The sequence below is a fragment of the Strigops habroptila genome, chromosome 10 (genome assembly GCF_004027225.2).
Source record: "Strigops habroptila isolate Jane chromosome 10, bStrHab1.2.pri, whole genome shotgun sequence".
NCBI lineage: Eukaryota > Metazoa > Chordata > Aves > Psittaciformes > Psittacidae > Strigops > Strigops habroptila.
Window position 1 is genome coordinate 35381298 of NC_046359.1, and position 246763 is coordinate 35628060.

The 246763-nt window shown below is 42.1% G+C and overlaps 5 protein-coding genes across 12 annotated transcripts; 2 read left to right on the forward strand and 3 right to left on the reverse strand.

Moving 5' to 3' along the window:
* Window positions 1-6987: 6987 nt before the first annotated feature.
* On the reverse strand, window positions 6988-10051 carry LEFTY1 (left-right determination factor 1). The gene is made up of 4 exons (XM_030499012.1): window positions 9787-10051; window positions 8662-8896; window positions 7601-7840; window positions 6988-7327 (listed from the first exon to the last, which is right to left on the reverse strand). The coding sequence occupies exons 1-4, from the start codon at window positions 10049-10051 to the stop codon at window positions 6988-6990; spliced, it is 1080 nt and encodes a 359-aa protein (XP_030354872.1).
* Window positions 10052-25398: 15347 nt separating this feature from the next.
* On the forward strand, window positions 25399-56922 carry TMEM63A (transmembrane protein 63A). Of its 3 annotated transcripts, none has more exons than XM_030499008.1 (23): window positions 25399-25487; window positions 27485-27680; window positions 29838-29917; window positions 31467-31530; window positions 32929-32966; window positions 34127-34269; window positions 36806-36857; window positions 38010-38118; window positions 38504-38574; window positions 39325-39405; window positions 40049-40172; window positions 41283-41416; window positions 43712-43849; window positions 44744-44897; window positions 45633-45739; window positions 47430-47516; window positions 48142-48204; window positions 49112-49274; window positions 50359-50464; window positions 51950-52117; window positions 54711-54826; window positions 55166-55228; window positions 55814-56922. In XM_030499008.1, the coding sequence occupies exons 2-23, from the start codon at window positions 27495-27497 to the stop codon at window positions 55982-55984; spliced, it is 2418 nt and encodes an 805-aa protein (XP_030354868.1). In that variant the 5' UTR covers window positions 25399-25487; window positions 27485-27494; the 3' UTR covers window positions 55985-56922. The 3 variants fall into 3 exon arrangements, 2 of the variants coding, with proteins under 2 accessions (XP_030354868.1, XP_030354867.1); XM_030499007.1 differs by lacking the exon at window positions 25399-25487 and adding an exon at window positions 26173-26813; XR_003993407.1 differs by lacking the exons at window positions 25399-25487; window positions 55166-55228; window positions 55814-56922 and adding an exon at window positions 26173-26813 and having other exon boundaries at window positions 51950-53072; window positions 54711-54779.
* A 9433-nt stretch (window positions 56923-66355) lies between these two features.
* Window positions 66356-90011, reverse strand: EPHX1 (epoxide hydrolase 1). Of its 2 annotated transcripts, XM_030499010.1 has the most exons (10): window positions 89538-90011; window positions 79027-79119; window positions 78758-78942; window positions 76788-76968; window positions 74417-74644; window positions 73297-73426; window positions 72698-72912; window positions 69905-70013; window positions 68854-68979; window positions 66356-67368 (listed from the first exon to the last, which is right to left on the reverse strand). In XM_030499010.1, exons 3-10 carry the CDS (start codon window positions 78935-78937, stop codon window positions 67146-67148), a joined length of 1392 nt encoding a protein of 463 aa, XP_030354870.1. In that variant the 5' UTR covers window positions 78938-78942; window positions 79027-79119; window positions 89538-90011; the 3' UTR covers window positions 66356-67145. The 2 variants fall into 2 exon arrangements, with proteins under 2 accessions (XP_030354870.1, XP_030354869.1); XM_030499009.1 differs by lacking the exon at window positions 79027-79119 and having other exon boundaries at window positions 89538-89583.
* A 6954-nt stretch (window positions 90012-96965) lies between these two features.
* On the reverse strand, window positions 96966-102895 carry SRP9 (signal recognition particle 9). Its single transcript, XM_030499013.1, has 3 exons — window positions 102753-102895; window positions 100618-100686; window positions 96966-98622 (listed from the first exon to the last, which is right to left on the reverse strand). Exons 1-3 carry the CDS (start codon window positions 102822-102824, stop codon window positions 98503-98505), a joined length of 261 nt encoding a protein of 86 aa, XP_030354873.1. The 5' UTR covers window positions 102825-102895; the 3' UTR covers window positions 96966-98502.
* A 33280-nt stretch (window positions 102896-136175) lies between these two features.
* On the forward strand, window positions 136176-228526 carry ENAH (ENAH actin regulator). Of its 5 annotated transcripts, XM_030499332.1 has the most exons (16): window positions 136176-136608; window positions 137402-137593; window positions 183277-183442; window positions 185501-185678; window positions 197493-197579; window positions 212532-212851; window positions 214062-214862; window positions 216687-216994; window positions 217238-217374; window positions 217776-217830; window positions 218126-218174; window positions 219230-219296; window positions 221627-221689; window positions 225795-225873; window positions 226599-226656; window positions 227599-228526. In XM_030499332.1, exons 5-16 carry the CDS (start codon window positions 197542-197544, stop codon window positions 227634-227636), a joined length of 2013 nt encoding a protein of 670 aa, XP_030355192.1. In that variant the 5' UTR covers window positions 136176-136608; window positions 137402-137593; window positions 183277-183442; window positions 185501-185678; window positions 197493-197541; the 3' UTR covers window positions 227637-228526. The 5 variants fall into 5 exon arrangements, with proteins under 5 accessions (XP_030355192.1, XP_030355190.1, XP_030355194.1 ...); XM_030499330.1 differs by lacking the exon at window positions 137402-137593 and having other exon boundaries at window positions 136195-136608; XM_030499331.1 differs by lacking the exons at window positions 136176-136608; window positions 137402-137593 and adding an exon at window positions 149019-149165.
* The last annotated feature ends 18237 nt before the right edge of the window (window positions 228527-246763 follow it).

Consider the following 246763-nt stretch of genomic DNA (forward strand, 5'->3'; position numbering starts at 1 on the left):
CTCTGGGCACTCTGTGCCAGCACCTCAGCACCCTCACAGGGAAGAACTTCTGCCTCAGAGTTCATCTCAATCTCCTCTCTGGCAGGTTAAAGCCATTCCCTTTGTCCTGTCCCTACAGGCCGTTGTCCAAAGCCCCTCTCCAGATTTCTTGTAGCCCCTTTAGGCACTGGAGCTGCTCTAAGGTCTCCCCTTAAGGAGCCTCCTCTTCTCCAGGCTGAACCAGCCCAGCTCTCTCAGCCTGTCTCCAGAGCAGAGCTGCTCCAGCCCTCGCAGCATCTTCATGGCACCCCCTGGACTCGCTCCAACAGCTCCATGTCCTGTCCCCGGTGCGGGGCCCGGTACCGGCAGGTGTCGCTGCGGGCCTGGTCTGCGGGGCCCCGCGCTGTCCCCTCCCCGCGTCCCCCCCGCCAGCCCGGAGCGGTTCTCCTTGCGCACGGATCCTGGCTCTAGGAGACAGGGCTCGGCCCTGCTGGGCGCAGCGGTGGGAACTGGGAAGCCCGAAGTTCATTTCTAACGCAGCAGCCGATGTCTGGGCAAGCCAAAAGCACTCCATGTACTGCAGCTTTTCTATCCACAACGTGGATTTGAGACTATTTACCTATTTGCAGGTATATTTGATGTAGTTAAATAAAAGTCCTTGGTATCCTTACAGCTGAGTGTCCCCAGCTTCTAAATACACATCCACAGCATCAGCTTTGTTAGCATCCCAAGGGGTTATGAAAAGGATGGGCAATGGTGATGATTGCACCATCACACACAAACCCAGCACTTGTGGATCTGTTTGGGACAGTGTCCTGAAAACATAAATTCATGGCACTTGAGAGCTAAATTAAAGCACACATAAACTGTTCCCTGCTTATCTGCATATGGGATCCAAAAGTGATGAACTCAGCATTTTGCAGCTAAAATTTAACAATCACTAGTAAAATGTGGTTTACATGATGAGCAGTAACCTAAATGCAGTTAGTGATACAGTAGGTAAGGAAAGGCTTGGTGGTAGCTAAGTGCTTGGCATGTCTGGAATGTTAATCTACAAGGGAGTCTTGGAAAATTTGGGGGGAAAAGGGGAGGGAAAGGGGGATAGAGACAAGCACGTGCCTGGGGATACATCCATAGGAAGGTTAGCCTACAACAGCACTGTGTCTGCAGAGCTGCACGGGCACTCGCTGCAGTGCCAGGCTTCCATGTGTCCATGGGGCATCCTTCAGGAAATAGCTGGATAACAAACTCAGACTGATCCTTTAACAAGACAGAAACAAAGAGGTAAAGTGCTTGAAGCATTTGGGCAAGAATTTGGGTAAGAAAAGGAAGAAGTCGACAAATACCAGTTAAAAAAGAGAAGAATTTAAACTGAAACCATTCCAGTGTAGCGAGGGCTATTTCTGTAAGGCAGAATGGCCTCAGAATAGAGGTGATCTTTCTAGTCCAAGGGGTAATGCAGAGTTGGCAGTACCCTGCTGGTACCTTTCTTTTCCCAAGGATTAATGGAGCTTTGGATTCCCAAAGTGTTTCTGGTTGTAAATACACCAAAACTGTGAACATCTTTCCAAGAGAAAAGCTTCGTGCTCCCACGCAAACACTTCCCCAACAAGCGTGTGACTTACAGAATGCTTCTCAAGTGTCATTTAAATGCAGTTACTTAAAACACCTATAAGATCCAGAGCGCTGGCTGGATCCTCTTGCATTTCAGACCTACTGACTGAGGAAAATCAACTAGCAAAAACACTGGCACAAACCTGCGGGAGGGCTTTTCCTCAGCTCATACAGATCCATCTATACCCTGGAAAGAAATGCAAACACATGTAGTTCATGAAAAATAGCAGGGAATGGGTGATAGAGAGAAATAAGCAGTGGAAGTTTAGAATGATCATCACAAAGCAGACATAGCTGCCAACCTCCAGCCAAAAGGCTCCTTTCCCATTTCCTCACCGTGCAGCCCACTCTGACATTTACAAATACACGAGTTGCTTTGGTGTTTTGACCCGAACACCACTTTGAGCGTGCAGGAATTTCTTTCTTTGGTTTTCCACTTGCTGCCGTAGGTGGCACTGAGCTGACAGCAGGGGCTGTGTCCAGTTTCAGCAGCAGATGAAACCCACAACCCTTTAAACACATATCTGAGCAGAGGCCCTGTCCCACGGGCACGGTGCCGCTGCGCAGTGGGATATTAGGTCACGTTTATGTCATTCTGCCTATTCCAGGAACAGCCAAAATTAACTGCCTTGATCCCCCAGGAGGGGCTGGGCAGGCACCACTGCTTCCAGGCACTGCCAGGGCCAGGGGCTGGTTAATCCAGGATGCTTAGTCTGGATTTAGATACATCCAACCTGGCCTTGAACACTGCCAGGGATGGGGCAGCCGCAGCTTCTCTGGGCACCCTGTGCCAGCGCCTCAGCACCCTCACAGGGAAGAATTCACCCCATGCCTCTAACCAGGCACATGGAACTGAATTGGCACAAAACCTGGAGCGCAAAAAGGAGCAAGAAGCATTGCTACCTGAGATGTATGGAAAGAAGAGCACTGTTTGTAAGGAGGCAGCTGGCTTGTGAGACATCTGCTGGCAATACCACACACATCAGTGAAAACATGATGTCTGGTGGCTGTAGATGGCACCTTATGGCCTGTATGATATTGTATGCAGCATATGGTAACTAGTGAGACCTCCTAAGGGTGGCAGAGTTATTGACTGCTGGGCTGGAAGTTGGCAGTCATCTGGGAAGTAGTGATGATGAACTGATCACATTAGATGATCCTTAAGGTCCCTTCCAACCCAAACCATTCTATGATTTTCAGCAAGCAGAGAATTTTTCAAAGGCAGATCCAGCACTTTGCACAGTAACTTCACATGAAATTAACGGCAAGAACTGGATGTTGAGACTGTTCAGAGGCTCCTCTAAATACCTCAAAGTCCTGTGGGATCTCCGCCTGCGCCGTTCTGTTTGCTCTGTTTGTCCTGGGTTCCCCTTTCCCAGACTCCAGCTGTTCCCAGCCAAAGCCAGAGGAGCTGCCCTGATTATCACCTTTGCTGGGATGTGGATTGGGAATCTGACTTTCCACTTACACCGGCAATTAGAAGGCTGCCCTGAAAGGCAAAGTGTCAGACACTCTTGGTAGGAGTTTGTGAAATGCAAAGGGGTGGGGGAAAAAGAGAGGAGAGGAAATAAGGTCTCAGCAGCAGGGTAAAGCTGCCACTTTGCCTGGATTTTGAAAGAAAATGGGAGAGCAGCTTTGGTTCAAATGGAACCATGGAAGGATCAGACAGGGCAATGTCACCCAGCTAGCGGTGATGTTTAATATGGCTTGAAACTTGTTATCTCTCCTAAAATGTAATGATAATGGAGAGAAAGTGCTGCTGTCCTGCACAAGCCTCTCTCATGAGAAAAGCTTTTGTAAGACCAACAAATTTCCTCATGTCCAGCTCCATTAAACATTGCAAGATGTCACAGATCATCTTGTGAGCAGGGCCATGAGGCAGGTCAGAGCTCACGCTTGCTGTAAGCTGTAACTCAGACATGCTGCCACTGCCACCACCTACCCAAGAGCTTAACTTTAAGCCTGGCGCTCACAGGCTGCTGAAGCCCTTGATGTGAGCAGCACACCCCCGTCCTGACTGCCATGTAGGTGCTCTGCACTGCCAGTAGCGCAGGAGGATCCCAATATTCCAACACTGAGTTTGCCTTAAAACACCTTTACACTTTTGGACATCATTTCTGCTTATATATGGTTCACTACACCACTGCACTGCTCTTCAAGGCCAGGCTGGACGTGGTCCTGAGCAACCTGATCTAGTTGAAGATGCTCATTGCAGGGGGTTGGACTAGATGCCCTTTGTAGGTCCCTTCCAACCCAAACCATTCTATGGTTCTATGATTCTATTTCACAGCACAGCATAGATGCTAATGCTGAACCACGCTGCTGCCAGGTACGTAAGATGCTCTGCCTTCCCTCAGAGACTGCGGTGTGCTCAGACAGAAAGGATGACATGACAGCTCGACAGCCTCAGTACGTGTGACAGGTTGTACCGATACAAAAGCAGCGAGGAGCATGCAGAAGGTATCACAGCAAACGCAGCCAGGATGGAAGGTGACAGGAGATAATTTCCCACAGCACGGGCTGGTGTCTGTGTGACAGTGCTGCATCCACAGCATCCTGCCGAGGGGTTTGTGCTGTAGAAATCTCTAGAGCCTTCCCCACACCCTGGACATGGGTGTTAGTGATGCCCAGCCTGGTGTGCAGCCACCCAGGCTATCTATGCTTACAGCTCTTCATAAATCATCTCTTCCCCAGGCCTCTGCTCTGTGCTTACCACCAGCCTCATGGCCCTGAACGGAGCCCCAGAGTAACACTGGGTCTCCTTGGCCACTGTATCCCCCTCCCCTTCTCCCCACATCACCCACATCCACACGGACCCACCACTCGCTTTTAGGTACCTTGTGTCCACAGGACAGCAGAGCAAAAGGGAGCCAGAAGCAAAGCAAGGGGAGCCAGACATGATGCAGGATCCTCGTAGAGGGCATCAGAAGAGGGGTCAGTCCTTGTCCACTCCTCTGGTCTCACTGTCCATCCCTGCTGCAATGCTCTGCTCCCTGCTTCCCGCAGCAGCCTGATGCCGACTGCACTGGATGGGATTTCTCCCAGGCCTGGGGGGTGATGTCTGGAGCTCAAGTGCTGGAGGGCAGCCAGGGTTAATGCTCTTAATTCCCAGCCAGGAACCAGTTCAAACACTTTCTTCCCCAGGAGCAGTGCGGGTAAATCATCGGCTTTGTTCTTCAAAAGATAGCTGAGCTCACGGCCTTCAGGCGATGCCCTGCCCTGCCCCAGCCAGTGGAGAGGACCTGGGGCTGAATGACAATGCCATTAAGATAGATGCTCCATAGTCATGAGAAGGAAATGGCCAGAGATCAATCTGGCTCACCCAGTTCTGATTGCAGCAACCCACGGTGCTGTAGCCTAGCGCTGGTTACTGGTGAGTCTGTGCTTCTGCCGCCTTCTCTCCCCTGAAAGCTCTTCTTTTGCCACAGACATTTACACAAGTGAAAGGTGCCAGGCTACCAATGGGCCAAGCTGATGGTGATTGCAGGGATGCCGGGGTGACCTCAGAGCCAGGGTCCTGCGGGGCAGCAGGGACACTTGACATCCCAGCCTTCCCAATGAGAGACTCAAAGCCACTGCAGAGTCCAACGGGTCTCTCTTTTCACCTAGTCCATGGCCCATGGCCACCCTGTCCAGCCAGACACACTCATTTCAGAGTCCTCCCATCATGTTCAGTCAGGGCCTCAGAGACCACATCCCACAGAGATGGACAGCAGTGACCTCTTCATCTCCAGAGCCACTTGCCTACTGAGAAGTCTGACACGAAGTATGGAAATCATTGTCATTGGTGATACCCTGGCCAACAGTTCAGTACAGTTCAAACCCATTATCATTGCATCTCTCCAGGGGATGTATTGGTCAGATGTCATTCTGTAAGGAATGGTCAGGGTTAAAATGCTTCGCCCGGGAAGGGAGGAGCAGGAGCAGCTCATCTCTTCCTGCACTACAGCTCCAGGTGATTGCCTGCAGGCTCTGGTGCAGCACTGCTGCAGCTCACACCCACAGCATCCTCTCTTGCCTGTCATAGAATCACAGAATAGTTAGAGTTGGAAAGGACCATAAGATCATCTAGTTCCAGCCCCCTGCCATGGGCAGGGACACCTCACACTAGTATGTTTCTAGGATTTCTGTTTAAGAAAGCCTTGGCTTAACCTCCGCAGCAGCTCAGGTGGCATGGGCTCTGTTCCACCTGCGGATTCAGCCCAGTGCCAGTCCCTGCCTGGGTACATCAGCTTTGCCAGAAGCAGGCAGGATCACACAGGTAACCGAGAGGAGCTGTCACACTGTGTTATCTTTACAGGAGCTGGGCACTGGGGTACATTCAGAAACATGAGAGATTTTTTTCCCCTCCACTTTAATACCTAAGAATAAATATAAGCAAACACATGGCTACTTGAATAATTGTGGTTTATTGTTGCCTTGAGTTTGTAAGCACACAAAACTTGGAAAATATCCCTAAATTGAAATAACGATAACAGACAACCAGAAAAATAAAGGTCTGATTTCCTGGGGTAATGGTTCGACTTGATGATCTTAAAGGTCTTTTCCAACCTAGTTGATTCTATGATTCTACGATTCTACAAACTGTTACTCGTGTGAGCAAACCTAAGTCCTACTATTCCCATTGACTTCAGGACTCTAAATTGTGCCTGAAACTCTGTTAAGCCCATGGAGCAGGGGCCAAAAAGATGATCCTTTGTGTTCCAGGTAATATTTTATATACATGTGTATGTGCATATGATACATACGTGCATATCTATGTTCCTTTGAGCTCTAGACAATATTTTATGTACATATATGTATGTATGTAGCCAATATGTATATATCCAATATGTATGTAGACAATACATACATATACTCATATACTATATATATGTACATATGTGTGTATGTATACAATATATACATGTAAGTGCTTCTGCTCTCCAGTTCATCATAAACATGACTTGGACAGACAAGGACCAAAACCAGGAGTCTAAGAAAAAAAAGCTGAACCCATGTATTACTTCTCTACCTGCTGATGATCATTCCTCCTTTGCCTGTAGCTGTTTGCAATGCTCCGGGGTAGGGACTGCAATGCACTGGATGCAGGTCCATTAAACTCAGTGAAATCTGGCTAGCATCAAGGGGGGCCTAAGAAGCACTAGGCTCCATAGGTACCCCTCACACAGGTATACATGAAGATGGATGCTCCTCTGAGCCCATCTATATGGACAGTGGCTTTAAGTGCATCCTCTCTGCACGGTAGCAGGGCGCATGCTGCCCCTTGCACACAGGTATCTGGGGGTCCCCTCAGCACCTTTATCACTGCCCCCGTGGCTGCAGCCTGGGGTGTCTTTGGGAATGGCAGTGGGGAGTCAGGGCCTGGGCAGCACCCCCAGCTGGCCCCACACCTCACACCAGCGCCATGCCATCCGTCACGCAGCCACACTTCTCGACGATCATGTTGGGGAACTCGGCCGCCTCGATCTCCGTGCGGTTGCCTCTCTTGACCAGCAGCATCATGGGCAGTGGGGAGCTCTCCACCGCGGCACAGGCGCGCTCCCCATAGCTGAAGCGGCGCAGGGCGCTGGGCGCCTGCAGGCAGCCCCCCGAGCAGCGGTAAGCCTGGTACCCCGCTGGCTCGATGACCCAGTGCTGCGCCCAGGGGAGCTCGCGGAAGTTCACGTAGTGCTTCTGCCGGCAGCAGGTGGATTTCCCCTTCGCTGCCTCCTCCCTGCAGTCCCCAGGGCCCCTGTGTGCCAAGGGAGAGACAAGAACTGATGCTGTAGCTGGGAACGGGGAAAGTGGGAGAAATAATCCCCCGCTGTTAATAAACTGGGCCATGCTGGGGTTTCGTTTGAACATGCAGGCAACAAATATGGGAAGAGAAAGGGTGTGATTCAGCAGCAACTCTCTAACTCTTCCAGTTTACTTGTGAGGGTGAGAGCTGCACACCCTGTGTTGGCACAGTAATTTAGGGGCAATGTTACACCAGAAACAGTACAGATTTAGGTTTCATACATACCCATAGTCTTCCAAGTCGAGGGTGTAAAGCACCAGTTCAGGTTTGCTTAAGGCTTTATCCTTGGGGTCCTGAGAGGTGAAACGCACGGCTTTGGCCATTTCAGAGGCATAGCTGCCTATCCTCTCTCCTTCAATCCAGACCTCCAGGAACATTGGCTCCCGCCTCTTGTTTCGCAGCCAGTAATGCACGGCCTGCGTCACATCAAAGTTCTTCCAGCCAGACTCACGTATAGGAACCAGCCTGCACGACAAGGGCTTGGCATTAGGGAAAAGCCCATCACACAAAGCCTGGGCTCACAGCGCTGTCACTGCAGCAGAATAATTTGCTCCCCATAGATTGTCACATGCCTTGATTACCTGGTAATTTTTGCTGAGCACTCTGGTGAACACAACAGCAATTAACACACACCTCAGAAGGGAGCATGTGGATCTAACAGAGACTGAACGGCCAAATAAACCCCTTTGTGCATGCTCATGTCAAAGTATTAATTCATGCTCATACAGAAATATGGCAGTGCACGGTTATATGCAGCCTCAGGATTAGTGAGGCTGGTGAACACCACTACTCCCACCTGCCCCTGTCCTAGCTGCATTAGGGCCGTAAGTTTCTACCCAGCTAGAAAATCGGTTTGGGGTCTAATTCTGCCTTCAAGGGTTGTAAAACTTCCACAGAGCTCAAGGCTACAGAATCAGATGCTTTTTGCATAGTTTACTTCTTGAAACCAGGTAATAAGATGGCCAATTGAAAGAATATCAGCAGCCAGTGACCCATGTGAGTTAGAGAGAGGGAGGGAAGTGAGCCAGGTGGAGGGTTTTAGAGGGGAAGATCTGGCATCATTAGACACAGAAATAGATCATTTCAATGAATCATCATATATTGCAGTCTCAACCTAATATCTGCTCTTACAAACTCATTCTGGGATTAGAGGTTACAGAGCACAATTCTACAGAGGTAACCCCATCAGACCGACCAGAGGCACAAACACATGACACCCAAACCCAGCCCAGAGGACCCACACCCCGTAGCTGGAGTCCTGCCTGCAGGAGAGGCCCCTTTCTTACCTGGAGTCTATCAGGGAGGTCCTGTTGGTGCCATCGTGCTGCCGCTGCACCCAGTACACGCTGACTCTGGCGCTGGAGACGGGCCTGTGAGCCTGCCTGTCAGGCAGGTTCGCTCTGTCCAGAGGCTTTTTGAAGAGTTTCAGCTCAGCCATTGTCACTTCACTGTTTTGAGGTATTCTGCCCTCCATGTCAAAGATGAGGTTCTGGCGTGTGGTGGTGTCAGAGTAGAGGACTTCTCCTGCCAAGGAACAAAACAGCCAGCCTGTCATTGCCATCCCGGTGGGCAAAGCCCCCACGCTTCATCCACTATTATCATCACAACACACTCCTTCCATGCTCCTGCATCAGCCCTTGTGGCAGAGACAGCCACTAAACACACCTTTTCTAATGCATACTCGAATCAATGTCTTGCAAATGCCCTAAATCTTCTATGTCTGAGCCCCTGGAATCTGGAGGAAAGAAATCTCCTGTATCATTTGACCCCAAATTGAGCAAACCCCAAAAGGTGTCTATCTCTTTGTGCCAGCGCTGGGCATGAAAGCAGGAAACTGCCTCACTTGCAATGAAAAAGTGTTTTCACTTGCTGCCCAGGGTGTTACATGTGTCTTTTGAAAGCGAAACAAGCTCCAAGTGTCCTTGTACAAACACCATGGTGTCTGCACAGCTGATTTCCAACTTGATATTCTTCCCAGACAGCCAGAAACAAAACAAACCAAAAATACAGGGGAGAATGAAACATCCTCAAAGAAATGTGATTCCTATCTGAGGACTTTCTGGACTTTTGACCCAAAATCTGCCAGATCTGCACTTTCTACTTTTTTTTTTAACATCACTTTTCCACCTGCCCAAAATGTTACCTGGGTACCAAGGCTCTTCCCTTCTACCAAGCCCCAGCACCGGCCTGCCCTTTGCAAGGACTGTGGAACCCCCTCTCCAGGCACAAGGTCTTACTCATGTGTGTTAATCTTTAAGATGCTGTTACTTGCCCCTCTTCTACCCAGCTCAGATTTGGAGCCAGACCCAAACCTCATTCTCCCCCATGGGTTTGCCTGTGCCCATCCTGCTGCCTCCCCTGGCAGCACACGGTGCTTCCTGAGTTCCCAACAGTGACAGCAGAAGCGTTACCTGCGTTGCCAGGGATCCCCCTGAGGATGCCAGCCAGGCTCGGCAAAGCTCGGCGCTTCACCCTTTGCCGCTTCAGCATGGAGATGTATTTGTTCTTTACGTGGTCTGGGATAACCAGATCCACCAAGTCTCTCCTATGAAGTGTAGGGACCTCAGAGAGCCCGAGCTGCTTCAGCAACACCTCCTTGAACCCCTCCTGGGTAAACGCTTGGACTGTGATGACCAGGCAGAGCACACAGAGCATCCAGGTGAACCTCACATCCATCCTCCTCTGCCAGTGAAGAGCTGCCTGCCCAGCAGAGATGAAGGGGGAATGTCCCAGGGCTGCTCTCAGCAGAGATGTGGTGGCAGGCTGCCTGAGCGGGTTGCTGGGGTTTTATAGCCAGCCTCGTCCCACTGGCACAACAAATTCCACAAGTGGGGATGAAGCAGAGAACTTGAAAGGATCACTCCCCCATCAATAGCCACATGCCAGTTTAACACCTTCATCCACTGCAAAGTTAATACAAAACGGTTTAGGGGAGCTTCCAGATTCCTTCACGGGGAAGAAGTTTCCATTCTTTTTTAACTCCCTGTAAACTTCTGCCCCTGTGTGATCAGTGTTTCATGTTCAGCCTAGGTGAGGGAGGAAACGCATCTGCAGAGTACATTGCTTTAGGTACCGCACCGTATGATTCTTAAAGGAAGCATCAATCTTTACCACAGGGGACTTGCTACCTAAAATATCCAATATCAATCAGGAGAATAATGCTTTAGCTGGAAGTCCATCTTTATGGCAAGCATTAAAAAATCATTTAAAACCTTTTTTTGGGGGGTGGGTACTGCTTTGATCCCTGAATATTTGCACCAAGCTCATGAATCAGGGCAGTGAATCACAGCAGCTGAATGGTTTATGGCCTTTTACGCTGCTCCTGAATCACAGAAGGTGGAAGATGTACAGGCCTGGCATTTTAGACAAATGTCCCATCACTCTTTATGGATTCCTGTGGGTTTCATAATACTTGTGCTTAAGAGAAGAAGGCTTTATATAAAGGCAGCTCACCTTTCAGTGAACATGAGAAACCACTCTGCTTTTCCACAACATGGATGAGGATATTGGTATTTTGAATGCTATTGAGTCTCTGGAGAGCTGACCTGGAGGCTGCAGGGTGTGTGTGGATGTTTGCCTTGAAGTCAACCTTTAAACTTGAAGCTGACATCCTCTGCTTCCCTGGCCTTTGCTGGCATAAGATGTGGAAGTCTGGTTTTGAAACAAATCCCAGGAGAAGCACACTGAAAAAGAATAAAATGTGGCTGATGACAGTGTGATGGAGCATGGCACTTGGGGTAGACTCTCATCCTCTGCAGCAGTGACATGCCTGAGCATACATACAAATGCCTTCAGCATCAAAGTCTCTGTAAATGATGTAAAATTGGTCCAGTTTCACCCAGGCTGAATGGTGTGCCCTGGGAAAAGCCTGGCTGGAGGAACCTGTACAAAAGCACCCCACTGTGGTTTATCCCTCACTGAAACAAGCACCAGCAGAGGCAGCCTGGTTTGTATACAGAGGAAGGCAACAAAGTGGTCCGAAAGAGCCTAACTGAACACTTGTGTTAGTGATCATTTTGTCTTTGTAACCTTGTAAGAAACTTGTCTCCTTAAACATGATAAAGCCTCCATTAGATGTTAAGTGGGCACCTTATTTAGTTGGATTGCGTTTTAAGAGCAAAATGGAAACAAGACTACAAACTAACAGTTTGTGCACAGCCCAAGGCAGTACATTCTTTAATCTTCCCCTTTGTGAGCATCTTCCTCTGAACAAATCCGTATTTTCTGCTATATTCATTCCCAAAACACAAATAGCAGTGAAAAATATCCACTTCATTGACTGCCTCAACTTCAACTCACGTCAAAAATGCCTGTTCTTGAGAATAAGAGGAAGGAAGGGGTTGTTTTCGATGTCTCTGTGACACTCTCAGCCCCTTAGGAAGGCTCTTCCCTCTGGAAGAAGCACATTCCTGCTTGTCATGGGATGAAACCAATGCAGTCACACCATGAACCGCTTGAGGCCTGGGTCACAAACTGCACCTAAGCAATGTTCAGGTGGCTGACAAAGTTTTCTTTAGATCTGCTCTCTAAGTGTCGGCTAACTCAGTGCCAGCAGTGAATTTGTTATATTTATATAGTGACAGTCACCTGAGTAAACCTGCGGTTTGCAGATTTGTAATGGTCTCTCTGTCATGTCAGAAGACCTGATCCTATAAACCTTTATCCATCCAACTATTCCTCACTCCAGAGAGTGGTCCCACTGCGTTTTGTGAGGGCTCTTCAGAAAACTGTGATAACATGAAATGGAAATGCTCCAGCAGCACTTGGCTTTCCTGGATCCGGACGTGATGGGATTTCTCCTGTGGCTGATGCCTCATCTACTAGGGCTCTTCAATGTCCAGTGTGTATTGGAAGGTGATTTATGGGCTTCACACGTAAAATTATTGACCAAACACGGTTGAAGCTCAGCTAAGAAGAAAACAGAGGATGTGGATTGTAGGCTTTTCACAGGAGAGTGATTATCTGGTCCAATTGGAGGATTTGCCATTCCCCCTTTGTCACACAAACAAGAAAAAGTCAGGAATTTTATAATAGCTCTTTATGTGTAATGTGTATTAGAACCTGTATGGCACATTCAAGACGTCAAACAGAGGATTTACAGAGGCTGCAAGAGATGAAATATGAGCAACTCCCACTTTTAATAGAAGCCAGTACTTAGGGAAGAGAGAATCTCTATGTTTAAGCTTTTAATTTAGTTACAATCGGTTCTCTATGACATTTGCTGGGCATATCTATGCAATGGGTTTTGGTAAATAAATCCAACAGGTTCGAAGAGAAAGTGTGAAAGGCTTAGCCTACTTATGTAGCTCTTACTCTGGGATACAAGAATGTTTCCAATGTATCTGCAGTATGTCAGTGAGGATCTGAATATTTACCTTTTCAAGATTTGAATTTCCATGGACACAATTCTTCTGTATTACAACTGAGCCCATAGTAGCACAGCCTTTGCTTGAGCAGTGTGAAAGGCAGCAGTTTTAGTGTGCTCCAAGAAATGCCCTGATTTGTGCAACAGGTTTATCGTACAAAGATGGGAGCACATCTCTAATGTAGATTTTGGTCTGATTGTCTTTTGAATCTAGGAGTGTGGAAGTAAAAGTAGTAGTGGTTAAGATGCAGGTATAAACTTGCCAAGCTAAGAAAAGAATCAAGTAGATGTTCTGTTTCATATTCTTTTTCAGTCTGAAGCACACTGTTACATAGCTAATACAACACCACAGAACAGGTTAAGCGAAGTGCTGCATTAGAGGTTTCAAAGTGGAAGTAAACTGCAAGTGATGCATGAAGTTAGGTCCTTCTCGTGCTGCCTCACCAATGCACCACAACAGCCACCAGCCAGTGCTTCAAACTTGATATTCCCACCAGTGTTTTAAACCCAGGTTACACACCTTTAGGTGGGATTTCACAGGCATCTTTGGCTTCTTTCTTGACTGATGCAGTCTGTGCTGGTGGTGGAACCCTGTTCCTCTGCAGGGACTGGCCCTGCATCAAGCAAGTCCAGACAGCAAACACAGAACTCATCAAGCCCACTGCTGAAAGCCACCCCACTGCCAGCAAACAGCAGCTCCATTTCACTCAGTCTGGGTTTAAGCCTAATTTCTAAACCATGACCAAGGCAAAAAGCATTTCCACTTCCCGTCTCCCAAGCTGCACAGCACCTTTAGTGCAGGATGAGAGTCATTAAGTGCAGAAGACAGTATTCATCTGGCTCATGGCTTAGCCTGCCCTCGGTGCAAGCATGGCTGGAGGTGTAACACAGTGCAACACTCATCCACCCCAGCAAAGAGGCAACCCTGTACACTGATGTTGCCCTTAGGCATTGAGAAGGGCAGTATATGCCTCACTCCATCCACTCTGTGTGGCTCCAGGGACGATGCAAAACAACTATTGCTAATTCATAGAATCCCAGACTGGTTCGGGTTGGAAGGGACCTTACAGCTCATCCAGTTCCAACCCCCTGCCACAGGCAGGGACACCTTCCACTAGAGCAGGTTGCTCCAAGCCCCTGTGTCCAACCTGGCCTTGAACACTGCCAGGGATGGGGCAGCCACAGCTTCTCTGGGCACCCTGTGCCAGCGCCTCAGCACCCTCACAGGGAAGAATGAAAATGGCATATGCTTGCTGAAAGATGGAAACCATCTTGGCAGGGCAGTGGCTTTCAGTCCTTCTCTACCTCTAGGGAAGCTGCTCTTTCATCAGGGCATGAACAGCTTGCTCAGTGTGCAGAGCCAGAAGAACAGCACCCAGGACTTTGGTGGGGCCAGCACAGCTCATGAGTTCGCATGTGTGCTCCCTATGGCCTCAGCCTGCTCTGCAAGAACCTGGCATGGAAAAGCTTCATAAGACATGGCCTGATAACACAAGACATCCAGCTTTTATCTGGCTCCCAAGGCCAGGCTGCAAACAGCAGAGCCACTCAATGCAGAGCATTGATCTGCACTAAATCCTTTCTGCTGGTCATGATTTGTTCCAGAATTTGGCAGTGTTAATTTCTGTGCCAAAAGGCTTTGTGCCTGAATTGCCTGTCCTTACCTATGCATTTCCATGCACCACCCCAGCCCCAGTGAGCATAAACTCATAGATATGGACTTTACATCTGCATTGTGGACTCTGGCTGATACAACTCTGGGAAACAGAACTTTGTGTCCCATGTCTGAGCTGAACCATGTTTATTCTGTCCTGATAGTGCACAGATCTCATACCAAAGACATTGCAACCACAGCCTCTGTTCCTAATGTTTGCCTGCCAGCTAAGGAGCCAGTTTCAGTAGCAAGTTTTGTGGAGCAAACAATCATCTGCTTGAGCTATACAGAAATTATCCAATTCATTTAATCTAGGCTAGTCACGAGCCTGCTTTTCCTCATCACCAATCTAGGCTAGACTGCATTGGCCATCTCCAATGGAAATGTCTTACAGCCTGTTGGGCTCCTCTCATGAACGCTGGTGATGAAGCCCCAGGCAGCAATGGGGATAATATTCCCTTATGCATATATCCTACAATGCATCCAGTGTAGTAAACCCCCCATTTTATTTGAGAGAGATGTTGTAAACCTGGTTTGATCTTGAGCTCGGCCCATGTAACTCCTGGTGCTGTGTATCTTAGATTGCATCGACTTCAGCACGCCTCCATAGGCAGGCTCCTGCTTTTACTCACGGGCTTGTTTTGGTCAAACAGCCCAGACAAAAGGCTGCTTGTTTGAAGAGGAATGGATAAAATGTCCAATGTCCCACCACGTTCTTGGTCAGCTGATGTCAGCTGGCTTGCTCGCAGGGTTTGTGTTGGCAGCATTTGCAAAGTACCAGTGTTCTGGCAGAAAAGAGATGTTCAAGACATTTTTTTTTAACAGAAAAGCAAACACAACTGTTTAAATACAGCTTTTTCTGTCCCCTCTGCAGTCTCCTCCCCACCGTCCCTGCCTGTGCCTTGTTTGGAGCTGGGGAAGTAGGATTTGTTACCACTCTGGTGGCTACAGAAAAGGCAAAACTGCTGACATTTAGCAAATGCTGCTGAATCAGATAAATAAGCATATGGCCCTAAACTGCTTGTTTTATACCACAGTTCACTTCATTAAGGAATGTCCCCATCACTGAGAAAGAGCTGTATTTTATAGGAGCACCACTTAATTTCCTAATGAGAGCCCATTTATCTGCCTAGTTAGGATGCTGCTGCTTTTCTCCTCTCTTTGTAGCTGCGTGTTTACAGTGTAAAAGTTTATCAGCCTTTTTTTAAGAGCATGTTATTCCTGCCTTAGTGATGGAAGTGAGAGCCCATCTCTGGGCCAGGCAGGGCTGGTGGGGCTGCACAGGCTCTCCCTGCCCTTGGTGGTGCTTTAACCAACATGCTCCAGTGAGTATCACCGTGAGGGCTCAGTGTGTGACCCCTCAGCTGCCACCTCCATGGGTGGACAATCTTAGGTTAACAATTGGACTTGATAATCTTAAAGTTCTTTTCCAACCTAAACATCTCTGTCCCATTCCCCTTACACATTCTGTGCCAAGTTTGTGTAGTGAGTGGCCTTCCAGTGACTGAGAAATGCCCCCATTTTCCTCTCATGCTAATACTTTTGGAATACTATTCATATTGCATCTGTGGCAGTGAGCAGCCGGGCTTCTTATGGATCGTATTTCCTCCAGTTAATTTTAACTCTAATAATTTTTGCTTCACTGAACAGAATTTCCTCTTTTTGCCATGAAAATGAACCAGTTTTGCCCAAGTCACATAGATAGGGAAAGAATAACACTATATTCTAGCAGCTGTAATGTATTTCTATTACCAAGAGAAGCTGAAAAAACCAGAAAGATTATGAACTACGTGTTAATGAAAGTTGAATAATTGGCATTACTAACTTTGCTGGAAGATGTTTTTGTTCTGCAGGCCAAAAATAAAGATGAAAGGCCAAGATGAGTGAGATCTAAAAGGAACCTTGTCTCTTAAGCACTGTGCGCTGTCATGGAAAAGAGTAATCTGTTAGTGTAGTGCAAAAAAGGGCTGTTCCTTGCATGGAAAATTACAAAAACCAGTGCAAGACTGTAGAACACATAACGTGCATAGAGATTACAAGATAGAGCTGATAAGTACTTCAAACTTCTCTAATTTGGTACATCAGATGGAGTGTGGAGTAACTGCCTAAAGGCTTCCGTTAGACCTCACTGAGATATTCAAAATTAACTCGGGCAGTGCCTTAGCAAATACATTGATTGGAAAAAAGCTACCTGCAACAGCAGGAAAACGAGCTGAACTACTTGTATGGTTGTTTTCCATCTGTAACATCTGCTGCTAAAGTTGACTTGGGGGCTATTGCGTGTCAGTGGGTTTTATACCGTGGAACATAGATGTATTCAGTTTCAGAGTAATTACTTGCACGTGGCTGGTTTTCCTTCATGTTAACAGCACATCAGTGCCATGATCGGAAGGATGATGAAGTGGAATTCTGAACGGATGCGGTAACACCACCAGACCTGCCTGCCTGAGCTCTGGGTGAGCTGGGCTGGTGCTGGGGGAGGCTTTGGAGGGGGCAGGAGATTCAAGAGGCACAAAACAATCTTCTTGGATATGGTGATCTGGATCAGATTATAATCCCTCATCCTCATGCTTACTGTTCCCTGTTTTTAAACCGAAAGAACCAGGCTTAACTTGCTGTAAACACTGCATTGAACTTTGCAGGCTCTCTGTCTTCAGAGTTCTGCCATCTCTTCTGAGAATGGTTTTAAAGGGCTATAGAGTATTTGAAGTATTTAAAAGACTTTAGATCTGTTAATAAAATTTCCAATTATTAACTCATTTTTGACCCTAGTGAGCTGTTTCCTATTTATACTTATTTTTTATCCTGCTCATTCCATTCCCTGTTCATTCCATTCCCTTTCTGTCTGTTTTGGGTACCCTGTTCCACCTTGAAGAACTGCGTAATAACAAGTATTAAAAGATCCCCCTAATTTTCTTCTGCCTTCAAACAATGCTGCAATGTGCAGGAAGCAGGGTGCGTGGACAGACCTCTTCTACTCAAGTAGTTACTACAAAGCTGTTTTCACTTAAATACTTGTATTCTCCTTGTATTGCTTTTGTAACTTTTTGGGTATGTTATTACTTTTTAATTTAAAAGACTTCAGTATGAAAGCACTGGAGAAAATACAGTTCCTTGAGTATTTGACTCCAAAACAGAACACAAAGGGGTATTTTACTTCATGGCACAGGTTACATTATGTAATTTCCTGCCATGTACTCGTATCTATGTAAACAAGGGGTATAAAGTCTCGGATTTAACACGGCCCCTGTAAAGAGTAAAATAAAGCTGTGTGACCTGGCTACATTTAATCCTTTTAGCATTCATACTACAGGACCCTGGGAGATGCATCGTGGTCATTTGATTTTAAAAGGGAACGTAGCCACACTTGGTCAGGTCATTTGAAGCGTGAAACACAAACTTCAGATGGTTTTGGTTTTTCTTTTCTTACCTAGCCATTTGCTTATTCAAAAGCATTAATCCAGGAATGGCCAACATTTCCTCATAGCAACCAAATGCATTTTCTGAACCTTAATTTTGGATTCAGCATGGGATTCTGCAGGAAATGCCATGCCTTTGAAGCTGGTGTTTGTCAGCTTTCCGGGCTGAATAACTATAGTAAAGACATAGTGACTAAAATGTGATTTATTTATGCAGCACAGTTGTTAGCTTCAGCAGTTGCCAGAACAGAATCCAGGGTCTTTGGACAAGTCATACATGTGGAGAAGATTTTTAAATGCCCAAAAAGGAATTCAGAATCCATTTTTCATTGGTTTGGACAAAACATGGATGCCTTATCCCTCTTCTCTGCTTTGATTCTAAAATAGTGAGGAGTCTTTTACCTTTGTGACAGCAAAACTAGAAATAATTTACTACAATCAAAGCAGAGACACAGATGACCCAGGAATGAATGTGAGATTCTTACTCAGTTTGACCAGATCTGTTAGGACACCTCAAAGGCAGACTACAGGAAAACAGTGTTTTCAATGACATTCAGGTTCTGCAAGTCCAGTGAAAGGGATGTGAAAATCACTATGTGCAGCAGACTTGGAAGACTGGCTCTTGAAACTCCTTGATTTGTTCTCAGTCCCTTGTGATAAGAAAGTTTACCTCTGGACTTCACCATGTTTCCAGGCTGGTAACTCTTTTAAACACATGCTGCCCTAAACAAGAAAATGCTCCAATTCATAATGGAACACGAAAATATACTATTGCCTGGGCTTCCTTTGAAAGGGCTCCAGAAACAGCAGCAATTACAAGACACAGTCGTCTTGTTTCCTAAGGAGAGTGGAAAGAACTGGTTTCTAACACAATTTCATGTCCTCTGAGAAACGCTCTCACTGTGATCGTTTGAATAGTACGTTCAAGGTCTTACACTGACGTATGAAACCATTCTAATCTTCACAGGAACTACAGTGCAAAGGAACTACAATCAACCTGGCTCACTATTCCCCAGAGCAGTTGGCAGTGTGGGGCCTTAAACCTCAGGTCTGCTCATCTCAGGGCTCCAAGTGCAGCAGTGCCAGCTCCGACCTACTCTCTCAGCTGTGCCTAAACAGTCCCAGGAACTGATCCAGACAGGGTGCAGAAGAAAAGGTGCACCATGTTGTGAAGGCAGGAATAGTTTGTCCAGATGGTCCCATGCAACATGGAGCCCTTCTGCTCTGGGGTCCATCTCACTCCAGAAGCTCCACAAAGTGGCTGTGCCACTTTACAGGACCTGCTTTTAACTCCTCCCAGATCAATTCTGATCACTCACTTCATTATAATCTGGTATATAATCTGGATACATAAACATCTGCTTTCCTGAATCTGAGTATCTAAACATCTGCTTTACTGAAACTGTACAGAATATGAATAGGAAGGGAGAGCTGGAAAGATTTGATTTCTTTTCCCTGTTCTGTCCCTGAGTCAGGATAATGACCTTGAGCAAACCAAGGCCAAAATTTTCGAGTCCATATTTAGACACCAAGATAAATAACCTGATTTTCAAAGGCACTAGCCAACCACAGCTTCTATAAACAAAACCCTAATCACCAGTACACTCTAACAGTAACTGTACATAAAGTATCTTAGTAAAACAAGAGATATCCCTCTTGCCATCTGTTACTGCTCACGTACAGGGAAGAAAGTTCTCCATTGATCCACAGATCACTCATGTCTTTAAGCTCTGCTTGCAGTGACTACATTACTTTTCTTTTTCACTCAGATCAGGCCACATGAATACCCTTATATCCTCTGCAAGCATTTGAGAAGAGAAAGATGCAACAGAAAGAAAAACAAGTGATGCAGAGAAAATAAAATCATCACAGAAAAGGAAATATGCGAAAGGATGAAGGGAGGAGAAATACACTGCTCCAGAAAGAAGGATGAAAGAGTGGCTAGGGAGGGATTAGAAAGTCAGGAAGGTATGGTGATTATATGTCCAAAAGGTGATCACATGCTAAGGAATGGCCAGCATTTAGGCAACTCTATTGCTCCCCTATAGCAGAAGTCCCATGAAGTGCCCAGTGAGGACATACGTGCCTGCAGCATGCCTTGAGCAGCATGGATGCTGCAGCACCTCACCATTTCCAGCCATGCTCCAGGAAAGCCAGGCCCTGGGTGCAGGATGCTCTCCTCTCTGGAAAGAGCCACACTACCTTTGGTCATGGCCGTTTGCCATTGCAATGGCTCTTCGCAGCCTCCTGCTTAAGCCACTTTGCATCCTGTCACCAATGCGCCTGGCGTACCTGGCACCTGACCCCCTGTGTAGGCTCACCAGGATCATCCTGCTCATCCTGCCGTCATTAGTGGCCCCCCGCGCTCGCCTGCTGCAGCATCTATCTGCAAAGGAGCCAAGTCACTGCTGCAGCAGGATATGTAACAGGGACTTTCTCAGCTCTTTGCAAAGCCAAAATCTGAATTTGACAGATCTAAAGGCCAACACACACAAACCTACAGAGATAATTATTGGTGTAAGGTGGAACACAGAAGCTAATAAAGTGTAACTCTTAGTTCTACTGCTTTAGGTTTGCTTTGAGTGAACCTGGGATTCAAATAAAATCAAAGCTCTTTCAAATCCTCATAGTCTGCACTCCGATTTCTTTTTTCATCTGTAAATCCAGAAGTGGGAATGGGGAATTCTTGCCTAAGGGAAAAAAGATTATTCATTTTAAAAGTCCTTTAAAAATTATTTAACCCAGATCTCTATTCAAGTATATAAGGAAGAAGTTCTTTATTGTGAGGGTGGTGAGGCCTTGGAACAGGTTGCTCAGAGAAGTGGTGAATGCTCCATCCCTGGCAGTGTTCAAGGCCAGGCTGGACAGAGCCTTGGGCAACATGGTCTAGTGCAAGGTGTCCCTGCCCATGGCAGGGGATTGGAACTAGGTGATCTTAAGGTCCTTTCCAACCCAAACCATTCTGTGATTCTATATTAAGACTTAAGCTTTTGACACTTTAGAAATATTGTAAATTACATTTATAAAGGTTCAAGTAATGTGTTTGATATTTGAAGGGAAGTCAAGCCAGTGAACCAGGAAGAGCCATCACCAAAGCCTTGAAACCCAGTTCTTAAGTCTAAAAGCCAGGAATCTCACTGGACCCTTTGCAGATAGAGTGGATAAAGCAGACCAATCAATTTAATAACTAGTTGGCTCACAGTGAGTAGTATTTGAAAAAACCCAACCTATTTTCCCTCCTCCAATCTTTTCTGATCAGAAACAGGACGTGAGAGGTTGGTTAACAAACATTTACTTTCCACCCAAGGTTCCAGCAAACCCTGTTGACTTGACCCCCCAATGGTTTAGACTGCAAGATGTCTTGGAGCGTTTTGTGGCTCCTGCACAAGCAATCACCCAGCTTCCTGCTCTGAGGACAGCAGAACCCAAGGCAGGATGTTCCTAATGTGTGTCCAGGTTTGGTTTCACCCTGGTACTGGTACAAGAAGAGCTACTATGTATGCTCAGGACAGCTATGGAGCACAGAGGCTCAACAGGACACCAGAGTTCTTCACTAAAACTAACATCTGTTGCAGCCAAGAGCAGGGTAACATTACAAGCTGTAAGTGGTTCAATATTTTACACTGGTGACAAATACACCTGCTCCCTGATTCACCTGAATCCAATGGGTTATGTGGCCAGGTGCTGTCCTCTCCAGTGGGAGAGACCACATTGTGACAGATGGTTTCTCCATCTCCCTCTCTCTCAGGGAGCTGCCTTAATTATAGTTAGTGCTATGCCACCCATATATTAACTCCCTTCAGCTTCCATACACACAGGGTTAACACAAGGATAGGCATTAAGATAATAGGTGTATTCAGAAAACCATGAAGTCATCCATGTCTCACGTCACCTTGTCCTAGTTTTGTACCAAAGTGTGTCACATCAACAGTGGTTGCATTTTGACAATCTAATATTAAACCTAAATCTCAGCAAGAGCTCCTCCACAGCCACAAAAGAGAGGTTTAAAACCTCACACCACGCACAGTGGTGAGGAAGCCCGCGCATTGTCCCCTGGTAAGGCACAGGCCTGGCTTAGCCTAGGCAGGCCTATGGCAAGGTTTGGCAGTGTTTATAGCTGGGGTGTCGTACAGAAGCACTCACAGGGATGCCTCTTTAGACATAACCAGGATGATCAAAACCAATGAGCTCAGTGCACAAAGTAGGAACAGTAATTCACCATTTCATAAATCAAGCTTAAATGCAAAATATGTTGAAATAAGGTTCGGGGTTTTTTTCTCCTGTACTTTTCAGTATTGCAATTTCTGACTGCAGTCACTTGTGCATTTTAACAAAGCTCCAGTTGTTACCTTGACGAAGCTCATGAGAAAAATCAATCATGCTCAAGCATCAATACCAACACCCCACTCACCATTTCCTATTTGACATAAAATGTGAAAGAAAAGCAAGACAAGTTTCTATTACATATTGCTAGCTGTAGTTGGTTAAATATTTTGTAAAATAACGCATTCGCTTAATAGAAATACATTCCAACTTTAATGCAAGGCTATTTCTACCCTGAAAATCAACGTTACCTACGAATGAGAAGCAGCACTACAAAAATAATAAGTGTAGAGAGAAATCAAGTGTAAATTGTTAATTTAAATCAACATTGCTGCTTGCTGATTTGTATTATGATTACAGTTCATTTAATTCTATCTGTCTAGATTTTTCTATTGATTTGTTTTTATTATACACATATTAATGCTCAGGCTTTTCAAAGGAAGACTCCTTAATGCCCACACTACATCCTTTGGTATATCAAGGCTTGTAAACAGATTGCTAGATGAAGGAGAAAAAGCTAGCAAAGGGCTGCCAGGCTAGAAGCCTGAATTAAATCCATTAAGATATATTTGAATAGGCAGATAAGTAAGGAACAGCAAACTGGGCTGATGAGTTTCTTCAGAGAGAAGAAACCACGGTGAGAGCTGCCACGCATGGGAAAGCATCAGGCCACCTGCTACTCACGTCCAGAGACTATTGATGTCCTGTTGGGAGTTCACCCACCAAGGGAAGTCCTGCTGTGATAAATCAAACTAAAGTGACAGAGGAGTTCTTCAGACATAAGGTCATTTAATAAAGCAAGGGAAGAGTCACACACGTAAGTGTAAACATCCCGCACACTTGTTCAGCTTGGTGCTAAAGAGCTGCTGAAGTGAATATGGAGCATGCAAAATACAAGAAAGATGGAAGAATTTGAAATTCTGTTGGCCTGCTCCCTAGGTGCTGAGGCTGGATTTCCATCTGCTCAAGCAACATAATTAAACGTTTGCTAACTAATGACAGTATGTGGCTTTTGTCACCAAAAGAACAGACAGTGGTAAACAAACCCCTATTTACAAGAGGTAGGGAGGAGGGAAATGTGACTCTGCTGTTGAAATTAGAGATAAACAAAATCACACCACTCAGCTAAAGAGCCTGTCTAGACAGAGGAAGGAAAAAAAAGCCCAAATGACAAAAGCTTGATGTTACTCTTGTGAGAAAGAGAGGGGAAAATGATTTTGTAGCCAGGCAAAAGTCTTCAGAATGCAGAATGTCAAGACTATAATGTCAAGATCGCTGAATATCACCTATTTTACACTCCAAAGGAAGATAACCTAGCCAGAGCAAGGCCTTCTTAATTTTGAAAAATAAGGCAAGAATCGAAATTACAAACAGCTTAGGAAATCAACCAAAAGGATTTTGGTCCTAGCAGTGTAAGAGCTGTGAGCATACACTGAGGCTTCACCTACATGGAAGGTCTACTCTGCTGCAGCTACTTAATTTAACGGAAAGCAATTATAACTAACCCACTTTGAATTTCTGTTTTAAAATACACTGTCCATATGAAGAGTTATTGCAGAAAGGCCAAGGTGGAATAATTACTCTACAACATTCATGCCAAACAACTTTAGCACCAACATATCCCTAAGCACAGAGTGCGTTTTAAAGCTAAAATAATTAACATCATTTGACAACAGAGGAATTTCTTTATTCCAGCAGTGAATCTGAACCACTCTGCTTCAAGCTGAGGACTTTTATGCCATTTTCTAACTAACAATGTAAAATCACAGATTATCTACAATGCAGCTGCTAGATAAATTATTGAATTTTATCTTATAATGTCTCTCAGTTACTGCAGGTAACTGGGACATTTCCCTTTCTGTGAGATGGAGCGGGCGAAGGCAGATACCATGAGTACAGTCAAATGATGCTCTCCATTGAGCAGCCATCCCTGAAAACTGAAACAAGGATTTGACAGAGCGAAATAATTGTGGATTAATAAAATGGCAGGGAGCAGAACAGCCGGTATGCATTCAGGGCCCTAAGGAATACAGCTTGAATTCACAGGAACATAAGGAGTTGAAGGTGGAGAAGAGGGAGCAGGACTGCCAACTGGAGGAGATTCTGGCTTATTGGCAGCTGAGATGCCCAGTTCTTAAGCATCCAGCATTCCCAGTGTGGCCCGACTTCATCTCTGCTGGTGATGCCCTTGTTGATGTAACCCAGCACCCTGTGGGCTGGGAATCAGTCTCACCCCAGATCTGTCATAGACACATTAAGTTAAACTCCCTAGGTTTCGTTTTTGCCAATTTACAACATTTGAATGCTATCTCTCTCTGTATAGGTGTGTGGAGACAAGAGGCTTTGAATGCTTTGTGGAACAGTCATGTTACTACTATTAATCTCTTTCGGAGTTACCTTAGCATATGGGCTGCTCCATTTGTACCTGCACGCTTGCCCACTTTACCAGATTGGGAATTGTGAAGTCTCTCTTGAAATCTCACATATCTTCTTCCTCTTTTTTTGCTATAAAAAGCTCTGTTTGGGTCTGAGCTTTTTTTAATGTTACTGAATAACGTGAGTCACAGAGGCACAAAATGGTTTCCTCCAAACCAGAGCACTGTAGCCCACACCGACAAATCACCAAGTAGTTTGGAAACACTTCACTCTTCACTAGAGATTTTATCTGTAGGATCTGGCATAAAACTTTCTTAGCTATAAACATCGGAAATAACTGTTGTAAACCACTGTAGATATAATTTCAATGTTACTTCACGAAGGCAATGCTTGGCTCAAGATGTTCATTGCAGGGGGCTAGAACTAGATGATCTTAAGGTCCTTTGCAACTCAAACCATTCTGTGATTCTGCGTTTTAAGGGCAGGTTTTTTGGCATACACAGGTCTCTGGCTTGAGGCTCTCGCTGACCCCGCAGTGTGGGGAGTAAACCCAGCGCCCACCACAGCTCCGGGTGTCTGAAACAAAACCGGGTGACCGCATCTCCCCGCTGTCGTACCATGTTGGTGATAGATGATATGGAACACGAAAAACGACAGCAACTTGCCGCCGGTTATTTTACTACGGGGTCCCTTCCCTGAGGAGAACACTTCAGGGTCTGGAAAAGCGGGGTACAGACGGTCAGCCATGTACCCCCCGCAAACAGAGCCGCTTGTGGGGCCGTCCTGCCCCGTGAGGGAAGACGGGAGCCGGACGAGCAATGGCCGCCGCCCCGGCCCGTCACGCATGCGCGGCTCTCGGGACCTGTTGCTGTAACTTCGGGGCTGGGACGGGTGTCTTGCTGCTGCGCCCCGTGTGGTGACGAGACGGGAGGGAAGGGAAAGGGAAAGGGAGAGACCGCGGCTGCCGCGGTGCAGGTAAGGGAGGGCGGGAGCGGCGTTGCCGGCTGCAGCCCTTGTCAGCTGCTCTATGTGGGGACCCGCCGGGCAGAGGTTACATGAGGCGGCCACGGGGTGGGGACAGGGCTGAGGTGAGCCCTGAGGGGCGGCCGAGGCGGCCGAGCTGCCGGCTCCCCTCCGGCCGGTCCTCCTGGGGGAAGCGGCCGTGCCCCCGGGCCTCCTCCCCGCTCTCCCGTCGGTGCCCGCAGCGGGACGGGGAGCGGGCAGCCCTGGCGGCGTCCCCTGCCTGTGGGGCGGCGGCGCAAGGCGGGGGCTGCCCCCGTATGCTCCTTGCCCTGAGGCGAGCGTGGAGCGGAGGGGCTGGCTCCCTACGGGTTTCCCGTGTGCCGGCCGGGAAGTGGGCTTTGACACCCCCGTTTCACACCCTCCCCGCGCCGGGGACGTTGTCAGGGTCCCAGCCCGGAAAAGGGAGGCGGTTTCTCGTTTCTGGAGCCTGCAGTGGTGCTCGCTGTGCCTGGAAGGGTCGCCAAGTGCCGCTCGCTGCATGCTCGTTCCGTGCTGCAGCGCAGCTCCACCCGTGGGAGGTCTTCCCGTTCTCTTTATCTTCCTGATAGGAGGCTAACTTAAAAATAATAGCTTTTAATAACTGGAAACTGTGTCTGAGTTAAGATACAGTGTGTTAAACGTGAAATTTAGTGTGCTGTCGGTGCGGTTGTGGTGAAGGTTTCTGAAGTATGTTCAAAAGTACCTTCTCTTTTGTCAGCACTCAGTTTCCATCCTTAGAAAGCAAGGGTAGATTCCCGGCACACACTGTGTCGTGGGTTGGTTTATTTGTTTTCTTGTGATGAAACATGCCAGTTGGGACAGAATTTCTTCCCCACCATGTCACACAGTCCGGTATTTAGTAAAAGCTGGTTTGGAAGGAGTGTTCTCCATGCTGTTTTACTGCTGTTTAAAGGGAGAACTTGCAGTTGTTCATATCCTTGTTTTGGTTTTGTTTTCAGCATCCAGAATAGTGCTGCCATCAGACACGTGCCTTCCTCATAGAGAGGCATGGTATCCCAAAAGCAGTGTTCCTGGCCTGTGTGATGGTGGCCTGTTTGCTTTCAAAGGATAGTTTTTTGGAGTATGCTTTCTTCATGACTTTATCAGTCAGAAGTGTGTTATGCATGAAACATGCTTTCGTCTAGAGTACATTGGAGTCATCAAGTTAGTAAGATCCAAGAAAAGAAATGCTTGAGGTGGAAAGACCCAAATAAGTGAGCAATTGCCTGCACTGATAAGACCTTTGTATCAGCAGCCAAATCTTGTTCATTCTTGTATGTTAGCACATTATCTGAGCAGGTCAGTTGACTAAAATGAGGTAGATGGCTGTTCTCTTTCTTAGTTAGAAATACTCTTTGTTCTTTCTTGGTCATGGTGCACTATAATTACTGTGCTGTTCTTTCAGTTGAATTCTGTTAACAAAGAAAAATCACACAATATCCTAACAACGGAGATGAGTGTGTAGTAGTTCTTTTCTGTGGAATTAATGGGAAATTTGTTAATACTCTCAAGGTCTTGACGTTTTTAATACAAAGTTCACAAGCTGGTACATCCAACACGTGCTCATCAACTAGGAGGAAAATCTTCAACTGCCACTGTTGGAATATCTAATGCCCCATGTTGTTCCTAGGATCAGAACCCAGACAGGAATAAGTAGTTTAATATTAGAGCTTAGAAGACAGAGGAGTTTGGTTTGTGTGGGTCTTTAGTCGTCTTCCTCAGGTGTGTGTAGAGCACATGGTTGGTTGGATGTCTGGAATTCTCATTGGGCACTGCTAGTAACTGAGGCTGTCAGTTATTGTGCAATATTTTACAGGTGAAGGGGAAAGTTTGTCAACTATAACTTCTTTCCCAAAGTAGTTTCCTGGTTGAATCTTTCTGCTCTTCTTATACTTGTGATATTAGTACATCTCACAAATACCAGGCAGGCTTTTCACATGGTTGTCTCTCTTTTCTTTTTTTCTTTCAAGGAAAGACAAAATGAACCCTTTCTTTTTTCTGGGTTTTGGACATTCTCATCTAGTCTACTTCTGGAATAGAAGTCTACCATTCAACTCAACAAATGAGACATACTGCTACAGCACTGCCCAGGGCAGCACAGTGCTCCAAGGAGTAACTTTTGGTGGAATCCCAACTGTCCTGCTGCTTGATGTAACCTTCTTTTTTGTAAGTCCAGTTTCTGTTTCTTGTATTGAAAACATCTCTGGCCTTCTCAAAAGTTAGGTTGTTCAGAACTCTCTTATTCATCAGGTAGGGATTTGTTTCTGAGAATCTTCAGAATAAGAAATGTGCTAAGGCTATCCTGGAAACATCAAAGCACTTATGAAGTGTTGACAAAGGATCCCATACTTGTGGGATGACAGTGTCGCTTTGCGTTGGATGTGTAGATGTAGAGAGAGTATCGTAGGGTCTGTGTGTGGGTTCATGGTGAGCTTTGTAGTGGTAGCCCAATGTCCTATGTTTTGTCTTAACAAATGCAGGAATATTTTTCCCTTACTCTGGGTTTAAGTCGTGGGTGCCTTTTCAGAAAGGGAACATCATTAATAACTTGATTGGTTTCCAAAAGGAAATACTATCTGGAAAATGGGTCACTTCACAAATTTTTAAAACATTAGATATCATGAAGCTGTTGAGGAAATAATGTTCTGCTCAGCTCAGTCCTGACAAAAGGAGGATTAGTTGCTGCTCTGGAGGCTCCAGGACGGGCCTGAGGCTCCAGTAAAACTTAGTTATTTCTATAAGTTTGAGCTACATGGTCTTAAGTCATACAAAAAAGCTCTAAATTGGCCTTATAAGTGAGGTTTGTGGTAGTAAAATGAGACTAAAGGGATAACATAGTTCCTGAGTTCTAGAAAGCCTCTGTGGAGAAACATAAACTTACCTGTGTAAGATCTGAGCTGGTAGTTCTGGAGGAATGTAGAGGCTGTTCCTAGCAGTTATGGAGTAGCATTAAGTGCTATTGATCTGGTGTATGCAGCATGCTACCATAAATCCATTTTTGGAGAATGTACAATATTTACTGCTCTGCGTGACTGATGGCACAGCATTTAGTAAGATTTAGTTAGAGCATTTGAGAGAACTTTAATTTTTAAGCTGTGGTTGATTTTTAAGATACTGGATCTCTGCTTTTGAGTCCCTTGCTGTTGAACTGTTCTCTCAAATAGCATTAGATAGATGCAGTGTAGAAGGCCCCTCTCTTCTTCAAGTGCCAAATACTGCAATTTATTTAGCAACTCCTGTGTTTCTGTTTTCGTGACATGTTTACTGCAGATTCCCTCAGTAACTGTCAGTTGATGGGTTCTGAATATTATTTCTAGGCTGGCTTCCTAAGGAAGTGAGGTTTACATATTACATTCTCTTCCCATTTTTGCCTGTCAGTTAGAACATGTTATGCAATTTCAACCAAAGTTGTCAAAGAGACTTTCCTGCTTGCATTAAGCTTAATGGCCAGTTGAAGAAGGAAGATCTAAATTAATAATCCCTGTTGGGAGGAAGGCTTTTATAAGAAGATTATATTTATTGTGAAATGTGGAAATTAGCTGTGTAATCCTGACACGTAGATAATCTTGACGCATATCCCGGCTGGCCAGTCGGCGTTTGCATAGATCCGGGTAAGTTACAGCCCTTTCTAGCCAAACAGGTATGGGATGTAGGAGGGGCTGGAAGGTGAGGGCGTATGCTATGTATGCATAGAAAACAGGCCTTGTTACTTCTGTTTCATTGCTTCAGTGTACAAAGCAACTTACTTCTTAAAAAAGAAATGCATCTGTGAAATACATAGTGTTGGGTTTATTTTTTCTTCTTAGCACCTTTTACAAAGTAAAAATACAGGGTGGGGAGATAAAAAAATACATTGCAGAGATCAAATATAAGTTTCTGGGGGTTTATGAGTTGTAATAATGCATTACTTTTTCTGGGGATAAAAATAAGTCACATACTTGAGAAAGTAGTTGAACCCCATATAGCCTGTTTACATCACTGTTTAAAATTGCAAGTCTTCCATCATAGTTCTGGTCATTAAGTCATGAATAATAGTAAAAGTGTATTTATGAAAGTTTTGACTTCCTCTCAAGTACTACTTGCTGCTTTTCCTGTCATACACTTGCAGTTCAGAAGTACTTTTCCATTCTCCTCTGTAAATTAGAAGTGGAAGGCAGGTGTTCTGGTCCTCTGGTCCCAGCCAGGTTGGTTCATAGCATGGTTGGTTAGTAAGTGACACTTGGTTTAAGAGCTAGGACAGCATTTTTTGACAGTTCCTACACACCTAAAATAATTATGAAGTGGAAAAATTGATATTCCAAGATCTTTATTTTTCTTTTCTAGGTTTTAATATTACTGTTTTCTGTTATAAGAAAGAGATTCTGGGACTATGGTCGCGTTGCTCTGGTGTCAGAAGCTGAAAGGTAAAAAAGATAGGCAATCAGAGTGATTTGTTGAAGCCGTTTGGGGAATGTGGAACTAAGTACAGTAAATATGGCTTAAATGAAGTGCATTTTTATCAGTTAGATATGTTTGGAGCCACACGCACATATTTGTTAAAAATGTCCTCATGCTGCTTTGTGTGAAATAGGCCCCACTCAAAGTTACTCTTTGTGGTTTCAGTTATAGAGTTGTGTGTTGGGCATCATCATAAATTTCATTCTACAGTTGTGGGTTGAGGAAGCAGGAGTAAGAAAATAGGCTGCTTGTCTGCTAACATGTCACATAGCCACACATTGATGTTTACAAGGTGTTTCTGTGATAGAAGGATATTAACTGTTTTGTTTATCTTGGCTCAAGCCCAATATCTTCCCAGAGCTCCCTGTGCAGCCTGTACCAAAATTTCTGAAGAGTTTCAAAATGAAAAAATGTGTCATTGCAGGTTTCTGAATTTTCTTGCTGCTTTTCAGTAATACTGTAAATAAGCTTTTGATTATTTATGGGTTTTAAATATTATTTAAAATATAAAAAGGATGATGTCTTGAGATGTTTAAAAGCTAGCTGTCTGTTCACGAAGTGGGTGAACTTTAACAGCAAGCCTCTTCCTGGTATTAGTGGTGCAACCAAGTTGTGGTAAATTCACAACTAAGCAGCAGGAAAGAACTCAAAATGTGTTTTTAGGTGTGATCCATTACAGTTGTGAAATGCAGATGGTGGGGAAAAAGAAAGAATGGCAATAACTGAGACAGCTTTAATCCAGCTAGCTCAGCAGCAAGAATGAAGATGCTCTGGTACAGGCTTCCATGTGGGCTATAGAGGCCTGCATGGGACAAACAGGTCCTTGAGCAGTCAGGCACCTAAGAACCTATGTTATTGTCCCTGCTGGACTGTGACCTGAGCCACTAGGTCGAAATTATCATAGATACACCTATGAATACACTCCATTTTAACATGTATTGTCCTGTAATTATGGGAATATCACCATTTCAACATTTCTTGTTAGCAATAACTAAAACCAGGTACTCTGCTATTTTTGGGGGCTACAGAGTCTAGCCTTGCTGCAGGACTCAGTTTGTGTGAGGAGGTGGCCTGACAGGTAAGAGATTTAACTGTGGAGAAATTCTGAGTAGTGGCTGTAAGATGAAGGAAGAAAGGTGGAGGGAAGAGAGGTGATGTCTTGTAATGAGGAATATCTGAACAGGAAGCTAGCTTGCAAATCTGATCCTCGCCAGGCTTCCAAACCTGTGTTACATTCTATTATGTTACTGTGGTTTTAATATCCCAATAAAACATTATTTTCTTTCTAGTTCAGTTATGTGCACTCATGTCGCGAGCTCTCATCCTCCCTTTTCAAGATCAGACATAGCACGTTTCTGCAATTAAGCATATGCTGCAAGGTGAAAATCACAGCTGTGAAACACAGTGAAAAAGTGTTTTTGTAGTTACTTCAGAATTGTTAAAGTTGAAATAATTCTATGGAATTCCATCATCTGTTATTAAAGATAGTTAAAAGCAGCATTTAATGTATTTTAGTGAATCAAGATACAACCGATTGTCAACATCTTCATCAGTACCTGAAGATCTTGAATATGATAAAGTAAGTATTGTAGAATTTTGATATGTTTTTTCAAATATAAGCTGTTTAATGGAATCTGTTGTAATTTGCCATTCCACCTAGCCCAATGAACCAGTCATTAAACTGGAAAGCCATCTATATGCAAAATGAGTAATGCATTATTTACTGTGCTTTTACACAACCATATGTAATTTCTTCCTGTTTCCTGACAAACTTTTCCTATATCATAAACCAGTATCTTATGTCATTGTTTTTAAGTATCTTTATTATTATTATTAATATTATTTCAAAGGACGTCTAGTGAATAATTTGTACTTAACAGCTCAAAAAGTTACATTATTGCAATACCCAGTTGGTCTTTATAGTACGTTGTTTTCCTCACAACATTGAGAAAACTGAATTGCAAATGTCAGGCCAGTAACAGTGCCATATACTCTTAATATTAGAGCTTGTTTGGAGTGGAAGATAATTTTGAGGCCAGACTCTTAATTGGTTCCCTCCATGGTCTCTCTGGAGTCTTTGAATTCGTATACCTCTATCATTTTGTGTTGCAGCTTCAGAGTGAACCATGTGAGAGTTGTGCAATGGTGGCAGCCTATGGTTTAACCTTTTATGCATCGACTTAATATCTAGCTTTGCAAGTAAATAACTATGTGAGCACCAAAAGCACACTGGTGTTTGATCAGGATTGCTCTCCTGTTTGTGTCGTTTTCTTCATCTGTTGAAAAACCCTAAAGCAAATCTGTCATTGAAGCTGTTGAAGAAAAATGCCTCCTTGCTTGGCTCCTATTAGCTTGAAAGAGGAGGTCTTTTGAGAGAGAAGGTTTTGGGGGTTCTTTGAACTGTACTGGAACATTCAGTGAGATGTGATCTCTGCTGTACAGTTTCAGAGGAGGATTTGTAAACCTATATACGAAGCCTTTCTGCTAATGTCATCACAGTATTGTTTCTAACTACCGTTGAACTCATTAACTTGTGTTAAACTCTCACGGAACTTATCCTTGAAATTGGAGAGTCTCTGGAAATGGTTTTGGAAAAAATAATCACCTTTCCTGCTCTAAAACAATCCATTAAAAAGAAATCCTTAGAAGCCTCAATCTTGACTTCCATTCACTGGGATTTGGGCATGCTTGTATAAATTTAAGAAGCCCAAGTGATAAGCATGTAAGTAATGAGAAAAAAACCAAGAAACAAAACAACTGCCCTTAAATACTCTCTGAAGACAGACATAGGAAGTACCCTGTGAAAAATATGTAGACTACTAGGTGTTTTTCTGTATGTTTCTAAATGATGATTTTGGAGCAACTGACTGCCAATTTTTTAGCTAAGAGGTTGGCTTAATGGAAACTCTTAATTGTACAGATCAGTGACTATAGTTTTTGTATGTTAGTTCCTAAAAACTTTCTTCTTGATTTATAGGGGTTTTGTTCTTGGGTGACAGCTGCTTTTCGGATGCAGTAAGTATATGAAACAGAAATAGTAACCTGTGCTTTGCTTTGCTCTTTTTTCAATTAAAAAAGAGGGGTTGCATTCAAATATGGTTTGGGTTGGGGTTTTTTTGAGTAGATGGGATTTAATACAGTAATACAGGTGCTTCTGGTGGGCTGGCAAAAGAATATGAAAACACAGTTTATGGGAATACTTCAGGATGCAGTAATCCTCCTGGCAGCCCAAGGACTTCCTGATCTTGGGACAGTGTCACCCTAAGTGGATCTACGGCGCTTATATAGATTCTGAGCTAATAACTAGGCTCTAGGCTTTTACTCTTCAAAGAGTACTGTGTGGGTGTTCCCCTGTTTGAAGGCAGCAGGGCCTCAGGCAGCAAGTGGGGTTCCCCTGCAAGGATTTCTGTGGGGAACTGGTGGTTTACTTGGAGCTGGAATTGACTGACAAGGAAAAACCCATTTCACTGTTTCCCAGAAACTGAGCATTAGACATGTGATGTTCGTTCTTTATATCTTTTAAGGTCTAGTAAATCATGATTTTAAAAAATCAGTTTCTAGCTTCGGTACACTGGAACAAGAAGGGGTGGAGATTGAGGCTGTCTTTCTCCATTTTTGCTAGTTCAGTTCCTTCCTTTTCCAAGAATTCCTATTTTAATAATCTGTCCTGCTGAAAAAGGGTAGATGATGAGAGTTCATTCTAAAGCCTATTCATATCTTCTGTTAATTGGGTGTTATAAGAGTAAGGTGACCATGTAGTAATTTTCCTCATGGGGAGCCTTTATGGGGACGAGTGAACACCGTCACAGTGTGATCTTAAATTTTGAGAGCTAGACTTAACACCTGGTGACTGCCATAAAGCAGGAGGTCACACCAAATGACTTTGTCCTCTTTTAGGCTGATAAAAAAGACCTTGGATTTATGTGTGCTTTTCAGATTACTTGTTTCCATCTTAAATTCCCTCACGTTAACTTTTGGGTGGTGATACTGCACAAGTTAAAAACACTTTTGGAAGTGAAATTTCTGCATGAAAGAACACAACCATGTTGAAAACCGATAGGGGTTGATGGAGATGTCTCTGGGTAGACTGAGAATGTAGCGTGTGTTCAAAAACTACCCCCAAAACTTCAAAGATACCAAGTAGACTGACATACGCTTTTCTGTCTGTGATGCAGTGATGATGAGATTCATGAGAGATGTGGTGAAGATGCCATTCATTACCTTGCCTTCCAGCGGCACATCATCTGTTTGCTGATTGCTGTCAGCATTTTGTCTGTGTGTGTCATATTACCTGTCAACCTGTCGGGTGATCTACTTGGTAAGAAGTTTTATTTTGTATTCTGAGAAGAATTTTGTGGTTTATAGCATTGTAAAAGCTTATAGGATTTTTTAAAGTTTGGTAAAGTTTGTAAGGGTGGGGGTTTTTTGTCCCTTTTTTGTGTCATCCCCCCCCCCCAAGTCTGATTTGTGTGTCATTTTGTGTGAAATTTCGGTGAGATTAGAGAGTTCTTTAAATGTCTGGCAAAAAACTGTTGTCAGAAACAAGATGGCAAAACACATGCAGATATGGACAACTAGACCTAAAAGGCTCAAGCCAGGATTAACTTTACCTGTGTCCTCTTAGCTGGTGTTTATCTAGACACTCCTTAGGATATTTATTGGTGGTTATTGCCAATGGGAACTGTCTTCACAACTGTGAAATCTTTTTCTAGTGTCCAGTCTGAATCTCTTGCTGCAATTTAAGACCATTAGTTTTTGACCTGTCACTGGGGAGAATAGATTATACTTTTCCTCTTTGAATATCCTTTTAGCTGCTTGAGGATTATCAATTCGTCCTCTTTTTGATAAATCAGACCAGTTAATTTAGTCATTAATAAGAAATATTTTCCATTTGGCTGCTCATAAAATGAATAAAATAATCATCCATCCTTTGAAGTTTTTTAAATCTAGCCATACTGTCTCCCATTGTTCCATTCTGTCTTGGTTTGCAGCTCAAAACTGGGTAAATCTTGCTGAGACTTTGTCAGTGCTGACTAGACAGAAATTTATGTCGTGTTTCTTGCAGTCTAGTCCTGGTTATGTCTGCAAGTGTGACACCTACCTCTTTGCATTATAAACTCACACTCAACAAATACAGTAAATGTGTCCTCTAGCCTGCCATTCAGGTTGCTAGTGAGAATACTGGTGGAGAGAATGCTGTTAAACTCTGGTGAAACATTCTTCCATTTTTTATAATGAGCTCTTACAAGCCCATTGAGACAGCTTTGGTATAAATCTGCCTATTTTGACTGTCTTGTCAAGATGATGTTTACAGAGTTGTCCGTAATTAATCATCTTGGTGAACAGTGATGCAAAGAAAAAGCACTAATTCATTTGGTTTTCCCAGGGGTTCGCAAGCAGAGTGCTTACTTGTGTTTTGTTTGTGGTTATACCGCACAGTTGCATCTTATTTTGTGTACTGACCTTTGTCTCTATAATTTACTCTCTTTTATTGTCCTTAATAATGTGTCCTAGTTCTTGTTTTCAGTTTACTTCTGTGTTTTAAAGAGCCTTGTGACTTAGCCCTCATCTGTAATGTTGTACCTGCACCTTTAGTATTGTTTCTTTGTGGAACCGCCATCTCTGACTTCTCTTTTATAAGCTTTTTCTTATCAGTTTTCTGTTTATATTAATATCTGCTTTCTTAAAGACTTGCTGGGGTTTTTTTCTTCTTTGCATTTTATTTCTCTTTTTGTTCTTTCAAAGAACACTTTATCACTTCACGGTCACTTCTCCTTCCTTGCTTTCCATCTCTGTGTTCTCAGCCTAGTTCTACAGAATCAGATGGAACACAGCCGTTGCCCTAGTTGCTCTCCTATGTCCTTTGTAAAGTAGAGGGAGATGCCAGTGCCCTCAAAGAACTTATAGAATGTAGTTCCCTCTTCTGGTCTAGTTTCTACCTGTACATTTACACCAAAATGGATTTCGTAATACACATCAATTTGTGTGCATCAATTCTCTAACTACAGTTTGCAAAAGTTGTTGTACTTTGGATACCAATAGATGCTCTTTATTAATTCAAATGGCAGAGCATGTCTGGCCTTCTAAAGCAGCATAATACAGCTTCTCTTTTCCTGCATTAACTTTTATGATGCTAGGCAATACAGCTGACAATCAAAGATGAAGTTTTAGTGTATCTCCCCTTCTTCCCCCCCTCCACCATATGTTGATTTTGTGCATTTGCAGTTTCTTTCTGTTGTGATGGCTTGCAATGTGGCTCAACAGTCTGTGCTAGAAGACTGTTTAGTTTTCCAGATACACTTAGCTCTTTTTCCTTTGTGAACATATACTCAATTTCTACTCACTGGCATTATCATTTTTTAAATACTTGACAGTATAGAGAACCAATGTCATATAAACTCTTTCCTTCTTGACCTTAGTAAGGTTATCAGTACCGGTTTGTCAACGCTGAATTAATGCAGTTAAAAAACCTGAGATAAGAAATCAGTTAAGATGGAGTAAAAATGTCAAGGAAATATGTTCAAATCCCTAAGCAGTGTTGCTAATGGACGTGAAGGGGGATTGGAGGGAGAAAGGGAAACCCTGCAAAGATCTGGCATTCAGGTTTTTAAAATAAACGAATCTTTCTCTTGATGGGTTGAATGTGATATAATCCCGGGGCTTTTTTCCCCAACTTTAAAATGCAATAAAGTAAACCAGCATTGATTATGATTCTACATCTTTTAAATAGTGAACATGCTGAGCATTAAAAAGCATATCAATATTTAAAAAAAAAATAGAATAAAAGCTGACTTTCTCATTTGCATGTGAATGTTGCACCAGTTAATTATGCTGCTTGTTTTTGTCCTTCCTAGATAAAGATCCCTATAGTTTTGGAAGAACAACTATAGTAAACTTGCAAACTAGGTAAGTAAATCTTTCAGAGTACCTTTATGCTGATGTGTGTTTCCTGCCATAGTCTCTAAACACATGAATTGATATTTGCAGCATGGCTTATGGGGTAGGATTTACTTATTCACGCTTCATCAACTGAAACTGGGATATGTTCTGCTTCAGGCTATGCAGTTACAGTGCTGATAAGAAATCTAGAGACTTGGCTCCTACTTTCTCAGCTCTTACATTTTATACCGCATGTTTCTTTTGGCTGATGGCTGCACATCTAGAAATTTCAGAAATTTCCACGTTAAAAGAAACCATTTTTGAGAAGGAAAATAGGAAAATAAAGCTGACAGCTTTACTGGAATGTGTAACTCAGCTGATTTCAATTCCCATACGTTAGATTTATGTGTGTGCATATCTCTCCCATCTGAGATCACGGTTAAAATTGCTTGTATGTGTTTTAAAAACAGTCTGTAAAACAGTATAAAGCTGTACATTTTTTCCTCTTTTATTACTTGATCACATCCATCCATGACCCTATTTCCAATAGAGATTCCGCCAATGCACTTTGGGGCTTTTTTAAACCGCATTACGAATCCTAGTAACTAGTGGAGACTTTTTGCTTGGTTGGGTTATTTATCTGTAAGACAGGTTCCTGTATTTTAGGTTATTTGTAATTCTTAATGCTCCTTGCAAAACTGAAGAACTGTTTGCAGAACAGAACTTCTGTAAGCTCTGAGGAAGGAGCTGTCAGAGCAGCAGAATTTACTCCCTGTATTAGGCTGTTACCAATTTGAGTACGGATTGTGTTCAAGGAGAGTTCAGTTATGCACTCAGCACAGTAAATAATAAGGCCAATAAAAAGCATTTTGGCAAATAACATGGTGTGTGCTATTGGTCATGTGAAGGACAAGGCACAAGAACAATGCTGCCAAAAAATGTCCATGACACACAATATCTGCTTTCTTTGTAGGTCTGTTACCCATAGAATTGTATGATAAGCCAGTAACCCTAATGTGACTGTCCAAGGCACCTGCATAGCCGTGACTGACTACCAGTAACTACCTTTGTTTTTGTGCTCAGTGAGAGGCTCTGATCTGCTTAGCATTTTGATGGCTACTTATATCAGTTGGACACTTAGTTCTTCCTACTTCTCATTCATAACATTTTGTCCAACAGTAATAATCTTCTTTGGCTGCACACGGTTTTTGCTGTTGTTTACCTGATTCTGACTGTTGTCTTCATGAGACATCACATGAAGTATGTCACATATAAAGAAGAAAACATAGTAAGTTTATTTGTTGGGGTGAAAAAAAACGATACAGCATGTTTGCAAGTGGATAATGCTAAAAAAGCAAATTGCTGACATGCCTCCTGCTTGCTAGAATGTGATGTAACTGTGAAGAGATTCACTGAAAGCAAAGCTCCGCTCAGTGAATTAATTGTGAAAATGAACGGAGAGAAGGGGGTTGAGGAGGGATTTGTGAAATTTTGGTGTAACCTATTACCAAAGTAGAAGGTGAACATGGCGCTGTCTTGAATAGATGCAGCTCCCATCAAAATCAGAATTTCCTACCTTTTTTCCCCCCTGCAACACAGCTACTTGTGCTGTGTCACTGCCTCCTTTGGATGCTTGAGGTTTCTTTAAATTGGAGTTGTAATTTCTCCTGCAGGTTAAGTGCACATTGTTTATAACTGGTCTTCCAAGAGATGCAAAAGAAGAGACAGTACATGGCCATTTCACGTAAGTTCATAGAATCCCAGACTGGTTTGGGTTGGAAAGGACCTTAAAGCTCATCTAGTTCCAACCCCCTGCCACAGGCAGGGACACCTTCCACTAGAGCAGGTTGCTCCAAGCCCCTGTGTCCAACCTGGCCTTGAACACTGCCAGGGATGGGGCAGCCACAGCTTCTCTGGGCACCCTGTGCCAGCGCCTCAGCACCCTCACAGGGAACAACTTCCTTATGTCTAATCTAGATCTCCCCTCTGTCAGTTTAAAGCCTTAACCCCTTGTCCTGTCACTACAGACCCTTGTAAAAAGTCCGTGCTTGAGTAATATCATTAGAAACAAGAGATTTAAAATTGTCCTACTAGTTTTACCTGCTGAAGCAGAAATGTTTTGACTTTTGCACTGTTTAAAATACATACTGTATTATCAGTCTTCTAAAAGCATATCTTGCAATCTTTTCTCAATACTGTCTAAGGAATAATTCAATAAAGTTAGTCAGCTGATCTTAAAATGAGAATCTAAGGAAGTGTCTGTGTATCCACACTTTCCATTTAGGCTCCCATATGGCCTTTACTTGGGAATAATGCTGCACGTCTCACATTAAAGTACCTTTCAGCAACTGTCTCTCTGGAAGTCTCCCCTGTATGATACCTCATTCAGAAATGAAATGACTGATTGAGATGTTGGGTAGACATCAGTGATGCTCTTTGGGACAGTTTCTTCCTTGTACTTTCTTATACTTCTCCTGTACTGCTTCCTTTTCAGTGCTGCCTACCCAACTTGCACTGTGCTGGGGGTGCAGCTGTGCTATGACGTAGCCAAGCTTATTCATCTATTCAAAAAAAGGTATTTGTTTTTTAAGCTACTCAAGTTTAGCATAATTTCATGAATGCTTTGCCAGTCCTTAATCAGCATATACCAGTAGTACTAAGCTTGCCCACACTAGAAATGAATTCTGCTCTTCAAATTCTGGTCTGTACTTCAGTTAGATTCAGCTGTGATTTAAGGTGGGTTCTGGGGTTCAGTCAGTTTCTTGTAAGTGTGATACATTGTGTGTTGCATAAGATAAACTTTGACTTGCTGAAGTCAGCAAGTTTATGTGTGTATTTATGTATGTATGTATTTATTGTCAGGCAGTGCAAAGTGGAAAACTCAGCTGTTGAATTAATAACTCAGGGGCCCTGCTGCTTTGGGCAGAGGTGCTGATCACAGGAGAGAGAAGTGTCATCTTTTGGGCTATACAAGAATAGCACTGGTCAGGGTTTTTTTTTCTGGAACCTCACCACAAATGTAGGCTGTATAATGCTATTAAACTTGAAAATAGATTATACTAAGTAGTCAAAATAAGGTGTATGTGAATATCTTTAGTGACTGATTAATTTGCTATCAGTCTTTAACATAACTTTCTCTCTTGGGAATTATAATCTTCTTAAGCTTGATGTTGATACTGTTTTCCTGTGAAATATTACGGATGTGTTTTTCTGTCCAGAAAACAGGCAGAAAAAAGCCTGACTTACTATGAACACCTGCATCAAAAGTATGGCAAGCGGGTCCAGATCAACCCTAAGCCATGTGGTCAATTCTGCTGCTGTGAAATGAGAGGATGTGAAAGGGTAAGATCATGTTCAATTTTACTTATGGCTGGGTAGGTGTGACAAGAGCAGAGAGTAGGTTTTGTATGATGTTTTGTTGAGCTTCAGAAAATTCTTTATTCATTTGTTGCAGGTGGCTCATCCTTCAAGTTCTTGCACTGCACAGAAAAGGAATTCCCCCCAAATTTTGAAATGTAATCTTAGTGTAAAAATTGAAGTACAAGAAAAACTTCCTGTTTGTCTTCTCGTTGTGACATGATTTGTAATTTGTGGAAGTATCATAGAATCCCAGACTGGTTTGGGTTGGAAGGAACCTAAAAGTTCATCCAGTTCCAACCCTCTGCCATGGGCAGGGACACCTTCCACTACAGCAGGTTGCTCCAAGCCCCTGTGTCCAACCTGGCCTTGAACACTGCCAGGGATGGGGCAGCCACAGCTTCTCTGGGCACCCTGTGCCAGCGCCTCAGCACCCTCACAGGGAACAACTACTTCCTAATGTCTAATCTAAATCTATCCTCTGTCAGTTCAAAGCCTTAACCCCTTGTCCTGTCCCTACAGGCCCTTGTAAAAAGCCCCTCTCCAGATTTCTTGTAAGTCCCCTTTAGGCACTGGAGCTGCTCTAAGGTCTGCCCAGAGCCTCCTCTTCTCCAGGCTGAACAATCCCAGCTCTCTTGGCCTGTCTCCAGAGCAGAGCTGCTCCAGCGCTCGTTGCCTATTTGTGGCCCTCCTATGTTCTCATTCCAACAGCTCCACATCCCTCTTGTGGTGTTGCCCCCAGAGCTGGATGCCGGACTCCAAGCGGGGTCTCACGAGAGTGCAGTAGAGGGGGAGAATCGCCTCCCTTGACCTGCTGCTCATGCTCCTTTTGGTGCAGCCAAGGACATGGTTGACTTTCTGGGCTATAGGTGCACATTGCTGGGTCATGTTGAGCTTCTCGTCAACCCACACGTCCTCCTCCTCAGCGTTGCTCTTAATCTATTCTCTGCCCAGCCTGTACTTGTATAAGTAATACGAGGATGAGAGACTATGAAGTAATATGAGGACGAGAGACTATGGTTTGTGTAAGCTGTATTTTAATGAAGATATTAGCCATCTGGTGCTCAGATGTAACAGTCATCAATTTCCCAACAGGAGGATGCTGTAGATTATTATACCAAAGTTACAAATGAACTGATGGAAGAATATTCAAAAGAGGAACAAGCTGTTCATAACAACCCTCTGGGAATGGCTTTTGTAACATTTCAGGAGAAATCCATGGCAACCTAGTAAGTTTTGTCTGCTGTCTTGTTTGTTCTCTTTTAACTGTAATAGTAGAACTGATCTCCTGTTTGTGTCGCTTGTGTGCTTATGTTGGTTCTTCTTCTTTTCTTCTTCTTCACCATCCTGTGGATTTGGTCTTTGTTTTCTGGTAAGTTTTCCTGTAAGTGTGCTTTTAGCCTCTATGCTTTGAGTGGAAGAGGTACCTAAGGGACTAAATGGCTCTGGACACTTACTGAGATAAGGAGCCTTTCTCTTCTGTGCGGGATCCAGTCCATCAGTGTGGGTTAATAATAGGCCAGACTAATTGGCTCTTGAATCCAAGTTACTGATTTCTCCATTCCTACTGTGCAAATGGTCCAATTACCAAATGATCACAGTGGGTGCAAATTACACCCCTAGTTAGCCATGTCAACCAAGCAGAGTCAGGGACCGACCTGGTCATAGGTGATAGATACTCATTATGTATCTCTCTTACCTATTACTATAGATATATGTGTAGGTCTACTATCAAAGGTTGTTCAGTGCTTTTTACTTGGTCATTTGCAGAGAAAATGCCTGTAGCCTCCTGTTTTCTGTTGGCACTTCGTGAGCATCTTTTACTAACACAAAGTGGGCAAAGGGAAGCAGAATTATATTTGTATTACAAAAATAACACAGCCTCTCTGTGTTTAAATTGTCTGCATTCTTTTGACCTTCAAGCCATGTTAGAGAGCCAGTGTTTCAGACTTCTTTTCAAGGAAGTCCAGGGTATAAGATTCCTTGCAAGAATTTGAGGTGCTGCAGAAGATTTTGCTGGCTGCCCTTTACCCGGGTAGTAATTGTGTGGTGAAATATAACCCCCTCCTGATTTTGTAATGTTACACACCACATTTAGAGAATATAAAGCATGAAATGACATTTTAAGATGTGAAACTGAAAGAATAAATAACACTGAAGTTCCTTCTCTAGCTTCTGATCTGTCATATACTATTTTGATGGGATAGTCTCCTTGGGCATGTGTGCTGAGTTGTACTGCAGGCATCTTTGCAGTTGAATTAGCAAGAACTGAAAAGATTTTAATTAGTTTAGCTTGGAACTGATGCAGTGGACTCCAATCTCTGGAAAATTAGATTTGATGACATGTGAAGCTGAGGCTACCAGCAAATTAGGAAGTTATTTGGTGCCCTTACTAGGCTTTGCTCCACAGAGCCCTGAAATAGGATGGGAGAAACGGGAAGCCAGGACTGAGGTTCATGAAGTCAGGTTAATGTAACCATCATTAATCAAGCCAGTAGAAGCTGGGTTAATGGTGGTGCTTGGTAGCATGGCTGGTAGTGCTAAAGCTTGCTCTGTATGTGTATTTTTAACTAAACTGTCAAAAAGTATCATTAACTTTCTTAAATCCTTGCTGCTGCAAGATGCTGGCAGTTTGACACCACTACTAGAATTCTGGTAAGGTAAAGATCTGGGGGTTATTTTTGGTTTCTTGGTGTTTGTGTGTGTGTGTTTCTCTGTTTTCTTTATGTTAAGAGCACAACTGAGGAACAAGCATGTTCAGGAATTCCAGAGTCTGCCTGTTCAAACATAACATATACTGTTTCTATGCTGGTGTAATAGAGCTTATCTGTACAGAACTTCTTTTGCACAGTAACACACATAGAGCTGTACTGTCTCTGAATATATGCCTAGAACCTCTATTGCTGTGTTTTGAGAAGTCTTTGAAAGCATCTATTCAGGGCACGTTTAAATTTTGTTTAAATACATTGACTGTCAGTCAACTCATTAGAAGATAACATTGAGCATTGTGATTGTTTTAGGAGTGGGTGAATGAAGGTAACATTTTGAATTGTGAGAATACCAGCATGATACAGTCTTTTGCTGAGAACTTCAGGCCAAATTGGCTTGTTTTGATACTGGTGTAATGAAATGAGGGTGCAGACTGATCCTTTGTCTGCTTTGATTTGAAAACAACAGCTGTAATTCCATAAAGAAGTGTTTGGAGAACTGGCAGTCTTTATCTATTTCTTCCAGTGCTCTCAGGCTTTCATTTATTTTTTGAGCTATCTTTTTTTATTGAGTTACCCCTGTTGTTAGTGTTGGTAGAAGCACTGAACAGTTCAAACCAAAACTGCTTTTAGTTTCCAACTTTGCCAGGTCGTTGTGACATTGTATTATGCATGTATTGTTGTGTAAGTGCTACCTTGATGTCTGCTTATTAAAAGCAAAAAGACTCTCACTCTTCCCAGTCTTCTCAATACATATGCAGCATTTTTGGGTGTAATTATTTGGAAAACTTCTCCCCTTCTTTTTGTCTCTTACAGTATCCTTAAGGACTTCAATGCCTGCAAATGTCAGAGTATTAAGTGTAAAGGAGAACCCCAGCCATCGCCTTATAGCAGGGAGCTGTGTGTATCAAACTGGGAGGTTACATATGCTCCTTACCCTGAGAATATCTGTTGGTAAGATTCCTGCCTTGCCTCCATTTATTTATGATAACGTAGGTTTAGAATGGGGACGGGGGAAGAGGGTTGAGTGTATTTTCCTTTAACCCTAAACTAGGACTTTATGTAGCATTTGGATGTGACTGATCTGCATCTTTATTTCCATTACTGATGTGCTTCACTGACCTTGGGGAGGCCTCTCAGAGGCTGACTAGTTTTGCCACCCCAAAGTTCTGGTACCTGCAATTCCTGTTGACTAAAACCAAAAAAAATACCAACTTACTAATGTCTGTGCCTTAGTGTTTCAATGTTTTGAAGAAGAGGAGGCACAGGGAATTGCCAAGTTAGTTACTTAGGCTCACAAAAAGAGTTGTAATTGGGGATGTTACGGAACCTCTGTCTCTCTTTCATCTGTTCTAAGTAGTTGGCCTTGGAGTTCAAATTATTCTAGTTCTTTGGGAACCATTTCAGATAACATTTCAGAACTTTACCTGTTTAATATGGTGGTTTAATGCTGTTTATGGTGTTTAATACTGTTTTAGTATGGCAGGAAGGGATGCAGGGGGTTTTCAGTTTTTTTTTTCCAATCACAATTTCTTGGTAGATTCTGCCTCTGCTGGCTATTCTCCTTGCAGAAATTCTCTGTATCTTCTTCTGTCTCTGTCTTTTCTTGTCCTAACTTTGTTTAGTACTTCCATATCATTATTGAGAAAGCTTGCACGGTTTTCTTTATTTCTAATAGCATCTGGAACTTGTGTGCTTTATTATCTAACTTTGAGACTACGACAGCTCAAGTTAGAAAAAGCAGTTCCACCTGTTACTTGACAGTGTGTGAATATATATATATATATATATGTTTTCAACAAATGCTCACTGCTTGTTCTGCTTGGGTTTATGTCTTTTTCTCTTCAGGAAGAATCTTTCGGTGCGTGGACTGAAATGGTGGTTCAGATGGGCTTGCATTAATTTGCTGCTTTTTATTGTGCTGTTTTTTCTTACTACTCCTTCCATCATCATCTCAACCATGGACAAGTTCAATGTCACTAAACCTATTCACTACCTCAATGTGAGTATCACCATATGTTTGGATACAGCTGTGTATCAGACCAAAATGTTGATAAACTGATAGGTGAATAGTAAGACAATGAAACAATGGCTATGAACTAATTCAGTTGAAATTATCAGAATTGCTTTATGTAACTGCTGATTAAAAAGCAGCATCAGAATCAAGTCTTTTGTGCCTCGGTAGTAGCCTGAAGTAATTTAATCTGAGATTTTATTATGTCTTATTTCTTGTAAAAATCTGTATTCCAGATTTACATAATTCTAAATTCTGCAAACAAAAACCTTTGCTAAAAATGGAATTTCAAGTCCAGCTCATGTTTTGATTTTTATGATGAGAAGGGGGAAGTCAGATTTTAAACTCTGAAGTATAATACTGTGATTTTGATTTTGCTTACTGATTCAAACAGGATGGCTTATATATATATATCCATCCTCGTTTGAGTGCAGCTAAAGTCTCTTGCAAACTGTTACATTTTAAATGCTTCCCAAGCTAAGGTAAAGTACATAGAAGCTGCCTGTGACACTTCACTCTCATGGAATTTAATTCCCAATCCCACTCTTTTTTGTCTTGCACACCAGTGCAGAGCGCTCACTCATTTTAAGACTGTATCTGAGTATAATTTCCACAGTCCAACCTGCTTTTATTTACAAAAAGCAAAATATTTCAGCCTCTGTTCTACCACAACTGCATTAAAATGTTTGTAATGCTTATTCCTACCTTTTTTTGCCCTGCTAGAATCCCATCGTCAGTCAGTTTTTCCCAACGCTCTTGCTCTGGTCCTTCTCAGCTTTGCTGCCAACGGTTGTCTATTACTCAACTTTGCTGGAGTGCCACTGGACAAAGTAAGCAAGGTTTTCCTTTGGTTTGGCCTTATCAGCTGAATTACTAAAATAACTGGAGAAAGTGCTTATCTTCATGGAGCTTCAAATCCATAGACCCTCTTGTAGCAAGGAATGTCATGTTCTTGTCTGTTTCTAATGTTATAACCAATACTGTGGAGTTTAAGTAATGTGTCATCAACACAGCAAGTGTTACTTAACCTTATGCTCCCCCCTCTTTGTGTTTAATCAATAAAAAACGTATAGGCAGGCTCAGGGAGTGTAGCTTCAACAGGAGCATGGGAAGTGTCTCTTGATTCCATAACCAGCTCACTCTCTGGGAAGGTAGATGTGGGTTTAGATCCCCTCCAGGCTGAGAACATACAGAATCCCAGAATCCCACCTCAACGGAAAGTGCCCCAACTGCTCATACCCTACTTATAAAAAGGGCATCCATCTGTTTGTTGTTTTGAGTGGAAAAAAAAGGTCTAGGTATGACTCTTGATACATAACTTGGATGCTGTTGGATATCATTAGTGATGATAAGAGAAGATCTATGGGACCAAGGCCCAGCAAATTTTCAGGTATGACTGCAGAGATGTCCAGCACAGTGACATGCTGCTAACCTGAACTCAGCCCAGCTTGGTTTGGCATGCCAGATTTCATCCCCCAGTTACCTACAGTCAGATAAAAGCTTGATATAGCACATCAAAACCCACCTTCACTCAATCTTCTTCCATAATGCCTGCAGACATATTTTGTTTGGGGTTTTTTTATGTTCTAAGGTCAAATTTTTTTGACTTCTGAATTTTTTGTATCGTTCCGTTGTAAGCCATCACATCCAGATTGTACTGTTTATTCATCAGAGTTGCATGCTTTTCATAATCTTTTTATTTTTTCTGTATTTGCAGTAGGCACATGAACTTTGAGCCCTTCTCAGTCAGTTGAAATAGTTTTCTGAAGTCACTAGTGATCACAGATCTGATTTCAAGCTTCAGTATAGTTACACTGATAAGTCCCACATGCCCAACAGCTACATGATCCTATAATCATAGAATAAATATCTCAAGTTGGAAGGGACCCACAAGGATCATCGAGTCCATAATAAAACCCCTGTGGTTTTAATGCCCTATGAGATACCACCTCTAACAGTCTGAATTGTTTATAGCAGTCACTGCACCTTTCTGGCTCCAGAGTGTCATTAGGTAGATGTTCCTGCTACTGTAGTAGGGGTATAGCATTAGTAGTGTCGTGTTGTTCCCAAAGATTTGACCCTTGGTAAGGACAGTCAAGTAGCTTGTCTAAGTGTCAAGTTTCTTGGCACTGATGCCCTTTTCAAACTGCCTGAGCCCTCTTGGCATAACACTTGAAGAGCTGTTTGTTTACAAGCTCTTGTGAGATGTGTCATAGCATGAGAGACGAGGTGAGATTGTCACAAGTCCTCCTGCTTGTGGTGCAGACTTGTAGTGATGCTACTCCAGGGTCTGGATTAATGTTCAGAAATAGCTTCTTTGCTTAAGAAGATACTGAGAAACCTGTTTGGTCCAAATTAGTGAATATCCAAAAGATACTTGTTTTGGGAGTATCTTGTAGCAATGTGATATGTTTGGGGGAGCTGGAAGTCTGATGAGTACTGACATTCTCTGGGCAAGATCCTTCACGTGTGGAAGTCTTTCATATGAGTTTCTTACTGGATGACTTTTTATGTTGGTAGATCTGCAGAGAACAGAATAATGATGCATAAAGTCTACATATTTTTGATCTTCATGGTACTGATTCTGCCCTCCCTTGGTCTGACCAGGTAAAGAATCATAGTTCACTGTAGTAATGTTTCAGTATTTTTGTTACTTCTGTTTTCTAGTTGCTAGTTGAGGTACAGTTGATGAACCCCACTCCCTCCAGCGTATATGGTTATATTGTCATTACACAGTAGATTTCAATGTTCACCTTTTGTGTGAGGACCTCCTAGCCCTTGTAGTTTCCAAAGGCTGACTTTTCTTTTAACAGAGAAATCTAAGACCTTGTAATATCGATGACTAATTGAAAGTTGCCCATACTCCCCATCATAGTGAGAGCCCAGTTTCCTGACTATCTCTTATACTTCAGTTGTAGCTGTCCTTTTCTTTCTACCTTTACAGTATTTGACTGTTTCCTTGGCTGACCAGGTAACATGTATTTGATCTCTCTATATAATAACTGCTAAAAATGAAGCATTAAAACTTTAGTGTGAAGTAGACATTTGTTTGATTCTTTATCTTTCTTCCTATTTATGACTATTAGTTACTGTGATAAAGCTAAAGTAGTGTTCAAATTATTTGATTGAATTCTCTATCCACTCTCCTGATTTGAAGTACTTAAAAAGAGAAGCAGTTTTACACAGTAGTAAGCTGTTGGAGACTGAACTACATTAACCCTCTTTCTTTCAGCCTGGATTTCTTTTTCCGTTGGCTGTTTGACAGAGAATCATCTGATTCTGCAGTAAGACTGGAGTAAGTAGTAGCAACTCTTTGCTAAAGGAGTACTTAGGACTCTTTTTTTGCTGTTGGCTAACCTTGGTTAGTGTTTATTAAAATTTGCTTGGGATTGGTGCCCTGTGGGGTGGTGTTGAGCTTCTGAATAAGGCAGGGAGGATACAAGTGATTTTGCTCTGAAGAAATCCGTATGTTTTTCCTGCTAGCTAATGTATGCAGTCATTCAATAAAGAGACAGTTATTTTCCCAAAACCTCACAAATTTTGTAGAAGAAAGGACAGGATGATATGAGGTAGGTGAGAGGGGACCAGAAAATGTACTGAGATTGGTGTGTATCCTGGACAAGGGGATCTTTCTAAGGATTACAGTGAGACCAAATTGCTGCAGCAGTTCTCGTTCTGAAATCCATTGACTCTTGTTCTTAAGTAACATGAACGTTTTCACATCAGCCTTGCTAAGTTGCAGTTATTGGTTATTATAAGCTTTTGTGACTATGGCTGGAGGGAAAGAACAGAATGCAGTTATTAGGATATAGGTTTCCAAATGTTGTTTCAAAATCGGTAACAAGAAGACAATTAGGAGTTACTCAGCTAGGAGGCAATTATTCTATTGCAGTCTTATCTCATCTTGTCTCAGGTTGCAGACATCAAATGATGCTCTTGTCTGCTATCAGGCCACCCATCAGACTGCTGTGTCTTTTCATAAACAGTTTATTCCTCATCCAAACTGCGGCTCAGCCGGGCTTGTACAGTGTATTCCCCTTACTGCATTCATAGCCATGTAGTACCCTTTTTCAACGAAATTATCAGAAGTCTTCTAGCCATTTCTTGCCATAAGAGATTTCCAAAGGCAGTAGGGCTCCATTGTATATATGCTATATTTGCTTGTCTGCTTCCCAGTCAGTGTCTGATGTCTTTCCTTGCAGATGTGTCTTTCTGCCTGACCAGGGAGCCTTCTTTGTGAACTATGTGATTGCCTCTGCTTTTGTTGGCAATGGGATGGAGCTGCTGCGCCTGCCTGGCCTCATCCTTTACACCATACGTATGATCATGGCCAAGTCCACAGCAGAAAGGAAAAACATTAAACAGGTATTGGAGCACCTCCTTAGTAAGAAGCAGTTAAATGACTGATCCTTATCAGAAACAGTGGGAGCCCCCATCCTTCATACCATCAACTACCATCTCCTGTCATTTTGGGGTTGTTTTTTTGGCATTTGTTTCACTCGTCCATGACGAGTTCATATTCCCTTCATTTGCAGCACAGATAATGAGCAGGTATTTATTCAAGTCAGAGATGGTCAATAATCAAATCCCAAACTCTGAACTTCAGGTAGTATTCTCTTCATAGCTCCAAGTCAGAGGTTTATGATTTGGATTTTATAGGCTAATTATGATTATTATCTTAGAGTCTAAACTTCAGGGGGTTTGAAATTCCAATCTGCCTATAGTTAGTTCCTTCTGTCAGGCTGCAGTCATGTACAACTGGCATTAATCTGAACATATACCTAGCAAAATGCATACTTACTTTCTAGATCCCATTTTAAGAGGTGGACTTTCACTTGCAGATGATGTCTTGTCTTGCAAATCGAAATTAGAGGTGTTAAATGGGAACTTAAGCCTCTATACAGCTGCCCATGTTCTTTTTCTTATGGGTGGGTGGGTTCCATTTTTAAAAGATTCTTTTAGATATTCACTTCTACTAAGTGTTTCATATTACCCTTTGCTCTGGTTGAAATTATTTATATTGATTTCCTCATCACAAGAGGGAAAAGTGGGAATACTGACCACATCAAAGCTGTGATACCTTGGGCTTTACTGGGAAAGCCAAGTACAGATTCAATAGCGTCTGCCGCAAGATGGAGGTTCTGAGTTTGGCATGGTTATTTTCTGCCTTGGGCTTTGGCGTAGTTGCTTCTGGTAGATGAAAACAGATTCCCTGAGGAATTACTTTAAGGCTATGAAAGAAGCAGCATATTTTTTGGAAGTACAGATGCTTAAAATGCAGAATGCTTCATTGCTGTAATTACATCATTTATGCCTCTTGGGGAAATCACTGATCTCTCATGGGGAGAGAGTAAGAGAAGGTGAATTGTTGTGTTAGTGAATCTGTTCTGAACTCCCAGCACATTGATAGATGACGTGAGAGTTTTGAGTGTTTTGTTTTTGTTCCTAGCAACAAGCATTTGAATATGAATTTGGAGCAATGTATGCCTGGATGTTGTGTGTGTTCACTGTCATCATGGCCTATAGCATTACGTGTCCCATCATTGTCCCATTTGGTAAGTTTTCCAATGAGCTGTGGGCACTTTGTGGGCAAGATGGGAACATGTGGGAAGTCTGGAAGGCCTAGTTCTACATGCTTATTCTGGTTAAAATGCTTATAATCTTAGGACTTGGATCCAAGTTTCCTTCCTTCTTGTGGAAAAAACAGGGCAGAAGATGGTGACTTAGCTCTTGTAGTGCCTTTAGAAGTTGAAAGTATATTTAAAGTCTACCAGATGCTTATTTTCTTTCTCGGGTTTGAGTGTATATAGCTCTGGTGGTGGTTTTTAATAGTTAAACACAGGAATTTAGGTAGGTTTGGGGATGAGGGGATTATCTTTATCTCTGGGTTCTTGAGGGCTGGGAGAAGCAAGCTGCAAGAGGATACCCAGCCTGGAAGTCCACCTTAAGCAGCCAAACTTGACGTGAGACATTCTGATCCCCAGATCCTTTAGGCACATTTGAAATGAGTTTTGTCCTAAAGTTGGACTGGTGCATGTAAAATGAACCAGGTCACTAGGAGTTCAGGGCATGTGGTTGGAATACAGCTGCCCTGTAGTGTAGATGGAGCTTGCAGTCCTGCAGGGCCCTGAGAAGGTCTCCACATCTCTGAGTCACAGACCTCCTTCTTCTAGGATGCTTTCCTATTTCACTTGGCTTATCTCTCTCCCATGAACAAAACATTTCTGCCTTAAGCTGTCTATATATCTGGCCTTGACTACTTTCTTCTTCTTGTACCATGCTGTATGGATGTGCAAGAAATTTAGCAATCTGTCTAGAGGGCAGTTGTCCATCTTTAGTGACTGACATGATCTACATCTTATTTTATTGCGTCTTTCATTCACAGAGATTCTGGACTGTCATAAGAATTATGTATAAAGAATCATTTCAGCAGCTACAGATATTTCCACTCTGGAAATCTCTTTATCAGGCATAAGTAGTACTGAATCATTTTAGATAGTTGGTATTTTCCTTTTCTAATCCCAAAGTGAGGTTGTAAATATCTGAATGTGCTGCTGCACACCAGAGCTGTTGCAGTTCATAGCTGTCACAGCAGTAACTGGCTTTCTTTTGGGATAAGAAATAGCTGCCTTGAAATCCAGTCATGAATCTGTTGAAAGCTAAGGGGAGACATGAAGCCACTGTTAGACCTTTCTTGCTTACCAATGTGGTGGTGGAGGAGTTACCAAGTCTTCCCTGCTGGCTTGGCCTCATGTGCCAGGATTAAGAAGAAGCTCTGGGTTCTCTCTTGGAGCACAAGCAGAGCCACAGAGAAGTATGTGGAGAGGAGGAGGGATGGGGAGACCCTGAGGGTTTTGGGCTGGGGATGCAACAAGCTCAGGAGCAGGCTGCTGTCATGCAGCTGTACCCCACTCGGCTGTATCCACCATTGGTATCTAGATTTCAGTCACTTGGGTAGTGTAGATCTCCTCACAGAATTGCTGCTTTTTATCAAGTCTTCTTTAACAGCCTCTCTTTCACGCTCCCTTTTTTCCTTCCAGGTTTAATATACATACTCCTGAAGCACATGGTGGACCGTTACAACCTTTACTACGCATATCTCCCTGCCAAGCTGGAGAAGAAGATGCACTTCGCAGCAGTGAATCAGGCTCTTGCTGCTCCAATTCTCTGCCTTTTCTGGCTCTATTTTTTCTCCTTTTTGCGGCTAGGTAAGTATTTCCTGCTCCCATGCAGAAGCTGCTCCCGGCTTTCTTGCCAGCTTACCCGAATTCTGTGTGAAGTTTCAGAGGCTTTGCGGGCTTTTCTTCTTGTTTCCATAAGTTGGAAGTCATAGTGGTTACCCGTGGCACAGAATTACACAACACTTGCATCTTACACAAGTCTGATGGAGACTGCTGATTATGTTCCCTTCAAACTGTTAGCATGGAGCTTCATATTTCTTCCTTTTACCAGAGATCATGTGTTCCCTAAATCTGTTGAGTCTGATTTGGCCAGTTGGGCTGTGAAGTGACAGACAGTAAAAAAACCCAACCCAAAATCAATTCGGAATTAGCTGTTTGTAGTAAGATGGTCTCTGTTTTCACTACCTGCATTGGTGTAGTCTGTGCCTAAGTTTAAGCTGCCTGGGTGAATTGGCTGCTGCCCCTGTGGTACAGCTGGCATTGAGAAAAAGCCTTCAAATGTTAAAATGTCGTGTAATGCTTGTAAGAGCTGTGTCCTGCATCAGCCATCAACCTTCACATGGCAGACTGCAGTGAGATGGTGACTCTCCTCCCCGTATTGTAACTTAGAAACTGTGTCTTGTGTGTAATTTATTGTAAAAATAGGGACGTTCTGTATTTTGCAAATACTTGGCATTGATGATATTGGCTGTGGTGCACTAACAGCTTTGACATCACAAAAGGTAGGCGATAGCTTATGGCTTTTTATCCAGGAAACAGGAGGAAGCATTTAGCATGGAACAGGGATGCCAGTGATGCTGGAAGGAGTTGAGCTTCCCTTCTTGGGAAGGAGGCCCTTGCTATCTAACTGGATTTTCCTCTTTGCTTTCTCAGCACTGATGACAACTGGTTGACTATGCATTGTGTTTTGCTAGCATATCAGTAGTAAAACTGATAATGTTGGCAGGCTCTTGTCTAACTTTAGATATAGCTCCCTGTGGAGGTAAGAGGCACTTGGAACTATTGCTTCAGGCTGTCCTTGGGTTTAAGCAGATGTCCCTGCATTACTTGTATGTTTGAGAGCTTGGTTTTTTCCCTTGTTTTGAGAGCTGTCTTTGTAACCAGGAAGACCAACAAATCTATGTCCTTTAAAATAACAGCAAAAATTGCTAGAGCATGCTTTAGAAAAATCAAGTCCAAACACACTGCAGTTGATGTGCCTCTTTTTAATTGTTATGAAGGAAATCCTGATATAGTAAAAAAAATCTTTATTATACTGGGCTTTTTTGTTCTGCATCTGTGGTAAAACTTTCATCTGTGATGGACCTTAGTAATGGAAAATACAGGCTGGATTACCAGCCTGGTCAGTACAGAGGATCCTGTTTTCAGCATGTTGCTCCATGATATATCAGTGCACAGGACAGTCTAGCCAAGTGCTATGAGTCTGAGAGGTAGGAACCTGAGATTTTGATTTCATAGCCATTGATTTCGTTGCTGCTGTTTGTGCCAAAGAGAAGGAAGGAATGGAAAGAGTGCTCTGCTTCCTAATCTGCAAAATGAATCAGTTCTGGTGTGTAAAGCTTGATTGCTTAGTCATTGATTTGTATGGTTTGCCTGGTACGGACATTTCAGTCTGGTCGTAGAGTACAGTGATAATACTCTGGTTTTCATTCATTAATGTTTTATCTACCACACACACACACAATCCCCACCCCTCAAAGAAAAACTTCACTTTCAGCTTAGTCCATGTTTACTCAGTTTCTTCTCTCGTTCCTTTTTCTTGGATTCTTCCCAATACATCCCTATTTTATCATGGTGTCCTACGCAGACAAGGCTGCTCAAGTTGAAGGCTTAGTAGCACTATGTTATTTTGTATAGGTACTAAAGACTTGTTTCCTCCCCTTTCCCTCCATTTCCTGCCCATATTTTATGATAGCATCACACTATTGACTGCTTTCCAGCTTGTAATCACCACCTGTATTCTGCAGTTCTACAGGCTGGTTACCTCGTGTTTACATTCCATATTTCATTCTGAATTGTAGTGATTTCATAGAATCCCAGACTGGTTTGGGTTGAAGGGACCTTAAAGCTCATCCAGTTCCAGCCCCCTGCCACGGGCAGGGACACCTTCCACTAGAGCAGGTTGCTCCAAGCCCCTGTGTCCAACCTGGCCTTGAACACTGCCAGGGATGGGGCAGCCACAGCTTCTCTGGGCACCCTGTGCCAGCGCCTCAGCACCCTCACAGGGAAGAACTTCTTCCCCATATCTAATCCGAATCTCCCCTTATTTACATTTTCTAAATACAATTTCACCTTACTTTTTCTCTCCCTTCTTCTCCCCCCACCCCCCATTGAGAGATGAGGGGGTCATCTATCAAGGTAAACATTTTCTATCCTTTGGGTTGTTTGCAAGCCATCCAGTTTGGTGCCATCATAGTAATTAACAAATGGACTGTATGTATGACATTTCATGGATGAATAGACTGAAGGAGGAGAACAACTGCTGAGTCGTCTTTATCATTCAAGTATTGCAGCCACCTTTCTTGGCCTCTGAAAACAGGGAGGCTAAAGTTTTGTTCATTGGGTTTGGTTTGGAGGTTTTTTTGATATGTATTTTTATATTCTCTGGATATTTTTCTAGGTTTTAAAGCACCTACAACCATGTTTACCTTCCTAGTTGTCAACATCACAATTGCTATTTGCTTGGCTTATACTTGTTTTGGCTGTTTCAAGTACCTGAGCCCACTGAATTACAAGGTAAGTGATAGATACCTGACAACTCTCAACACCTACCTATGTGCTTGATGTAGCACCAGCTATTCCTGCTGGGTGGTTTGTGGCTTCCCACTAGCAATGCCTTCACAAAGGTTCGTTCCAGTAAGATGGCTAAAGAGGGCTGATAGTAAAAGTAGGCTGCTTGGCACAGTGTTAGCAGGAACTGAATTTGGGAGGAAAGAGCAGTATGGAAGAAGTATACAAGAAGGTTGGAAGAGAGATCTGTCTGTGCAGGTTTTTGGGCTCTTACCATCTCTGTGTATTGCTTTGACTTACTAATTTGATGTCTCTCTTCCTTTCCCCACCTCTTACTGGTTACAGGTAGAAGACACGCAAGGTGAAAGAGGAAACGACACAGATGTACCAACCATCACCACATCTTCTGTAAGAAGTCAAGAGTTGCTAATACTTTCTTATGTGTCCTAGAAAAACTATTTCTCACCCTGTTAACCAGAGAGCTTGTGTAGGATGTATTAATGTGAATGGACTGTGGGACTTTCCTTGTGGGACCAGAGAGTTCTGCAGCTGTGCTCCTTGACTGTTCCCAGGTGGTGTTCCAGAAGTACCCTCAGATGATGTTTTAGGAGTAGCTCAGACATGCTACTTCTAGCAGCTCTGTATGCTGTGTTCTGGGCCTTACACCAAACATCCTCACATCTGCCAAAAGCAGTCAGCTGCCACAGCTTTGTGGCTTTGGAAGTTGTCATGTGTAGCATGTCTTACCTGCCAAGTCACTAAAAAAAGATGTAAGACTCAGGTAGAAATAGAGGCCTTTGTGCCACAGTCTACAAGTACAGGTGAGAGTTCCACCAGGAAGCCTCTGTTAGGGTGCAAAAGGCCTTGTGTGTTAAGGGAAAGAATGGGAAATGGATGAAAGGAAGAGTTGCAAGGGGAAAAATTATCCTGGGTGAATTATCCCACTATTACACTTTGAGAGACTAGTAAAATCCTTAACACTTGTGATTTCAGATGTACGTGCCCCAAGTGTTGCATCCTCATCCTACAGAAAGGACGATCCTCGCCCATAAGCAGCAGCAGTCGTATGGCACCATGGACAACACTTCTTCACAGGCAGAAGGAATCTTAAGCTATTCTGCTGGACCTGCACTTACTGAGCAGGCGTCGAGAAGCTCGGTTTGAATGCCAAGGACTAACACAAGGTGGAGCACTTGGTCCAGGTTTAGGAGAACTAATTCCTCACCATCGTCTACTAAGTGTTTTGTTTCATTTGCATCCTCCTGCCTACTGAAGAGGTACAGAAATAATTCCTTGTGCGGTCTGCAGCTGTGCTTGGAGATTAAAAAGCAGATGCCTTGGGACTGATTGTTTTCCAGGCTGTCTGCACACATTGGGAAACAAACCTGTTGAACACAGGGATGCTGATCCTCAGGGACTTCACTTATGCTATCTCATCACTTGCCTTATGGAGATAACTTATGCTGCATATAGATAATTGGTCACCAAAGCAAATGCAGCTGTAATTTATTTATTCAAAATAATTACTGCTTTAAAAGAAAAAAGTGTTTATAAACCTCTTGGGATGCATTAAATCCCCAGGCAATGTCACTGTTGATGAAAATGCTGTTTGCGTGGGTATGAGGATGGTGCGTGGGAGTCTCTCATCACCCAAAGTCGTCAGTGTAGACTTGAACATGTTACTTCTTTTCCTTAAAGGAGATGAGGGAGTTACTCAGTGTGCACTGAGCAGGTTACTGTGCACTCGGGTACTAAAAGTACCAAAGCAAAAAGGCTGGTGTGGAGAAGGGAGTGATTTATCTGATACTGGTTTTATACATTTTTGGAGGGTGTTTAGGTTGGTAGTTTCTCTTCACTATTTTTAAGGGCCTTTCACAAGGAAAGTTCACCTGCCAACAATAAAGGATGTAATAATTTTATCTTTCTTTTAATCTTGGGTCAAAATGACAAACCTCTGGGATATCTCTATAGTGCCAACTATATGAGCTGTAAGATACTAAGATTTTAAATTATGTAGTAGGTGCTGATTTATTCCAAAGTACATTGTGTCAAAATGCAACTAATAATCATGAAGCAATAAAACAGAGTTCAGAGGAATTTCAGGCTGTCTTATGTTATCTCAGTTCTTTTGCTACCTGCCTCACAGCGTGCTGTGTCATGAACTGTTCATAAGGACACTGTGGTGAGCCTCAGAATGAAAGTATGTCCCATGAGATTTGAATCCTCCTAAATTTCTCTTGGGGATGAATCTTGGTGACCTTTGGGTAGGAGAAGGTTTTGGCCCCCCAAGCCCTCTGTTCGCCTGCTCATTGTTAAGCTCTTAGTTCCTGAACTTGACCTTTTCTAGCATGTCTGCAAAGCAGCAACATCTTGAGGTGGGAGTAGACCCTGTGCCATAAGTAAGTGTGTGCAGATGTTCAGTGTCTTGCAGGACTGCCTCCAGCTTCCCGAGACCAGCACCCTGGATGAATGCGGAGCAGATCTGCCCTGCTGCAAGAAGGACATTGCAGAGCTTTGATAACCCTGATGACAAGCCCATCCTGTTAGTGGAAGGTACACATACCTCCTGCTGTTTGTCTGGTTGGGGGGCCATGGATTTGTGTCAACTTCTTTATACTATCACTTCAGTGTGGCAGCGTAGTCAGGGGACTGCATGTGCAAGGGGGGAGTGTTTTGATTTCAGTGATTGTAGTGTCATTAGAGGTGCTTTGTACACTGAATGCTGGGAGTGTTTATTGATCATGGTATGACTAGAGCTGATGTGTACCCTGGGTACAAACTGCAACTTAAGATTCGTTCTCAAACCAAGAAAAAAGGAAACCAACTGACTTCATGTTTTTCACTTGTCTCTGGGTCTCTCATACAGATGTGAGGACAGAAGGAGGAGACAGAGCCTGTTGTATTGATTAGATCAGAAGCCTGTGAGTGTTCTAACGTGTTTCTAGCTCAGTACCCATCTCACACAGGTGTCTGCAGAAGCAGTGGACGTTATGTGTGTACTAATTGAGGAATCAAATGATTCAGCTCCCTGTAAACTCGACCTGTTCACAGCGCTGGCTCTGCGGGGTTTTTGTGCTCTGTGGTATATAACTTGCTGTTCTGAACAAGTGACTTTTGATATTCACTGTGAGGTTCTATCTGTCATATCAAGGACAAAAACTCTTTTGGTCTCTGGATTTCCTTTTTTGTGCTTGGAAGGCTGCTGAACATTGGCAGTGAAGCTCCTTGTGGCCAGCACAGGTTCAGTACAGACAGGACCAGCTCTCCTGTCAACTTGAATAAACCCACCTCCAGTCATGCTGATGTGCTTCACATATAGAGTATGGAAAGCTGCATCTTGCTAAATAGTCACTGCTGGTATTTGAGGAACCAGTTCATGTGTCTGATGGAGAAACTACCTGTATATTTCACTTGTCATGTAGCAGCCATTCTTGTTTGCCACTGTTCTTTGTTGCAGTTAAAACGTCTATGAAAATAGACATTTTAGAATAGAATGTCTAGATACAAATAGAAATGTCTGTGATACTGGGACATGCACTAGTTTGAGTAAAGGCTGGAGTCACCTATGAGTAAATTATCACAAGACCTCCCTGTATAGCAGCACACGAATTAGAGGCTGGTTTATCAGCTTTGCTGTGTTGTGCTTGCTGCCCTACTCTCTTTTGTGTCTCTCTGAGACATGGAAGTAATTAGGAACTGCACTGGCTCTAGTTCATTCCTTCGTGCTGGTGGATGTCTCCGATAGGATAAAATTAGATCAGCAGGAGAAACTCCTTGCATTCCTTGCTGAGCCTTAGAGAAAAGCTGAGGGATGGAAGCCTTAACAAATGTGGATATTGGCTGCGCTGTATTTGAAATTCATATTTAAAGCTATTGCACATTCTTTACTGTTCTTTTTATAAATCTTCTGGCAGGGAGCCTGAGCAAATGGCCCAGCTGGAGTTACTGATTGTAGCTCCCAGAAGCCATATTTGTTGAGATCCAGTGCCTGCTGCTTGCCTTGCATTGCTCAGTTGGAACAACTCTCCCCCAACTCACTCCTTGCTCAGTCCTTGCGTTCTAGCAGCCTCCACCAGCACTGCTCCTGTGGAATGGGAATCTGGACAAGGCCGACAGGCACGAGTAAGCCCTACTCTGTGGTCTGTGATGGGGTTCTGTGTGACACAACTGAGGGCACAGCCTCTGAAAAGCTGAAGAACGGAGCTCATTTGATACTGTACCATTTGGTACACTCTGCAAAGACTTCGCTCTAGCTGATTTTCTTCTGTAGTGAAGAAAGTGCTATATTGTGTGCTGAGACCCAAAATACCCTTGGCTTGTTTGGATACACCCAGTTCTGTGCCAGTTAGAGCTTATTCTATATGCATGCCCAGTCTGGTTCACCTCCAGCCCTGTTACATCCTCAACACCCAAATGATTGCAGTTTCTCGTTTGCATTAGGTGCACACGTTCATGCTTTGTTTTCCTTTGGGCTTTTCCCATGTCCTGAGCCAAAAGCAGATCCCTCTGCTGGCTGAGGTTTTTAAATGCTTCAGCACAGCATTTGACCACATTCTTTCTGTCTCTTTATAGAAATATAATTCCCAGCTCTGCTTATTCACACATCTTAGCAGCACAACTAGAAGTTTCCTCATGTATGATCTACAGATAGTCCGTTTATTAGCATTCGGAAGCCTTTTGTGCTTTTCAAAAGGGCTTGTGCTAGAAGCAGCAGAGCACAGAGTTGTTCTCCTGGCTCTTGGCAAAAGTGAGGTGAGAGGCACAGGAAGATTTGGGGAGGGAGAGTCTTTTTCTGTGACCAACACAAACCCAAGTCCGTCAACTACAAAGACAAGACACGCTTTATTGCTCTGAACGGCAAAAATACAAGGAAATACACACTTTTAATTCCAAATGATGGCCAGGGTCGTAACTTTGAAAGAGGATGTGTCTTAACTTCTTAAAGTGGTCCTGCAAATTCCTTCTCTGTCTAATCTAGACAAGGCATCTCAAATGATTCTGCATGTCACCTGTCTGTAACAGCTGAGTGCCTGTTTCAGATGGTTCAGAGGTACAGAAGTTGCTCGCTCTTTCTGAGGACAGCTGTCTGATAGATCAAAACAAAGGAAATCGCAAAAGTGGAGAGACTGGAGGCTGGGTCATTATAACAGAACATTCTTCTCTGTAATTTTTTGGTTCTTGGGTTAAACTCCTGGCTCTTGCTGTGTATGTGTTCTGTTGGTTAGGCCGTAGCATCTCGGCTGCAGCAAGTGCAGCTTCCCAGCTGTTTTGTGGTCAGACACAGAGCTCCTGGGTTATCTTTGCTTGTTCTTTGTCAGCAGTCTGTAAGCATTTGTTGCTTGGAGAGAATGTGTATCAAGATCAGCTGCGTTTGTTGCATGTACCATAATTAGCTTTCAGTTCCTTTGATGAAATGACAAATGTGGTCCCATGGATTGACTGGGGTAGCTGCTTCTCCCTACTCAGTGTGCTTCCATTACTGATCTCTTCCAACCAGGGAGCCTGCAGTCCCTGTTACTCGGGGACTCTGGACTCCTGGTTGAAATCAAATGTTGTTGCTTTCCTGGAGGAGGATTTGTTCCCTGCTGAAGCAGTTTGTTTCCTGCCTTCCTAGGTGAGTTTCAGTGTAACATGCATCTGATCTCCTCGCTTCTGAATGGATTGAAAGTCCCACCTCAAGACCAGTATGGCCAGTGGAAAGTACTATTCTGTGTGTTAAGTAAGAATTTCACTAACTTAATGAGCTAAATAAATCTCCAGCTTCAATTCTGGATGGAATTCCCTTCCCACTAAAGTTCTAGTTTGGAAATGTCTACTGGTACAAAGTTCGTGGTCTTCAGCTAGTCCAGAGCTTCATCCCATTTTATCCTTCCCTTGAGATGTGAGAGATATGTGGTACGTATGGTATGATACAGATATGATAGTGTTGTTTTAGGGCTTTAAAACACTTCCAGAGTATTAGTGTTCCTAGAATCAGTGGTTAGTTAAGTGCTGGTTAATCGTTCATGAAGACACGTACCAAAAGTGACGTTTGAAATAGAGTTCTAGAACTCTAATGTGTGATACATCATAAGGTACTCCTAAATAAAGCAGGAGCCAGACTTTGTTGCTATCTCTTACCATTACTGCTGTGTGGTTGTGGCCCTCCAGTTTTCAGGTAGTGCCCCAAAAGGGTGAAGGTTTGTGATGGAAGTTGGTGACTGTTTTGGAAAGGCATCTCTCTGCTGTGCTTCTCAGCTGTTTATTAACATGAAAAGAGCTGCAGTGCAGGAGGAAGACTGAGAGCAGAGGGAATGTAAGATAGATGTATTTTTGTATACAGCTCGCCTCCCTTCTGCATGAATCTTTCATGCATTTAGTGGTGGTTTATATGTGGCTTTTCAGATCAATTAGCTTTATTACAGCCTGCTCTCCTGAAATGGAAGGCATCAAGTTGGTTCTTTCAATTGAAGATGTTCCATGTCAAAACTTATTTTGAATTCTATATCATTTTTCCCTAAGTAGTATTATCAGTATTTTTTCCCTTCCATCTATAGGCAGAGAGAAGTACAACCAGCAGCTATCTCCACAGAGGAAAATGGAGAAGGAAGTGATATGAAGAATTGCTAAGTACCATAATTTGGTTGCAGGCATTGAATTCTTTTATGACAGGGTTCTAGCTTTAGAGAATGGAGTAGGGTTGTCTTATTCTTTTATATTTGGCATCTCTAACTTCAAAATTGTTCCAAAAATGGGAAGAATTCATTCCCTTTTGAGACCAGAAATAAGAATCTGTTGGGAAGAAAAGAGCAAAACTGAGAAACAAATCAGTTGTGCACCTTTAACAGGAATCATTTAAGCGATTATTTCTGTTATTTACCTTCAAAAGGGAAAAGACACAGTGGTGGAGTTAGAAGAATTGTGGTATCCTTAGTTCCGGAAAAGACACAGTAGTGGAGTTAGAAGAATTGTGGTATCCTTAGTTCCCATGAGGCTGTACAAGAATTTCTAGAACTCAAGAGATGAAAGTGTATTTACATACAAACCCACCCCAACAATGCAGGCTTGGTTGCAAAAGAGCTTAAGAACTGCTGGGAAATAAAGCTGCTCTCAGACTTCCCTCCTCCTGGGGAAGCTGGCAGGTTAGTAGGCGCGCTGTGAGCGGAGATGAGATCCTACGAAGGAGCATGGCTGTAGTCCCAAAGTGAGTGGGACTGCTTGGGCTCAGCTGGAGCAGAGCTGCAGCCCAAGCTCAGGAAATCACACTGAGCAAGGGATGCAAGACATAGTGGGAAGAATGTTGGCTGGGCTAAGACATTCCCCTCTGCAGAGGAAGACGGTGACATCCATCACTTAGCCAAATTCCTCAGGGTGGGACTCATCCGCATACTCTGTGCAGTGGATAACTAGGAATGAAGCAACAGTCGGTGGGCTGTGTTAAGAAGGAAGGACGGGGTATTTACCAGGAAGCCCTATCAGCAGGACAGGCACAAGGTGGTTTTGCATTGGATGCAGCATGGATACCAGTGGGGAGCAAGTCAGAGGCCGGGAGGAACCTCGGAGCAGAGGGTGCAGTTTCTCTTTTCACCCTCAGGGTCAGGTCCTCCTTGGGCCCAAAGCAGATGGAGCAAGGGGCAGCAGGCTTTGCAAACAGGGTGCTGGGCCCCTTGCAGCTGCTGGGACAGGCAGCACAGGTAAGGTGGAGCCATGGGTTTCCCTCCTTGCACCTCTTTTGTGCTGTTGAAGCAGTCGTCGAGTCAGTCTTCACATACAGTTCAGTTTGTTGTGTTGGTATCTTTTGTTGTGTTGGTGGTTTAAAGGAGTTTTGTCTTTCTCTGTTTCTGTTCTCTGTGCTGTACTCCCTCTGCACTGATCATCTGCAGTGGTTTGAACCATTGCTGCAAAGGGGGATTATCTTTCATTTAAGAAGCTGGAAAGTCATCACTGAAATCTCATTTATCATTCAGCCGATCCTCAAAAGTGCAGACATTCAGTTATTAAACACAGGCAGAGCTTGAGCATCCTTAATGTCTTCAAATCCAATCAGGAAGGTATTTTGAAGAGTGACGTTTGGACTACATCTAGCAAGGGGAAAGAGCTGTCACTCAGCACAGAGCTGTTTATAAATACTGCTCTCCAGAAGACAACTGACAATTGTAATGGGGCTAATTCTTCTAGCAGCATTGCCATAACACCATCAGGGCTGTCTGGCACTGCACAGGGTATTTCTTTCATGAAAGAAAACTAATCCTAAGCAAGACGGTTTTAGTGTGAGTTATGTTACTTAAAGTGCTATTACAGCAAGTAAAACAAGTGGCATCATTTCTCAGTGTGTTAAAATAAGCTACCCTGAAATCAATATGGATTTATTCCTTGTCTCTTCCCACTGTATCCAGAAGGCTCCTTCCATTCCTCATTCAGACAAAAATGTATCTTCATTTAATGAGTATTATGTATTGCACCTGCTGTAAAACAGAACATCGATCAGCTCCTGCCCCCAAGCACTTCCAGCTGACTCAGTGGTGACGAGTGGTGCCCTTACAGATCTAGATCTAACTCTAGACTTAACAGATTCTATTTTTCACTGAATGATGGTTTAACTTCCTTTTTCATAGGAAAGTGTGATTTCTAGTCATATTTTCATTCATCATCTGAGTAATGCCTGACTTTTTTGTTTCACGTACATGAAGTCTTGCCGTTTAGTTGTACAGGATGTCCGAGGGCTGCATGCAGCAGCTTGGATTTCTCAGACTTTATGGTTTGTAGTTTAAGAATCAGAAGTCAAATTTGTTTGTAGCAGCAGTTGGTTTAGCTGGGGCTGCATGAGATGATGATGACCTTACTAGTGTTTTTCCATACCAGAAGCAGATACTTACCCAAGCACTTCAGTTGGCAAGGACCGGGGGAGGAGGAAGGAGGGGAGCAGAGTGTAAGTTCTGTTTATTTTCGGTGGCATCTCCATGGTTCTGAACCTCTTATCCAGCCTCTTCATGACTATAACTGGCTAATTACAAAGCAGGGCTTAGGTCAGCTGCTTCTGGTTTTGGTGTGGGATAAATGCATGTTTTGGAGCAGCTTTTAGGAGAGCAGTTTGTTTGAGCAGAGACTTTGGGGCCGCTTTGGTCTGGAAATAGAAACTTCACCAAGAAATGGCTTTGGGGCAAAACACAATGTTTTGAGCACCAAAATGCATCAGACAAAGCACCACCGGATTCGGGTTCTTCTGAAGGCTGTAGCTACTCTTCCAAAGAGCCTTCTTCCCAAGAAACAGCTCAGCCTGCCTAACAGCAGCACATCTGGCCTTGTTAGAGGAGACTTGCTGTCCGAATGGCAGGTACTCACTGGCTCACTTTGGTGAGAACAAGTAGAACAGAGCAGAGTCCCTTCTTACTGCTGCTTACTATTGCAATCATCTGATACACAGTTATTTGCTAACAGAAAGGGTAAAACCATTTCTGATTATCTGACTTCTGCTCATGGTAGTGCTGTACCAAACAGTTTGGACATGCTCCAAACAGTTGCCCCTTAGCCAGTGCTGGAGTGTATCAGAAGGGAGTCTGGATTCACTCAGGCTGGTTATCAGTCCAAACCTCGGGCTCATGGGGGAGTTGCTCCCTGCAGGAGGAGATGCAGATGCCATGGTTAGCCCGCAAACACTTCATTAGCACTAACGCTTGCACTGCAGGCAGGGGGATTGGGTGCCTTTTGCTAAAAACAGGTGATTACTTTGAACAAGGGGAAGGGGGATTGACAGCAGACTTCACAGTTGGCCCATGGCCAGTTCTATGCTCTTTCACATCGTCACAGCATTTCGCTCAATCTTTGTATCTGAAGTGTAGATAAGTAGGTGCTGAACAACAGCTGCTGCTAGCTGTGGGCTTAAGGTTTGAGAAGTGTGACATGAGAATAACCTCTGCTATAGAACAGGTGTCTCATTATAACTTTTTAGCTTGTAGGTCCAGATTTTTCCCATCTCTTTCAGATAGCAGCTGATCAAACCCATCTTTGTGCTGGATTTCGTGCCTCGGTACCTATCTTTTCTCCTCAGTAGAACTGACAGTGTGGACAGCTCATGTTTGTAGTAGGCTGAAGGGTGCTGACCTGGTGTGCAGAACGGGGTGAGGACGTGCTCCTTTACTGCCTCTGTTCATTATCGTCTTGGATTGCTGAGTGCTGTGAGGTGTATTTAAAAATAGAAAGGTGGTTGTGTTCTGTCCAGCTCTCACTGGTGCCTGAGCCTGGATGAGCTGCTGTAATGTAAGATCACAAAGCAGAGCCCTGATGGACCTCCTTTCATCGAGGCTGGGCCTCTTCAAGCAGACCTGCTCCAGAAGGGAGAGGGAAAATGCTTCAAGCCTTCTACTCACATCTGACAACTGGTTTGGCACAGATCAGGGAGCAAACTGCCCTCCCCGACTCGGTCTGTGCTGCAACTGAGCAGCCCCTGCGGCCGTGCTGGGCTCTGTCGGTGTATGGCAGTGTTCCCCAGCACCACAGCAGATGTCCGCCTGTGCACTGAAGATGAGAGAGGATGAGCTCCAGCTCTCAAACATAAGGCCACACCAGGGACAGAAGTAAGGCAAAAGCAAGTGGCCAGAGATCAAGACTGGTACGAGAAGGAGCAGAGTGGTGCTTGTGAACAGCTGCTGTTGTCAGAGGTGAGCTGATTCCTCCTGAGTAAGCAACATCTTTCAATATACTGCACCTAAAACAAGTGTGGGGATGGTTTTCTCTGAGAAGAGTCTGGTTTAGGTGAAGTGAATGATTATGTATTTTATTCCTGTCTGTACCACACAGTATTTTGCAAATGAGAACACAGATTTTGACTAATGAAAGCATTTACAAGTAAATGTGGAATTAGTGCTCACTGCTAATGTGGAAGCAGTTAGCTGTCCTGCAGAACTCAAGTACAGCTTGAAGGGCTGAGGCAGCCGAGAGCTGCTGTGCCTTCCTCTGCTGGTGCAGAACCACAGGAGGCAGAAGGTCCCAGCTCTGCTCAGAATCTGACCTGGGCTGCCACCCATCTGCCCAGATGGTTTTCTGTCATGGGGTATCAGGTGGCTTTTAGCACCAAGATTCAAACGTGCCAGCAGGAGCGTTGACTTGCTCTCTGTGAAACAAGCCCCGTGGTATCCTTGAGCATAAAGCCCTGTGGGATGGAGCAGGGCTCTGGTGGAGTGACTCTTACTTAACAGCTTCCATTTCAATTAATATTGTGAAACGATACTAACCCATGCAAGCCTGAGTGGTAGATTATATTTCTGTGTGCTTGCAGGGGTAGGGAAGGATGTCAGCAGCGAGTGCAGAACAAAACCATACTGAAATCAGTCATCTGGATACAGTTTAAGAGTGTTTGAAGCTCAACTGCTCGCACTAGGGACTGGTGCTGGCAAAAACAAACAGCCCTTCAAATTCAATTTTCTTTGAGCAGTTTGCCTTCAATCTGACCTTTGTAACAGATGCAGTTCAGAGGGTCTGAACTGGTGCTTCTCTGCTGTCTCACCAAGCAAAGTCTCAGCTATTAACTAAAAGCAGCACACAGGTTTTAGTTTTTAATTAATCAATCACACTTTTATTCTTTAGAAGAGGCATTTACAATCCTCTGCAGCAGCAGTGCAAAGCCACAGTGTCTTGAGCCTGTCCAAGGCCATGATTTTGGTTAAGAGTACAAATTCAGTGTGGAGGGAGCTTGGGCTACACTAACTCCTACCCAGTCCCTCCCTGTGGTCTGAGGTGGTGTGTTTGAGCTGCTCCTCACACCTTGCTGTCCCAGCAGCCTGGCAGAGGGGAGCAGAGCTGCCTCCTGGCCAGGAAGGTGCTCAGCAGCCCAGGATGGGTGGGAGGGCAGCCAGCAGCAGCCAGCTGGCTGGTGGCAAGGTTCTGCAGATCACCGATGCTGACTAACCCATGCACTCACACAAGTCAGGTCTTGCTGTTCCCATTCTTTGTGTGAGGTACCTCACACCTACACCAACTCAAAGTTTTACTGCTGCCATGAAAAAAAGCCTTTCATAAACTCTAATTAGTTAATTGTGATGTTTAAGGTCTATTTTTCAGTATCAAAGCAAGGGTCAGGAATACTCCAGAACAGATTTTGGAAGGCTGCTTGGGGGAGAAGATAACCAAGTGATCTTCATGCTACTGTCTCAGCTTAGCTGAACAAAAGAGACCCAACCCACAAGCGATAGGTCTCCATGGCAGTATCTCATTGAGATACACTGCATTTTCTTGGTGTCCTCTCGCATCTGATCAAGAATAAGATGTAATTACATGGATTACAGTAGACTTAGTAAGGCTTGTACGTGTGCTAAGCTATAAGCAGTCACTCTGCTGTTTGTCAGTGGAGTTACTCTTTCTTTCTCCAAAGTTGCTCTTTCTCTACTTTCCCAACAAATTGCAGAATATCTTCAGCAAGAAGTTCAGGTTCCTCCAAAGCTGCGAAGTGGCCACCTCGAGGCATGAAATGGAAGGAAACTATGTTGGTGTATTTCTTCTGGGCCCACGCCTGGGGCGTGTGTGTGATTTCATTAGGGAAGGAGGCAACGCCAGTAGGTACTTGTACTGTGAGCCTGAGAGAGGAGAGAGAATGGGTTTAATCTTTTAAATGCTTAACTCTGCAAGAAATGGAATGTCATAAGGAAGCGTTGTTCTTAAACACTTGGGCACACTGTTGTTAGGCAACTAACATTTGACTTCCAGATCCTACATTTGAAGACAACACTCCCATTCCTGGGGAAAAAAGAAGAAAATCCATACATTGGTATTAAGGCCATTCTGCAGGAGACCCAGGGCGTGGGAGTTAAAAGCATGGGAATGGAGAAGAGAAGCCCAGGAAGAGGGCGAGGATCAAGTTTCTTCGTGCTCCATTCAGGGCTCAAGAGTCATGTATTGAGGGGAAGAGCACATGATTTGAAGGGGCTGGAGAGAGGTTTATAGTGAAGGTTACAACTAGAACATGTTGACAACTGGAGCAGGGGGAGAGTTACCTTGAGCTGCTGCAAAGGGGGAGGAGAGGGGAAGAATAATAGTAAATCAAGACTAATTCAGAGGAAACATTTCTGAATGAGAGACTTCACCTTGTAAAGTAGCTCTTGCTTTTAACTAGTGTGAAGGCACTCTACACAACATTTTGCATGTTATTAAGTGATGGAAAGCAGCTGGATTTGAGGAGAAAAGTATCTTAGTGGAATGATCCCTGCTTGTTATAAACAGAGCAACATTTGCCAAGGTTGAAATATCTCATACACATAAACTGCATTGTCAGAAGAGACAGACTTTAAAATTTAGGTAAAAGGATTGTTGGGCACATAACCACGGGAAGCCTGAAAACAGAGTGCCTGATTTTACATAGGTCTTTGAGACTCTTTCCTCTGGGCACATAGAAGCTCATATAGCTCATCTCACATAGCCAGAACCAGAGCAGGATACTGCTCTCAATGTAGCTGCTACAAGAACTAAAGTCAGCTTCCTGGGAGCATCATTTCACAGCTAAATACCACAGCACTGAGCTGTGCTTGCAAATACCTCAGGGCAGGTTTAGCCTTCACTAATACTCAAGCTGACACAAGTATATGCAACCAAGCTCCCGTTTTAAGTGTCTGCACAGCAGGAACATCAGTCTTAGTGACTTCCAAATCGTGCAGTTTGTCAGTATGCTGAAGTTGCTTCCAAAGGACTTAAATCTTTTGCAGAAATAGGCAAACTGCATCCAGAAAAGTCCCAGAACTACCATCCAGATAAACTGCAAACACAATTGAGTGCCTCAGTCACAGGCTAATTTAGTACCTGAAGTAAAACCTGGAAGCACTTGCAGGTACTTTTCCCCAGTTGGACACACCAAGAATGGGAGGTCTTGAAGCAGGGCCTCCAGTCACATCTCCTCACTGATGGTTCAGGATTCTTACCTAACTCCTGTGTTTTCCAAGCACAACACAGTAAAACCAACAAGCTGTCCTGCAGAGGACCATTGTGATACAGCATTGCTTTTCCTCAGCATTCGGAAACTTGCAGCAGCCATAAGGCACAAGCAACCTGTGTGCAACCAGAACACTTACTTTTCATGTTTCTGTGTACCTATCCCCTTCTGCAGGTTTTCTTTGTAGAAACGCATGGAGGAGACCATACAGCCTGACACCCAGTAGATCATGACATTGGTGAGCAGATCATCCAGGTTAAACTTCCTGAATAGGTAAGCCCAGAGATTGCTTAGTTAGAACTGAATACCATTACTTTAGCAGGAACTTGACTTTGGTTTAGTTGTAAGAAAAAAAGTTGCAGGAAAAACCAGTTAACTTGGTTAAGAAGAGAGTTGAGAGGTGAAGCTGCTCCCCCTCTGCCTGTCACCTTTATTAAGCATCTTAAAGGCTTTCAGACACTGGGAAGTGACATCTTAACTCCTACATGGAAGGCAGACTCACAACAAGCTCTGTACTGTCCATAGACTGGGAGGGTAGGAGCACATGGAACAGCTTGTGCCATTTACTGTTCATAATGTGAAATGTTACCATGAGCCTTCAGTAGAACCATCACATAAAATCACCATCACATGTAAATAGAGTGTGTTTCATATCACAGTAGCTGTATGCAGTGCAAACCTTCTATTCATAGCCATTGAATAGCTCACTGGACCTTTTCATAACGTGCCCCTTCATTCCTGCCAGCTACCCAGCAATTTTCAAAGGGGATGTCACACCAAGAATGATCCTTTATTACCAAACAGTAGGTAGATGAAGCCAGTACGAATCAACCTAAAGCAAATCCATGGAGTGTTAAGTTTTAGTATTAAAATGAACCATGACTTCTGTTTCCCAGCATCTTAATGTAGATTAAGCTTTTATTTTTCTGTCCTAATGAGATTTTTCCACCTAAGTCAGTTTTTAATACCCAGAAGCTGCAGATCTCTCTTGTAGAAGACCAAAGTGGGAAGGGAGCACCTCAGCTTTCATGGCCTATTTGCTTCTTTGCATGCTGTAGCACAGCACTGCACCATTTGTGGTCTCTACAGGCTCCCTATGAGATAGAAGGTGATCAGTTCAGACAAACTTCTTTAGCTACAGGTCTGGGCTTAGTCACCTCATCCAAAATGGCATAAGAGGGACCGCTTACCTCTCTAGTCCTCCGTCCTCTAAATTACGGAACTCCACATCAGTCCATGTAGAAAACTTCTCCAAGATGTATGCAGCCAGTCCTACAGGAGAGTCATTCAAACCACAGCCTGAAAAGGAGGAGGGAAATTTAACTAGAATTGTGATATCTGACTACTGAACTCAGACTGTTCCAGGAGCTGTATTCCTAAATAAATACATAAATACAGTAGAACAAGTTGGAGCTATTTATTATCCATTCATAAACTGATAGTATCTGCAAACCAACAGGCTCCACATTAGCTCACACCATATGTTTCTTGAACTGATGTAACACTATTGGATTTCTGCTGGCTTTTCCCCCCCCCACCCCTTGTAAGCTAATATGATTAAGGACTGTGTGCCAAGTTGGGTTTGCTTCCATTAATCCGGAAGTTGTCATGTATTAAACAGCATTACAGGGCCAAACCCCACATGCCTACACATGACTGGGAGAATCTGCAATGTTATCTAACAGCAAAAACATTTAAAGGATTATTAGAAAGTCATTAAGGACGAGCAAAGCTTTACTAAAAGGTCCATCTTCTGCATTAACAACAGTCAACTGCCTTCATGTACAACAAGGCTTAATATACTTTTTATAGTTTGTTTTGCTTGGACAGAAAACACACACCTGCACCTGGAACTTTGCTAATCCTGGTGCTGTGAAATATAGGGACCATAAACCATCTCAGCTGCTAGGAAAAGCCTTAGAAAAAGCTTTTCCCAAGGAGCAGGACTATATTTGAAGTTCCACCCATGCAACCCAACCTCCCTGAAAGATGCCTAGTGCTACAGCTAGCACCATTTCAGCAGTCATTGCTATTTAAACACGGTAGTTGAGTTTCAGTTATCAAACAACTAATACTGATAACTGAAATACCAAGTGTTTGGAAAAGTTGTACTGACACACTAGACAAGCAACAGCCTGTTCTCATATACGTCCTGTGAACAAAGAAGGGTACATCTCTTTACACAGAGGGAAAATTGACATTGATCCTAACAACACTTGGAATACAGGCACTGCCCATTCCAGCCAGTTGAAAACAAACCCATACTCCATGCAGATTTCCCAAAGAATAAGTGTAAAATCAAAACCATGCAAGACAGTTTGATCAAAAGCCAGCTCTGAAGCAAGCAAGAGTATAGTATTAGGAAACACTGTGTGTGTATATATCTATCTCAATAGCCAGAGACAACTTCCTTGCCTAGGACAGCTTGCAAGGTAGCCCTGTACTACCCGAAGTCTTAGGAAGACTGTGGTAGACTCCATGGCTGTTTTTCCTCCAGCCACCTTATGTTCCCCTCTTCAGTGTTTTTCTCCCTATGGGAACCTGCCAGCTGCCATGCTCCTCTCCTCTTTGTCCTCAGAATAGCGAGAATGCTCCAGCTCCCAAAACATGAACTGGCTCCTGGTTCCCAGTCAGCACAGTCCACATGTTACTGGTAGAGACAAGAGTCAGATGGAAAACCACAGCAGCAGGCATGTGGCTCAGCTACCAGCTTCCCACCTTTTCTTAAAGCACAAACACAATTAGAGACTAGTAATTTTTAGAAACCAAAACTCAAGCAACATTACTTAAAATCAATAAAATTCCCATTTTTTCCCTACACATTTTAAGAACACAGCTGCTTCTGCAGGTAAGCTTGTGGAAAACCATTAAGAAATACTTTCCTTAGCTATGTGTTTAATAAAATCCACAAGTGAATTGCTGCTGCGTTAAACTAAAATATATTCAGTATTCTTGACTTCGTTGTCCAATTCAGTTGCAAAAGATGTTTTTAAAATAGAAACACTTAAAACTCTGGTATTTAAAGCAGTTAAGCAATCTGACTAGCTTATCGAGACAGCACATTCATAGGTACATCTTTCTTTCCTTCAAAGTCTACAGGGGATTGAGAATGAATGAAAATTAAATTTGCTTTTACATTTCAGGTATCACTTATCCCTATAAATAAGCTACATCATGTGCTGAGACACCTAAAGCTGCTTGTAGTTTACACAGAATCAGAGGATGGTTTGGGTTGGAAAGGAGCTTAAGATCATCTAGTTCCAACCCCCTGCCATGGGCAGGGACACCTCACACTAGACCATGTCGCCCAAGGCTCTGTCCAACCTGGCCTTGAACACTGCCAGGGATGGAGCATTCACCACTTCTCTGGGCAACCCATTCCAGTGCCTCAGCACCCTCACTGTAAAGAGCTTCCTTATATCCAACCTGAACTTCCCCTGTTTCAGTTTGAACCCATCACCCCTTGTCCTGTCGCTACAGTCCCTGATGAAGAGTCCCTCTGAGCATCCTGGTAGGCCCCATCACGATAATGATATCAAATCAAATATTACAAGGGATCATTTCAATCTGATCCATTCTCTGTGAAGAAACTTACCTTTTACTCTCAGCCTGGCTGCATCTGAACTAGAATTACAGTCCTCAGTGATAGCAGAGTGGAAAAGTATTAAATAAACTGTTTTATTAATGAAAACTGAAGATGAGGTCAGTGGCACTTAGAGCATGCTCAGTTTTGAGGTGCACAGTTACTGCTTCTGCATGCAAAAGCAAGTGTAATGCCATATACCCACGTGCAACCTTTTCTGACTTGGATACAGAAAAGGAGCTTGCCTTTTAAACCCTCAAACCTCCTCCTTCTCCTTCTCAAACCTCTGACAAAACCTGGCTTTTCTTCCTACTTTAAGCACTATGTTTTGTTCCTATGAAAGTAAAGCTAAAATGACCAGACTAAATACTGTGAGCTCAAAAGAGGTTTTTTGTCTTACCAACAGTATCAGGCACTGTAGCCTGTATGTGAGCGTAGCCAGTCTCCGTCAAAATCCTGTAGACCCATTTCTTCATGAAAGGAAACATCCGCCTGACATCTTCATCCTGGAAACCGAAGAGCCCTGGAAAGTAGCTGCCCAGCAGGACAGAGAGCAGGTGAATGAACCCTACGTTGGTAGTTAAGGCGAAATTTAAATGGAGACCTTTCACATGGCTGAAAACAAAAGCAGAAAAAACCCTTATAAATTAACAGAAGTAAAATGCGCTTCAAAGTTGTTATATTTCAAATGTTATTGCCAAAAAGAGACACTTAATACGTACTTAAATTCCAGCCTGCTAATGACAGCATGACCTTGTCTGTGCTTTGTAGTGTGGCTTTTCATCCGAACATGACAAGTCAAAGGGGCAAGTGTCAGTAATCACTGCACTACTGGTTGAAAGAACAGGTACAGAGTGTAAACTAAGGTATGTAACTCTGGAGCTTAACTCTGAGCACTGAAGATGGGAACTACAAATGAAGACTTGGACAGGAGGTCTTAAGTGCACGAGAAATAACTATTCAGAGAATAAAGCAGCTCTGCGCCAGTGGGGTACTCACGTGGGAGCTATCTGGGCCAGATTGGTGCAGATGAGCCAGCCCGCGTCACCACCTTGCATGTAGAACTCATTGAATCCCAGCCTGAGCATCAGTTCATAGAAGACAGAAGCGGCATTTACAGAGTTAAAGCCTGTGTTAAAAACAAACAAACAAACAAACAACACTGTTGCAGTAATTCCAGCTATGCCTCTAACTGTGCAGCATTTATTCTCCCCATAAAGACAACACTGAAGTTCCAAGACTGGTTTTCCTTGCCTGTCTGACAGCAAGGTCTAGGGAGCAAGCAGAAATCACAAGGAGAAAGTCCCGCCTTTGTTGCAGACCCGTGTTCTCCTAACCCCACCAGTTGCCCATGCTCTTACCACATCCAGGGGCTCCTGGTCTTCCTTTAAGCTGTAATCATGCTCCAGCAGAGCCCTGTCAGTGATCATTGGCCAGGGAACATGTTTCCATTTTGTCTACAGTGAGCAGAGTCTCATCTTAATGATAGTTGGAAACTTGAAGTTGCCATAAGTAATGCACTTCTCCACTAAATGGTGACTGTATAAATCATAACCAGGGAAGCAGAGAAAACCAGCCTTCCCCACATCATTCACCTGCACACATAATTAAATACTAACCTCAGTTTCACTTTAAATGCTACCTTGCTCCAATTAGCTGCAGCTTATGTTTGTATAATTCAGAGCACAAGCTGAACAAGCAGGCATTTGGCTGCAATCTACCATGTAAATAGATGAATTGATTTGTTTCAACCCTTGCTTCTCACCTACCTGTATAATGCTGTTGAATATGGATTCAAAACACCAAAGAGGAACAGTAACAAATTAAATTTACTCTTCCTGCTCACCCACACACAATTCATTGACTCAATTTCAATTCATGAGTTGTCACTTCGTAACTTTTTATAGTCCTTTGTGAATTATCTATACAGTGCTCCTGAAACTAAGTAATGATACCACCTGACATCACACTCTTATCTCCCTCTTCCCACAGGGCACACAGGATCTTTGTTTCCAGACTGGGAAAACAAGAAGTGCCAGGAGTTACTGGTCTGTTAACAGGGGTTATCTTGCTGTGAAACTAGGCTTATGTTAGTTCAGTTCCTTCTTACAGATCATACCTTTCTTGTGAGGCGCTTCTGAGAAACCATAACCAGGGATAGATGGGCAAATGACTTCAAAAACGTGTTCAGCACCGAGGCCGTGGCTTGCAGGATCCGTCAGGAGAGGGATGATTTTGTAGAACTCATAGAATGAGCCAGGCCAGCCATGAACCATTAACAATGGCTTTGCAGACTGGCCTGTAGGCAGGTGAGGAGGCTTCACGTGAACAAAATGGATATCAATGCCTGTCAAAAGAAAATAAGTAATGAACATGCCCAAATTTCCCCTGACACTGAAACTCAGCACAGAACAGAGCATGAACACATCTTCTCTAAAGTCCTTTTTTTGGTGAGTATGCAAACACACTGTGCTTCTCTGGATCCATTTAGCCAAGGACCTCAAAGTACTTTATAATGAGGAATTAAGCACTACAGCAGCCAAATGAGGTCGGCATCTCTCTGTTTTAAAATGAATTGGCATATTAAGGCATAGAAGTGAAGCAATTTCCTAACGGTAACACAGTGACTCACACAGCTTAGAGGCAGAGGAGGTGATAACATCATTTAGTCCAAGCACCCTGAAATTTTACCCAAATGTTCCTATAATGGCACCAGATAGGCTTCAGCCCACCACAGATTTTACTTATTGCATACAGTTGCAACTTGGAGGCATCAAGAGACACAGAATCCATCATAACCAACAGCTCTTTGTCTGGGGCCTTAATCACCTCCTTTGTTTCGTGCATGCCTTACTTCCCATGTAAACGTGTCTGGATTCTGTCCCTAGCCACTGATCCAAGCTTTACAGCAAAAGGAATGTAAAAAGCCTTCAGTAAGTATTCTGTGCCTGTGGAGGCTTCCTGTAATCGAGTGACACGACTGCTGATCAACCAGCCAAGGATCTGAAACAATGCCATGCTGAAAGAGAGTTAAAGTGTTCAATTCTGTAGTTCTTTTCCACCTTTTGGCCAAAGCTTTCAGTATCTCTTTGTCTAAACCAAACCAGGAAACTGTGTTCTAGTTCCAGTCTCGTTGTTAAGCGAAAAGGTAAAAATTGCAGACCCATTTCCTTTGTGACCATCACAATACAAGCAGCAGGCCTCACGCAGCCTGCGCTAGTTGCTTGAGGTGAACTGCTTTTCCTCAGACCCATTCAGGGCTTTGCTTTCCAGGAAACAGTAATTTGCTCTTAGTAGAGCCCGAATGCCTCAGTTCTTGATGTATTTAAGCACATTTTGCTCTCATCAGCTCCAGCTCACCAGCAATCCCACCCTTTCACTGACAGATTTCCCCATCCTTGACAACTCTGTGGATTTCTGTATTCTCTGAAGAACTTTCAAGTGATGACAGAAGCTGGGAATCTGCTCTGCAGCATGTTTGATCTTGTCTTTTCATGTCTCATCTCTGTAATGATTCCTAGTGTTGAAATTCCTCTTCCTATTGCTATACATAGAGCATTGTCCTTTGCTTCTTTTCCCTTTCTTGTCTCAGATGATGGTTTTTCCGCTTTAAACAAAATCTTCATGTTCTACCCCCTATGTAACAACCATTTATTGTCCAAAAGCCATTTTAAATATTATGGTGAACTGCCCCACTTGAAATCATGTGCAATTATGGGTGCAATTGAAAACATAATAGCATAATCTCAAGCTTAAATTTTGCCATCATGTGAGACAATTGCCTGCTGTGCTCTAAATCTACACCTGTACCCCCAAATGACCCAAGCACAACCTTAATTCAAGCCTGTGAAACATCCAGTTTGACCAAGCTCCAGCACAAGCAGCCCTTGTGCTGAACAGCCTCTTTCAAAAGGTGTCTGTGCTTTGAAGGAGAAGACACACCACTTGCTCACACCTGGCAGCACATCAAGCAAGGGAAGGGCACATCCTGCCTTCCTGGGCACCGGGATGCTTGAAATGGTGCAGCAGAGCGCATCTGCCTTGCAAACAGGGCCAATCTGAGCAGGCAGCACGCCCAGCTGAGGAGGGCTGCCAGGCTCATGGCATCACCATGACAGCAGCAGCTGGGGAATTACATGGAGCAAGAGGAGACATCTGTGGGGATCTTTGCATGACTGCATGCAAGCCAGGGAACATGTGTACATCTTAAGATCCCGGTTCTGTTTCCAAATGCCTGTGCTTGGCTCCTGTTAGCACCAGCTGACAAGCCATCCATGCACAAGGGAATTCCATTTGTCATTCCATGTCCTAAAGGCTTGTGATGAAGGAGTTTCTTGCTGCTTCAGCAGCAATGCCCATAATCTACACTGCAGCAGCCAGGAAGGGAAGGCCCACACAACACGACACAAGCATCGCACTCTTGCCACCAACATCCCTTACAGACAAGGTTACATATTACTGTTTATTTTTTAAGGGAAAAAGCCACACACCTTGAATCTTCGTTTTGAACTGTGGGTACTGGTTGAGGACTTCAACTTGTTTCTTCCAATTGAACTGGTTTTTCCAGTAGGAGATGACCTTCTTGAGGTACACTGAGTTAACCCCATAATGGAAGTAACTGTTCTCCAGTGGCTCAGTGAATCGAGCCTGGTCAAGTCTCCTATATAAGTCCTGCAAGGAAAAAGACAGAACAGACATTACAAGCACTTGTGTGTACCATGTCAGGCTCTAGCTCTACTGTGCATGGTTTCTAGCTATTCCCAAGTGAAATGAGAACAATGAAAATAACATGTCTAATGACACCTGTGCATTTTGCTGATGCTCCATCAGCTGTTCCAATTCTTTTTCTCCTCCAGATGGCCTCCTTCCTCTTTCATTTACAGCTGTTCTTAACACTGTCACACAGAGGACAATACACTCATCTGACAGTACTGTGGCTTCACAGTTTAAGTCTTGATGCCTTCCCACGGTGTGTTGTTTCCCTGGTTACTTGTGAGCCCAGCCTCACAATCAATGCATGGATCTGGCCCAAACCTTTTGTCTTCCCTCCCAAACCAAGGAGCTGGATGTCTTCACTGGGAAACACTGAAGGATTTTGCATGGCCACAAAGCTGGTGAAACTAGACTGGAATTAAAGTTTCCCGATCTAGAATAGCTATGAAAATGACCTTCCTACTGCACTTTGAGGTTACAGGGGATACTGACAATACTGCACAACAGTCCAGAATCACTGAGCAGGGAAGAACAGCCAAGAGCCCCTTCCTACTGTGTGCAGAGCCGCAGAACAGAGGGTGGAAGGCAGGTCTGGAAATCTAATCCTAGCCAAGCCTCTGTGGGGTTTAAACCTGAACAGCATTTTCTAATAAAGCAATAGAGAGAGCTCTCACTCCGAGTTAGGTGTAAACTGGCTCATGACTCACAATGAACAGGCAATCTCAGCCTAGGCAGGATGTTAGTTCCTAAGCTCACTGTTTGGGCATTTAACCCGTGTTAAAAAACAGAAAGCCTGGATTCTACAATGAAGTTTTTAACATGTCTTTACATACGTGCTTTCTGTCCATGCTCAACACCTTTTAAACACGTGTTAGTAATGTATGCTGGCATAACTGCAACTCCTGCTTTAGGTAAGGATACATTGAGGAAAAGAGTTTTCTACCAATGGATTATGTTGCAATAGCTGTCATAATACAGCCCTGCACGTTTCAAAACCATTGTAAGTTAGAAATTACCTAGCTTTGTGTCTGCAGTGTAAGGGGAAACCTATTGGAGTTCAATGCCCATGGATATTACTAACAAGGGCAAACAAAAGTTTTGTCTCAGGCCTTACTGAGAGAACAGGAATCCATTAGAAATGAATAACATGGGCAATCCCAGGAGTCCTGTTTGAACTCCACACAGACCTATGAAATTGTGCAATCCCCAACTTAAACACACACAATCAAAATGTTGCTATCGAACACATCCTGCAATGTATGTGTTTACTGTAATTACTGCTGTGGTACTGCCGTTGATCAAAGTAGATCATTAATTACAGAAGAAGCAGCATCCAACACAGCTGCACACATAAAGCAGGGAAGAAAATGGAATGTTTGTAATTGCTTTTGAAAGAAAAAAAGATATTGTTCATATTTTGATCTACACACTCAAACTGAGGGAGGTGCACAAACAGAAACAGAGCTGAGTAATCTGTAGTATGAGTTTTATGTTTACTGGGCTTTACAGAGTAGGTTTATTTACTGGCAACCTTGAAACAGCCAGCTGAGAGTAAAACTGCACAGCAACGTGTGAAATCTGTCTGTCCATACCTATCTCCTGAAGTCCTGACAAATCCCTTCCCCCAAGTCCCACACATCGTTGCTCATTCTCATAAAGTAACTGTTGGTTCAATTCAAAAATTACAAGTTCTGCATTTATTTGGCCATTGCTTACTTCTCCCTCCCCACTATAGAGATTTGCTTACACTCAGCTCTTCTTCTGTAGTTTCCACCTTAAATGGCCGAATAGTTGTATCTTCTTTGGCATCAGGCTTTTGGCCCTTGCCCCACCATCCCTCTTCAAAGGGTAATGTTTCTTCTTTCTTCTTGGGAAATAAGAAGTAGATGATGACTGCACCCACAAGCAGGAACACTTCAAGCAGCATAATGGCTGCAAGAGAAGAACACAGCTCTGGTAAGCCCCATCAGACAGTTCGGACATGGGATGTACTGAGTAAAGACTACAGACGTTTACTTGCTTTTTGAGATAGGATTTGATCTACACGATGTTCCGTCACTCACAGGACTTCAACGCTTCTGTACAATTTCAGAAACGGGATGTTTTAACCTATGCAAGTCAAATAGGGAGAAATTAAGTGTGTTACATGAAAGACATTTAGTAAAAAGAGAACTCAAAGCAAGTCAAGAGATCACATGGCTTGGTATTTAAATAGTCCTCTGGCCGTGACCGCTGCTAAACTTCAACAGTAAAGGACGTGACTGAACATAGGTCAGGTTTAATGCTTTCTCTTCCTGTGAAGCTCTAGATTTCCCACAAATTCCAAAGCAGAGCATCTCTTTAGTACAGCTCACACATCTATTCTTACAGAGTTGGAGGGAAAAACCCCCAAGACATATAGAGAATGAAAAGTGAAGAGTGTGAGGGCAGCCACCTTTTACCTCCCAAACAGCCTGAGGAAGTGGGACAGGGATATATTTGCATAACCCTTGAACAGTTGTGCAAAGGGTAAAAGGACCTTCCCTTTCTTTCTCCCTCCGTACAGGTTTAAAGAGAAACCAGAAGACCACACGCATGCTCTCCTGGCTCTAAAACAGCCTTCCCCAGGTGACAGAATTCTGTCACAGTGTATCTGCACAACCTGACTGCAGGCCTGTTGTGCTTCAGTCAGACAGAACACAAACAAAATCCATTTTGAATATATTTGAACTGTTCTATGCTGCAAATAGAAAAAACAGTTACTCAGACTCTCTTTAATTATTCATGTTTTCCATCATCCCTTTAAGTATAAGGATTGTTTGTAAGGTGGCTTGGGGAACAGCACTGTCATCATTTCAATGCATAATCTTAAAGAATGTCATGTTTTAAACAGCCATTTGCTAGGGAACTGATAAGATATGAAGTATTTCAAAACTTCTGTAGGGCCCAAGCATTGTCTATGACACAGAATAGCCTTCATTATCTCCAGAGCTGCAAGGTTTAGTTGGGTTCATGCTGCAGAGTAATGTGATGCTCTGAAATTGCTCAAAGAGTCAACAGAGTGCACCAAATTTATTCCTAGATCAAAACAGGAATTGTAACACAAGTTAATGGAGTTCACATGATTGTAGCAGGAGTAAAACTGACCTGCCTTTTAAGTGCCTTTATGTGACAAGACACATTTTAGTCAGCCTCTTGAGTTTAATTTTCTAATGGCTCACAATAAAATGGTCAAAATAAGCACCCACTAAACCACTTGTACAGGAGTCAGGCACTTTGCAGATGGAGAGCGAGCTACAAAAATCTACTGCTTACACATGCAAGTGCTACAGCCTTGCAAAGTGCTCTTCAGAGGCTGGAGAAATAGGAATGATAGGCACTGAGAGAACTTCATCTATTTATTAGTTTCACTGGACCCTGCATAGCTCCTGTTTGAGGAGGTGCTAGTTTTTCTCCCCCATGTTCTCTGGAGCACAAGACAACAATCTTTTCCCACCTCCACCATACTCAGGCCGTAACTTACCCCAGCATTAAAAAGTTTATCCAATTTCAGCTTGCTTCAACACATAAACCAATGCAGTCTAGGAGCCTCCAGAGCACAATTAAGCTTTACTGCAAAGCAGAACTGGAGGGGCTTTTAGAAACCTCAGAGCACTTTACATAGAAATAATACCTACCACAGTATTTAATAGTATTTGTATTACTGAGTCTGCACAGAGAAGAACAGCAACTTCCCTGAAATCATAGCACAACTCAGGCCATGTCTAGACAACAAAGGTTCACCAGCACAACCATGTAAACACCACATAAACATCACACTCTTGGCCAACTTCAGTATGTTTGCAAAGCCCCACAACATGGGGCTTTCCATGCCAAGAGAAAAGAGAGCTGCTAGCAATGCCAGGGCCGTTGTCCAGGCAGGATGGCTGGGGTACCTAGAAGAACAGAGGACTCCTTCTCCTGCCCTAGGCTGTATCAGCACCTCTGCCAACACGGTGACAGAGGCACAGCACCTAACACAGAACTGCTTGGCCCAGGAACAGAATCTCGGCCCACTCTCTAGCAAGAGATTCGTGTGGCCCAAGTGACTGCGCTACCTAGAGCTACAAAAATACTTCTGCTTCTCCCAAAGAGAAATCCTGAGGAATCAGGATGTCTGCAGCAGAAGGGATTGCGTGTGAACATGTGTATTCTGCATTCGCCTTGGACTGTGTGTACAAAGAACCTGCAATGTGAAAAGATCCCTATTTTTGTAATGAATCCCAAACACTTGAGGAGGAGCTTGTTGACAATCCAGCAACAAGCACCAAAAATCAGCTTCAGGTCTCACAACAATTCTGTCTCCTCCTGCAGAGAATTGGGGCTGGTTACAAATCGATTTGCATGAGATGTCATTCTGACTTGGAAGAAGCCGCCGTTGATACTGGTTGGATTCTTCTTTGCTAACAGATCCCAAGTTGCTCTCTATATTCAGCCTCTCTCAGGTCCCTTGAAAGTGCTTGTAAAATCCCCCAGTTATAATGAACACAGGGGCCCAGAGCTCCAACTACACCACATTTTTTCCTGAGCAGACAGGAAGAAGAGAAAGGACCAAGTGCATCAGCAATATTTTAACTTGCACCACTTCAGAGCACACTCAAAGGGATTGTTTTGCTGGTGATGAGTTAGTGGAGCCCTGCATGCTCCTACCAACCACTCCAGCCTGTGCGGAGGAGAGCACTTAGAGCAAATGCACTCAGTGATTTCCCCAGTTTGCTATTCAAGCCAGTTCTCAAACTCCTGGGTGTTATTTGAACAGCATAAAGCAGCCTCAGTCGTGATGCATCTGCACCAGAATTTCCTCTGCTAATCACTACTGAGATTTGCTGTGAAATGCAAGTTATTAGCCCCATACACTTGCTCCATGATACAGCAACACAGCACCACAAACATGGAAGGAGAAACAGGTACAATAGAACTCTTCTAGACTTGCAGGCTTCAGAGATGTACAACAACAAAGTACTGGTGTTTCTATTCTCTGAAATCTCCTGATGCAGCCATGCTGGCACGTTGCCTTTATAAATGACTGCTTCAAAGGGAGTTCGTGTTTTGCTTTGGCTTTTTCCTCTCTTTATGTGACCAAAGGCAAGGCCTTAGAAGGAAATATTTCCATTTATTCCATGGTCAAGTACTTAGGCTTTGCTGTACCCCAGGGTGGATATTGTTTGTAGACAGCACTTAAATATCTTAGACAGTACTTTTATCCTAAAGAGTTCAAGGAAGAATGTTTTTAAAGCCAAACAAAAACATGTTTTGAAAGAAAAATATTGAAATGTGATGGATCCAGTAAACAGCCCAAAACCTAGCTCCTCTTGAAGAGGGCCAAGTGTACCTTAGGAAATATGCTGTTTGCAAGAAAACCCCCAAACTGTCTTAAAAGTATCTTACTGCTCCTATATTGAAAACACTCATTTTTCACCATTTTTTGCATTTTGATTTGCACTGTCCTCTGTTCATGCATTAACAGCAGAGCTAATAGTCCCACAGGATCAGAGCAATCATTTATGTCACAGCTATGTCCTGCCTCATGCCTTGTCTTCAGCAGTATCCAGTAACAGATGCCCCAGAGACCAGTGCTTAATGGTAAAATCCCCCTCTTGTTCTACTAATAATCATTGACCTTCTCCTTGCAGCACTAGAATCTATCTGAAACTTGTTATTAAAGAAATAAGCAACTGGAAAGACCTTCAGCCTAATGTCTGGAAACCTGTTTTGGCCCAAACACTATGGAACCCAGCTACTACGGGTTGAATGATGCATAATACCCACAGCTCCAAGTGGTGTTACTAAACCTCATCAGTGCAAACCAGCTAGTGCCCGAGTGAAGCAAAAGCTGTGAGAGACCGTGCTGCTTTCAGACACACACCAGAGGTGATCATGGCTTAGTTTTCTCTCCGAAGTTGGTTTATTAGCAGACTGCAAGGTAGCTCAGAGCACTTAGTACGCTGTCAGACACAAGGTTTATTGATTAGTAATTATTCTGCAGGAGAAATAACTCAATTTAGATGTGATGTTTCTGTTTATTTTTGTTGTGTTACATAAACTCCCCCGTCAGGCTTTACTGAAAAGGATGCTGCAGTGTCTTTGTTTACAGATCTGAAGAGCAGCAGTTGCAGGTTACTCCTCCCAACAGAGCTGAAGGAAAAACAACCCACTGAAGGACTTCAGAAACTCGTGGCACCTCTAACAGCCATGAGTTTAGCACTAATGGCCTAAAAAAGACAGTCCCAGAAGCTTCACCCTCAGTCTCCATCCTACCAGCTCCAGGTACCACCTTTTTGTCATCATGTAGCATGAGAAACAGACAGAAAACCATGAAGTCAGGACATCTGTATAAGAAAAGCTTACTGTTTATGTAGTTTATGGAGCATTATGACAAGCTTCAAAATAGCTTAGCAACGCAGAAATTGCTCTGCATACAACTGATAACGTCTCCCAGGTGAGCATAAGAGGATACATTAACATTGTAGGAAAGGAGGAGAGGTAGGCATGGGATGAAATAAAGCATCCTACACAGAGAAGCAATTCAAAGACAGGAAATAAAAATCCAACAGAGTTTCTGGCTTGTCTCGATAACAGATTTAGCATTTACATTTTTTATTGCCATAGGGAGGTGGCACACAATGCTATCTCCAAAACAGCAGGAAGAGATGATATCATTCTTTTTCTAGACTGTTCACAATCAGAAATTAGCCAGTACAGCAGGAACCTAATTGGAAGAATACAAGCAAGGAAAGAGGTCGAAGGAGAAACCACACTCTCTGTCCCAGGGGATGGCAAGGCCTCTCCCAGGAGCAGGGCCCAGCACCTCAGACAGGATCAGGAGTACACCTCCATCACCACTGAGGAACACCCCATGCCGGCAGCAGTGAGGCACTGCTCCCTTGCAGCCCTTGGACATCAGCAACAACCCACAGAGAGCTAATTTAAGGCTCTGGGGGTACCCATGTGCATCACCCAGAACTTGTACTTACAGTTAGTTAGTCCCCAAGCAGTTAGTCCCCACAGCACTTCATTCGAGGAGGGCAGTTGAGCACCTTTACAACATATGCCCACCTTATTTTCCCTACAATACTACGACAGTCAAGCGTTACTGTCTCTTCAGTACTACACTGAAATCTGATGGGCACTCAGACCCAAGGCTAGCTAAGTATCAGAGAAAAGCAGCATGGGACTAAGTTCGCTGTTATCTACTTTGCCTCACCCATGAGGCGGCATTTATTTATGCAACCACTGGTCAAAGCTCATATCCCAATCATCATTTAAAATACTGCCTGCCACATTTTTAAGAGGAAGATACTCAATTTACAAGGACACATATTTAAGCAACATTACTTGGTCTTTCAAATCCATGCCCAACACACTCTTACGTGCTGCTTCAAACCAGTCTTGTTTATCTCAATTTTCCTCATTGTGCTTCTATTATGCTTGAACAAATCCACTTCCTTCAGAGAGTCCAAAAAAAAAAAGCCTTTGGGCTACATTAACACAAACTGGCAGAATCCAACCTAGGATCTGTGTGATGCCCATTACTGTGACCTAATGACTATATGCATGATGCAGGGGAAGATCTACTCTCTGCAGTAATTTCTGTTTAGGACTCTAGAGAAAGAAAAGCTGCGAAAAGATTCTTAAATCTGCACTGTTCAGCCACGATAATTAAGTGCAAAAGAACTCTTTAAACTTTCATAATACTGCATTTGATAGCTACAACATTAAGGTTACATCATGCAAAGATTTTATCCTATCCAGCCTTTACCCTACTTAATGACCCTCAAATTCCAACAAGAGAGCGTTTTTTTTTATGGATGCAGAGATATGACAAAAGCCTGGCATCAACTTGAGGCTGAACACAGCTGAAAGCTGGGTCTCCTAGGCAGAGCTCTCAAAGCACGTTACAGTTAAAGGGAAGGATATCATGCCAGTAAAAAGGTTTTAAGTTCTTAGCCACTCTCCAGCCAACTCAGTGACACAGTCCAATAAAATAGACTCCAAAGAACATCTTGAGCTTTACTTCAACATTTAATTCTTGATGTCCAAAAAGAAGTTATGACTAGCACATTGTTCTGCTCTGCCTTCCACCAGAGCTTCTAGGTTAACCTCCTCACATCCTATGCCAGTGTCTGCGTTTTACAGAGGGGGTGGAAAAGAGTGCAGACAAACCAAAAGAGTTGGATATTACAGATAATGAAATGAGATTGAAGCAATTGTTCCTCAGGCTTTAAGGGAAATTCAGGTTCTATTTTTAGCTTCACCAAATCACAGAATCATAGAATGGTTTGGGTTGGAAAGGACTAAAACATCATCAAGTTCCAACCCCCCTACCTTCCTCCTCTGCCATGGTATTATTGCCAGTGTTTTGCCTAGTCTGATCTCTAGATAAAAGACTCCAAATTCATCCCATGCTGCTCGGTGGTACAGCACATGTGTCCTCCTGTTTACTGTGGGATTTTCCATTAGTCTAATTCTCTTGAGATTCTTCCATGAAATCAGAGAGGGAAAGATCTTCAAAAGCTTTACAAGCTTTTTGTATTAGCACTATTAGAAAACCGTGTTACTAAACCCTTTAATTATTAACACATGCAGAACTGACGTGTGCGTGGTGCCTTAGAGGGGAAAAAGAAGAGTGCTAACAGTTTGAAATCTTGCACTCCAAAGTACGTAAGAACAAAGTACATGAAAACCTTCCAGTTATAAGAAGGTGTGGAGATGGAAACGATGAATATAAAGACTGCCAGAGGAAATTTTTGGCAATCTGCAAGAGAGTAAGATGAGGTGCACCTTGTAAATTAGGATCATGACTCCAAATAGTAAGGGCAGCATGAATGAAAACATGTATGAGTGTCAAAAGGAAAAAAACCCCACTTTTATTATAAATTGTGACTATGGAAACAGGAAGAGATAGAAACTTGTTATCTCTCTATGAAGACTTCATTCTCAAAAAGAAAAGGAACTTTGAATGATGAGAGAGGAGGGGAACAGATGGTAGTCATCATTTTCTGTCAAATAACTGCAACACCAAAAGGATGTGCCAGAGTAAACATGTAACACGAACAATTCTTGCTACTTCATCTCTCTCTTAATAACAGCTAAATATTTAGGTTCCCTTTGGATTTAAGGGCTTCATCTAGAAAAGTGCATTACCTGTACCCACCATATGAGAGCAATTAACACTCCTGATGAAGCAGGCAAAAGAACTAGGTCCTTCAACAGAGCTTTATTTTTGATTCATAATTCACAGCCGTTTAACCTGAAAGACTCCTCTTCTGTCAGGCAGCAAAGCACACCCAGGGTACAGATGTGGTGGACAGCCAGGGCATGCAGAACAAACTGGTAGAGCAATGGTTCCATGTCTTTTCTTGCAGAGCTCAAAAGAAGGAAAAACAAGTTCACAGCTGACTGCTGGGTGCAATAAATACCAGAATTGCTTGAGGTAGAGAAAGAACGCAAATAAAAGCTCGCTGAACCTTTACTTGTCTTGTGGGTTACACCTCATAATCCCCAGCAGAGACGTTTCCAAAGAAAGTAGGAGGAATGACAGAAAACAGCTCACTTTCCAGAGAGGAAACCTAGAAAACAGCTCCTGTTCTTCACTCCAGTGGGATCCCTCCGCAAACACGATCACAGATCATTTCCTCATCCTGGCCAATGCATTAGAAGACAGCAGCATACACTTAACAAAAAAAAGCAACTAACAAAGCATGGCTGCCATGAATCCCACAATCATATTCCCAGCCCTGCCAATCAGAAAGTATTTCACCAATAAGAATATGCTTAAATATGTATCAAAGCTGATAATGCAGGTAAAAACCAAAGAAGAAAGAACCCCTGTAAGACCCAGTGTATACTCAATTCACTGTGTTAACCACCCTGCTAGGTCCAGCATGACCAAGGTACTAAAGCAAATGCCATATCAGAAGTATATTTTTGTGCTTTACTATTTACATAAATACCCATTTTCACACACAAATGATGCTTCTAATTAAAAATAATGTGTTCAGAGGAAGAATCCAGGACTTTTTCAGTAGCAGTATTCAGAAGGGGAGTAGTATTTTGAACATTAATTATAAGCAAACCAAAGCTCTTCAGAAAGAAGCAAGACGCTCTACTTTCCAAGTGACTTTTCTTTAGGGACTTGCACAGTAATTAGAGATCCGTTTGCCACGTTTGGAACTCACATATTAAAGAAGACTGCCCTGGTTCTGGAACTGTGTGTTGTATGGGAAAAAAAACCCCTCTTGCAGGCTTGATGAAGCTATGCACACTCTACCCCAAAGGTAAGGCTTTCCCTCTGCTCATCTGGTCACAGAATTTGAATACTCCAGCTATAATCCAAGAAAAGTGCATAAGAATAGGTAAGATAATCAATTCATTTTGCCTAGGGCTATAAGCTATGCTTCACCTACCACCCCCATCCCCGCTTTGCTACTTCTCCCCTGACGAATTACTTGACAAACTATTACTGAAAAAACAAGAATTTCTGGGAGTACCACCATTCTGGAATTACTACCCCAAACCTTTTTATTTACGTGTTGTAATTACTTAGCACAAATTGGCCGTGTATATTCTACTAAGAAGCCTGAACTTGTTTCACAGTGCTTACCATATTAAAACATTGCAGTTCTATGGCTAAAAATATTAGGTAGGACTGAAAGCTTTGCTGAAACCCTAGATAAACAATGAGGCTGAAAACATGGTATTACCATGGAATGACCAAGTACAAGTAGTACAGTAGATCAACAAGGGGGGAAAAAGGGCTTTTTGAATCACCCAGTAATCCAAAAACCTATTTTGGGCAATTTATACAGACAAATTGCATGTGGATTCTGGCTGCACTAGTAATAGAGCACCAACTGTGCTTTATTTGGAATTATTTACTTCAACACCATAATTGCCCCTATGAAAAAAACACCAGAATTTAGAAGAAATAACAAGAATTTAAGGAAATCGCACACAAGTTTTTACATATGAATTCAGACTGGAAAAGACGCAGAACAAAGAGTCATGAACTTGACACCGTGCCAGGACCTTCCCCATAAAGGTTTCAGCTCTGACAAAGATCTAATCCTTGTCCTTGGACAAATTCAACTGTGGATCGATTTTCAAAGCTGCCTAATTGCTTTTGGTGCCTATCTTCCATCGATTTTCAGTAACATTAGCAATCTGCGCACTCGAGTCTCAGTTTTAGCTTACTTCAGACAGGAGTAATATCCGTTTCAGAGTAGAAGCACGGCATCTCAAAAGAACAGTGCCAATCAAACCTGCATTTGTGGCTGTGTAAGTAAATTTGAGGCAGTGCCTTCCAAGAGTGATCCCATCTCGCAGGTTCACCTACAACAACTAGGCAAGTTCTCTTATTTTAGATAAAGCTTTGCTGTGGAAATAAGGGATGAGAAAGCAGCCTAATTCAATACAATTGGAGAATTAAGCAATATACTTGATTATGATATGTTTTAACTGCAGGGCAAAGCCAAAATCCCTTCTGAATTCTGACAAACTAAGCCAAACTTGAGGAGCAAGTGCGTCATTTGCTTGGTCTTTGCAGATTGCTCAGTTACGCAACAAAATACGGTCATTAAACTTAAAAGGTTTTCTTCTCATCCCCAAAATGCTTGTTCAGCAACGGGGACTATGTACATGGTACTCATTCCAACAGTGTTCAGGTTTGGCAAATGACCCATAAAGTTCCATTTCATACCCCATTTAGAGATGAATAACAAAACCAAACCAAAACCAGTCTAGACCATTTATATAACAATAGTTAAAGCCATTTAACTAAACCAGGAAACCTGGCTAGATTCCCAATGAACACTACATGAAATTGCTGGTTCCATAAGCACTGTTAGCAGCGAGGCCAGCTTATCAGGAACTGGACACTGAACAAACAACCCCGGCTCCAGCAAGGAATATCACATCAACTCTCCCCCCAGAACAGCCGATTAAGGCCTTTCTGTTCCCAAAATCAACTCAAATACCCCACAGCTATTACTCAGACTTTAATAATATCCACTGTTAACAGTATTTTGATGCTACCGGCTGGCAGAGGGGCACACACTCTTTAAAACAACGGTATTTAAGCCCTGCAGGCACAGAGCCCGTTTTCGGGGGTCCCCGCTCCCTCTCGGTGTTGACCCTCTGCAGGCTTCGGCGGGAAACGCTGCACTCACAACCTGTACATGCAGTTGCATTTAGTGGACGGGAGGTTGGAAGAGGGAGCGAAACGAGTGCTCCGGTCCCCTCAGCGCTGTCCCGCCGAGGCACCGCTTCACCCCGGGCGGGAATTCAAACACCCCGCGGGCCCCGTTCCGTCAGCCGCGGCCGCCGCCACACGAGCTGAAACGCGGCTTCAACGCTGCGGTTGCGTTGCCGGGCGGCTGCGGAGCCGCTCGGAGCGGCTGAGGTAAAGCACAACCCGACCGTGAAGCGCGGTTTCGCGCCTCTGCCCTCAGGCGACAGAGCGAGCCCGCGGCCTTCCCCCCACACCGCGCCCGGCAGCCACCCGCCATTACCTGCCGCGGCCGGAGCCGGGACCGCGCTCGCCTCGCTGTGCTCGCCGCCGGGAGACGGACACGGTACCGGCCGAGCCCCTCCGTCCGCAGCCCGCTGGGAGATGTAGTTCGTCTTGGAGGCGGGGAGTGCCGGGTCGCGGCCCGGGCCGCAGGTGAGGCCCTCCGCGGCTACCACAGGTGGGGACGGACAAGGAGACGGCCGCGAAGGCTTTATCCCCTCGGCGCCGGCCGCAGGCACTGGGTTTGGAGCGCTCTGGCCACGTTCAGCAGCGACCAAGCACCGGTGAGTGGGGAGCGATGGGGCTCACCAGGGCTGTGAGGCGCAGCTGGTCACAGAGCGCTACAGGCTGCAGCCCGGTAAACACTTAATTCACCGTTGGAATGCCAGAATTCGGGCACAGCCAGGCAGCAGCTATGTGTGAGCTTCCCAAGTGGCTCCTCAGCCAATCTCACCAGCACCCGCAGCGCTGGAGTAGGGATGAGTTAATAGAAGCATATGCAGACTGCTTACAGCTCCCCAGCTACTGTCCCGAGCAGCACAGCTATGTGCCTGACAGAAAGAGAACACTGAGAACCCCTGTCCTGCCGTGCTTTTCCCCTGAATTCTCCAAAGCCTGACTTCCAAACTCGGTCAGAGAGCTCAGAACAAGCCTCAGAAGGTCCAACTGTAGCAACTAATCCCAACTGTAAGTACCTAACAAGCAACTTAATTTCTTTATCAGCTCTTTGAGGTTTTTCCACTCAATCACAGTTTTCGTCTATCACTTCCCTCGCAAGTTCCAATTTTACCTTTTCTATCACCTCTGCACCACGTCAATTCTCTATTTGGGTTGTTGAAGAAGTCTTAAGAGACTTGTGATCACAGGTAACAATTCCTTTCACATCTTTCAACCTCTTCCACCCAACCACCCCAGTCAGCTAAGGCAGTCCTTTGCCCAAAGAGTGCAGTTCTCATGCTGTGTTGCTATGAGCAGCAATTAGTAGCTAAGTGTAAAAAGTAATCTGTTTTAAAGCAACATGTGCCTAAACTGTTCTGTATGTACAGCTTGTCCTTTTTTGTTGTTTTCTTCTTCTACACCAAACACTGGCTGGGAGTTCTGCTGCTTCTTTGACACTTATCTTCACCAGCAGCTTCACACTACTTTGCTTGAGACACCAAAAGCATTAGTAGCGACCCATCTTGCTTCTGTAGGACCACAGGGATTTCACAAACATACAAATAAGACTGTGTTTCATAGTAAAACATAACTTTTATAGGGTGATAAAAATGCAACTGTATTATGTCCCACTGTCATAACACTTTATTACAGCTACCATATAGATACTGTATGTGACTATTTTAGTTAATGAAAAATCACATTATTTCTATCCCCTGTTTGTCATAAGAATGCCAGCTCCAATCTCTAGTTAGCCAGTAACTCCAGCCTCTCCAACTTGTTAAAGAAGTAGTTTCATACTTCATCCAGGTTGTCCCATATTCTTCAAACATACGTCTTCAGTCATACAGGCCCTCCTTAGGGCCGTCAGGTTCTGCCTTTCATGAAGCAGACAGGGTAGTTCAAAATTCCTGCTGTGGAGATATCACTTATATATATGTCTTCCTGTGGGTGTTAACCCTTTTAAATTGCCAATTATGAAGTACTAGTTTTTCAGCTGTGCTTTAACGCACCATAAGATGCTTCTGGTTCATGAGCAGAAGGATCTTCTCATTTGCTAAAGCCTAAGTGCTCTTTTGGTATCCAGAAAAACTATTTTCTTGTACTATTGGATAAGGAAGTGGTCATGAAGTTTAGTATTAGTGCTTCTGTTACATGTATACATGTGCTCTTGGCAAGTGTGACAATGGAGAATGTCCCTCTACTGAAGCTCAGATTTGAGACCAAAATCCTCTATTAACACCTGCATGTAGAAGGTGAAGATGCAACTGCATAACAATCCTCTTCCCTCAAGTGATCCAAAAAGCCACCATGATCAACTCTGTAGGGGAAGATAAGAGGAACATGTCTGAAAGATCTAAAGAATAAGTTTAAAACAAGTGAAGAAGAACGGACTGAGAGCCAGAAAAGAAGGAAGCTTAACAGAAGTCAGCAGAACAAGGAGGGAAAACACTCTGATCATGAAATCAAAATAACCCATCCTCACCCCCAGTGAAATCACACCCAGGAGGTGTTTCAGTATTTGTGTTTCAAGGTTCAGCCACCTGGATGTATTCTGGGGACACCTTCAGAATGTATTGGTTTGGATGTGCTGCACGGGGTGGTTACTATGCAGTCCATACACCTTTCTATGAGCTGATCCCTTCTTAAATCAGCACTTGAAGAATGGTAAGAATTACACCACAGTTTTGTAAATCCATAATATAATCTTTACTTTGCATTGTGTCTTCAATTCTGGTTACTCCATTTGAGAGGCTACCAGAGTGTTACAGGCCATCAGGGAGAATATAATCTACAGTCTTTAGTTCCACGCTTTCTGTACCACTGTAGAACAATACAGAAGAATTCAGACATACTGCATTTTTAGGTAAATATTGTATGGCAGGTACATTACAGAGCATTTAATGGGACATATAGGAGGTTTTTATAAGTCAGGGAAGTTACAAGATGCAAAGTGTTTAGGCTGGGGTTCCATAGCCTTAAGCAAGTCTTAACCGCTGGCTGTTTCGCTCCCATTTCAACCCCTGTAGGACCCATTTGACCTTCTGTGAAGCCACCTCAGGACAGACCCAGGCACACTGCCAAGCTGGCAGCTCTCCTGAACATTAAGGAGTTTTCTGATGCACTGGAGGTTGAAAGGGTTCAGCTGAGGCTGAATCAGGGCAACAGAGGCAAGAGGGACCAGCAACCAGCTGCTACATCAGCCAAGGCTGGCAAGGAATCACCAGGCTTTGCACTTTCATTCGATGATCAATGATGCTGCAGTGGTTAAGAAGCTATTTGTAAAGAAGCAAAGCAGCTGTTTGCTCTGTTAAAACATGGTTGGTTCTTTGCATGCTTAAATATAGTCACGTGTTATGTGGGTCTACTGTGTGACCAACATAGAGAAAAAGCTTGCCTCTGGGCACAAATGAACAATCCCTGGTGCATCTTGTTCATTTCTCTGAATACTGCCCTCAACCATAGGGCAGCACTGCCACAGCCAATGTGTTCAATAAAACCCCCTGCAGTCCATCACTCACTGAGAAGGTCAGTTTCCTTCCTGCCCCCAAATTTAAAAGGCATCTTATATGGCAATTTACAGTAAGACATTTTCAGACGGACACATCTAAGGCATTAGTTCACCCTCTTGCCTGCTGACTCCAGAAAGGAGCAGATGCCTTTGGGAGGTAGCATCTTTAAGCCACACACACAGTTTGCCAGAGCTCATTTGTCAGTGCCCTGAGGCAAGCCTTTCATCTTTTAGCCCCATAATGATAGCAGAACTGTATTATAGATGGCTGTATTTACATGCATGAGCAACCCAGTTAAAATATGTATTTCTGCTAGCCAATGCAAGCAGCAAATTCCCACTTGCTCACTATCAGCCAGCAAAGCCATTCAGGAGGTGTCCAGAAAACTCAGCCCCCTCTCCAAGAAGCCAGTCTTTAGAATCTTGCTGTGAACACATGCCTGTACTCGGGAAGATCCTGCTCAGTAGCAGCAGAGCAATACAGACTAGTCCTTTCATGAACAGATACTGCTGCTTCTAGACAAAACATGAACCCAACATGCAAACACACCTTCGAAGGAAATAAAAAACCCCAAAAATCAATTTCTCCCAGACCTCTTGGTATGACTGATGGTTTAAGTTCTAATAAAACGACTAAAAACTGCCACAAAAAAGGAGGCAGAAGAATGTGAGCACAAAATCAAAACTTGCTACAAAAACAAAGCAAAATATCCACAGAGTTGGTCTTGATTGAAATAGAAAACACTTTCATAGACATCAACATTACAGTTTAAGAGAAGCACCATACTCTTTAGTTTTATATTACTGACACAACACCTAGGAACTGCCTGTATGAGGAGTACTAACAGGCTGAGTACAGTGCTATTAGACTATTTCCACTTAAGAGCACTCAGAAACAGCACTCCTTACTTAAGATACTTCTAGAATGGCAGAAAGTAATTGCGTTCCCATTACAGGACTCACCCCTATAACTAACTTTGGCACAGAAAATAAGCACGTAGCTTCACCAGAAGCAAAGATTATGTTCAACAATAGGGCCTGTACTTGCACGAAGGCAGTTAACTCTGCTATCGTGTTGTGACCATGGTTTTATTTGCTCAGTTTCCACGGTCTTCAGTGTTACATGGTCCAGTTTAAGCCCACATTCTCCTGGGAGCATTTAGGCTGTTAAAGCAGTTACAGGACCTACATAAGCCTGCATAATCAGCAGGGCTTAGCAAGCTACCATGCTTTGTATTTTGCTGAGTAACTAATCTGCTTCTAAAATACTGTGGCATCGTTCTCATCTTAAAACTAACAATTCTACAGACTCAAAAGCCCACACCTGCCTTCAGTGCATAGCAACTCAGGCCGGCAGAAAGGCGGGGAGGTTCATCTGGAAGCCAATCTGTTACTTATGGTAAAAGTAGTAAGAGATGAAAGGCATGTTTTTGTCATCCCCAGCAACAAAGACAATTCAACTTTAGCTTGTATTTAAACCTTGAACTCTCAGCCTTGACAAAAGATAAAACCTTCATAAACAAACATTTGTGTTGAGTCATGCAGTATCAGCTTTTCAGAACTGACACCCCATGTCTTGGAAAGTAATCACGAATAACTTGAGAAAAAAGCTAGGATTAGTTCTTCAGTTTCCTTTAAAAAGTTAAGATCCTTTAAGAAAGTTATCTAACAAGAAGACTCCATAGATAGATAGACTTGACCAAAACACTTTGTTCCAGTCACTTAATTTCAAAGTTACCTCAGCACAGAGCATTGTACAAAGAATAATACTGTTTTCAGCTAAGCTTCTACTCCCTAAAGTCACACACTAATGCTCACAGGCTTTTGCAGGAAGTTGGACTTGTGCAGAGGCTGCAGTCTAGGTGAGAATAAGTTATACAGAAAAAACACATCTATTTGCTATATATTAATTTTTCCATATATATGAATATAAGTGAAGCTCAAACTTCACTTAAAAGGTAGCTACAGTATCATTTCTTCCCATAAAGCAGTGCGGGGGGATAACAGCATGTTAGCATCCTTACTAAAGATGAATGAGAGGATTTGTTCTGCCTATAGTACAAGGGCTTCCAGGTAACGTCATCTTTTAACATCAACCTATGGTATCATCTAAGCCTACAAGAAATCTGGAGAGGGACTTTTTACAAGGGCCTCTAGTGACAAGACAAGGGGGAATGGCTTTAAGCTGAAAGAGGGGAGATTTAGATTAGGTATTACAAACAAATTCATTACTGTGAGGGTGCTGAGGTGCTGGCACAGGTTGCCCAGAGAAGCTGTGGCTGCCCCATCCCTGGCAGTGTTCAAGGCCAGGTTGGACAAAGGGGCTTGGAGCAACCTGCTCTAGTGGAAGGTGTCCCTGCCCGTGGCAGGGGGTTGGAACTGGATGAGCTTTAAGGTCCCTTCCAACCCAAACCATTCCATTATTCTGTAAGTCTTAACCAGGCTTTCTTCACATTTATTATAGCAAAATACTATTTAGCCACTTTTATACTGCAGGAAGGAACTTACTGAGATAAAATATAATTATTTTGACAAGTTAAAACATTTTTAAAAGCATCTGCTTGGCTTCAGTTCCACCTCGCATTGTGACAGACCTGGGCACCAAAGCATCCAATTTTACAGAATAAATCCGTCACGCTTGAAAGTGTCAGGTCAGGACATCAGTGGAAACAAAGGCCTCTTCCATGAGGATCTCTAAATCAAAGACCTGTGATCAAAATTCTCACTTCTACAGCTAATTTAAGGATCTTAATGTAATCCAGAATACACTTCACGGAACAGACTACATACATAGAAGATCAGGGTTAAAACCCCTCAAAGAAAACAGAAGTGACAGTAGTTGCACAAAGGAGATTTGAGACCCAAAGCTTAAGTGCTGTGCACAAAGAAAGAATTGAACTAAAGACACTCAGAGAATCCAGGAAGCGAGAACACCAGAAAACCAGAATAAATTCCATGGGTAAACTAATCCAATTCCTTTGTGCAGTAACAAGACCCACATTCTTTATTAAACTATTCTCACAAAACACAGCAATTACTGAAGATAACTAACATGCAGCAACAAAATTAGCTAAAGCAAGCAAAAAAGGCCTTTTTAATCATTCCACTTCTCCAAGATTACCTGTCTCCAGCAGCACATGTTGCCCATCTGCTCCTCTTTGTGCCTGTGACTGGCACAAACTCCCACCTGGTGATGAGAAGCATTTGCTGACATGCTGGGCTGCCAAATTCAGTGCTTCACACACAGAGCATCCAATCACCCCTTTGGCGCAGCAACCACATCAAGCTGGTTTTATCATCACATACCAATGGCCACATTTGAGTATTTGGCAATATGATGGACTAACTCACTGAAGGTTTGATAGGGAAATGATCAGTGTATATATATGCACTCTCAAGAGTGTAAGAGCAAAAAGCAGTACCACAGTACTGACATTGCTGAAAATTCCAAGACAGTCAAGAAGCACCTGTCTTTAGAAAAAGAAGTTTTCAAAAGCTTCTTTTTCTTTTCAAGCAGTAGATTTATTGGTATTCTTGACTGCACAGAACCCCCCTAGTTTTTCTGTGAGTAGTATGGAGAACAAGCTGAACAACACATACCCTTACAAAAGTAGCATTAGTCTATCCTTGTGGTTGCTCTCCTACTGTTGCTTACTCTGGACTGCAGAAAAACAACTTGGCTACATCATCATTAGCACCAAGAATGTATCTCTGAATTTAGAAAACTAGAAATCCATTTCCCTGCTGCTTTCGCTTGACAACTGCTACTCTAATACATAGTACTGTCATCCCCCCCCTCCACTAGACAACAGTGCCCCCCTCCAAAATCTGCCTAAATACATATATGTAATATATATATGTAGACTAAGTCTGTCTACAGTCTCCTCTCTCTCCCTCTTTACTGTATCCTCCATGCAAAAGCAAGTGTCATCCTCATCATAGAATGGTTTGGGTTGGAAGGGACCTTAAAGATCACTCAAGCCTTTCTGTACCCTCAGCTCACAGAAGACATCGACATACCAAACCAAGTTATAAGAGATGTCAAAAAATTACACTAGAATAGCTGCAGCCTTTTCACCTGCTAATTTAACAGCTTAAATCTTCGCATGACTGTGTAGCGACCATTCATAGCACAGAACAGTGCTTTAGACAAAAGTAGTTCAACTACTTAACATACTCTATTGCAAACATTAGGAAAATAATTTGGAGCATCAAGGAAAATTTTCAGCATTACAGTATCTTAATTAACTACAAACAAAGTTTAACCTTCTCTCTGGATTTATTTGTATTTCAAAAGCTGATACAAACCCCAAACCGTTACATACATACCAGTCACTCCTGTAGACTAGAATGTGAGCCTTCACTGGGAATTTAGCACTTTTCCAACAATATGCATCATCATATGTTCAGCTAAAAGGGTACTCTAATGTAATATTCAAGCCTGGGGTTTTTTCCAAGCCTTTGGCAAATGTGGGAACTCCACTGCTTCCAAGTAGCTCAATTATTTTTATGTAAGTGACAGCAGGTAGCTATTTCAGTAGATTGTTTTGTTATATAGAAATGCCACTACAGACTTGCGTGGCTTGGTTTAACCCAAAACATTAGTCCTGGAAAAGTCTAGTTATACCAATAAGCTAATTTCATTAAAATAGTCATCTGGTTTTAAGTATGCAAGAACTAGTCAAAGCAAGTATTCATTTCAGCTACTGGGATTTCCAGCAAAAAGCCTTCCATCACCTTACCAGAGGTAACAATGAAAACCAAATCTAAACCACAGGAGCATTGGTCTATTTTTGACAATGGTATTTAAGTGTTTATTAAGCTGGTTTTCAGCCATTTATTCAGTTGGCTGACATCCATCTGCCACATGTAATATTTGAAAATGCAGTTTGCAAACTGCTAAAATAAGGAATCCAGAGTGTTTGGCTGCATTTTTTCTATTAACACAATAGGCAAGAGCTTCCAGAAATTGTCTTGCTGATATACTTCCAACAGTGCCTGAAGCAAGGATGGGAAAAGGTCCCCTGGCTAGTCTAAAATAGTTTAAGCCTGGAAAAAAGTCACTACTCTTTTCATATTTTCACAAGCAGAAAAGCAGCTCCCCGTTTCTCATCCATCTCTAGCAATGTTCAAGCGAAGTTTTACTTCCATTTTTAAAATACATAAGTTTTATTTAGCCAGTGTAACAGTTCTACAAACTGCATCACAGATAATGCACAGCTTATGACCAAGATCAATACTAAAAGCTGAAGTCTTGCTAATGACAATGCTAATACAAAAAGGCAATTTTAACATTGCAGTTCAGAAAACATCTGTTCTTCTAAACCCCGCTGATGTGTATCATTTACGTAAGTGTTTATTAGATCCAGTCATCAGGCTACAGTATTAGTCAAGTTAATAAACCTTCCCACTGTGTGAATACACCAGCATAAAGGTAAGAACACAATAAAACTTGTATGAAATTTTGTAGTAGTTTTCCAGAAATATGCTTGTGGCCCATCAAATTCAGACTAAAGTACTGCAGATTTAAAATATTTACTTGTCTTCTTAGCATACCTAATGGGTAAGATTAGTTTCTTGTTCAATTACCAAAAATAAATATAAGCTTTCAATTGAAAGCATTTATTTCCCTAGTTTTCCAAAGCAGAGCTTGGAGGGTGGGAGGGGAAATGCTTCAGACTTGCCATCAGTCCACTTCAGTCCACAAAAGCATCTCCTGTCCCAGTATTCGTTCAAATCCAAGAGATATCTTCTTCCAGTGAAATATGACCGGAGCACTCATTGTATTTGCAGCAGTTCAGTCTGTTTCCATGGCAGCACTGCGGGATTCCTTCGCTACCATGAGTCGCATGAGCTGACTGTGGAATTTCTCAATCTTCTTTACATCTTGTGCCTGGTCTGTTCTATACAGCAAACACTGTAAGAGAAAGTTGCTTCACATCAGATTTCACTCAAACTGGTTTTATCCTGTTTATAGTTGCAAGATACTTGAAACGCGCAAAACAAGTACTTAAATGTTCATTTGTGGCATGCTGTTCCCATGCAGCAGCACCAACACCTATCTACCCTGGTTAAAAATACACACACATCTGTGCTGACACAAGGCTCACACCTTCCATTTTGAAAATAGGGAAGCTCATGATTTATCCTGGTTTCTTCTCTCCCCAAAAAGGTGCTAAAACTTAGGGTTAAAGCTGTCTTTAAGGACACTCCTGTTTGTATTGTCTAAAAACAGAACCAGATTTTAAACCTGGAATTCCTTTCCTATTCACTGTATTCTGGAAGTAAGTTTATTTTGCCCTTCACAGTCCCTGGTGTTACACTGCCAGTGACACAAAATCAGTATTTCCCACTGAAGGGGATCCCCTCCCCTAGGCAAAATCTGTCTCTAAGACAGTCCTAAATAAGGAACATTGCATCTGATTAAGATAAAAAGGAACATTTTGATGTGACAAGCCTGTGAGTGCAAAAGGGACAAGAGCACTATGTCAGTGACTTATGAAATGGCTTAGGGCTTTTTTGCTGACTAATTCCTTACACTTGTGCAGCCTGAGTATGACTGCCCAGGCTGATATAACAGTGAAAAAAACCCCAGAATGCTCCATTCTTCAGTGTTGTGAACACAGTGACTTTTTCCAGCCTTACATTCCTATTTTAGAGACAAACAGTATAACACAGTTTATTTTTTCTTTCAACTATATGAGTTCTACAGATTGAGCATCAAGGAAAACTTCTCTTTCTGCCTTTAGAAAAAAAGGCAGACTCCCGTCCCCCCATCCCCCCCCAAAATCCCAAACAAAACCAGTCCCCTGCCATCCCCAAGTGTAACAGCTTTCCCTGACTAGAAGCAGGTAGGAAAGTCTATAACTGAAAAGAGTACACAGTCACGAACCACCCCACTCCAACTACACCTATGGAAGATTTCAACTAAACTGCCCCCATTCCCTCTGTTACCAGTGCCCCAAACTCAACATCTCACCCACATCAAGCCCTATCACCCTAGCAAGAAGTGTCATTACTGGAGTTTCACGTGTCTCCCAGCTACTGGAATAGCAGTGCCAGACTACTTCTGGAAAGAAGAAATCCAACTTTTTCCATGTCTGAAGATCAGAGAAGGGCACTTACTCTGGACTACAGAAAACCAACCTGGCTACACCACCAGTGGCACCAAGAACCTGGCATTGGCATGTGCATCAGCACACGTACACCAGTGCCCACCACCCTAACCCCACCACGCTTCTAAGCGCACTCCCAGCTAATTAGAACACGAGCAACCAGTAAGCACAGTTGCACCACCTCCTCATACAGCAGCCCTGGGAAGGACACTGCAGAATTCCATGTTGCATGTATGTTCAGTTTTCACTGAATGAGTATCTGATACATGACAGGATTTCAGAAAATGGGATCTCTGAACTGCAGTGGAATCTTGTCCTTCCGTCTCAACATCACTCCACTGTCTTATAGTCACCAAAAAGGAGCTTAACCTATGGTTGGAAGTTGTCACCACTCTGAGCAAATGAAAAGGGCCACATTCACACTAGTAAACACCTGTGTTTGAAGATGCTCCTGAAATGCTTCTGTGGAAGCTACCAATGTCACTCTGTAAAGCATTTTCAGATAGAGAGAGCTTGTAAGATTTTTGTGGTGCTTGTTTTCCTAAAATCCTGAATTATGCTGACACTTGGGAAGGACACTGAAGTGTTACAACTTTTCCTGGCCTGTGCAGAGCTGAACCACAGGTAAGTGTCAGTCACAGGCACAGCAACTAGGGAAGGCTGAGCACAAGTAGTGTTCAGAGAACAGTCAGGCATTCTCAAGGCAATGCCCAAGAGCTCTCAAGTTGACTGACAGCAAAATGCAAGTGTATGAGAAGCACAATAAGCCCTGAAAGGGGAAGATACTCTGTACTTACAGCTACATCATCCGTGACTTTGATACAGAGGTTCCCATCACAGTGGCGATATTTGAGAACAACCCGCACCTGAAATGACAAACATTGCAAGAATTAAGGCCCATAGCTAACAATTCTCAGAGCATACCTGAAGGAAACCTGCTCACAGGCTCCCTTTTCTTCTAAGGATGTACTGCTTCACTTTTCACGTCCTCTGTGGTGGCCCTCAGCCCTGGTGGCCACAAATCCCACAGCCAGGATGGTGTGGGAGTTGAACCATCACATTTCCCTGCCTAACATGTTAAACCAGTATTACAGCAGCATCAGAAGCTGAACATTGGGCACATTCATGGTAAATACAGCACGGAGAACTGCAGAAACCTCAGTGACAGGCAGGATGAACCACAGGAGTCATAGCAATACGAGACACCTCAGAAGAACTAACTGGAAGCTTGTGTTTATAATCTTGAAACACTTAAAAAAATGAAGTCTAAATGAAGCCTAAATCTAAAATCAAGTCTAAATGAAGACTTGAAAGGGATTAACTGAGTGAGGTAAACTCAACATTACTACTTTTTCTTCTATGGTACCTAACCTAATACGTAAACCAGTCGTATTTCCAGCCACTACAGTTATTTCAATAGCTGCACCACTGCCTACAGACAGATTTGAAGTGTTCTGATGTTTCCGCAAGTGGAAAGGGAAGATACAAAGAGTAGCACTTTTAGAGTAATTAGAGGACTGAAGAACTTTCAAATTAACTGCTTTCAGGATTCAGCTCCTCCCTAAAACAGTTCCTACTGTTCCCAAAGAACAAGAGATGCTGCCACAAGCAGACATGGAGTTGATAGATAGCTTGCTCCCACGAAAGACAGGACCACTCACTACTAAGCCTCCACCAGCCCACGGAGAACATGCACTATCTCCCACGATTCTTGTTCTTCCCTCAGTTTCTTGACAAGCCAAGTTACACACGAAAGCTCCTCGGGCTTGTTCTCCGTACTCGTGTTGTGACTCTGGAGCCTACGTAAACTCCTTCATACAAGACAAGTTTATTGTCAGGGATGGGGAGGGATTGCCTTTGGAGGCCCCTGCAGAAGAGGGGAAGAGGAACTCCTGGCTGCAGCAACATCCCCCTCTTTCATTTTATTGACTATTTCAGAACATAAGAAGGTAAAACACGACAATTTTATTGTCAGTAGATAGTGGCAACTGCATATGAAGTCATCACCAATGCTAATTAAAGGCAGATGATAGAATCTCAGAACACCAGTTTGGAAGGGACCTCAAGGATCATCTGGTCCAACCTTTCCAGGCATAGCATGGCTAAACTAGATGTCCCAGCAGCCTGTCCAGCTGAATACTACGTGTCCAGTGTTGGGGAATTCACCACTTCCCTATGTTAAAAACTACTTCTGAAGGTGTCTCCACGTCCTCTATTTTTGGTGAAGAAAACTAGGCCTTTTTTGCCTGATGTTTTCTCAAGCATATGAGTTCCACATTGCCTTTTGTGCTGCTCTCTGGCTGAATCATAAGGCTTTTTCTGGATACTCAAGTTACTTTTAACAGCTGCACAAACTACACTCCTGAAAAGAAACAAAAAGCAGTCATACAGCTCTAAGAATATTCTTAGAGCAATTACTCTTTAGGAAACAAGCACCTTCCAGTCTGCAAAGGCACTGCAGGCACCACCACGTAAGAGCTAATGAGTGCTTTAACCTTTTAGGAAGGCGAAGTCAAACGATGCAGTCTTAGAAGCTCTGAACTCATAAACCAAACCCTCTCTGAACACACCTTTCATTCCGCGGAACTCGTAATCCCGGTTCTAACTCACAGACACACTGTAATGAGCACAACGTCTCTGAGGTTCCGCAACTCAATAACACCACCTATTGCGCCGTCCCCTACGCCCGGTTTGGGGGGGGTCTTACATGAGCACCCCCCTCCCGGCTGCTGCTTCCCCCCTGCCCGCTGCAGGCCCTACAACCGCACCTGCAGGCCCCGCCGCACAGGGCTCAGCGCCCGCCTGCCTCCCCGGACACGGACCGAGAGCGCTGCAGCCACCGCCTCACCACACAGCTGCTCCGCCCGGGCCTACCGCGGGCGGCGGAGGCCCAGCCCGGCCGCTCATCCCTCCCGGCGCGGCGCCCACCCACCTTCATGGGGTCGGCGAGGTAGAGCTTCTCTGCAGCACGCGTGAACTCCTCCCAGGCCTGGTAGTGCGGCATGGCGGGGCCGGTGCGGTGCTCCGCTACCCCCGCGGCGGCAAGATGGCGCGGAAGGCGGCAGGCGCTGCGGCACTACAAGCCGGCGCCTCTCATTGGTCAGCGAGAAACTGGGGCCCAATCGCGAAGCGCCTGACTCAGAGATCGCGGGCTTAGGGGCGGAGCGCGGCCGAGGGGCGCGGAGAGGGGAACGCGGTTGCCACAGCGACCCCGCGAGGCGCGGCGGGATGCCGGCAGAGGCTCCCATTGGTGGCTGCGCCGCCGCGCGGGAGCGGAGTAGGCTGCCCGCCGGCCCGGGAGTCGAGGGTTCGATCCCCGCTGCCGGCGGAGGAGCAGCCCGCCCGGAGGCGACTCCTGCGGGGCTCCACAGGCCGGGTGCGGGAAGCCTCCTCGACAGCCCCTCAGCCTGAAGGGCGCGGGTGGGCCAGCGTCGAAGCCTGGCCTGGTGAGGAGGAGCTGGCGAGAGGTGAGGGCAGCGCTCTAGGCCAGCCCTAGCAAGGCGAGTCCTGAGGGTGAGGTTATCTCGGCTGGCTTTTACAGCTGGATCTAGTCCTGCTTTTCCCAGACTGGAAGGTCCTTTGTGATGCTGGAGGTTGGATCCATGTGGAACAAAAAGGATATTTAAGAGCAGCTCGCCGGTTTGTCTGGGCCGCTGGGGCAGCCGCAGCCCCTCAGAGGGGTGCTGAGGCGGCGCCTGGCACTGGGAGCGAAGCTGCTGGTTTCAGAAAGACCCAACGTTGTAATATTGTAAAGATCTTGGGGAACACAAACGTGTGTGTGTAAAGCATTTACCTAAAACCGAAATTCATTTCAAAAGAGAAATGAGGGAGGGATAAAACCCACGATTCCTCCTGTTACACCATAAAATCCCATTTCCTGAAGCGACCTGTGTTTTTCGCTCCTTCGTTGCACAACGGTTGTAGCCAGCCACAGTGCTGAGCTCTGACCACGTTACACGGCTTGTGTAACTGCTGCAATTACAATAAACACCTAGAAATTGCAGCCCTCCGTTTTATGGGCATGCACTTGGAAACTCAGGAGCTCCTGGCAGCGGCTCACAACTTGGAGTTAGTTTTATTGACCTGGGCAATCCTCAACAGCGCAGCCAAACAAACGAACAGGAAAGTTTAGGGCAGGTCTGTGTGTAAGTCTCCCCTAGCAACATGGGGAAATAGTAGCTGTAGGGGGTTTGACTGCAAAAGGCACAATAGGCGCAAGGGAGAATGAAGAAACATGGCATAGAAATAAAAGGGCGGATGGGAGGTAAAGAGGAGAAAAACTAGAATGAGTTTCCCTGAGTCAGTAAAGCAGAAAATAATTGTTACTGTGGGGATCAACTGTGGTAACCAGACTGCTAAACTTTAATATATTGCAACTTGTGGGTGTTACAAACGTGGTCTAAACAATTCTGGTAAAGGGCTTTGCACCAAAGAGTGGAGGCTGTGAACAGTGGAAAGACTTAAGACTTTCTCTTTTTTCCTTTCCAGAACTGCTCACAGAGTTTAGATGCCGCTGTGTCTGAGAACCGAGCTTCAGAAACGTAAGAGATGTCTTTCAGATTCTCATTAAAGGTGATAGATGTATGGAAAGAACCTAAACCAATTATCCCACAGAACCTAACGGGGAAGGACTGCTTCTCCACTATCTTAGGTTTTGGGTAGCCATTTGTAGCAGCAGAGCAAGAATTGCTTTTGGTGGTGTTTTACAAATACAGGGTGGATGTAAATCCATGAAAATGAGGGTGTGGGGAGCGCAACATTTCACAGAACCATTGCTCACTAAATTTGGATCTGGGTTTTTAAGTGGGACACATATTTTTTGCCCCCAGTTTGGGGCTGTCCACTCAGAAGCACCTTGGGGTTGGTTGCTTTTCATAGGATTTTGATTTTGACTCAAATGTTCAGGATCTTTTATGGTTATTTTGACACAAGAACTGGCTTAGGAGCTTGCCAAAGGTTGCTCATTAACTCTGTAATTCACCATTTCTGCAGTTGAGCTAATGCAACAGAGCAAGATTAGAAAACAAACCCATTTTGGTATTCCTTCCTTAACTCAGATGATTTCTGTGATCCAGTTTAGGATATGCACAACTTGGGAGGTGACGAACTGCAGCAGCCAGGGCAAAGAGCAGAGAGAGGGATTTCATAATTGGCCTTACCTGTGAAGAAAATGTGATGTGTCACTGTGACAGCTATGTGCAGCCTGATACACAGTTCTGCACAGCCTCTTCCTGGCTGCAGATCTTAAGGATTTCGTCTTCCCTGCCACCACCGCCACCTATGGCCCCACGGTTGTGCTGCCGCAGCTGTTTGTAACTGCAGTGGGCATCAAACCAGTGCTTGCGTTAAAAGCAGCACCGCTTTTAGTAACGCGGTTTTTTAACCCAGATGGGTTCGTTTTTCCAGTTTACTCTGTGGCCCTACATACTGTTGTGCTGACACAGCTGCTGGAAACGTACCTTTTTTGGTGGCAAGGCAGGATATGGGAATTCCTACTGCTTTTGCTGGCTTGCCACCAAAAATAGGGGGGCTGTATGTGAAACCATCCCCCCTCTCCAGCTCTCCCAAAAACAAGGCCAGTTGCTGAAATCTTGGCAATTAAAAGGAGAAGCTATTTCTGAGCCTCGGGGAATGTCTGATACCTATAGTTAGTGTGCTGCTTCACTGTGGTGTTCTCCTCTTGCCTGGAGAACAGAACATTTTCTTGACATGTTTGAAAAGTAACTTAGACCACTGCAGTTATTCAGCTGAAAGTTGTGTTTGATGTACGTCCAAAACTGTGTTTTCCAAGTGAGTTCCAGTGAATGCAGGAATAGTAGAAATCTTTCAATGGGCTTTTTGTTTAGTGAAATAAAATGAACAGTTGTTTATCACTCTGTGGAGTGTTTGGTATGCAGCCAATAATAATTTAGTAGTTGGTAAGAATTCTGCTAAAACATACATACTTATCTTGCTTTCTTTTCTTGAGTTCCTGCTTTCTTCCATGCAAGAAATCATTCCAGCGATCTTAACAGCCATTCCATCACTTGTAAGTGAAATTTGGAATGCTCCAAAACCTCAGCTACCCTTTCCTCAGTCTTTCCTTGCTGCATCCCCCAGACCACCTTAGATAATGTCTTTTTTAGCTTGGATTTAAGGCCATAAAAAGCTATGAAGCAATAATGTAACAACTGTGCAATGAAGACTTTTCATGCGGTTTTTCCTCAGGCCTTTTCCCCTCATCCAACCTGTGTGTACATGATTAATGATCTCTCTTTGATCAAGCTTCTACATGCATTGCCACTGCAAGTTCTGCTTTGTATAGTTACGTTCAGGCATCCGGATTCCACATGGTAATTTCTTTAGTATTTTATCTAGTGTCTTCCTTTGCATAAATGACAAACTGAAAGAAAAGAGCAGAAAAAGACCTTGCATTATATGCTAAAATACCATCCACAGAGATCTTGAGTTCTTGCGACTCTGACAAAGCTCATGGAAGTTGCAGCTGCTTAGCATCACTCAGGGTGAGATATTTGGTTTCCTGTTCTTCACATTCATGCTTTTATTCAGTCTAAGGCAGGTGCCATATTCTTATTTGCAAATGTGTTTTTCTTTCCTGCATAAGGAATTCAGATAAAGAGTATTAAATTCATTAAAATAGTTATCTGCCACTGTGGCATACCACTGGTGGGTAAAACAAGCTGGTCTTTCCAGCTAAAAGAAGGTTTGTACAGAGCACTATGCATTATCTTGGTAAATTATGGATTTGATGGGAAACAATAGGACAAACTCTGATCTCGGTTATGCTGCTGTAAATCCAGAGTCATTCCATTTATTTCAGTGGATTTTTTTTCTGGTTCTGTAGCAGTTTAATTAAGAGCAGACTTCGGTGCTGAGATGATAATCCTTTTCTTGGACCAGGAGCAGCATAAAGTCAGCGCAGTTATACAGGTCTAAAGGAGTGCTAATGAGGAATTAGTTATAAAGCAAGGATTTCTGCCAGGAATGCTTAATGCTTAAAGAAGGAGATATAGTCATTTCTTTCAAACTAGCTTCAACCCAGCCCTCAGTAAAGTTGAGGAGAAGGCATGGGCATGGTGATTATACATTCCATTCTGGTGTGTGTATGGTCTCAAACAGCTTGGGATTTGTACTGATGCAAACTTCAATCACAAGGGGTTATTTTTGCCTTTGAAAAGGTATTTTTGTGCATAAAGATGCAGATAGCTCTTGAGTACAGTGAGATCTGAGGTCTTTGACATCTCACTGGCTTCTGAATCTCAGTACCCATGAGAACGGAGCCTGCAGTCAGAAGCAGTTCATGCTCCTGGATGGGTTATAACATGCCAAACCGAGCCACACAGCTCCTGAAGGAGTACAAAATGTACAGCTCCTTTCTATGGGTTTATGTTTTAAACAGCTTGGCTAATGGTTTGGCCGGGTTGAGCCATACACAGTTAATTACATCAATGCTAATTTTCTATTTCTCTTGCACACAAGCATCTTATCAAGTGATTCAGACTCGTACTGTCCTAAAAGGATAATGAAATATTGGTATCGCTTGGTTAAAATGCTGTTCGTGATAGTAAAGGCTGTATTTGGACAGCAGCATTCTGAGGCCCTGCCCTGATCAGTGCCTGTCCCAGCCAAGTCACAGCTTCAGGTCAGGATGAGACCTGGGTGCCCGGCACTATCCTTATTCCTTTTCCCCAGTGCCCTTGCTCCTGTGAAAGGAAACACACTCCAAACACATCCCTTGGGAGCCCACAGCCTTGCGCACACCATGATCCACACTTGCCATACATTTTAGCCATAACCTTCCCCAAGGCAGCATTATTTCCTAGTTTGCTCTAACCATTAGGAAAAAAACCCTGCTGTTTAATATGGTCTAATCTAATCTTCTTGTACGTTAGGGAGTTTACATGTGTGCATGTCAATAGCCATTACACCTGCAAGAGAGCTGTCCCTGCATATTGCCTGTGTGGCATTAATAGAAACTGCCCTTTCATTTTTGGATGCTGTTCTGACAGTGTTCTGGTTAAGCTGTTTGCTTCTGATAGCTAGAAAGATGCATCCCTTCCTGTTAAGTGGTCAGTTTAGTCCCTTCAGCATAATAACATATTCAAATGAATGTGCTGTCATGCAAGAGACATATGTTAGAGAGCAGACTCTATTCTGTCACAGCATTGACTGTCAAGATTTGAGAATGAAATAGCAGTCCTCGTGATGGCCTTCAGGGAAGAGAAGAACACATCTGGTAGCCAGCTCATGGACTGGTGTTTGAAGCACTCTGGAAGCAGACAGACACTCGTAGCTTTAAGCACTCATAGATTTTCCATCACCGTCATGTGAAGTTTCTGAGCATGCTTCAGATGGAGTTAGATCATCTGCTGGCACAGACTGGAAGCACACTGATTTCTGACATGAATCTTTAAATAGAAAAGCTTTTTATTTGATAGGCATGACTTAAGGCTGGTTTACCTGTGCTGCTCATGCTGCCATGGCTGATGTAATAGAAGGGTACAAATCACCACAACAGGCAAGTGAGATTAGATGCTTCCCGTGACGCCTTCCCCATAACTGCACCTGGGCCAGAAGGGCTTTCAGTACCTCTAACTAAGTTGACTTCTAATTCTAAACTACATGTTTCAGCCTAGATCAGGTGGAAATTACCTCCTTTTCAGTTCAGCCTGCAGAAAGGAACATGTGAGCAGTTCCTAGCCTGCTGAAATGCTAAAGCCTGAACCTTGCTGGTGGCTGAACCCTGCTGACTTCTTGCTGAAGTAAAAGAGTAACTTTTTTACTTCCTCCTTCCCCTGTGCTGTTGTGAGAGCAGCAACGTGCAGCTGGTGGGAAACAATGACTTCTGCTGTTTGCAAAGTAAATCCATGGTGGCGCTGAAGTTGCATGGCCTCATTCAAATGGACTCTTGATTGAGCAGTGTTAGTGAAAGAGGTTGTTAGTCCCAGCCGCTTATCGTTGCCTTTTCCCAGGAATTAATGCCTTCTCATCATGTGTTTGCAGAGGTGTTTGTGTGAGTGCCCCTTAACCCACTTCAATCAAACTGGGTTAACAGAAACCTCCTACTTAATCTATTTAAGCTAAGTCTGGCTCAGGTTGACCGAAGCAGGTGAGTCCACATGAGCCACTGGGCAGGCAGAGCTGAAGAGGTGGTCATTGCCACAAGAAGAAGTAGGACAAGCTGAGCAGGGGGAGTGGATCTGAATCAGCAACTTGTCCCATGCCCTCAGAGGAGGATGCCAGAGCTGCTGGCTCCTCAAGCTCTCCCATTTGAGCCTTTGCCCTTGGTCAAGAGTTGGTGCAGGCAGAGGTCCAAATTATGGCCAGATCAGTGTCAGTGTGGATTCTTGGCATTTGCATTGCCAATTCTGGAAACAACTTGCAAGCACACACGTTCCTCTGATGTCTGCAGTATGGCACCTTTCTTTAGAAGATGCCTGGTGCAGAGGTTGTGTAGCTATTGGGCTTGCAGGCCCACATAAGAGCTAGGATCTATGCTGGGAAGGGATTCCTCCTTTCCAACATGGTGCTGCTGTTAAGGTCTTTGTCACAAAGCTTGCAAGTATTTACCTGGCCCTTCAGTTGGCTTGAGTCTGCAGAGGAATTTTAACCTCAAATCTGTAAGTTCAGCATTCACATAAGGTTTGGAGTACATTAAAAACATGAAAGGAGATCTAGGTGGCGTGTAGGAGTGGGGACAGGGAGAATATCTGTATAAATGACATGCCAGGGTTGTGACTTTATGTTGAAGGGGTAACTACTAACAAGATTTGAAATGTGCCCTAACAGTTGCATTCTTGCTGAGGTGATTTCTCTCTCCATTAGCAACTTTTACTGATCTCATTATATCTTTTTGTTATGTGTATGAAGTAAGTCAAAGGTTGAAGTGATCTTGCTGCTTCAGGAGTAAATGACAAAGTTCCCCCGTCTTTCACATGAAGCGGAAGTTTAGAGGTCACACAGATACCAGAAACAGATATAGAAGGGATGTGAATGAAGGAGGAAATACCACTCTCATCATTTTAGGGTTCAGAGGAAGATGAGGGGCCTTCAGGCAATTCCCAGCCTGATGCTGACCCTCCTTCCGCCTGTCCCTGCCTGTTACCCACTCCCGGCCAGGAGGAAGAGGAACTGGGAATGCTAGCTTGGTAGCTGCATGTTTTCTAAGGAATCTCTGTACCAGATCTCTCTGTATAAGGATTCAGCCCATCTGTGTGCCCCTTATGCAGCACAAAGAGATGAGGCAGGGCAGTGTGTCTGCTCATACATATTTCAAATACTCTTTATTTTTTTCCTTAGGGTTGTTCTCACTTTTATCTGAAACAGTTAGGGTAAATGTGGCTGCCCTAGAGCTACCTCCTGCTCTGTAGAGTTTACTCTTGTTGATTTAAAAACAAGAGCCATAAGAAAGATTTGCCAGCGTAGCATTTGCTATGCAACATTTAGATGCAGCTGCTTTGAACTGAATTCCCAGCAGAAGTGAAAGGATTTTGAGGCTTCCAGATCTTAGCAGACTACTGGTTTTTGCAGACAGAAATCTGTATGATATGTACTTTCTCCAGAGATCCTTCCCAGCCAGCTAGGACTGTGCTATCCTTCTCCTACCCCACTGAGGCGTATTATCAGCTTTTGGGAGGGGATCCTTCTGGACCTAGAAAGTTAATTAGCTTTGCTTGTAAATGTCTGCCACTGAAGTGATGGATTACTTTCTGGAGGGAAGTAAAGCTCTTGTCTCTGGAGTTGAAAACAGCAAACCCATGCAAGTTTGTATAAATCTTGACTCTTATTTCTCCTTTTGATTCTTATTTCTCTTCTGTGGGGCCGCACTCTTCTCCATATGTGGGGAAAATTATCCAGCAGTTCTATTTCAGCCTCTGGAGTTGTAAGTTGAATCATAAATCTAGATTGAGAATGTGATCAGGAGTGTTTGAAGGGTGTTTGCAAATGGAATGCTGGTAATTTCGAGTAAGATAGTCTTGCCCTGCCTGACTCCAGCCTGACCAGTTTCACAGAAGCTGAGAATCCAGTGACACTGATAGTTTTCTTTGGGTAATGAAACCATGATCTAATCCAGGGCCAGAGCAGTAAACAAGTGGTTTGCTGTTTAGACATGTAATAACACAATTAAGGTAATGCAGGCCATGTACAGGTGAGGTGAAGACGTCTCCTGTGTTGACAGAGGAACCTCCTCACTCCTCAGTGGCAATGCTAACTTCAGCCAGTGGATGCTTTTCTCCTTAGGAGCAGGATCAATTTGATGCCCCATAAATCTTATTAGGTATTCAGTTCATTCCTCAGAGAAGTACCACGAGGGTTAATTATGTCTCTGCTCTGACTCAGACAGTGATTTTGTGCCAGAGGATTCTGGCAGTAAGTATAATCCTAGTGATACCCTCAGTGAGGAAACCATTGTTAACGATGTTGATGAGGAAGTGCTAATGGAAGCTGAACCAGAGCCTGATACAGAAATCCAGAGACCTTAAGGCAAACAAAGGGAAGAGGTTGGAAACCTGGCTGTTCTCAGTCTTCTGCAGCAGAAAAATAACTCCTTGTCTCCTTCCCCCGCCCTCCCCATCCAAACGCAGGCTGCAGAATGGGTCTCCTGAGGCTGAGCTGTGCGAGGAGGGAGGAGATGCGCTGCCGAAGTGCTGGTGCCAGTCAGAGTTCCCCTGGGAAGACGTGCAGCAGGGAGCAGGTTTCAAAGAGAGTATCTCTTCTGCAAACCCGGGTTGCCAGAGAGGAGCTGAGGCCCTCGCTCTGCCCAGGCTCCAGCAAGGCATCGCTCCAGAGCCAGTCAGCACGGTGAATTATAAACACATTGACCATGTTACTCTGTTTAGGACTGGTGCTCTGGAGTTAGATGCTGCATAAAACACATTTTCCAGGCTGTTTTTCTCTATTAGTGCTTTCTAAACTCACGATGAGAGAGACCAGTGATATGTATGGGCTGTGTAACTGTGCTGTGAGGGGCAAAGGGGCTCCCTGCTTCAGCACACTTAGCCCTTAAAAAGTTTCCCTTCTCCCAAAGAGATTATTTTCCTCTCCTCGCCTCCTGTGGTTTCCAAGGCCCAGTTTAAACACATACAATGACATAGGATAGATAGCTATTTTCCATACATGGCACTGATTGTTCAGCAGGAAGCATTCATTGCTTTAAGACAGTACTGAAAGGGATTCTGTTCTGCACTCCAAAAGAGAAGCAGGCAGGATTATCTTGGGTCACATCTTTCTTCTATTAGTCAAATGGTGAAACCAGACATCTGAGTTGTTTCAGTCTATGACCTTACCCTGTGCTTCCTGACCGATCTCACAGCTTTTCAGTTGTCCCTAGTTTATATGCAGGATTCTTCAGTCCCCCTGGCAATCTGCATTCTTTCTTGAACTTTTTTCTGGTATCTTAGGCCCTTGAGAGATCACAGCTTTGCCTTGGTTTCTATGTGGCTGCATTGCCAACCACTCCAGCAATTCACTGCCTTGTCTGGATTCCTCCCCTGAACAGGCTTAAAGGTATTCACGGCCTTCTCCAATGTTTCTTGATGCTATTCAACCTATACAGTCTTCTTTCTACTCGCATTCTTCCTGGATGCCTCCAGAAGCAGAACAGCAGGCTCCAACATTTCCTGACACTGTGGCCCTTTATAGCAACCGGCAGTTTACACATTTGTCATTCAACTCACAATCTGCTTCCCTGTTTCTGGCATCTCACGGTTGCTCTCTCATTCCCTAACATGCTATAGCCTTCTTCAGGCGCAGCAGCTGCTCCAAGAAGGTTCCTAAGGCTGGGGAGCTTCTGGTGAAAACATTCCTCAGATTCTCCCTCATGCTCTCTAGCAATGATTTTTCCCCCCCTATTTCATTATATAGTATGTTTTTTCTTGGCATATTTCTAATTGCTTCTTCATTGGTCCCTGATCTCCAACAGCATGTATTATTGCCCATAATATCTGGACACTCTGGGACTTTATTATTTCAAACATCCTTGTGGTTATACCCAGGAGCTGTTGCCCTTTGTCATGCAATTGCAGTCAGGAACATTCCCTTGTGTTAGCTGGCTGTCCTTTGTGTCCCCAGCAATTCTCTGGTTTTCATCATCATCCTGAGGCTTGCATCCCAGAGCATTGGGAGGCTTTCTCAGACAGCTGTGTCATGATGATGTCTCCTCTAGTTTTCTCTATCACTCTGGGACCTTTCTTGACACACGTATCTTACTCAACTTCCCTTATGTCCCACAGCACTATGCAGGCTTTCCCTACATCCTCAGCAACTTCCATGGTATTCTGATGTCCCCTGGCTGTTATCTGGCTCTCTTTGATCTCTCCCAGCTGAATCGCAGCACTCTCTTAATATCCGTCTCTACATCCTCTATGATGTTCACAGGCACCGCTGGCTCGCTAATGGTTATTTCCACATTCTTTTTTAAGTTTGACTCAAAACATCTTCACTCGTCTACAAACGTTCACAATCATGCAGCCAAAAAGGACTTTCTAGTAAAGTAGCAGTTCTCCTTGTTTCTCTGGCAGCACTTCTTAAAGCAAATATATAGCTGGCTTAATGGATTTTGAGAACAGGAGAGTGTTACAGCATTTGCAGAAAGGTATATGAAGAGTCTGAGGCTCTTTTACTAAGTGACTAAAGTAAGGTAAGGGTTCTACCAGGGTGAGCTTGCCCTGTGTTAAAGACCCTGCAGAGAATGAGATTGTGAGTGCTCTCAAAAATTTGATCCATGATAGCAGTGCCTTTGCTTCTCTTTGATAAGCTGCACATCACTGTTCAATGCAGATTCACCTAGTAGTATTTGTAAAGCACTTGAAGTATTTGTGTGATGGGCATTGTGGAAGTTGAGACTGTTGCTCTCCTGACATTAAACATCTTTACCCATAATGATTAATAAGAAACCCCTGAGTTGGAGATGATGAAGCAATTTTTACTTGCCTGCTAGGCTGGCCCCAAAACCTGCTTGAGGTTCAAAGTTGTCAAACAGAAGAAAGAAGTTTACAAAGCTGTAGAACTGGCTTCATTCTAATATCACCTCTTCTGAAAATAAAGGAGCATGAAATAATACAAGTTTCATTTCTTATTAGCTATTTATGTTGTAGCTTCATCATCATCAGACTCAGCTGGTATAAAGTAAGCCAATTTTATCCATTCCATGTGGATATCATAGAACCATAGAATGGTTTGGGCTGGAAGGGAGCTTAAAGCTCATCCAGTTCCAACCCCTGCCACAGGCAGGGACACCTTCCACTAGAGCAGGTTGCTCCAAGCTCCGTCCAACCTGACCCCATCCAACCTATCATTATAGAGTGAATATTTCTTCTTCATAAAAATTCCAATGCTCGAGCATGTGTTATACTTTGACTGTCTCCTTGTCCCCAGTGCTTTGCTTGCAGTAAGAATCCTAAAATAAGTTTGTTCCTGTTGTTTGTCTTGTGCAAACATGTGCACCCGCTCCTGGTTTCCACTTAACAAAGCTTACAAAAACATCCACGTGACATAAATCATACAGTAGTGCATTACAGTTTTATTTGGTTCCTTAGTCAACCATGCTTTTAGTTGTACCCAGCAGTAGAGACCATGTTTAACTGTGCAAGGGCTACATGCTTATGTGCTTACTTTATTTCCTTTACTGCTGAAGTTCTAAAGCAGTCAACAGCCCTTTAAATACGGATTTATTACTCTTATGTACCACTGAACTGCAGGGGAGGGAGGATAAAAATGTTGCTGAGTACAGTGGGGTCAATTTCTTTTTGTGTGACAGGACTGTTTAGCAGAAGGGGAGCAAGCTGAACCTGGTGCCAGCTATTTTTACACTAGCCAAGTCCTGTCATCAAAGCTGCACAGGAGCTGTGCTAACTTACCTCTGCAGAAGGGTAAGGTTAACTTAAACTTCCAGATGTACACCTCCACAGACCTTTGGTCTTTCCCTGTCTTCACTTTGCTCCCTGCAGCCCCTTCTGGGACAAGTGCAGAAGTCATCTCAGCCCACTGGTGATCATTAGGTGAAGTCTGTGATGGTTGTGACTGCTCTGGAGAACCTAATTCAGCAAGTGATCTGAGTTCAATCATGGCCTAACTGAGTATGAGGTTAATTTTTTTCACATGAAAGCTGAGCTGGACCCGGCAGCTTTTAAATCCTGGAAGATTTGCATGGAAAGGAAGAACGAAAAATATTGAATATAGTCTATAGGACTTTTGAATCAGATAGATGTCTGCCCAGAGACGGAGTGGATGCACCATCCCTGGAGACACCCAGGGCCACGCTGGATGTTGTTCTGGTCAACCTGATCTAGTTGAAGATGTCCCTGCTCCTTGCAGGAGATTGGACTAGATGAGCTTTGAAAGTCCCTTCCAACCCAAACTATATTATGGTTCCATTATTCTATGATTCTTTTATTGTTTTTCCTTAGTAGGAATTTCCCCAGCGTGAAGGATTCCCCTGTGGGTGCATGACTGCCTTCCTTCCAGACATAGGCTGTCATGGAGGCTGGAGAATAACCATAGAATAATTTAGGCTGGAATGGACCTCCAGAGGTAGTTTGGTCCAACTTCCATTCCAAGCAGGGACAAGTAGCTGAGTCTGCTCTCTGATAATCCTTCTCTGATAGATGGCCCATGGCGAGAATAAAGCCTTGAAGTTTAGATTAGAAAAGCATTTCTTAAGCTTCCTGTGAGCATAGACCTCTCCTGAATCATTTGTCTTCCCAAGATTTTCCTGAGTGCAGCGCTTCTGCCCGGACTAGGGAACAGCTAACTTCTGCTAACTGATAGCAACAGCTCAAATTCCTCCTAGGTGAGGGAGTGAGAACTGAGTATAGTTTACTCATTTGAAGTGTGAAGATCCATTTCTTTGCCCTGAAAGAACTGCACTGCAGTGAGCACTTAGATGAGCTTGCATAAGTACTCACAACCAGTTCTCCTGCTCATCTCCTGCAGGAAATGAGGAGCATCTAGTAAGTAGATGAATTGCTCTTCCCTTGTTTTTTACTATAGATATTATTTTTTTCTTTCTGTAATTTACCTAAGTTTATGGTTTGTACTTCTTAGCTAAGAAGGAAAATGCTTTTTCTCTCTCTTAAATATTTCAGGCTCCTTGTGATTCCGTTTGAGTCCTTTTTCATTGGAAAGGATACTCTGAGCTCTCTTTGGCCTAGCACTGGATAAGTACCAGTATCAGAGACCTGCTGGTTAACAAGCAGTTGAACACAGGCATTGCAAAATCAGGTTTTCTCTTGCTTTTGCTGTGTAGTTTGCCTCATGGCTGATGTAGCGACCTTACCTCTAGCAATGCTCATTCTCTTTTTAGCCTCTGTATTGAGATGTCTCCCAATAGGTGAGAAATCTATTTTTGTGAGCATCCTGTGACAAGCGGCTCAAGTGACATAAGCCACTGAGCAGCTATTGAACAAATCTAGGCTGGATTCAGAATAATAAATTAGAGGGAGAAGTCTCTACATTCAAATGGCAATCACAGCTTAACCTGGACCAAATTTTTGCCCTTCAGCCTCTACTTTGTGTGACAACCGTTCCGCTTAAAATAGCATTGAAATGAAAAGGAAAGGAAGCTGTGACAGTACATTCAGTCCCCCTGCGGAAGGTGTTGGTTCACCCCTAATGCATAATGCACAGCCTCTCTGAAATACACATCCCATCAGTTCTTGGTATCTGCAATGCTCTAAAGCAGTTCAGAAAAGGAAGGGAAGAGTAACTTCTGCAAACGCAGCTAGGGAGAGAAGTTTGAGAGAGCCCTGGATATAATTACCTGAGCTGGAGTCCAGCCAGGAGAATGCTGAGCTAAGGAACAGTAAAGTCCTGACTCTGCACAAGGGATCCAGACAAATGTAAAAGAAACTGCAATACCAGAAGTGGGATTTGAGCATCTGGGAAGACGTTTGAGAAAGCGAATGAATACAGAGTAAGGCCTCCAGGGAGTCTGACAGGAAACAAAAGGAGCAAAATCAAAGTATAATGGTAATATATGTGGCACTGACTGTCTTATACTAGCCAGTGCTACCTGGTAAAACTATATCTTGTACACGATCTAAGAGAAGGAACTTCTCTGAGTTCATTTAACCCTCTACCCAAGCCAAACTACATGTACAAGGGTGAAAAGAAGACAAGTTCTCTCTGCTGTGTTCTTAAATAGCGATGAATAAGAACTGAGTCAGACCTGATAAGTATGGTAAATCTTTAACGTAACACCAGGTTAATTAGCCACCATTAAAGGAAAGCTCATACAGGAAGAAGGATTTCTCCCTGTTAGGCTGCTCCCCAGCTAAGGAGACCTGGTCTCAGACTGCAATGATTTTACCGTTAATCCCAAATTCCTAAAAGAGTGGTTGTTCTAACACTTGGCCTCTGTTTCTTGCCAGCACTGGTATCAAACAAGCATTTCAGTTTGCCTTCACTCATACTCTTTTACAAGGTCTTCAACAGCTCCAGAATCAGCAAACTGATATACCCAAAGGAATGGTGATAAGGGGTCTGCTATTGACTACGTTGCATTTTAAGGTCCTGTTCTGGTTTTCTTTGTATTTGCAGGGAGCTAAAAGCATACTCGAGCAGCTGCCATTGACAGACCATGCACAAAGCTTTTTGGTGCTTCTGAACGGCTCTCACTCATGCACTGTAAATGGTTTATAAGGCTTGTCAAAGAGAAGTGGTTTCAAAAGGAATGCAAATGAAGAGCTGCTGGATGAGAGCAGGGAAGGTGGTCCAGCAGGCAATGAGGAAATAAGAGAAAAAAGATAAAAAACCAAAATGAGGGGCTGGAGGGAAGGTGGAACATGAGGAAATCCAAGTGGGGTCGTGCCTGGGATTTGAAACTCTGCATTCCTCCCACTGGCAGGTTTTTCCTCACTTTTCCTTAGCTCTTTCTTTTTTCACATTCCTTTTCCCCCAGCTCATTTGTGCTATGCCAAGAGGCTTATTTGTCTTTCCTGGCTTATTTGTAGTGCATCTGGGTTTAGGCATCCTGATAAATCAGTTCCTCTGAAGGCTGTGATCTAAAAATGAATGTTGGGATGGATTTGGAGCTAATTTAAACTGATATACATCTGATGAAGTGAAGTTTAGCCATGTAAAATTCCACTGCTTGGGCAAAATGCATAAACAATGAACATTATTCCCCTTCAGTGTGTCAGGAAAAAATTGTCTGCTCCTTCCAAAAAGATTACTTTAAATTTGAAACATGTACCTATAAATGTCTCTATTTTGCAGTTTGGAAAGTCTAAGCATGGAAATGCATCATGTTAACACGTACCACCCTTCAAGAGATTGTCTTCTATCGAGCACACGATTTTTGAGCAGTGGTAAACCTGTCATTAGTTTTATCTGCCTGAATGTATTGGTTTAATTGTGGTTCATTTGTTTCTATAATATCATGTGGGCTCACTGTGCTTTAGCAGACAAATGTACGCCAGGGTCAGAGGGCAAGCTCAGACAAGAGTCTGCAGTTTTCAGCACCCTGCAGGATTTGGCATTTCATTACTATTTTTGGGGGTTGATTTTATTATTAAACACAGAATGAACCGATTCATCTTGGTCACCGTTCTTATATGACTGGCTTGGAACTGAAAAAATATGTTTTAGAGACAGCTTTGCTTCTGATCTTCGGGAAAGCACTGATGGGAATTAGTTAGGCGCTGCTACTTAAAAATAAGGCAGATAATTAGAATCCAAATTTGAATCATGCTGCCTTTGAAAGCAAACCAAAATCAGCAGCAATCTGAAATCAAGTCCCTTGCCACTTTTCACTTCAGTCACAGGGTTGCCGATTCCTACCAATGCCAAGAGCATTACTCCATGTTGAGAGGTGAGCTCTGGGGAATTGTGCTGCAGCAGCTACAGAAGTTGCTGCCCTAGGCTTCCCACCCTGCTGCTTTGCTGGAGGTTATCTCCCGGAGCAAGGTTGGCAGAAAAGAGCACATCAAACCTCAGTTTCTTTATGTAAACCTTGGTTTTCTACTTGCATTCACCTCACTGGATTTACACCGATTCCCCCATGGAGGTGGAAGCACATGCTTCCCACTGTGCAGTTGGCCATCAGGTGGAAACCTTTGTTAGAAGGATGCTGCCACAGCATCTTGATGCTGCCACGGCAATACTTGTCTGTCAGTGGTGGGGGAGGCATCATCTCACAACTGTGTGCCAACAGCAAATCAGGCAAGAAAGAGATTAGGGACTTGAATGACAAAGTAAAAATACACGTGTGTAGGAATAAGAGGAGGGCAAAGTGCTTTAAGATCCAAACAAGAATTCACATGGTGAGTAAAATCATAATTGATTGGAGAGCTACAACTTGATATCTTTCTTTTCTAATAAGTATTTTTCTCTCAGTTCAAGCTACACTCTGTGTTCTGCTGATTTGTTTCATTAGAAAGGAGAAAACCCAGAGATAGCCACTGGATGAGTTGGGGGCTCTGCAGTAGGAAATGGAGACGTTCAGCTGTGTGTTGGTAGCTGCAGTGCTGTCTGGATGGGCTCTGGTTCTGTTAGCACCTAATGCAGGTTGGTATCTTCTGTGAAATGGCACATCAATGTCAGACCAGGTCCTAGTGGCAGGTAGCGCTGCTTTGCCACCAGCTGGGCAGTCAGAGCAGGAAGGGCAGAGGATGAGCAACCAGTGGACACTGAGTTATAACATTGCTTTCAAAATAGCAACAGACAAGTCAAGTGGGACAAAGAACGGGGATAAGCAGAAAAAGCTTTATGCTTTTATTGTCATATGCATAAGGGCCAAGTACCACCACTGCAGAGTAAAAACTATCATCAACTTGAAACATTTGGAGTCTGAAAATACAGGCATAGCAGCCTTAACTAACTGATGTTAGTTCTTGTCCTGTAGCCTGACTGGAAACCAAATGTTTAGACATCTAATTTCTTAATTCGTTATTCACCTTAACCCTGCACAAAATACATTTGTCCAGCAAACTGTGTGCAATCGCTCTGGGAACTGCTGAGCTCCTGCCTTTTTGGTGTGCTGTTGAAAATCAAATTATATAGCTTTAGCAACAGAACTATAATTAGGGTCAGTGGAAAACTGTGGGTAGGATAATATTGTGGATTCTGCAATTTTTGTCATGTTGCTCCATAATCTGCCAGAACCCAGTAGTTTTATTGCTCTGCAATGCATTAACACTGTCAGTGAAACATCCCCTGCTTCCTGATGTGGAACGGGCCCTCCTGTGAGCACACTGCTAAGGTTGGCCTCAGTTTACAGTAATCCACAACTGTGCTCCTCCTGGAGCTGATGGCAAAGCTCCTGTTAACTTCCATAGGAGCTGGGCAGGCCTGGGCAGAGAAAGTAGGGATGGATAAGGAAGATGATAAAGCGGTGCTGAGGAGTAAAGGAGGCAGGTTATCATATTTCATTATAATCTCTCCAGTTATCACTGGATCTCATACTGATATCACCAGGAGGTTTGTTCATAGATTAAAATGATGTTGTAACTAAAATGTAATCAGTGCTTATTCTCCTGTTCTGCATCACACTGTGAAAATCTCTCCTCTAGGCTACTGCTGCTGCTGGCCCCGGGCTCTTCAGTTCCTCCTTTTCCTCCTCAGGTTTTCTTCTGCTTCACCCTCCCTTCACATCTTTCTTCCAGACATTCCCAGATCCTGCCTCTCGGGGGGTTTCATTCTCTCCTCTTGCTCCATTCCAACCTCCAAACTAATCAGCTGTGGGCAGGCTAATGACTGGCTGTGATGTGCCGCTGCTGGCCCTCTCAGCCAGGAGAATAACACCTCCTGAGATCATTCCTTCAGGATGTCAGCAAACTCAGGCAAATGTTACCAGACTGATTTCATAGTTGGAAGGATTCCTGGAATCAGCTTTTATCATAAGAATAATAATAATAAAAAAATAAATCAAGTTTTAACTCTTGTGACTGTAGAGGTGGTCTGAAGATGTAATACAGGTTCAAATAGTTACAAAGATAATGCAAGATCCAGGCTCATGTTTTATTCCTTGTGACAGAAGAGAGAAATAGAAATGAAGAAGGAAAAAAAGTGAGCTAACTGTGGGAAAGAAGCACAGAAACAGAGGAGGTGGGAAGGGAAACAGGGGTGGGGAGATACAGAATGCTCTCATTTTTATCGGAAAAGTGTGAAACAAACAAGCATAAAGAGAAATAAAAGCCTAAGGAATGCAGGAAAAATAAAAGGACGAAGAGAAGGAAGACTAGTGAGAGAAGCTGGGGGTTGGCTGAATTCAAGTTGAGCACCACAGTGAGAAGTTCCAGCTATGGAATTACAGTCCAGATTCTTGAGATTGCAAAGTTGTCCATGAGGAGACTGGCTCTCCTCTGTGCTTACACAACACCCACCGACTTAGGGACTACCACTACCCAAATACTTGCTAATGCTAATAATAAAAGGTTGAAGCAATTCCTGTGCGCCAGATGACTCGGAGGAATGTCTGCATGAGGTGGCAGAAATAAAGACTGTGTAAAAATGGAAGAGGTCAAAGCAGATGAGCAGCAGTTGAGCTCCAATTCTTGTATTTCCTACTTTTTGAATGCAGTGACATTACAAATTCCCTTCAAACTAGTTTATGCATATATACACACACACACACATATCTATGAAATAATTTCTTAGCTTTTTAAGGAAGGGAAGTTGACATCCTTTCACATGTTACCACATTCAGTTCCCTTTGTTGCATTGGAAAGGCTGGAATTCAAGATCCACAGATTTGAAGCAGAGGTCCAAGGACAATTCTTGCTATGTGGAAGTGTATCAAGGCTGCAAGGAGACAAGGCATTCACTTTTTGAGTGGATCTCAGTAGGAAAAATAGAAAAATACTGCAAGTCAGAAATACTGGCTTCTATTCCAGATCCTGGGAGCAACATACCTAGGCAGAGAGTCAGCTCTTAACACACCTTTGAAGTGTTCAGCTCCTAGTCCCTCAAGCTTTTCTTCCTTACAGTCCCATTTTCCCCCCTCTTAGCCTTACGTCTCCTTGTCTCCACCCCTGTTTCTCAGTCTCCTTTCAGGTTCACATTTTAGTCCTCACCATCACCATGTTCTAGCTGCTTCTCCTTGTCCTCATCCTGGGCTCCCCTGCTTCCAAGCTTCACGGGTCAGTCCCTGCTTCTCCAGGTACCTTCAGATACCTTCCCACAGGGCTGCTCCCCCTGCTCTCCCACCCAGCTCTCTGTCATACCAAACTTAATCCGGTTCTGTCCATTCTTGACTGAACAAGTACAAAAGCAATTTGTAGAGGTTTGACCAAACAGCAGAAGGTGCTCCCTAGCTACCAGCATTTGTGATCCCTTTCTCCTTCGGAGTAAGGATGGACTAGGATTTCTACAGAACATTTTTAAGGCAGAACAATATCCTTCTTCCTTGCCTGGGTTAGTTTGGATTGAATGATCCAAAAGTATGCAGATGAGGTGGATACCCAGCACAGTAACTTTCAGCTGTCACAATCAGTACTTGCTAATATTGCAATACTGTAAATCAGCTCGAAATCAGTGACTTAAATAGAAAGCGTAAAACACCTCAGCTACAGGAACTCTTATCTTTATCATCCATAATGTCACAACCTACTTTACAAAACAGATATGAAAATTGCAACCCAAGACCTCAGTTCACCTTTACAGTCTCTCAGCTTTCCTACGAGGGAGAAATTATCACCACGCAGGCAGAAACGGAGGCACAGAGGCATCAGAGGGCGGCTTCGGAGTACCACAGCGGGAGGGAGGAACAGAGCCTGCGTTACCCTGAATTCCCAGCTACACCAGCTGATTTAATGAATGAACAGTAACAGAAGCATAGTGTGTGCATTACAGGTGTGCCAGGAATGGCAGTCATCAGTGAGGTCTCGTGCCATATGCTGAAGAGACACAAAACTGTTCTTTTCCCAAAGACATTTACGATTTAGGATGCTGTTTGCTGTTGTATTAGTTATGCCAATAGTTAATTCATGCATGACAGAGCCCAACCTACTCAAAGATCCTTATGACTTGTGGGATCGTGGCTTAAGAAACAAAGTTAAAAATTAACTCATGACAGTTTTTCACTGTCTTCACCTTCACCAGCTTATTTCTCATTTAGCACATGCCCATGGCTGTCAGTGATTTACATAGGAAACGTATGAGAGGGTTTTCTTCTCAGATCCTGACGTCGCAAGGCTATATGTGTGTACATAAAATGTATGCAAAAGAGAGGAGCTCTCTTTTCCACGTGTGAAAAGGAAATTGTTCTAACGTGAGACAGACGTCATCGGCATCCTGCTCCCTTTGTTCCCAAAGATGGTAAAGAGCAATAAAGCTGTTTGTGGACTGTAATGTGACATCATGAAAGAATGCACACTTCTTATTTTTTTATGCATATATGTATATAACAATCTCATTGTGGGCATCCAAAGAATTAATGCTTATGAAATACTGAGCAACAGCAATGTAAAAAAGGTAAATGACACATAGTAAAGGAATCTCCTTTCAAATCACACAGCACACGAAACCATTCTGGTCTGTGACAACTACACCACTAGATTTTTTCCATGTTTATCCAAAGTAGCTTAGTAAGCATATCATGCATGCCATTCACTAAGTCTGTGTAGCAAAATACAGAGCATGATGACCCCAAAGCAGCGTCTGCAGCGCTTGGAAGCCTGTCAGAAGGGAGGGCTGGCTGATGTCGCTGCTGCTGTAAAGTATTTCTTTCAATTCATTTTTGTGAGAGAAGCGACAGAAATAGCTCTCTGTCTACTACAGCTGCTCAGCTGTTATTTCAGTGGAATTACACCTGTGTAACTTCCTTATGAAAAGAGGTAGGAGTTGTGCACATGTTCTGCGAGCTAATGAGACTTCAGAAAAGGTTGGGGAGAAAGGCACGGGGCATATCTATTACTTTCGATTCAGAACCAACCCATTTCTCTTTTCTGTTTGCTGAAAAGGGCAATTTCAGGGTTTTTCTGGTGAGTGAAAAAAAGCGTAATGCTAGATGCAGGCTTCCTTCTGTCCCATATGTCTTAAGTGTACAAAGCTTTTTTTAGAGAATAGCTTTCTTTCAGGGCAAACCAGTTCTTACTAAAAATAACTCTTATGAGATCAGTCGAGGAATGTTGCTGGCAGATCCTGGTGCCTTATTTACAAAAAATAAGGCTAAATCAGCCTAATCCAGGCGTATAACACAAGGAGAGAGCTGAAGAACCTTCCCTGTTCCCCAGGGCCGTGGTTGACAGCCCGAGAGCTCTTTTGGTGGCTGTGGTCAGAGGATGCAAAGGGCCCATACAGATGCCACCCCCATCTGCCCTGGAATTGGCCCACAGTGATGGGCACAGCCACACGCTGAGGTATTTGAAAAGGCACCGGGACAACCTGAACACCCGCATCTGGGACCTGCAACCACAGAGCACAAGACATCTCTTAGCTTAGGAGGACCTACCTAGATATGAATCTGCTTAATTTTAAAGAATCAGGTCTAGCTATGACAGAGCTAGAAGTACAGCAAGGGCTGTGCATGCACGGAGGTGATTCTCCCCCACTGCAGGTCTTGGGGTTGCATCCAGTATGAAAGTAAAACTTAGATGGCTTTTCAGTGTTGATGTCCTCTTGACTTTCAACTTCACAGTTCTGTCTCCTCTTCCTTCACAGCAGTATCTTCTCTCAAGACTTTAGTATTGAACAGTGCTGGACCCCCCCCAATTGCTGCTGTTGTGTATTACTTTCAGTCTTTTTCGCCCATTATTGAGGTAGACAGCAGGGCCCTGAGGCAGGGCTCGCGTCATCTGTTAGCAAAAAATGCTCAGTAATTATTTATGATTCATTTGTGGGACAGGATTGCAGCATTTGCCTACATTATTGAATAACAGATACAGACCACAACTGTTCAGCAGACAGAAAGATCCATATTGTCAGGAAGCCTGAAGGTGATTTTGCAGATTGCATGTGTTGTCAAATACGTCAGTAGCCAAATGTGCTGCACGTGTACCTTCAAACCCAGCCAAAGCATACCAGTTGCCTTTTAGTTGCTTAAATATTTGTTCATATAAAGCATTGTGAATTGCTTATCCACGGAGTTACCTGAACCACATCAAACTAGCTTATGTGTGATCTGCTTTTACATCTAGTTTTCTCTACTCTTCATTTAACAGCAAGACTGGAAGGTCTGAGAGGGCTTGGGGTCTTTTCCTCCAAACAATTCATTTCCTTATAAAGAATTCATTGACTTACTGTGTGAAAAAACCTTGATCAGGTTAATTTTACTTTCGAAGGAGAGGAATAATCCCAGGATCCAGTTGTTCATTTATAATTCAGCACTAAGCTAAAGAAACAGGAGCAGAAAAAGCATAGTTGTAAATCACGCCAGCAGCCACAGGACAACATAATGCCGAGCAGCCATTTTAGGGCTTCGGTTCCTTTATACCCTTTCCACATAATGAAGCCTGTTAAATGAATCCTTATGGGAATCATTCATGAGGTTTGCGTTTTGTAGATGAAATTCCAAGTGCAAGAGATGAATTTTGCAAAGTAAATGGTCTGCGTTCTGTAAAAATGAGTTCAAGATACTTCTTTTTTTGGAAGGGCTTCTTGCTTTCTAGGTGTAACAATAGTGTTACCCTTTCAGTAACATGTAAACCTATTCTCTCTGGGAAAATAAAAGAAATATAGATTTCAGTAGGAATATTTCAGTCAGAAGGAAGAAATGTGGCAAACGCAATTGCTGGTGTATATTTTATTCAGAAGGATTCCTAGATAGCCTATAGCTAGATACATGGACCGGATCCCACCTTCTTCCCTGTTACATAAATCTCTGAAAGAGAAGGAAACAAACTGTTGCTGTTTCAGTCTTCAGAGTGATGCCATAACAGTGGATGGAGCAGAGGTTCTAACTAGTAAATGTGTATAATTCTAGGCCACTTTTTTCCTAATGCTTTGTTGATGAAATTACCACTCTCTCTCTTCCCAAAATTTGCTTGTGGAGAGATGTATTATTTTGCTCAGTAAGAAATAATCCAGGTGTCCAATCAACCCAAAGGTTAAGTATTCATTATTTCTAGTTAGGTCAATTAGAAGGGTGCAGATGCCTTTTCTGTTTGATGATTTGCTTCCAGAGGAAGAGAATTAATTAAAATACACCATCTAATTGAACTGAAATCATAAGATTTTGTTTCTAGGAAACAACTTATGAGTACAGATGAATCTGAAGTTGTGCATTTATGTCTAAGTATAGAACGTATCATTTCAAGCTGCGCCACCAAAGTTTGAGTCTGAGGTTAGTTTTCAGGCTGCGAGTCTAATTTAGTTCCAGAATGGAGAGTACAGCTTAAGATTCCCAACACCAGAGACCTGGCTGGGGGCGTAGGGGGGGAAACATGTGATTTTGGTTTCAGTTAATTTTAGATTTATTTCTGTTTATGAGATCAGTTGTCTATTTCTAAAAGTGTTTTCGTTTTGGCAGACTTCTCAAATGAAAGGCTTATTTCGAGACGTTTCCTCTTGAGTAACTGATGTTGCTGCTGCTGGGAGGTAAAGAAAGACATATACAATGCTGAAGGGAATGTATGGTGGAGTCATGGTCATGACAGGCATGAAACCAAAGACTGCCAGTATCCTTCCTTGCATTACAGAGGAGCTTAACAGGCAGTGCAGAGGGAGAGCACAGTGTATAGCGTTAGCAGATCTATCCCTCCAGCCTTTTGGGTGAGCTCTACTAGCCATGTATTCCGAACACGGATTATGATTTGTGTTTCAACTGATCATAGCTTCTAACCCTTCCCTTTTCATGTACAAAAATTCCCAGTCAGCTTTGCAAATGTTCTGGTTTCGGTAGGCACAGGGATTCTTTGAGTTTATTATTTCCATTGTGCTCAAGACACCAGAAACCAGCAAAGCAGAATTCTGCATGATCCTTCCATTTGGATAAAGTCATGGTAAAGTGAAATAGTGGCAAAAAATGTGTCTTTTGAGGTGAATATTCAGAAATATTGGCATTTTGATGTGTTTTGGAAGAGCACTGTTCCCAACTAAGCATGTGGCAGAGCACTGGGACAGGCTGCCCAGCAAGGTTGTGGAGTCTCCCTCTCTGGAGACATCCCAAACCTGCCTGGACACATTCCGGTGTAACCTGCTCAAGGTGGCCCTGCATTGGCAGGGGGTTGGACTGGATGATCTCCAGAGGTCCCCTCCAACCTTGATGACTGTGATTCCTTCCTGCCTCCCCTTACTAATGACCACTGCTGTGCAATTACCCTGTAGTTTCTGTAGCCATCTAAAAGTCTTACCCAATTTCACAACTGTAATAATAAATCTAACATTAAACAAAGAGTTTCTTTACATAGTAAGAGGAGAAGAGACAATGAGGACGCAACACTGGACAGTTAAGATGACTCTTTTAATTGCCTTGTGGATGTTCTGCTCTTACTTTTAAGTCCTTTGAATACACTCAGACAATCCTTTCCCTGGTTCTTACAGTCAGAACTGTAAGAATGCAGTAGCTGGAAAGAGATCACGAAACAAGTGAGGTCAGCATCTCAGGAGAGTACATCTGCAGAACTTGAGAGGTGAAAACTAGGTTACACAAAGTTCTTAGCTTTTGAGGAAAACCTGTTGTAAAGGGTTTAGCAAACGTACTTAGGAACATACAGGAACAGAAACCCATTTGTGGCTACTTGAGAGCACTCACAGAAACCTGTGAGATGTGCAAAAGCTGAAAGTCAGAGCGTTTGAGGGAGAAGCCCTTATGAAGCTGAGCAATTCTGTGAATTGCAGCCAACTTCCCAAAATTCTTAGAGGAACAAAAGCTGCGAGGCAGTCTCTTGTGTGCTTATTTAATGTAATTAATTAATGCGTTTTGAACCACTTTTTCAGTGCAAAGGGATCTTAATTACAGCATAAAATTCAGATGTCATTGATGTAAAAGATCGTCATGCAAATGAAAATACAAGCTGCTATGTTTGAAGCCGAAGGGAAGAGGAAATGCCCTGTTGTAAGGTCACATCTTATGTGGGTCAGAGTCTCATCTGATTTGCATGTGCTAAAGGTCCAGCTCACACAGAAAGCAAATGCTCGGATACTCGTGTAGCTTAAAACCCCGCATTACGTTGTCATGGGTGAGACTGTAATGCAGAGATAATGAGGATAATTTGTTTATTTCTGTCAGTGAAAAGATCCATTCCAGAATCTGCCTGAAAATACTACAAATTAAGAGCTGCGTAGAGTAAGTTCATTGACTGAGCTGTGCTCAAGCAGAGCTCCTGTGTCCGAGACCTTCCTGCAGTCTATGCCAGGCTGATCTTCCTGAAAACATCCATTGCTTTGGGCTTTCCTCAGTGATCTCTGTGTAAGCAGAGGCAAGAACACCTCTTAGTTAACATATGAGTGCAACCAATATTTGTTCACCAGGGTGAAATTTCTTACGCCTCTATAAAAGTCACAGGCAAAGATTCCAAAGCAGTGCTTTTAGTCTTCTTGTGTTCAGGTTTGAAGGCATCACTTCTAGTAATGCGCTTTGACCTCATATGATCTTATTCATGTATAAAGTCTCCCTAGGATTAATAGACTCATAGAATGGTTTGGGTTGGAAGGGAGCTTAAAGGTCATCCAGTTCCAACCCCCTGCCATGGGCAGGGACACCTTCCACTAGAGCAGGTTGCTCCAAGCCCCTGTGTCCAACCTGGCCTTGAACACTGCCAGGGATGGGGCAGCCACAGCTTCTCTGGGCACCCTGTGCCAGCACCTCAGCACCCTCACAGGGAACAACTTCTTACTAATACCTAATCTAAATCTCCCCTCTGTCAGTTTAAAGCCATTGCCTTTTGTCCTATCACTGCATGTCCTTGTCAAAAGTCCTTGTCCAGATTTCTTGTAGGCCTGCTTTATGTATTGGAAGATTGTTCTAAGGTCTCCCTGGAACCTTCTCTTCTCCAGGCTGAACAAGCCCAGCTCTCTCAGCCTGTCTCCATAGGAGAGATGCTCTAGCCTTCTGATTGTCCTTGTGGCTTCTCATCTTTTCAGCATTTTTTGTCTGAATATGTTCTGTTACCATCACATCAGCTCATATTACTGATGATCTTATGAATACACCACCCCTATCAGATGCTAATGGTTATGATTGCTACCAGTTTAGGGTGGGTTTAAGCCATGAAGAGGTAAGAGATGGAAGGCTTTTTAGTTCTTTGCAGATATGCCAATATCCTAGTTGTATGGTTGTTTTAGTAATAATAATAATAATAGTAATGATAGTAACAATGATGATAATAATAATAGTTTCAAACATTACAAAGCTGGCACTTCCCCTTCAGCCACTGGTGTAGTCACAGCAGAATGAATGGTTCATTGTTGTAAGAGACATTTTGCTGCACAAAGCAACCTCTGTTCGCAAATAGAAGGTTAGAAAAGTTCAGCCAGTTGTGACAATTAAATACAATGATTGTCTGAGCATCCCTTAGGGCTGTAAATCGGTCTGTCTTCACACAGTTGGAGCTACCTGGTTTTTATTATAAATGCACAGAATCTTTTAGAGTGACAACAATCCTCATAGAAGTCACGTAATGAAATGTGATTTCTGTTTCCATGTTTAGAAGCAAAGAGCAGTTGGCTGCAACTTGAATAAAGACATTACTTTTACGCTCAGGACCAGAAACGTTGGAGGGAGCTTAGAACAAAGCCCAAGAGAAACAAGGGAAGTTTTACAAAGAAGAACTTCCTGACAGTGAAATGTATTCCACATAGTGTAAGGTTGTTTATTAAACAAAACTCTGGAAGCATTCTAGTGAGGAATGTTCCTGTGTTGGTCTTTTCCTACCTCTATTTATTTATGGTCTCTAGAAAAGCAATGCTTTCTTACTGGCCACTTAGAAAGCCCAGCATTCAGCAGGCATTTGGAAAAGGCCAATACTCCTATGAGAACCTTTATTTGTTAACATAGTCTCTCCAGCAGTACTTCTTAATGAGTGGGATGCTTGGAAAGCAGCCGGTTGACTGCGGTACCTAAATTCCTGCCTGAACTCTGCCAGTCAGTGGCAAACAAGCAGTATGAGTTGTGTAGAAAACCCCCGTGACATAGGAAATAGGGTACGAGACAGTTGTGTTCTGCCTGAGGCTGGCAGGAGGAGGAGAAAATCCATCACTGTTTATGTGGTGGCATTTGTGAAACATGGGAGCCGAACTAACAGAGGAAGTGGAGAATAAATACTGAGCAGGGAGAGTGATCATTGTTGAGATACAGATCCCTAGTCTTGGAAGTGGGACTTGGGGCCAATGGCAAGGAATTCCTTCTCACTGCTTTTATAGAGTGTATCTTAATTTTGAGACTGTTGCTAACTAGTTATAGTAATAATAATGGCATGTGTTAGTGTTGTAATTTCTTAAGAGCTTGGTTCTTCGCATCTTTTTATAGAAACGTTAATTCATTTGGCAAACGTTTTTGTGATGTTCTCTCGAAAATACTGAGGAAGAATATTTTTGCAAGTGCTGCTTTGTATATTTTGGGTCTCATGCATGATTTATCACTTACTAAATTTGAAATCCAAATTATGGAATTGGCTATAGCTATTGCCAGAAAGCAAAATCTGCAGTGCTGGAAAGGACTAAAGAGGTTATCATCATCTTACTAAGCTTCTACCTTTATTGGAACAGTATTTGTATTGTAAGTTACTTCCAGCTTCGCTATCCACAGGTGCTCACTCACAATAGCAAAAGTGCTGTCATTCATCTATAATCGGGACATTATTTTTACTGCAAGTTATTCCAACTTTGCAGTCAGTGGAAACTAACCAGCTATAGTAAAAGTGTTGTCATTCATCTATAACTGGGACAGTACTTTCATCATAAGTTATTCCAACTTTGCAGTGAATGGAAACTAACCAGCAATAGTAAGCGTGTTGTCAGTCATCTAAAATAGAAAGGAAGAGAAAGGAGAAAGACGGTCAAAAGACAGAACATATTTGCAATGGAGTCAGAGTAGAATGTTCTCAGGGTGTCCCACCACACTTTGCAATTGTTTGTTGTTTGTTTATGGAGGTTTGCAAAGTGCAAGGTAGGTTTAAATTGGTGGCATTTGGTACAGGCTTCCAACTGAAAGGCTACACCACCTCCTTTGGCGTCTCTCTACCTATACTTGGAGGGGATGAAGGAGTACGGTGCAGTGAACATGCTCTTTTAAAGTCAAATCTCTGCTGGTACTGAGGCCAAGAAGTGAGATGAGCAGCTGCTTGCAGAGCTCAGGGCAGTTCCAGCTAGAATGTACCTGATAGCTAATACCAGCTAACTGAGGTAAGTATGTTAAAGCTAGCTCAGATATGGGAGACTGCAGGGTAGACACCCCCTTAAACTAAGAGCAAGAAGCCTGCCCTTTTTTTATGCTACAAGTGCGCTGTAGGCACTTAATAATGACTAATTAATAATGGCCCAAATCCTTGGCTGTAGTTAAGGAACTCGAAACATAACTCATCTGGAGTTGTAAGAAAAGATGGCTCAAAACAGTCTTAACCAAATCCTGAGCCAGCTTTGTGCCTGGACCTTCCTCCAGCGTAAGATAAAGCAGCAGAGTACAAGCTGTTCTAAGACATTAGCAAGGAAGAGCAAAGAACACAATGAATAAATTTACTGGTAATGCATAAGAAGAATGCAGAGTGGTGGCAAATAAGACCATTAGGGGATAAGAGTGTAAAATTAGATGGAAAGTAAGAGATGAGATTGGTCTATCACAGTGGTCCTAAATCAACGTGTCATCTCAGAAACCACAAAAGGCAGCAACTGAGTGGAGGTGAGTGAAAGACAAGGGTCAGAACAACAATCATCATTTATCTGAGTATCAGAAAAGCGTTTTTACACTTAGTACACAATACATTGTTTTACACCTGATAGACAGGAGTTACACAAAAAGAAACTTCAGCCCTCACTGAATAGCCTGCAGCAAAATATAGATTCTTTTCATGATAAATTGGGGGGGGGTGGGGAACAATCCCTTTTTATTCAAGGAATTTTCACTTAAATCTTTGAGTCTCCTGGGATCAGACTGAAAGGCACATACCATACTCCAGAGTCACGTCTACAGAGGCTTGTGGTTAGATTTGCTGATGCTATTTGACAGCATGAGGGGCACGGTAGGAACCTTGGTGGGAAGACGCACAGTGGAAAACTTCAGCTGTTGTTTCCATTCCTCTTCGGAAGTGCTTGATGGAAGATCTATCAAATGTTTACTTGTACAGTAAGGAGCAGAGTATGCTGGGAGTAAGACCAAGCTTCACATTCAGGAGTCAAAGGACTGTGTTTGATAGCAAAAGACGTGCTTCCTCTTCTGGTGATGTTGTTTTGTGTTTTTACAACAAAACACAAATCTTATTCCATTAAGAAAAGACCTTGTTGGCCACTGTTGTTCTTATCTGCTGAGTCATGCCAATAATTGTTTATTTTAGCATTCTTAAAGAACTCTAGAGATCGTTTACTCCCTGTTCCCCAGCAGACAGTTGAGAAATACTGCATAACTTCATCAATAAAATAAGGCTGAAGAGTTTTTGGTTGAAAGCATCTCCTTTAATGGTCTGCTGTGCAACACTTCAGCAGTCGGCTGACTCATGGCAACCTGAAATTGAATATGACTTGGAGGTGAGGGAAAGAAAGGAAGAATTATAGTAGCCAGTATATTGTAACTATCTATATAGTAGTTGAGCCTCATCTTGTTCAGCTAAGCATGACCTCATGGAATTGGTTCAGGCGTCAGCTCAGTGTCTGGTCCAGAGCAAAAGATGTATTTATAAATTAGATTAACGTAATCACTGATGAGAATAATATATTAAATTACTTAATTCACTTCTGTTTTGATAATCTTAGATGCTAACAGGAGCACGCTGTCAGAGCTGTTTTCTTTTAGTTCACCATTTTTGGAAAGCCCTTCATATCACCAGAGGGAAAGCTCATGCTTTGTTGTTGCAATTCTCTCACTTCTGCTATATAGTACATGGCATTTCCTTAGTGTACTAGTGCTATGGAAAATAAACCAAACAAGTGAAATAAAAAAATCTTTCCCTACGTATTTGAAACCCAAATTCTAGACACCACAACCTTCCAAAAACCAAAACCATCAGAAAAACCCACTTCCCCCCAGTCCAGAAACCTCTCTGATGGTGTATCCTGTGTCGTGCTATTTACAGATCATCACAGAAGGCCAAAATGATCTTGCATAAGTGCAGTTGTCCTAGAACACTGACTGTGGTAAGACATCTGAAGATCTCAGCTACTTCTTCCTCTTAAATACAAACAAACTTTCCAAAGAAATAAAGACTGCAAAGCAGGAGAGTGTTTCAGAGAAGATGGGGGAAACTCACTGCAAGAGGAAGGATTACTCTGCTTTTTGTAGCTTTTGGATTTCCCAAATGTCTCCAGAACATTAGTCATGCATCCTCCTCATGACCCTGCATTAAGGGTGATCCATGCTGACGAGAGGCGACAGACTCGGCTGGGTTTGCTCAAGGAGTAGCCTGCCAAGCCTCTTGCATCTGGCTGATGCTAAACAGAAACACATTCTCTTCTGGTTTATGCCTGGGTGAGCCATTCCTCTAGCATTCAGAAAGCCTTCATTAGTTGGGTTGTTTGGAGAGGAGGCACATCATACCGCTCAACCTGAGCTGGCTTAGCCTTCGGAAACATCTGAATTCCAGTCCCTGGTTGCAGCTGAGCAGCAGAAAATAGAAGAGGGACGGATGCAAAGGGGCTTTGGGGTATTCTGAGCTGCTTGGATCCGGAGGAAGGAAGGCACAAATACGGATTAGAAGACTCATTATGTGGCTCTGCCCCATAAGTTGTCAGGGGCCTCAGGTTATTAGTGTGACACCACCAGCTATGAAGGCTTTCTGCCACATTGGTTTTGTCATTGCCAGAAGAAGGGGGAGCGGTGGGAGGCAATGCAGAGGGCATTAACACCCATGCTGTGCCGCTGGAGGATCCTGTCAGCGAGAAAGATAACAGCAGAATCGCACCAAGTGCCTTGGACACATCAAACGATTCCAGTTTAAGAACCCGCAGGCCCGCAACAGGAGATTACAGATTTCTCAATGCATAATTCAGTATCATAAACATGTACATGACACCAACTCATTCTTCTGCTAGAATACTTTAATTTCTTGACAATAACATCCCTAAATTGACCTGGAAAGAAAGAGGCATTCAACATTTATAATTGATTTCTGCCCTACATCATTGTGGCTCCCCTCCTTCTCATGTAACTGCTAATATGAGTTACTGCAGATTTAGTGTTTTGTTACAGATTACTTCAATGGGATTTTTGACTAAGCTAGCGTCCAGAATGACTTTGCACTCGGTGACATCTGCGATGCCAGCATGCAAAATGATTCTCCTGGCATTTTGACAAACTCTATTGTACCACGGAGCACGTCTTGAGAAATCCAGCTATGACCGTATCTGATTTGGCAAAGAACACCAAGTAATATAACACAAATAGCGATAATAGTTATTTTGTGGGAGTAACAGCTTCTGGCTATTTTCATTCCCTCTCAGGCAGGCTTACAGCCCAGACATACTTTCAGTGGGGTTTATATACCTGTCAAACTTCTCTTAGATTTGACTAATATGACTGAACAGTTTTACCAGAACAGACACATTCTGATCCTGCTTTTTTCCTGGTACAGAGCAACTGGGATATTAGAACAAAATCCTTCTTCTTCTGATGGTCTCTGCCATTCTTTCCACTGATGTATCTGCCGAAGCCCATTAGTCATCTCTTAGACATATCTATATAGACACATAGATATATGAGTTTGATATAGATCTTCAATTTTATATTTGGCTGCCTTCAAGCTACTCTTCACTGTCAGTATGGCCTCCTTTTCCAGCCTTTGATTTGGAGGATGTTCTGGTGACAGGAAGCCCAGATCTTGGAAAATTCAGGACTCTTTAAGAACTGAGGTCCACTGTCAGTCCTCAGTATTTGCTGGAAGCAATTAAGGTAAATTTACTTACCAGATTCTATTTTCTCCCCTTTTTCAGGCTGCGTTTACACTGTTGACAAAGGTAAGTGCTTAATTTTTAAGGCTACGATGCTGCTTTTCTTCTGATTACTCATCTGCATTTTGTGATTCACCTCTGCTGCAACATTTTCATTGACATCATCCCCATGCCAGTAAAAACACGTTTGTTTTCTTGCTAACCTTATTCATCAGCTTCAGTTTCAGAGCCTGTCCTTTTTCCTGAATCAGTGTTTTCTGACAATTGACCACTTTTTTCATTGACTAGCTCCCCTCTTACTGTATTACTGACACCATGAATTGACAGTGGATGACCCTGCCTCTAATACCATACCAGGAAGAGGTTTTAACTGAGATTCATGGTAAAAACCCCTAAATGTGTGAAACGTAGATCAGAAATATATAAAGTCTTTTTTTTACCTTTTTATATCTAGAAGTCTAGAAATTTATAAAGAAGATATATATATATACATTTATTTCTCATGTACAATGCATTTTAAATAACTAAACCCTAGGAAACACTGATATTTGTTAGGGAAAAATGAAACCACTGATGCAAAAGCACCAAGACGCAAAATTGCAGGTAGTTGCTCATCACTTGTGTTAACAGAGATGAAAGAGGACGGGTATTTGGCGTGTGACAGCAACAAGCTGAACACGAGCCGGGGAAGTTAACATGTACCATGTGCCAGTTCCACTGGGAATACTGAAAGCAAATCTGTATGTAGCACAGACACAGGGGCTATCAGATGGTGTAAAGCTGAAGTAACATTCCCGTATTCCTGAAAACATGCCTTACTTAGGCCACAGGCTTCCGAGGGCTCCGAGCGGCGACGGGAAAGGCCGCACGCCCCGGGAGCGCTTTACCTGCCCGGCTCCCGCTGCGGGGGTTATGTGTTCCCTTCCTACACACAGACCCCGCTGCTACCGCCCTACCGAGCGCCGGCTGCTCGGGCGGACCCCGGTGCGGGAGGGGGAGCGGAAGGGAAGGGTCTGCCGACGGAGGTTGCTCACAACCGGCCTCAGCGAGCCCGAAGCCCCCGAGCTCCGGGACGTTGCTCTCCGGGAGCGCAGCGCGCGCCGCCGCTCCGGGTCACGGCCCGGCCGCCCGGCGGGGCCCACCCGGGACAGGCCCGGATCCGCTTCCCCCGGCCGGCAGCAGGTTCTCGCCGTTGAGCCGAGCCGTGTCCCGCCTGTCCCGCGGCTCGCAGGACAATGGCGCGGGGCGAGGGGAAGCTCCTCCGGAGGCCGGGCTGAAGCAGCGCCTCCTGAGGAACCTCCACCTCACCTGGGGCCGGCCCGTCCGCCGCTCCGCCCGGCCCCACGCGGGGCCGCCGAACCCCATTCACCGCCCGGGCGGGCAGGAGGGCGGTAGGCGCGGCCTCCGCGACCCGCCCCTTCCTCCCTCCCGCCCGTCGTGTCCCCCCTGTGCGCGCCGCCGCCGCCGCGCCCCCCGCCCGCCGCCGCCGCTCCCTCCCTCCCTCAGCCCCGCCGGTGCCTCCGGCCTGCCCCGCACTCCCCCCGCCCGCCCTTTCTCCTCCTCCTCCTCCTTCCTCCCTCCTCCCTCCTTTCCTCCCCCCTCCCCCCCCGCCCTTCCCGCGCGTTGGTTCGCTCCTCCCCGCCCCTTTCCCCCACCTCTCTCGTCCCCTCCCACCCCCCGGCTCCCCGCGGTGGTCTGGCCCGGCCCGGCGGCGGAGGGAGCGGCGGAGACGGGCAGGGAGGCGCCGGCGGCCGCGGGTCTCGCTGACCGGTTGACGCGCCGGCCCCTGCGGAGCGGCCGAAGAGCCGAGCCGGGGAGTAGAGCGTGAGCGACCGAGGAAGCGGGAGCGGCTCCCCGACCCCGGCCAGCACCATGAGGTGAGGGGCCGGCCCCGGAGCGGGCGTGCCGGCGGGGAGCCGGTGTGGGTCTGTATGTGTGTGTGTGTGTATATACGTGTGCGCCCGGTGCCCCCCGCCTCTACCGGCCCGCAGCCCTGAACCGGGGGGTGCTGAGGGGGGGCCCGTCCGGCGGAGGGGAGGGGGCAGCGCTGAGGGGAGCCCCGCGGTGGGGGAGGGGCCCATTGTTAGCGGCGGGTGGGGGAAGGGCGGCCCCGCCGTCCCCGTCCCCCGCGGCGGCGGCGGCGAAGTTGCGCTCGGGGGGCGGCAGCGGGGCCCGGGCCGGGGGGTTGTGCGGGAGGCGGCCCCGCTCCGGTGGGTCCCCCCCGGGCTGGTGCGCGCAGAGCCCCGGCCGCCTGGCTCCTTTCTTTCTCTGCCGGTGGTGGTTGTTTTCCCCTTCCCCTCCGCCTTAACGGGCGCGTGTTGCATTGCAGCAGCAGCAGCAGCGGCGGCGGCGGCGGGGCTTTTCCCTGTGTAATCAATAAAAGAGGCGTCCGGGGCGAGGGGGGGGGATCCCCCTCTCGGCAGCCGGGAAAGTGTCGCGTTTGGAGGTTTCGGATGTAAACACTGAGGTGGACGCGGCTGGGGGCCGGGGAGCAGCGGGAGGAGGGAGGTGGGTGCCTCCCTGCCCGCCTTCCCGCCGGGGACTCCCGCTCCCCGCCGGCTCATTCATTTGAAGGCGATTTTCTGCTTCCCCGGCCCATCCTTCCCCTCCCCTCGCAGCTCTTTTTAGTGCCTGTTCTGTTTCCATAATCTTCTTTCTGGCTTGGTGCAGGACCCGGTGAGAAATGCGGCTCGGTAGCCTGAGCGCTGGCCGGTCTGTTGGGGGACGTTGTGCTTCCCTGTAGGCCTGTCCCTCAGTCAGACAACTGGGGAACCGAGTTACTCCTCTTCCTCCTCCTCACCCTCCGGAAGATATTGTCTGCCTTGCAGTTGGATTTGAACCTTCTTTGTCTTAAAGATGACTGTAAGTCGTGAGGTCCTTTGGAGTATAGGTGGGCAAGATTTGCACGGTGAAAATCGGCAAATTCCTCCTGCTGCATAAAACTGATGAGCCATAAGAATTGTCTGCAAATTGCAGTAACATCCTAATTACATTTTTTGTTTAAGGGTTCCCCTGCCCGCTGTGTGTGCATTGTCAATGGAAAGGGTAGCGTTGCAGCAGGAGGCATGGGGACAGCCTCCCTGCTGTTTTGTTTAGAACTGCGTTCCTGTATTTCCCTCTAGTTTTCTTTGTTAACTGTAGGTATTTATGTCCTGCATTATTTTAAGCTTTGTTTTGTCTTGTGATAATTTATTTTCACTTACTCATGCTGCTCATGTAGAAGTCAGATACCCTGCGAATAAAAAGTTACATCTTGGAAAACTCGCAGTTCAGATCCTTTGAGCAGAGGTGGGTTGTTTTTATTGTCTTGACAGTCTTTAACACAATGAGTGCTGTTAATCCAGCAAGAGTTGGCATAAATATTTTGAGAAGCCCCCTATAAATTTACCTTTTTTATTGCCAAAAAGTACTTTTCTTGTGCGGGTGATGCTGAGGGAAGTAAGCTATACCAGCAAGACTGCTCTTTCGCTGATGTAACTGTATGTGTGCTAGGACTTCTGCCAGCTTGGAGAGAGCACAAATATTCCTCTTAACCAGCATAACAGGAAAGTGTCTAGGTTGAACCTACCCTTAGGTTGCTTATTTAGATGTTGGAATAGTTGACTTGAAGCAGTTAGTAAATATAGGCAAATGAATACGCTACAGCACTCGTGAGTGCAGAGTGTTAAGAGGAGAACGTACTTGCAGGTTGGATGGTCGCTCCAAGTGGTCATCGGGTATCTCAAAGAAACCTGACTTGGAGAACGCTCGAAGCATTTGGAAGCTCCAAGCCTTTTGAATAAAGCAGCAAACTGTACCAATTAAACTACACAGGCTAAGAAAATGATGTGGTTAAAGAAGTATTTTCTCTCTGTGGAGGCACTATTAAATTGACTCCGTTTTGTTTAGTTGGTCCGGCTCCAGGACAATGGCAAGCTTTCACTGCACGCTCTCTCTTTGGGCTTGTTTAGACTACGATTGACGGTATAGCTCTGAAACATGTTTAAACAATAGCTTCATGCTGTATTTTGTTCGGGCAACGTCTTTTAATATGTGTTTGCTGGTCAAGGCAAGTTGTGATGGGGGAGGATTGACAAGGTGGCTGGAACAGGTGACCTGTGTTTCATATATATAGCTCCTCTATTTGCTGGTGGTGTTAAATCTTAGCAGTTAATACTAAAAACATACTTGTGACATGCTGTTGATGGTCTCCTGGAATGCATAAACTGCATTCTGCAGTTTGCTGTTCTGCTGGTAGGTATGCAGTTGTGCTCCCAAGAATGCAGAAAGAAATAGATGGGCTGCAGGAAAAAAACCCAAGACGAGAGACCCTCAGTTTCTGTCCCATCCCTTGGCACATACATGTGTGAGAGCCTGTTGTTCTTCAGCCATCACGAGCCTGAACTAATTCTGATGATTTCGTGCTAAGATCTTGCATCTTTGCTGGGTCAGTTACCAAAAAGCAAACTGGTTTTCCTTATGTCAAATAAAATTAAACATTGTTATAAAGAGCATCATCTTCTTGTAAAATAATCAGCCATTCAGTAAGACACAAACATCAGCAGAATTCTTGCAGGAGCCTGTTTTGTATTCAAATTAAAATTATATGCTATTTGAGTAGCATCTGTTAGGGGTTTTAGGTTGCTGATCAACTTTGAATATTAAATCTCCAATGGTCTAGCCTGAGTATGAAGTTACTTGGTTCAGGAGCCAGCTTGAATAGGGCTTGTGTGTGTATCTCTCCCCGGCTTTAGGTACCCGGGTGATTCCTTGAACACCTGTTGCTCCTATTGTGTTTTGGTTAGCTGAGTAAGTCAGTCCTGCTCTTGCTGTAGCTTCCTGAATGCACTTACTTCATCATAGGAGTAGGCATATTCAGCGAGGTTTCCATTTACTAGCTGGCTGGGATGTGGCAGTGGGGGAGAAGGTAACAGCACAATTTGGTGCCCCAGTTCTAGTAGTAGCATAACTTCCCATCACAACATGTGTGAACAGACTTGTATTGAAGCATATGTCGAAATCTGTATCACGGAAGCTGATGAGCAGAACTACTGCTAGAGCTGGGATTCTGCAGTGAAGGTTAACTGAATTATCTTTAATTTTTTTGGTATCCAGCTCATTTTATATGCTAACTCCAATGAAAATAAATGAGCTTTCCAAGATACTGACTTCTTTTTTTAATCAAACTGTACAGCCTTCTCTTGGGATTACTACATCCATGTCTTTGTGTGGGAAAGAATTGTTTTTCATTAGTGTGCTAGTCAGAAAGCAGACTGCTTAGGCTGATTTCATTACCCAAGTTGCAGGAACTGGGAAAGAAACAGTGTTTTTTAGGATTTTAAATTCTAGTCTTTCCAGAGCCCGGTATATTCATTTGTGTTTACAGCAGGCGAGTATGTGTGTCATATGTGTGAATGCTCATTCTGTGGTTAGAGAAATCACTATAGAGTCTCCCTTCTTAGAAAATCATGTCATAGCCTCACTTGTGTTTTCACCTTTAAAAAAAATAGCTAAATTTGTGGCCTCTAAACCATATTAAAATTACTACTTACTCACATTCACCAGCTTTTCTGCTCCAGTATGTTGCTTCAGAAGATAATGCATGTTATCATCTAGAAGTCAGTGTATTTTGTGCCCGGGTTAGTGAGCCTTCATTATATTTTAAACATTATGCTAAGAAATCTGATACCATACTCACTGGGCTTTTATGTCTTTAACTCACGAGTGAAAGCCCATGGCAGAAGTAACAAAACATGTATGTTTATTAGGGCTAGGAATTCTTAAAGGAACCCACACACGGCTCCTAGGGTTTCCAGAAAAGTGGGTACACAAGAGTGTTGTGTTATTAAGTGACAACAGTATAGTTCAGTCTGCTGCAATAACTGCAGTTATTTAAGGTGGTAAAATACCAGAGTAGCAAAGCCCTTAATTTCAACAGTGGCATTAAGTTATTGTGTACAGCAATATGTAAGGTTACGCTTTGGAATTGTGCCTTTCCTTTGGTTTCAATACTGTATTTGAAGGAGAAAGCTTAATTTAGTTGAGAAATATTTGACAAAATGTTGAAGTGCAAGCAGGCAGTTAAATTAGACTGGAGACGCATAACCGCAACCAATACAGTTCCTGAAATTGCTCATATCTCCAGAGTAAAATAGGTGGTGTAGTCAGGGTTGGTTTTTTTTTCAGGTAGATACAAGAATTCAGGTTACTTTCCTTGTTCTTAAGTAAACTAACAGATGGACTGAGTCATCTGTCTGATAGAAGTGCAGCCTTTAGCTAGCACTTTATTTGTGACAGTTGCAAGGAATTTTTGGACGGGTTGTTTCTGCCCACCTGATAGGGAATTTGACAACTGTTTTGCCCTCGAGGTCTGTGGATAATTCAGTGAATTATTTTGATAGTAAAAGTAGAAGTCTTTAAGAGATGACTGTGTGAATGGAGGGTGCGGGAATGAGAAGAGAGTTGGTTTAGAAAAAGCTATTTATGACCATCTTAGCAATTCTGTTGTCAGCCTCTAAAAATTAGAAACAGTCTGGGAGTGTGTATAATTCAGGAATGCTCTCTGGAAGGGGATGTGGTAGGTTTTTTCTTGCCTCTGATTCAGGGCTTCGTGGTGTTTGGAGGTCAGAAAACAAGACCGGGTGAGGCAGCGTCCTACTTCAGACCGCTGCAGCGTAAAAGCCTTTTTTCCACGCTTCCATAAAAAGGAGAGGAATTATTCTTCCAGCACCTGTTTCAGTGGATGCTTTGCTAGAACACTTACACCCCGAGTGACGTATCTCAGCGCTGCCTTAGGCATGTGATTGGAAATAATTCCTACTGAGGACTGCTTCTTGCCATGCCAGTGCATTTCATGCAGAACTATTATAGAAGTAGGTTATTGAACCGGTGGACAGAGTCATTTGCTTTCACTACTCAAAAGCAAATGTATTTTGTGAAACAGAGATTATTCCCTTCTTTACTTTGACCTTTCATCTAGAATTGCTCTTGACAGTTCATGCCTGCTTCCACTCAGCAGTGTAGAAATACATGTGCCAGCTCTCTAAACATCCAGACATGTTTAGGTTTTCAGAGTGCTGTGGTCTTGAGGGAACGCAGAAGATACGTGCTCTTTATGTTTGAGTCAAAGAAAATTTGACTTTTAGGAGTAGCTAAAAGTAAATGTAGCAGAGACAGAAGTCACATGAGCCTTGCTTCAATATATCTAAGTAATTTTGGATGGTACCTACCTCACTCCCCCACCCCACCCCTGCCTTTCCCACCAGTCCTTGTGAGTTGTATAAAACTACCTTGTGTTCTTGGGCTGTTGGCATCTCTCTTGGGATTAATAAGGGAGCGAAGGCACTTTGTGTCTGTCAGTGTTTAAACCTGCCAGATGAAGAGCTGGTGTTATGTCGCTACAGTCCCTCCCTGCCCTAACTTCCCATGTGTTCTGCAAACCTGGAAAAGAATGAGGTTTGTATATAGCTTTTGTTGGTTTTGAATAACAGAGAATCTTTTTCCTCTTCTAGAAAGGCTGCACTGTCTTATTTTAACTTTCACATTTTTTAATTTGAGGAATAAAAATGTATGTTTAAATAACTGAGTCTGAAGTAGTTTTGCCTCATATTGAAATGTTCTGTCCCAGTACAGATTTTAGAGAAGAAGGTTGAGTTTTATTTCAGATATTCCCACTTAATTGCTCTAATGCTTGATAAGCCTCTCCCATACTATTCCTCATTACAAGTCTCCTTCACTGGAGCTGTTTCACAACTAATGTTTAAAAAATTCCAAAAAAGAATGCAAAAATCATGCCTACCCCCTTTTGTCAGTGTTATGCACGTGCTGCTCTTAATGTTACAGTTCTGTAGACACTTATGGACAGCTTATGGAACTGCTCCTTGGGAGATGATGTGGCATTTTTCTGGGCTTGCTACTCAAATGATAGTGACAGTGTGGTGTCAGTCTACTTTGGATTAGTCTTTCCAGTTGAACTGCTGGTAATAAGCACATGTTTTGGGAATCAATGCTCAAGTTAATGTAAGGAGTTGAAGGAAGATTCTCTTGCTCTCTATGAGTAATCTTTAGGCAGGGCTCATTAAAAGAAAACACAGACAATATTCAGGCAAAAAATAATGTTTACTGTGAAGGCGGTGAGGCCCTGGCACAGGTTGCCCAAGGAAGTGGTAAATGCTCCATCCCTGGCAGTGTTCAAGGCCAGGTTGGACAGAGCTTTGGGTGACATGGTCTAGTGTGAGGTGTCCCTGCCCATGGCAGGGGGTTGGAACTAGGTGATCTTAAGGTCCTTTCAAACCTCAACCATTCTATGATTCTCTTAGTTTCACATACTGAAAATTCTCTAGGTGAAGCTGGCTTATGTAAAGGAAGAACAGTAGAAAATCGTTTAGTCCAAACCTAGTATGCTTTTTTTTGCTAAGTGTTTAGGTTGGTCTTGTGGGTTTTTTCTTCTATTTTTCTTTTGTTTTTTAAATGAGGGTAAAGAAAGGTGCTGACACCCAGTGAAGTCGAGGGGCCAGAAGTGGAAACTGACTGCGCTCCAGAGGGTGATGCAGAAACACTACTTTGCTGGAGTGGTGTGCTGCCCAGAAATAACTCTCTCAACTCCTGGTTTGCAGCACAAACAAGTTTGGAAGGATTTTGTTTCAAATGTTCTCTCATTCGTTCATTAATTCTTCACAAATTTGAAACTTCTTTTCTGTTTCCTGAGTCAGGTTACGAAGTAATCTATACTTATTGCAAATTCCATAAAGAAGGTGAGATGGTTGTGTGTTCCGAGTGTACTAACCACCTAGTTTAAAAGAGAAGACATTTTAAAACCTGGAAATTAGCAGAACTGTAAAAGAACAATAGAAACCATAGATATAGCTAAAGCCTCTCTTATGCTTTAGTTGCAGTTTTATAGCAATAGAGAAATACTTCAATTTTCTTTGCAGAAGAAATCAATTCCTATATATGTGTCATTCTCTTAAAGCAATTTCCTTAAATATAGTTCATTACTTAATGGTTTTTTTAGGCCACTGACTGCTGTCACTTTATTGCAGGTTACCATACAGTGATATCAGATATTTAACTGAAGCACTTTGAAGGGCATGTAGTTAAGGGCATGTTTTATTGTGGTCTCATCTGGCTACTGGTAAATGCTTTTATATTTCAGTTGTATACACCAGTGTATGTCTTCATATGTGGTCATATGTGCTAGAATTGAATGTTTTGTGGAGACTTCCAGTGCAGTTGCATATTTTCCTTATTGTGTGGGATTGCAAATGCAAATACTAAAGGGGAAAATAATTAGGATTCTGTTGTAGTTCATGTATTTCCAACAGAACTTTCAATACTGCTGTATTAGTGGTATTTTTACTGGCATTGGTGGAAAGAGGCGGTTGGTATTTTTAGGTTCCATTCAGCTTTCTGGTTGGCTTTGCAAGTCTGACTTAAGCATATGCTCTGAGTAAATCTGGGCCTTGAACCTGGTAGTGTTGCTGCTTAAAATCACTAGCTCTTGAAATAGCTTTTGTTAAATAGAACTTTTTTGGGTACCAAGCTTCCAAGTCTAGGCTAGCAGGAGTTTGTCTTTTCTAGTTACTGTAGATGTTCATGTCAATAATGCATTATTATGAACAACATACACTGCTACATGTTTTGAAAACTTGTTTTCTCTGTATGTTTTCCTGTTCTTTGACAATCTCTTTCCCCTTCTTTGCTTTCTTTTAAAAGCTTTTAGTCTTTTATAAACAGTGTATAGGGATGTCTGCACCTTTTACTTCCTCTCCTGTGTTGAACTCTTGCTGATATTCGAAGAAAGTATATGATCATTTAGCCCATTAAACAATGCTGTCTCTTCTGTAAAAGTACTCAGGCTAAGTTAATGGAACAGATTTTTTTCTTAACTTGTTGGATTTGTACTTAAAATTGGCCACAGTGAAGCTTTATTAGAAAACTTGTACCGTGTTCTTGATGGCATTTACAAAGCCCATTTTCAGAAGACTGCAATTGGCTACTGTGGATTAAGTTAAATGGACTTTACAGCTGAAGAATAAACATTGTTATCTGTTGTCTGAAATAGATGGTGTGGCCAGACTGCAAAAACGGTGAAATTTAATCCAAACGAACCTAATTATGGCAGAGATAATAAACCAAAGTAGTGAGTGACAGCACTGTTACGAAAATGATCAGCGCTGAAGCTCACTGTTTATATATATAGGCCTAATCACCGAACATTTTACTTAAAGCAGGTGTAGTTTGGTTGTAGTTATGAACTAGTCTAGCAAAAATACCAAATTTCATTGGAAATTACATTTAGAAGTACTTTTTTTTCTGGTTCAGAATACTGCTTTGATAGACTCTCTGAATATAGTCACAGCTCCAGAAGCTACTGTTATATTTTAATGTTGTACACTGATGTGTTTAGCTGCATCACTTTGACGTGAGTAGAACAGGAGGATAGTGCAGGAAGTGGCTGATACTTTGTGTCTCCAGTCAGTGGATGTATATATATGAAACAAAGGCATTTTGAACACAGGACTGCCTTTCTGGTAAGATATGAACCATTTGGTCTAAACCCAGTATGGAGACAGTAGTTGCTGTATATTGTAGTCACTACTTTTCTCTCAGTTAGAGCCTGCTGTTTGAGGCGTGAGTGAAGACACGAAAGGCCTGCCCAGTCCCACATTCTTCTGACCAAGAGAAGGCTGAGGAGATAGGTTCATCTTACAAAGCCAGCAGGAAAGCCATGTCTAATCATGAGTAGAAGGAAGAGCAGATGAATGGCTAAAGCACTCAAGTTGTTGCTCATAAACTTAAGCAGAAGTTGAATCCAGTACTTGGCTGCTTCTTCAGTGTTACGTGTTTTGGAGAGTAATTGAGAATGAGGTTTTGTAGCGTTTCAGTGGTCTTGTTGGGTTTTTAGCTACTGAGTGGAAATGCAGTAATGGGTTTAGGATGAAAATTTTGATTTGAGATTGAGGCAGAAGACCAAAGCATCAAATACATAAAAGAACTAAAGCCATGGCAGGGGGGTTGGAACTAGATGATCTTAAGGTCCTTTCCAGCCCAAACCATTCAATGACTCTATAAGTAAATCAAACACATTTGCATCCTAAGTATGTTGTGCAGTAATCTCAAGGAGTATGATGTAGCCTTTAGTTTAGCGATCCCCTCAGTGAACTGAATCATACATGAATTATTCTCAAAACTATTACTGCTGAGCTTTACATCTGACCTTACAACCAAGCTGTGAGGTGAAGAAATCTGGGCTGCTGGGTTCAGGGACTTCATCTTGTGTTTTGGCAATATCTGTCACGATTCTTTTCATAAAGTTGGAAGAACAGTACATTTTGGGCTTCTTGGTTTGGCATGCTCTAAAGGTGACTTTAAACCCAAGGGTATTCCTGTATATCTTTATTTGCTGTACATTTCTTATTCACTGATGGATCAGCTCTTATGTTCTTGTAATTGCCACTGTGCCCAACAGTAGCTAAATCCACAAATGGATGGCAGTAAGATAAACACAGAGGTTGCCTTACAGGTTAGGAATACCATTGCTGTAGCTGTGTTGCTCTAAGGATGTAAACACAACAAAGGTTTTAGAGGGAGAGGCAATATCTTTTATTAGATCAGCTGCTGCAGTGGTGGGGAGCAGGACCTGGGCAAGCTTTCAGACATTCAAGTGCTGTGTTTCTGAGAAAGTTATTCAATTCTTTGGAGACACCATGTGGAGATGCAGTACTTGTGTGGATTGTTGCAGGCACGTTGCAGAGACAGGTAAATGTTGCTCTATGTTTTATTTTCTTACAGGTAGTCATAGTTTTATGTCTGACCTAGCAGCAGTATTTGGTGTAATTGTTATTTCAAAGAATAAGGAATTAGGTGCTTTAGAACAAGCACCTAAGCAGTCGTAGGGTACTATTTAAATTGCCATTTCTTTTTCCATTACTCTGCAAAGCTGATGTCTGCATAAAGGAAGCAGAGATTGTGGAAGAAAATATCAGAAAGTAAACCACTGAAAATACTTCTCAAATGTTACTGTTCCTGTGTAAAGTGTAAAGGTGTATTTTCCTTTGAAGTGTCTGACTATTGGGAATCACTGGGGAAAAAAAATAAATGCTCAGAGTGCCTTGTTTGAGGAGCCCAACTGGGTTGTTTTGGTGGGGACGTGGTCTTGGTCACTAGCGTAGTAAATGCGTAAGATGCAGATAAAAGTGGATTGCGTTGCAAGGGTTGCATCTAGACATGACTAATGCTTAATAATACTCAATAGTAGGATTTTATTTTTGTCCTGTTGAAGTCCCTAGTTAGTCATCACAGGATAGAGTGTACAGTTAAGCCAGTTCTAAATACTCTGAATATCTTGCCTTCAATTCGTATGTATCCTTTTCTTAGGGCAGATGGGTGCAAACCAAGCAACCTCTCCTCTCGCAATCCTCTCTGCAGCAGAAAGAAAACACTGTTCCTGATACGCACGCTTAACCTCTGCGTGCTGCCTCTGTACAAAGCTGGTCACTTGTTTAGGATTCCCCATAGTCGATGTACAATCTTCACCTCCAGTCAGGTATCTGATTTCTATCTGGTCTGTTCTGTACCTCACCAGCGTGACTTAAGAGGGAGAGAAGTGCCTGTGTGGTATGAGAAATCCTTAGCTGTTTTAAATGGGGAAGTGTTTGTAAGCTTGCTCATTCATGGTGTGCTTTATGTTATCTGGGCCTTACTATAGTAAGGCTTTCATAACTTTTTGCCTTAACTACTACTTCTAAGTCAATTGCACATATTTTGTCAGTGATGTTAGGCTGAAGACTGAGCTATTAGTATAACTGTTAGGAATGCTTTCAGGTTTGGTGATTTACACAGTGGCAATCTGAGTGTTAAACGTCTTGTATTTTGTTTTCCTACTGAGCTGAACTGAGCTCCCTGTCTTCAAGCATGTGTGTGGTTGGGGTGGGTGCAGGGAGTGGACTGACCCCAAAGCTCAGTCATTAGGTATTTTGGTTGTGACTCAGGGAGTTTACCATGGTCTGGTCTGGGAATGTTTAAAAACAAACCCCCAAAGAAACAAAAACCTGAGAGAGGATTCTCTTCGGTTTGGTATTGCATATTTTCATGAACTGATGATGTATCAAAGGATCCATTTCCCAACCAGTTGGGTGGTCAGAATATTCCTGTTCTTTGGGGAAAAGGGAGAGATTTTATGCAATTCATACTGTCTTACCAAAAACTCTCTCTCTTATGAAGAGGAGCAGGTCAGATGTCCACACATAGTTTAGCTTCAAAATTCAGGACAGATCTTAAATTCAAAGTGGTTTGGGTTGATGCTAATTTTAATTCATTTATTTTTTGTAAAACAAAACCAGCCCCCAAACAAACACACAAAGCAAAGCAAAAGCAGTTAGAAATAAAGCCATAGGCTTTGCTTCCAGAATGAGACCTTTAATTCTTCTACATAGTATGACAAAAATCTTGTATAAAATGATGAAAGCATTCCACACTTCCCAGTGGAAATTTTATCCATCTAAGAACTTTTTCTTGGGCATTACTATAGAAATAAAATGTTGCTGGCTGTATGCATTACAGCAATGGGTTTTCTCTCAACAGCACGATACCTTACAAGCATTGAAATGTACGGAGTCAATTTGATGTAAACCAGCGAGCGTTGGACGTGGCATCTTTGGTTAGATGGGTGAGGAGGGCAGTGTTTATGCTGTGCATGTTCTGTTCCTCGGCAAGACTGGGGTTAATTGTAGCTTGGCAAGGGGAAAAAAAAAAGAAAGTTCCATATTGTTTTCCTGCAGTAGATTCCTGTTGCTATGCAACAAACAGAATGTCACTTAGTACAGGATATATTAAATTTGTATTCCCGGCACATCTCTCTGCACGTTCATTTTATACTGTAACAGGAGGGTACGGTTCTGGCTTCCTGAAGGGCTGTAGTATGAAGTGTGCATTGGAGTTTCTATTCCGGTGCTCGCAGGAGCTGCAGTGACGTCAGTCTGGACTCGCAGAGCCTTTCTTTGTTTTCGGGTGGATGGGATACCTGTGCAACACAGTCGGGCTTCCAGCCAGACAAAAAGGGGTGGTGGTGATCTTCCCCGGGGTGGGACGGTATTGCCAAGCAGCATGTTAAGGCTTCAAAAGGGAGAAATTCCTTGTGTGGGGAAAAATCTCAGGCTATGAATTCTGAAAACCTTTAAATGTTCATGCAGGGAAAGTTTTCGTGCAGATGGCTCTATATGGATCTCTAAACTAAAATATCCAGTTAATTTTTAATGATTAGAATTAACTTTGATATTTGAATATGTTGACACCTCCCCTCCCTACCTCCCCCGCTCCCCCCAGTGCTAAACCCAACCAATCTCAGCATCCAAACTCTCTACATTCGCTCTAGATGGATTCTGGAATAAATGTTTAGGGTGTGTTCTATGGCTCTGGGACCAGTAATTAAGTAATGGACAATTAACAACATCTGGTAAGGCATTATTTTATCATCTGGTTAGACTTCTGTACTGGAAAAGAAGGCAAAAATAATATTTGAAAGCTAAAAGGATGGTAATTTGATCGTTGCTTCAAAGGCTGTCATGCGATAGAGATGACTGAAATGCAGAAACTTGAAAGCTGAGGGGTTTTAATACTGTGCTTTTAAGAATGAAACGCATGCATTGTGTCTTACGTGCTGTGACGTTTAGCCTATATAATGATCCATCTTATTTTAAGCAGTTCTCCAAATGTTGTTGTGGATTTTGAAAGCCAGCTTACAAAATCTAAACTGAAACGAAGTCAGGTATTAAAATTAGCAGGTCAAATACTGTCACTTTTTCTGCTCTCAGAACTGAAATACGCCATTGTCGAACATCTCATGTTAAATTGTCAGGCTGAGGCAGATTTGTAAATAGCTGGGGTTTTTAGTGTATTGTAAATTTACTCATGCGTGGCTTATTAATAAGGCAGAAGTCAAAAGGAAGAGTCAAAATGAAGATAGGAAAGATTCAGAACACCTCTCTCCTTGCTCGCTGTGCCAAGGGGATGCCTCTAATAAGCAAAGCGTTGTTAAAGGAGCAAGCAGCCTTTAATAATACCATTTTCTTTCTTGTAGTCTGCTGCTTAATACAGAGCTCGATGCCAGAGCGTTGCATGCCTGTTCTCAAGCAGACCCAATAAAAACCATTTCTCTGTGCACACAAAGAGATGCAACCTAGGAAAATTCTTCTGGCATTCTATATTTGGCGAGATCAAACCCGAGCACTTCATTACATAGAAATGATTTAAAGACGTGGATGGGGCTGCTTGGGGGCTTTTTGCTTTCGGGTTTGGGAAGATGAATCTTTGCTTCTGTAGCAGAACTGTTTGGTGAGAATGAGAATGCTGCCTGTGGCTTTCAGTGCTGGGGTGGCTTCTTTTAATGGTATCTTTTGGCACAGGAAAGAGTAGGAATTCGTAAAACTGCCTCCTCTTCCTGAGGAGGGGGGCAGAACGTAATCTGATGGCGAAGCCAATGGTTTTATCCATAACTAATGAAATCAACTTATTGTAATGTGTAGAATGGAGAAGTTCTAGAATATGCACAGTTGGGAAATTTGAGATGTAAGTTACAAGTGTTGGTAGGGTATTGGGTAAATCTTCAAGGAACTCAAAGTAGAAGAGGGGTGTTCTAAAAACACCCTGGCCGTAGGACAAAGAGCATTTAGAATTTAAATGCTCAAAAATACTAGTCAATTGATTTTTATCCTTTGGTGTCTAAACTACCCCTCCACTTCTATCTAATTGGATCCTAAATCCAATTGTAATGCGGAAGTAACCTCTTAGTTTCTGTTATCATGTAGCCCATCCTCTCCTTTGACCTCCAAGTCAGGTAACAGCTATGATTTTGCTGACAGCAGCCAGGGCTAAAGAAAATCTCCATAGAAATTTTCCCAGTATAACTTTGGGATGGGCTTCCCAAAGTTATACTGGGAAAGCAAACGATTGAGAGCAAAACTGAACAGCTAGGAACAAACACCGTTTGAAATACTTTTCTCCTTTTGTTCCCTCCAGTCTTTTCTTTTACTTTAAGGGGTTTGTACTGTTTTTGATTCATAGCATAATGGAGTAGCCATGGAAAATGAGCAAAAAGATACATGAGGTAAAGCAACAATCTAGTTGCATGTTAGTGGTTGCCAGAGGGAAATTACCAGTGTATGGGTAGTGCATGCTATCTTGATTTTTCCTTCTTTTTTTGTGTTTTTAAGCTCAGGTGCTATGCTGCTGTAAATAGGGCTATTACAAACCAGTCAGCTTTTCATATCCATCATCTCCTCCCCCCAAATTGAAATTAAATTGGGGCAAATCCCATAGATTTGATACAGTTCTGTTGAGCTGTAGAAAATAAATGAATACATTCTTTATGTGTGTGTGCTCATTCACAGCTGCCAGCTCTTGGTCATTAATATCTGTATGCATACACTATATGCAGAATTCTGTAGAAAGGATGTTGAAGCATATGAACTGTTATATGCTATTTTTCCTCCCGTACAATAGAGGCTGGATTCTGGTTTGCAGAAAGAAGATTGTGGTTTGAAGGCTGCTTTGTTTTGTTTTGTTTTAGGTTGTTTGTTGCAGAGGTTGGAAGGTCTGTAATGAATGAAGTAGGGAACTGCTTGAAGAGAAGAGGATTTCATGGTTTCAGCTCAGCGTTTTCTGCGAGAACTGACTGCTTTTTATTTTTCAAAGAGTTTCTGTCCTTAGGTGCTGGTTGAGTTGTTCAGAGTTGGCAGGGATGTTCATTAGCGATGTCCTGACTTGTCTTCTTACTGGCTAACTTAAGGCTGTGGGCCTGATCTGTCAAAACATTAAATTATTCAGCATATACCTTAACACTTCAAAGCACAGAGAACATTATAGGGCTGCTGAAGACAAAGGGCCCTAAATAATCTTGGATTAAAAAATCAACATCAGAAGATTTGACACATCAGTTATTGTGCTTCAGTTCTGCAGTGAAGGAAACAACTTCTCATGTGTTTCTCCTTTAATTTCCGACTTTTGCTAATTTCTTAAAAAGAAATGTGTTCATGTTTGAAGCTTTCATGCTGTATTTTATGACACTGTACTTAAACCACAAATAACTTCTGAATTTGCTATTCAGAACAAGTTTTGATTAATGTCCAAAAAAGGTCGCTCACTCACTGCACATTGAACAGTGAAGAAACCTACTAGCTCTTCATTTACTCCTTAGTCAGAGGTAGTCTGAGAAAAAAGGAAGGAGGGGTGAGAGGAAAGTCTATAACTAAGACTTTTTAATGGTTTTACAACCCTAAGTCACTCCTTCCTCTCAGAGATAAGCAACCAGAACTTTTAGTTGTTCTTAACTCTTGTACTTTTTTAAACTCTGAAGGTTCTTTTTCTTCACTGCATTACAGTGTAATTTCTCTGTTCTTCAAGAATTGAAATAATAAGCCAGACATAATGTGCCATGATATCTGAAATAACACGCAGATTTGCAATAGGTACATTCTCAACCACATGCACTACCTAAAATGAGTGTAACTCTTGGTAGTTCTTGTTCTGCTGGTAGAGCATGCAGTGAAGGACACTGAAACTGTGATGACAACAGTGTGTGCTTAACAGAGAGGAACACTAACTCCAGGAATCTGTGTTCTGCTCATACTGGGCTTAATCAGAGCCTCTAACTTCGACCAAACTAAGATACATGAATATTTAGCTTATTTTATGGTAGGACTTAGAAGATCCTTGACACTTAGCTCATTGTTCTAGTGTTTTGTGTGGGTTAGACCATGTGGCTTTTTCTGAAGATGCTTTGAATTGGTCTATGCTGATCTCTCCTTTTTCCATATAACTGAAAGACAGGTAATGGTCACTTGTCTTATACAATGGGACAGTCTACTTAGGTGACTCCTTTTAGATACTGTTTAGATACAACTTCTGTAATGAATGATGGAATGGGTCACTTCTGCGTGTTCTCCCTGCATGACAGATGCAGGCTTGGTTATTAAGGAGGGAGGTGTTGTGATATCCTCTGAGCAGCAAGGAACAGGTTTGCCAAATAACTGTACATGCTCTCTGGCCATATCTTAGGAGGCTCTGGGGAAAAATGATGCCAAGGAGACCATAGACTTCTGCCAATCCGATTGACATCCCTCCATGGTCTGAGGGTCTGAACACTGCTTGAAAACACAGTGGTAATAACTGCAGGGAAAATTTTGCTGAGTCTCTCCTCAGTCAGCTTGGAATGGAGTCTGTTCATTGTAAGCCTGACAACTGCAGTCTTCTGAAAACGGAGGGTTGTAGCTATGACATTCAGGGTTTTCTCATTGAGAAAAAGTCTCTAGTAAATGCAGACACAAAACAGACCAAAAAAGTCATCTGTCATCGCTGAAGCTTGCAAATTTTTACACGGTTGAAAACATGAGCTTTGTAAAAAGCAGCGTGGAGCAATCTGTTGCTGGCATCACTAATAGTGTTGCAGGGAAGAGAGTAAAGCATAGAGTGCAACACTGTGGTAACGTTCAATGCATCACAGCTAGAAGGGTTACCCTCTTGGGATCCAGGTAAGGAGTAACAGTTTATGGGGTAAGATGTTGGATTACAGCCTACTGATAATAACCTAAAAGAGGAGAGGAGGTTGGTTTTGCAGGAATAACCCTCTTTTTACCATAAGCTCTTGTCTTGCTCCAGTTACACAACTGCAATATGCTTCAGATCTCATTCCCTTGCCCATGGTACCTGACTGATTAAAACCCTTTCAGTTTGACCCAGGCTGTTGTTTGCCGCAGGGAATTGTAGCCAAGTTCTGTGCTGTATCTAAAATGCTTACACTTGCCCTGGTTTTTGGGAGAAACTCCAGGTTTTCATGAGGATGAGGTTTATTGTTGTAACAGGAATCTACATGGTTTAAAAACCTTCAAGGAAGTGTAATACCTTAGAATATAGAATATTTGTGACTTTAAGTCACACTAGATGATCTTAAGGTCATTTCCAAACCATTCTATGATTCTGGGATCCATTCTGCTTTCCTTCTCTGTTGCAACAAGCTACTATCCGTAGTTACGGTCTTTTCATGGAGTTCCTTTAATGTACTGTACGCTACTGAGTACCTTTAGGTTTAAGTGAGTAACTTCATGCTGCTTGTCTCCCTGTTGAATGTTAGGCTTAAAGCACTTCACAGCTAATGTGGAAGAACAGATCAAAAGGGGAACAGGAGTGGGGAGAGTGTCCAGTCTTTTTATCCAGCTCTAGCAATGCATGTACAGAAAGAATTTAACTTACTGTATTAAGTAAAATCCAGAGGCATGAGGTAAGTGACTGTTTTTCTTAGTAACATCATGTTCCTTTCATAAAAAGAAGTGCTGCTTTTCACTCCCACCTGTACATCTTAACTAGGAGGGCCAGCAAAGGCAGAAATGAAAACCTGAAATAGATACTTGAATTGTAAACCTCTTAGTGGAGTTCTTAATGAAACAAACTCATTCTCTTTTCATTTGGCAGTCCGTGTCTTCCTGTTAACTCAACCTTCCAGGTGCACCTTCCAGATGATTAGTCAGGTTACAGATACCTCTAGATGGGATGACCAGGAGAACATCTATAAGGCCATCTGTATAGCTTGGGATTGTAGCCCAGAGGTGGTGGAGCTGCTACCAAAGAATTTCATAGGATAAAGAAACTTGATTGGTAGTGGAGCTTTCAAACTTGTGTTAATGCCTATGGCCATTCTCCTTGTTTTCTGTGTTTTACCTCAAGAAGAAGAGTATTTTTTTGTCTAAAACTGTAGAACTGCTTTTTGCTGTTCTTTTGCTCTTAAAAATTCTGTTGTTTTGCTCTTAAAAATTCTGAAGTTAATTAATAAAATAATAATGTTCAAACATTATTTTTTGTAATGCTGATTAAAACTATTTTGAAAAATGCAGTTGTATTCTGATAAAGATCTTCAGCTTTTTTCTCTGTGTTTAAGATTCACTGGACAAGCTTCAGCTGAACTATCAATCCTAAAATTAGGTTGCATTTTTTAAGGTGTTTTTGGTATGTCTTGATTGCAAAACAGGTTCTTGTCTAAAATGGGAGCTTTTGTTTCCCAGCTTTAGAACATCTTGATCTACAGTTTAGGCAAGGCTTGGTCAGCTCAAACCACTTAGAAATCTATTTACTTTAGATCATCTTCAGAGATTATAACTTAAAAAGCCACTTTAAAACATGTCTGCAGTCTGTAGAAGCCCTAAGACTTGCCCCAGTTCCCCATTTTGGGGAAACCTTCAGTGACAGCCTGTGCCCTCCATGTGCCCGTGGTGAAAAATGCTGGGATTATTTGCAGCTCTATTTGATCCATGGAATGCACTGCATCTATTGTTAGCTCTCCAGCTGAAGCAAGAGCAGGAGTTGTTTTTCCTCTTTTGACATTGTCTAGCCAGAGCTGCTGCGCTGCTCCGTGGGTCTTGAGTAGTTAAAGGTGATAGCGTTGGCAGGCTTCCCATCCTTTTAGTAGCTGTGGGGGAGCTGAGATGTGGGAGACCAGAACTTAATGTGGTTGGTTTTGCTTTTAAAGTCTTAAGGAGACTGCAGGCAGTGTATCTCTAGAAGCTTATAAAATACACTGTGTTCTGCTTTCCTGCTTAGAGCCTCTTGGAAGTGCTTTTCCTGGATAATTCCTTACCACTGAAATTAAACAGTGTTTGTTTGTGTGTGTGATAGTGATGGGGACAACACTGTTCACATCTAGCCTTTAAATACAACAGTGTCACTAACCCACATGCAAATACTTCTTTCCTGCTGCAGTAGGGACATGGTCTCTCTTTCTTCAGTGTAAAATTTGGATACTGAACTCTTCACAGATCTCTTTGTTGTCTCAAATTCAGCCTCACCCTGCATTGTACTTCAGCATGTAGTCTTTCTTGTTACATCTGATAACATGCTATTAGAGGGGCATGGAGCAAATGCTTTTCTGATGTTGCCTGATAATTAGAGAACAGGGCTTTTTGGGGATTGATTTAGGTTGATTGGTTTGTTATGAAATAGATAAATATATCACAAGTAGTGGAGCACCAGATTACCTATGAAATCATGCAAATGGGCTTGAAAGCTGCTATAGCTAAAATTAATGTCAGATTAAAAAGAAAGCTTGCAAAGGTTTCCCCAGTGTTAGTCTCTGGGCAGTGTGGCTCTGTATTTAAACTGGGACTTCCTTCTGACTTCTTAAAACAATAGATAGTGACTCTTAATCTAAAAGACTTTGCTTCCTATCTTAGATTTAACTGCCTTGGTAACAAAACAAAGAAAACCGGATGTATAATTTAAGACAAATCTTAGAGGAGTAGGATTCCCTGCCCATGGAATGAGTTTTGTGAGAACTAGAGCGATTTCAGTATTAGAGTAGCATTAAAAATGAGAGCAGTGTCCTATGGGGCAGACCAGTGATTGATCTAGTCCCATGCTCTGTCCTGCAGAGCAGCAATAGGAGAAGCTGTGAGGGTGCTGAGGCGCTGGCACAGGGTGCCCAGAGAAGCTGTGGCTGCCCCATCCCTGGCAGTGTTCAAGGCCAGGTTGGACACAGGGGCCTGGAGCAACCTGCTCTAGTGGAAGGTGTCCCTGCCCATGGCAGGAGGTTGGAACTGGATGAGCTTTAAGGTCCTTTCCAACCCAAACCAGTCTGGGATCCTATGAGTCTAAGCTGCTTGGAAGATACTACCTGTAGCCACCTAGTGATCCCTTCTCCACCCCCCCCCCCCGCTTCTTCTGGCACCCTTGAATCCATTGTCTGTTTCAAGATATTTTGGAACATGTCTGTTGATTCCTTTTATTATTTTCTTTTTTAAAGAACCTGTTGCCATGAATTCTTCTAATTCCTTTTTAGCCTTCTGATCTTATCTGCCTCCCTAACTTCCTGTAGCAACAACATCCAGAAATTCACTCTCTTTGTATTTAACTTCTTAACCTTTCGGGTGGTGGGGATTTGGCAACTGGCTTCACTTTTTCCCCCTTGTTGTGAGTTTGGCTTCTGTTAAGCAGTCTGCTTAATGGTGCGCAGTACAGTATAGTGACTATATTTCTTTGCAAGTGAAATGAAAAGGAGGAGCAATCATGTTGCTTGTGCTCCTGTAAGTCCAAAAGGGCATCGTTAATTTTCCTCAGTGTGTATTAAGTGGATATGCAGCTGAAGTAGCTCAGACTATTCAGATAGCACCTTCAGATTTATTCCTTTTAGCAAATAAAGGTCTGCACAAGTAAGGAAAGCTCTTTCCAAACATTTTGACAAGTTTTTGACAGGTTACTTTAGTGATTGCTCTAGCAGTTTGTAATATTTTTATGAAACCCTCTCTATAAAAGTATTCTTTGTGTGTGTAGCACAGAGGCAGTACACATTGCATAATATTTATGGCTGGAAGGAAGAGCTTGAAACTTGTTCGGCTCCTGTGTATGATTTACATTATGCAAGAACAGGGCTTCCTTGCAGCTATTGCTGTGGGTCACTGTCCTGCTGCTGTACCTTGTTAGTTACTCATAGTACAGGTCGGTACAGTTTTGCTTGGTTTTCTTTAACCTAGGTAGCTGTGTTGAGAACAAAACACGGAAAACATAAGTAGAAATCCTATGTCACAGAGCACTTAGTACCTGTAATGCAGCAATTCTAATACTAGATCATCTTTCAACTTTAAATTCACAGAACCCTTGTATGCCAGGAGACAAGTCAGGAGGTTTTTATGGCGCAGTAGTATCAGTTGACTCTTCCACATTCCTTTCCTCTATCTCCTTGTTATGAGAGTTGTAAAACCAAACTGGAGAAAACATGGTGACCTCAGAAGATAGTTATGGTAACAGCACTCTATATAGTGTGACTCTCATAGAAGTGTTTTACTTGACACTTGAGGTTTTCAGTGTAAGTATTCATTGCCTGCAAAAAAAAAAAGCCCACCATCTATAATACCACAGTTAAAATCTAGTGAAATGCTTGAAATCACTCCTCTTTTAAGCTGTATGCTGACTATTCCATTCTTGTTGCTTATATTTGAGGGTTGACATAGTTTGTATACCATGAATGTTTGGATTACTCTGGGAATTTGAACAAACATTTCTGGATGTGGTCAGTCTTAATCTGACACTAAAGAAGGTTTTGGGCTTGATTTCTCTCTTATATTCTTTGTTACCATGAACAGGAGTAGTCCTTCAGGGATGGAGGGTGAGCTTTGGATATTGAAGGGGTTAACAGTCTAATGTTGAAGTACAAGCAAGAAACTCATGAGTAACCCTTCCTGATTTGTTCTGGGGCATCTGAAATGCTGTTTAAAAGGAGTCAGTGTTCAAGGCTGCAGGCAGAAGGTATATTTACTTACAGCAAAACTCCCTTTTTTGTCTGACAGTTGCTAGCTGTGAAGAATGATACGAGCTGTGTGTAAGAAAATTCAATTAAGTTTCCATGTCAAGACCAAAAGGTGTCTTTATTTACACTTGTAAAGCTCCCCTTGAAAGAAATGGAGGTTATGTAATTTAAATTTAGGCCAAACTGGGTTCTTTTGGATGCTTTGGAACAGTGAATCGTGCAGAAAAGGCCTTTCTTGTCTTGTATGTAAGAATTACAGAGGGGTAGCATCTAGTGAGAATATCTGCTAACCACAGTGGGGTGCCTTTATAACTTGTCTAGAACTCCAATTTAAGGTGGATAATTTTTAATGCATAAAACCTCTGCCTTTTGTTTCCTTTCAAAACTGTTGTAAACTTAATAATCACATTGATCCAATAAAAACTTTGTTTTTAACTATTTTGTTTCTCTGCAGTATTTCTGCAGCCAGCCAGCTGCAAGAATTAGAGAGTCCTTGGGTGTTTTGAATATAACTTCCTTTCACGTGCTTTTTTGTGTCCTGGGAAATAAAACTTCTCAACTGGAAAGGTGTTCAGGGTTTTTTTTGTTGTTGGTTTTTTTTGTTTTTAAATAAATGAATGTGCTACAAATGTGTTTTCTGGTAACTGTTTTCATAGAATCATAAAAAAGTTTGGGTTGGAAGGGAGCTTAAAGCTCACCCAGTTCCAACCCTCTGCCACGGGCAGGGACACCTTCCACTAGAGCAGGTTGCTCCAAGCCCCTGTGTCCAACCTGGCCTTGAACACTGCCAGGGATGGGGCAGCCACAGCTTCTCTGGGCACCCTGTGCCAGCGCCTCAGCACCCTCACAGGGAAGAATTTTTTCCTTATATCTAATCTAGATCTACCCTCTTTTGGCTTAAGCCCATTCCCCCTTGTCCTGTCTCTACATACATGTCTTTTTAAAAGCCCCTCTCCAGGTTTCCTGTAGGTCCCGTTTACGCATTGGAGCTGCTCTAAGGTCTCACCTTAAGGAGCCTTCTCTTCTCCAGGCTGAACCAGCCCACCTCTCTCAGCCTGTCTTCATAGGAGAGGTGCTCAAGCTCTCCGGTCATCTTCATACACATATATAATACCATAACACAAATAAAAGTACAAAAAATACTGCAGTAAATCACAGTTCCTACTGCAATTGTGATGACAACAAATTGGTAATGAAATTCCATTTATAGCAACTTGCTACAGTAATTGAATCATTTGGTTTGAATTTTATCACTGGAGTACCCAAAATGGAATATTGATGAAGGGTGGACATGATTCTGGCTGTCGTCGCGCCATAAATCCTTCAGAGAACAGCATTTCTTGGCTGTTGTGATTCTGCAGTGGTGTAGAGAAAACAAACTGAGCAAAAAGTGTTAAGAAGAAATATTTCTTCAATAAAAATAAAAATGATGGGACTGTTAATAAATGTAAGTATAGAGATTTCAAGTGAATTAAATCAGTGATACGTCAGGTAAACTAAACCTAGACTGCAGTACTAATCATTGCAGTACATATGAGTTTACTGCTGTGGCTTTCTCCTCAGAGGAAGTGCTGGTGTGCTGGAATTCTCCTTTATAAGGGTTCTCAGCTGTTAGCAGGGTTGTTATCAACCAAGAAGGGGGCTGGCAGCAGCTTTCACTCCAGTGCTGCACACCCAGGCTGTGTGGCCTTGCTGTTAGGGAAGGGGTTCAGTGGATTCTGCAGGAACTCACTGCTGGAGTAGGCACCACTTCAAACTATGTGGAATGTGGTACAGTGATAGAAGTCAATGCTTTGGCTTCTGATCTTAAGCTTCAGAGACATCAGGAAAATGAGTGCAACTCTTTCAGGTACAGGAATTTATGGAAAGTTCCTTTAAAGAGCCTTAGAATCAAGAATGTGGGGCTTTTTAAGACAGGTTTTTTTCCTGCGAAACTTACATAGTTTTTAAAACTGGAGACTGCTTTAGGATAATAAGTGGTGTTATGATACCAGTAAGCATGTGAAGTACTTCTAAAAGTTTGGGGAGAGAGAATTGTCTTTATTTCCTTAATTTAAAGAGAAATTATTTTCTGTTACAGCTATGGCCATGCAAACTCAGACACTATTCACAGATCCAAGCTAAGTATTAGCATGTGAAAAACAAGGACCTGTTGTCTTTCAGGTTGCACTTTGAGTCTAATGCCATGCACAGAGCAGGAAGTTGAGCAAGCATTCTGCAAATAGACCTTGTGTACTATCTGACAGGTTTTTTGGATTCGGTTTGTTAAAAATGGGACCTCTTTATGTATCCTGAAGTCAAAACCTTCAGAAAACATAAACTTGCTGTGTGTGTCTTGATGACTGCAAATATTGCTGATACATGCAAGTTTTAAGACTAAGCTTCCGTTAGCCAGTATTTCTACACATATGACTTTGTATACAAAAGGGGAGCATATCACCAACCCAATTCTGGGACAAATAACATCCATGCAACCTTTCCTGCACACTTTTCAGTGTTTTCTTCAGACCAATCTATTGCAAAAAGCAGAAGAGGAGGTTCTGCATTTCCTTTTCACCCTTTATACATATTTCTACACCTGGTATGCAAGGTCATTCACAGTGGCTTGAGCTTTGGAGAGTGAACAGTAGACTTCAGAGCCTACATCAAATACCACAAACTCAAAATGCTTGAACAGTTATGAAGAGTGAGTTAATAGTTGTTCAACCTTCAGCGGTCAGTTGTTTGAATACAGTTATCAGAGTTATCCCAAGGTGTTAGAATTTATCCAAATACAAGTAAGATTACAGAGGAGAGCTGATGGGGTTTCTCAGGGACATTGATAAGATTGGTTCCTCAAGCATTTGTTACTTACTGCTATGGCAGTAGTAGCAGCTAGTGGATAAACATCTGAAGTTATTGATAACTGAAGTAAAATTAGAGTTACATATGGACTGCAGCATCTGAGAAGCTAATGCATGTATGCTTCTGCAGCTGTGCTGCAGGCAGGTAGAAAATTGCCATAGTTGCAACTGTAGATGTTTGTGCTCGTGAACATCTTTGGATGTCAAAGGAGGTGATCTTGCCCCTTTACTGTGCTCTCGTGAGACCCCACTTGCAGCACTGTGTGCAGTTCTGGTATCCTCAACATAAAAAGGACATGGAGCTGTTGGAGCGAGTCCAGAGGAGGCCATGAGGATGATAAGGGGGTTGGAGCACCTCCTGTATGAGGACAGGCTGAGAAAGTTCAGCCTGGAGAAGAGAAGCTGCGTGGAGACCTCAGAGCAGCTTCCAGTGTCTGAAGGGGGCTACAAGGATGCTGGGGAGGGACTCTTCATCAGGGACTGTACTGATAGGACAAGGGCCGATGGGTTCAAAGTTAAACAGGGGAAGTTCAGGTTAGATATGAGGAAGAAGTTCTTTACCGTGAGGGTGCTGAGGCGCTGGCACAGGCTGCCCGAGGAAGTGGTGAATGCTCCATCAGGCAGTGTTCAAGGCCAGGCTGGACAGAGCCTTCGGTGACATGGTCTAGTGTGAGATGTTCCAACCCCATGGCAGGGGGTTGGAACTAGATGATCTTAAGATCCTTTCCAATCCAAACCATTCTATGATTTCTGCAGTAACTCAAGTACAGGAGAATGTTTTGAGCATTTTGGTAGCAAAGTTAACAGTGCTATGCCATGAAGAGAAGCTGTACATGCTCAGGACTTCCGGAGCCGTCTGTACCCAAGAACTTTTAAAGGAAGCAGATAAAGATCCAGACTGTTTGAGGGAAAAACTTGCATTTTCTTGTCAGCTGGAACCATATGAATAACCACAATAGAATGAGTTTCACCAGGCACTTTTATAATCTGAAACAACTGAAACTTCAGTAGAATAATACTAAACCCAAAATTATCAGGTTTACTATAGTAAAAATTGAGAACTGCAACTGAGAGTCTGTTCCATTTAGTGATTGATTGTTTCATTTTAAGGAAAAATATTGCTGAAGGCTAATGGGTTCTAGAAATGATAAAGATGGGTAACACTTGACATTGATCATTCAACCTCACTCTTCCCATTTCCCAGTCTCCCATCATTTGTAAGGGCCATCAGTAAGGGTATATTATAGCGCTGTGTGGAGTATCTCCTGGTTCTCAGGACAGTAATGTAAAGGAAGGAGTTCTGTTTTGTTTCTTCTCCCCAAAGAAGTTATCTCCACATGTGCTAGCATTTGTAATATTTGAAACTCGGAATGAGAGCATTTCTCTGCTGCTTTTTCACCCTGAAAACATAAAATTAGGCTTTCCATCAGCATACAGGAAACAATTATGCAAGTACTGCTCTGTTTTTTGGGGAGGACATGTTGGTGGTTTTTTCAGCAGCCCTGAAAGTCTTTGTGTATCTTGTGGCAGTTGAGTATCTAAGGAGGCAGAACATTCTGCTGTAACCATACAGAGCTTGTTCTATGATTTGTTATCCTGGGACTCAGAATTAATCAGGTGCCACCTCATAATTTACGAGGAGCATTTCTAGACACCATCGCATTTGAGGGACTCTTTATCCCAGGCAGATAAGCTAAATACAGATGAATTAGAGGAGAGTGAAAAACCCCAGTAAGAACGCTTGTAAGGATGTAAAGCTCTCACTTGTGTTGTGTTGATATTTTGAATTCAGTTCATGTTTTTTGAGAAGATTTTTTTCCATTCCCTAGACTACTAATGTAAGTGCAAGTGTTTAGATCCTTGCTCAGTTGATTTCTTACGTATAACTTTGTGTCTCGAGTGCCAAAGGAAGTTGAGGTATTCCAGTCATCCCTGTTTTTTACTGCCACAGATACTGAGGGCTGTGATGCAGAGGCTCAAATGACACAGCACCGTGGTTTGGGCCACCAGCTGGTGCTGTAATTGCAGATTAGTTGAGCTGTAGCTTCAGACCCTAATGAAGTTATGCATGCTTCTTGGGTGTTTCTCAGGCATGGGACCGGAGCCATGGTCTGGGAACATCTGAGCCAGATTCATTTGGCTGATTGATTCTTACTCCATACCTTCTGAAACAGCAGCCTGCTGATCTGAAAACGATAAACCCAGCACCTGCTGAGTGCTGCAGTGCAGTTAGTAACTGCTGGATCTTGACCTTAGTTTGCATAGAGCCAGTGTGGGTCTGTTCTGTGGCAGGCTTCACCCATAGCAGATACCTGTGAGCTGAGTGCCCTGGGGTGCTGAAGGCGCTGACTTGCGTCACTGATCATGGGGATCTGTACAGTGGGATCCTCTGTGCAACAGGGTTCTGTTCCACCCCACAGAGGTGCCTGCACACGTCCTGCTGTAGTTGCAAGGCTCAAGGGCTGCCCTACACACAGGGACACTCCTGAAACACCAAGTTGAGCAGCAAGAGTCAAATAAACTTATCTTGACATCTCTTTTTCAGCATCTTCCGTGAGATTTCACAATAGTTCGAAACTGCCTGTTCTAGTATTTCATTGCTCTCACTGTTAGGGGAATTTTCCCGTTACCCATTCTTGTTTATTAAGGATGTTGTTAGTACATTCCCAGGTTTTTTCCTCTGGGTTGAATCGTTTGCTCTTTTGTTTTGTTACCCCCATGACTTTCTGATGCACTTCTGCCTTCCCAAGTTGTTTGTCAGCTGCAGTCCAAAGCATACTACTTTGTGCTCGTGATTTTGGAAAGCTAATTAAAGTTACTTTTCCCTTTTACTTTAGATATTACATCTACCTCCATTTTACTGATTATTTACATGGTAATGTTTTAGCTGTCAAAACCATATATTTAGTCTGCAATGCTTCTTTTTCTTTCCTTTTTTTTTCTCTCCTCTTTATTTCTCCCTTCCCCACAGTAGGATGGGTAGTGGTGAAAGGTGATGCCTGTCTCTGTGTGATCTCCTGTCCTTCCTGGTAGCAAGGTGGTACTCTGCGTGTAGTCTTGCGTGTGCCTGGGTTACCTGGGCCAGATTATTACAAACACATTCCAAATAGCCACTAGCAGTATAACTTTTGTTTTCCGCATGCATTAGTTTAAGTGTTCAAGGCCAGGTTGGATGGGGTTTTGAGCAAACTGGTCTAGTGGAAGGTGTCCCTGCCTGTGGCTTTAAGTTTTACGGTCCCTTCCAACCTCAGCCATTCTATGGTTCTATGATTTTATTTAATGACAAGCTGCTTATAAATAGATTTGTCACAGAAAAGGTTGTAAAGTGCTAAATCTTATGTTCCACAAGTAACTGGCAGTCTAGGTTTTTATGAGCATGTTTGTCATACTTTGGGGTACATTTGCCTCTCAACAGGAAGTTCTTGGTGTTGGCATAATGACACTATTTGAATTGTTTTGGCTGAGCCACTGTTAACACCTCTAGACCCTTACAGCACGAATGCTGGTTACTTGGGGCAGCCACAGCTTCTCTGGGCACTTCTCACAGGGTGCTGAGAGCGCCTCAGCACCCTCACAGGGAAGAACTTCTGCCTAATGTCTAATCTAAATCTCCCCTCTGTCAGTTTAAAGCCATTCCCCCTTGTCCTGTCCCTAAAACCCTTGTAAAAAGTCCCTCTCTAGCTTTCTTGTCGGCCCCTTTAGGTATTGGAAACAATACAGTTGGGGTTTTTTAAACTTTTAGTAGATGTATTCGCTATTGGTTTATGCTGCTCTATAAAAAACCTCATTTGTGTTTTCATGAGTCTGCTCCATAAACTGAACATCTTTACCTGACATGACAGTAGTTCTGGGTAGTTCAGGATGCTGCTTCACCCTTGAGAAGACTTTTTATAGCTGTTTCTTTAGCTGTTGAGGTGAAGGAAACACTGGTGCTCGTGGTGGATCCCACTGTATTGCTGTGTTTTGTGAGGGATTGTGACTAGTATTTATTTGGCCCCTGCCCAGACTTTTCCAGTTGCTTTGAATGCTCACTTAACATGTGTTGACTTCTTTTCAGACCATTGTTAGGCAGGAAGAGGTAATGCATTTTTTCTTTAAAGCGACTAGCAAAGTGTTGAGCTTTTTTGTGTTGGTTTTGTTGGGGTTTTTTTTTGGGGTGGGAATTCTTGCTCCTGTGAACATCTGTGCACGCCTCCATTTAGCAACTACAAGTTGTTAAAGAACACTGCCTGGTGTTCGGTGGAAGGAGCTGTGTTGACATATCTAGTTTTAAATAAACTTTGTGTCCTGCTTTGAGTGCAGATGATGCTGTTAGTCTGACCGAGTACCATAAGGAAAACAGCTACTGACATTCAAACTACTGTTTTTAACAAGGCCTGGATTTGATTAGACTGCTTAGGTCATTTGCAGCCTTTGATTGCTGGAATAAAAGCTGAAGTAACTGGTTTCTAAACCAAACCAGAACTTTGAATTATTCAGTGGGATAGCTAGCCAGTTTGGCTTCTTTCATCCTATGGTCTCCAACAGCCTTCCTGTAGCTTTCTGCTTCATTCACTCCTTGCTGGCAATCAGCACCTTGCGTCCCCCCTGCTTGTTTTTTGCACCATAGGAGTCCATTTGCCTTAATTTTAGCTTTGTAAAAAGCTCTGAAGCACTCCTGAAGCAACTTGGGTGAGGATACAGAAGCAGAATTGCTGCATGGAGTAGCATGTGCTTCTAATAGTTCGTGCTTACATTCTCCTCACTGGCATGCTGGTAGATGGATTCAGAAGTAGTGTGCAGTCTGACAAAATGTGATTAGTCTGCACTTACTGGGACACGTAGTGTCTGGGAAACCCTGATGTTAGTCCTGAAAGGCTTTATCTCAACAGTCTTGCTTGATAGCCTTTGGGAGCTTTTTTTCCAAAACAAATGACTCACAGCCCTTGGGTACTTCATAGATGCGGTGAATGCTGTCCTTCGTACAGAGGAGGAGGGAGAACCAGCAGTTTACCTTTTTGCTTTTAAAGAGAATGATCACCTTTAAAAACAAAACAAACCCCACAACTAATTTGCTGGCGTAGGGGGGAAAAAAGGTCAAAATGGGAAAAAGGTTAAAGTGACTAATTTTCTGAAGTCTATAACAAGCTTGTTAGTGTTTTCTGGAACATCACCTTTTCATTTTGTACATGCAGAAGTGTAAACTGAGTTACGTTGACTTTATTTCATGTTGCGTGAAGCAAATTTGTATTGTTACATTTCATTACATGCTTTTAAGTGTGGATTTGGACAATTGAATATGCCCAAAGGGAGAATTGATTATGCTATATCAGGGGCCAGCTAACTGAACTGTGGTTGTAGCATATAGAATCATAGAATGGTTTGGGTTGGAAAGGACCTTAAGATCATCTAGTTCCAACCTGGCCTTGAACACTGCCAGGGATGGAGCATTCACCACTTCTTTGGGCAGCCTCCAGTGTCTTACCACCCTCACTGTAAAGAACTTCTTCCTTATATCTAATCTAAACTTCCCCTGTTTCAGTTTGAACCCATCACCCCTTGTCCTATCGCTACAGTCCCTACAGATGAAGAGTCCCTCCCCAGCATCCTTGTAGCCCCCTTCAGACACTGGAAGCTGCTCTGAGGTCTCCACGCAGCTTCTCTTCTCCAGGCTGAACAGCCCCAACTTCCTCAGCCTGTCTTCCTCAGCCGCATATGGCATAAAACTGATAATAAAACTTCTCTTTTCTCTGTGTCTCCCCACTAAATAGATATTTAAGGTTGGTGGTGCAGTCTGCCTGTTCTTGTTTGCTTACCTCAGGTTTGCAGTTGATCACATAATATATTCCAGAATATGAATGCTTAGCTAGACTGAAAATGCAATATCTTGTTAAGTCCTTTGTCTTGTGCATTGCTTTCTTAAAAGAAGTGCTTTTGTGGGGCAGGTAACAACAGAAGACAGCTAAGTCGTGTTAAGCGTGTAGCCAGTGTTATCAAACTGATGTGTGCACTACAACACAGTAGTATATGGCTATAGCTTGAGTGAGAAACACACAGCCCCCTGACCCAAAACAAAGCAAGCCAAGTGAAAACCCCAAAACTGCCTCAAAGCTCTTTGTTTGCAAGCAGGACCTGAAGGCCCTGGTTAGAGAGTAGAATTCCCAAAGTTTCTGTAAAGAACGAAGATTCAAGACACTCCCTGTGTGGTTTAAAGATTAAACTACAGAGTGTACCTGTTAAATGGGTGTGATGACACTGGAAAAACCCAGCCTAGTAGTAAATGTCGTAAATAGCAGAACTTTGTCCCATGGCATTAAGCTTTAAGGTATTTTAGCACTTAAATGACTATCATAGTAACCTGATAAATTAAAATGCTGATTAAAGTAATCCAAGATTGCCTGGAAGAGGTGCTTTCCAAAATGCAGTTGGAGCTGGTGAGGAGAGATAATACAACGGTTGGACTGTTGATCTAGAGTAATGAAAGCCATGTTAAATTTCTAGCTCCGTAACAGCCATCTTGTACAATGAGAGAGGCCCATGGGATGCCAGCTGGATTGTGCTGCTTTTATACTTCAAAATAGCATTTTCCCATAATTACTGCTGGATTAGCTGAACTAGCAAAAATCCCTGGTCAGATAAAGCTCTCTGGCACTTGCAGTTAGCACAAACCTAAACAATGGATATGCTGATAAGGAGTCTTAATTTTCTAGTGTGAGCAAAATCGTTCTTGAACTCACCTTCGCATTATAGTTACTCTGCGAAATAATTTATTAGCGCAAATAATCAAGGGGTACATAATTATACTTTTAAATATTCTTCTTCCAGTTAGAGCTTACAGATGATTTGGTTTCTTGCAGTTGGAAAGTAGTGATTAGTTTAGATCTCTACTTTTTTTGTTCCTCTGATGTATTTTAATACTTTTAATATTAAAACCTCAGAATAAAAGCCTTATTGGCTGGAGCTGCTGTTCTAGACTGAATTTATACTTCCAATTCAGTGAGAAGTATTTGCTTATGTAATGATTCACCAAGGAAACTTAGGTAAGAAAAGGGGGTTGGAACTAAATGATCTTAAGGTCCTTTCCAGCCAAACCGTTCTATGATTAGCAGAAAAATCCAAAGTTGTAGTAACTAATGTGCTGCTTCCAGGTTAAGTACTTGGGCTTTCAATGTGAGATAAGGTAAAGTGAGATACACTCCTTAAAAAGGAGGAGATAGAATAATTGACATCTGATTATAACTAATATTAGAAATAAGTGTCTAAATATCTCTTCCAGATTTGATAGCAATGTACTAAATGCACTCTTACTAGATCAGGGTTCTTTTAATCCTATTGCTGTTTTGAAAACTTATTTTCCTGTTTTTTTAGTAAAGGAAGCCAGCAACTACTTTTCTGCCTATTCTAAAAGGAAAAAATACTGTTGTCAGAACTCTAAGGGACTTCCCGAATAATGCTGATAATATCATCATGTATAAAAGACTTGTGCAGTGGATTTTGGGTTTTATGTCATGCATTATGTATACAATATAACAAAAATATAAAAAGCTGCAGGCTTTTTTCCTTTGAGTAATGTTTTCTGCAGATTTAGCTCACTTTGGAGTCAAATTCTGTACACAAATACAAACAGAAATTCACATGCAGAGGTCTGGATTGGTTGAATAATCATTTGTGCTTGTTCATGCAGATATACTTCTGTAAGGTATGAATGGTCATGTCTGGGAATTTTTTAAAATGAATTGGATTTCTTGGAAAATCCAATCTCCTTTTGCTGCTATCACCAGTAATGTAATGCAGCTTCTTCTAATTCTTGGGGGTAGAGGTAGGTGGTATTGCAATGGAACACAAGGCCTTCCGGTGACCATGGATGTGTCGCTATTACTGTAGATCATAGAATCATAGAATAGTTTGGGTTGGAAAGGACCTTCAAAGCTCATCTAGTCCAACCCCCCTGCAGTGAGCAGGGACATCTTCAACTAGATCAGGTTGCTCAGAACCACATTCAGCCTGGCCTGGAATGTCTCCAGGGATGGCACATCCACCTCCCCTCTGGGTAATGTGTTCAACAGATTAGCATATTTAAAATTAAAGTTATTATGAAAGAGAATTGACTTTCCAGTCTTAAAATTCAGGCTTTGTCTCAGAACATGAGCATTTGCAAAGCAGAGAGAACAACTGGGGAGAATTGCCTAGGAATTGAGACCAGGAAACCAAGGCAAGCACAGCTTCTCACTGTTTAACTTGGTAACATTTTCTGGTGTGAAGGCAGATCTCAATGGCAATATTGAAGAAGCTATCAAACAAAACATACTAAAATGGGGGAAAGAAGGTATTGTAATCTTAAACAATAATTACATTGCCAGGAGGTTTGAAATACTAGAAGGGCTGCTGTCTGGAAAAACTGTGTGTAATATCGTGATAAAGATGTTGATCAATAACTTTTATGAACTAACATTGTAATTTAGTCATTTCTTGTATGTGTGTGTTGTCTGCTCTGCAGTAAGACTGCTCTTTGTGTAATTTGTTTTATGTTTTCCACAGGGTAACCATTTTTGTAGAGGTTTGATAATAGACCTATTTCAGCAAGGCAAGATGTGCTGAAAAATAGTTCTTGTTATGAGATGCCAATTCAAATACCCATTTATGCTAGCTACTCTGCATGGATAAAACCCCTTCAAACAAGTGTTTTGAGCACACATCTGCATTGATACACTTCAGTTCAAGAGCTGTGTGCTTACTGCCACTTCACTCAGGCTGCTTAATTTTTATTGCAAGAGATGCATGAAATAGCTGACATTGTGAGGAAATCACAGCTCTGCTCCATGGTGCATCTAGATCATCCCTTTTTCTAGGACAGAACATCAAATGTAATGAATGAACAAACGTTAATTATTAATTAGATTGAATTAGTTACTGCCATCATCTCTTGGTGTTCAAAGTGGGTCACTGACACCCAAAATACTTTTGCATTGAATTCTAGCATTGATTTTCATATTTCTGCCTGTGCTGTTTGGCTACTAGTTTGGAGAGGAAGAGCAGAACTCTTCAAGCCTTTTGCTTACAGCCTCCTTGATGTAAAAGTAACCTGTCCCTTCTGTCAGAATTACAGTAGCACATATATTACAGGATGGAATCATCTGAATCCCTCCACCAGCTCATGAAAAAGGATTTTCTTATGGTGACATGGCTGCTTTAAAACTGTGGTGGAATTTTCAAATCAAATCACCTTTACTGCCTTTTCATCAAACCCATTAACTGGTGAAGCCAAACTACAGACTTTGGGAAGTGCAAGATTTTGTACTGTTTGCTGTTAAGTAGCACTGTATGAAAAGTGATCACAGGTCTGAATGATTGCACATTAATTTAAGCTGCATTTAATAGAGGAGTGTATGAAAGTGGGTTTATACCTAACGGACTAGATTTTAAAGACAAGCCTTAGTAGCTTGAGGAAAGTGTGTTAGTAAAAAATGCTGGGAAAAGTGAGGAATTGGGGTGCGTGAGGGGTGGAATCAGGACTTTCTTCAAGTTACAGGCTTCCAACCCAAACCATTCTATCATTTTTTCAAGATCTTGACTGATTTGAAGTCAAACTTGGAAGAAGGGCTTCTGAAATAGCTGTGTGAGTAAGCACTTCAAGGGGCTATTACTAATAAGTAGGAATTAGGAGAAGTGAAAAAATAGTCACTTGTTTAAAAAGTGATATTTAAGGATTAAATGGTGTTGGAAAGAAATAGGAGTTATTCCAAATAAGGCTGAGTTAGACATGCCAAGAGGTAATTTGGATCAAAGAAGAGAAGCAGAAAAGAAAAACGTGCTGTTCAGTGAGTAAATGCAGTAGTTTGGCATGAAAGTTGAACTTGTATTTTGATATAAGTGACAACTTTGACTGTGTTCAAAGGCAAATAAACCGTAATTGAAGTGGAAGCAAGATGCTTCCAGGTTGTGTAAACTTTATGATAACAACCTCTGTTTGAATTGTAGTGGAATTTGTATGTGGAAACCTGTGCTTGGGAAGGGGAGTAAAGCTCTACTGTACAGATGCGTGTAAGTGGAAATTTAGTATTCCTTTGTTTTACAGGTGATCACAAATGTCTATACTGAATATACTACATGAGAATGCCCATTAGATCTTCCTGTTCAAGGGAGCAGTTGTAACCGGAGTGGTTTTTACAGATCAGTGTTTGTTTACTACACCGTGTCTGGGCTCGGGTTGCTTAAGAATTCACTTGTTTAGAGTTGCTTGAAGAAGGCTCATAACTTTACCTTATCCTGGCGCCTTCAGAAATAAGGACAAGGTTGTCAAAAGGTGTGTTTAGATTTCAAGTATTTCATAGTACAGACTTAAGAGATTTCAGAAACCCGTGAATCAATCTTGTGTGCTTTGTTGGGAGGAGAGCATGCAAGAAATAAGGCTTACTGCACAAAAGGCTGCCTTAAACCTGCCTTAAACCAAAAAGGTTTTGTCTTAATGACCAACCATAGATAATTTTACCACGAAGTTCTTCAGTTTTTTGTTGTCCCAAAAAGAATTACTGAAAATTGTAGGATTGTTTAACATGAATTTTAGCCTATTTTTTCCTAATTAAGAGATTTCTGCAACTTCTTAATTTAGTATTATCAGTTATTCTTTTTTCTCTAACATTTCCTGGGTTTTTAAAGGTGTTTTTTGGTGATTAACTGATATCAAATCTAAAAATATGAAGTGTGTGTTTTGAAAATACATGTGTGTATGTGTGTGCGTGTGAGATAAGGAACTGGCATGAATTTTAGAACAGTTTACTAAGCTGCTGTGGTAAAGTGCCAGGTTAGGAAACTTACTTGTCTTCCGTCTTTCAAGTAGAGAAAATTGTTGCCTCTTGCATGCACTTCAAAATACATACATTGCTTTCTAAAGAACAAGCTGGAGTAGAATAAATGTGGCACAGATTAAGCCTGGAGCAGTACATCTATTTTAGGGAACAGAAAGTATTTCAAGATCGTCTTGAGAAAATGGAGGTGTTGCTTTGTCTTTTTGTGCTTTTTGTGAAGAACAGAAAGAAAATAGTACTGTACTAGGTACAGCATGCCTTTCAGAGCACTAGGATTAGTAACACCATGGACACTTCTGGTTTTGTAGTTGCCTATTAAAAAATGTTAGTCTTAGGTTACTGAAACAAAAAGTTTACTACCTCGGTGGTTTTTCTTCTAGTTTTAAAATGTATTTAGAAAATACTGATAGTCTTTAGGGAGAATGTTTGTCATAGTTGTAAGAACATCACTTTTCAGTATCTCAGCATTGTAAAAAGATACGCTGACACCTTTCTTCTGCAGTGTTTAGTAAATATTGACTGCTGTGTCAAAGAAACTGCTATTTATAAGGCTACTATAAGTTCAGTTTTGAGTTCTTCCATGGCTTTCTTGTGAACTTAATGATATATTCTGTGCCCTGTGAGCTGCTTCTATGTGAAAACAGACTAGTGAAACCTGACAATTTTTACAGTTCTTTTTCTGGCAGGCCATAAATTAGGTGTGTGCTTGAAGCACACAGAAAAAGAATGCTGTATTTTTAAGTGGGCCTTTTCTTGTCCATTGTTTCTAAATCAGGGAGAGGCACCTCTTTTTAGTGAATACCTTCTCCATGCAGAGGAGGTGCAGGTCTCCGTGCAACCTGTGCCTCTAAGGTGTGCTGCAGAGTGGCTTGCTTCGGAAAGCAGCGTATGTGCAGCTCGTCTTGCTGGTAGTGGATGGAGGTTGTGCGTGATGAGATGGACATGGGTGAGATTGGGAGGCAGCGGCACTGGTGTGGAGCAGGAGTTAGTGGCTTTGGTTATATGAGGAGAGGTGGTCTCGCCTGGAACGGTGAGAACGGCACCTCTCTGGGATTAGGGGATTTGAGGAGTCAAGTCATCTTAACCAGGGGCTGTGGAGAGAGTGAAGGCAGTTGCTGGGGCAAGAAAGTAGGGAAGGGAGGAATATGGGAGAGTAGAGGTGAAAGAGTGAGATGGCTGCAGCAGGTAGCACAGATGTGAAAAGGGAAAGCGTTGCATGAGGACAGGAGGAGTGTGAAATGCATGTTGTTAATGTGAGGGAAGAACATTCCAATAAAATGAGGTGCTAAGGCAGTAATTGTCATAAGTAAGGTACTTAAGATGTATCCCATTTTCCTGGTCATTAACAAGGACATTAAACAGTATCAGAGCTGGTATTGACCCTGGAGAAATTCACCAGTAATAGCTTACCAGTTGGACATCAGACTGCTTTACTGCAACCCTCTGAGCCTCTGGCTCCCCAAAGCTTGGCTCCTGCACTGCTTGAGGGTGGTCATGACATTTGCCTTTTTCCATCTGTCAGGAACTTGTCTTGATCACCTTGTAAAGATGTTAGAATGGCCTCATGTCACTAAGTAGCTACCTCCACCCTTGTTGGGTGCAACTTATTCAATTCAGTAGACTCTCAATATCCATTTTATCTAACTGGGGCCCCTAACTTAGTTTTCCTCTACTGCAGGTAGTATTCCGGTACTCGCACAGACCTGGGAAGTTTGAGAACAGAACTTGCCAGCAGAGACCAAGGCAAATACATGTAGCCTTTTCTGTGTCCCTTGCTGCTGGATAACCTGTCTCGTTTCTGCAGTAGACCCACGTTTTCCTTGATTAATTCATGCTAATGTCAACTCAGTGTCTTAAAAACAAGTGCTCAATTAACAAAATATGGTTTTTTTGACTTTCATATTTTTAGGTGAGATTTTTAGAAAGACACTTAAAAGAATCTTCCTTGTAATGAACTATGAATTGCATATTCGTATGTTAACACTGGGGCTATAATGGCTCAATCAAAGATCAGCCACATTCCCCTTACACAGCTCTCTACATCAGAGGCAGCCATTATATTAAATAGGTAATGTAAAAATGCTACTATCTTGCTATTCCAGGAGGAGTTGGGCATTCTTTATCTGAAAGTAAAATGAGTTACATGATCTGCAGTAATGGTAATGCAGTGACGGATTCTGTTGCAGTGTCTGTTCAAGAACTCAGATTGCCTGGGGAATCTGGACTCTGAAAGCTGTGATTTATACCGTGTGTCAAAAGCTTAAGAAATAATAAGGTCACTTTCTGTTAAAATATATATAGAAGGTAGGAAATGTATGGTAAGTGGTTTTTCACAGGAAATCAACTGTCAGTCTCATTGCTGAAGATGTTGTTTTTCATGCCCACTTAAAAAGGCTTTCCACAGTATGACTGGGCTCAGATTCATGGAATCGTAGCAAGAAAAGCAACAAACCACCAAAAATAGCCTATTTGTAGGAAAGAAGCAATGGATCTAGGTAGCTTTAGGCCCTGGTCTTTAAGACCTGTAAGTTAAAAGATTAGAACTTTTGCTGAATAGGAACAATCATGATAGATTGAAAGGTATTGATTTTATGGCTGTTAGCTTTGTTCAGTTACAGCATACCCCGGTGCTTACAATTCCCAGGTTGTGCTGAAGAGCTTGTTTTCTACTAGCTTTGTCAAAAGGTAGGCAAGCCAAGGAACTGAATTTTGATAAAAATCTGCCTTGAGATGGATGAAAGTCATGTTAGAAATCATCTGCTCCTGTTTTACTGCTAATAAAATAACTATCCAGGCAGCATTAGCCTTACTGTGGCAAAACCTTTGGCTTGCAATGCCACCGTATCGAATCTGCATTGAGGAAATGTCATCTATTTAGATTGCTGCACAGATGCTGCATAACCTTTTAGTATAAGTAAAATAGTAAATGGCCTGGAGAAATATGTTTGAAGAATCAGTGGAAAAATGGATTTCGTTATAACAATGCAGAATTTTCAGGGGAAATATCTGGATAAATTACCAAAAATGCTGTGTTTACGAAAACACCCTGTGTAAGAGGATAGAAGAAAACAGAATATGGATGAGTTCATGGAGGAAGTAAACTGAATTATCTTATTTCATGGTTCTATGAAGTCTAAATATAAGACTTTATTTTACCAGTATAAAAGTAATGGCTAGAAAGATTCTGCCCCACTAGTGCAAATGTAGTATAATGAAACAGCCTCTGTGTAGTTCTGATTTTTTCCCAAAACATCTTTTTGAAACATTCATTGAAAAAAAGTATTTGTGATTCTTTGTGAAACGAAAAATCTAGAAAATTCTAGGATAAACTGGGAAAATAATGCTTTTCATAGAATCATAAGAGTGGTTTGGGTTGGAAAGCACCTTAAGATCATCTAGTTCCAACCCCCTGCCATGGGCAGGGACACCTCACACTAAACCATGTCACCCAAGGCTCTGTCCAACCTGGCCTCGAACACTGCCAGGGATGGAGCATTCACCGCTTCTTTGGGCAACACATTCCAGTGCCTCAGCACCCTCACAGTAAAGAACTTCTTCCTCATATCTAACCTGAACTTCCCCTGTTTCAGTTTGAACCCATCACTCCTTGTTCTATCACTACACTCCCTTTTGTTGCTTGCTGGTTGTTTCATTGAAAGTCTTATCTCAAAGCTAAATAAGGAAGGCTTTTAACAAAGTATTTCCGTGAATTTATCACTAGATTTGCATACAAGGCAAGGACCAAATCTTGTGTATAAAATTCCAGTATATCCAAGCTCTTAACTATATCCATCTCACAACTTGAAATCTTAAGTAAACCTGGTGGTTTTTTGACAGTAAAGTTTGGACAAAGTAAATTCTTCACTGGGATTTAAAACCTCACATTTTGTTTTAAGCATCCAAAGGTTTGCCTGTTCCTAGGCTGAGCATGCTTTTTGGACACGTGTAACATTCTAGTGCTGCTTTTTTCTAATCCAAATTAGTTAAAAGGAAAACCTTGATCCTGAAGTGCAAGCTGTGAAAAACTGTTCCTCTTAAACACAGAAACAGACAAATACCTGGATAGTACAGTAACACAAACAAGTAAAGGGAAGAAAGGTTAGCAGGTAAACTATGGCAAATTAAATGATGGCAATGAAGTCCTAAATTGGGGGTTTTTTAGATAAGTTTTGAGCATTTCTGGTTTTATAGAAGGCAACACGTGCTGTGGATGATAAAAGTTAGGAATCTTATTCTTCCCTTTCAAAAAGCGAGACAGCAAACGGTTGTTCCTGTTGTCTGCTGAAGTAATTGCTTTAAAACCACCCCTTCGTGTATTAAACGACTTTAGTTTCTGTTCCTGTTTGAAAACTGATGCCTGGTTTTGGGTAACATTCAGTCTCTTTAGTTTAAGATTTAAGAAGTGGTGGCTTGTGCTGGTTAAATAGTTCCTTGCCTGAAATGTCTATACGCTGTAGGTATCTTAATGTCATCTTCAGTTTGAGATGAAAATTGGAAGGTTGACTTCAGAGAGTATTTATGAATCTAAGTTTAGGATGGAGTTTGTAACTAAATATAATTAGTCACATATGGATAATAATAGATAATAACATAATCACATATTATATTATTACATACTATATATATGGTTAGCCATCACTAATATAACTAGTTTCATGCTATTAAAAATCCATGGGTTTCAGTCTGTTACTATTAATTCCTGTCACTCCTTTGTTTTTATTAAGGTTCATCACTATAGTGTGGCTGTTTCTTGGTTTGACTGTCATCGTGTTCTGTCTTGGATATCCCTGATTCCCTTTGAGGGGATGAGTGAATTTTATGTGCATCAGCATATGACAAACCTGGAGACACTGTTGAATTGCCAACTCAAAATTACATGGGCTATTGTATGAAATACTCGTGTTAAATATGGACCGTGAAACAATGTTAAAAGAAAATCCTGGTGCTATAAGTTGGTAATTCTGTGTGAAAAGCAGACTTTCATTTGGAATCAAGATGTTGTCCTAAATGATATATCCTTTTCTGGCTGAGTGTCCTGCAGTTATTTCCTTCACTTGTTTGATATTCACCTGCTGCTATGGAACAAGCTACAGCTGCAGAATTGTGAGGGGAACAGATTTATAGCAACAAGAGAAAGTTATTCTGTGAATTTCACTTGCTCCAAGAACAGATTGCTCTTAAATTAATGTTAAATGCTTTTAGACGTAAGACAAAAGGCAATTTTCTTTCAATGGAAGGGACTCACTGTGCGTAGTTTTCAATAAACTGTGTAAGACTAAAACTCTGGAATGGAGTGCTGCAGAATTCTGTGCCGAAAGCAAAGCACCTTTCCTTTGCCAGCTATTAATCCCAGTGTTTAGATTCAGTTTTCCTTGCTCCTCAACAGTAGTAGTTTTATTTCTAGTTGGAACTTTCCCGTGCAGGATTTCCCTCTGGTCTCAGATGTTGCAGCTGATCTATATTCGGAGTAATTCATGAGAAGAAAAAGTGGGAGAGATGAATGAATCTCTCGGTTATCAGAGACAAAAAAGTGGGAGAGATGAATGAATCTGTTATCAATCAAAAGTTTTCTAGGCACAGGCAAGTACTAACTCATTAGCAAGAGAGCTCTTAGTGAAGTGATGTGGGACTGCTCCCTCCGCATTCTCCTCCTGGTTGAACATCAGCTCTTGTTTAGTTTCACCTGCTAGAAGAAACCAACAACTGCTCTTATCTTCAGGGGGTAGTAGCATCCAAAGAAGAATCTGCGTGAAAGCCAGTCAGATAAATGAGCTCGTTCCATTTTAGTCTTATTCTAAAACCTGAATAGCAAACATATTCTGTACTAGCTGAAGGGTTGGAGTGGGCAAGCCACATCATTTGAAGTTGGATGTAAGTAGCATAGCACGGCATAGCTCCTTCTGTTGTACCGAGCACGTAATGTTCCCCTGCAGCAGCATTTCAGCTGGGTTTTAGTAATGCAGAAAAAGTTGAGATTCTTACTCTTAACTGAGGATGAGTTAGAGAGAAAATGGATTTATTGTAATATCACTGTTAACCCTTGCTGAGCCCGAATGGATTATAAATGGATTATATTTTTTCATGCTGTCCTGTTGATGGCATGGATGCCGGTGTACTTGGCAGGAGGAGATGGTAATTGTTATCCTCAGCTTCCTCTGAGATCTGCTTTTGGCTAAAGTTCAAAAAATGAGTAAAATTTAAAGCAGTGGATTAGGAGTTAAAAACTGAAGTGACTCAAAGCTTATTCTTCCCCCCATCCTCAAATCTAAACCCCTACTCCCAAAAGTAAATCTTAATCTATGCAGTTGAGTTCAGTCTGATTCTCAGCAGACCATAATGTGGGGAGATATTTGAGGGTATCGGGAGCATTTTAATGTTAGCTTTCAGGTGCTAGCCAGTAGCTTAACTATCGAGTTAAGCCAAATGAGCAGCTTAGAATACATGACAACTTTGTCTGCAAGGTGTCTGGTTTAGTTCCTGCGTACTGCACCACTACTTTCTATTATGCTATGGGGGTTTTTTGTTGTTTGCTTTTTTAACAGTGAAATAGAGAATGTGCATTTTCACTGTGAGGTACCAGTCAGGGTTCAGGATCAAGCAGGGAAAATCATCTCACAAAACACCACCACCAAGATACAAAACTTGGTATCTGGACCAGCATTCAGCTGCTTATTAAAAATGTGTATTTTATGATGTTAGCATTGGAAGCATTTAGAGTTTCTTTCCAGCTTTGTGCCACATGGTTTGAAAAGCCTCAACAGGCGTTTGATGAATCAGCGTCTCCTTCCATTCTTTCTGCCCCACAAAGACTGCATATTGAAGAACATCTTGTTATGTTTCTGTAAATTGAGAACATAGCAAAAAACCCCTGAATCACCAGAAGAAGTGGTAATGGGATAGGATTTTCCAAAACCTCATTGTTACATCACTGACAAAAATACTAAAGGTTGAGAATCTGAGCAGTCACAGCTTTTCCTTGCTCTTGTTAGTATATTTAAATGATCTTTTCGGTGACTGCAGTTGTGCTGTTTTCCATATGAGTTTGATTATTTAAGTCTGTTTATTCATTTTAGCTCTTGAGAGAGGAAATCCAAGCATCTACTTTTTGGGGAGAGAGGTAAAAAAACCATACAGGCTTAGGTCAGCAGACTGTGCATTGGTGTCACTGTGCATTGAGCTTAAGAACTTGGGATGGGAAAGAATGAACACATTCCATCTGGGCGAAAGAATGGTGTCTGTTAGGGTTCAGTTTGCTATGGTTTTTGAGCTTTCCATATGATCTCATCACTGGAGGAGGAAAGTATATTCTCCCATAAGAATAATCTTATGATTCATTACTACTGTGTTTTTTCTGTGTGAGCCTTTTGAGTGCCAGACCTCCCCCCACTCCTCTACCCCAAATAAAAACCAACCACCCTGTCTTTGGCTTTATATGGTGTTGCTGTAGGTGGACTTAACCAGAATAATGGTTGGCTTTAACAATCAGAACCTTACATCTTTGTCTAGAGAAGAGTTCCTAACAGATATTTATCCAACTATTTGTTAAGCTTTACACTTTGGGAAGAGACCTTGTATGCTTTGTTTCCTAAGGTTTGGTAAGCACTGTTTTGCATAAACGTTCCCTTTTATCAATTTTTTATTTCATAGAATATATATATCATATGATTTCATAGACTTAGTTCAGTAAGTTTACTTGGGAACAGACAATCTCTTAATTTGTCTTAGTTAATGTTTAGATTGTGACTCCAGTTCCCCAGCCCACTGCCCCAGTAAGTTAGCAATCAGTTCTTTGAGCAGCTGTGCATTTTGGCAGTAGCATTTGAAGCTGAAGATGGATCCCTTCACTCCTTCTCCTGCATCCCCTAATGAGTTCTCATGTTGGGAAGGTAGAGGCTAATCCAAGTGTAATATTTCTGGAGCCATTATACCAGTACAGCACACCAGAAAAAGGAAGATCCGTAGCTAGGCAAGTAAACCCTGTAGGATGCTTTTGAAGGCCTAATGACACGGCAAATAAATTAAGTTCCTTTTTTCTTTTCTTTTGCAACATGATTGTAGACAATTTGTTTATTTCCCAGCAGTGTTAAAGTAATCTGTCCCTAAAAAAGGTCTTTGTGACCAGACCAAAGTGATTCTGGTGCAACGAATGAAGCAAGTCATCCTGGCATCTCGCGGTCAGTTCCTGCAGTCTGAGGGATGTGTGTTACAGAAAACCCTGTGGACTGCGAAGAGCTCATGTATAAACACTGAGATCAGTGAAGACCTGTTTCCTGTTAAAAGTACAGCAGGGAAGTGTAATAAGTTAGAAAGGAAGAAATATAATAAATGATACTGTTCTGATTCACTCTGCTCTTGTTCCTTTGAACTGAAGCTTAAATTTATATTTGTAGAAGAACACAAAAGGCACTGGCTCAGGTTCTAGTAACAGTCTGTATGTTAAACTTAGCATTTTCCTAGGAAAAGATGGATCATGGGAAGAAAACTAAACTTCGTTTTTTGTTAGACCTGTCAAAGATAGTCACGAGCTAACAGCACAGACTTTTGATCTGCTGTAGCCCTTTGAAGTTCAGGTATGCATCTTATTGTTTAAAAAGTGATTTTTTTGAGACTTAAATACTAAACTTTATGGTGTCTATTTGCTGTAATATCCTATATTCAAATATTAAACTATCAAATGGTCATTGAAAAACAGACCTAAAGAGTTGTCTTTGCTAAAGCTCATGCCTCCATGCTTGTGTTGAGAACAAAATGTAATCATTTTAGAGTGCAGAACTTTTTCGTAGGAGAAAGAAATTGGAATTAATCTCCCCTCCCTGTAATTATGTGCAATTATTGAACCCCGGGAAAAGGCTATAGCACACTGTGATGGTTTAATTTGTTTCTGACAGGGATAGCTTCATTTTTCCATCTTACCACCGCACTCTGATAAACAAAATGATGGGTGGTGGGAACTATTGGCAGGAGGGGAGTATGTCACCTTCAGCTTGGTACCTGGGTATGAAAATTATAGACCTGGAACATTAAAATTTTAGTTATAGGATTTGTGTGAAATGAAGGCAAAAGGCTTATCGTATAGTGATTGAATAGGTCACCTGGAAATTGTTTGTCATTTTTTAAAGTATGTGAATCATCTTATATTTTTATATGAGCAAGAATAATCCCCTACTATTAAGAAAATTCTTTTATTTTAAATGGAGCATGAAATATTTGAGATCTCGACTTGTGTAATATTTCCAGTTACAAGGCATAGCCCGAGAAGTGGAACTAAAAATAGTTTAACAGTTGTTAAAGAAAAGCTAGAAACTCTACTCAAGGTCAACTTATTTGTGCATATGAATTGTGCCACTTGAATACTAAATAGTTCTAAAACGAGTAGGTGTTTTTTCTTGTTATGTTAATAGAATGTAAAAACTTCTATAGAAGAGGCCGATGGAAGGACCTCGGCAGGGCAAAGAGTGAGAACGCTCTGAAAAAGAGCATCTGAACTTTGATGGTCTGTCCTACTAATTAAGTCTTCTGATCACCATACCTTTACTCAGTCATGCTCTGGTTCTACCTTCACTGTAATTGGAACATATTATAGCCTCAATTTTTAATGGAATCTAAATGATTTTTTTTCTTAATCTGTCTGACACATGATTGAGATAAAGTTATTTTTTGGCAAGAACTCTGCAAACCACATGGCGCTGCTTCCAAATCAGTATCTAGGTCCTGTCACCTATGGTTTATCAGGTCTGTGATTGACCCAACTTCAGATGTAGCACAAACTTTGGTTTGGGTTCAGAAATTTTCCAAGTTTTCTGTAATACTATTACGCATTTTAGGAAAACCACTGCTGTTTGTCATGTAGTTTGTGCACAGATTGATTCTAGGTTTGAACTTTTAGGATTGAGTGTGCCAAAATACTCCCAAACGGAAGAAATCCGGTCGATTCTTGCATTGTCCTCTTCTCAGATGAGAGAACGTTATGTACCTGTGGCATGTTTTTAGTGGGACTGTGAAACACCTGAAACTTGTCAATAACTTTATTTTCTTTGCATCTGATCTTTCTTCCTGGGTTAGATGTGATCCTTTTGGTCTAAAATGTAAACTATGCTTAGAAAAGAAGCACTGTATATGTGTGTATTATATAATTTTACTATCCCTACATTGAACTAATTTCTGGATAGAAAAAGGTGGTCTAATTAGAGGATATCATCCCATTCGGATCTAGTTGTTGAATAGGTGATGAGACGAGAACATATATGTTTTCTAAAGTTAGAAATATTGATTCTCTTGTGTACATAGGAGACATAATCTCAGTATTTTCTCTTCTCCCCCAGTCTTGAAAAGCATCCCAGTGCCGAGTGCTTTTCCAAGTGTTGGAGTGCTGTGGAAAGTGTGATAGAAATTGAGGCTATGTTTTCTCCAAAATGTCAGTATTGAAAGTGAACAAAACAGCTGGATACGCTGCTGAGGTTTTGTGTGTCAGATGGAAATCAGATATTGCAAAATTCAGCATAGTCTGGTTAAAAAAACACCAACAAACATGACACTCCCCCAAAAAACAACCAACCAACCAATAAAAACCCACCAAAAAACCCCAAGAAAGAGTTGGGGAGAGTTGTGTTCTCCCCCATTTATAAAGTATGAAGAAATATTTCACTACTTTCCTTTCGTGATGTATGAAGAATGCATGTCTCTTCAGCCTTCTCAGTTTTCCAAACGGCAGGCCACATTCCTAGCAAGCCAGGCATCATGTGCTTTCTATAATGTTGGATGTACTGGAGTGGTATGTTCAGAGAATTCGACTTACTGATAAGAAATCATTCCTTTCTATTTTTATTTCCTGTCTGCATCTGGACATTTCCCGTAAAGACAACTCGTGTAGTATCACCCTCTCCTAATAAATAGTGTGTTTATGGTACATTGTGCTTGCTTGTGTTTCTAGTTTGGTGACATTCATGATATGCTCCCTTTTAACTTCAGGCTGTACTGTAGCTTCCAGATGACTGCCATAATCAGAATTAGCTACTGATAGTAGTTTCCTAATGGAATTGTACTTTTCAGTAATCAAGAGAACCTTTTCTCAGGGAGAAAATGTTATAATTATCACAAAGTCAAACATTTTTACAATTGTAAGATACGTCAAACCAAAAAGGCATTTAATTTATGAGCAAGTGAATTTTTTGTGCTGAACTTTATCCTGTGTGTGTGTTTTCCTCTATATATGTTAAGAGAAGCAAGCGGCCTTCCAGTCCTCATTTCTTGTAGAAGTATTATGGAGCCAGTGCAACTCCAGATACTTTGTTATTCAGTCTTTGCAGAAAACTTTGTGCGTGGTTATGGCATTCCGTCAAAATTTATGGTTGGTGTTGAGCAGAAAGGAGGGGAAAAAACCCGGGGGGGGGGAAGTGCAAAAAACAGGAAAAGTAAAGCACTTCTTGATCTCTTAGTAATAGTTTGGCCTGTTTGTCTTGGCCACAGTGTTTCAGAATGAACACTTTTAAGCAAAATGACCAAGTGCGACTGGTTATATGTACTTAGAAAGGTGGATGTTTCAGCAAGGAGTATTGCTTTAACATTTTGAGTTTAAAAAGCAAAAGCTAACCAAAAAGATGATGATTTGCCGTAAATAATCTTATGTTCTACTCCAAAATGCTTGTATTTTAACAGTGAACAGAGTATCTGCCAAGCACGGGCTGCGGTAATGGTCTATGATGATGCCAATAAGAAATGGGTACCAGCTGGTGGATCAGCTGGATTCAGCAGAGTTCATATATATCATCACACGGGCAACAACACATTCAGAGTCGTGGGCAGGAAGATTCAGGATCATCAGGTAAGCAGATCTCTGAAAATATGGGATAGGAATCTTAAGCTATTTTTGTGATTGTTTCTAACATTAAGAAATACATCTTGAGTAAAATTATGGGAACTGTAAATCATAAACTTTATTTTCTTTTAAACTGAAGTAGCAAAACTGTATTATGGCTTCTTCCCCATAAACTAAGCACTTTACATACTTCCAAGGCAAAAGTCCTTGTGCACTCTTTTACCACTCCTTCCTACAGATAAATATAAAGGCTAGTGGTGTACGCAGAACTCATCTGATTCTTTTTAAGGCAGAGTGGCAACCTAAAATGTTTTATTCTTCCCTACTCTGTGCTGTTAGCTGCAGTCTATGTAGGTACCAGCAGTTCTCTTGTAGCTCTTTATGAAAAGTTGGATGCATGATACCTCATTTCCCCAGGTCATTTAATTCAAAAAACCTCTGACATTTGGTAATGCTCATCATCTACCACTTCAAGAGATTGAGAAGGGAGCTACAAGGGGTACATCTTAATTTCCTTGATGAAGTTGTTAGATCTTGATTAAATGGCAAACTTAGCACCGTGTCTTGAAATATGTTCTGCCTGGTGATACTTGCGGTGGGGTTAAAAATTGAATCCTTTTGTTTGAGTAAAGCTTCTATATCTGTTTCCCTCTCTTCCAGCATTTAAAAACAATTCTTTTGGTCTGTTCATGGTCATTTATCACACACCCGAAGCATAGACTGATCATTTACTGTGTGATTTGTCATTTGTGCTGGTTTTGGCTGGGATGGAGTTAATTTTCTTCATAGTAGCTAGTATGGGGCTATGATGTTTTGAATTGTGCTGAAGACGGCGTTAATAACACAGGATGTTTTAGTTACTGCTGAGCAGTGCTTACACAGAGTCAAGGCCTTTTCTGCTCGTCACACCACCCCCCCAGTGAGCAGGCTGGGGGTGCACAAGGAGCTGGGAGGGGACACAGCTGGGGCAGCTGACCCCAACTGACCAAATGCATATTCCAGACCATATGTCATCATGCCCAGCCTATGGAGTTGGGGGAAGAAAGAGGAGGAAGGGGGGATGTTCAGAGTGATGGCGTTTGTCCTCCCAAGTAACCGTTATGTGTGATGGAGCCCTGCTGTCCTGGAGTGGCTGAACACATGCCTGCTGATGGGAATGGTGAACAAATTCCTTGGTTTGCTTGTGTTCGTGGCTTTTGCATTACTTATTAAAAAGCCTTTATCTCAACCCACGAGTTTTCTCACTTTACTCTTCTGATCCTCTCCCCATCCCACTGCGGGAGAGTGAATGAGTGGCTGCGCGGTGCTTAGTTGCTGGCTGGGGTTATACCAGGACATCATTAAACACTTACTTGGAGTAATAAACGGTCTCTGTGAATTCATCTGAGAAGAAACATGTTTTTTTCCTCCCATTATTCAGTGGAAAAGGTTAGAGGATATAGTCATCCAAGTGCAATGGGATCCTCTTAGTGGATAGCTTGTAATCAATGGTTGTCCTACTAGCTAGAATTTATCACCTTTTGTGTGAGCCATAACGATCTTGCAAAATGATACCTTGTGATGCATAGTAGAAGTCCGCATGAACTGCTGCTGAAGGCACTGCAAACTAAGGGCTGCAGCAGCCACAGGGAGAAGGTGGTAACTTGGTTAAAGAAAATAGTTCTACCAAGTACTCTGTGAAGCTAATGTAAAAAATAAAAAGCTAATGCATTTCTGAGATCCAGATGCATATTCACATCAAGTACTCTGCTATTAAAAGCCAGAACTGTTGATATTACTACATTGCTGTTATGAAACATCACTGCATCTTTTGAAATGAGAACGCTTAAGCTACACAGTTGATAGAAAATATCTCATTAGTCCCCTTGTGTATTCTCATCACTGATTTCATGCAGCATTGGAATGAAAATTGAAATGGTTATGTGCTTCAACATTGTGATTTTACAGATTATGGGTCTTGAATTAACCCACATGGTTAAGGAATAAAATCCGCATGAAGCTGAAACTTGTGATGAAAAAGCAATTTTAAACATAAGTAACTTCTTCTTTTTTAAATGTTTCTAGGTGGTAATAAATTGTGCCATTCCGAAAGGGCTGAAGTACAATCAGGCTACACAGACCTTCCACCAGTGGCGTGATGCTAGGCAGGTGTATGGTCTGAATTTTGGCAGCAAAGAAGATGCCAATGTCTTCGCAAGTGCCATGATGCATGCCTTAGAAGTATTAAATTCACAGGAAGCTGGTAAGAATCTCTGAGTTTTCTCTTTTCTAAAAAGATTGGTCAAATACAGATGGAAAACATTCAAATATTTATGCATAAAAGTCAATAAGTTGTTTCTAATCACAGTTCAGCCTCTAACCATTTTAGTTATTTGGGAGTTTTGTCTACCTAGTTACTGCTTTTTAATAGTGAATCTCGACTGCCATCCATGTAAATGCGATTCCTAATGAGTAGGTTGATTGTCATATTATTTATTGCATAGAGAAAGCTGCTGCTTTTGCCTTTTGTTTAAGGAAACAACTCCAAAACACCTGACCAAGAAATGCATACCTCTTAATCAGGGTACTTTTTGGGTTTTTTAGACGCATCCAGTATTCTTAGTGTATGTTGGTATTTTTGCTTCTCATTGATCATCTGTTTATCGTAAACGTTTTTTTCCTCCAAACCTGGGAATTCATGGCATTCTCTTTGGCAGTCCTTACCATCTAAGAGTTTTCTAGCTTGGAGACCTTGGATCCAGGGATAACACTCAGATGAGCACATATAATCTAGACCACAGATCTGTCATTTAGTTTGTTTGGAGAACAGGGTGACAGAGAGAGTTTAAAGCCTTTGTGGAAACATTAGTGGCTTCAGTCTTCAGGTGGTATCTGTAATATATTCCAGATAGGCTGTACAGCAAATTGATCAGTATAACACTGAGGCACACAGAAAGGGAGGTTTTATTTTTAAAGAGTAAAAGAGACTTTTATGATCTTGTAACCAAATGAATTCTTTTGTCCTCATTAAACTTTAAAGATTGTCTGTGTAACAAGAGAGAGTACTTGTGTGCCAGTTTTCTCTTGCGAAGAAAAGAGGCTGTAGATGACCTTACTAGGGCCATCTCTCAGCAAAAAAGGGTGACTTTTCAAGTTGCTTTTCATTCTGACAGTTTTTTCAAGACTTAACATTTGAAACTAAGTGTTCTAGACCAAGGATGATGTATTCTGCAGTGCTTATGCTGTTATGTAGCATAGGAGGCCAAATTAGAAAGGGTAGATGGAGGTATAAACTTTCTCTTTGCCAGCTAAAATAATCTAGCTGTGTTTCCCATTCTCCTACCTCTTGCTTGGGTATTTTCTCTTCTAAATCCCTCAGTTCTCCTTTCCCTGAGGGTTATGTGATTGTAAACATTTCATACAATCTGACTGTTTATCATCTGTCTCCCAAGCAACATTTGGGAACATGCAAAGTGTTGGTCTCTACTCATCTGATGTAATGTCTGAAAAGGCCCGATTTATGGTAATTACCACAAGTTTGAGAGGTTTATGTTGTTTCCCGTTACCTGTACTTGAAGAGTTTGGTGCAACATGTTTGAAATGACTGTGTGTTTATATGCATATATATATTTTCATCATTTAGTTTAACTCCTTCTCCTAACACTAAAACTGAGGTACTAGAAGGCTGAAATGACACAGGTAGGCATGACAGTGCTCATTTTTTAATTAGCCAGTGTGTCTGTTCCTTCATTTCATGGGTTATTGTGGTTTGCTTAATGACTAGTTCTCTTGCTGCTTTATGCAAAGTGTATGTGGGCTAGCAGCTACGTGGTTATATTCTTCAGTAGTAGAAAATGTATTGAGCTAAGATGCAACTTCAGTTTGTGAAGACTTGGATAAAACTAAAATCATTTTAGGGTTTTCTTTAACTGTAACTTTAGTTATACAAAACATCATTCAAACAACTCAGTGAAAAGAATTCTTTTTCCTGTTGCATCACTTCAGTAATGTCTTCAATGGGGAGGGGAGCTGAGCTTTGCAATGAGTCCAGAAGTCATTGTACTTAGAATTTGGTCATCTGTTCATCCCAAATCATGAATTCTTCTAGATCGTTCTGCCAGTAGTTTCTTCACTGACCTCTGAAATGGCCCTTCAGTTTGAGTTTGTCTGCATCATTCAATTTAATACCAATAAATTGCTAATGATTGGGGGGAGGTTTCGTTTTCAGGTGGATTTGTGTGTGATTCAGTCGAGTATGACTAATACTGTGTCCAGGTTGATGGATGCAGTGCTTTAGTCTGTCTAGCTTGTTCTTAATGGCTTTGAGATGTAGATCTGACAAGAACATGACATAAGTTGCATAATTATGGTTGATAGTGACTGGTGGTGACCCTCATTTTTCCTGAGTTTATGATAGTCACTTTGTTTCTCCTTCCTGCAATTTGACTTGGTAGTAGTCAGTGCAAGTCCAAATGCATCAGTTAGCTGCATCACAAACTGATGGTGGACACCATCGGCACAGGAGGAGATAACTGTCCTTCTGTGATTTCCGTCAGCCAAGAAAGATTAAAGATTAGCTATCACCTGTTTCACAGACACAGAGGTGCTCCAGCTTCCATCAGGATCGTAGAATCATAGAACGGTTTGGGTTGGAAGGGACCTTAAAGCTCATCCTCCTGCCACAGGCAGGAACACCTTCCACTAGACCAGGTTGCTCCAAGCCCTGTCCAACCATCCAGCTGAAGCTTAACTGCACTGCTGCTTGTAAAAGATTCCTAATTACACATGCAGAATTGCTTTGAAAGCCTCTTACCATTTCCAGACAGTCATAATGTATCTGTGTTAGAATACTGTCAACAAGTGTCCCCAAGTTTTATCTGCTGGGAGGTTTGTCAGGTTATGATCTTTTACGTATTACTTATATCTACATATTTTTCTGACCTTTATCAATGTAAGAACTAAAAAAGGTCACGTATCTTTCTGCACATACCTGCTTTAATATTAGAAATAGGATACTAAGTAGTTTGTAGTTTTGAAGCAAATTGGATTCCTTGCTCAAAGTTTAATGCATTTCTTTTCTCTGTGGTTGGTATAATTTCCTAAAAGTGCAGCTAGAAATGAATCCTTGGTGATAACTTTTTTCCCCCTAGCGTCACTGACATAGCTGAATATTTATTTAGACAGGTCACTGGCTTTGAAGCTCTAATATTAGCTCTTCATCTTAGGAAATGGATTTCAACACCCCCAATTATCCTTTTTTGAGATGGTGTTGGGAGGTTATATGTTATGAAAGGAATTTGTGCTAATACGTGAAGATCAATATGTTACATATTGGTAGTTTTTGTTTCTTCCAATTTATCTGCTAGACTCTTTAAAATTTCTAACATGTTTATTCCTAGTTGGTATTCTGCTGATACTGCTTCCAAAATCTGTACCTGAAGAGAACAACTTGTCTCTAATAATTTATGTGAATTGCTGTGTTTCCTACTGTGTCCAAACCAGCATATAGAATCTCCAACTCAAAAGGAAGAAATCCTATATGGATAACTTCCCTTTACTCTAGAATTGCTTACCATTAAAGTTTGGTTCATGCAGTATCCTTATTTTCTGCTGTGTTTTCTCATTTTTGGCAATTTCTTTTATTAGCTTGGTTATTTTAAGTTATATTTTATTCATAAAAGGCAAGCAGCTTTAATGTTAGCTGAGCATAACTGCTCAGAAATTCATAAAGCTGCAGATGAATTTGAAACTTTATGCAAAGGTTCACAGAAATCTAAACGACTTCTGAGGAATATTATTTTGTGAGCATCCCTTTGGTTTCCGAGTCAGCTGTTCCTTACAGCTCTCTTGCCCTTTTTTATTATATATAAAATGATATAGTGTCCTGCTCATGCATGTATTTGAACAATGCCATTGATCTCTTTGGTGGCAGTTGGCACCCTCAGCTGTTCTGCTGGCTCCTGGTGTGTCTTGAGGTTGTTTAATTTAGGATCTCCCTCTAGTGGATCTGCAGAGCAGAGGCGAAGCCACTGGGTGCCTGTCCCACTGAGCACCCAGTGATGGGTATTTTGTCCTTCTGATGAGTTCAGAATGCACGGTTTAAGTGTCTGAAGTTGGAATAAAAGGCTTTACTGCAGCTGGCAATTTTCTTATTGAAACCCAGTACAGGTTTGTCTCAAAGGACTCTGAAGGGATGGCTGCCTTGTCAGTGAAACTGTTTGTCGAGTTATTTATCCTCTCATAGTATCACAGAATGGTTTGGGTTAGAATGGATCTTCGAAATCATCTAGTTCCAACCCCTCGCTCCAAGCCCCTGTGTCCAACCTGGCCTTGAACACTGCCAGGGAGGGGGCAGCCACAGCTTCTCTGGGCACCCTGTGCCAGCGCCTCAGCACCCTCACAGGGAGGAACTAATATCTAATCTAAATCTCTCCTCTGGCAGGTTAAAGCCATTCCCCCTTGTCCTGTCCCTACAGGCCCTTGTAAAATGTCCCTCTCCAGATTTCTTGTAGCCCCTTTAGGCACTGGGAGCTGCTTTAAGGTCTCCCCGGAGCCTTCTCTTCTCCAGGCTGAACAAGCCCAACTGACTGTCCCTGATTTCTCTTATACTTGAATTCTGTTTATTGAAATATATGTAAAAGTCAAAATGTTTTCACTCTGTTCTGGTTTGAATGATTGCTTTAGCTAGTAGCTATTCACCCAGACCCTGTTTTCCTGCTGGCTGGTCAAGCAGATTGTAGGCCATTTGCAAATCCAGAAGACAACAACGCAGGACTGCACCTTCTCCTGGAATTTTAAGGTAGACTACTAATGCTACAAGTTCCTGCCCAATACTGTTTAGGAGATAACTTACAAATGAACCAAGATTTGTTTCTGGCACTCACTCAGGAAAGGTCTGGAAGACTTACTCATTAAATAATTGTCTGAGTTGTTCAGAAGTTACACCTTCAAATGGCAAGTATGTGTCATCAGTTTGAGAGGTCATTTGAAGAGGATTTCTAGCTTTGAGGCTGTGTTCAGGTATTTGGTATATATATAATATATATAACTGGTCTTAATTGTCTAGAGTAAAGATGACTGCTTTCTGCAAAGGTTTTCCATTGCAGTACAGAGAAAATTTTCACATCTGCATCAAGCAGAACTCAGTGTTATAATCAAAGTGACTCTGGAATGAGAGAAAAACCTCAATCAAGGGAAATTAGATGGCTGAGAAAATTCTCTGATGTGTGAGGAAATGGATTATTCCTTTGAAGGAATAAGGGCAAGTAAGGGAAGTGTGCGCTGGGAGATGGGGGGAAGAAAGGGGTATCATTCTTGGTTTTGCTGCAAAAAGTACTTTCTAGTTCAGCTGGAATTAGTCGTGTTTTGTGTGGCATGTGACTTCGGTCCCAGGAAAACCTTGCTAAGAGAATTAAGAAACTAAGTATGAGATTTATAGATGTGTAATTAGCATTTGAGGAGGTTTTTTGGGTTGTTCATTGTGGAAGATGAAAGCAGCAAAGAAAAAATGAAGGATGTCATACAGCTGTAAATAAGCCTATTCTAATTCTTTCCAGTAGAATTACATATATGTGAAATTCCTGATGGTTTTTGTACTGATCTTTAATAGTTATGTATTGGTTCTTGAAAAGATTTTGGGACATTCTGGATATAAAGGTAAGGATAGGAACGGCTTCAGTGAAGCTGTTCTAATACTGTCTTAGATGACATTTTAATTCATAGGAAAATGGGGAGGAGGAAAAAGAAGCAGAGGTTTTTTGATTTTGTTAGTCTAATCTTGGAAAAAAACCCTTAAGGTTAAGGTGCTTTGAAAGTATTAGTAAAGCTAGAAGTTAGATTGTGCAGTTATAAAATAATCAAACCTTCGTGGGGAAAAGGTGCATGTTTTTTCCACAGCTGGATATTGATGTGTGGTCCTTTCTCTTACAGAAAAGATAGTTCATTAAATCCTTGCTGAGAGGGGAATGCGCTTACTCCTATCATAGACTGAATAATTTAGTATCTTTGGGAAATGCAAACTGAAACAAAAATTGGGGTTGCCTAATTGGAATATATGTAGAGGTTAAAGGAGAATGAAAAGAGAAATGTATATGCAGGGCTGAAGGGGATCTCAGATGCTTCTCCTCACACTGTTTTGGTTCACGTCATGCTAAAACTTGTTTTGAGGGGAAAAATTATTCTACTGCAATGAAATAATTATGCTATACCTGTACTTTTGGCAGGCCTCTGGAGCAGGCTGTCAGCATTCCCTGTCAGAATGGGAATAACATGATGTGGTATTATTACCTGTGTTGTCAGAAGTTGGATAATATCTCTATTTTTGCTAGCAAGTTTTTTCTTGGCCTTTTAAATGTGGGATGATTAAAGAAATCAGCTAATCCTGATGAACTAATCCTGATGTATATGACAAAATAATGACCTAAAAGAAGTTTTAACTGTTTATTGAACAAAATGCTTCCATTCCATTTTAATTGCACATAAGATTGTTGAAAGCATCGTCAGTGTTAGTCGTGGTATTTGGAAGTGAAGAGAGAGATTGCTAAGTTTTCAGAGTTATACTCACTTTTAAGGGCTGCCTGTGTGGTATTTCTGATTTGTGTAGTTCTTCAGAATTAGTGGTGTTCTATCAGGTGAAAGCATTAAAGTTTGGTTGGGCAACCCAGAGAATTTCATTAAAATTTGGTAGTTGGTCTTAACCGCATGGCAGACGTACATAGAAGTACATTAATTCTGTAGATAAAGTATTGTTTAATAAACATTGGGGAATGGTAGTACATTTTTCTCTTGAGGGTTCATACCGTTGTCTTAAAAATATCAGTAGATGTAGCTGTGTTAAATCTGCTGCCTTTTGGGAACAGGTTGGTGTTGTAAAATCATGAACATAATTGTGGAAATGAAGCTTTGTTAGGCCATTTCTGCAGTATTATATGCAAGCACTGACCATCACCATCTATAAAATTGCTATTTAAAGAAATTTTGGCAGAATTGGAGAAGACAAAGTAATAAATATCCTGTAGTAGCTGGTTTTGATGTAGTTAACTTGTCATATGTGCTATTTTAAGATTGTGATATTGTAGTTTCATTAAGCAACTGTAGTATTCTACTGTTGAAGCTCTGTCTCCCCCTGCATAAAAGGATAGTGGAGGGAAACCACAAGCTTGCTCGGGGTCCACCAGCAAGTTAATGCTGAGCCAAGCCTAGCACCCAGGTTATCAGCACTGTTCCCAAGGCTCTGCTGGTGTTGATAGGAGGCTCTGCTGGCATTGATAGGAGTCTTGGCTCTACTTCCATTCAAATGTATTTTAATGAATGTGTTTGTTATTGTTTTATTACCTTGATCAGGTAACAAAAGTGCTTTTGAAGTAAAATGGAAAGCATTTCCTTTCAGTCTAGAAAATGCAATGTAGTTACCACTCAGATAAAATAAATTGAAGCAATGAGTAAATTAACTCAGCTGAAGGTACTCGGATAACAGTAGCTATCTATGAGGAAGTAGATATTTGAAGGGAAAGAAAAGTCTTAGCTTGGAAGATAATTCCTCCAAATAGAAGTACTAGAGAATAGCTTTACTGCTTACTTGTTAATGCCCTGGCTTTTGACCATTCTGGTCCTTGCATATCAATCCGTAATGCAAATCCAGGTCTTGAGGATTAGTGCTTGTTTTGCTTCTGCAGAAGGCTAGTTACGGAGTCTCCTCAGACTTTGTTCTGTCGTATCCTAGAGCAGGACAGGCTCTGAGCAGGAAGAGAAGGAGCCAGAGGCAAGTGAAAAGAGGTTACTTCGCCATAATTATTTTTCTTATTACTTCCTAGCATAGATCTCTGAAAAATCGCTGCTTTCCCAGTCATTCAGAAAACCTTTAAAGCATTTAGTAAAACACTTCTTTTTTTTTAAAGTTCTTATATTCTATAACAGAAATAAATCTTTTTGCTGTGGTTTTTGAACTCTTGCCTGGGGTGTGTTCTTTGCTTAGTAAGTGTACTCTAAACTGGTCCTTAATGAAAATCTTTTCTAAAGATGGTAATTAGTCAGTACACTTACCTTTATAACCCATTTATATATGCCTGTATAAATTAACTTGCTGTCTGCTTTCAGTCAAGTCTTCCTTTGAAAAGTCAGTCATACTTTGATTTGAATATCCAACTGTGTAATTGGAATGTTGCTTAGTTTTGGCGCTGGCACACTGAGAAATGAAAGAGTAGGAATTCTTAATTACTGGGTTGTTTATATAAAACTGTTTCTCTGGGGAAAACGGAGATTGTCACCGATCAAACTGGAATTCTCATGTGACAGTTGATCAACTTTTCTAAAGGTAGTCGATTTCTCTAAAATTAGATTTTTGTCTTCTGATGCTGTACTCTGAACAGACAGTGATTGCAGGAGTGGGGGGCGTTTATGTGTTTTGGCTTTCTTGAACCCCTAAGGCATGTGGAGTTTTGAGGAGGTGATCTGACTGCCAAGCCAAGCCTGTCCAGCCAAATGAAGATACAGGTTGTAGCTCATTGTGTAACCTGTAGCACTTACGTTGTTCCAGTCTTGAACAGTTGATACTTAGGGGTTTTTTAGGGCTGTTACCTCAGAGGAATGTGATGTCTTTCGTATCAGCCAGGTGCTAGCATAGGTGACATTTAAAAGAAGTGGGGTGGAGAGTTGGGTGGACAACTCCAAGCAGATGATGTAATTGAAAGATTGAAGGGAAGTGGTGAAACCAAAAGGCATCAAAGGGAGGAGAAGCCATGTCCTTCCATCTCCAACTTCCTAATTATACTTTCTTAGGGTTGTACAACTGGAATTAATTCAGCTCTTGAATGGAGATACAAAGGTAAGAACTCTATTGGAGGTGAAAATGAAGTTTGGGATTTTGATAAACTACAACTCTGATTGTGGTTTAAAAAGGTGATGCTGGGGATGCTTAATTTGGTTCAAGCAGCCCCCAGCAGTCTGATGTCATTCTCTGAGCTGTGCCAGCATAGCTGTCTGTGTGACTGTGTGAAGAACCAGAACTGGTTCTGATTTAGCTGGTGAAAACACTTCCTGCAGGCTTTTTCCGTGGGATTTTTAATGCATTGATTTCCAGCCCATCTCTCACTACACAGTCGCCTGCACTGTCGTAGAGGAAGGATGATGCAAAGGTGAGAATAAGCTGAAAACCAGAAAGCGTTGAAACTGGAATGGCTGCTGAACAAATTAGTATGAAATTATATCCTCTGTCTGTCAGTGTGTGCTGCGGAGTGCACTATCTGTGCTTTCTTTAGAAAAAGAAAGACATTAGGTTTTCCTTAAAACTCAGAATGAATAGACCATTCAGCCTCATCTCTTACTTGGCTTGTACTGGCCTCTGAAGATAAAGTGATCCTGTAGGAGGATCAGACTTTTTTTCCAGGCAGTATCAGTGAATATTTCTCTTGGGGTTTCTGTGAATATTTCTCTTGGGGCCTGATGTTTCTGAGGTATCTTGAGGTGTTCAAAAGCCTCAGAGCTTTTTATTAGCTACCTCTGCTTATTTATTATACCATCTGTTCCACTAGCAGACAGTTGTATTTTAGCCATGAAGTGGTGGTCTTGGGCTTGCTGTAATATATTTTCTAGGATAAGCATACTTTTCCACCTGGTGTGTACCTTTACTTGCCCAATGTCTGTTAACATGCTGCTTAGAATCTATGCTTGCAGAGAGGAATTTGTTCAGAGAAACATGCCAATTAACTCTCAGTAGCTGATTTTTTCCTTCTTGATAGCCTGTGGCATACTCAGGTTGCATTTCCTTATGGCAAAAATATACAAGAAATAACCCACCAGCCATGTTAATTGTTAGCAGGTGATTATATTCAGCTCTTTTGGATGTATAGCTATGAAAAAAGCACAGAACTTACTGGAGTAGGTTGGCCAGGGTTAAGCTAGCTTGGCTTGCCGAAGGTTGTGTTCCACAGGCACATGATTTTCTGACAGACAGTGCTCTAGAACGAAGTTTGAGGCTATGGGAACAGGTTTTCTGATAGGTAGGCTCGCTGGAATAGCCAGTGCAAGTGAAGCTAGATGGCTGGTTACTGGTGAAGCTAGCAAAAGCAAGAGTTGGGTGGACACTGGTTGCAGAGTGGTGGTCCACACTCAGCTACAGCAGCGTGATAACACCTCGTTCAAAAAAAAACCCCTCTTAAATCCTCCTAAATATTAAATGGGTGGAAGCTCGATGTTTTCATTTCTACTGTATTTTCAGTACCAAATAGCTCCCAGTTGGAAAGATGGTCACAGTATCACCGTTTCTTTTTGTTCTTTGTTTCATACAGATCTGAGGGAAGGGAGGATATTAGATGTGGCAAGCGTTAGTGGTATATAGCACCTTTAAGCAGCAACACAGCTGCTGCTGGATTGTGTCTACTTCTGAAAGTCCATGAAGGCTGGCACCGCATGGTGCAGGACCAGCAAATTAGCCCGGCTGCCTTGGAGCTTGCGGTCCATGGCTTAGGTGGGCATAAAAGCCTTCCACCTGTCATGCAGGAGATAATGCAGAGGAGGACGTGAGACTGGTGCAAGTTTTAAAGCAGAAGTATTTTTCCCAGATGATTCAGTAAGACAGATGTTTCTGTTATTGATAGCTTAATGATTATTCACTTTTGCTTTGTTAAATCTTTTGCATTAAAAATAATACAGATTTTAATCCTGTGGGCATCTCTTGGAGATACTCCCAAGCAAAAGTTAGTCCATCACAGGGCAACCGTCAATGCTACCTTCAGTACGAGGACCTATGCCTGCTGAAAAGACTATGTTAAGGAATATGTACAACCCCCGTAGTATACTTCCTTGCTTTTATCTACTCCTAGAAGTAAGTTCTTAGATTACTTTTTTACTTGTAGGGTACAATAGATAGTGTACACCTTTATAATTTCAGGATTCGTTGTCTTTATGACCACAGTGGTCAAACTCTGCTGTTTTGAGTAAATGTTTTTGTATAGCCTTAAACAGGGCACTTGTTTGCCGAGTTCAAGGCAGATCGCCTGTCCTTGGTGTTCAGTATATCACACTATGGTCTCTTTCATGTTTTTGGATGACTTTCACAAGTTCAGATGGCAAACAAATTTTACAGTTTGATATTTGAGATGGGGGAGATCTCGTTTCAACTCCATCACTCTAAGCAGTTTGGTGGAATCTCAGCAAGAAAGTACTTGATACATTTTTGTTGGGTTTTAATTCTGCTTGCTTATAAATTCCATAATCTTCAGTGTAGCTATAGTCTAAATATTAATTTCCCTGGTTTACTAGCCCATTTTTACAGAAACCATTCATGGTCTAATGTATTCCATTCCACACTTTTTTCATTCCTTTTAAATAATTTTCTGCTGTAAATGCATTTATGAGGAAATGGAAAAGCCTTTTTTGCTTTTAGAAAATCTTAGCATATAATTTTTGAAAGATGCATGATTGAGAATTGCCCATCAGTAAAAGTCAAAGGTGAATTTGCATGTCCTTCTCTTTAGCATTTCTTGTGCTTTGCAGAATGCACAGTTTGTACATTCGTGTTATGCCTCTCTTCCTTCGGACACAATATGTACCTATCCAAAAAGGAAGGTCTTTGATCCAAGTAGACAAGCTAAAATCTGAGTAAAAGTGGTGACCTGTAGAAACATACTTTATCTAAGCTTCTGATGGTTTTTTTCTCCTGTTCTTCTTTTTTTTATTTTTACTATTTCCCTTCCCCATTTCCAGTGTTCTATTTAGGTGAGTGTGTCAATTTTTTGAGCCTTTTCTGTTCTTCCAAGAGTACTTGTTCATTGTTTTAAGAAAATCTCAGCCTTGGAGTGCTTTTCAAAGCTTTTGTCAAGTTCCATCATATATAAAGTTTATTTTGCATTTCTGTGAAACCTTTCCATCCATGTGAAACAAATCCATTCTGCAAATATATAAGGTAACATTTGTGGCAGTTTTTAGTTGCTGTATTATGTTGTTGAGCTTGTTTGGCTTAAAAAGCAGAAGTAAACAGTTCTTATAATGTCATGCGGTGGCTGGCCTTTTTCCTTGATTTTTGTGCTTTTTTGGATACTGAAAGTTCAGATCATTAATTTATGGTCTGTCTTGACTTTAGGTCCTACATTTGCCTCGACAGAATTCACAGCTTCCCTCTCAAGTACAAAATGGTCCATCACAAGAAGAATTGGAAATCCAGAAGAAGGTATGGTATTATAAGTGAACAAGCTGTTCGATTAAAGAATGTAGTAACTCCTCACTGATGATGAGAATAAATGTCAAGGACTTGCAATTACTCCCTTGCATTAGGGCAGCAGTTTTATGCATGCAGTTTTCAGCAGTGCAGCTTTCCTGTGTAAAAACTTTGACTAGATCCCCTGTTTGCGTTCTCCACTCATCCAAACAATTCAATTGCTATTGGTCTGTTAATGAAAGAGCTGAAGATCATATGGGAAGCCTTGGAAGATTTCACTGCTGTCCTTTTCAACCAGACTAATTAATTTTTCAGTGCCTGTTGTGCCTTCAGTTTTTGACACATGCTTATAAAGAAGAAAGCAGCAAGCATGGAAAGAAGTTTTTAACCTTTAGAAGTAGAGAATTAAATCATCAGGGAGAATGACAGTTTTTCTTCCTGAATGTGGATGCACGAGATCAAACATTGCATTGGAAAGCTTGTTTGCCTTTATACTATATTAGTTCTTTAGCAGAGAAACCTTCATTTTCTGCTTTTAGTGCATGAATTTATGTAACCTTTTAGTAGTTTAACTTTCAGCTGTAGCAATACTGGTTATATCTGTGCTGCCCTCGGGGAGCAGACCATGTTCCCCTGACTAGCTGGCATTCCTCCCAGCTAAGCTGTTCCCTTCAGTGTGAAGCCACTGTACCCTGTCCCATGCTCTGTGGGGTATCTTTCAGACCCATAGCGTTTTTAACATACAGGGGTTTTCTCAGTTCCTTTTAGTAATTGCTATGTATTAATCATATGCCCAAATTTTGGGAACAGCCTTTTTAGTTGCCATATTCCCACTTCCGTTGCGTGGCAGTGTGGGTTAGTGCTTTAGGTTGAGTGTCTGGTATATGAGATGGTAGTCTTTTAGGATAGTGCTATCAGACTGGGTTAGTGAAAACAGCAAGTCCTTGGGCTGTCTCAAGCATACTGCCTGGGGTGCAATCCTGGATTATTTTACCATCAAAATACTCCCAGGAGATTAGCTGTTCCCTTCCAGAAGGGATGCTGGGAGTGATTTAGGTCACATGCAGTACAGATGCAGGGAACAGGATCTTTGAATAAATAGGAAGTGGTCCAGATTGTGTAAATGCGTTTAATAGCTTTCAGTGGTAAACTGGGAAAAAATACTTTAACATGTTTGGTCTAAGTGGCACTGAAGTTTTTTCTATTTTGATGCTTTGCATTTAGTTTGTTTATGCAAAGGTGAGCAGAACCAGATTGCTAATTTGGGAGTGATTCCTAATATAGATTTGATAACCTAGCTATAGGTGTTGAACAAAGTTTTGACATCAAAATAGGTCATACTTGCCCGTCTCTTTTCTGCAGTACATTCTTAAATCTGAGCAGGGGTCGCTTTATCTGAAAGTTCCCTTGTTTAAAAACAAACAGCAAGAAGCTCATTACAAAGCTGTCTGTTTGATGTGTTTACGTGCAAGTCTGCTGTCATGTTAAAGGTCTTTCATGTCACTTTTTTTGACGGGCTTTTAAAAAGCTTTTTTCTTTTGATATGCTTTTCTGTTCTACAGTAGTGGCTTTTTAATATCTTTATTTCCCCGTCTGTTCCTGGAGAAGGCTGTATTAATTGACATTTCATAATGCTGAACACTTCTCAGCAGTGTTTCAGAGGAAAGTATTTTAGATAGATGTCTCTTCAGCAAAAAGTGCTGCCACATATTAAGAGCTCTGCAAGTCTTGAAAGTTTTTGTGTGTAAAGGACATATTATCAGATGGTATTCTTACAGCTTCCTCATTTGATCATTGTGCTCTACTTGTTTTCATCTAATAGAGTGTCCTCACTGAAGTCTGGTCCTGGTTCTGATTTGATTTTCCCCTAAAAATGGATCGAGAACTGGAATGAGTGTTTACTCATGTTGCTAGCCAGATTGTCTGTGGAAAGCCTATTGCTGTTGTGTCATTAAGCTGAAGAAGAGCATGTAATTTTGTTAAAACATTTCACAAATGCTTCTCTGGTCTCTTTACTACTGTAACTATATGGTTATAATAGAGTTCAGTTAACCCTAAACTGGAACTTCTCTTCGGTAGTAGCTGTCTTTCAGCTTTCAGACAGTAATAACTATAGTCTTACTACCATAATGTAGAGAGTAGTAAACAGTTGGGAAGAAAAGTTTTAGGTATATATTACTTTCAGCAGTGTCTGCAAGTGACATTTCCATTCTCAGTAAAGGGTAAAGGCAGCGTGGGCAGAACTGAATGCTGTGGGGAGCAGTAGGACTACAGGGAATGCAAGAGAAGGGAATAAATGTTACTGTGTAGGAAGGAACATGGGATTTGTGATGGATCAGTAGAAAGGCAGGCTTTGCTAAGTCTGTTGCTTGTGAAATGTGGGTCTGTATGGTCAGGTTTTGCTTAAGATGTGGCTTGGATAATAGTTGTCTTTAAGTGCTGGTGTCATATCCTTCCCATTAAGTGTACATGGATTAAGTAGTGTCTGACCGACTCCTATGTCAAGTTCAGGAAGACTTTTTCTGGAATTATTCTAAGCCTGAGAACAAAATAAAGTTGAAAAGAGGAGCCTGTGGGGGTCACCTCGTCCAACCCTCTGCTCAAAGCAGGACAAATTTCAAAGTTAAATTACGTGCTTTGTAGCTTCAGGGTTTTCCTAAGCACAAATAGAAACATTTCCTCAGAAATGTTTTGCCCAAGGAGTAACGGATGAAGAATGGCATATTAAAGAGAGCTCTTCAACTGATCCGATGTTTTCCTTCACTTTTATAACTGGTGTTCAGGAATCTTGGGGAAATTGGGAACTAAAGAACTAAATTAGATCATAGTCAACAAAAATGCATTATTTTGGTCCAAAGATTTCTCTCTAGTTTAGAAAGGGTTTAGATGCCTCATATCTTGAAAGTGCTAAAGCAGTAATATTACTGTTTATTTTGCTGCAGAGCTTGTTACTTGAATATTTGCATTGTTTTCTGTGCAGTGAGACAGTCTGTAAAGCCACTAGGACCAGATGTATGATCTTAAACACTGAGGTTTTTGTAAGGCTGAGATTACACATAAGGTGCTTATTGAAATAATGTTATCTGGTGAATTGATAACTTTGTTACTGTCTTGTAATAAACCTTAACATACATGGAGTATGCTTTCCCTCTCAGGGCGTACTCAGAGATAACTGTAGTTTTCCTTAACTTACACTCATTAAATAAGTGTAGTAATAACAGGCTTTAAAACACTCCAGCTTCCATTTTCAATCCTCAGAAATGAAGGGAAATTTTGTTATATGGGTTGTTTTTCATTCAGTCACAGTGGTGTTCAGGCAGTGTTTACAAATTCCACTGATTTGTTTGATAATGAGCCAACCTCAGTTGACATACACATATTGGTAATAACTGGAGTTACTTAATGTCAAATAGCATTTTAAAATATGAGATTAGTTCATGGCATGCCTGTGTGTGCTACTCGTGCATGTAAATTTACCTTCCAGCCGTGATAAATATATTGTCAGGAATCTGAGTCACTGGGTTGGTATCTAATATGACACTCGGGAATTTAATGAGTTAATGTTTATAAATAACTTCAAAATCATCACCGCTTCATAAATAAAGAGTCCAAGAACACCAGAAACAGAGAAAGCCTATAGATTGTAAGGATAATGAAGGTATACAAGCCGCCTGCTGTCCTTCAGGGGCGCGATGGACCAAAACTTGACCGACTTCTGTCGTAAGTGCTCCAAAATGTTAGAAGTTCACAACATGCAACAGTGGAATATTGGTGGGGTTTGTAATCATTAAATGCTTCAAGGTTGCCTGCAGTTTTAGTTTATTTCATAGACTGGGATGATACTATTAAAGAAAACTTGGTGTGTGACTATACTAGAAAGTGGTATTGATATGGTGGGGGTTTTATAACATCTTTTGGGAGGCTTCTTACTTTTAGATAGTGCAAGTTCAGAGGCTGACAAGGGTAGCAGTTTCTTACTTACCGATAGACTTAAAGGAATGCTTTTTATTTTACAGATTAAAAGTATTCTTTCTGAGATGTTGTTAATCTTGATTTTTAACTACAGTAAGAGAATTTTTTTTTTCCCCCATAAATCATTTATTATTACATACATAATTCCTGAACTGTTTTGAAAACATCTGGAAATACTGAAAGAGAAAAACCTGCATCCCCCAGTTCAGTGGCAATGTAGCTAGAGTAATTTTAAGGAAGGAAAGTTGGCATGTCACTTTCTGTCCCTGGTAGCCTGGTTTCTACTGATTTCCCACAGCCCATGACCTTTCCCTAGCACTGTTGATGTACTGTTTTCTTTGCTTTTGAAATTGTTCCATTTATCCAACAGCTTCTTTTGAGGAAGTAGGCTTTCTTTTCAAGGCATATGGATTGATTACATTATAACTAAACAAACAGTTCTAATCTGAGATAGGCATATGAATATGATGCAGTAGTTAGCTTTTAGGTTTGGGGTATTGGAGAGGTCCACAGAATACTGTCGTAGGATTGTATTGTGTGCTGTGTACGTTACAAAATGGGCATGAAGTCTGCAACCCAGAGACTTCGTTTAGATGGAATCACAGGAGGATTTTGGTGCCTAAACTAAGGGTTTCCAGGAGATCAGAGTTGTATCAGTGTAAGCTTTTCAGGTTGAGCTTGCTGAGGTATTTTCATGGGACACCCTGCAGCCATTTGAATCTTTCCAGCTTCCGCATTGCGTACTAGGATGGCAGACAAAGGGACACAAAAGTAGAAAGACCCATCGGTCAGTGGTGTTAATCTCATCCTAAAGACTATTTTTTGTTGCTCTCAAAGTTTCTGGAAAACAGACTTCTAGTATAATAATAACTTATTTTAGTGCTTCTCATTTTCTTTCCATTCACAGTTTCTTCCAATTCACAGAAAAGTTTTCCTTAGTCCTGTCAAGTCTAGCTCTCAGAGACTTTATAACTGGCTTTATCGAGAGGTAATGGCTGCTGTCTAGTTACAGTACTGAATAGAGGTACTGAATAGATGTTGGGTACCATTGGCATGTTTAGCAGACTGAGAAGAGCACTCTTCCATTAAGCAGTCTTCTGATTACATTGACAAAATTGCTCTGAAATCTTACCCTTTCTGCCAAATTTTCAGTTCTGTAGAGTTTTTTTCTGTTTAATGCAAAACATGATATTAGGATTAGAAACTGTTGTACATTTTTGCATAGTTATTGTGGTTCTGTGTTATGAAATTAGTTCTGTCCCGACCCTACTCACTCAAATATACCACTGAGAGGGAGCTGCCAGTGAAAGTAATCTTTTCTACTGCTGAGATTCTTGGGTTTTCTAAACCTTTATGTGCACAGATGACTTCTTGCACTCTGGCTTCTGCCAGAAAAGTACAAGTGTTCTGTTCAGTTTACATAATATATTGAAAGATCAAGGTGAGGAAAACTAGGCTTGATGAGGTTTGATCAAAGAGTATTAAGAGATCCCTTTGTCTATTAGATTCCTGTATCTGGTAACCTTTAGGTTTTAGTTACCTCTTCATGTCTTCATTTTGTGGCTGGTTACTGGTTTTTGCTTGACTGATAAAACCTAGTTCTTAATTTTCTTATTTCCAACTAATGCGTTTTGAGCTTATAACATAGAAGCTTGTTGCTAGACCTTAAATCCCTTTGATCAAGGAAATGAAAGCCTGTTAGCTTGACTTTGGTAAATGTGGAAAGCTTAGAACTAGTTTTGAAGAAAAGAATAATTTGCAGAAGCAGAAGGGCTGTTCATGGAGGTGTTCCTTTGGCTTCAGTAAAGCATTTGACAGATACCAAGTAGGAATTTCCTAGTTAAGCTGGAAGAGAGGAGGATTGCTATGAAGTGTGAGGAGCATCAGAACAGGCAGTTCTTATTGGGATTGGAAACAAGCAAGTTTTATTTGGTGTTTGCTGGCTAAAGCAAGTCCTTGTTTGCTGATGTGAGTTGGAGATACATTGAGTACAAAGGAGAACAGGAGGAGTTGGGTGATGTTGCAGATTTTCATGATCAAAATGGAATGATAAATACTACATAGCAAGTGTCCTGGTTTTAGACATTCTCCAGGGAAAAACTGTTAACCTGCAGACCATATACTAGTGTTCTAGACATTTTAATGCTAGTGTATGGGGAAAATCAAATTGGCAGTGGAAGTGTTAACATGCAGTGGTTGATCTGTTGGTCAGGAGAAAGCTACTTGAACATTGGAAATAGCTATATGACCTTGAGATTTGCTTAGTGTTTCAATATCATCATACACGTAGTCAATGAAATGCCTTCATAATTTTGCATTAAATTAGGTGTAAACTGTTCTTTGATAATTTTGTTTAAAGACATATTTGAAACAGTCTCACCTTTCACTACTGTTTACAGAGCTAGAGGTCCACCACTGTTGAAACTGGAATTGTCATTTCCAGAGCATATACACAAACTCACTTGCCTTTGAAGAGTCAAACTTTGTAGGTCATCTGTCTGTTTCTTGCTCGTTTTATCAAGCTGACTTGCTCCTGTTTGTGTTTCCCTGAAACAATGTGCAGTATGTTCAGGTAGAAGCTCTCTGGACTGTCTAGCACTTGAAAAAAATAAGCTAACTTGGAAAGCAAGTGAGACCATATAGCAGGAGATCAGCTTAGATGGTGGCAAAGTGAAGCTCATGCAACTGAGAGAGCTGAAGAAGATGCAAAAAGTTAAATATCGATTGCTTTCTGCTGAAGTTATATTATTTGGTGCATCAAGTGTACTTTGTAGTCATGAAGATTCTTGTCTCGGAGGCTGCCTGTGTTTGATGGAAGTTTGCAGTCTGTATTGTTGTGATTCAGGCTATATTTTCTCTTTATAAATGGATTACAAAATTTGGGGGGTGGTGTGTATTCATTCCATAGTACATAAGCATTGAAGTGTAGGCCTTGAGATACATATTCAGTAGGTTTACGTAACCATACAGGAGAGTGAGCTCTGTGGTAAATGCTGAATGTTGCATCTGGTACTGGCGCCTCTCGCTCAGCTACTCATTGTGTAGCCTGTTTGCAGGCAGCTGCTCTGTTTGTTGCAGTGACTCAGTGGTGGGAGGAGGACAGCCATCATGTGAGATGTATTCTAGTAAGTAGTGACTGTTGGATTAGATAATGCTATTTGTGCCCACATGCTGGGGCTTTCTGCATTTCAGAATAAAACTCCAAACATTACTGTCTTGTTTATTGCTCCATAGATTGAGGCAGGGTTAGAGGAGCTGGTGCAAGAGTTCGGAGCAGCCCTGAAAGCCTAGGCAGACTTGAGACTCCGGGGCTGCAATACTAGACATCTTCTCATAGTCCTAGTCATTGCAATGCAAATTTTCAAGTTGGTGAACATATTTTAATGGTTAAATGTATTTTAATATTTATTCAATTGGTAAATGTAAGTTTAATGGCCAGATCAGCAACACAGTTTGAACAACTTCATTGGTTTGGATCGATGATCCAGGTTTAATTATAGTTTGAATAGTTGATAGTACACACTTAACTTTAGAACTTTGCCATAGTAGCATTATTCCTAGATTTCTTGTTGATGTTGGGTTATAAAACATAAATCGAAAACAAAAAAAACCCAACTAGTGGCACACAGAATGGAAGATGCATACATTTGTTGAATACTTTGTATAATCACATTTGGTTTCTTATACAGAATGCTTAATGGTAACTTTCAGAATAGTTAGTGCAGAATATACTGCAAACATTTGAAGCTAGCAGTAGTCTAGCAATGTTCATGTTGCTTTTGGGTGTCATCCTTATGTCTCCTTCTGTCATGCCATGTTGTTTAGAATAGATAACAGCACAAGCAAGAAATCATTTTCAAAACCAGCAAAAACCAGTGTGGGACACAGACCTGCACATCTCCCCTCAAGTGCATCTATTTGATGATTTTTAAGTCCGTGTTACTTTTTTAGTGGCTCAACTGATGGTTTTTGGTGTCCTCCTTCAATATACTCATTAGTGGTATTTTTCTCCCCCTCATCCTTGTTGTTTCTTCAAGCAAACAAAACAGGGCTATTCCTATTGATCTTTCTGACTGATTTTGCTGCCCTGCTTTGACACCAGGTTTTCATCCAGGAAAGAATGGGCTATGAAATGAGTGTGTTTCATAAATGATGACTAACAGCTGTCAAATACCATGTATTATCTGCCTGCAGCTGACCTCTTCACTCAGCGGCAGCAATTACTTCAGTCAGGGCTGTTCTTCAAGATGTTTGTTTTCTGTTGGCTTTGTCTTGGATCTTTGTTTTCTACAGTGAGTTTTAAAATGAATACTTCAAACCAGTTTCTGTTTCATCTTGGAATGTCTATCAGCTCAGTGCCTGTTGAATTTGGATGTGATACAAAGATGCTTTGTCTGTATTGTTCATGGAAATACCTCTGGTTTTAGTGTATCTGGCTTTGTGACAAGAAGCCTTTCAGGTTTGTGGCAGAATTCTGTTACTTGGGTTGATACATGGCTGTCTTGGTGCAGTTTCCTGTCATCTTTTTAGGAAAAAAATAATGGCTTGATCTTGCATCCAAGAGCCAAAGCAAGCCAGTGTTAGAATCCTGAGGATTTATGTGAATGTACAGAAAAGCTTCCAGTTGAGGAAACAAGGTGACCTGCCAGAGCGGACAGCTATTTGCTATTGCAGACTGTTTCAGCAATGGATTTGTTACGTGTAGGGTTTTGATCTTGGTGCCCTTGTGACAACAGCTCTGGGTTTTGATAAAGCATGAGAGTTGCTTTATGTTTAGGCATACTTGCTCTGGTGGCAGGACACAAACTGAGACACGTGCAGTAACTCTTCTGCTGATGACCAAGATATAGGCTTAAATGTGAGAAGTGTTCCAGAAAAGGACAGGTTCTCTCTGGCTGTGAAGTCTGCTCTGACACAGAATATTGTTTTCCCAGTAAACACTAAAGTTTCTTGATCTAGTTGAGATCTCGTCTTCCCTTCACCCCATGTGGTAATGGCCATATTTCAATAGAATTGATGGAGGCTTCAATTCTTTCAATTGAGTCTTTAGCAGAAGGACCAGAGGATCTCTTGTCAGTCATTCACCTCTAGGAGCAGAAGCTAAACCACCTATTTCCCACCCACTGCCTCCAATCCAGACCTAAAGATAATGGATAGTATTAACTTGGGATAGATTCCTAGTTGATGATCACACACACTAGTTGTTGAAAGTTGTTGAAGGTAGTGGTGTTACTTGCTAAAGGCATAATGGAAAATGACCTTGGTGTACATGTGGTATCATCTTATTTCATATAACATCAAGAGGTGAGACAGTAGTACTTCTTATTTCCTTTTATTATCTGATTCAGAACAAACTAAGAAGGCTTTGTGTGTACCTGTGTAAATTAACTGCAATTCTGTTTTGCAGTTGTAAGGTAGGAGAAATCCTGAACACTTTCACCATCATGGAATATAGGGTTTTTTTTCAGCAGGCATGCAACAGTGTGTATGTAACTCTGCTCACTGCATTTTTCTCCTTGTGTTATCTCAAGAACGTAGTCATGTTCCTGATTCTTGGCTGCTCAGAGAGCTGCAGGATTAAAGGTGATAGAGTTAAAAGTCACAAGTAACTATTGTAAATATGATTCTTTCTTCATCCTCTGACAATACCTCCTCATACCTCCTTAACTGGATAAAAGCGTAAGGGCAAGAGGGGAAATAACTTTAAAAGCTGTTGCAATATCAAAGTAAGTTTATTTAAAAACAACATCACCAAAACATAAAAATAACAAAATAATTCAAGAACATCTCCTTCCCAAACACCCCAAAGTGAAGTTTCCTGAGATGCTTTTGGCATGACACCAATTAAAATCCAAAAAGAAAGTTTCATGAATAGGATATGGGACAAAGCTAGCAGCTGTTCTGAAATTCTGAAGTTGGCTATTTGAATCTAAACCCATGTGTAACAGAACCTTGTGTATGACTGATGTGCGGTATAGTTGTATAGCAATCTCAGCTATTCAATGCAAATTAGCTCTTGGATTCTAGTAATTCCCACTTTTAAAATAATTAGAATCACTTTGCCTTAGCATCATGAGCATTTTGTTATAAGATGGCTTTCTGGGGCATTTTTACTACCTTTTTAGCTTTTTCAAGAGTTGTCCTGGTAGCTATGCCGTGCTTTTTAAGGCTGAAGGATTTTCATGTATTGCTTTCACGATTTTCTTGAACATTCTTATGCTTTAGAACCAGCAGAGTCCTGACATTTCAGAAATGCTTTAATTGATGTGTAGCGGCTCCTCGTAATCCACTAATGCTTTTGCATAATATAATTCAGATCTCTGACAAAACTTTAAAATTACATTATCTAGTGCTAGCTGAACAAACCCAGGGGGCTTTAATGCAAACAAATTTGTTCTCTCTTTTTTTTTTTGATAAGCAAAATGAGATCTTAATCTTTTTAAGCTACAACTATAACACTTACTAACTAAGAAAGATCTCCAGCTTAATGAAATTCATCCTTGCTCATTAAGTTGTGGTAAAGCAACTTGACTGCATTACTGACATACTGACATTTTGACCTGTGCCACTTGTGTGCTTTCTATTTGAAAGGCTTATGAAAATTGTTAAAAAGACTGTAAAAATGTAGTGGGTTGTGAGGTATGGGTTTGGTTTGGGGGTAGTGGTGGGTTTTGTTTGATTTGCTTTTCAATATGTATTACATATATGCTTCAGCAATATGTAATGAGAATAAGCTTAAAGTTATTCTCAACTATGATGTATTTCATCTTATATCTTACTGCATGAGAATTTTATATATGTTTGCAAGGTATTTTGCTGCCCTCTCTTGGTAGAGCTTTTGTGTCGTAAGTGAAGCTCTCATCTTGTTCATAGCTTTTACTTGTACATTTTTAAAAGTTCTGGTTTCGTTCCTTTATTTCCTGAAGAAATTGAAGATGAGGTTTCTTTTACAAAAATAAAATGTTAAATACTAAGGAGTCACTCAATATTTAATAATGAGAACTTCTTATTCAGGTCCTGTGTAGATGACAGTGGTTATCTCACTGCCTTTTATCTATATCTTAGTAGACAGCCAGTGCAGTTTGATAGCATGGATTGCTGACTAAAATATTTTGCTTCAGATCAAGTTTAAAGCATATAACCACTTAGATATATTTTGCTATGATATGTGGGCACTGTGTGTCTTCATAGCTCTCTGAAGAGGAGAAAACACCCAAGTAAGCTTCAGGAATGTACTAAAACATCCTAGGATAACTAGTCAGTCCAAAACTGCTTGATTTAGGCATGCATCTTATGCAATTACAGCATTTTATGTTGTAAAATGCATGCAATTACAGCATAAGATGCATGCCTAAATCAGAATTGTGTGTAATTACATGCTATATGGAGACTCACATCCCCACCTCTCCCGTATATAGTACATACATACACACATGTGCACTTATCCTTCTCAATAGTTAGAAAAGCTTGAAGTGAAACCCTTCTGGGCTAGGGCAAACACCTGGAATACTTCCCTCTGGTACTCTTCCATCCTATGGCCATTTTTGGTTCAACTACTTCTTGTGCATGATGCAGTTTCCATTTCCTAAATGACCTCCTGTGGCTCGTTATTTGTTGGGTGTTTTTCTTGGTTTGGGGTTTTTTTTTTTTGCCTGTGGGCTTTTTTCCTCCCTTTGAATTACTTCTGCAAGGAGTTCCATAGTTCATCTGCCTGATGTGCAGAGATGCTCTCTTCTTTTCAGCTTTGCTCTTATTAGTTGCATCAAATCTTCCCTCCCAGCTGTTGTATTACAATGCTCTCATCACTCAGGATTTTGTAGACCTCCAGTTGTCTTTTCCAGAATCCAGAATTCCAGCTTGTTTAGTTATTTTTTAAATGGAAACTGTTGGGTACATTTGATCACAGTGTTGCTGCTCTTTGAACCTTTTCAGTTCTACCTTTTCCCCTTCTTGAGGTGGGAACAGAGATGTGGGGTTCATGAAGCAGGATGCTATCTTCTGTACTGCTCTGTAATCCTTTCCTAACATGTAGCATCTGGTTTATGTTTTTGAACAGAAGATGTCAATGAATGGATGTGGTCGTAGAACTATTTGTTATAACACTAACATCTCACTCCTGAGTCAGGAGTCGAGTCAAAGTCCAACATTTTATATATGAATTTAGCAGATTCTGCCTCTCTCCCCTGCATCATTTATATCTCAGTTGAGTCTTATTTGCCAATTTTGTTGCTCAGTCACTTGGAATTAGAAGATACATTAGTAATTTTTCATAATCAGCCCATCATCCTTGCTGGGCTAAATAACCTGATATTAAGGAGCTTAGTCAAGAGCACCTTGCTGTTTCTTTTCCAGGTTGCTTATGAAAATATGAAATGGCACAGCTCTTGGTTTGGCTTATTGCAGAACTGCCTTGGTGACGCTCCTCCTATGTGAGAAGTGACCTATATCGAGTTCCTATTTCTGTAAAGAGATGAAGAACTTAAGAAAAAGAAAATTTAAATACCTGGCATCTGCTTGATGTGTTGTTAAACCTTGCGAATTGATACCTTCTAGTTTTATAAACTAAATATGACGTGGAATGTTTATGACCTCAAATGCTGTGTCTACATTTATTTGTAGGGTTAACAGTGTGTACATTTCTAGGTAGAATATACTAATTTCTGGCAAATAAATGAAAATGAGTGAACAAAATAAAGCTGCTTTGGAGTCTGTAAGTGTTGACTCCTGCTCTGAATAGCCATTTAAGCTACAAACATACGTGCATCCACCTCTCCTTTACAAAAAAAGAGCCAAAGATGCCCAAGCTGAAGTTAGCCATGATGAAAACTCTGCTTTCCTCTAATAATAGATTTTATCCAAGGGAAAAATAGCACATAGTAAAACTATTTTTGTACAATACAGAGCAAGCAAAAATGTAATGCCAAAAAAACTTTTAATACATCTTCCGGAGCTTAAATTTCTATGGCTTATATTGCATTGTCATGATATTCTGTAGAAATCCTTTACTGGTTCCAAATTTGTGTCAGTCAATTACCAGACTTCTTAGTGGACTTCTGAGGCTAAAAGCAAGAATTTAACAAGCTGAATGTCAACCCTAATTTCTTAGTGACTGATGTTACAACTTTGTTATATGGGAGAGCAGGAGCTGCGGGAAGAACTGATACAGGAGCAGAGCTGTTTTGCTGCTTCTGAAGATGTGGGGTGACAAGTTCAGTAAGGAAAAGTGCTTTTGCTGTATGTAACTGGAACTTAATTTCTTATAGTAATTATGAAATTCCAGTATTGTTTATGAAGGAAAGACATTGGTCTGAAAGAGGATGGACTTCAGTAGTTAACAGTGCATGGGCTGGGTTTCCAGTTCTGCCAGTATTTTCTGGGCATGAATAGCAGTGAAAAAGCTTCAGTCCCCTTCATTTTCAGACTTCAGTTTTATACGGCTCTAAGCAGATAGTATAGAATTACCAATGACCTTTCCAAATAAGATTGCCCAGTGGCAGGCTATACAAAACACATACCTAGTAGTTCATGGTGTCAAAATTTAGGTCTCCTTTTTGCTTTATAGTTAAAAGCTGGCTGTACTTTGTATTTGTTGAGAAGCTATCTTCAGTTTTCATCTTAAAGCATGCAGCCATTTTTTCCTGCTGTGCTTAATATACAAGCTTTTGGTTTTTAAACTTAATGAGGGTTTTTTTGGAAAAGAACAACTCAGAGGATAAAAACTAACAGCATTTTCAGTGATATTTACTGACAGGAACATACTGGCCACAGCTGTGAGGAGGATGTGCCTATTTTTTGTTTTGTGATAGTAAGCTCTCCCAAGAGATGAAAAAGCTTTGAAAATCAAAAAGCTGTTGTTTTAGCTTACTAGATACATATATCTCTTCTAAATTTAATTTGCACCCTCCAGACAACCTGAACAAAATATAAAACAAGGAGAAGAGGCAGGAGGGTTGTTTACAGCTTTTCCCACTGTATTTTCATAGAATCTTGGTTTGAGTTAGAAGGGACCTTAAAGCTCATCCAGTTCCAACCCCCTGCCACGGGCAGGGACACCTTCCACTAGAGCAGGTTGCTCCAAGCCCCTGTGTCCAACCTGGCCTTGAACACTGCCAGGGATGGGGCAGCCACAGCTTCTCTGGGCAGCGTGTTCCAAAGGGAAGTTTTTGCAGGAAAGTCCTTTCTTTCAGCCAAACTAGTGGCTTTGGCAGCAAATTTTGCACAATTCCTTCTTACCTATAGGAAGTTCTTTGTTTCCTCTGCCTGGCTTTTACTTGTTTTCCTCCTCTCCATGTGTTCCCCCTCTCTGATTTTCTTTGCAAAGACTCCCATGAGCTGGAAACCCTGCCACCTCCCTGCTGAGTTTCCTTGGCTGCTGCACCCTGGATCTTTTTCTGACCATGTCCAGTTTTCACCTGCCTTCAGGGTGTTCTTGCCTTGATGCTGGTTAAGTTGTATGTGCATGTAGTATTATGCAAGTGGAGACAGATTGTGCAAGTGTACATTTTGATGCTTCTGTGAAATTTGGGTAAATACTAGCTTACTATCTGAAAAACTTTGTTTGGGGCTGGTTTTTTCTAATAAGTATTTGTATTACTGCTATTTCACTGTACTTTTATTCACTGCTTCACAGTATAAAATACTGTGCAAAGAACAAATATAACTCCACATCCCAAAGTGGGAAGATTGTATCAGTTAGTAAATTAGCAACAGCAGCTTTCTATTCTTACCTCTTGAAAGCTGTCTCTCAATGTTAAATAAGTTAAGAGGAAATTGGATATATGATTCTTGTTACTGTAGACATAATAAAGCTATTATCCAGTTCAGAAAAATGACATGTGGAATTAAGAATTTTATGTAGGTACAAATGCTGTGCTTGTGTTCTTGCTGGTGCAGAGATTGTTGATTAGTTTATCTCTTGTCCTCTAACAGTTGCTTGATACTGATTTTCGCTTTGCAGCTTAGTCTTTTTCCCTTTTTTTTTCACGATTGTAGACAGTTGCAAGAGCAACAGAGGCAGAAGGAGCTGGAACGGGAGAGGCTGGATCGTGAACGAATGGAACGGGAGAGGCTGGAGAGAGAGAGGCTAGAAAGGGAAAGACTTGAAAGAGAGCGCCTAGAACAGGAGCAGCTGGAGAGAGAACGGCAAGAAAGGGAACGGCAAGAGCGCCTAGAAAGGGAGAGACAAGAGAAGGAGAGGCAGGATCGAGAGAGACTTGAACGACTTGAACGGGAAAGGCAAGAAAGAGAACGGCAAGAACAGTTGGAAAGGGAACAGTTGGAATGGGAAAGAGAGAGAAGAATTTCAAATGCTGGTAAGAATTTCAAACCCAAGTGTATTCAAGTACCAGACTACTTTTCGTGTTTGGGTGATGGAGTTGGGAGAGAAGCCACAGAGGGCAGTGAGTACAGCCGTGTAACAACAGTCAGTATTTGAGGCTTCTGTTTGCTGAAATTGCGTCCTTTTCCTATGGCAAGAAGTCCAAGAGCTTTGACTTTCCTGTCATAATTTTCCATTAACTCTGAAATAAAGTTATTTGCGCTACTTGCTCCCTCCATTGCCATAGTCTGATCGCTTGAAGGGCTTGAATCATATTGGATGCCTCTGGAATAGGTTAAAATATGATGACTTGCTAAATACCATATCATTGTTTGCTCTATTCAACAAGATGTATTCTCATTACATAATTTGGGGGGGGAAAAACCTCCTTAAACATATCAGGTTGAGTGTGTTAATGTAGAAGGTATGTAACTATATAAGGCAAAGTAGTAGTGCAAGAAATGCATTTCAGTATGAAGTCGTGTTTAATTCATCATTGTAGTAACACTTCAATGAAATGTATTGTATATGCTCGTAGATAAGATAATGCACTGCCTGCGGAAATGTATCAAGTGATAGCTGAAAGCTCTTGCATTTTGGTAATACAATGGAACATTAGTCAAGCAGTTGGTTGTTCTTTAGTAACAAACTCCATTTACATAAGTCAGCTCATAGTAGAAATCAAGGAACACTATGTAAGAGCTGTCATTTTAAAGCAGAAGATTTTATTGGTATTTTTATTCCCAGTACTTTCAAGTTTGCGATGGAGCTTTTTCTGGGGAAGAGAAAGATGATACTTGCTGCCTATGGTATGAGTTTTGTTAGTGGAGTTGTAACAGATGTTAAGATCACTACACTTGCTTGCAGTTTGCAACCAAACAAGAAGATAAAAGCTGATAAAAGACTTATTAATCAACCCTATGCCTAATCCATCTCACAGATGGGATTTGAGAAAACTTATTCTAGAACGTACTTGTAAATTCAAATGTTGGCACAAAAATAGTTGGTAAAACTTACAAGCAGCTGTTGATAATATGTGAAACTTTCCTAACAGTATTTTCACTTGTGCCTAATCCTCTGGTACTAACTGTAGTCTACATTTATACATTTTGTTTGAATGCTGGTTTTGTTGCTTCATTAGCTCCCTTTTTCTCTTTCTCCTTTTTTTATCCTGCCTTTGCTGCTGCTTTCCATCTTCTGTCCAGCTCCATCTTTCGACAACTCCCCGTATAGCACTCCACTTCCTGAATACTCCAGTTGCCAGCCTCCTTCAGCACCTCCTCCATCATATGCAAAAGCAGTCTCAGCACCAATGTCAGAGGCCACACCGGAGTACGCTGTAGTGACTTCTGCACCACCGACTTCCACTCCCCCTACACCGCCTCTAAGGCACTCTGCATCACGTTTTGCTACATCTTTAGGCTCAGCTTTCCACCCTGTTCTCCCCCATTACGCTACGGTTCCTCGTCCACTGAACAAAAGTTCTCGGCCCCCTTCACCTGTCAATGCCATGGCGACTTTGCCTCCAAATACAAAGCCTGGTGCCTGGTCCGCACCCAGTTTTGCCCCACTTCCCCCATCTCCTCCAGTAATGATAAGCAGTCCACCAGGCAAAGCTACTGGTCCGAGACCTGTCCTCCCAGTGTCGGCTTCTAATCCGGTGACCCAAATGTCCACGTCTCCCACGGCTCCTAACGGGCTTCCTGAAAACCTGGCTTATCCGGTTCCTTCACCTTCTACCTCAGGTCCAACGCTGCCTCCGCCGCCTCCTCCCCCCCCACTGCCTTCCTTTCCGCCTCTGTCACTCTCTGGACCTCAAGCTTCTCCTTCTCCCAACTCCCCGAATGCCTCGACTCCCTCATCCAAGCCTAGTGTTCTCCCTTCTCCCTCTGCAGCTACCCCTGCCTCTGTTGAGAACTCTCTAAACTCTGTGCTGGGAGACTCCTCTGCTTCTGAGCCAGTCTTGCAGGCAGCCTCTCAGCCGATTGAACCTACGACCCAGCAGGGTAAGGCTTTCTGTTATTGCTACTAATGCACTAATCAGGAATGCAGTCGAAACCAATTGGTATCAAAGCCTGTAACTGCCCCGAAGAATTAATACAATGCTTCCAGAGTTGCAGTGATCTTAATACCACAATGAAATACCGTTTGGAAAACTGGGGTAAGGGACACTTTAAAGCTCCGTGGATAAAAGCCGGCATTCTGTAGCCTGTCATAAGTAAAATTGTGGTTTCCTAAGCACTCAGCAAGAACACAGCTTGTCAAATACTTGATTGGTCAATCTTGCACTGTTGGTTTATTTCGAACATGGTATTAACAGGCAGCATCATTCATTTCCTGATGGCAGCCAACATGGAAGAACATATGTGCAGCTTTGGACATGCGAATGACCTTAAGCGAGGAATAATCCGAGCCACTTTGATACTCCAGATAGTTTCAAAGTTAGGAAGTAGTATGTGACACCTACAGCTTTTCTTTCTGGATAGTGGTCATATTTTGATACATGGCTTTATGCATGCATATATATATAAAAACAAGTCTCCTGTAGTATTCTACCAGCATAGCTAAAAAAACTTCAGAAAAGAGTTTGGTTAAGCAGGTGACAGTCTTAATGGACACTCTACCAATATGATAGAAATGTGTTTTACATGGATGTAAATGTCTCTGTTAACCTGAATACTGCTTTTGTATCAATTTAATAGATTTAGGTGTTTGTAGATAGGTTTGCAGTAGCTCAGCTAAAGGTGTGGGCAGAGGAGCTCCTGAGGGGTGAGCAGACGGTGGCTTCATCACACATGAGCCATGCAGAGTAGATCCTGTTTATACCCTCTTGTCTTAAATGAAGGTGTGAGTTACTCTGGGATGGAGTAGAATAGGGTGAATGGCCTCACGTGTAGTATGGAATAAAAGTGTGCACTTGGATGCTGAGTGACACCAAGAGAGTTTAAAGGGCTTTTGAATTTACACAGTGGTCAGCAGGGTAGGAAACCAGGAAGACTTGTTTGTGAAATTCCTGCCTGTAGGCATGGCTTAAGGTAGTTGCTCAGCGTTTTTAGTAGCTTATGGTAGTTTGGGCGAGGCAGGGGGAGGATGTGTGGGGCTGTTTTCTTAGTCACAATTTCTTAAACTGTTCCTATAATAATAACACAGGCATCATCAGAATAGTGTTTCTTCAAAACACATTTTTGTATTGCATATCAATGCGAAATTAAAGCATCAAAGGAATCATAGATAAAAAATAGAAGAGCTTGTTCCCATCAGCTTAAAACATGTCAGTCTTCTAACTCACTAATTAGCATTTCTATTAAATTATTAAACTTGGTTCCTGGAATGTTCTTTATAGGAAAGATTTTTATACAGCTTAGAACATGTTGGAACTCAAACCGTTCCAGGGTTCAGATGTTTGGGTGGAGTGTTAAGTGCCTGTTAGTAGAATCAAAAGTCACTCTGTGTTAGCACCATTTGGACACACAGGTTGTTCCTACGCAGTACGGTGCTCGTGCCTTACTTGACTCTTTATAAAAAGCTTTGCCTGTTTCCCAGTATAAGATACTTCTTAGTTGCAGCACAGAACCTGACTGGAGGGGTTTTGTATGTAAATGTCTCTGAAGCTGTCTGTTCTCTCATAGCATACTGTGTAATGTTTTCAGTGCATTTAATAAGGATACTTCTCTCCTGCTGAAACTCGCAGTGTTTCCTTGCCTGTGAAAAGGACCCTTACCAGTAATAACGTCTCATACACTGAGCAAAAGAACTAGTATTTCAATGGAAATAAGACGTTTATTTTCTAAATCCTTAATACAGTCTATGTGTTTTCTCTTTGATACTAGGTGTTGCCCAAGGACCACCTGCACCTCCTCCCCCACCACCCCTACCCCCTGGCCCAGCTCAGTCTTCAGTAGCAGCCCCACCTCCTCCTGGCCCACCACCACCACCTCCACTTCCACCTTCAGGGCCTCCGCCACCGCCGCCACCACCTCCTCCACTTCCTAGCCAAGCTCCTTCCGTTCCCCTTCCACCTCCTGCTCCCCCCCTTCCCGCCTCTGGATTTTCAGTGGGATTCGTGTCCGAAGAAAATCGCCCTTTAACTGGACTAGCAGCTGCGCTCGCTGGAGCCAAACTTAGGAAAGTCTCACGGGTAAATACAACTCTTGTTTCTTTCTCTGATTCTTGTCTCTAAATCTTGTCTTCCTGAATTGCCTGTGATTTTTGTTCAAGATTAATAACAATATTGAGATTTTGGGGGTATGCTTGCTTTGTTATTAAAAAAGCATCACGTTCTTTATACAGTTGTTTCTTTCTTGTATGTGAACTTTGCTTCTTTCATTAAGTCAGCTATCCTTTTATTTGCACATCTGCTGTTATTTTGTGTATTATGAAGGGTGAAGACTCCTCCAGTTCAAGTGGAGGAGGAGGAGGCTCTGCTTCATCTAAAACAGACAGTGGCCGTGGAAATGGACCACTTCCCTTGGGAGGCAGTGGGTTGATGGAAGAAATGAGTGCCCTGCTGGCCAGGAGGTAAGGAGCTGTTTCTGCTGTGCTCCAGCTGCTTAGTCATCGTAGAGGTAGGATTTTGGGTGCCTCTCTGCAGCTGGCTAAAGATCAAACAAACATTGGCTTGCTCATGTGGTTGCTTTGTGAAGTTGATAATGTTTTATGAATAGCCATTTTTACTGGAGTGTAATCGAAGACTTTTCTTCTGTGTAAGTCTTTGTGTAGCAGATGGGCAGGGGATAAAGACCTGCACAGTCACTTTGGCAGGAGGGCTTTGCCCTTGAAAGTATTTTGAAAGCACTTTTCTAAACACTGATTTTCAGTTATCCTAGCTATCAAGCTGTATATGTCTTTAATTACACTAAACAGTGTTCTTCCATCTTAAAGCCATGATGATCTTGGTAACTTTTTATCTCTGCTTATAGGAGAAGAATTGCTGAAAAGGGATCAACAGAACCAGAGCAGAAAGAAGATAAAACTGTGAGTTGAGAAATTTATCTACTTCACATTATTCAATACTAGATTATGAGAGAGATTCTAATGGTGTACATGAGAGTTTATTTTTTACCATACATACATACACATAACCACTATTTTGCAAAGTGCCTAGTGCTTGCACATTTTCTACATACAATTGAACAGAACCACTTAAATATATCTGAAAAGTTAAATATTTAAACAGTTGAAATTAATCTGTTAGTCAAAAGAGTCAAAAGCATTTTTTTCTCTCTCTTCCTCCCCTCTCCTTTCTCCTTCTCTCCTCCCTTTTATTCAGGAAGAATCAGAGTCTTCAACTTCTAAGGTTTCTTCAACAAGCACACCTGGTAAGTACCACAGGTTTGTCAACTCTGTGATTCTATAATGTTAAAACCTAATGACAAATCTCAGTCAGCTCTGCTGAATTTCGGGCCCTCCCTCTTCTCCAATGATTACAGCCTGGCATTTTGCTGTAGAACAGGTCTTGGTTCAGAAGTATTTTAGAAGATGACAGAAAAAAAGAACATCTACTGGAACACTGCACTTGGTATAGGGTCCTCCTGTGTTGAAGCTATGGGTCTGATGCACACAAAGCAGTTGGTACTGAATGTGAAAGCAAGTTTTCTCAGTCACTGCGGGACACAGGTTGGGACAATAGCTTGTGTCCTTCAAGACAGACGTACAAGACTACCAAGAGTCAGACAGAAGGAGTTGTCCCAGCTACTTCAGTAAAGATTCCCTCACATGCAGGTGCACTTTCTAAATCAATATAAGTGCATGGAATAGAAGTTCTTTAATCATGATTCCTGCGCTGAGGTGTGCTTGTGGTAGTGTTTGGAAGAGTGTAGCCAACACTTCTGTTGCAGTTGGTAAGGAAAGCTTGTATCTCCCCAATTCTATAGTTGGCCAAGCTGTGTTATCAACATGCATATGTGTTCATACCATAAACACTTGTGTTACAAGGACTCAAGTGACACTCAAGGCTTTTTTTTCCTGTCCCTTTAATAGTACCATCCCCTGGTATTTGAAGCTGCCTACTTGGTTAGAGTTCCAGAATTCCATGTTTCACAACTGAAGCAATCAGATACATAAGGTACAGGCAGACATCCTCCCAGTTGGATTAAGAATCAAATGGCATTTACAATGTCTAGAACAAAAGCGAGACTTCAAGATGCCGTCACAACATAAATGGTAGTATGACTAAAAATAAGATAAATGCTACAGATGGTAGCTTAACATGAAAGAACTAGTGCAATGTACTAACAAAACCCCAAACCAAACCCCGGAACCAAAACAAAATTCCACAAAGTCTGACTTAATGCCAGGTACTTGAAGTTTCCTCACATAAGTTGCGCAACAAATAGAAAAGGATCGTTTTTAATCTTCTCACTGTGTTTTCCAGAACTAACAAGAAAGCCTTGGGAAAGAACAAATACAGTGAATGGAAGCAAGTCACCTGTTATCTCCAGGTACTCCCTTTTATGCCAGCTGTCTTTGCCTTATGCTTGTTGTTGTTGCTTATGCTGCTAAAGCTACTGGACTAAAATAGTAAAAATTGCCTTAATAGTCTTAAAAGCAAAATATATGGGTTTAAAATTACTGCTGTGAAACTGCTTTTGTCAGTTTTAATTAGGAATGAAAAGTTGCTTTTGGAGAATGCTAGTAAACAAAATGTTTGCCAGTAAAGTCCAAAGTAAAAGCCCCAAAAGATTCCTTAACAATTGCTGGTGTGTAACTTCAATTATTAAGGTATGTGTTTGCCTACAGCAATGTTTAATTCTTTCTATTTCTTCAAATTTTAAAGTCTGAAGTTTCCTGCAAGGAAAAACCAAATTCAGTGCTGTGATTTGTATGTTCAGTAGTAAATCTAGCAAATAAGTTTTCTCCTTTCTATTTCTGTGCTAGTCATAGAATGGTTATCTAGATATTTAAGGCATCTTGGTAAGATTTGATCCTGTGACAGTTTTCAGTAACTGTCTCGTACTAATCCAAAGAAGTCCATCCTGAAGAAGGGTAGAAATACTATCCATCCTTCAGTGCATTAACCAATCTTCGGTAACTTGTCAGCTGGAAATTTGGTAGGCACTGGGTGTTTTGGTAGGCATTTCAGTAATGCAAGAGTGAAGTGGCTGTTTTAGTTTTTTTTTTGAGGGGTATTTAATTGCCATTTACATTAAGAAGGTTTGTGGTCCATTTTAGAGTTCATATAAATTTTGTGTACAGAGGTTAAAGGATTCTGACCTGTGATAACCTCACAAAGTTTCCTGAAGTTCTTGAGAGAAATCAAGAAAACACATTAAATTGAGAATGCTGTGTTTGAAGTTACTCGAATTCTCCCTAAAATTCAGGCCTGTTGGAAACAGCTATGCAAGATTTGGTGACTATAGAAGGAAAATCAATTCTTCTCTAAGGGGCATTACTTGTGGTTAAAGTTGCCATCGAGGTCTTCAGTTCTATAATGCAACACTAAACACTCTAAACCTATACCAGTATCCTTGTCTGTCTTTCACAATTAAGTCAAGGAGCTTAAAATATTTGCAGCCTTGGTTCTAGTTGCTTACTTTCCAGGAGACATTGGTAGTGAAGTCCTCCCTGCTATACTGTCAGTGTAACAAAATACTGCTTTACCTTTAGGCCTGACTTCCCCCTATATTCTTTCCCCTCACCCCCACTAGGTCTTACCTGCTTTACCCGAGGCCTCTTGTTCTCAAACAGATCGAGGTATCAATGCATGGCATTGAGGGGGAACTTGTCACAGACATAACTCGTGTAAGGAATTCTAAAGAACGTTTTAGATTTCATAGTGTTTAAGACAGTTGCTGACCTGGCCCTTTGGCTACAGATACCCTATGGGTAAACAATTGAAGAAAGGAAAGTGAAGGGATTCATAAGTAGGGCAGCTCTCTGTATCAGACTCCTTTGGGGAGTCTAGGATGTCCTTAAGTCTTTATTCTACCTGTCCCTATAGCTGGAGCTTCTTATAACTCTCTTATGCATCCCATTTCATTGATCTCGTTTCAGCTGGTGAAATTCAGAAGTTACTGAGGTCTGTTTAAAAATGTTTTCTGACCTAGAAGAGAACAGAAGTACAGAGGATTCCATGTTTATCAAATATCAGTATTATTTTCCAGTGCTGTCATAACATACAGGAAGGTGCCATAGCATGTATTCTAAGCCTGCTGGTACAATTTTCTAGTTAGTGTTGACAGGTTGCCCTGCCAGGATGAGGAATGTTTCATGGACCAAGAAAGAAAAGGTGTTAGTGGAAGTTTCTCTTGAATATCCTTGCGTTTTAGTTAATTGTCCACAGTTACCAAGTTTATCTCAGCAAGCAGCTTGTTAAAGTGACCTTCTTTCAGTGAGTTAATCAAAGGGTGCAGCTATTTGAAACACTAATACCTTCTTTCCCAAAAGGAGATATCTTTCACCTGGTAAGGCTCAAGAACCTGCTTCTGACCTCTACAGAGTATGAGAGTCATTTACAGGGATTAAACAAAGCATACCTAAGAAACTAAGCAAAATTTTCTCTTCAGAGCTTCCAAACAGGTAGACAATGAAGGAGTTGTTATTCAGAATGAATGTTCTGAGTATTTTGAAATAGCGTCATGTTTAAAATCAGGCCTTTTTTTTGTAGCAGACTTTGAAAAGACTTAAGCTATGTGCTTTTAGTATTTCCTGAAACATTCAAATAGAGCTCTTGGAACACAACTAGTGAAACTCCATGGTATTTAAGGTGCTAGAACTGAACAGAATTAAGACCTATTATAGCTTGTTAAGGTAGTGTTTCTCCCCTTCATAGACGGGAATCTCCGTGGAAAAATCTGCTTGCTTCTGAAAACAGGTTCTATGATTCATTAAACAGGTATCATCCTGTTGGGATTTGAGACTTTGTAATAACCATTTTGACCAGTTCAGGGTTGGACTTTTTCTACATGGATTGGTAATCACCACATGCACCACCAGGTTCCTCATCACATTTTGTTAGTCCAGTTGAGCCCATTTTTGGACTGGTTAAAAGCAGATGATATCAAAGGCAAATTGAGATGGCTTAAGAGCCAGCTATGAATTTATAGTAATTACTGGTTTTCTGGCAGTTGCCACATGCAAAAATGCATATTCCTGTTCGGTATGTCAGGATTCAGTGAACCATTCACAGGAATAGCAAATAATTTTCCAGGTGAGTTTTCACATCTGCTTTTCACAAATTAAGTAAAGATAAACATGGGAAAGGAAAACTAAAATTATCGAAAAAGGAAATTAATGTTTCTGCTGGGAATATATTCACAAGTTAGAATTAACATCATGTATATTTTAAGTTGCAGATCTCAGTTTTACTCTCTGTAGTGGTTGTCATAAAAGCTTTCAGGTTTTAAGAGCTTTCCAGAGGTAAATGTGTTGCAGCCCCTCAGAATTACTGAGCCAAATGCCAGCTTTGTTTTCCATGAAGGCACTCATTGTGGTGACTACTTAATCTTTTGTATGAAAAGTTCCCCTTTAGATACTTATCTTGGGTGGTGTATTCTGCATGTTGGCATGAATAAAAATCTTTTCTCTTGCATGCTTGATTTAAGGTGTTTTCTGGACTGTGGAGGTTGCCTCACTGTCCTGTTAGGCAATGCTATGAAAAACCACACGGGAGAGCTCTTTAGCCGTCTTCGCATCGAATGGTTGGGATGTTTTACTCACTAAATTTCGATAGTTAAAGTTTTCTTTAATGGCAACTGCATTCACTTTTAATCTTTCTTCTGAGCAAGTTGAAGAAGGAAAAATTGATAATTCTGGGGGGAGGACAGCTAGATTTGCCTGAGAGCAGAAATTATCTAGTTTACAAATGATAGTCTTTCACATTTGAATGAACAGTGGCATAGATTTTGGAAAGCAAAAATGGAATGCATTCTTAAGACTGAGTGGTAGAGTTTATGAAGAGACTTTCCAGTTGAGATTTTTAACAGGTAGCAGGAATGTATAGTGTATGATTGGTAGAGCTGTCTTTTTATTCTAAAGACCTGTAGCAAAAGAAACATGAAGCACTCTGTGGAGACCTCTTCTTTAAAGTCATCTCATTAAAAACATTAAAGTCATAAGTAATTCTATTAAAATATTCAAGTATATTCTTGTTTGGGTTTTTCCATTAAGGCAGACAGTAGGTGCCTGTTATCAGTTGCCAGGGGTTGCATTTGAGAGGTCACTGATTCTTTCTTCAGTCATCCTGGGTTAATGCTGTAATATCATCATGTATGGGAACAAATGAAAATGATCATAAACTATATATGGAGAATTGGAAAAACTCATGCTGCCGTGGTTGGAGTAAGTCAGTGTTCAGTTTGAGGGGTAAACTGCAAGTAACACTTTTAATATCAGACACATGATGAAGCAGCAATTGCCAGAGATCTCATCTTGATGAATGTTTTTGAGCAAGGAATTCTTTCATAATGAACTAAGCACTGATGATATCTAAAGAGTTTTGTAAAAGATCCTAAACTGTGGTTTGTCTTCATAGCATTAGCGCGCACTCTAGATTTTCTGGTGGTTGTGAGGTGATTCTATTTTCTGGTTTCTTCCACTATCCAAGTTACTGAATCTTTCATCTTCTGTCTTCCTCAGTAGATCGTATATTTCATTTTGGTGTGTTTCAAGCAATAATAATGTTAGTGATTTCTCTCTTGGAGCTTACATCTAACCAGCTGTAGCAATTGAGTATTTTGATCCCAAGTGAAGAACCGAGCTGGTAGAACAACAAAGGATGTTCCTGCACCTCTCTGCTTCGATGCAAAGTCCAGCAGCAAAGGGATAGTTAAGACAATCCCTTTTGCTGACTCTCTTTTGCGTGGTTAGCTGCTGGCAGTTTTTCCTAAGTGGGTGTCACTAGGCTTGACATAACTAACTCAAGCGCACAGAAATAATCATGAAGCATTAAAAAGATTGTCAGGAGGTTTCTACCACCTACACTGGAGTTATTGCCTTTTGAAAAGATGAATGGGCTCGCGTGTATACCAATTTAAAATGTCCTGTCACCAGAATTACTTTGTAGCTATGAAGGTTTTTTAATGAATCTTTTGAATGTGATAGGCTCTTCAATGACACAGGCACATGTTGCTACAGGGTAGGGGGAGGTAAAATATGCAACCCTTGTGTCCTATGTTGTTCCTTAGTGTTTTTCACACTGGGAACCTACAGGAGGTAAAAGTATCTGCTGGAAAGCACAAACCTGAGGAAGTTTCTTTAGTAGCAAAATGACATTTTGGTGTGCATGCCCTTTTCTGTTGGGAGTTGCATTTTGAGTCCTAAAAGTCATCAAGACAGTCAAGTATGAGGCTCATTCACCTGGTACTGAGCAAAGACAGTGTAATTGGACAATTTCTTCATGGATGAACTGCTATATTGTAAGAGAAGATACATGAAAGCTGAACGTAGTGACTTTGTAAAAACAAGCCTCTATATATATAGGTTCACTATTCTTTTTTTCTGAGAGCACAGCTTTGCTTTGTTAGCTAAATAAAAATACATAAATGGAAAAATGAGAGCAAGGGATATACTGCTTGTGTCCCTCACACACTCTGCTTTGTTCTGAAAGAAGATAGTTTCATACTGTATACTTGAGTGAAGAAAAAGCAGAGAACTGTGCCTTTCCTGCTGGTTTGTCATTTTTGCTCCTGGCCACCTTCCATGGCTTTACTTTCAGGTAGCAAATCCAGAAGAATGGGGTGTTTGATGAATTCCTCCTATGTAAGAATTTTGAAATGAGACACTGAGTTTAGGCCAGGCTTTTTTGTTCAGTGATGCCACATACAAGGACAATAAAACAGGACCTAGTTTAGCTTACTAATACAGTTCCCTTCCTTAAAGTTATCATACTATGATAATTCTAAACACTGGGGAATGTTTAGAATTCCTGACGTGAACTGTTACCAATTTTATCAACAGCTTCATTTTGGCTTAACATTTTATAGCGCAATGGAGAGAGCATGTTAACCAAGATGTAAAAAGCAATTAAGAACAGCAGAATATTCCTCCCTTTGTCCCACTCCATCCATCCATCCATCCATCCATCCACCCATCCATCCACCCATCCCTGCATCCCTGCTTTGGAGAACCATTTCTACTGTCAGCATCTAGGTTCTGTCTCTGCTCATAGCTGTAGGTATACAAGGCCCTGTGGAAGCATAGTAAGTACGTGAGTCTGAGTTACACCGTGTATAAACAGGGGATCAGAAAAGAGAAGTGAGAATGTAGAAAACCTGCTTCTTCTGGAATGTGTGTTAAAAATACAAGTTGATCTTGGTAAGCACGTTTTTGATGTCTTGAGAGAGTATTAGGTAAGCAAACATTGAATGTGACATAGTCCAAAACACTACAACTTCCTCTCAAGTATTATCTTATAAATCTTGCTGTTGTTACAGTATTTGCTTTCAGTAGCTTTAGAAAGCAATTGATGGAATAGTTTAGGTTGGAAGAGAGCTAGATAAGGTCGCTCACGCATGTTCTGTCAAATGTTGAAAATCTGCCAGGATGATTCCACAGCATTCATACAGTTACAGCATCAACATGTAGTCATCAGTGGGAGTGTTTCTTTGGGAGGGCCTCTTTTGAAATGAGTAAGGAGCTGAAAAGGGAGAAGGGAAAGTATTTGACATTTGAAGGCGTTCAGCTTTTCATGCCCATTATGAAAAAATCAGAAACCACTGACAGTGAAATCTGTCTGCCACTTGAAAAGTTCATGTTTTGAACTAATAACTCTTATGGTAATAGTTCCAGTGTGTGGAAAATATTCTTGGTTGTTGCTTTCTATTCTGTGTGGTATTTTGGGTCTGCTTGATTTTCCCACCCTCCCACTCCCAACATTTTTTTTGATTCTGATTCTTTACTATGGTTTTGATAAACAAATGTTAGCAAGTTTGATGAGGAAGTCATATGTATCCTGTGATAAAGAGTGACAAGTAATTCAAGGATGTGTTTTTGTACTGCAGACCAAAATCTACACCAACGGGGCAACCCAGTGCCAATGGAGTACAGACAGAAGGTCTAGATTATGACAGATTGAAGCAGGTATGTATATAATGCTTTGAATAGAAATCTTGGGAATAAGAACTTGTAGCTGTCTAATACCAGTCTTTAACTGTTCGGCTAACTCATTCCAAACTGAGATAATGATTCAGTAATTATTAGTCATTATTTGTCCCCAGACACGTCTCCGTATTGTTAGGAGCTGTAGCTGTAGGATGGTGGCTTACACAGCCCCCATCACTTTCTCACAGATGCTGATTCCTGCTTTTGCATTAGACAGCACACACAAGTGTGCTGATACTGTGGTGTTGATACTATAGTTAGAACTGGGAAACTGGTTTGCCTGGAAAATCTTTCCTTCTCTCTACCCCAATAAACAAGCAAACCAACAAACAACAAGCCCTCAGAAGCAGTTCTAGCTTTTATTTTAAAGGGATATGGCAAGTAGTAGTTTTTTCTACTTTTATTTAGCACTTACATCAGTGCAAAATTCTAACCTCGGTATGTCCCTTCTCTCATAAGTTCTAGAGGAATCGATTTATAGGACTTCTCCAGAAGGTTTTTTCTTCACTGTAGCTGCAGTAAGAGTGTTTTAGAGATGCTTTAGGTTTTGGTGATTAACTTGGAAGCTAAAGGGTGGGTTATGTATTTCAGAAGGGTTAAAGGTTGGAAGAATTTCAGATTTCTCTCCACTGAAAATTACAAGTGGCAAAACTAAGCTCTTGCTGTTGCAAAACTAATCTACTATTTATGCTCTGATACCATAGGACATTTTAGATGAAATGAGGAAGGAGTTAACGAAATTAAAGGAAGAACTCATTGATGGTACGTATCAATCTGTTTGCTGCTGCTGTTCAGTCTTAGAGTAATTAGCTACAGGTATACAACAATGTCAGTGTAATGTGTTTCTAGCCCGAGAATGATGTATTGGTAAAAGTAGCTCTGTTCTTATTCTGGTGGCAAGTCATGTTTTCATTTGTGCAAGCCATCTTTTCTCTCTTGCCACATTTAGTAGAATGTTGACACCAAGTAATTTCTTTTAAAAGCAGTTGGAGGGCTGCTGTATTTGAGTGATTTGCAGGTATCCTTAGTATCATGTGGTAGGTGGGTTTTAAATAATCCAGAGCTGCTGAGGTGCATATTTCAAAACTGGCAATATTCAGACAAGGAATGCTCCATCCCTGGCAGTGTTCAAGTCCAGGTTGGATGGAGTCTTGGGTGACATGGTTTAAGGTGTCCCTGCCCATGGCAGGGGGTTGGAATTAGATGATCTTAAGGTCCTTTCCAGTCCTAACTGTTCTGTGATTCTATGATTGTGCTTCCAGCTTTCAGTTTTCTCTTTGGTCTGTAACATAAGAGTCAAAGAATTGTCACCATTTTCATTTTTATTTTAACAGAAGATACTTTCCTAAGTAGTCCTCTGTACTTGAGAGATATCATTGAGAAAGTGTAGCCTTAAAAGGTCCACCAGTGAAGAAGGAAACAAAACTCTGTGTGACTTACTACCTTGGTGTGCAGGTTTTTTTTCCATTGTGGAAAGTACTAGAAGTATGGAAAAAGACAAAAAAAAAGAATATTAAACTGATACCACTGCTGGTAAAATATCAGAAGCCACATGAAGCTATCTTACATATATGTTATTCACATTCTAAGATGTGGAGCTGGGTGAGCTTTCTTTAAGGGTTCAGTTGTATATCCTGGCTTTCTGCCTTGACTTTGAATATTTGATGTGTTAACTTGTCTCTCTGTTTCTCTCTCTCTCTTTAGCTATCAGGCAGGAACTCAGCAAGTCGAATACTGCATAGAAAGACTAGTACTAAGCCGATGTGACTCTTTAACTTGGTATAAAACTGACTACGTTTTGTGAGCTGTTAGAAGAAAACGGAGACAGACAGACAGACACTTGGAAGGAGGGAGAAAACAACCTATTCTGAAAAGCTTCAGACACATCACTCGGGTGATATGCTATTCCCCTCCTAGTTTGCAGCTTTTTTCTGACCTTTACAGCAGGGTGGAAAAGACTCTTAAAGTTACTGTAATGATTATGCAGAAATTCCTACACCTGTCAGACAAGATCACAGTGCTTTGAAGTCTACTCATGTCAAGATAAAATTGCACATGTTTCAGAATTTGTTGTTAAGACAAAAAAAACAGGGAAAAGCGTGGGAAGGCTTTTCAGAGAGGTTTTCTTTATTAATGAAGGAGTTAGCAAGTTATACTGTTGTACTTCAAATGTATCTCAGGTTTGTCTTCCTATCATATCTGATACTTCCATGCATAATTTACAAGATCAGATGTGTAGAAGTTCAGTTCACAAAACATGGAACAATTAGAAACGCGTGCTTTTAAAGGGCAATATTTGTAAGTGAATGACCTAGACGGTGATGACATATCAAGATTTGGGAATTTTATGATAGGAAGCCTCTCTAGTTAGCCTTCATGCAATTTTATAGGAAAATGAAAAAAAGCAAATACAGTCCAGAGTTTGAAGATGTAGATGCCTTCCTGCATTGTTACGATGCTTTACCAAATCTAAGACTTCGACATAATGCGAATCAGCAGTCAAATGTAAATCATTAGTATGTTGTAGATTTACGGTAGATTTTGGGGCTTTTTTTAGATTTATGCATGTGGACATTTTTGTAATGTAACACAACACAGCCAGCTTTTTAATTAAAAGAAAAATTGCATGTCACAGAGTAGCCTTTTCATTTGTAAGGCTTAATTTATGCCCAGAAAGATGTGGGATGAGGGAGGGGGAAGGTGACACATTTTTATTACTTTCTACACTTTTTCTTCATCTTACATGCATGTGTAATAATGAGGGAAAACACTACTTTTATCAGTAACCATGTTAATGGAACCAGGTACTTAATCCTTTTGTATCTTTTTTCAGTTTTCTATTTGAAATTCAGTAATACTTCCATAATGGTTCTGAAACTCCCATGTGAACCGAACTCATTTCTCGGTGAGAGAACAAATGTGTAAGCATCTGACTTTACTGAGGATGCCCCTGTGTAAGTGCGTTGTCCTTTACCTTTTTACCATGACCCTCTGCTTCACTCTTTTCTGAGAATCCTTTTTTGATGGTTTAATGAAACAGGACAGCAGTTAGTTACCTTAGAACGACAGAGCATCAGGTCACAGCAAATGTCCCCTTCTCCTCCTCATTTATCTACCACCCTCTTTCCAAAAAAATCAAAGCCAACGAAAGACCCCACAGCTCCAGAGAACCCAAACTCTGAAACAAACAGCAACAGTATGCTATTGGTTTCAGTCAGCAATTTGAGAATCATTTTTAGGGGAGATGATACCTTCCTGTTTCCCAGGGTTTTCAGATTTAATGCTTGTAAACTTTAATTTTTCATCTTTTTTTTAATGTGGTACAGTTCAGTGGAATAGAAATTCGGTGAATTGGCTCTGTAGTGCTTCAGACAACATGGATCAAAATCTTCCATTTTCCTTTGCACTGGCAGTTTTTCTGAGCCGTAACAGTGCCATGTTTGCTTTGGGATCTGTGCTGCTCCAAAAGAGAAGTTTACTTACAACTTTTGGAGGTTAATGTTTCAGCTTAAAAGTTATATGCAGCTCCATTCGTAAGACAAATGCTTTCAGTGACACGCTGTCTGAAGTGCTGAACACCAAAGCAAAACAGCACTTACAGCTTTGGAAAGGCTTCAATGAGGAATTTTTCTCCAATTCAAACATTTCCTGTTTCTGTAGGTTCAAATTCTAAGAGAAGACTACAGTGGAAATAGACAAAAACGTTTTTCTGCATGCATTTCTTGAAGGCATTAAAAAACAACTCTGTAGTAAGCTTGTCAAGTACTGTTTTTTCTCAAAACAAGAGGAGGCATTTTCATCTTTGTTGATGTAAGTTTTTGTTTTACACGGACTTTTTGAGCATTGAGGACGTTTACCCTTGTCAGAAATCATGTTTGATTTGTTTCTAGGAGAGTTCAGGAGTAGCATAGTGGAATAGTGTGAATGGGTATAAAGTGGTCCAAAACTAAAGGCTGAACTACTAGATTGTGCAAGGAACTGGCTTATGCACTAAACGTTTTGTGCCTTGGTCTACAATTAACATGATTTCTGTTTAAAAGAAAAAGGAACAGATGTTGTCTTTCGTGCTGCTTCTACATACACACTTTCTGTAATCCCAAACCGCTGAATTGGTTCTTTCCAGGAAATTGGATTGAATTAAAGATTACTGTAGACATTTCCTGTCCTACTGACAGTTGCACCGTTTCCAGAGATTTCAGTATTGAAAATGAACTGCAGAAGCTGAGGTTATTTTGCTTACTGCTAACTAAGTTCTTTAAAAACCATATTGTGGTGGTTCTGTGCTTTTGTACACTGGATGTCTTAAGCTGAGGGCAGTTTAAGGGATCCTTTCTAATGCCAGGAAGGCGTTGCTTTCCTCAACACTGTGATCTGACCTGTGATAAACCTGCACTATAGACAAGTGGCTACCAAGTCAACTGCAAACCAACTGAATGTAAAAATCTTAGTGCTGGTGCTGAAATCTCTTCCGATAGTCATAATGATTTCCAGTTCATTGTTTTCGAAAGTTATCGAGCACCAAGTGTCAATCAAAGACTGAAGATGATCACTAATGAATGTTGACTTTTCATGCATTTAGGTTTACCTTCTTTTTAGTTTCTCAGTTCATTCTCTGCTATTTTTATCATATTGTGTCATTTTAAATTTCTTACATGCTAACGTTTTGTTTGAGCGAATGAAATAAAATTGCAATATATACACGTTGCCACCATTTATTTCTGGAACTTTGTAGAAGACTCTCTTCAGGTTTACTGCTTGAATTCCTGAAATCTTTACTGAATCTTCTGATGCAGAAACAGGAGGAGCGAGATCAAGGAGTAAGGAACGGTCACAGTCATTAAAGTGAAGACTTACCTTACAAAGGATGTAATTGCAGGGACTGTGTAACATTCATGAACGGTAACTGCTATACACACATTTAAATGTATGACTTGATTTACATTCTCACACCGCATACATTTTGGTCTCTATCCACAGAGAACTTAGGAGGGAGGGAGAGGGAAAGACTGGGGGGAAAAATAGTTGCAGTTAGTCTGACTTTTGCTGCTTTCATGTTCATGACTTATTTTCATTACTGGTAATAAAGAAAACCTACCATGAAAGATTAATATAGCTCTCTGTACACTAAGGACTTGCTCAATTTGTCTTACAGTAGAATACTGACAGTAGCTGTTTAAATGGCCTTGACTTAGCATCCTGAAAGCTGCACTTCTCTGCTGTATCAGTGTCAAGAGATGTATCTGCTTTTTAAAGTGGAGTATTACAAAAGTAGGAAGATGATCTGCAGTTGATCAAACTGGTGATTATCACCACTTTACATGAAGGTCAGTTCCAGTGCTAAGAATTACTTGCCAGCGTGTCTCTTACAATTGATCATACAAAGCTTGAAAAATCACGATTCCCTCTGGTTTTGGTGGGTGAACAAGATTGGGCTGATGGGGAGCAAGGAAAAAGTTTCCCAAACTGGCTTTTTACCCAAGACTAATAGTTCTTTGGGGAATTAAATTCTCCTGGCTGTGTAGGCTGACACTGGGGACTGTTGATAGCAGTGAAAAGGGAAGGAATTGGTGATTTCAGTGGAACTGGGGCCAGTGCAAAGTACTTGAAGAACAGGGTAAAGTTCACTGAAATCGCTTATCTTGGGGGGGGGGGGGGGATGGTGTCATTTTGGGGTATGAAAGCACTGAGGATTATTTAATGCTCAGTTACATGCTATCTAGGAGAGTCTTAATGGAGAGAGAGGTGTTAAGTGTTAACTGTCAGAAGCCATAAATATATGTATTCTGACATATGTGATTTATGTAAAGATACTTGAAAGAGTATCCTTAAGTTAGCCCATATGAAGGTCTGACAGGTGTTAAATACTTTTAATTCCTTGGAGGTGGTCACCTAAGACTGTTGATATATCAGGAAATACACAAATTGATTAGGCTTTATATTCTTAAAGCAAATGTGAAATAGAACTTGGCATAATTGTCCAAGGCATGGAAGAAGAGGTGTAGTTCTAGACGTTGGGAAAGCTCAGCAAAACCTTAAAGTCACAGCACTAGTGTCTGCATGTTACCTGGTAATGAGCACTTCTGTTCATTGCACAGGGGGTTCTTCAGGTAGCTGTTTGCCACAGGGATGCTGAAAAGCAAGAAGCTTTGTAAAATTACCTCCATTTTATAAATGGATCCCAGTTGAACGTTCAAGTCATTTGTATAAATGCATTTTATAATGTTTATTTTATGGAACTTGGTGCCCTGAATCTTATTCAATGGTATTTTTTGAGTATTTTCTGGTGTCCCACCTTGATAAACTGTTAAATGGCAAAGATATGGAGCAGCTACTGCAGATGAGCTGTACTGCTGCTCTGCCTGCTGCATTTTCTCTGTTGAGATGCTTTATTTCGCCATCATTGTTATGCAGTTCTCTGGACCACCTTCTCCTCCCTTCCCAGCCTGTTTTAGAGCTGCTACTGGTGTGACATTTTCACTTCTCTTCATGACTGCAGGTCTCTTCTGAAACTGCTCAAGCACGGCAGAGTTGGAAGTGATCTCCCCTCATCATCCTATGTTTTCCACCTTAAATTTAAGTGTAATTTTTTACCATTAGCCAGCTGAAGCCCCTACCTCCTCTGAATAAATGTCAACTCAGCAATGAAGTTACGTACACTAACTGCACTATTAAACATGCTGAACTACATCCTGGTTTTCTTTGCAGAGCCTCCAGGAGTTAGTCCACAAGCTGCTGACACAGGCAGAGGAAAACATAAAACACTAGCAAGGAAGTGAGCGTAGGAAGAGAAAGTGTGATGGAGTTCTCAAGTGTTCAGTGTAGGCTGATGCCCGCAGGGAAGAAAGCATCTAGGAATAATGAAATACTACTTCTGTGTTGAAGGTAAATTATCTGCTATTCGACACTTTCTCCCCAGTGCTGTACTGTGAAACCAGTTTGACCCTCAGTAGCTCGGCAAGTCCTGTGGTGCTGCAGAACTAGCCCCAGCAGCTGACACATAATCCTGAGGAAAGGGGGAGTGCAGCCATGCTCATAAATGCTTCTTGGATGTGGATCTAAGGGGAATCTGTCACTGCCACAAAGCAGTTACTACACAATCTAGTAAATACAGCCCAGCATTTTTTATGCATCTATGAAAAATATGTAATAAAATATAACTTGAATTACAGGAAATGTTTTTACTGGAGATTGGGAATGCTGCTTCTAATACTGTCATGGGTGCAAGAGCATGGCTCAAAAGTATTTTTAATTGCTTACTTCCAATCTGTATGCCCTAGAATGGCTTTTTATGTACAGTGATGCTCGTTGTCGGTGTCCTAGTAACTTAGTAACTGCACATACTGTAATATGATTACATTATAGCCACTATAGTAAAGAAAAAAGGCATTTGGCTGTATTTCTAAACTAAAATTAATTTGTTAAATGCCTGAGATACAGACACTGAATAAATCAGTAGCAATTACTGAGAAGTAAACTCTTCTTTTTGAGTAAAGAGCTGGCTAGCATCATCAGCTGCTGCAGTCTGGAGCCAGCGTTACAGAGTGCTGCAGCCAGTACAAGTGTTGGGGGATATTTGAACTCTGCTACTGAGTTCAATTAGAACTCAATTTGCTATAGGTAAGCAAAACAGCTTTTTATGGAGCAGTTCCTCACTTACTTACAATTCAGAAATGGCTTGATGTCTGCTTTAAAAAGATTATAAATGAAAATGCTCCAATTAGAGTGACCTCGGAGTACTTTTTTTAGATGTCATTGCCAAAGGTAATGCTCCCAGAGGAAAACTTCAGTGCTGTAAAGATGCAGCACAGCTGGGTTGAGAGTCTGTGTTGCAAACTCAAAAGTGACTTAAAAATAGTCCTTTAGGAACTGCATATAGATTTCTCCTGTTAACTTCAGTTTTTCCTCTTGAATGTATGCTGCTATAGTGGCTATAATGTAGTCACATTACAATATGTGCAGTTACTAAGTTACTAGGACACCGATAATAAGCATCACTGTACACAAAAAGCCATTCTAGGAAGGAAGCTTTTCTTATTGTCTTACAAGGTTTTGGGGAATAATGGATTAACTCTTCTTCCTTATATCCATGCTTTCCTGGTTAGAAGAGGCGCTATTTTGATTTAGCAAAATATCCATTTTCTTTTTGAAATAAATACTGATGATTTGGCATGAATGTAAGAGGTGTAGGGTTTTTTCTAGCAATGGGTCACTGATTTAGAAAGGTAGTTGAAGTGCTTGAGAGAGGGCAGAAACCAGAAAAGCCTCTGCTCTGTGATGGCTTGCTTTTAACAAAAGAATTCAGATACTCAATGTGTAGAACACTGAGGAAAAACAAAATAGATTTGTTTGGTAGGCATCATAGTTTCAGCCTCTACATAGGGAATATCCTATAGTGTGGTTGAAGCATTGCTAAACTGGTAATTGAATTGTTCCCTTCAAAATCTGGAAAAAAACTTCCTCTGGCTGTTTTTACTCTTAAAATAGCTTCAGAAAAGGCAAACCTACCTTCTGCCAGTTTAAGGCCATTCCCCCTTGTCCTGGCACTATACGCCCTTGTAAAAGTCCCTCTCCAGATTTCTTGTCAGCCCATTTAGGTACAGAAAACTGTTATAAGGTCTCCCCAGAGATTCAGAGTCTGTTTATTTGTTTGTTTCCATGTTCTCTGGTCTAGAGTTCAGTATTTCAGAGTTAATGAGCTTTCAGGGCTGCACAGATGACACATTCCGCTCACTACAGGGCAGACGTAGGGGTTTTCTGGTGAACCTCCTCAGCCAAAGAGTAGGTCTGAGCCTCTAGATCTGAGCTACTTCACAAGCTTTTGCTGAGGTGATTTGGGTTATAGTAGTTAGGTTTAGATTCTAGAAGATCTGCACCTCACCATAATTCCCTGGGGCTTTATTAGCGATCATGTACTGGTGTTGTGTTGGTTCCCTACAGCCGGAGTCCCACCATAGCAGCATCATCTTCAGTTACTATCCAAAAATAGCGATGCTGTAATGAATGGAAAAGCTGTCTGCAGTTGGAGGCGGCAGGTGATGTGGACTATGTGCTTGACATAGTGCTCTTTGCTATTAAACAAGTAGAAAAGATACCTGACAAGCCTCAGGACACAGCGGTACAAATGCCCGAGCATTTATTGCAGAATTAAGAACGCAGTTTAAAACTAAAAGCCTATGAAATAACCCCTCAAAATTGCTCAAACAGGAGTGTTATTCACATGGCTGTATTTTAATGAGGAAATAACCATTTACTGTGAAATCAGCCAGCAAAGGCAGCAGCTGGAGTAAATCACAGGGTGGTTCCACTCGGGATACAATGCCCAATATTGTGCTATGTCATGGGAAACATGTAATATAGCTGGAGCCAATGAAGGGGAAAAATAACGTCTGTGGGAACAGAGGTATTAATTGTAATGAGGGTGCCTGTGTTTGCACTCTGCTAGCTTCAGCAAGAATAATGATGGGCAATTAGGAGGTGTTCCTGCATAAGGTCCCTGTTCCTAAACACGCAGGATTCTATTTCAAGGCCTTGGTGTTATGTTCAGGTAGAATTTTCTGAAAGGCAAAAATAATCATCCTTCAAATAATCAAGCAATAAAAAAAGGCATTTTACCTTCTAAAAAACCCCAAACCTGACAGTGACACCATTGTATTTAGAAGAGCTGACCCAAAAACCTGCTGCTAAAATTGCAAGCAAAAAAAAAGGAGAAGGAAGTCTTGGTTCTGTGGTCTGAGTTACGTTATTTCCTGACATGAGGCAACACCTTCAAGTGCTATAAATGTAAGTTAGTTTAAGTTCACAGAAAATTGCCTTGAGAAGAGCTGCTAATCCCACGAATGTGTTCAGAGTAGAGATGTACAAGTGGTACCGTCCCATGGCCAGTGGAGTTTGAGGGTGGTAGGGCAAAAAGGCTTTGGGGAGCTAGTAAAGTTAGAGTTGTTGCTGATAGGAGCCTGGAAATACTGTATTTGTTCAGCTGAACACTGGTGCTAATAGGCAGTGGTGTGTGTTGGGGAGCTACTGCATCCTCAGCACCCTGCTGCAGAACAAATGTCATCTGTGATCTCCCTACAAGTCTGCTCTGTCCACAGAGAGAGAAGTACATCAGGAGTGGTGCTCAGACATCCTCTATTCCCAAGTGTGACTGGAGGAAATCGCTACTTCTTGGGAAGAGGAAAAGGTCAGGAGTGTTAATTCCCAAGGGTAGGGCTGATGCCCCTAAAGGAAACCGACATCTTCAGGGGTGATTGGCACCATCTCTGTTTTCACACTTGCATCAGACCTTCAACTCTAAACTACTCAGCCTAGACAATATTCAATTGAGAGAAGCCAGCATCTCCAGAGGATGAAGGCTTCATCTTTCAGGCTATGGCTTGACAATACGGGGCCATTTAGGCCATAGTTGCTTAAGGAGCTCGCTCTTTTGGCTCTTTTTTTCCCCCAAGGAATTTGCTCCAGTTCCCTGACTGCTGCACAACTGGTGGTTTGGCTGCTATCGTAAGTAGGTTTCTATCATCCAACTTGAGATCAGTGAGATTACAAAGGCAGAGAGACTCATTAAACAAGGCTCTTTCCCTGGGGGCATCATAAGCAGAGAAATCCCTTCTGAGAAACCCAAGAGCCCAGAGGAGACTTCCCTGTCTCTCCTCCTGGGAGGAAAATGTTTTTCCCCTGTGTCCCTCTCCATCTCTATCAGAAGCTGGTGGGCTCCCTTAGTTTATAGGATGTCCAGGAACTGCGTGGATGCTGCGGTTTTTGTTCAAGGGTCTGCCTTGTTCCTATCCCCCTTTCTAGATGCAGCCATTCCAGATGTGTTTTCTTGCCTTTCTGTGCCCACCACAAGTGTCTTCAGAAGTGGTGATACCCTAATTACTGTTCTATGATTTGAAGGTTTGCCTCCATGTCATTCAACCTGTCTTACACAGGAGCCAGCATTACCCCATCTCCTCCCACCTCCTCCACAGCGCCTTTGTAACCATCAGTTTCATTTAACAAACAGTCCAGATCCCCATAGAGCAGCGGGAGGTCAGGGTGTGGTGTTGCATGCCTGCTGCTCTGCCAACCTGCTTCTTGGATAAGTCATAGGCCACCACTGTCAAGCCCCAGCACAGCATTTTGAGCCTTATCAGGCTTCTCAGGCTGCATAACTGGCAGCAGACAGGAGTGTTTCTGCAGCTGGGCTTCTCCTATCACTGAGGAACTGCCTCTAGCTAACATAGGCCAGGAAAAGCAGATGGGTTCATCTGCAGCTTCCCCGCAGCCTCTTCAAGGACAGTGTATTGCCTAGCCAGTTTACTTAGCGTGGGTCTTTCCTTCTCTGAAAAGCATAAGGATGTTCAGAGACTGAGAGCCAACCTGACCAGGAAAACGCTTAAGCTGAGGTGGAGCCTGACATCCCCTACATGTGGACCTGGTGCCTCCTGGTTGCTGCCTTTCAATGCCTGTGCCCAGCCACGTTTCTTGTGTCAAGAAATAAGAGTTTATGGTTAAACGTCACAAAAACAAAACAACAAAACCCCAAAACCGAAACCTGAGCCCTTTTCTTATTGAAGGAGCTGAGATGCTTCAGGCTGCCTAAGCATCAACAGGTCACTGAGGATTCATGCAGCAGAAGCTTGCAGGCTCTAAGTGTGGCTGTTTCTTGAGGTTTCTGTCATGCCTCTTGCTGTCCACCTCAGCATCTGCCAGGGTGGGTTAAATGCCATGATCAGCATCTGCCATGCCTCTCTGCTTGCATCAAGAAGCACCTTCATGCTTCTCAAGGCTGTGGGTTTGTTTCTGTGCTAAACCCAAGAAAACTGATTCCCTGGGAGGGGTGGTGGTGGTGCAGGATTTGGGGGATTCTACTCCAATGACCAGATTCTGATTTAAGTATTTCTGTGAAGCTGCTGGGTAGGGACCAAGATGCACCAAGCAACAAAAGGGTTTCATCTTGGTTCGTCTTTGTATTTTATAACAACTTTACTGTAGTGGCATCTGCTGGCAAGGTTTACAACTGCAGCGTTTTCAGTGGAAATAGATGGGACAGCTGGGCACTAAAGCATGTTTTATAGAGCTATTTAAAATGCCATATCAAGGGCATTTAAAAGCTCTGAGTGAGCAGGCTTGACCTTACAGCTGACCTAGTTTGAGCCAGAGGTTGGATGAGGCACTTCTCAGGTTTGTTCCAGCTGGAATTTCCCTGTAATCTACTTTACAAGTTTAATTCTTTGCTTTAAATACGATGGAATAAACTCACTGATTTTGATTTCCTTGTTTATTTTAAGGATTTGCTTTCCCTGAACCAATGTCAGTCCTAGAACATCTCAGCACTGCTGAAGTTGCCCTTCTTTCGGGTCAGATGAAAAGTGGCTGAACCACAAGAATGTGTGTCCCTAGTCTGGGCAGGTAATCTCAGTATTTTTCACTGGGACACTGTCAAAGCAAGCAGTATGGTCTCAGAAAGGAGTAATGCAAGCAAAACACATGCAATTCCATCTGCATGTGTAAACATTTCCCTGGTACTCATCCATATATGTGCAGCCTTTTGGAGGCTGATTGGAGTCATTGATGAGGATGTGTAGAAGAGAGAACAGATGCAGTGCAAATCACTCTTGAATTAAGGTTACCCATCAAATACTGTGCAATTATGGGGAATTGTATTTCACCAGTTGGGACTCCGCTTATTCTAAGTGCTGAAAGAAGTTACTTTTTAGACAAATGTTCAGTAGTTTAAACTAAACAAGCAAAGCTCTCCTTTATTCTCCCCCAAAGCTCCCCACCAGGAAAGATACAGGGTCATCTGATTTCACACTTCATGCAAAAGGAGCAACTGCTTTTTAAACACAGAGGGGATTCACTCTTCCTGAGGTAATGTAAAAACACCATTCAGTTAACACATCTCCTTATACACAGTGTCAGGGGTAAAGGAGAAGCAGTTGTATTAGCAGCTTAGAAGTCCTTGTAGCTCCTTTTATCATGTAATTCAAAGCAATCTGGTACTGATATCTTTTGAAGATGCAAATTGGATGGCTGGTTTCAAGCTGTGTATTTTATCTAAAATGGCATTAAATGTAGTGCATAGAATTAAGCAGTTGCAAAAAACCCAAAGTGAATAATCTGAAAGACATCTTTTTCCAGTGGGAAAATTTTAATTTGGCATACTAGACCTGCAGAGGTGCTCTTTGGGTTCAGTGCTTCAGATCAGTATAGACAATATATACATCTATTTTACAATTACATTAGTGAAAGGCTAAGTTAGATAGCTACTGCTGTACTGCATAATAATTTGGCAAGTGAACATGGTGAATAAATTAAAGCCATCATAAAAATACTGTTTACCTTTTATCTGTGGAGTTGCAAGAGCTAATAGTTACACATAACTTGTTCTCTACAGCAGAAACAATAGAGAAACTATTCAGCAAAGAGCTGTGGGGCTTTGTGAAACCTATTGTGCACCATCTTGGTGCTATAAAAATGAAACTTGTCTGTGTTGTTTCAGAGCTGCAACAGCACAAACCCAGCACAACACAGACTATTTTAGTAGAGGGAATTTGACCCTGAGTAGAATCTGAGGGTTTCATTGAGGCAACTCAATAGGACTGATGCTCTGATACAGTATATTACGCTTTGGGAATATTACAATGGGTTCTGTTTTGGAACAGAATAACAAAAGGCACAAAAGAGCTTAATGTTGACCTAAATGATCCAACATATTAAAGTAACTCTTGCTGTACCATTTGATTCCTGACAACTTACTGAAACTGTATGTGGAACCCTTGCTGCATGGTGAGCACTTCAGTGCTCACATGGAGAAGTTAATGGGCCGTGGCAGTGCACAGGGAAAGATGTGAAGCACAGAAACCACGCTGTGGGACAGCGAGTGATGTGCCCTGTCAAAGGCTTTTATCTGCCATAGCACAAGATAAAATAAACGAACTAACACACTCACCCCCCTGGCCATTTCCTCCCCACCTTTCAGATGCCACCAGAGTGTCCTGAGGGGGAGCAAGAGTTGAATGAAGCAAATTCCCCAGCAAATTCCTTCTGAAAAGGGCCTGACTCCACATTGTGTCTGGCTCCACCCAGAAACCTAAACCGGTGCTTTAGGTGAACTCTCACTGAACCTGAGTCACAGTTTCCATATTCACCAACTCTTTGCTTTTGGTAGTAAAGTCCTTCTTGTTAAACCAGGTCCATTGGAAGAGGGTCTGACTTCACCCAGCCCACCAGCCTGGGTGCAGGAATGGCTCTGGGAGTCCTGGATGGTGCTTTGCTGTATGTTTGCTACATGTCCAGTGTCCCACACTCCATCTATGGCTTCCAGATGTGCTGCTAAGGGAGGATCTGGATTTTATCCAATTTACTGAACTTGAACCAGAGATCTTTTAAATTTGATTTTATTTGTTACATTGCACAATACTTAGGAGGGAAAAAAGCCCTGTTGCTGATAAGGTCCTGCCCTGGTTCTTGGAATTAAATACATGCCATCAAAGTGTTTGCTGCTTACTTTGGGGGACGGGAGGAAAGCAAGCAGTAAATCACCACACACCTACAGAGGACTATAGATATATTTGTACCCAAAACGTCTACAGGGACACTGCTATTTTCCTTTCTTCTTTCCTAAGGCAGGTACTGCGAAAGCTGATGCTGTTTTGCTGCATGTTTGTCTAGAAATATCCATTGAAAGTGGACACAACAAAAACTGTCGGGCTTCAGGATGTACCACAAAATGCTGTATCTCACCACAAAATCAAAACACGCACAACTTGCTACCGAGTCCAGCGGATGAGGCTACAGGTATGACATTAAAGGGATGCTACTGGCTTTTCATATGTAGCTTCGAGTATGTTAAAACTTCTCATTTTCCAAAGACCATCAATACTTCTAAAATGTCTTCTAAACTACATGTCCCACTAACCAAGACTTAAATTCTCATTTTGCCCGTTGGGTCCAAGGTTAAATCAGAACGATGCCTACATCTTTTGCCCAGCAATACAAAAATGGTCTTCAGGAAAAGTCAGCTTTGAGCATTTTCAGAACTTTAGATAAGTTCAAATTTTAAAGTATTTCTCATGAAGCTGACGTCTGAAGTGATCCAGCTCAACCCCATGCATGAAGTGGGGTGGTATGGCTCTGTGTAAGGATGTCTGTTGGTAGTCTGAATTGGACCTAAACCCGGGTGTTCAGAGTATAGCTGAGGCTGAACTTGAATTAAAAGGAATGCCAGTTTGATTCCCTCCTATCCTACTCAATCTTTCTACTCCTTAAAGCACATTTCAATAACCCACTTGTTATCTTCCCCCGAGTCACTGTATGCTATTACTGTTCTTATCTATACATTCCCTTGATTATGGGGCTGCCTTCTGAGCCTGTCATCGCTGTTGCTCCTTCATAATGCACGCAATTATTTCTCTGTGGGCTGCCAGACCTGCTAATGATGCCGCCTTGGCTGCTGCTGCTGCGAGAGGTGAGGGCTGCACGCTCGCTTCTGTGGAGCGCGATTGAAGCTGGAGCAGGGCTGGTTAAGAGCAATGTAGGTCAGAGCAGGCTCTGGGTTGCTTCGTAGTGGCTTTATTGCATCAAGTTCATGACAACCTGCTCTGTCAGGGCCCTTGGAGCCTCCTGGGCTTTCACAAAGAGCATCTTGTGTGGTTATACTGTACCTTTTGGTTTGTGCATCACCCGCACCTTCTGAGGAGATCTGCTCCCTCGGGGTCCCAGGGGTTGGTGGTTTCATGAACTCTCTCCAGATGAATATTCGGCTCCTTGTTCAAAGCGTGATGCTCAGATCTGGATGCTGTTTCCCCATCAAAGCATGTATCCAATTAGTTCCTCCAAAGCAGCCTTCCCAGCTTTCTGCATTATCTGGAAGCTGATGGTGAATCCAGTAAGCACAAAGTCAATCTTTTCTGTGCTGCTCAGCCTCTTTGTATGTGAATTAAACTATGTGCAAATAGTAAATATCATGATGCTGAAATCACAGATAAAAACTGAGACCTTATATTACCACAGCTTGAAATTACTCATGCTAAATGATAAATATTCTTGCATTTCATTTATTAAACTCATAAGTGTTTATTAAACTCATAAGAAGTGTTATACAGTTAAAAACACAGCAGTGTTGTGGCACAGCAAATGCAGTTTTTGCTCTTGGAGGCATCAGATTTTGCGCTGTGAGTGAGTTATAAGGTGGGAAGGGAGAAAAAGCAGTGAGAGAAGTGCCCCAGCCTCAAGATTTCTTTTGCACAGCCCGTTTAAGGCCACCACCCTGTTTGTTGGACCCCGTTTTACTTGGGTAAGCAGGGCATAAGCCCAAGAATAACATCTAAACTAGGCCAGGACAAGGCCACAGCTGGATGCCAAGGAAGATGGCGCAACCCCTGGTCCCCAGTTGCACACACATTTACTCTCCCTGTACTCATCTCACTGTACCACAACCCTGTTTTCACTAGAGGGGGGCACTCACATGTTCCTGGCTTTGGAAATTAACTCAGGGGTGTGTGGGGAGGGTATCACTGATGAACCTTCAGTGATCTGCCAAAGATTCTACGAAAACTCAGAGGAGAATGAAGAAGCCTTTTGTTCAGAGTCCTACATCTGCGAAGCAGTGGCTTGCACTTCCATTGAAAACAGGGAAAAAAGTGGAATGCTGTGAGATACAGGCCAAGTCTAGCAAGTTGATGGAAAGCACTCCTCCCACCAGGAAAAGACAGGGATAGAGGCCTTACAGGCCATTTTTCTCCAAGATAACTGGCATGCTAACTGCGATGTGTTTAATACGCACCTAGAGTGAGAGGTCAGAGCCTGCGCTGATTGTTTTGCCTTCCTCTGGTCTAATTGTAACACCTCAAACCAGAAACCACATGTTCACTGGTAGATGGTCCCTCGTGCTCTGAGTGCATCATCCTCTCTGGTTTTTGTATGTGAGATTGCTGTAGAGGTGTGCTGCTTAAGATTTTTGCTGAGAAAGGCATCATTCACCTTGAACCCTCCCAGTGCTGTGTAGTACTGTGTCAGAGAGCTGCTAATGCTGCAAAACCCTTCTCACAGCCCTGACGGTTACAGGTTGGCTGCGTGCGTGTGAAATGCTGTTTCAGCTGGTTTTTTAACAAGGGGAGTGAGCCCAAGAGCAAAGAGGGAGGTCACTTGCACACCGCTCTGCCAACCTGCTGCTCCATGTGACCCGAAGGCTATTATGGAGCATTGGGGTTGGACACAAACTTACTTGGAGCCCATCTCTTGTCCCCAGATACATGCTTTAGAAGAGCAAACTGTGTGGCTCTTTGAACACTGAGAACCCCCCTCTAAATAATAATGTATTACACTGGCATAGGGCAACCTTTCTCAACTCATGCCAGTGCTGCAGACATCAGCTTATTAGATGTGCACAGTAAATTAACCCTAATTCTCAGGTAGAACGTGGAAAAATAGGTTTACCAATATCATCCCCTTGTGTGTGTGTCTGTCTCAAGTTGCACTTGAGGGGGCTTTCAGATGGCTTCCTCAAAGATGGGAAAAAAGAAATACACGTGTTGAGAGGGCAGTAGATGCAGGGTTCAAAAAGCATGTCATGCAGTCATCTAATTGTGTTCAGATGGATGGTAAATTCTGCTCTGCATTGGGGGGGTTTACCCGGTGATAGCCACTTCCCTGCAAGTATTAGTAGTGTAAGCTCTTTGGATGGAGAGCTGGAATCTGAAGCTGTAACAGACTGAATTTGCCACTACAATTTCAATAGACAAAATTTAAAGGAGACTTTGTTTCCTCTAAGAGCTCATTAATCAAAGCTCTTTTTTAAGGCAGAACAATTCCTGGGGTTGTCAAGATACCAGGACAAATAAACTGTGGCGTAGAAGTTGTTCTTCTTCCTTCTGCCTCCCTGAAAGGTTTTCGAGGGGGTCTCAGAAAGCAGAGGAGAGGAAGAGCTGGTTGTGGCAGTGGGAAGATGCCCACCCAGCTGGGTACCAACATCCGCCCCTGTGCCCATTGAGTGCCCAGTTCAGAGCCATCAGTCTGGGCTTGCAAAGCGCTCTCCTTGGTCTAGAGAAAGCCCTTTCACAGCCTGATCCTGCAGAGTCCTGGGTTTGGTGGTTGTTGCTCACTACCTGACATCCTTTTGGGAATGTCAGTGATGTGCTCATGCGGACAGGACAGTCACATATGTAAGTGCTCTGCATCATCCACTGCCTGTCAGAGGGCTCATGCAGAGAAAGATGTAAGGGGACAGCTAAGAGGAGAGACTTTGAATGAAGGAAAGGGAAGAAAGCAGGATAACATCTGTATGCCTTTTTCTTTAACACTGTGAACACTGTGTGGGCTGTTACATCCCTAAAACAAGCCCCCAGCCTGTAGCAGCTAATGTCCACAGGGAGCCAGTCACCAAGGCAGGACTTCAGTGTAAGCACAGCAAGCAGACAGGCGAGGGGGCTGTTGGTATCTAGCTCAGTAATAAGCATAAACTACAGCAGTTGAAATACATATTCCAAAGGAATGTGAACTTATAGCAGTACCAGTGAGGCGTGGAGCAGCCCAAAGCTTTGGTGTCCTATGGGATGCAGTTAATGCTCCCATGTTTCCAGCATGACAGGAAGGGCTCCAGCTTCCATCAATTTAGGTGAAGGTCTCATTCTTGTTACCAAAAAAAGATTCTTCCTTAGTGATCTGTGTGTTTGTTAATTTTACCCCAATATTTTAAAATTACTTTGTTCTGTATCATATATACCAGACAGCAAATACATTCTAGATTAGACTGTCTAATCTGGACAGTCTAGTAGAGGTCTACAGCTGTACATAAACTAGCTGCATTTTGTGCAAAACATATGTAATTCACTGTAGAGCTTCTCCTCTCTGCCTTGTCCCATTTATTGTCTCCCTATCTGTACAATCCTGCAGTAAACCAACCCCTGAGACCATAAGGTGAAGACCAGAGGCAGCTCACTGTGATCTTGGGGCCAGTGGTTTCTTTGAGAACATCCCTAAAAGCTATTTCTACTGAGAGGTAACAGGTTGCATTAAACAGAATAATAAATCTCTTTAAACCTGTGGGGCTTCCAGGTCCCAAATGGATGATCCCGAATCCAAGCCCCTCAATACTTTAGGTTGGAAATGAGTCTGTACGTTTGTGGTGTCACTGCAGCGATGCTGCTCCAGGACTGGCACAGCGCTGCTTCTTCCCTCCTGACATCCCTTGCTGTGCCGTGCCACCAAGCACTCGCACCCTGAGCATGAGATTCAGGTAGCAGAAACGGCTGAAGGTTTGTTTTCCTCCCCACATGAACCTAAATGTACCAAGAGCTTAACATCAATGTTCAGCTTTACTCCTCTGCCACTAGCATAGACATTAGGCAAGTTGGGCTACTGTGCAATGGGATAGAGGTGGGAAGAAATGTGCAGAGAAGTAATGAAATAAAAATTAAAAGCTTAAACTGCTTTTTCTTTTCTCTCGTCCCTTCTCTTCCCTTCTCTTCCCTTCTCTTTCCTTCTCTTTCCTTCTCTTGCCGTCCCTTCTCTTCCCTTTTCTTCCTTTCCCTTTTCTTCTCTTCCCTTCTCTTCCTTGCCCTTCTCTTCCTTTCCCTTTTCTTCTCTTTCCTTCTCTTCCTTTCCCTTTTCTTCTCTTCCCTTCTCTTTCCTTCTTTTGCCTTCTCTTCTCTTCTCTTCCTTTTTCTTTCTTTCCCTTCCCTTCTCTTTCCTTCTCTTCCCTTCTCTTCCTTTGTTCCTCCTTCCCTTCTTTTCCCTTCTTTTCCCTTGTCTTCCTTTCTTCCTCCTTCCCTTCTTTTCCCTTGTCTTCCCTTCTTTTCCCTTGTCTTCCCTTCTCTTTCCTTTTCTTCCCTTCCCTTCTCTTCCTTTCTTCCTCCCTCCCTTCACTTCTCTTCCCTTCTTTTCCTTTCTTCCTTCCTTCCCCTCTCTCTTTCTCTCTTGCCCCTCCCCTCCTTTTCTTCCTTTCTTTCTTTTCACTTGCAGTTATGAGAGCAAGTGCAGCTTAGGAGAAATCCCTGGGACAATCAGGGCTGCTGAAGGCCGTATCTCAGCATTACCCCAGCTCAAGCAGCTGCGGAGGATGCTCGCAGCACAATGCTTTTCCTGTCTGAGGAGTGAAACAATAAGGCCCAGACACGTTGCTTCCGGAAGCGCTTGCTAATAGGCAGAATTTTTACACATTGAATGTGCTGAAGCTCTAAACTAGATTTTCACTGCCTTGAGTAGATTTCAAAGGACTTTCCAGAGCTGCAGAGAGAGCTCATGGCTGCCTTTACCAAGCGAAATTCTTACTATAAGATATCTGAAGTGCTTCTATTGCATATACAAAATAAAAGGCATTTTTATTACAAATGCCATAATTATGAATTACATGATTGTGCATAATTCTATAGTTATTAATTCCATATTAATTACATATTGTGGCTTAATGGCAGCTCTCATTGTGTGAAGGAAAATCAGTGGAAATCACTGGTGCTGATTTATTGAGAACTGGGGAGCAAGGAGGGAAGCAAACCAGAAGCTGGGCTCCCTTTTGCTGTTAAGTGCTACCTCCTCGTGCCTGCTCAGGCGAGGAAAGGAAGGTTCAGACACCTAAAGTTAACGAACAAAGCACTCAACTAAATACAAAGGGGCAAAACGCGTTAGCATTGCACATTTCTTGGTCTTCTGAGAGGCTGTACGGGGGGGGGCTGTGGGGTATTTAGTTGCTGGCTGGGATTAAACCCTGACACTGGGGTGCAGGGAGTGCCTCAGTGCTTTGAAAAGCGGAAATTGCCCTCTCCCAGCAAAGGAAACGTGCTGCACTTGAGACGGCTCAAGAAGCAGCCAGCAGCTGTGTGCAGGAAGAGAAAATCATCTCATCTCGAACTTGAAAGCAAAGCTTGGTTTCAAGTGAACACTCAGAGCAGCA

Excerpts from the sequence above, each read along its gene's own strand:
- LEFTY1 (XM_030499012.1), bottom strand. The coding sequence starts at position 10,051 with ATGGATGTGAGGTTCACCTGGATGCTCTGTGTGCTCTGCCTGGTCATC. Across the intron at positions 7,841-8,661 it reads ACCTCCCTGATAGACTCCAG|GCTGGTTCCTATACGTGAGT; the intron begins GTAAGAAAGGGG and ends CTTGTCGTGCAG. Across the intron at positions 7,328-7,600 it reads CTCGACTTGGAAGACTATGG|GGGCCCTGGGGACTGCAGGG; the intron begins GTATGTATGAAA and ends CTTGGCACACAG.
- TMEM63A (XM_030499007.1), top strand. The coding sequence starts at position 26,791 with ATGTTAGCACATTATCTGAGCAG. Across the intron at positions 39,406-40,048 it reads ATTCATCTATTCAAAAAAAG|AAAACAGGCAGAAAAAAGCC; the intron begins GTATTTGTTTTT and ends TTTTCTGTCCAG. Across the intron at positions 43,850-44,743 it reads TACCCTGAGAATATCTGTTG|GAAGAATCTTTCGGTGCGTG; the intron begins GTAAGATTCCTG and ends TTTTCTCTTCAG.
- EPHX1 (XM_030499010.1), bottom strand. The coding sequence starts at position 78,937 with ATGCTGCTTGAAGTGTTCCTGCTTGTGGGTGCAGTCATCATCTACTTC. Across the intron at positions 74,645-76,787 it reads GTTCAAAACGAAGATTCAAG|GCATTGATATCCATTTTGTT; the intron begins GTGTGTGGCTTT and ends TTCTTTTGACAG. Across the intron at positions 72,913-73,296 it reads CTGGCCCAGATAGCTCCCAC|CCATGTGAAAGGTCTCCATT; the intron begins GTGAGTACCCCA and ends TTTTGTTTTCAG.
- SRP9 (XM_030499013.1), bottom strand. The coding sequence starts at position 102,824 with ATGCCGCACTACCAGGCCTGGGAGGAGTTCACGCGTGCTGCAGAGAAG. Across the intron at positions 100,687-102,752 it reads ACCTCGCCGACCCCATGAAG|GTGCGGGTTGTTCTCAAATA; the intron begins GTGGGTGGGCGC and ends TTGTCATTTCAG. Across the intron at positions 98,623-100,617 it reads AAGTCACGGATGATGTAGCT|TGTTTGCTGTATAGAACAGA; the intron begins GTAAGTACAGAG and ends TTTCTCTTACAG.
- ENAH (XM_030499332.1), top strand. The coding sequence starts at position 197,542 with ATGGTCCATCACAAGAAGAATTGGAAATCCAGAAGAAG. Across the intron at positions 217,375-217,775 it reads AGTGCCCTGCTGGCCAGGAG|GAGAAGAATTGCTGAAAAGG; the intron begins GTAAGGAGCTGT and ends CTCTGCTTATAG. Across the intron at positions 226,657-227,598 it reads AAAGGAAGAACTCATTGATG|CTATCAGGCAGGAACTCAGC; the intron begins GTACGTATCAAT and ends CTCTCTCTTTAG.